This window comes from Panthera onca, chromosome E3 (assembly GCF_046562875.1).
Source record: "Panthera onca isolate mPanOnc1 chromosome E3, mPanOnc1 haplotype 2, whole genome shotgun sequence".
NCBI classification, from domain to species: domain Eukaryota; kingdom Metazoa; phylum Chordata; class Mammalia; order Carnivora; family Felidae; genus Panthera; species Panthera onca.
The window spans coordinates 28,874,483-29,097,860 of NC_138354.1; the positions used below are offsets into that span (position 1 = coordinate 28,874,483).

Consider the following 223,378-nt stretch of genomic DNA (forward strand, 5'->3'; position numbering starts at 1 on the left):
ATTTCATTTATTGGGTATTTATAACTACAACTGAAACAGATGCCCTTTCCTCTCCCTAGCATGAGTCCCTGGTTTGTCTTAGCAAATACGCATGGGGCTGAAAGCCACCAGTTAGGAAATGCTGACCCATGGAACCTTCTCACCTTACAGAATGGGAAACTGAGGCTGAGAGGGGGAAAGGGACTAGTTTAGGGCTCTGCATTCAGCCCTGTACTGTTCAGGGGACTGGATTCTGTTCTTGGCACACCCAAATGATTTCCTCTGTGTTCTTCCTTACTTTCTGACCATTCCCCCAAAATTCCCACCATTCCCCGCAAATTCATCTTCACATATACAATAAAATAAACACTAGGACTGTGGCAATGCCTATCAGAGGTGGGGTCACTTGGGGTCACAGTAAGAGAGGCCTCCCCCTAATTTCCATCAGCCTCCACCAAGATCACCTCAAATAAGCAGACATAATTTATAAATGTGAACAGCAGACCTGCCACACTCAGCTTCAAAACTGAGTTTGTTCTCTGTGTCCCTGCTCTTCCAGAAGACCCAGGCCAGAGGACCGCTGAAGGCATACTGACTTGGGCCCCAGGCCAGGGTTGGGAAACCCCAAAAGAAAGGGGAGCCCACACAGTGGAGGCCATGCGAGAAGTGGCATTCAAGAGCTGCAGAGAAGTGACAAGGCGATGTGGAGAATGCATAGTCTGACTCCTTCCTCCAAACTGAGTACCTGTGTTTGCCTGTCTGAAAAAGCTGTCTTTTCATTTCTATCTTGAAAAGAATACATGCTCGTGGCAGAAAGAAAGAAAACAGAAAAAGGAAAGGAAAAAGAAAAGAAAAATGAGGATTTCCATGATCACTGCTGGACTGCACATCCATTTTTAAAATCTATGCATACATGTTGCATAAAGAATTTCCCAAAAAGAGCTACTGTCTGGGAACGCACCTTGCTTTAACACCCAGGAGAGGAAGGCAAAGATTTGACTTCCTTCTCCCCCTTTCCCCAACCTAAGAATATACTTTTTTTTTTGCATAAATATTATAGCCTATTTTGTATTATAATCTTGTTTTCATTTAGCATTTAGCAACTATCTTTCCATATTATATTTCTGAAATGGCACAGTGAACCACTGCTTAGTAACCTATGGATAACATAACATTACTAATACTAATAATCGCTAACTTATTGAGCATTTACTGTGTTCTTGGCACTGTGCTAAACTCTTTATTAGTAATCTTAATATCTTCCCACCACCCTACAGGCAGACAGTATCCATCCCACCTGCTGCGGGACTGGAGGGTTTTATCGGGATGCCACTGCACTTTCCGGGGCTCCGAGATCCCCTCCCCCAATGCCGGCTCAGGCCACCCAGAGTGCCCCCTCCAATCGCCTCGTCTCCCCTTCCCGCCCCACCCTTGCCGCGCGGCGGGACCTTGCCCCGGGCCTGGCGATCCCGGAGCTGGAATCCCAGCCTAGCCTGTCAGTCTCCGCCCCTTCAGGACCCGGAGCGCGGCAAGGAGGCTGTCTCGGGACAGACGGACAGACCGCGGGGCGGACAGACGGACAGGCACGGGAGGCGCGCGATGGCCGCGGCTGCAGAACCCTGTGTGGGGCAGGGGGTAAGTCCCCCCACCCCCACCCCGCCTCCTGCCCCACTCTTCTTTTCCGGGCTTGGTAGGTCTCTCCGGCAGCTTTCTCCAGGGGGTGATACCGGGGAGGGGAGAGACCACCAAAGTCCCAGGCAAACAGCAGGCAAGTGCGGGCCCTTTAACCGAGCCTGCCCCTAGAGACCCCAGCACCACTAACGGGGCCTCCCAACCTCCCAGCTGCCTGCAGGCTTTGACTTCTATTTGCATAAAGCGTCAGGACCTCTATTTGCATAAAGCTTCAGGACCCCCACCTCTCTGGCTTCCTCTTTCATCCAGGCTCTTAGCGAAGGACTCTGGGAAAGAGGCTCATGGGATGGGAGCAAGGGTCGCAAACTCCCAGGATTTCAGGGGCCGGGCCGGTAAGGCAATAGTAATAGCTGATATTAATTGAGGGCTTACTTTGTGCCCCACATCCTCCTATGTGCTTTATTGCTATCAACCCATTTAATTCAATTCTTAGAGGTAGATTCTCTGAACACCACCCCTCTCCTTTGCAACAAAGGAAACTGAGGCAAAGGGAAGTTGAAGTTCACAGAGGTGGCCATTGGCAAAGTGGGGAGCAGTGAAGAAAGATAACCAGTGTGGGAGAGGGAGGGCTGTTAATATAGTAGGAAGAGAACTGAAGAGCCATGTTCTCTGAACTTCCCATTCAGACTTTTTTAGCGTTCTGATAAGGCTAGCCAAGAGGCTGAGAGAAGAATCACAGACCCAGGGGCACCTGGGGGGCTCAGTCCATTAAGCATCTGGCTCTTGATTTGGGATGAGGTCATGATTTCATGGTTCGTGGGTTCAAGCCCCGGGGCTCAGCGCTGACAGCATGGAGCCTGCTTGGGATTCTCTATCTCTCCCGCTGTCTCTGCCCCTCCCCTACTCCTGTGCTTGTTCTCTCTCTCTCTCTCTCTCTTTCTCTCTCTCTCTCTCAATAAATAAACTTAAAAAAAAAAAAAAAGAATCACAGATCAAGACCCTCTGTAGAACAAGCTTTGGGGTCAAACAGGCTTCATGGGAATTAGCTCTGCCACTTTCTGTATGTGTGGGCCTGAAGAAGGCTGTTCCCCTCTCAGTGCCTCAGTTCCCTGGTCTGTGAAATGGGACCAGTAACACCTACCTCTTAAAATATAAGGCTTAAACGACAGTCTGCACCCAGTATTCATCCTGGAACCCAGGTATCCCCAACTCCAGGACCCAGCCACCTTGATTCAAATCCCAGCACCACCACTTTCCACCTGGGTGACTATCACCCAGGTTATGTAACCTTTCTGGGCCTCAGCTTCCTCATATGCAAAATCGGTAGCATAATTGCCTGTACTTCTTAGGGTTGATATTATTAGCATTAAAGCAGTTGAGACTTATAAGGTACTCCAGAGAGTGCTGGGCCCATTTTCATGTCAATGTGAGGAGTCCAAATGGTTGCCTTGCCCCCTAATCAGGTGAATCTGGGACTCCTGCATTGTATGATCACAAGGGTCGCCCCGGTGTTCCCTCAGGTCTGGAACTGGACAGAGCCTGAACCCATTGCTGCCCACCTACTGAACGTGTGCTTCCTGAAAACGGCAGGGATCTGGGTCCCCCCGATGTACCTCTGGGTCCTTGGCCCCATCTACCTCCTCTACATCCATCGCCACGGCAACAACTACCTCCGGATGTCCCCGCTCTTCAAGGCCAAAATGGTAACCGCTGCCTCTGGGAGGCTGTAACCAGACAATGGTTGGGAGGTGTGGGAAGCTGGCTGGAGCCTTGGCGGAGACCCCAAAGTGGACACTCCTCCTTTCAAGGAGCACCCAGGGTGGGGACAAGACGGGGACCTCTTAGTCAAACAGAGCAATACTCCAGAGAGGCTACAGAGGTAAACTCTGTGGAACCAGATTCCCCCAAACAGATATGGTGACAATGAAAATCCACGCATCTGCAAACACACACATCTGGATGTTCAGATGTTCCTGGCCAGTTTATGACTACCATACCTTGGAATTACCCACAGTGTGTGAGGTATACTCCTGGGGTACACGAGGTGATTTTAGGGTCACACTTGGGTGAACTTTAAAAGATTTTTTGAACAGGTACGCGTTGATTTTTATGTTTTCCCACTGGCAGTTCTAAACACCGGTTCTTAAAATTTTTTTGTATTTATTTTAGTGTGTTACAAAAACACAGGCATTCCAAGTGTGAGCCTTTCTGCTCATCCATCCCGTTCTCCAAACTTCTACAAGAATGTCGTTCCCAGGCATTAAGGAATCTGCTCCTGAAATCATTGTTGTACTATATACTAACTAACTTGGATTAAATTTAAAAAAGAAAAAAAAAAAAAAGAACATCCTTCCCATACCACCTCGTTAATTTTTGTCCTATTGTCGAACTCTTCCTTAAAGGGCCAGACAGTATATATTTGAGGCTTTGAAGGTCCATGTGGATTCCATGTCACCTACTCCGCCATTGCAGCAGAAAAGCAGCCACAAACGACAGTAAATAAATAAGCATGACTGTGTCTCGATAGCATTTTCTCGAAAGTCACTGAAATTTAAACTTCATGTAATTTTCACACATCACGACATATTATACTTTTTTGAGTTTTGTTCAATGATTGAAAAATGTCAAAAACCATCCTTAGCTCACAGGGGATACACAAATAGGCAGCGTGTCAAACCCAAGCCCCCAATAGTACTTGGAGCCCCGCTTTGGACTGTGGGGTGCTTGTAATAGTTCCGGCTATGCGCCCAGAGGCCTCGTCTTCTCTCCCACCTGTGTCCACCTTCTGCTTTCCTGCTTTCTCTCATTCAGAAGAGAGATCCCCGCATCTTAGAGAAAGGTCTGGAGACATACCAGTCCTGACAGAGCTTCTCCTTGATTTTATAGCAGGGGTCACGGGTGTCTGGGTGGCTCAGTCGGTTAAGCATCCAATTTCGGCTCAGGTCATGATCTCGCTGTTGGTGAGTTCAAGCCCTGCGTCGGGCTGTGTGCTGACAGCTCAGAGCCTGGAGCCTGGTTCAGACTCTGTGTCTCCCTCTCTCTTTGCCCATCACTCACTCATGCTCTCTCTGTCAAAAATAAATAAACATTAAAAACTTTTTAAAAATAGTAGAGGTCAAAGGGACTTGAAGAGAGTGTAACTTTTTCATCCCCTGCGTGAATGTTGTTTCAGGCCGCTTCTTATTTATTGATTGATTGATTGATTTATAAATATTTATTTTCGAGAGACACAGAGTATGAGTGGGGGGAGGGGCAGAGAGAGGGAGATACACACACACACACACACACACACACACACACACACACACACAGAATCCAAAGCAGCCTCCAGGCTCCGAGCTGTCAGCACAGAGCCCGATGTAGGGCTCGAACTCATGAACCATGAGATTGTGACATGAGCCGAAGTCGGACAGTTAACCATCTGAGCCACCCAGGAGCCCCTTTTTTAAAAAATTTTTTTGATGTTTATTTATTTGAGAGACAGAGAGAGACAGACAGAGCATGAGCGGGGGAGGGGCAGAGAGAGAGAAAGACACAGAATTTGAAGCAGGCTCCAGGCTCTGAGCTGTCAGCACAGAGCCCGACGCAGGGCTTGAACTCACGAACCATGAGAACATGACCTGAGCTGAAGTTGGACACTTAACCGACTGAGCCACCCAGGCGCCCCCATGGCGCTTCTTCATACCTAAAGCACCTCGCCTGCGTACTCTTGGTGCACCCTGCCCCACCCTCGCATTCTGGAAAATACTGGGTTGGCCTGGGTCCCTGGGGCATATTATTTATAGGACACTTCCAGGTCAAGGTGAATCTGTAGGTAAGGCTCCCCTTCCTGCTTCTTATTCGGCATCTCTCACACTGGAACTGTTAAATTATGATGTTGGGACCTTAGCCGTGCCTCATCCAGAGCCACTGCCCGGTGGGCGTGGGGTCCCTGTCTGGTTTGCCCCCACCCTTCTTTTTGCCCGCCGGCCTTATCTAGCCAAGCCTGTTTCCCAGGTGCTTGGGCTTGCCCTCATCATCCTGTGCACGTCCAGCGTGTCTGTGGCTCTCTGGAGAATCCAGCGGGGAACACCCCAGGCCCCAGAATTCCTCATTCATCCTACTGTGTGGCTCACCACGACGGTAAGGACAACCCAGGCTTGCTGGGCTTGCTCCTGGCTGAGAGGCTTCTCTTGCCCTGGTGGAGGGTGTGGGGCAGAGCACAGCTCCCTTCCGCCCTCCCTGCCCCTGCCCACCTTGAGGGGCCTGTCCTGACTCTCCTGTCCAGAGCTTCGCCATGTTCCTGGTCCACACGGAGAGGAAGAAAGGGATCCGGGCATCGGGGCTGCTGTTTGGATACTGGCTGCTTTGCTTTCTCTTGCCAGCGACCAGTGCTGCCCAGCTGGCCTCGCAAGGGGTAAGTGGAAGCCTGGGGAACCGATGTGGCAGTTTCAGGCCGTGGGTTGCCCTGCCTCCGTCCTTCCTCCTCCCCTTTCCGCACATGACTTATTTTCTACACAGGGACACACACCACGGTTGCTTAAATTCCAGTGACACACAGGCACACTCACTCACACAGGTGTATGCGTCATCCCATATGTTTTTATGGACACTCATTCCCAGGGTCTTACACACTTAGCTCACACACTTCACTTGCACAGCAGACGCACCCCTTTGTGCCCCACCTTTCATGCATCACACAACTACCGTCTGAAACACACCCACACCTGCCGCCACCCAGTGTGTCTGTGCCTTCAAGCTCCCACACGATTCAGGCACATGCATCGCCCATTCCCACACTGCACACCCATGCACACGTCCTCCCTTGCACCACTGGCCACAGGTGCAGTGTTGGTTCACACCGTCAGGAGCTTCCCTGATGAAATTTGAAAGTGGCCCCATAGGGGCGCATGGGTGGCTCAGTCGGTTAAGTGTCTGCCTTCAGGTCAGGTCGTGATCTTGCGGTTCGTGGGTTCGAGCCCCGCGTCGGGCTCTGTGCTGACGGCTCGGAGCCGGGAGCCTGCTTTGGATTCTGTGTCTCCCTCTCTCTCTGCCCCTCCTTTACTCGTACTCTGTCTGTCTGTCTCTCAAAAATAATAAACAATCTCTCTCAATAAATAATAAAAATTTAAAAAAAATTAGGTCTAATTAGTATTAGGTCTAATACCTCATACTCCAGATGGTAGCTGGCAGAGTTAATAAGCAAGGGGACTTACAAGGCTTGTCCCGGGCACCACAGGACGAGTAGATGTCCGCACCTGCCACCAGAATCTTCGAAGTATATAGAGGCTTATGTCCAGACAGTCTCCGCAACATGTTACTCTCTCAAGTTTGTGTTCTTGAAAAGGCTCCTAGTGCGAGACACGAGTGAGTGGAATGACCTCCCAAAACACACTCTTTCTGTATGAGCGTGCACATCTCCCCTCATTCTCACCTACCCTCACCTGTGCTCCCCTCTGGACATAATACGCATTGTTGCATATCCATCCATATTTCTTTTTCATTTTATGTAGAGAGAGTGAGCACTGTGCTTTCAGCTCACTCTCAAGACCATGAGATCAGGACCTGAGCCAAAATCAAGAGTCAGATGCTCAACCCACTGAGCTACCCAGGCTTTCCTTCCCCCCACCCCCTCCCTATATTTCGGTTTCCCATCCTGGCCAATAGCAGTTCCGTGTTAAGGGACACATCGGATCTGTTTACCTGCAAAGAGAGAAATAGCCCAGACCTCGGTTCCTCAACCTCAGCACTCTTGACATCATTCTCTTTGGGGCGGGGGGAGCCGTTCTCGCCTTGTTGGATGTTAAACAGCATCCCCGGCCTCCACCCGCTAGATGCCAAGTGCACACCTTCCCCTGATGGTCAAACCCAAGAGTGTCTGCAGACACTGTCACATGTCCCTTGGGGACAAATTTGCCCCGGTTGAAAAGTGCTTGCGTAGTTGGGATGCTCACCCCAGATCTGGAGACCCCCTGCAACGGGCTGTAGATCATTTCTCCAGCCAAATGGTTGCTCCAGTCCTGCTCCCGAAAGGAAAAGGCAGAGACATACCATTCTGTCCTTAAGGACAGATTTTCACAAAGTAATCTTTGTAACCGATGGGAAAACTGCCCAGGCCATCCACTGATGTGTGCAAAGCTAGGTTCCCCCAGCGGCCAGATGCAGCACAGAAATAATAATATTGTGACCACGCATTAATATTGTGACCCCGGCCACATGCCAGGCCCTGCAAAAGGCACTTTATGTCATGCCTTCATTGGATTCTTACAAGAATGTGCTATGGCAGATTCTCACAGTCCCGTTTTAAAGATGGGGAAACCAAGGCTAAGAGAAATGAGCGGCCTCCTCAAGGTCACACGGCTGAGGAGCGCAGAGCCCAAGTCCATCTCCCCCAAATTCAGAACAAATGTTCCGATAGAAACAGTGGTAAAAAATGGCAATATAGAGAAGGTGAGCCACGATGTAGCTGGGATATCAAATTGTCTAATACCTCAGAAAACAAAAGTAAGAGCAAAAGAGTGTAGAAATCCTGTAGAGGAACTGCCATTTGAAACGAGGGCTCTTGTTTTAAGCCACAAAGACTCAACTCACACTAGCTTAAGGGGGGAAAAAGGCAGGAATTCATTAGCTCCTACATGGGGGCTCTCCTGGGCACGGTTGGTCCAAGTGTTCAGATGATGCCACCAGATAGATCTCCATCTCCTTCTGTCTCTTGGTTCTGGCCTGTTACTTGTTCAACAGTGGGGTGGCAAAGAAGAACCAACAATCGCGCTAGACCTAGGCTCCACCCCTGCAGCAACCCCAGTGAAAGATCTCCTGATGGTTCCAGCTCTCACTGGCCCAGTGTGGGTCGTATGTCCATTCCTGACCCAATCACAGTAGCCAGGGGACTGGAACGTGCTCACTGGTCAGACCTCAGTCACCTGCCCACCACCTGAAATGGAGTCACTTCTGCATAAACCACATACCTGAGCATGGGAAAAGAAATTAAGGGAGTCTGACAGAGGGGCAGCAGATACGAAAGCCATCATGGTGTGACAGCAAAAGTTCTTGGTTTGGATCGGATCATCTGGGTGCCCTTGAGCAAGGTGCTATTGCTTCTGTGAACTTGGTTTCTGCATGAGTAAAATAGACCAGCTAAACTCCAGCTGGGGTCAGAGTGGGGAGGGACTTGATGAGACAGTGCCCAAAAAGACTTCCGCATAGGCACAGGGTGGAGTAAATGCTCACTAAATCCAGTTCCCTTCTTTTTTATTTAAGTTTATTTATTTATTTTGAGAGAGAGAGAGAGAGAGAGAGAGAGAGAGCGTGTGCACACATGCACGCAACCGGGGGAGGGGCAGAGAGAGGAGAGAGAGAAAATCCCAAGCATGCTCTGCACCGTGAGCCTGAGCCCGACGCAAGCCCCATGGGAGGCTGGATCTCACAACGGTGAGATCATGACCTGAGCTGAAACTGAGTCCAATGCTTAATCGACTGAGCCACCCAGGTGCTCACCAGTTTCCCTCTTAAACCAGAAAACACTGGCCATAAGGAAGCAGAATGGGATATTGGGGTGGGGGCTGGAGTAGAGAAGGGCTTTCCTCCGTGGCACAAGGAGAAAGGAAAAGTATCCCCCCTGCTCACATTCCAGGGGCTGTGGTCAACTGTCACCTGCCTAAGGGGAGACACATGCCCCCCCCCATTTCATGCAGAGTATGGGGGTCGGGTGTTCCTAAATCGCGTCACCAGGCATGCCGGGGTCACCAGCTTTCAAACCCTGTGGCTCTGGCTCCCTGCCTGGGCACTGCTCATAGCTTCAGAAACCTGCTCAGCCATGACCATTCCTCCCCTTAGAGACACCCTGCCCAGCTTCTGCTTCCCACAGGCCTCTGGCTGCAGACTTCACCATGCCAGACTCGATGGGACTTGTGCTTTCTCACCCACAGGGCTTCCAGAGTGACCCCTACTATCACCTGTCGACCTACCTGTGCTTGTCTCTGGTGCTGGCACAGTTTGTGCTGTCCTGCCTCGTCGATCAACCCCCCTTCTTCCCTAAAGACCCCCAACAGTCTGTAAGTTGCCGTGTCTCCAACCCAGCACCTCCCTTGTCCCTGTTTCATTTCTGGTCTCAGCTTCCCCGTGGGACAGAAGGGAGCTAAACTAGGACACGAGCCTTTCATAATTTTTTACCCATTCTTTCATTCAGCGAAATGTGTATTGTATATCTGTGCCCTAGGCTGGCCAACTTTTTCTGATCAGAGCAAGATAGAAAGTATTTTAGGCTTTGTGGGCCATATGGCCTCTGTGGCATCGATTCAACTCTGTTGCTGCTGCACAGATAGTATGTCAAAGGAGCATGGCTGTATTCCAGTAAAATTTTACTTGTAGAAACAGGCACTGTGCCAGATCTGGCCCAGGAGCTGTGGTCCACTCCCTGCGCTGTACCCCAGCTAGGTGCCGAGGATCTATGGCAAACAAGCAGACGTAGTCCCTGTCCTCATGCAGCTAACAGCCAAGTAGAGCAACCAGACATTAATCACATAATTGCACAAGCACGTAGAAAGTTACATTTGGGGCAAGTGCCCTGCAGGAGAAATTCGGGGTCCGTGAGAGTTTACAACAGGTAGCACTGAACTAGCCTGTGAAATCAGGAAAGAATTCTCTGAGGAAGAGACAGTTGAGCTAAGGTCACCTAAGGGAAAAAAAATGCTCAGTGACATGAGTAATCAAATGAACACTATAGAACTTTTTTGTTCTGTGAGAATGAAAGAAAACATTAAAAATTGATAATAAGCTGTGATGGCAAAGATGTGGTGAAATAAGCAGTCTCGTGCTCTAGTGGTAAAAGGTGAAGATGCGTGCAGTTTTTCTGGAGCAGCTGGCAGCGTCTCAGGACAGATCCCTCCGCACTTCTCACCATAATCCCTGAGGGATGTTGTCGAGGATGTTATTGTCTGTGTCACACATGTTCCGTGCTTCTAGGAGCTTCTTAGTCTCAGTATTAGTAATAGTTGTTCCCCTGGGAAGCTGTTAGTTCTTACCTATTGGTTGCTGTCAGATTTGTGGCACAAATCGCTTTGGGCCTTACCTGCTAGGAAGCACCTAGCCCACGGGTATTCACCTGTAACAAGCAGTCAGGGCATCTCAATGCGCACTTCCAGTAATACCAAGCTCACGGTCCGTTCATCCGGTCTTCCTGACCTTGGTTCCCTTGCCTTATACTGGCCATGGAATGTGAGATTTGCGTCCTTCACCAACACCGTCTCTTGTCTTTACAGAATCCATGCCCAGAGGCTGGAGCTTCCTTCCCCTCCAAGGCCATGTTCTGGTGGGTTTCTGGGTAAGTAGAGTAGCAGGGAAGGGGCCAAGGTACATTTGCTTTCTTATTCGTTACTACACCTCTTCCCCCCAAGACGTTTCCGGTCAAGCCTACCAAGGTCAGCCAGGCTTTCTTCATCCCAGCCTCAGTGCTTCTCTGTCCGATGTCAGTGTGTCCAATCTCCACACCCCATTCCCATTCACTCACTGGAGTGAGATCTGGGTTTGAGTCCGGCTTTCCCTCTTAGCTGGCCTATATCACAAACATTCAGGACCTCAGTTTTCCCCTCTGTAAAAGGGGAACAGCTCTACCTTCATTAAATGTACACTGCTTAGTGCTTATGCACAGTAGGTGCTCAACAAAACCAAATCTATTCCTTGGATGCATTTGTTCCACCGGCATCTAATATGCACCTGCTATTTGCTAAGCACCGGGAGTAAGGACATAAGAGACCACATCTTTACTCCCCAGAGGCTCCCGGAGGTGGAGAAGACATGTGTTTCTCCAGGGCCAGCACACCAGGCAGTGAGGATGCCCTGTCCCCTCCAGACCACATTGCAGTCAGATCTTTGCAGCCCCTGGATTCGAATCCTGGCCTCGCCATTTCCTGGCTGTGTGACCCTGGGCAAGCTGCTTAACCTCTCTGCATCTCAGTCCCCGCCCCTGAAAAATGAGGATAATAAGAGCATCTACCTAATAGGGGTGTGGGAATTAAATGAAATAAGGCTTCAAAGCACTGAGCACAGGGTCTGGCCCATAATGAGTATTATACAAAGTGGTTGGTGAATACATAAAGACTAGAATGCCCTTGGGTTGAGGAATTGGTGGGAAGTGCATAAGGTTTGGCCAAACAGCTCTAGAGAGGACCTAGCCCTCTGTTTCCCAAATGTAGGCATTTGTGGATCATTCTTCAAGCTTTTTGCCATATTGGGATTTTATTTTCCTTCCTTTACTTAGTGGTTTTTTTTCTTTTTTTTTTTTCTATTTTTAAACTCATTTCTCTTTCTTTTTTTAAAAAGTTTATTTGTTTTAAGACAGAGAAAGAGAGGGAGAGAGAGAATTAGCGAGGGAGGGACTGAGAGAGAGGACGACACAGGATCAGAAGTGGGCTCTATGCCGACAGTGCAGAGCCCGATTTGGGGCTTGAACCCACAACCCGTGAGATCATGACCCAAGTCGAAGTTGGATGCCCAACCGACAGAGCCACCCAGGCACCTGGTTTTTGGGTTTTTCTTTTTCTTTAAATCAACTCACTTTTTCTACTTTAATAAACTTTTTTTAAAGGAAACTTTCTATCACTGCCAAGTTGGAAAAAAAACCTATTAAATCACTTGCCACACAGATCTCTCCACTCAAAATTTCAGTGAAAACCAGGTCATGTTAATAATTTCTAGGTCAGAACTAGATTGGCTGAATTTGCTCTGCATTAAAAAAACAAAAGGAGGGGCGCCTGGGTGGCTCAGTCGGTTGAGCGTCCAACTTCAGCTCAGCTCACGATCTCGCGGTCCATGAGTTCGAGCCCCGCATCGGGCTCTGGGCTGATGGCTCAGAGCCTGGAGCCTGCTTCCGATTCTGTGTCTCCCTCTCTCTCTGCCCCTCCCCCGTTCATGCTCTGTCTCTCTCTGTCTCAAAAATAAATAAATGTTAAAAAAAAAATTAAAAAACAAAAAAAAACAAAAGGAACTTGGAACATCTCCGAGGCGAGCTTAGGACCAGCAGCAAACAAGACCATCTCCTTGGTATTATCAGGAAAATTACAGACACCTGAGAAGTAATAAACCACGCTCCCGCCTTGAAGTCTAGAGTAAATAATCTCTTGTGTATGTGTGCTGGCCCCCAGCTTGGCAAGGACAGACTGAAGACAGAGCAGACCGTTCCGATTGGCAGGTGGTTGTTTTAATAAGCAAGGAAACTTAGGAGGCTTGTCCTGGGTGGCCACAAAGTGAATAGATCTCTGCACCCGCCCGCCAGAATCTTACAAGTTAATGCGGGGGCCTCAGCGGGGTTCAGGCACATGTACCATCCAGATAGCCTCAATAACACATTGCCTTCTCAAGGCTGCATCCTTGAAACGACTTTTAGTGCAGGCAGAGTGGGCAGATCCTACTTTCCAAGGACAGAGGACGGGCGAGGAGCCTCTGATTGCCCACGTCCAGCTTGCGGGACACCCAGAGGTCACGTCCTCTCCGTGACCGCCTCCAATAATGTGCCACCTACAATCCAGTCCAAGTGTTGGTAAACTCTCATTTTAAGGTGAGAAAATTGAGATCCACTGGTGGGAAGGGAGGTGCCCAAGGTGACAGAGCTGAAAACTGGTTTTATTTGACACATCTTTGGTCCTGTGTCAGGAGGTAAGGATATAGAGGAGGAGAATAAAGGCAAGTACTTTTTGCCCCCATGGGATTTACCATCCAGTGGAGGAGAAAGACACTCAACATATAACCATATCAAAAAAGTAAGACATAATGTCAACAAGCATTGTAAAGAAAAGCCCAGGAAAAAAGTCTATAATGGGAAAATCTACGTGGACTGAAGGGCCATCAAGTGGGTATCTAAAGAAATCATGTCTAAGCCCAGGAAGCGGCCAGGTGAAGAGTGGCAGGAAAAGGGTTCTAAGCAGAGCAATATACATGTGCAAAGGTCCTGAGGCCAGATGGCTGCAGAGGTGAACAAGGCACTTAAAGCTGAGGGTGGAGCTCAGGTTTCCAACTCTGGACTTCTGACTCTGGGGAGGTTTATTTCCCTCGCCACACAGCCTGTCCATTGATTAAGTCACTGAATGTCTCTGAACCTCGATTTCTTCTCCTCATCTGTAAAATAGGTCAATAGTTATCACCGAGTGTTCTTGTGTAAGATTTAATGGGATGATCTTTGTAAACTGGGAAGTGCCCCACAAATGTTGGGGGTGCTCAGGCTAAATGCTTTCATTTTCCTGAGGGGCCAGCAGAGGAAAAGTGACTTACTCAGGGTCACATAGCTCCCAGGGCAGGACCCTGTGGGGGAGGGGAGGAAAGCATGGTGGGAGGAGCTTGTCTTGGTGACTCTCTTTTTACAGGCTGGTCTGGAGAGGCTACAGGAGGCCGCTTGGGCCAAAAGACCTCTGGTCACTTGGGCGAGAAAACTCCTCAAAAGAAATTGTTTCCCAGCTCGAGAGGGCATGGACGAGAAACCGCAGTGCAGCCCAGCGGTGAGTGTGTGAGAAACGAGAGCCCGGCCCAACGCTTGGCCAGCAAAGCTCATCACTTGGCCCCGAGTACGACCCCAGACCCTACTCTGGGCTCCACTGTCCTAGTCCCCTGCCTGCCAGCTGATCCCAGTAAGCATGAACTGACCAGGCCCAAGGGACATTTCCTCCCAGAGTGCTTCGCAGCTTCCAAGAGGACACAGTGGGTGCCTCCAGAGGGAAGCTTGGATGTTGGGACAGCAGACAGGAAACAGATGGGGAGTAAAGGTTCTGTGGTGGTCCACAACGTGCAGGCAACTACTTACTATCTAACCCGAGGGATTCGTTCCCTGGGCCTCGGTTTCCTTATCTGTTCAACGAGGATGCCGTTAGCTTCTGGGGGATGAAAAAAAATTATTTGTAGAAAAGAACTGAGCAAATACCCCAACAGTGGTAAAAGCTCCAATAGTGTCAATTATCTGGAAGATTTCCAGCCCTTTCTAGTCCGGCCAGCTCTGCCTCACCCTTGCCCTCTGTGGCATCTCTGGAAACTTCTGTGGTCCCCTCTGACTCTGAGGAACCCAGTTGGGAACCTCTGGTCTACAGAAAAGAGCTGTCAACGTAGGATTCATTAAACGTGGGTTAAAGCAGTCTTGCCACGAGGTAGTTGATGACTTTGGCCAAATCATGTGAACTTCGTGTTTCAGGGGACTGACAAAAGTGCCTTAGCCCTGTGGGAAGAGTTACAGGGTTCCCCTGTGTACTTTGGGATTTTGTGGGGGTTGTTGAATCCTCCAAATTAGGAGAAGTGAGAGACAGTCTATTGGCTCACATAGCTTAGAAGGTAGGTCTAGCCTCAGGTGTGGCTGGATCCAGGGGCTTGCATAATATCCAAATTCTTTCTCTCCATCTCTCGGCTCAGCTGATGTATTGGCCCGCCTCATATCCTGCCACTGCAGCAACCCCAGCAGGAGTGTCTCTCCTAGCATCTGTACAGAAAATGCTAGGGAAGGCATTGGCTGACTCGAGTCAGGACCAATGCCATAGCCAGGGGGCAGGCCCCATGATCGGTAGCCCCTTCAGAGCCACAGTGGAGTATGTTTTCCCAAAAGGGGTAAATGATATGAGCAAGTCAAAATAGCAGCTCATTGCAGGAATATTTTGTTGAATTGCCCCTCTAGTCTTACATGATTTCTAAGTGGCCGAATTCATTCAAAAGGACCTTAGAGGGGGGCGTCTGAGTGGCTCAGTCAGTTAAGCATCCCATCTCACGATTTGTGAGTTCGAGCCCCACATGGGACTCTGCACTGACAGCTCTCAGCCTGGGGTCTGCTTCGGATTCTGTGTCTCCCTCTCTCTCTACCCCTCCCCCACTCACACCGTCTCTCTCAAAAAGATATAAACATTAAAAAAAAAAAAAAGAGTCCTAGATGTCTTGCCTACTCTCTCCCAGCTGTGACCTCCTCTCAGGGGCATGAGAATATTGCAGCCAGGATAGAAACATTCTCCAGGACAGATTAAGAATCCATAGCAATTGACAGAAGACATGGCCATACAAAGGCCTCCCTGAGTTTTTTTCTGAGTTGACTGATTACACACAGAAAGAACCTTGGTTTTATTTCTGAAGTATTTTGCAATTTTGGGGGGAAGGGAGAGGACGTCATCCTGAGAGGTCAGGAACCAGCCACTCGCAGACCAGGTCAGGTTCCCAAGGTATGTTTGGTCCACGTGTTGTTCGGGGTTTTTTCTCTTTTTTTTTTTTTTAAGTTGCCAGTATTTAAAACATTGGAGATTTCATATAAAAATCTGGAATTCTGGTGTCTTTTAAAGGACATGGGCAGTGCCGAGTCACATCCCCTGCATGGCAACAGGGGAGTGGATCTGGGCAGGCCCCAGTGGGCAGGGCATTGGTTGGCCACAGTCTGTTCCACTCCCTTTTGTTTTCCCAACTTGGACCTGGACAGTCACCCCCTGCCTCTTCCTGTGGTCACGTGTACACCCTGCACTAAATGGCCTCCGGTCCAGAGACCTAAAACCTGGAATGTGAAACCCACTGGAAAGGAGGAACCTGGTTACAGAGCCCTCAGGTGGATCCCAGGGATTCTGAATTCTGGGGTTAGCAACCAGAACGGGACTGAGCAAAACATCCAGGTGGAAAGAGGCCTTCATCATCATCTCCTGGCCACCCCATTTTGCAGATGGAAACACTGAGGCTCAGGGAAAAGGGGACAGAGCAGGCATTTGAATCTCAGGCTCCTGCCTCCAAGGCAGGTTCTGTCCATCAAACCAGATTTCCTTCCTTCCTTCCTTCCTTCCTTCCTTCCTTCCTTCCACAAATCTTTACAACTGCACATTTATTTATTTATTTTTGAGAGACAGAGAGAGACAGAGCACAAGCGGGGGATGGGCAGAGAGAGAAGGAGACACAGAATCCGAAGCAGGCTCCAGGCTCCGAGCTGTCAGCACAGAGCCCCATGTGGGGCTCGAACTCATAAACCGTGAGATCATGACCTGAGCCAAAGTCGGACACTCAACCGACTGAGTGGTTGGCAGTCCTGTTAGGCCCTTTATACATGTCACACATCTGTTATTTTTTCCATTCATTTGACAAGTATTTATCGAGTGCCTACTACATTCAGGAGCTGAATATGGGGGGGGGGGTGGAATACAAGCGAAGTCCATAAAGGTGAATATTGGAGAGAGTGAGCAGGGCCTTGAGGGCAACGAATTAAACACTGGGCTGTGATGAGGAGGGGTGGCCAGGTGACAAGAAGGTGACATCTTCTTGGCATTGGAGACCCAAATACCAAAATGTTTGTGAGCAGCAAGCCATGCCCAGCTGAGCGACAGACCCTCCAGAGATGCCAAATCAAATAAGCCGGACCGTGGTCAAGGGGCAAGGGGGCAAGGCCTTGGTTTGTTAGCGAAGGTCTGGCCACCAGTGTTCGCCAAGGTTGGGTTTTTTTTTTTCCCCTTCTTTCTAAAGATTTTTGTCAGTGGGGCTCACAAAGAGGAACTATGTGAATCACGAATTGTGACCCGGTCTCAAACCCCTGCTCTGTCCTCACTGTGTGACCTCAAGCAGCTATCACCACCTTTCAGAGCCTCAGTCTTCTCCTAGGGAAAACGGGGAGTCCATGGTAGGGAATTCCACCAGGCAGGGAAGTCAAGAAAAACCAACAAGCTGGTGCATGTACAGGGCTGATCCCAGAGCCCAGCCCCAGGTCCCGGCTCTGTAAACGGGCACTGAAATTACTGATAACCCCAGAGGTTGTCGGAGCTGGAAGAAGCTCAAAGAGTGGGACCAGCCCCTTCCTTGCAAGCATGAGGACACAGAGGCACAGAGAAGGCATTGTCTGCCCAAGGCCACACAGCACCCAGACTCTCAGCAGCTGAGGACCTGCCTGCCTGGCTCTCCCTTCCACTCCCCACCTTCCCCCCAGCTTCCATCTGTGGTTTCATCCAGACCAGGAATGCTGGGCCCATGGACATCAGCTGTGATTCTAAACTGGTTCTAGACCAGCTCTAAACCCCCTAAGGGCTAGCCAGTTACGCAAGGGAGGAGGAGGAGTTGCATTAATGGCTCACAGAATGCCTAGGCTCTGAAGGCACAGAGCTGGGATAAATCCCACACACTTCTCAGCTGTGTGCCCTTGGACAAGGTCATTCTAAACCTTCTTTTCCCCATCTGTGAAATGGGGTTAACACCTAGCTGGCCAGCTTCTTCAGAGGACTGAGGAGTGCCTGGCACATAGTAGGTGCTCAATGCGTGTGCAGTGCCATCAGCATCCGTAACGCCTTAGGGCAGCCCTCCTGCCCTGCCCCTTCCTGCCCCGTTGTCTCATAAAGGGGTCCTCTGGGGGACACAGAAGAACAGTTGAGAGAGCAAGGCGGGATGCTTACCCCGTCATCCCCCTTGTTGGGAAAACGGTCCTGTAATGCCTGGTCCTACTGGAAACTCATCTGCCACCTCTGAGAATCTGTGAAAGGACTATCTTAGTCCATTCAGGCACTGTAACAAAATACCATAGGCTGAGTGGCTTCTAAACCACAGACATTCATTTCTCACCGCGCTGGAGGCAAGGCTGGGCACTCCGAGATCAAAACCCCACAGATGCGGTGTCGTGGGGGCCTGCCTCCTGGTTCATAGATGGCTGCGTCTAAGGCTGTTCTCACATGCTGGAAGGAGGAAGGAGCTGCCTGCTCCCATTCATGAGGGCTTTACCCTCATGACTTCATCACCTCCCCAAAGCCCCACCTCCAAATACCATCACCCTGGGGGTTAGATTTCAACATGTGAGTTTTGGTGCAGGACGGAAACAAAAATCCAGTCTCTTGCAATGACCCAGAGCCATTTTCTCCTCTCCCGTAAGGTACACCAAGGCAGGAGCAGCTAAAAGGTGTCGCATGGGGGTCCCAGAGACGGAGGTCTTCCTGCAGCAAGAAGGGAGCCAGAGCGGCTCGCTGCTGAGGGCCATCTGGCAGATGTTCCGTTCCACCTTCCTCCTGGGGACCCTGAGCCTTGTCATCTGTGATGTCTTCAGGTTTGCTGTCCCCAAGCTCCTCAGGTGGGTCCAGACCTTGGGCGCCTTGCTAAGGCTGGTGGTCCTTTCCTTAATGGTGTCTTTCCAGAGTCAGGGGGCACCAGCTCTCTTTCTTCCTTTGCCGAGTCCTCCGGTGCCCAGGGCACTGGAGAGTAGGTGAAAAGGATACTGAGGAAGGGAAAAAAGTACGGAGAAATTGACTAGCCTCAGGGAGAGAAGATGAATGAACTCAACCCTGACTGTATCAGTTAGCTTTTGCCGTATAACAAAACAACCCAAAAGCGAGGGGTTTACAACCACTTCCTTAGCGCGTGATAATGTGGGTCAGCAGCTGGGGCTGGGCTCGGCTGGGCAGTTCTTCTTCCGTCAGCTGGGTTCCCCCGTGTGTCTGTGCTCAGCCGTGTGTGAAGCTGGCCGGGGGCTGGCTGGTCGGAGACGGTCTCAGCTGGGACAGCGTGTCTCTGCTCCGTGCGATCTTTCATGGCCCACAGTGCTAGCTCCGGCTTGTTCACATGGCCACTTGGCAGGGCTTAGAGACCCAGAGCAAAAGGGCCACTTTCTCTTGAGGCCTCGGGCTGGGGGCTGGCACAGTTTTACCTGCACTGTTTTCTGGGCCAAAGCTGGTTGTACGGCCAGCCCAGATTCAGGGGATAGTGGATTTGTGTGCTGTGGCTACCATGACGGTATTACAGGCTGGGTGGCTGAGACAACAGATGAAAATGAATGTGCAGGGGGTGCCTGGGTGGCTAGTCAGTTAAGCTAAGTCTGACTTCGGCTTAGGTCATGACCTTGCGGTTTTGAGTTCGAGCCCCGCGTCGGGCTCTGTGCTGACCACTCGGAGCCTGGAGCCTGCTTCGGATTCTGTGTCTCCCTCTTTCTCTGCCTCTCCCCTGCTTGCTCTCTGTCTCTCTCTCAAAAATAAGTAAACATTAAAAAAAATTGTTTTTAAAAAGAAAATGAGTGCGCAGGGGGGCTCCTGGGTAGCTCAGTCAGTCAAGCCTCTGACTCCTGATCTTGTCCCAGGTCATGATGTCACAGTTCCTGGGATCGAGCCCTGCCTCGAGCTCTGTGCTGAAAGAGGGCAGCCTTCTTGGGATTCTCTCTCTCTCTCTGCCCCTTCCTTGCTCATGTGCTCGTACTCTCTCTTTCTCTCTCAAATTAAATAAACTTAAAAAGAAAATGAGTGTGGACAGTGGGAGAAATAACTTGCATTTTTGCAAAAATATCTACCACTCTGTCTGATCCTCTATACCTTGCCAGGCTCAGGCAAAAGGAACAACCATGGATGCCTTCTCTTACCGCTCGTACTCTCCCTCTCTCGAAAGCCTTTTTCTGGAGTTTATTGGTAATCCCACGACCCCGGCCTGGAAAGGGTATCTCCTCGCGGTGCTGATGTTCCTCTCTGCCTTCCTGCAATCAGTATGGGAGCAGCAGTACATGTACAGACTCAAGGTGCTGCAGATGAGGCTGCGAACAGCCATTACTGGCCTGGTGTACAGGAAGGTGAGCCCTGGGCGAGAGGTACGGGTCTTTCCTGTCTCCCCATCTCTTCCGAATTTATATGAAACATTCTAGCCCAAAAGGGTCACATCATATCATATCATCTGTGCCTGAAAATGCCCTCATTCATTACTTTACTACATCCTCACCTTCTTGGTTATTTCCATAAGACCTTGAGTGATCTGACCCTGGCACCTCTCCAACTCTATAACAACACACACCTGCTCTCTTGCTCAACCCACTCCAGCCACAAACATACCAGGCAACCTCCGACCTCAGGACCTTTGTGCTTGCTGTTGCCACTACCTGGACACCCTTTCCATTTCTTTTCATGTACTTTCCACTCCTCCCCCATGAGGATAAAGGGCTAATCGTGGGGCTGTGTGGAAACCAGATGGAGGCAGACTATCAGCTACATCCCCAGGCAACGCTGCTTATGGTAAAAATGACGATCCATTGGTAAATTCATCTGGGCTGAAAGTTCTGTCGGTGGAGCATGAATACCTGATGGGAAGCCATAGCTTGGAGCTTCTTTTCCTGCAACGGCTCTTGTCCCCTTGGGAGCCCTGGGAGTGGAGCTCACAAGACTAACTGCCGTAAGACTTTCGGACTCTCTGGCTCCCGTGGGGTCTGGAGCCCCTGAGCCTGGGCCACCCAGTCCCCGCGAGTCTCCTGTGATGCCCGCGCTGTCCCCTGGGGGAGAACCGGGGCAAAGGGAACAGCCCCTGGATGGCTGTGTGGAAGGCTCCCCTGACCGCGTGGCTGCTGTGTCTTAGACCCGTGTTTCCTCCCACGCAAGCTCCCGGTCAGTGTGGCCCGTCTGGTCTTGTGAATCCACGTGCTGAGCTGAGGCTTGAAGCCGTTGCTCTCCCATGCCCACCCTTAGGGGAGCCCTGCCCATCTCCTCAGAGGTCAGCCCCCGGCTCCCCGCCCTGCTCTGCCTCCCCATTAACCGTCTCTGCTTATTTTCCGGACCTGGTACGTAGACAGGGCTAGCCAATTTCTAGACGTAGGAAATGACTCGCCAAGAGCATCCCTTTCATGCCAGCTACCCAGTCCAGAGTCCACACTCCCGATCGCCCCCTGATGGGGCTCTCGACACTCTGGGCCCCCACACGCCTGCCCCAGTCACCCCAGGGCCAGGTGCTGGACGAGGGACAGCTCCTGTGCCCCAGAGCCCACCAAAATTATTCAAGCTAGCCAACCCTGCTTACCCTCACTGACCCTTCCTCCCTGTGAACACCACAATTAAGGCCCTGGCCCACAGTCCACCTTGCTAATAGGCAATAATAGTAATTATTATTATTGATGTTACTGAATAATATTATCTTAAAACATTGCTTCATAACACGCCTCATAACTGCCATTAAAGAAGGAACTATGTAAGTTGTGATTTAATTTTCCTCCCCATTTCAAACTCTGCTGTGGGAGAGCAAGCCCCCTGCCTCTATCTTCTCGGTACTCAGTTCACTGTGAGGCCCAGACTCGGTACTCGATAAAGACTGGAAGATTCTTCTGGAGATTTTCTACTCACTCCTTCCTGGCTCACTCATTTACCGCCTTACTTCTTCCCTCACACACTCAGCAGAGACGATGGCAAATAGAGCTTAGCGTTCAACAGGCTGGAAGGGGTCCACTGTGACCCCAGGGCCCACATCTGGGGCTGCCAGAGAACCAGGTCTGGTGTGTGAGGGGCACCATGTAGATGCCTTCAGGGAATTGATCTAACACCCTGTCTAGCTCCTGTCTCGCCTTGGTCATCCTAGATTCCAAGCTTGGCCTAGCCTTTTAGAAGGCCCTTCAACTTTGGGTAAGTTGGTCAACTTCTCTGTGCCTCAGTTTCCTTGGCCGTAAAGTGGGGTTAGCAATTCTGCACTTCATTGATCCCAGTCTCACTTTTTTTTTTAACCCTTCTGAAATCAAGATGTATATCATGTGTCTTAATTTAATCGCATTTACTTTTTTTGCCCTTAGTGACACAAAAACAGAGCGTTTCGTCCATAGCATTGTAGATTGAATGAGACATGGCAGCATCTACTCCATCTGGTTGTGGGTTGGGCCCCATCACAGAAAACGGTGACCCTGTTTATTTAGCACAGTGCCTGGGGCATGGTTGGAATTCAGGAAACGATCCCCAGTGTCATCATGAACCCAAGGGTTTTATATATTGTGCTACTAACTTACCACAACAGTGTTTTAGGGATGTCAGAGGATTTTTTTCTTTGGTCATCTCTCCAAATTCTCACGACGGCCCTGGGAGGTTGGCTCAGGAGATTCACGAGCCCACTTTACAGACGAGGGAACTGAGGCTAGATAGTGAAGAGACCTGCCTCTGCCAGCAAGGGCAGACCAGCTTAGACCCCAGACCGGCCAGGCAGCTGTGCTCTTGCTCTGTCCGTGCTTTGGGCCTCCCTGCCCTCCTCCACCCCACTCGTCCCGTCCTTCCCTCTGGCTCAGGTCTCCATCCTCCCGCCCCGCCCAGGTCCTGGTCCTGTCCAGCGCCTCCAGAAAAGCCAGCACGGTGGGTGACGTGGTCAACCTGGTGTCCGTGGACGTGCAGCGGCTGACCGAGAGCGTCGTCTACCTTAACGGGCTGTGGCTGCCGATTATCTGGATCATCATCTGCTTCGTCTACCTCTGGCAGGTGCGCCACAGTTCACAGGCCCCCGGCAGGTGTATCAGCGGCATAGCGACAGTGAGCGAGCATAGAGTGGTCCCAAGTACCATCCAGTGGGTGTCGTCATGGTGACCGTAGATCTATACCTACTGCCCCTACCCTACGGGACACGGGGCCAGCACCCTTTCTGACTGGCCGCCTTGTAGCCAGGGCCCAGCATGCACTGGGCACACGTAGGTAGAGAGAGGGGGATGAAGGACTCCTGGGAAAATGCAGAGCCATTAAAGGGGCAGACCCCTGACCCCAGCAAATCTGCAGAAGACCCACCCATCACCCTCCTGGTCTTTTGGCGGATGGTCCCTAACATCAGAAGGTCACCCTGAAATCCTGGCCCGGCGGAGGGGGGGGGGGCAGACACTGAAGTTGCCACAGTTAGCATCTGTAGCATTTTTCTCCAAATGATACTATTTTTGCCAGAGAAAGCTTAAGCTTCCTTTCACCTTTCTTGGAGTATTTTCCCAATCCTGGCGGTGGGCTGGTTTGCCTTCCGGGCACTTCTCCACTTGGCCACTGGGTGGCGCGATTGCTGCATAAATGAAACAAACAGGCTTGCTCTGTGGTCAAGGAGATTACAAAATCGTGTTCTTAAAAGCTGAGAGGGGAAACTGAGGGCCACAGACTGAAGAGGGGTGGGGCTTGTCTAGAGACTGGGCCCAAATGACGCGGGAGGAATCTCAAACAGTCACAACCACTTAGAAATCATCTCCCCCACCCCCAGCTCCACATTTGCACCAAAGCAGGGGCACCTCTGTGGCTCAGTAGGTTAAGCCTCTGCCTTCGGCTCAGGTCATGATCTTGCAGTTCTTGAGTTCGAGCTCCACATCGGGCTTTCTGCTGTCAGCCTGTCAGCACAGAGCCCGCTTCGCATCCTCTGTCTCCCTTTGCTTTTCCCCCGCTTGCACTCTCCCCCCGCCCCCCCGCAAAAAAAAAAAAAAAAAATAGAGGGGGGGAACCAAAGCCAAGAGGGAACATAACTGTCCCAAAGTCACAAAGCTGGTGGGGGTAGGGCTGTCAGACAAAATACAGGATGTCCGGTTAAATATGACTTTTAGAGAAACTGAATAATTTCTTAGGATAAGTATATCCCAAATATAGCATGGGACATACTTATACCAAAAAGCCATTTGCTGTTTCATCTGAAATTCGTACTTGCCGAGGCATCCTGTATGTTTTTTGGCTAAATCTGGCAACCTTGTCAGGGGTGAAATGAAGACCTAGGATAACGACTGTATGACATGGGCACTTATTCTAAGTGACGGGCAATGCTGGATGTCCCTTTCACGGATGAGGACACTGCTGCTTAGGGAGGTTAGGTAGTTTGCATGAGTGTCCTCAGCAAGTGTCAGCTGGCTGCCCTCGCCAGCTTCCCTGGGATGCCCTGCCTTAGGACCCAGGTCTGACCAAATCCCTCGGTGTCTTCAGCCGGGCTCCTGGAGGCGTCTTGTGACCTCCCACCCTCTCTGTCTCCAGCTTCTAGGACCCTCTGCCCTCACTGCCATCGCTGTCTTCCTGAGCCTCCTCCCTCTGAATTTCTTCATCACCAAGAAGAGGAAACAGCATCAGGTCTGACATTTGGGAGAAGGGACACACTGGGCGGCAAGCGGGGCGGGGAGCCTGCAGGTCACAGGACTGTCGCTGGTGCAGGTACGGGGAGATGAGGAGGCGACAGAGGGCCTGGTGGCATGAGCCTTTCTGGTCACTCAGAGCCCTGCCTTCCTCCCGGTGCCCCCAGCCCCGTGGATGGCTGTCACACGCCTCCAGCGTCTGGGCCACAAGCCAACCATGGGTCAACTCGGACGCCTCTCTTGTTTTCACACACCGTCCCTCAGCAGATGCATCCGGAATGTTGGCCCAGTCTCACCCTCACTGGGTGCTCGTGCTCCTGCCCTCGTCATCCCTCTCTGCTCAGAACCACAGTGGCTCGCACGTCCCCGAGAGTCAGAGCCGAGACCCTTGGTGGGCAGCCATGATCTGGCCTCACCTCCTGCCCCTCTGCCCTGGCTCACCCCACTCCCCCTCTGCCCTCCCCTGACCCTCAAGCTCCAACCCCACTCCCCCTCTGCCCTCCCCTGACCCTCAAGCTCCAACCCCACTCCCCCTCTGCCCTCCCCTGACCCTCAAGCTCCAACCCCACTCCCCCTCTGCCCTCCCCTGACCCTCAAGCTCCAACCCCACTCCCCCTCTGCCCTCCCCGACCCTCAAGCCCCACTCAGGGCCTTTGCTCCTATGGTGCTCTCTGCCTGGAACACCTTCACCCCCAGACATCCCTGCCCCCCCCACCCCAACCCCTCACAGACCCCCGGTTACAGCAGCAACACGCCCCTCCCCTCCATATGCATCTGTTCAGCAACTTGGCCTGCCCATTTGCCAGATGCACCTGGCTCCTCTCTCTCTTTGGACTGAAAGCTTCCTGGCAGCAGGGAATATGCACTGATGCAGTCTCAGCTTCTAGAACAGTGCTTGGCACTCAGGAGGAGGGAGGGAGGGAGGAAGAAAGGTCTCACATAGACTGTTTCTCTAGCCTCCTGTTTGGCCTCCTCTAAGACACTGTCCACACCTGCCCCTGTGACAGTGCCCCTCCTTAGTGGGACACACAGAGGCCCCCGACTTCTCTGCCTGACCCCCAAGTCCCAACGTGGTGCAGCCCACCTCCCTCCTGTAGCAACCCCCCATCCTCTCTGACCACGCTGCCTGCCTCTGGGTCGTTCTGTCCCCTCCGCCTTCCTTCGTCAACCTCACCTGCCCATTTGCACACCCAACACCTGCTCGTCGTAGCTCACGGTCACTCCCACCTCCAGGAAGTCTTCCCTGTGGCACCACACCCAGGCTGGTTCAGGGCTCCGCCTCTCCCACCTCCTCCCTGGTCTGTGGGAGCTTCCCATCATCTCTGGCCCACAATGAGGGCAGAAGCTGGGGGACAGGAGGGAGAAGGCACCTGTGGGGGTCCAGGTACAAGATGACAGTGACTTGGGCCAGGACTGTGGGGACAGCGATACTGAGAGGCAGACAGCCTGGGGCCTGCTGTGGAATCAAGGGCATTTGCTGAAGGTGGGGTGTGATGGTTTGGGGGAAGGAGAATTCTAGACGTTTCCCTGACCTCTTCCCCTCTTCTTCCCTCTGGTACCAGGAGGAGCACATGAGGCAGAAAGATTCTCGGGCACGGCTCACCAGCTGCATCATCAGGAACATGAAGATGGTCAAGTCCCACGGCTGGGAGGGAGCCTTTCTAGAAAGAGTCCTGCACATCCGGGGCCAGGAGCTGGGTGCCTTGAGGACCTCCAGCCTCCTCTTCTCTGTGTCTCTGGTGTCCTTCCAAGTGTCCACATTTCTGGTGAGGTCACTCTGATCTCTCTGCAGAGCATGGACGGAGGGAGGGAATCCTGGGGAGGGGATGAGGCAGGCAGAACTCCCCCCTCCGCGCCCCCCCAGATCCTGGAGCCTTTCTTTGCAGACCACGCTGTCCGTTCAAACATACCTTTCCTGGATCCTTCCCAGGCAGGGATCCTTGGTTTGTGCTGAGTTAGCTGATTCTGAAGCTGGTAGTGGCTAACAAGGTCTGTCATTCTCCTGTAGAAGGTTCCAGCATCTGAACTGTTGCTACTTCTGGCATGGGGAGGGGGCAACAGGGGCAGGTTCTGCTCAGGTAGCACCCCCGGTCCACACTGATGCCGGCTGTCAGATGGCTGCAGGGGCCCCCCTTCCCCACATCCACACACACTGGGCTCCGTCCTGTCCTCCAATTTATTTCACAAACTGCTACAGGATTAGCCTTCCTAAAGCACGGCCAGCCGTGACTTCAGTCCATGCGGGGTTGCAAACAAACCTACGGTAGCTCACTGCTGCATAAATAAATAATCCAAACTTCATAAAATATTCAAGGCTGGTGGCAGGTGGGCCTTAATCACTTATTTCCAGAAGGATTAGATCCCCCTCCCCCACACCCCCCCACCAGGGACAATCTGGAGTTACCAACACTGTCATCGCTGAGAAACACAAGTAGCATTGCTTACAGCCATGAGAGCTCCCCGGGTAGGGTCACTGAGTCACCATCACACCGAGCGACCATCACAGTGGGCATCATGTAGAGGGGTCAGCACACTAAGGGACCATCATATCGTCACCACGTGGCACCTGGAAGTGAACTACCCTCTCGTGACATCTAGAGCCACAAATGCCACCAACCCCCAAGGTTCTCGAGCGCTGCTGATACGTGCAACTTCAGGGTCATCTCCAAGAATTTCTAGACTCACAAGTCCCACCCATGCCTAGAACCCTCCCAAACCCTACCCAGACCGAATGCTGCAGTGTCCCCAGATGCCTGGAACCAAGAGTTTCTGGTCCTAGAAAAGGGATTGCACACACACCTCCTTTCACTAATACGGTTGTATTTTTTCAGAGAAACACAGCTTTGTGAACCAGGAGTGAGAACTGGGGCGGGTAGCAGAATTTAGGGTGAGAACCAGACGGGCGGGAACATTCCAACGTGGCAAGGCTTGGCCAAACAGGCCCCTGGCGACGCCTGCTCAGGTTCCCGGGTTGTGCCCTCAGCTCATTGTCACTGCCTGTGTGTCCCCAGGTCGCACTGGCGGTGTTTGCTGTTCATTCGCTGGTGGCTGAGGAGAATGCCATGGACGCTGAGAAAGCTTTTGTGACTCTCGTGGTTCTCAATATCCTCAACAAGGCTCAGGGTTTCCTGCCCTTCTCCATCGACTCCGTGGTCCGGGTGAGGCGTGGGGCGGGGAGGCCATCTGGGCAGAGACCCGCAGGGGTGTAGCAGGCAGTGCCCTGCCTCTGTGCATCCCCACACTGCCCACAGGACTGACGGGGGAGGGAGGGAGATGCCGGGAGGGGCAGAGGATACAAGGAACAGGCAGCAATCACTGTTCTCTTATTATGTAAAGTGTTTTTATTTCCATTCTCTTCCCTGTCTCTGCTCACACTGTGCCACCTTGGTGTGGTAGAAATGAGAGCAAGTTGCCTCGCTGAGACATCCCTATTTAAATTTTTTTTTTTGATGTTTTAACTTATTCTTGAGACAGAGAAAAAGTGCATACTGGGGACGGGCAGAGGGAGAAAGGAAGACAGAGAATCCCAAGCAGGCTCTGCACTGTTCGCAGAGAGCCTGATGCGAGGCTTGAACTCACAAGCCACCAGATCACAACCTGAGCTGAAGCTGAACGCTTAAGTGACTGATTCACCCAGGCGCCCTGAGGTGTCCCTATTCAAATGCTGCCTCCTTAGTTCCCAGAGATGGTTTTAGGGCTGAGAGCAGAGAGGGTTCCCCTAGGTGGACAGAGTCTGGAACCATTTCCAATAATGGTCTGATGACCCCCTTGGAAAAGCCACCATCTCCTTCTGGGGTCTGATCTGCAGAATGGCAGCCCAAGTGTCCCTACTATGCTAATTAGGGGTGAGGAGACAGGAGGTCACCACCGTCATCGTCGTCCCCACCTCTGTGTGCACAGTTTCCCGTGACCTGGAAAGCCTTGCTCTAAAGCTTTGCAAATGCATCAGGCTTGGGAGACCGGAAGGTTTTCCACATCCCGAGGCACCAGGCACCTGAAGCCCGAGTTTGCTTTTTGCTCTTGGGGCACCAGTGACCTGAGGCTTTGGTTTCCCCAGGCCCGGGTGTCCTTGGACCGTCTGGCCGCCTTCCTCTGCCTAGAAGAAGTTGACCCTGGGGCTGTGGACTCAAGTCCCTCCAGACGCTGTGAGTGCGGAGTTCAGCAGGAGGGGGATGGGAGGGATAAGAGGAGTGGTTCCCGCAGTCCATCGACCAAAAGCCAGGGTCCCAGCTGGGGCCGCTGGTGACAGGATGGCACGCGCAGATGAGGTCACCAGCCGTGTAACGTGGAAACGGGCACGGTGACACTTTCTGCCCGTCATTCAGTGGCTACCCGTGCCCACTGATGGTGCGTCAGTCTGGGTTACAGCAGCCAACCCTCTAACAGCCCAGGTCCTCGCCCTCGTGGTGCGGGAAGTCCGGGGAGACAAACACGGTGATGTGTTCGTCGAGCTGGGAAATAAAGTCGGAGAGATTACGGGCACCCTTGTGTGATGAGGTTCTCCAAGCACGGGTTGTCTGGGTTTGCCCTCCAGCTGCTGGGGACACGTGCATCAGCGTGCACAACGGCACCTTCGCCTGGTCCCGAGAAGGCACCCTCTGCCTGCGCAGGTACAGCATGGCTTCTCCGCAAACTGCCTTCCTGGGGTCGGGAGGACGATGTGAGAGCCGCCGCGGTGTCCTGTGTGAGAGACGGTGCAGGCTTCCCGCGGGGCGGGGTGGGGGGAGAGGGGCTGGAGGGCAGGTTCACCCACGCTGCTGTTGTCAGGGAGGTTGGGACCAGCCCTGGCAGAGAGTTTGGGGGAAGCAAGACTCCTGGGGGTGGCAGAACGGTGAATCAGCCTCGCCGGTCGGGGAGGGAACATCTCCCTGCTCCCCGCTCCCCACGCTGGCCAAGATGACACCAAGGGAGGCCTAGCTGAGAGGCCCCCCAAGACCCCGTCAGCCATATCTGCGTCTCTCTCTCCTCTGTTAGCTCCCAGGTCATTGCCACCTGCAGCCCCCACTTTCGGTGGGGTCTTTGTGGCAGAAAACCCCAGCCAGCCCCAAAACTCTATAAGAAGGGAAAGAAAATATCCTGGGCGGTATTCACGTCGATTGCCACTCACTCCCCTCGTAGTATTTATTAAACGCTTGCTATGTGCCAGACCCTGCTGTAGGCTCTGGGGACAGAGTGAAGGAAACGCGCAAGGGCCCTGCTTTCTTGGGGCCGACGTGATGGGGGCACACAAATGAGAAAGGGTAAGGGTGTGATGTCGAGGGAGGGGCATGTGTAGTGAGGTCATAATAAAGAGAAGGAATGAGCCCTGCGGGTGTCTGGAAGAAGAGCTTTCCAGTGGTAGGGACAGCGAGTACAAAGGTCCTGAGGCAGGAGTGTGCCTAGACCAAGGTTTCTCCACGTCAGCACTATTGACATTGAGGACCGCAGAATTCTTTGTCGTAGGGGCTGTGCTATGCATTGGAGGATGGTTAGCAGGACCCCCAGTATCTGCCCACTAGCTTCTAGCAGCAACCACCCACCAGGTGTGACAAATGACACTTGGGGAGGGGCACAGTCCCTCCTACTTGAGAACCACTGTCCTACTGTCTTTGAGAAGAAGCAGGAGGTCAGCGTGGCTGAGGCCGAGTGGCTAAGGGTCAGAGCAGTGGGAGGTCGGACGTACTTCGTGAATTGTCGGGACGCTTTACCTTTTATCCTGAGTGAATTGGGAACCGCACCATGATCCCACTTTTAACGGGTTTTAACGGGTCCTTCTGGCCACGGGGTGGAAGATGGGCTACAGCACATGAGCAGGGGTGGAGGGCAAGGACAGAAGCAGGGAGAGTGGTGAAGAGCCTACTGTAATACCCTGGACAAAAGGCAAGGCTGGTTAGACCCTCCTGCCACAATAAACTGAGTGTGTGTGTGTGTGTGTGTGTGTGTGTGCATATGTGCAAGCAGCTGTGTGCACGCACGTGTGCACATGCAGGCATGAGCGTGTGTGCACTAGAACGTGTGCGTGAATGTGTGTGCATTTGTGCATACATGTGAGTGTGCATGCACACGTCTGTGGCTGCACATGTGTGTGGTACGTGTGGTATGCCTAAGGGTGTGCGTTTGTATGACTGCAGGAGTGTGCATGAGTGTGCGGTGTAATGCACGTGTGTGCTTGTGTGACGGCACGTGTGTGTGTGCATGTGCACGTGTGTGGGGCAAGGTGGCCGCTTAAATAGCCGGACAAGGACTGTGAGAGAGAAGGACAGCTCCACGCTTACCCACAGTGACCTCTGCATGAGTCGCCAACAGGAAAGGCTGGCTCTGTCCGGGGTTCACCAATTCCACGCGGACTCAGGCTGGGCCCTGCCCAGGGACGTATCTCCCCTCCTGTGTTGCCAGGATAAACCTCACTGTGCCCCAGGGTCATCTGCTGGCGGTTGTTGGTACAGTGGGAGCAGGGAAGTCCTCTCTGCTCTCTGCCCTCCTTGGGGAGCTGTCAAAGGTGGAGGGATCGGTGACCATCAAGGTGAGGCTGCCCCCTGCCTGTCACAATGTCCCTCTCCCCACCTCCCTCCCGGTCCCCCCCACTCCTTTCCCCTCCTCCCCTCTCCCGCTCACTCCTCTCTGCTCCTCCCCGCTCCTCCTACTTCCCCCAAATCGCTCCTACCTCCATCCCTATCTGCCTTTTGATGGCCGAAGTGAGTTGTATTTTAGGGTTCCGTGGCTTACGTGCCCCAGGAGGCCTGGGTCCAGAACACATCCGTGGTCGAGAATGTGTGCTTCAGGCAGGAGCTGGACCCGATGTGGCTGGAGAGGGTCCTGGAGGCCTGTGCCCTGTGGCCAGACGTGTGCAGCTTCCCTGCAGGGGTCCACACCAAAATTGGGGAGCAGGTGAGGGTCTCGGGGCCTTCTTGTGGCAGGAAGGCATCGGAGCTCTGGGCCATTTGTCTCCCTGGCATGTGGGCCGTGTGGTGGGAGGGACAAAGAGGACACAAGGAAGCAGCAAAGTGGGACAGACGAAGCGAGTTTAGTTCAGGGCGAAACATGTAATAAGTGCTCAATAAATAGTTGTTAACGAGTGAATGATTGAAAATAGAGACCAAGGCAGAGCCCTGTGGCAGGGTTTGGAGGCGAGGGCTCTCAGCGACTAGGAGTGAGGAGACCTGGGCTCCTGTCCTGCCCTGCCCTGCTTTTCTGGGTGACATTGGTCAAATAGCTTTTCCTTTCTGGGCTTCACCAAAGGGTCTGGGGCAGAGATGTCCAACAGACAGGATATATGCATCTGGAGCTACAGATTGGGCAGGGGTCAGCAAACGATGACCCACAGGTCAAGTCCAGTCCATCACGTGTTTTTGTAAATGAGGTCTTAGGGGAATACAGTGACGCCCATTCATTTAATGGCGGTCCATGGCTGCTTTTGCATGACAGGAGCAGAGACCAGGGTTAACATAGTTACTGTCTGGCCCCTTACAGAAAAAGTTTGCTAGCCTCCAGATTAGGCAGTTGAGAGTGAAAAACTAGGAGCTGCCATTAAGGAAATGAGTGGGTTTCCAGAGAGAAGAGGAGAGGGCCCAGGACAGGGTCTGGAGGAGTCCCTGTGTGGCCTGAGCCGTAAAGAGCGGCTGACAAGGAGCGTCCAGGGAGGAGGATGGGTGTCCTGGAGGCCAAGGGAGGGTGTGTTCCAGAAAGAAGGAGTACTTGCTGCCCTTCCTCTGTGACCAGCTGTCACATCCTAAACCAGACATGTGCGCTCCCAAAACTTGCCCACCCCCATCCCCGGTGATGGGAGCTGCATCCCTCCAGAGCTCGGATCCCAAACCTTGGTAGCATTCTTGGTTCTCCTCTCTTTCATACACCCATACATCTAATCCATCAGCAAATCCTGTTGAGTCCACCTTCAAAGAGGACCCAGAGTGTCCTGGCATCATCCACCATCAATTCCCCCCTACGTGGCTGCCCTGCTTTCTTCTGTCGTCACGCCTGATAGCTTAAGCCCAGTGCGGCAGCCAAAGGGATTCTGTTCATGCCTGAGTCAGACCTCATCCTTTCTCTGCTTGGGAATCTTCCAAGGTCTTCCCATCTCTCTCAGAGTCAAAGCCAAAGTCCTGATAGTCCGCAACAAGTCTTCTCAAGGTTTGGCCCCACTCATCTCTCCAGCCCCATCCTATCATGCTCCCCCTTTCCTGTTTCACTCCAGCCACATTGATCTCTGTATGTTCATTACACACCCAAAGCATGCTCCCACCCTGAGGTGCTCTTCTCTCTGCTAGGGATCCACGTGGTTCATCCCTCGCTCCCATCGGGTCTCAACCCAAACGTCCCCTTAGTGGAGAGGCTTTACCTGACTGCCACCCCCAGCACAGCAACCCTGTTCATGCTGGTACAACATACACGCTAATTCTGCTTAATTCTTCATAGCACATAACATCTTCTGACAGGTGATAGATTTGACTTGTTTGTTTATTAATTACATGTCTCCCACCCTACCCTCATTAGAATGCAAGATCCATGAGAGTAGGGACTGGGTTTTGTTCATTATGGTATCCCCAGAGCCTAGGACACTGGGTGTAGCCATGTGGAACATATGAGTGGAGTGGAATGGAAGAAAGGAAGAGAAAAAGAAAAGGAGAGAGAGAGAGGAAGGAAGGAAAGAAAAAAAGAAAGAGAAAAAGAAAGAAAGAAAGAGGAAGAAAGAAAGAAAGAAAGAAAGAAAGAAAGAAAGAAAAAGAAAATAAGGTTGGGCAACCAGAGAAATGACCGGTGTCCTGAGGAAGGCGGTATCATGCGGGGGAGAAGCGAGAAGAGAAGCCAGACTCAAGGAGAAGTGAGCCGGAGGAGAGAAGGTCGCTTCCCCCAGACAGCTTGGCTGGAAGGGGAGAGGCGAGGCTGGGTGGAGGCTGGTGGGGACGCTGGTTCGAGAGCAAGTGTTCGAACCTGGGAGCTGGCCCTCACTCTGATGAGCATGACGTCCACCCAGGCCCCTGTTCCTCTCCTGTGGCCACAGGGCATGAATCTCTCCGGGGGCCAGAAGCAGCGACTGAGCCTGGCCCGGGCCGTGTATAGGAAGGCCGCTGTGTATCTGCTGGATGACCCCTTGGCGGCCCTGGATGCCCACGTCGGCCAGCAGGTCTTCAACCAGGTCATTGGGCCCGACGGGCTGCTCCAGGGAACAGTACGTTTGGGAAAACGTGTCAAAGTTCACAGGGCAAAGGCAGGGGAAGTCCTAACCCAACCCTCTCCTCAAGTCCAGTTTTCCTCTTTATAGTGGTCAGCTTTTGTCTGACAATGCTGCCTAACAAACACCCCCCCGATCCCTGTGGCTTGCAACAGCAGTTATTTCTTGCTCATGGGTCCGTGGTTAAACTACTCCAGCCATACTCAGGTCACCGGCCAGGTTCAGGGAAGCCCTGTGTCTTCTTGTTTCAAGACACAGGTTGAAGGAGCCCCTCTATTTCTCCACCGGAACATAGGGCGGGAGGGCAAGAAGGGGAGCTCCTCCCACACACGGCCCTAGGAAGCTGCCTGCCCCTGAGCCCCCAGCTCTGGATGACTGGTCAAACACACCAGTGTGACCTCTACCCCTTCTTTTCCCAGACACGGATTCTCGTGACCCACGCACTCCACGTCCTGCCCCAGGCTGATTGGATCGTGGTGCTGGAAGACGGAGCCATTGCAGAGATGGGTTCCTACCAGGAGCTTCTACGCAGGAAGGGGGCCCTGGTGGGCCTTCTGGATGCAGCCAGAAGGCCAGGAGATAGAGGAGATGGAGGTACGGGCTGGGCTTTGCTGGTTCTCTGTTGCCGGGATCCTGCCCCCCCTTGAGGAGAAGGCTCCAAGGATCCCACGGGCATGCCTGGAAGGCTCTGGCCACACCCTTCCTGGGAGCCCAGGCCTGGAAGCAGACAGCTCTCTGGAGAGGCCACCCAACCCCCCAGTTAGAGCGAGCGACACCTTCTGTGAGCCAAGGAGAGTGCTAAGTGCCTCCATCTACATTATTTCATTGGATCTGCCTTATGAGGCATGTGTCATTTTGGTTGCCATCTTACTAATGAACAAACTGGGGCAAAGGCAAGTACTTTTTCTGAGGTCACGACATTAGAACTTGGGTGTGTTCAAATCTGGAGTGTTCAAGTCCTAACTGCTGCAGAGGCTGAGCAAATGGTCATTTGGTGGCTAGAGGCCAGAAGGCCCACGACACGCCAGCTAGGGCTTCTAATAACCAGAAAATACCGTGCCTTCTGAAAAAACGATAACGCGTTGGAAATGACGTCACCGATCCAAGCTCACCCATAGTGGGTGATAAGGACCCCCGTGGCACCTCACATACATTAGCTCATTTAATCATCGCGGTGCCTCTGTGAGGTCAGTGCTGTAATTATGTCCATTTAACAGGTGAGAAAACTGAGGCCCAGAAGTGAAGGAACTAGCCCAAGTTTACATGGCTTATAGGTGGCAGTGCTGGGATTTGAACCCAAGCAACTTGACTCCAGAGCATGTGCTTTTTCATCAGTAGGCTGTAGGCTGCTCCCCGCCCCCGGCTCTCCCCCAACCCCCACCACCATGGAAAAGCGAGGACCCACAGCCAGGTGCCCCCAGAAAAGGCTGTGCCTTTTCTGAAAACATCTGTTGCACAGAACAGGGGCTCACCCTGGTAAAAGTCCTAAGCGTCAACTCGCAGTATCATCATCCTGGAGCTCGAAGATGGGGCCTGCCCAACCTGGAGGATGGTCAGAGGCAGGGTCCTTCCTGAGGAAGGTGACCCCTGAGGTTGGGTGCGAGTTGCCTAGAAAAGAACATTCCAGGTACAAGAAACTGCTCATGCAAGGCTGTCGGGGGACACCGGAGAGGTTTGCCATGTGCAGTGTTTGCTACTGTTTTCCAGCCCCAAGTTCATAGCAGGTGCGCAATTATATTTGCTAAGTGAATGAGCACACGAATGAGTGATTCAATGAGTAATGGTCCCAGAAGAACCCAGGGAGGATTGAGAGACGTTGCAGGAGCCAGATCATGGGAAACAGATGCTCAGACAAGTTAAGGCCATACAGCCGGTGGGTGTCAATGCCCACGTTTGGACCCCCATTACTGGCCCCCCATCACACGACAAGACTCCTTTGACCTTGCAGAAACAGAACTCAGGACTGATGCCAAGGACCCCAGAGACCCTGCCGGAAGTGGGAGGCCCGAGGGTGAACCCGAGAGGTGAGTCCGCCGTGGTGCTGAGCGTGGGGAGGGCGCAGGCTGAGGATGTAAAGGCATTGCTGGGTCAGCACCCGCAGCGTGGGCAGGTCAGGGCAGCCAGAACCATTCTGGACCTCACAGCCGCTGAGTGCCTGCTCTGGGGGCAAGACCAGCCGAAAGCTGTTTGATCTTCAATGGGCCAAAGTGGTTAAGTCCTCATGTGGCCAGTTCATAGCAGGACCAGTTTGCCCTCAAATATGATGAATGCCCTAAAGTTTGTTAGGTTGTCTCATTGCCAGAGAGGGGCAGGGCTGGTGCCAGAGAAAGATCCTCGCCATAGATGTTAGTGATGTGCCCAGCCCTGTCGTTCGTCATGCTTTTTCAGGCTTGCTACACAAAGGGCTTGAGTCTACACGCGTGGGATCACTTGTTACAGGCCAGAACACACGTGTGGGCGTTCACCAGGAGGCCTGCTGTCCCCTCGTCCCCAGCCCCTTCTAGACAGGCCATAGCTGGACTCATTGTGGGGCTGTCTGCAGCCCTGGAACCTTGCCACCTGGTACTCGCCCTTTTTATGGAAAGTGACTTTGTCAACAGCAGACCACTGGGCAGTGGACACAGGGCGAGCTTAGGTGACAGTTGTTGGGGCACTCCTGGGGTACTGTGAGGGTCCTTGGTCCCTGCGGAATGTAGAGGCTGAGCACAGCTCCTCTCCATGCCAGGTAGCCACCCTGAGCACTCCTGGGTCTTACACTGGGCAATCCCACTTGTCCTCACTGTGCACAATAATCCCAAGATCAGATAGATGATATAGGCAGGTAGGCAGAGAGAGAGAGAGAGATAGATGACAGATCGATGAACGATGGATGAGTAGATGATTGATTGGTAGCTAGACAGACCAACATAGACTAACCCCATTTTACAGCTGAGGAAACTGAGGCACAGACAGGATAAGTCAGCTGCTCACGGTTTCAGTCACCAGATGGCAATTCACATTTAAGTTTAAGGCAGCCCCCTCATCCACAGATGAAAGGAAGATACAAGAAGTCCTCAACATTTGAATTGCACAAAACTGACCCTCTTCCAAGGTGGACTAACAGATCTGAGGGTAAACAGCAGGGGCAAAATGACCGTAGCAATGCTTAGGCCAAAAGGAAAACTCTGAAAAACAGGTCCCAAAGTTGAGTAAATAAGTTCATTCAATGAAACAGCATCGGGAGAACAGGCTTGCTCGCCTCTGGGGAAGGAGATGACATTTAGCTGGGCACCGTGGAGGGAGGACGGAGCGCGATGCCCCGTGGTGCTCCATACGCTGGTTGTATGAGTGAGCGAAGGAATGAATGAGTGAAGAGTGTATGTCAGAGGTCACCGGCTCCCAGTGGCCATGAGGGTTCGGTGCGCACACACCCCTTGGACAGAGACGCTGACTTGTCTTCATTTCCTCTCAGTGACAGGTCCATGAAGTTGTTGGTCTCTGAGAAGGACAGAGCCGCTTCAGAGGCCCAGCCAGGGGCTCCCCTGGATGATCCAGAGTGCGCAGGATGGTCAACAGGAGAGGATGGCATCCAGTATGGCAGGGTAACCACCAGCTGCTCCCTCTCCTCTACGTCCGCTGCTACAGCTACGCACTCCCCGGGGCTCAAGACCTCCCATCAGATACAGTGCTGGGCAGGGAGGCGGGGGGGAGACTCACTTTACTGGACACCTACTGTGTGCCACGTTGGACTCTGGACACTTCACGTTTCTTAATGCTCACAACCACCCCAAAATTAGATGGTGACAGCTCCATTTTAGAAATGAAGAAACTGAGGTCTTAAAGAGTTTGTCTGCGTTCTCAGAGCTAGCAAGGGACTTAAATCAAGGTTGCTCAGAGCAAGCAACCTGGGACTTAAATCTAGGTCAGTCAGAATCTAAAGTTTGTACTATTTCATTTCTTCTATGATGCTTTGTCCACCCCTCCTTTCACCTACCTACTTTTTCATTCCTCTGTCTGCCTACTTTTCCATTTATTCACCACCCACCCCATCCATCCTACTCATCCATCCAGCCACCTACCCATCTACTCACTCATCTATCCATCTCACCTACCCTCTCACCCATTCACTCATCCAGCCATTCATCCATCCACCCACCCATCCATCTACCCATCTTCCATCCATCCATCCACCCACTTATCCACTCACCCATCCATCTACCCATCTTCCACCTATTCATCCTTCCACCCACTTATCCATCCATCCACCCACCCATCCATCTACCCATCTTCCATCCATCCATTCATCCATCCACTTATCCACCCACCCATCCATCTACCCACCTTCCATCTATCCATCCATCCACCCCCTTATCCATCTATCCATCCATCCACCCACTTATCCACCCATCCATCTACCCACCTTCCATCCACCCATCCATCCACCCACTTTTCCACCCATCCATCTACCCACCTTCCATCTATTCATCCATCCACCTGCTTATCCACCCATCCATCCATCTACCCATCTTCCATCCATCCATCCATCCACCCACGCATCCACCCACCCACTTTTCCACCCATCCATCTACCCACCTTCCATCTATCCACCCATCCACCCACCCATCCATCTACCCACCTTCCATCTGTCCACTCATCCACCCACTTATCCATCTATCCATCCATCCACCCACTTAACCATCCAGAATCCATCCATCCACTCATCTATTCATCTGCTCTTCTATAGACTCACTCATTTATTTATCCATCCACCCATCTACCCTTTCATTCACTCAACTACCCATCATCCCACCCAACCATCCACCTACTCATCCACCCAAAAAACATTTACCGAACCCCCACTACATGCAGGCAATGTCTCTACTTTGGTGGATGTTGCACACTAGTGGGGGGAGACAGTCAGCAAATAATTAGGCTAATGAGCAAGGTAATATCAGATAATGATAAAAAAAATAAAGAAGGGAAATGAGATGGAGACCAACCAACTGAGGGTCACGAGCCTGCTTGGATTAAGATGCCCTAATGGGTGATGCTCGAGCTGACCCCTAAAGTAAGGAACCAGCAGCTGACAGAGGAGGAGGGAGAGCATTCCAGGCAGAGGGAACAGCAGGTGCAAAGGCTCTGAGGTGGGAAGGAGTTTGGGGCACCAGAGAAAAGAAAGAAATCCCATGAGACCAGCAGATAGTGAGTAGGAGGTAAGGTCAGAGAGACAAACTAGAAGGTGAGAATTTCTTCTGAGAGCAAGAGAAAGCCATGAGCAGGCCAGCAACAGCAAGATAGGGTCAGGATGATGTTTCCAGAAGTTCACTCTGGCTGCAGCCAGGTGAAGAACTTCAGATTTGTGGCAGCTGGACCTTAGCAGGTGTCTTAACCTCTTTGTGCCTTTCTTTCCTTATCTGTCAGGTGGGAGTTATGATGGGGGTAGACACACACGCCTGTCCTGTAGTATGTGTTCAATAAATCACTCCAAAGCCAGAAAGTGCCACAGCTTTAAAGCTCCCACTGGCCTTTGGAGGGTTCTGCAGAGGAAGGGGGTCTTGAGGCTAGGTGGGGCCTGTAAGAGAGCTGGTGCTCCAGGTGGTAGGAACCGAGAGAGCACAGGTAAGGTCTGCACCGTGGTTCCATCTGCCCTGTTGAGAGCCTCACCTGGTCTTTTCTTCTTTCCTTTCCCTCCGGGGCCTCTCTCTGCCCCCATCCCCCCTACCTGTGCTACAGGTGAGGGCCACCATGCACCTGACCTACCTACGGGCTGTGGGTGCCCCACTGTGCCTCTATGCACTGTTCCTCTTCCTCTGCCAGCAAGTGGCCTCCTTCTGCCGTGGCTACTGGCTGAGCCTGTGGGCCGACGACCCCACTGTGGACGGGCGACAGACCCAGGCGGCTCTGCGTGGCTGGATCTTCGGGCTCCTGGGCTGCCTCCAAGGTACCCCTCGCCCGCCTTCCTCACCCTCCACCCTTCCGGCCCCATCTGAGGTGCTCAGGGCTCCCTGGCCTGCCCATCCCTGTCCTTTCTGGACATCTGTGCAAACATCCTGGGCCCAAGCGCAGACCTGCATCCTTTAGATAAGGCTGGAAGGAGTGGGGGGCAGGACACATCCCTCCTTTCCTGGGATCTTCAGAGTCTGTGCCAGAGTCCTCAGCAAGTGCAGAACCTTGGCCCCCAGATGTTGGGGTAGCTGAGGACTTGGGTGGGGACAGACCAACTGCAGTGGTTTGGATGGGCCAGAGACAGTTTGCCCCACCTCAGAAACGGAGTGAAGTCAGCCCCATTCCAGGCACATAGATGGGCATTGAGAGAAAGGGGGTATATTAGTTTCCTAGGGCTGACAGACATTACCACAAACTTGGTAGCTTAGAACAACAGAAACTTCATCTCTCAGCGTCCTGAAGCCAGCAGCCCAAAAACAAGCTGTCGGCAGGAGTGGTTCCTCCTGGAGGCTTTGAGGGAGCGACAGTCCCATGCCGGTCTCCTAGCTTCTGTTGGGGGTCTCCAATCCTTGGCTTGCATATGCCCCCATTCTGTGCCTCTGCCTTCATATCACCTTCGTCTCTGTCTCTGGATGTCTTCTCTTCTTGTAAGGACGGGAGCTATTGGATTTAGAAGGCATCCTAAATCCAGGGTGTTACCACCTTAAGATCTTTCACTGAAAACGGCCACAAAGACCGTGTTTCCAAATAAGGTCACATTCCGAGATTCCTGATGGACACGAGTTTGCAGGGTGGGGAGGCACACTGTTCAACCCACTGTGGGGTGGTTCCATCAGGGGATACTCAGGATGGCCAAAGCATAAGATGGCCATCATGGGGTAGTTGGGAGAGGGGGGTCTCGGCTCTCACGCTCTGACACCCGCTCTCTCCCCAGCCATTGGGCTGTTTGCCTCCATGGCCATGGTGCTCCTGGCAGGAATCCGGGCATCCAGACTGCTTTTCCAGAGGCTTCTGTGGGATGTGGTACAGTGTCCCATTGGCTTCTTTGAGCGGACGCCCATCGGGAACTTGCTGAATCGCTTCTCTAAGGAAACAGACACAGTAGATGTGGACATCCCAGACAAACTCCGGTCCTTGCTGATTTATGCCTTTGGACTGCTGGAGGTCAGCCTGGTGGTGACGGTGGCCACCCCTCTGGCTATTGTCGCCTTCCTGCCGTTGCTGGTCCTCTATGCTGGGTTTCAGGTATGGAGAGATTGGGGAGGCCCCTGGGGCCAGCTCGGGTCACCTCAGCCAGTCTCTTGTCTCTGGACAGGATTCAGCATAAGAGGCTCTGCACAGTGGAAGAACCCCTAGAAGAATTCCCAGAGGCAGAGACACCACAGTTTACTTCTAACATCTATACTCAACACTGTCTCCCGAATGTCCGTGTCTAAGTTCTTAATATCTTACATTTTGTCCTGCTGCTGCTGAAATCAGCTTCCCGTTCTCCAATTATCTAGAAACCAAGGAGGCATTGCAGGGTCTCCAAGTGTTGTATGAGGCTTGACTCTTTCAGTTGCCAGAGCTGGAGACCAACTGAAATTAGCTTAAACAAAACGACAGAAATTAACGTCTTACGTCCCTAAATGAGCTGGTTATCACCAGGATGCGGTCACTCTCTCCATATCTTTGCTCAGGGGGTCTCAAAGTGCCATCTCAGACCAGCAGCATCAGGACCACCTGGGAGCTAGTGAGAAATGCACGTTCTCAGGCCCCACCCAAGAACTACTGACTCTCAAGTCACGGTAGAAATGGAGCCCAGAAATGTGTGTTTCAGCAAACCCTCCAGATAATTCTGATGCATACTAATGTTTAAAAACCACTGGCTTTAGCTCTGCGTGGCCTGATTTTGGACACACTGTCTTTCTAGGGTCTGATGGGTCTGATGGCCCCTGACAACCCTATACTCACAGCATCCCACCTGAGCAAGTCCAACCCAAAGTAACTTTTACTCCAGCTCCACATTCATAGGTCAGTCCCAGGGAAGATTTGACTGCCCTGTTTGGGGGCTCGTGTTCATCCCTGAGCAAATCACAGTGACCAGAGGGTTAGCACACTCTGACTGGCTAGGCTGCGTGAGGCTACGTCCTCCGTGATCGGGTCCCACGTTTGAACTCTACCCTCCACCTCCACCCCAGGTAATCAGAAATAGAAGAGAAAAAAACACGGTAGTCAGACAAAAACCACAGCCACCACTGTCTTCTCGATGTCTTCTTGACCTGGGGAGGGTCAGCTTAAGGGTCGGGCAGAGGTGGATTTGAATCCGGACCCTGCCACTTGCTTGCTGGAGAGGCCTGGACCTGATCCCTCTGGGCCTCAGGTTTTCTCACCTGTAAACTGTGAAGGACACCAGTGCCCACCTCACATTAATAAATACTGTTTGTAAAGAGGCTGGCACACAGCCTGGCTGGTTGTTCAGCAGATGCACATCCTTCTGGCTGGCACACGGCTTGTGGCGTCAGAGCAAATAACCCCACGGATCATTTGGACATTGTTATGTTCCCAGCACCGGGCAGGTAACCTCCAGTTAAGTGAGCGGATTCCACTTGGCCGACTGCCTTCCTTGTCCTTTATGGTTTTGTTCCCACAATGACTGGCCCTAAGTGAAGCAGTTGGCTTTAGGGCTGGGAATGAGACATTCACACTAGATGAGTGGTTTCTCAGTCCTGGCTGTACGTTAGAATCGCCCAGAAGGGTTTTGAAAACTACCAAGGACAAGGTGGTACCACCAGAGATTCTGATTTAATAGTTCTGGGATGGGGCACTGGAGGGTTTTGCAGCTTCCTGGGTTCTTCTTTTTTAATTTTTTTCATGTTTTTTTATTTTTGAAGGAGAGAGAGACAGTATGAACAGGGGAGGGGCAGAGAGAGAGAGATAGGGAGACACAGAATCAGAAGCAGGCTCCAGGCTCTGAGCTGTCAGCACAGAGCCTGACGCGGGGCTTGAACTCGTGAACCACTAGATCATGACCTGAGCCAAAACCGGATGCTTAACTGACGGAGCCACCCAGGCAGCCCTCTGGGTTCTTCTTAAAAAGAACCATGTAACTCTGATTCCGCAGGGAAAATAGAGCCCAGAGAGGGGAATCAACTAGCCCAAGGTCCCACAGCAAGCTGGTAACAGAACCTGGTCTGAAACCCTGTACTTGAGGCTCCCTGTGCATCTCAAACTACCTCTCTGTGTCTGTGACTTCTCCCCTCCCCACCTGTCCCACTTCAGAGCCTGTACGTGGCCAGCTTATGCCAGCTCAGACGCCTCGAGTCAGCCAGGCACTCGTTCGTGTGTTCCCACGTGGCCGACACGTTCCAGGGCATCACAGTGGTCAGAGCCTTCCAGGCCCAGTGCCCCTTTGTGGCTCAGAATGACATGCACGTGGATGAAAGCCAGAGAGTCAGTTTCCCGCGGCTGGTGGCTGACAGGTAGGAAAAGCATGGGGGCAGGCAAGACCCTGCAAGACATCTGTGTTCCCAGAGAGTGAGACGTAGGGTCACGCTATGTGGCCAGAGAGATCAAGCGGCCTGCCCAAAGTCACACAGCAAGTCAGGGATAAAGCTGAAGCTATACCCCGTGGGTGCACTTGGCTCGTACCATGAGCAGATGGAGTCTGGCCTGAGGAGTCCTCAGCAGCAGGTGGACAGGAAGTACAGATGTCAGCAGAAGGGAAGAAGCCTCTGTTGCCAGGCCGCCGGACCAGCCTCTGTTGCCTTGGTGATAGAGCAGCTACGTAAGCACCCTCAGCCTCTTTTCATTACTAAGTAAGAATACTCAGGCTTTGAGCACAGACGGACACAGGCTCAAATCCCAGCTCTGCGACTTACCAGCTGGGTGACCTTGGGCAGGTTTCATACCTCTCTGAGCCTCGTTTGTCAAGGGGGATGTCACTTATGGGGTGGCTATAAGGATTAAATAAATACACTCAGAGCTAATGCTTGTAACATGCTTACTATATGCTCAGCACGGTACTGAGCGCTCTACATAGATTTGTTCTTTTAGTCCTAAAAACAAGTCACGAGGCTGAGACTGTTTTATGGATGATGAATCTTAGGCACAGAGAGATTTAGGAACTTGCCCAGGGCCGCACAGTGAATGTGGTGGAGTAAGGATCTGAATCCAGGTAATCTGGTGCCACAGTGTGGAGAGGGTCAAGCACACAGTAGGTGCTCAATAAATGTGAATCCTTTCTCCTTTATGCCCCAGGTCCCTGGCCAGCTGAGGCTATCAGGCCATGTGGCTGTGGGCAGCATCTCAATCCCATAAGCCTTCTGGGCAACCTGCCCTGCCTCTTCCTGGGGTCCTAGCCCAAGGAGGAAAGACCTTATGAACATTTAGAAAGCACCCGCGATGTGAAGGCCCGGTGATTTCCATGGTCTGTATGGCAGATCTCATTTAATCCTCTCATCTGTAAGGAGCCAGATTTTACTTCACTCCACAGACGGGTAAACTGGGCTTTCAAGAACAAAGGGACTCTCCCAAGAGCAGCTGTCTAGGAAGCAACTTATGTATTCATTTGCTGGTTGGTTTGTTGAAAACCACCATAACCTAGTGGAAAAGGTTCATGCTTCCTGGTATGCATCAGGGTGATGTGGCTTCTAAGACTTTCATGTGTGTGGACTCTGGCAAGTACCTAACTCTTCTGAGCCCCAGCGTCCTCATCTGTCAAATGGGGACAACAATACCCCGCTTTGTGGGGTTGTTAGAAGGACTAGATTCTCCGTGTAGTAAAGCCCAGAGATCCCTGAAGACAGATTCTTAAAATTTTTTTTTTTTTCAACGTTTTTTATTTATTTTTGGGACAGAGAGAGACAGAGCATGAACGGGGGAGGGGCAGAGAGAGAGGGAGACACAGAATCGGAAACAGGCTCCAGGCTCCGAGCCATCAGCCCAGAGCCTGACGCGGGGCTCGAACTCACGGACCGCGAGATCGTGACCTGGCTGAAGTCGGACGCTTAACCGACTGCGCCACCCAGGCGCCCCAACAGATTCTTAAATTGGATCACTGTGTCCCCAGCACCTGCAGCAGACATGACACACAGTAGGTGGTCAATATGTTTGTTGAATGAATGAATGAATGAATGAATGAATGAATGTTGGAGTAGGAATGCAAGAGAAGGAGGTGCCTATTTATCCACTCAGTTTATTATTCATTGAGCACCTACTACGTGCTGGGTCCTGTGCTAAGTACTGGGGACAGTCATGAACGAGACAGAGCTGCTGCCCTCACGGAGCTCACAATCTACTGATGGAGACTGATGGTCAAGGACTGATTAAATCGTTTAATTATTAAGAGTGGTAAGTGTTATGAAGGAAGTTATGAGCGATGTGTTAGAGAGAAAGGGAGGAACAGGCCAGGAAGGCTTTTGGGTTCAACCCAACCTGTGCATGAAGATGATATTGGCCGTATGAAGATGGAGGTCAGGTCCAGGCAGGGGGACCCCAAGGGATACAGCCGGGCATAGCCCAGGGACGGAAAATTGGCACCATGGAGAAACTTGAGCACCTACTGTGTGCCAGGCTCTGAGCTGGGCACAGGTAAGACAAAAGCATCAACTTCCCCCACCCACTGAGCGTGGGTGGGGCCTGGGGTGTGGAGGAGACCATTGCTGGGACCCCTGTGGGACTCAGCTTGGTACGATGACCAGTCCTTGTGCCCAGAGAAACAAGTCCTGCAGACAAGGCCCTCCCCCCGCCCTGCTCTTACCTGCCTCTCCTTGCAGGTGGCTGGCTACCAACCTGGAGCTCCTGGGGAACGTGCTGGTGTTGGCAGCCGCCGTGTGTGCAGTGCTGAGCAAGGCCCACCTTAGCGCCGGCCTCGTGGGCTTCTCTGTTTCCGCTGCCCTCCAGGTACACCTGCCTCCCAAGACAGACCCCTGCCAGTCGGACCTTCAAGGACCCAAGTCCAAACCACCAACCAGTGAGGAAAATATAGAGGCTTAGCTGGGGTGACCTTCCTGGACCTTGGGCAAGAGTCTTCCCTCGCAGAGCCTCAGTGTGCTCATCCGGAAAATGGGGCAGTAATCTCTTCACTTCAGACATTGTAGAGCCTAGTTGAGATAAGGTATATAGAGTCCATTTCCAGGGTAGTGCTAAATTTTGTTAACTATTAATAATAATATGTCATGTCAGGTCATGATATCTATGAAGGAAAAAATATATATGCAAGTAGCATTCTTCTACTGAATTGTTCTGACAGCTTTATAAATATTAACCCATTTAATTCTGCCCACAACCCCATCGGGGATACTGTTATTATCCTCATTTTACAGTGAGGCAAAATGATGGGAAATCAGGGGAGAGAAACTCTCAGAATGGAAGTCAGTGGGCCTGAGCCCTGCTGGGTGTCCTTGCGAGAGCCATACACCCTCTCTGGTCCTCTCTTCCCACCTGTATCAAGAGGGGTTGGACAAGCTCCTTTCTACTCTGCATACTCCAGTTCTACTGAAGGAAGGTCCTGGTGACGACAGTCCAAGCCCATCCCCTTACCTGTCCCCACTTCTGCCTCCCGCCCCTGCCTCAGGGGGGCTGATGCAAGCCTGCGATGTCTTCTCCCCCCCCCTCCCCCCCAGGTGACCCAGACACTGCAGTGGGCTGTTCGCAGCTGGACAGACCTGGAGAGCAGCATCGTGTCGGTAGAGCGGATGAACGACTATGTCCAGACGCCCAAGGAGGTGACGGGTGGAAGACGGGGACGGGGGTGTGGACCCAGGTCTATGCCTGCTACGGGCTTTAGAGCCCCTGCCACTGAGGGCTGGGGTTGCAGCCAGGGCGACAGTAACGGTTAAGAGCGTGGGGTCTGGAGCCAGGAGAAATCCTGGGTCCTTTGCTTCCTCACTTGGGCAAAGCAGGTCATTCTTCTGAGTGACAGGGGACCATAGGTAACAGCAGTGCAGTAGCAGTAGAACAGCAACATGACGGCCACGTCACAGACACATCACAGCAACGTTCTAGGCACATCACAGCAAGATGACAATAACGGAAGAGTGACATGGCAAGGTAACAGTGCGGGTGTACTGGGGGGTCAGGTGAGATCCCACGAGAGAGCACTTAGTGTCAGGCACACCGTAGACAGGCCCTACACGCCCACGGCTCTGATGGGCCCCCTTTCACCTCGAGGGGATCGAGGACCTCTTCAAGGTCACAGGAAGAGCACACAGCAGCTAACGACCCCCTAGTGCGCAATCTTGCCCTCCTCACAAAGACAAAGGGGAGAGTATTATTCTACCCCTTCTAGAGGGAGACAGAATCTTATTTGACAATTAATAGTGGCTAATAATAATAAAGATAGAGTAGCCAATACCATCATTATTTTTATAATCTCAGAGGTCACTTGTTGATAGCTCTGCTATGTTCCAATGTCCCCAACGACTCTGTAAGATAGCAGTAAATATGCCCATTTTACAGAAGAGGAAACTGAAGCTCAAAGAGAGAGCGGCTCCTCTGACCCTGTGCCCCTCTCCCGTCCCAGGCGCCCTGGAGGCTACCCACCTGTGCAGACAGGTCCCCCTGGCCTCACGGGGGGCAGATCGAGTTCCGGGACTTTGGGCTGAGATACAGACCTGAGCTCCCACTGGCCGTTCGGGGTGTGTCCTTCAAGATCCAAGCCGGAGAGAAGGTGAGCGGCTCTGGCCCGTCTTCCTCCTCCTGGAGTCCAGGCGCAGGGTGGGCAGTGCCCAGGGTCTAGGCCCTGAGCACCAAATGCTTCCTCCACACCCGACTTCAGGCCCTCCACCCTGAAGACCCACCACGCCCTAACTGAAACGATCATCTCCCCCAGACCTGCCGCCATCTTGGTGAATGCCACCACCCACCCACCTTGGTGTCCTGGGTAAGGAGGCGTCTCTCCGACCGCCTTCTTTCTCTTTGCCTCCGACGTGAGTGCTGTGGCAGAGTGCTGGATGTTCCGCATACGTGATCCAGTCTGCACGGGCTCAGTTCCTGGCTTTGCCATGGCTGACCCTGGGCAGGTCACTTCATGTCTTGACCTCAGTTTTTCCATCTGTAAAATGGAAATAACAATGTCAATCTCACAGAGCTCTTGTGAAGTTTCGGTGACTTAACACATGTAAACTGCTTGGAACGATGCCTGGCACATAGCAAGAGCTGCAGAAATGTTTGCCCGGGGTTTTAGCAATTATCAGGTGCACTTTTACTCTGACAACGACCCTACGAAGAAGTGCTAGTATTGTCCCATTTTACAGATGCTTAGGAAACATTTCCCACTTGCATTTCCTTCCTGCCTCCTCCTAGACTGCTCCAGGCCCCCAGTTGAGCCCCCAGCCTCCCATTTAGTCACCTCCAGTCTGTTTTCCGTGATCTTTATTTGGGCATGACATTCCCCTGCTTGAGACCTTCCACCTGCTCCCAGCTTCCCTTACAGTAAAGCCCAAACTCTTGAGCTTGGCATTCAAGGCTCTGCCCAGCTCTTCATTCATTGCCCTGCCAGGGCTCAGCCAACACTTGGGGAGTACTGCCTCACGGGGCCAGGTGGGCACCTGGTGCTGCCCTCAGGGGGTTTACCTGGCATCTTCCCCTTCCCCAAACTCCTGCTTATCCTTCAAGGTTCCACTCAAGTATCACCTCCACCACGAAGCCTGCTCTGATTACCCCGTTGACTTCTATCCCAGGTGGCTTCACGTCCAGAGTCCAGTTATAGAGGGGGCTTTTTCATCACAGTGTATTCAAATTAAGTTTGCTCAGTTGCATTATTTCCAAGACCAGACAGTGAGCCCTGTGGAGCAAGGATTCCTTAATTTCTCTATTCCTCATGCCTAGAAGAGTTGCCTGTCATACAGTGGGTAACACGATTCATTTACTTTTTTTTTGTTTATTTTTGAGAGAGAGAGAGATTGAACATGGAAGAAGGGCAGAGAGAGAGGGGGCTACAGGGTCTAAAGCAGGCTCTGTGCTGTCAGCACAGAGCCTGACGCGGGGCTCAAACTCATGTACCGTGAGATCACGACCTGAGCCAAAGTTGGACGCTTAACCGACTGAGCCACCCAGATGGCCCATATTTCATTCACTTCTTAAACATATAGTGTTGAGCCTCGAGCGAGTGTCGGACATTGAGAACGCAGCAGTAAATGCTGAGGACGGATGGGGGCAGGAACAATGATGGGCAGATGGACGGAAGGATGGAAAAACGGGGTGGGGGGGTGGGGGTATAGCAGGAAGTGTGGGTGAGTGGACAGAAAGATGGGAGAGATGAGGCACAAAGGGGAGCAGATAGAGAACTATGTACAGAAAGAAGGCTGGATGGATGGGTGGACATAGGGAAAGGTGGACAGATGGACAAATGCTCAAAGGATAATGGATAGATGGATGTATCTTGGATGCAAGGGAAACACCTCGCAGAGATGCCCAGGGACCCTCCGGGCTTCTGGGCAGACGTGGTCGGAACGAGTCTTGCCCTCCCATCCCCTGGCAGGTGGGCATCGTTGGCAGGACGGGGGCCGGGAAGTCCTCCCTGGCCGGGGGCCTCCTGCGGCTCCTGGAGGCGGCCGAGGGTGGGATTTGGATCGACGGGGTCCCCATCACCCACGTAGGGCTGCACATGCTGCGGTCCAGGATCACCATCATCCCCCAGGTGAGGCCCGGGGCACAGGGTGGGCAGAGGTGGGAGGCGTGGCTGGGCCCGGCTCTGACCCACTGCCCCTTCCGGCCAGGACCCTACCCTGTTCCCTGGCTCGCTTCGGATGAATCTGGACATGCTGCAGGAGCACTCGGACCAAGCCGTCTGGGAGGCCTTGGACACGGTGCAGCTCAGAGCCCTGGTGGCCAGCCTGCCTGGCCAGCTGCAGTATGAGTGTGCTGACCAAGGTTGCAACCTGAGGTAGGCTTGCCCCGCCACGACCAGGGCCTGGGAGGAGCTGCGTGGAGAGGCGAGTGTGGCTGAGGCTCCCCGCGCTGCCCTGTCCCCAGGGTAACATGCCCTGGAAACCTGCCTCCCCCACGGGACTACCAGCTTCATTCTGTTAGTACTCACAGGATGAATCCCGTCCCTCATCAGCAATTCTGAACTCCAACACAGTCTCTGAATATCCAGTTTTGTTTTCCTCAGTTCAGTTCCTCAATTTATTTGGGTGGCAAAACCCAACCCTTACTGACACAAGGCTACTTATAGTCTATTTATCCCTCTCAGCATTTCTTTTGCTACGAAAGTATCGTGTTTGATGTGGGCACGAATTCCACTCTCACTGTGGGTTCTAAGTAACATATGGTATATGTTTCTTTCTGAAGAAATTTTAGGGGCGCCTGGGTGGCTCAGTTGGTTGAGCGTCTGACTCTTGGTTTCAGCTCAAGTCATGATCCCAGGGTCATGGGATTGAGGCCTGTACCACGCTCCGTGTTGAGTGTGGATCCTGCTTAAGATTCTCTCTTTCGCCACCACCCCCCCCCCCCCGCCCCTCTCCCCGACTCGTGCTCTTGCTCTCTCTCAAAAAGAAAAAAAAAGAAATTTTAGTTGTGGTAAAATACACCTAACATAAAATTTAGCATCAAAAAATTTTTTTAATGTTTATTTATTTTTGAGAGAGACAGAGCGTGAGCGGGGGAGGGGGAGAGAGAGAGGGAGACACAGACTCCAAAGCAGGCTCCAGGCTCTGAGCTATCAGTACAGAGCCCGACCCAGGGCTCGAACTTATGAACTGCGAGATAGTGACCTGAGCCAAAGTCGGATGCTTAACCGACTGAGCCACACAGGTGCCCCAACCATTTTTTTTTTTTCTTTACTAGAATACACTCATCTTTATTCATAAATACTGGAAAATAGGGCCTACTTATTTATTTATTTTTTTTACTTTGCATCCAAGTTAGTTAGCATATAGTGCAACAATGATTTCAGTAGATTCCTTAATGCTCCCTACCCATTTAGCCCATCCCCCCCACCCCTCCAGTAACCCTCTGTTTGTTCTCTATTTTTAAGAGCCTCTTATGTTTTGTCCCCTTCCCTGTTTTTATCTTATTTTTGCTTCCCTTCCCTTATGTTCATCTGTTTTGTATCTTAAATTCCTCATATGAATGAAGTCACATGATATTTGTCTTTCTCTCACTAATTTCGCTTAGCATAATACCCTCTGGTTCCATCGACATAGTTATAAATGGCCAACCATTTTTTAATGTACAATTCGTAGTGTTAAATACATTCACATAATTATGCGACCCATTTCCAGAACTTTTCCATCTTGCAAAACTGAAACTCTGTACCCATGAAAAAACAATTCTAGGAGCAACTGGGTGGCTCAGTTGGTCGAGTGTCCAACTTCAGCTCAGGTCATGATGTCCTGGTTCATGAGTTCAAGCCCCATGTCAGACTCGTTGCTGTCAGCTCAGAGCCTGCTTGGGATCTCTCTGTCCCTTTCTCTCTCTGCCCTTTACCTGCTCACACACACTCTCTCTCTCTCTCTCAAAAGGAAAATAAGCCTTAAAGAAATTCTATTTTCCCCTGCCCACAGCCTCCAGCAACTCCCATTCTGGCTTCCTGTTTCTGTGACTTTGACTACTCTGGGTACCTCATTTAAGGGGAGTATTACAGTATTCGCCTTTTGTGACTGGCTCGTTTCACTCAGCATAATGTCCTCAAGGCTCATCAGTATTGCAGCATGTGCCAGAATTCCCTTCCTTTTTAAGGCCGAATACTATTCCATTGTGGGGACGGACCACATTTTTCTTGCCCATTCCTTCACGGATGGACGCCTGCGTGCCTTTTTGAAAACAAAGACGTTCTGGATCCTAAAACCCCATCTTCCCCCAGAGGTGTGAGGGTAAGAGGCTGTGGGTGACAGCCTCATCAGAGCTTCTGCTCACTAGAGAAGCAGTGTAGTTTGGTGGCTGAGAGTTTAGACACGCGTCAAATCTAGCCTCCCCCAGTTACCAGCTCTAGGACCTTGGGCAAGTTCATCTTCTCTGCCCAAGAGAGAAGTGAGTGAAAAGAGAACTATAGTGAGTATCTCCTTCCTGTTCGAGGATTGACTTATACGTGTTAAGTTGCAGACACAGTGCCTGGATGGAGGGAAAAATAATGTTTCCCTGTAAACCTCAGAGAGGCCCCCTCACGAATCCCCTTCTGCAGGATTGGCTTATGAGGCTTGAAAGTTGCCCCGGGGTCACCCAGCTCGCCAGGGGCGTGGCCAGAGTGGGTCCTGGTTCCCCAGAGACGCTGCTGGAAGGCTTCGCCGTGAGAAGGAAGACCGCCCCAGACAGCCTTGGGCCTCCAGGGTCAGGGGTGTCACGGACTGTGTGACCTTCAGTTGCAACTGTGTGCTGTGTGCTGGGGCCTTACTCTGTGACAAGCACACCGCTAAGCACTTTTATCGGGCTTCTTTGGCCCTGCACCCTGATAAGTCACAAGACTCATTGGTACAGTAACTACCTTTGCGGTCACCGTGAGACGTGAGTCAAGACATGCACAGGCACGTAGGCTATGTCTGGCACAAGATAAAGAGCACCGAGTAGAAGTGGAAATAGCCGTTTCACTGGGGGAGAGGACCTGAGGCACGGGGGTTTGAATGTCTTGCCTGGAGTCTCCCTGCTCAAAAAATGGCAGGAAGGGGATTCCTGCCAGCTCTGTGGGCTGGGGACCCTCGTGAAGGAGTGTGTGTACCTGCCCCACTAACTTCTGCAGCTATCGGGGGATCCGTTTGTGGGCAGGCCCTGCAAGTCCTGAGATGCAGGTAGAGAAACGTCGGGCCTGACCGTCCCACTCCTTCCCAGTGTGGGCCAGAAGCAGCTCCTGTGTCTGGCACGTGCCCTTCTCCGGAAAACCCAGATCCTCATCCTGGACGAGGCCACAGCCGCCGTGGACCCGGGGACGGAGCTCCAGATGCAGGCCGCCCTCAGGAGCTCGTTTGCCCAGTGCACAGTGCTGGTCATCGCCCACCGCCTGCGCTCTGTGATGGACTGTGCCAGGTAAGCACCCTTCCCCGAGTAGGCCCTCTCCCCGTTCCGCCCCCATGGGCGTAGAGGAAGGCATCAGGGTTTAGAGCCGCACGGGCACTGGAATGGGTTATCACGTGCGCACTGTACAGGTGGCAAAACTGATGCCCAGCAGGGAGATGAGCCCAAGAACACGTGCCCAGAAGATGCTTCCAGCCTAGCTGTCAGGGTCAGGAAACCGCAGGGAAGGCCGGACTTTGCCAGAGCAGACATGCTGGGCTTTCACTGGTGCAAGCGCTCGGGCGGATTGGGCCGGTAAGGGTTCCCCATTGTCCTCTCTCCTGCAGGGTGCTGGTCATGGACAAGGGGCAGGTGGCAGAGAGTGGCAGCCCGGTCCAGCTGCTGGCCCAGAAGGGCATGTTTCACAGGCTGGCACAGGAGTCAGGCCTAGTCTGAGCCCTCTGCCCTCGCCTCGCCAACCCGGAGAGACTGCTGTGCCTTGGAGGCACAGGTGACCCAGGGGTCGTCAGTGGCACCTTAGTATTGGATCTAGACCCCTCTGATCTCTGGGAGGAAAATGGCAGAGAAAATGGCCGATCATCACAAACCCAGGAGGACACAGCAACACCCAGGTTGGCCTGATGAGGGCTCATCCTGCCGCATCCACCCTGGAGGGGCTCCCTGTGCTGCCCACCCGTTGGCCTCACCTGAGGACCTTGGAAACCTGCACATGTCTGGGCTCCACCGCAGACCAAAGAAATCAGCATCTCTGGGGCTGGGGGGCCGGGACCGTGGTGTGTGTGTGCCTTTTACAAACCACCCCCTTAATTCTGAGATGGTTGTCGAGTGACAAGCATTGACAAGAATCCAGAAAGTTCCTGCGTAGCTTTACTCTGTTTCCCCCACTAGTAACATCTTGAAAAACGATAGTATAATATCATAACCAGGATGTTGATAGTGGTACAATCGGCCGATCTTGTTCAGATTTCCCGCTTTTACGTGGATTTGTGTGTGTATGTGTGTGTGTGCACGCACATTTCTATGGAGGCTCCTGCAGCTACCCCCACCAGACGGGATGCTGAACGTTTCCATGACCACAGGAACCCCTCTGCTTGCTTTCGTAACCATACCCACCTCCCTCCGCCCACAACTGCTGACGCGTTCTCCATTTTGATACCTGTTTTTATTTAATTTATCTTGAGAGAGAGGGCACGAGCAGGGGAGGGACAGGAGAGGGAGAGAGAGAGAATCCCAAGCAGGCCCCACGCTGCCAGCGCAGAGCCCGATGCGGGGCTCAAACTCATGAACCACAAGATCGTGATCTGAGCCAAAACCAAGAGTCAGACGCTTAACCGACTGAGCCACTCAGGCGCCCCTTGGGACGTATTTTCAAAGCTTCCGGAGTATTCCACACCTCTTGGTGCCCCCCTACCCTCGGAGATGAGCCCCTAGGAGCGTCTTATCTGAACTGTCGCACCAGCCACACAACCCACACCAAGAGCAGACCGTCCTGGGAATGAGCACCTGCACACTTTCAACTCCATAAATAGGGTTCGCGGAGCCAGCCCCCCCAGACTCCCACTGAGAGAATCTCCTCACCGCACACACTTCCTCCATTTGTTGAAGACCAAATTCCAGCTCCCCAGGGGAGTCCCAATGGTGGTTGGGACGTCCAGAGCAGCCAGAGGCCTGGATAGGGATGGTTCAGGGCTCGCTTTCATGAGGGGGAGTCACCATGCGCCATGCTGCTCGGGCCGGTTTCCCATGGCACTCGGAAATCGGATACAGGGCTCCTAAAACTGGCTTCGGGCACCAGGCAAGGGGGACAAGAGTCTAAAATAGCCCAGCCTGAGGCCACACAGGCATATAGCTGTGAAGGGCAGCCTGAGAAAGGAGTCAAGTCCCTGGACCAGAACTTGAGGCCAGCCCCACGGTTCTTTAGTGACCTCACGGCATGGCTGCAGAGGTGAGCTGGGCACCAAATGCACGCCTGATCAATGTTCACTATAGTCATCAATCCTGTTCTGAGGACCTCCGTGGGTCCTCCAGGGGGTAAAGGCTTTACACACACACCAGGATCTTTTTAACCACATCACTCTTTAAAAAATGTTTATTTATTTTGAGAGAGAGAGAGAGAGAGAGTGAGTGCTGGGGAGGGGGAGAGAGCATCTTAAGCGGGGTGCAGGCTCAGTGTGGAGTCCAATGTGGCTCTCCATCCCATGACCCTGAGATCATGTCCTGAGCCGAAATTAAGAGTCAGGTGCCAGGCGCCCTTTAACTGCATCACTGTTGACAGGTGGGCTGCTAATTCTGTGTTGGGATGGACGTTCAGCAGCAGCCCTGGCCTCTTTACTAGAGGCCAATAGCACTGTCACCTCCAGTTGTGACAAAAATGTCTCTAGATGCTGCCACTGTCCCCCGGGGGATCAATCAGCTGGTGAGAGGCACTGGGCCTACCCGACCCGTGGTTAATCCGCTGAGACGTGGACAATGGCTGTGTTGGTATATCAAGAGGGGCCTGTGGACACCCACCTGCTTGCTGGGACCCGGAGCCCGCCCTGTCCCAGGCCAGTCATGGGGACTTTCAGCTGGTCCATTCAACATAGGGTTTTCAGCCCAGAGTAAACCAAATCTAGATCTAATGGCAGTGCCTACCTCCCTTTGCCAAGGGGCAGCCAGAAGCTCATTCTGTCGCCTTGCAAGCAGAGTGGGAGATCTGCGTCCCTCGCCTGCCCCTGGTCATGCCTACAAGGGGCCGGCCCCACCATCACTAGCACCTCCCAGCTCTGTTTTATAAACGAGGAAACTGAGGCTCAGTGAGTTCACATGACCTGCCAATGTCGCCCAGCTTGTAAGTGGCCGAGTGGGGCTCTGCTCCTGGGTCTATTTACCACCACAGCCCAGGACGTGGCGTGGGGGGCGTCTGCCCAACTTTGAAGCAGAGGAAGGGACCAGACACAGCACTTTCCATTTCTCTACTTGGAACGGAGCCCCCTGACGTCCGGGCAGAGCGACCGCAGGCCAAAGAGGCAGCCGCTGTGTGTTTGGCAAACTCTCTGGGGGTCATTCAAAGGCTTCTTTCATGGAGAGAGGTGGTTGGCCAGCAGGCAGAGCATGCCCCCAGGGAGCCAGCGCTAATGAGGCTGTTGTTGGGCCCACACCACGGCTTCCTGGAGACCGGCCTGCAGGGGCCACCCAGGCCATCCGTCCCCCTGCCACAGGCTGGGGTGGGGGTGGGGGGGGAGGAACACAGATGCAGGAAAAGCCATGTACAGACCTTCTGTGGTCAGTGCCGGTCTCAGTAGGTCCCTTACCTTCACCTGTGTCCCCTCCCGTCACTGCAAACGCTTACCAAGCCCTGCCCCAATGCCTGCCACAGCCTTCTAGGGAATCCTTACAACGGGAGGAGGAAAGTCCCATCATTATCCCCTTACTAGGATGCTTTGAGGAGGCCCCTTTTACAGATGAGAAAATGGAGATAGCATAGGGATCCGAACCCAGGTGGCCGGGCTCCAGAGCTCATGTCCTATCCACTGTACCACACTGCCTCTCGCACACTTCGTTAGATCTAAAACACCAGCTCGCTGCTGGTTGAATTCCACTCTGGTATCCCACCAGAAGCGAAGGAAAGGGCTCCTTTCCTTTTTTTTTTCCTCTTGGTTTATTTATTTAGAAAGAGAGAGAGAAAGAGAGAGAGCGAGCGCACAAGTGGGGCAGGGGCAGAGAGGGAGAGAGAACTCCAAGCAGACTCCACGCAGTCAGCACAGAGCCCAACTCAGGGCTCGAACTCATGAGCTGTGAGATCATGACCTGAGCTGAGATCAAGAGTCGGATGCTGAACCAACTGAGCCCCCCCAGGTGCCCCAGGGCCCCCCTTGCCTTCTCGAGGCAAGGGATTTGTTCATGTGTCTTCACTGTGTCTCCCAGCACCTGGCATGGTGTGTAGCAAACAAGAGGGCTCAGTAAATGACAACTGCATGACTGGATGGATGGACGGATGGACGGATGGACAAAGGAATGAATCCTACATCATCATGTAGGACGGTGTCCTGAGGGCTGGCTGTGGTGCTGGGTGCTTTACCTGGATCTTTTTCCATCCCCACACCCACCTGGCCTGGTGGACATAAGGATCCCAGCTGTACCAAGGAAGAAACCACAGGTGCCGAAAGGCAAGTTCTCGAGTCCCCGATGACTTCGCACTTGGCTCACGGCCCGGCACAGAGGGCTTGTCCTGGATCAGAGAACCCAGTCACTTGGATACATGCTCCATGGCCGTGGTGGGCCATTCATCAGGGAATAAACAGATCAACCCCCTGCTCTCACAGAGCAGCCACTGTACCACCACCAGGGGAGGGACCAGCAAGAGGCAAGACCCTCTTGGTCTTGCATCCTTGGGCCTGCATCCTGCACCCTGGAACACCAGCAGAGTGTGACTTGTGGCTGGAGAGGTCAGTGAGGTGGCCAGAAGGGAGCTGCGGGCAGAGGTCATGGGAAGCCAGATTACGTGGGGTGTCTGGGTGCCGAGATGGGGACCGCAGGAGGGTTGTGATGTGATTTTTTTACAGACTTACTGCAGGGAGGGGGCGGCCAGGGCAAAAGCAGGGAAACCACTGAGGTGGTGGCTGTCACAGGAACACGAGAGAGAGACCAGCGTGGCAGGAATGGGAGGGAAGAGAAGCGGTCTGATTGGGAGTGTTTTTCTGGAATGAGCTGCAGGACCCGCACGGGGGTGCGAGAATGAACGGCGGACAAGAGCTCAACACTGGGAGGCACCACGTCCACTGCCCGCTCCCCTCTGGCCCAGGGGTCCCTTCCCGTGCGAGCAACGCTACGCACTGAGCCCAGGGCCCGGCACACGGCAGGTGCCGTCTCCCTCCACGTTAGGAAAGCGCTCAACCGGACCATACCTGGACGAGCAGGCGCCCCTGCCCCAACCCTGGCGCTTCTGGCTTCCACCTTCTTCAGGGTTAATGCGGCTTGCGGCCTTCTCTTCGTAAAGCAGAAGGAGCTCTGACTCAGGCCTGAGACCCTCTGCAGTCCCAGTTGTCTCACAATGCACACCCGTAGGCACACGCTCAGATACCTGTTTAATAGACCCGGCTTGGGGTTTTAGTGATTCAGGGTCAGGCTCCACAGAGACAGGAGACAGGAGCACACCTCCCTTCTCAGACTGACACCCACCCCCCAATCCCTGCCCCGACCCGACACGCATAAATACCTCCTTCCAATGGTAACACCCCGACGGGAGCCCTGTACTGAACACTCAGGCTTCAGTCCCTAAACGCAACAACGTGCGAGGCAAATGTGTCAGTCCAGGGACAGCAATGTCGGAGGGAAGACCGGCAGGGTCAGGAAACTCCCTCTGCACATTTACTTGGTGCGCGGTTTTAGGGTGCAGCAGAAATGGCCTGCTCCCCAACTACAGGGAATTCTTCACCATGGAGACTCGCCCAGTTCAAACTCAGAAACCGAACATGCAGCCTCACTCACGCACTATCCAAACCCCAGAAAACATGCGAATGACTGCAGGGAGAGGTACTGCTCTCCCTTACACGCCCCTGCACTTCCCAGCCTCTTTTGCGGTGTGGTTGGGGCCGTAGGATTCGGGCCAACGGGCTGAGTGGAGCTGACTTGTGTGGCTTCTGGTTTGGGACACTGAAAAATGGGTGTCCATCACCCGCACGTTCCCCTCCCCTGCTGTGGCCTCTGGAAGCCAGCCCTCTGGAGGTGATGTCATAAGCCCAGAAGGGCCTGGATCGCTAAGCTGCTGCATGGAAGGCAGGCACCCTAGAGAGGCACCCGACGCTCATCAAGATACAGGAGTGAGAAACAAACCCTTTTGTTCATTTCCTAAGAGTTTAGGGCTAATTTGCTAACTGCAGGACAGCCTGTCCTGTCCTGATGCAAAGGGATTTTCTAGGGTCATTTTGGCCACAGGGGACTTTCACCCTCCTTGTGTCTTAGAACCTGACCAGGGTTGTGCATATCAGACACACCGCTGCTTGTCTCCACAATCCCAGGAGGCAGGTACGATCAGCCCCATCTTACAGATGAGGCTGCCGAGGCACAGAGACCAAGTGGCTCACACAGGGTCACACGGCCAGTGAACCCAAGGGTGGGATTCAAACCCAGCCTCTGTCCACTGTGCCACGCTGACTCCCCGCTAAACTGCACCTGCTTAACCTCTAAGGTCCCATTTCCGGACGAGAGCTCCCGCTGGAGACGACAGGTTTGCCAAAGAGAAAGGAGAGAAGCAGACGAGAAGGTACCCAGTCCTGACTCCTGAAGGACAGGGCTGAAGCCTCTGCTAAAGCCCCAAGAACACAGGACAACTGTTCAGTAAGAAACAAAAATTTTTTTTTTTACTGCAAATTATCTGCAAATGTTCACGTTTCCAGTGTAAGTCATTAGAAAAAGATCCCCAAGAAAAACTTGGTTTATCTAGTGTGAAAGAATGGTATAACTTACAAAAAAAATAAATATGTATTTCCACCTAAAAGAAAGATGCTTCTCTGGGTTTGAAGTCAGCAACGTAGTTCATAGCAAGTATGAATCTTGGAGTAGCAGTGACCTTCCTCTGCTTTGGGGTCTCACTGTGCTCCCTGAGAGCTCTAAACAGGACGGGCCTCGAAGGACTCTGCTTCTCCATTCTCCTCCAGGAACACGTGGACCAGCTGTCAGAAGCCAGCCGACGTGGCCATTCCCCGGGAATGCTGCTCCTTGGCTAACCCTTCCTCCCAAGAAATTAAAGTCTTGAGACTGTTTTTCTCCCTAGAGCAGCATTTGAAGGAAAAAAAAAAAAAAGAAGAAGAAAGAAAAAGCAGCAGTCACTGATATTCGTGAATGGGTCCTTTTCTCATCCTGGAAGAGACTCAGTAATGAAATGTCGAGTTCTCCACACTGCCACCTTCAAGCTAACCAGATGCCAAGGGCGAGAAAAGAAATCTAAATACGCGGAGGTGCGGAGGGGGATCAACAGGGCTCATTTAGGTACCAACGCGTTGTACTTAGGAGGTACCTGGTGCTCCCTTGACCTTGACCGCTTCATAACCATTGGCAGATCTTCTCTCTCAGGGACTACAGAAGTAGAGCCATTCTAGCAATGGGTAGGAAGAGGGAGGAAGGAGAGCAGGGAGAAGACTGGAGCGGACGAGGAGCTGAGCAGCCAGGCTAGGGAGTCAGCACTGAGATGATCTCCGGGGCCAGACAGCCCACAAGTCCTGCTGAGTCCCGTCAGTGAGAAGTTCATGGACGTGGAGGCTGGCCCCATGTGTGACGCATGTACCAGTGAAGTGGGGCTGGGACATCAGTACCTAGCGTCTGAGTGCCTGGGAGACCAGACGGTTGGTGACAGGAGAGTCCTTGGCCCTCAAGGTACTGCCCGAGGGTGAGAATGATCTTCCCAGGCCCCTCACCTCCCACCTGCAGCCCCGAGGAAACAAAGCATTCTGGGAGGAGCCAGACAAGGAAGGACGTCAGAGGCGCCACGGGCAGCTGTCGGGGGGCCGGCGAGCTTCTCAAAGATGGAATCCACAGACTTTGGCTGGAGAGATCTGAGGCAGTTGGCTGGATTTGGTCACTAGCATATTTTACGAAACCCATTTCTCTGGCTGTCTGGCCACCAAACCTCCTAACAAAGCACCAAGAGCACAAGTGTGCACTCCCAGGGGCGTGAGAACATATGTACATCTTGTAGGGGCAATGGAGGTGAGGGTGGGAGTGTTTGGGGGGGGCTGCATCTCTGGGTCTCTCCTGGTTCTTCATGGTCAGTTCCAGGTTGGGGGCCGGACGGTGGCTGCTTTGTGTGTGTTTTCATTTTTTTGTTTTTTGTTTTTTTTTTTTTCTTTTTTCTTTTTGGTTTCAGCAGACAGGAGGCTTGGGTTCCCCAGAACAGCGCCTCATCCCTGGATGCTGCCCTGTCAGCCCTGTAATTCCGACCAGATGCACCAGCTCTGGGGCTCACACCAGGCCAGCATCTTTGGCCATGCTGTAGAAAAGACCTCTCTCCTGCAGGAGGTCCAAGGGGTGGCCACACTCCCGGATTTCTCCTTTGTCTAGGACGATTACCCTGCAAGAGGAGGGGACACAGACATGAGGGATAGGGAAACAGTTGGCACCCTGGGCCCCCAAGAGCCACATGACCAACTCCCTGCTTTGGGTCAGGGCCCTAATGCCTCGTGTTAGGACTGGTGCAGTAGCCTTCCAACTGGCTGCCCATCCTCAATCCCTCCTCTTGTCACTGTCTAAGTCCTGTGATGCTTACACTCATTACCGGCTGTCACTTCTTACATTTCCTTCCCGGAGCAATCAGCTTTTGTTTGTTGCTGTGTTTGCTGTCTATATCCATACACAGCCCCCAACTAACGTATCAGGTCCCTCAGGCAGGCTCCTTCTCTGATACCTCCTTGCTGAGTCCCCAGTGCCTAGAACAGGACCAAGAATGTGGCAGGGACTTCACACACGTATGTTGATTGAATCGATAATGGAGTGATGCCAGAAACACCCAGCGTAAAGAGAGGGCTGTGACTAGACACGGGATGATGCTGTACAAACGGGTAAATCCCAAGGCTGACAGGCCTTCTATGCCAGCAGCATCACCTTGTGTAGTCCATGATGGTGTTGAGCCGGTGAGCAATGGTCAGGACAGTGCAGTCGTCAAACTGTGTCCGGATGGTAGACTGAATGAGGTCATCGGTTTCGAGGTCCACAGCCGCGGTGGCCTCATCCAAGACCAGGATCTTTGTCTTCCTCAGCAGAGCCCGGGCCAGGCACACCAGCTGACGCTGCCCAACGCTTGAGCGGAGACAAAGAGCAGGAGACAGAGTGTCACAACCACCCCTGACCCTGAGCCCAGGCCTGAGCTGGGAGAAGAGAGAAGAGACACCAGGAAAGCACTGCCAGTCCCCGCTCCTGCGCCCACGGCAGACGTTAGTGATGCCAGGACATTCTTGCTGTTGACCTAGAAGCAGGCTCAGGATCATTTTCAACACAGGACTCGGAGGGGATATCCAAAATATGTGATGAGGGCAACAGGGGCGGTGTGACATCACAAGATGGCCCCACATGCGTGCCTTCTGTAGGACCCTCCCCGTTGACTCTGGACTCAACCGCGTGTCTTGCTTTGGTCAAGGGCATGCTGGCAAACATAAGGCCAGCAGAGGCTTGCACTGGGAATGCACACCAGGGTTTGCGGGCTCTTGCACCTCTGCCGTCACCACGACAACGTGCTTGGGCTGGTCTGCTGAAGGAGGAAGGACAAGTGGAGCAGACCCTAATTGCCCCCGCGGACCCCCAACCAGAGGAGTGAGCCACGAACAGCAGAGCCGCCTGGCCGATCACCCCAGGTGTCTGAACGGTCACTGCCACTGCTCAACACATCTGAGGCTTGGTGGTTGGCGGTCACAGAGATGGGCAACTGAGCCAGCCACTGACTAATAACACTGGAGCAGGACTCTGGTTTGCTGTTGTGCCAGACATGAATACTTTGGTTGCTGGGTCATGGGTGGATCCTGGGACAAGGGCCAACGCAGCTGGGGCAGTGAGTGGTGACTCAGAGGGCTCAGAAAAGTGCTATGAACCGACTGACAGAGAAGCTTTTCAACAGTTTAACAAGCGACAGCCACTCTCAGCTGAATAAATCTGGTGGAAGGAAGGAACCATATTAGCATCCCGGTTATAGCTCATGGTAAAAAGTAAGTCTGGACTGAAACCCATTTCACAGATATTGAAACTGAGGCTCCAAGAGGTTAAGAGAAATTGGCTTGTCTGTGGCAGAGCCGGGACTCAAACCCAGGTCGGACACATATGCATAAGGACCAAGGCGGAGCCGAGGAGACCCGGTCAGGGCCTCGCATGCCTGCCTACCTCAGGTTCTCCCCGCCTTCTGCACACTCGTGGTTCAGCTTATCGGGAAGGGCTGACACAAAGTCCTTGAGGTGAGCCAGCTCCAGGGACGTCCAGACTTCTTCATCGGAGTACTGGCTGAACGGGTCCAGGTTCATGCGCAGGGAACCCGAAAACAAAACAGGGTCCTGTTCGGGGAGAAAACGGCAGATGGCATGTGAGGCTCACGTCAGTTGGGTAGGGATGAGGCAGAAGGGTGGGGTGTGAAAACTTCTGATAGGGTCCCAGGGCTCCTTGGAATCACCCTTTCTGGAGACGTTAATAATGGGGGGAAAACAGTTTGGAAAACCTTGGGTTAAGTGAAATAAAATAGATTTCTTGTTGTAAGACTTTCCAGAGGCTTCAATATGCAAATGTACTGGAACCTTCCAGAAGAGAGAAGCAGCCTGGGTAATTCCTGATCATCAAGTGCCATGGATTCCTCCCTGTTCCCTGCCTACAAAGTACAGTCTTAGAAAAAATCTTAGAGAAAACAACATGACAAGTCAACACATTAGGGAATCACCACCTACAGAAATCAATCTAGAAAATCCATTTTCCACTCCTGGCTCTTGAGAGACTTATTCTTGTCCCGACTGGAGCCAGCGGGAGTGAAGAAATGATATCCAGTTAATTCCCACTGTTATTTGTATGCTAAGAGGAGATTCAGTGGCAAAGAAACAGTATGGTTTCGATGAAAATAACAAAATAGGAACCCATTTACGTTTGTCCTGAAAATATATCTACGTAAGCTTTCAGGGTGCCCCACTGACGCCCTCGGCACCCCAGACCCCACCTGTGGGATAATGGTGATCCTGAAGCGCAGATCATGTAGGCCAATCTTGGCTATGTTGATGTCGTCAATAACGATCTCTCCCTCAGCAGACTCGTTGATCCGAAACAAGCCCAGGGTCAGGGACGACTTCCCCGCTCCTGTCCGCCCCACGATGCCAACCTGTGGGGCAGGAAGGGCCCAGGGTAAGGCAGGAAGGCTGGTATCTGGGGGTTACCTCTTGCCCTCCCCCATGGGGCCCTCATTTCAGGTATCCACCCTAGAGCAGTTCAGTCACCTGGTCGACCCAGTGTCTACCACAGCCCTCCCCATCAGTAGCTTCCCAGGGACATTCCTTCAGGGGCTGTTTTGGCCAAGGGTGAAGAAGGACTTCTGTCTCGGGGCGCCTGGGTGGCTCAGTCGATTAAGCATCTGACTTTGGCTCAGGTTATGATCTTGCAGATCATGAGTCTGAGCCCTGCATCGAGCTCTGTGCTGTCAGTGCACTGCCTGCTTTGGATGTCTGACCCCCTACCTCTCTGCCCCTCCCCAGCTCGTGCTCTGTCAAAATAAATAAAAAAGGGGACTTCCTTCTCTTTGTCAGCTCTTTTTATAAGTTAAAATTATAATCACTTCTTTTGATAAGTGAGCACAGATCTCCAAAGAGGGCTCAGGCAGAAGGGGTTTTCCATAAAGCCCCATTTGTTTTCAACTCTCGAAAATACTGGTCATCAGGTATTTTCCCCCTACTGTTTTTCAGTCCTTTGATGGTGAGTTTCCCATCCCGAGCTGCTGAAATATCTCAAAGATTCAAGCAGATCCCCCTGCATGCCTCACCTTCTCCCCTCCACCCCAGCTGCATGAGCAAAAAAGAGGCTATGGATAGGACCGGTCTCCCTGTTCAGTGGCCAATGATGGACATTCCTGACACCCAGTTACAACTCTTGCCTTCTCATCTGGGCTCTTGAAAGGCAGGCTTCCTCCAACCTCTAACAAAAATGTCACAGAGGAGAGTCTCATGATACAACACAAACCATAAAGCCTCAGTGAGAACACCACCCACTCTCTTCCCCTTGTTCTTAGAGAAATTATCTCACGGGAATAAAACGTTCTGAGCCTCGCAGCAGGAACGGCTTAACAAATACACATGTTTAGAGATGAAGGAAACACTGTCGCATGGCAGGTGACCAGGAAGACCCTTAAGTCTGATTCCTGAGGAGGGTCTCAAGGTTTCAGGGCAAGGACGTCTTACAGGAGCAGCCTGGGACCAGGGGTACGTTCCAAACTTCTGACACCCTCACATGCTCATCGAGCCATCCCCACTAGTGATGACAGCATCTTCCTGTTCTAGAGCTGGCAAACCTGAATGCCTGCAGGGGACAGCTAGGCACACAAGTCAGACAGGGAGGGACAGGGTGAGCTGAGAAGCTCTTGTCTGGTCTAGAAAAAGCCAGGCAGGGAGTGTAAGCCCAGTGTTGCTACATGTTCTGATCTTTCTTTTTTTTTAAATGTTTATTTATTTTTTTTGAGACAGAGAGAGACAGAGCATGAACGGAGGAGGGACAGAGCGAGAGGGAGACACAGAATCTGAAACGGGCTCCAGGCTCTGAGCTGTCAGCACAGAGCCCGACGCGGGGCTCGAACTCACGGACCGTGAGATCATGACCTGAGCCAAAGTTGGACACTTAGCCAACTGAGCCACCCAGGTGCCTCCCCCCTTTTTTTTTTCATGTTCTGATCTTTCAAGAAAAGCAGGAAGTGGATCTTTACAGAAGGCACACCAGATTTTTCATAATTTTTAACATAATCAGATTTCTTCCTCCCACCCCCCGAAAACACACAGGTGGGCCTCATTTGGTGGCCGGTCAACAGTATGCAACACGCCTGGGACACTCTGAGCAGCTTTTACCTCCACAAGCCCCACCCCCACGGTCCAGGGCCGTGATAAACTGGGGGAATGAGGCACCTGGTTTCGCCTGCCCCGCTGTGAACGGATGGGGGAAACAAGGTACACCCACCTTCTCCCCTCCATCGATGGTGACGTTAATGTGCTTGAGAACCAAGTCCAGGTTTTCCCGGTAACGCAGGCCATAGTCTCGGAATTCTACTCGGCCAACCTGAGGCCAGGTGCTGGGCGGAGCCGTCTCGGGGATTTGCCAGGGAGCCTGTGATCGGGGGTGGGGGGTGGCGGTAAGGGATCTTCAGTCCCATGTGACCCAAGGCTGTAGGTGACCTGCAGGTCCCCTCTGACCTCATCTCCCTCCCTCTTGCTCACTCGGCTCCCCGTGGGGCTGCACTACCTCTCAAACACACCTGCGTACCTTGCTGCTGGGCCTTTGCACCTGTGGGTACCCCTATCTGGAATGCTCTTTCCCAAACTACCCCCTCGTGCGCTCCCTGGCATGCTGCAGATCTTCCGCCAATTCAGACCACCCCCTGCCTCTGTGCCCTCCGTCCCCTCCCCTGCTTCGTTCTCCTCCAGACCACCGGGCACCTCCGAGCACCGCAGGTGTGCATTAATTCACTTATTCTGTCACCCACGCCCCCTGGAACATCTCTGTCAGGACAGGTTCTTTCCCTGTTCGCTGTCATACTCCAGGCACACAGTAGGGACTCCACGAATATTTGTGGACTGTACCAATAAATGAGTGGTCTTCTCTGGTCAGACACAAGGGCAGAGGTGTCAGTCTGAATGCCTTCTACATCTGGACACCAACTATGCAGCGACGGCTAATGAGAAAGATCACGGTCACGTGACCTCACTTCATCCTCACTACAATCCCATGAGAGGGGTCCTTTCATTACCCCCAGTTTACACATGAGGAAACTGGAACACAGAGAGGGTGAGTAACTTGCCCAGAGTCACACAGCCCCTATTTCTGAAAAGCTTCTTAAGTTCCGTTCAGCATTTCCTGAGCTCTAGAACTGGATGTGCTCCGGGCCAGGCTGGAGGCTACCTCTGGGGGAGCTGAGGAATGGAGGGGACAGCAAGAGAGAACTTTCAACCTTTCTCCCCCATAAGCTTGTTACATTAATTTTCATTTACAACAAGCACAGTCCCCTTTTACAAATTTATGTATAATGCAGGGGATACGCTGTAAGAACACGGACGGCACTGGAGAGAGAGGTGGGTGGAACTTTCTAACTGTGAAAATATATTCTATATAAATACATATTTTGAGTAGTGCTAAGACCCTGGATCTTTACATTCTTTTGTATTTTTCAAGTATGTTCTTACTTGAGAAATTAAAAAAGGAAGTAATTAAAAGAAGTAAAAACAAAAAATTTTTAAATAAATTTAATTTCGGGGCACCTGGGTGGCTCAGTAGGTTAAGGGTCTGACTCTTGGTTTCAGCTCAGGTCATCTCATGGTTCGGGAGACTGAGCTGACAGCACAGAGCCTGCTTAGGATTCTGTCTCTCTCTCTCTCTCTCTCTCTCTCTCTCTCTGTCCTTCCCCTGCTTGGGCTCTGTTTTTCTCTCTCTCTCTCAAAACAAATAAACAAACATCCATAAATTAAAAAAAAATAAATTTAATTTCATACTTCATGCACGGTGAACTGCAGGGCATGTGAATTAGATCTTAAAAACTAAAAAAATAAATTCGATGTTGAGCGCGAAAACCCCTGGTGTAATACACTCTTATTTCCACAGGGGGCGCTCACACCATTCTGAATAATGCTCTCCCATGAAGCGGGACCTGGTTCACCTGTGTCAGAGTCTTAAGGACGGGGCATTTTCTTGGGAGGCAGTGTGCCAATGGCCACGTAACCTTGAGCAAAGTAACTTAACCCTGTGTCTTAGCTTCCGGATGCGTAAAATGGGGATCATGACAACACGAGCTATAAGGCTACATAAAGATTACATGAATTACTCTACGTAAATTGTATGAATTACTCTACGTAAAATGTGTAGGACAGGGCTGACAGCTCCCAAGGGCCCAATATGTGTCCCTAATATTACTGGTGGTGGGGGCGATGAGGGGATCCACTGGTATTGTCACCATGATCACTGCCAATGCCACCAGTGACAGTGTGTAGGCAGAAAACGGCACTTTCTAGGGGCAATGTGGCACTGATGTCTGGACACTTGGGTCCTACCCCGACCACGTGTGACCTTGGATCAGTCAGTGTCCCTCCCCAGGCGACCGTCTCCTCCATCTATAAAATGGGGACTTGGGTCAAACAACTGCCGGGTTCCCCAAACTTCAGTCATGATTTTTACAACATCCACGTACTGACTCTCTTGCGGTTGACTTTCAGGGCTTTGAATCAACTGGTATTTAATTTTTAAACGTGACGATGAAACTAGTCTCATTCTGCACCGCACAAGTCCCTCATACAGATATGTAACAAAGAACAGAAGACAATTTTCGCTGAATAGGGGTTGTCTGTTGAAGGCACCCAGGTCGCGCTGATGAGGTCAGGTGAGGGCAGGCGAGGGCAGGCCAGGGGCCGGCTTTACCTCCTTCTCCGTTTCCGAATACTCCTTCAGTCTCTCCACGGCCACGATGTTGGTCTCCAACTCGGACGACATGCGAACCAGCCAGTTCAAGTACGTGGTGACCTGTGCACAGAAGAGTCACATGAAGCTTCTGGGGTGAGCAGGGGCCGCTTTATCTTCAGCAAGTGATTACGAATTACGCAATTTTTTGAGGTAAGAAAGGTACCAGCCTCACGTACCGCCGTCGCCAGACCGCACCTCTTAGGCAAGCACGTTTCAAAATAACCCCTGGGCCACACAAGCAATCAGAAAGAGCATCAGAATAGATTTCCAACGAGATGGTAATAAGGGAAAATCCAATGTATCAAAATTTGGGCAATGTGGCTAACGCCGGAATGAGAGATAAAGTGATAGAGTGAAAAGCATTTTTCCTGTCGCTGGAGGCATCCTCTTGGTTCATCAAGGGCTTTCCTTGACTGACGGGGGAATCCCGGCCCCGTGTCTCATCTCCCTCCAGCACCAGCAGGTCAGTCACCGGGCTTCTCAAACGCCGCTTGGCCCCTCACCTCTCCCCCAGCTCCTGCGGGGATTCAAAGCAAAGGCCCGAGACCCTGACGACCGTAAGAGAATGCAGCTGGGGGCACCTGTCTTACCTGCAGTGAGTAGGACACCGAGAGGCCCACTAAGCCGGCGCTGAGACTGTGCCTGGAGATCACTGCGAACAGGGCAGCAAACAGGACGATGCAGTTGCCTACGCACTCCAGCCGCACGGCCAGCCACCTGCTCACAGACACACAGGCAGATGGACAGACACACCAGGAATTGGCTCGTCAGAGATCTGGTTTCTGGCTCAAGCCGGGGAAGGAGGGAGGCACTTTGCTAATGGAAAGAATTCCCCGAGAGCTCCCAAGACAGGCCTTCAATCTGTCCTCTCACGGGGGAAGGAGAGCCAAAGGGACACGGTCTCACTAATTCCTCATTCATCTCGCAACCCCGGGGGACTGAAACGGAGTTCTCCAGAAGGAGCCTTCCCGGGAAACCAAAGCTTGCCTTTTTAAGAACCAACTTTTTTTTTTTAGGGAAACCTTTATAACATACCCATGTACACCCATCTGCAAAGACAGGTCCAGGAAAGTTCCTAAATACTAAGAAGTCATCGACTGTAAGAGGCAGCAGTGTTGTAAAAATAACCTTTTCTTGGCAGAAGGGGGAAGGGAGAGTGAGAAATGAAATACTATTTTCAATGTAGCTGTAATGTTCCTAGATCACCCTCGTTTTAGAAATGTTAAAATACATTGTTTTACCTCTTGGAATATAAACAGATAACATTATTGGTTTAAAGCGAACTTCCCTAGCGTACCTCCAAGCGTTAGGAATATTAGTGATTTAAGGTGTAAAACATTTTAGGGAAATGGTGTTGTTGATCTTATTTCCACTACAGCCCTTAAGATTCGTGTGACTGGGGGTGCCTGGGTGGCTTAGTAAGTTGAGCGTCTAACTTCGGCTCAGGTCATGATCTCACGGTTTGTGGGTTCAGGCCCCACGTTGGGCTCTGTGCTGACAACTCAGAGCCTGGAGTCTGCTTCAGATTCTGTGTCTCCCTCTCTCTCTGCCCCTCCCTTGCTCACACTCTCTCTTTCTCTCTAAATAAACAAATAAATAAATAAACAAATAACATTAAAAAAAGAAAAATTTATCTTTTTTTATTAAAAAAAATTTTAACATTTATTTATTTTTGAGAGACAGAGTGAGCGAGAGTATTAGCAGGGAAGGGGCAGTGAGAGAATGGGGACACAGAACCCAAAGCGGGTTTGAACGGGGCTCAAACCCATGAACCACGAGATTGTGACCTGAGCCGAAGTCAGATGCAAAACCAAGTGAGCCACCTGGGCGCCCCAAAAAAGAAAAAATTTAAATAAAGATTCACGTGACTGATCTTCCTGGGTGTGAGCTTATCCTAAAAACAAACCCAAGTTTGAGAAACTCCCTGCCGATTCTGCAGAGGAAGGTCAGGTCTCCAGTGATTCACGGTCTTTATGGGATTATATTGTGTACGATGGGGCAACAGTTGGTTACGACACGTTGCTCCCAGGGTGAGTCACCCCCTCTCCAGAATTTCCTATCCCACATCTCAAAAAACGTATCAGGACATGAGTGAGGAGAATATTCTTTTAGAGATAAGTCAGATACTTTTCTGAAGTTAGTCGACAAGTAGCGAACTCCTGGCCCTTCTTTGGGACGGATGCTTTTTTCATCATGGCCATTTCACGTGGTCCAACCTCAGGTTGGTGAACAGCTTCCAAAGCTCATCACACAGGGGCGGTGGGTGATCACCCCCGTCAGCTGAGAACAAGGCCACAAAAATATCAGCTGAGTCCGCCTGTCACCGATGACCTTGTACCGTCAGGACCACAGCGAACGGATAGTTCCTGCAGTATTTTCTGACTTGCTCCCTGTTGTCCCTCAGTGCCACCGGAGTGCCTGTGCTTCAAGCTGCCAGTGCTCCTGTCTGCTTTTAATGCTATTCTGTCCCTTCCCGCCCCCACCAAGTCTAACCATCCCGTGTGTGAGGCCCTCCTCCAGGAACTAAGGCTTCCTTCACCTCCTCCCGCGGGCCTCGGGTGCCCACCTGTTGGCCACGATGCTGGGGTAATAGGCCTTCTGGTTCTCGTCCACCTTCAGGTCGCTCTGGCGGATGAAGCGCTCCTGTTCCTCGAAGGCGCGGATGACGCTGACCCCCAGCAGGGTCTCATTGAAGTGGGAATACACTGGGGAGCGGCTGACGGATTCGAGGCGTTTCAGCTGCCGGGACGAGGCCACGTAGAACCTCTAGGGGAAGAGAACGGACCAGGGAGCTGGCAAAGCCCCTCCCGTGCCAGCCACCCACCCCCACCAGGGCTGCGCTGGACAAAGCCTGGACACACACGGCACCTCCGGAAGGCAAGACGGCGGAGCTGGGCTGCTTTTTAACAGGTGTCTCTGCTCACCCGATGCCAGCACAACAGAATGACGACAGCGACCACATAATGCCAGCAGCTCAGGCCCACGGGGAGCCGACTACCCTAGCACAGTTTGAAGTCCTTCCACAGAATCGGCTCATTTCATCGTCACCAGACAGCTAGGAGTCGGTGCTCATTTGCACGGACCGTCAGTAAACCCAGGCACAAAGAAGCTCGCTGACCTCTTCCCCCTCAGGTCCCCCTCAGGCGACAAGTGGCCGAGCTGGGGGGCTGGACTCGGAGAAGCCGGCTGTCAAGGGTGAACCTCTGCACTGTCCTGCCTCTCTCAAGCCACAGACCTCTAGGGTTTTCTGGACCAGGCCTTTGGCCTCCACCCGTCCCCGCAGGCAGTCACCCCATCGGCTCTGCTCCTGCCCTAACCAGGGCAGATGGAACAAAAGCAAAGCAAATCGCGCCCTGGAAGCTTCGAGGACCCGCCCTTAGATGACAGACTGGTCACGTGAGAACATTTAGTTCTCTCGGCCTTAGTTTCCTCGTCTGTACAAACGGGACCGGGGAGACTGAGGTTCCCCATTCTGGAGGTGGCACGTAATGCGAAGGCAGGTGTTTCACAAGCGACACAGCCAGACAAATGAACGAGACAGGGAACAAAGGGTGGTTAGGGACACGGCCTCCCCGCCTCCTGGGGCCCTTGTGGGAGCAGAGACCTTCCACAGAGAACAGTGAACATAATGGAGGAGTCAGACGGGGCTCCGAGTTTAGCAGCTGCTTCCTGGACGGCAGCGTGTGCGGTCACCTGAACCCACACCTGGGCAGCCTTCTGGGTCCTGGAAACCCTATAAGCTAACCCAGCACCACGCCAGCCAGGGCAGGCCCACGATGGTTGCTCTGCCAGTCCTCGAGGGTAGGCCAGATGCCCGCTCTGCTCCTGAGCCTCTCAGCCGTGAACAAAACCCTGATGCCTCGGCCCCGCGGCATCTGCCCTGGGAGGGTTCCTCTCCCCGGCTTTCTTTCTAAACATCCCGGATGGAAATCATTCTCAAGTATTTTGCCTGCTCAACCTACTCCACTTTATTTACTGTAGAAAGCTACCCTGAGATGTATTTGTGTTTAAATTGTTGTTTGCTTACTTATTTTTAGTTTTTTTTTTTTTATTTTTTATTTATTTTTGGGACAGAGAGAGAGACAGAGCATGAACGGGGGAGGGGCAGAGAGAGAGGGAGACACAGAATCGGAAACAGGCTCCAGGCTCCGAGCCATCAGCCCAGAGCCTGACGCGGGGCTCGAACTCACGGACTGCGAGATCGTGACCTGGCTGAAGTCGGACGCTTAACTGACTGCGCCACCCAGGCACCCCTTATTTTTAATTTTTAAAAATATTTTATGGGGCGCCTGGGTGGCGCAGTCGGTTAAGCGTCCGACTTCAGCCAGGTCACGATCTCACGGTCCGTGAGTTCGAGCCCCGCGTCAGGCTCTGGGCTGATGGCTCAGAGCCTGGAGCCTGTTTCCGATTCTGTGTCTCCCTCTCTCTCTGTCCCTCCCCCGTTCATGCTCTGTCTCTCTCTGTCCCAAAAATAAATAAACGTTGAAAAAAAAAAAAAATTAAAAAATATTTTATTTATTTTCGAGAGAGGACAAGTTGGGGAGGGGCAGTGAGAGAAGGACAGAGGATCTGAAGTGGGCTTTGTGCGGACAGCAGGGGGCCCAACACGGGGCTCGAACTCATGAACTGCAAGATGATGACCCGAGCTGAAGTCACCCAGGAGCCCCTAAACTCAGTCTTTTAAAAAAAGAACGATCAGCTAGCTTCCCTTTTATTTTTTTTTTATTATTTTTTTAAAATTTTTTTTAATCTTCATTTTTGAGAGAGAACGTGTGAGCAGGGGAGGAGCAGAGAGAGAGGGAGACAGAATCTGAAGCAGGTTCCAGGCTCTGAGCTGTCAGCACAGAGCCCGACGCGGGGCTGTAACTCACAAACCGCGAGATCATGACCTGGGCCGAAGTTAGACGCTCAACCGACTGAGCCACCCAGGCATCCCGCTAGCTTCCCTTTTAAACTCTATTCCAGGAGACATAATCCACCCCGCCAGACTCAACTGACTTTTTCAGAAACCAAGTGCCTGGTGCTTGTAAATAAAAATAACTACTTGCTGGGCACCTGGGGGTCTAGGTTGGTTATGCATCCAACCGCTGATTTTGGCTCAGGTCACGATCTCACGGGTTCATGGGTTTGAACCCGGTGTTGGGCTCCACGCTGGCAGCACGGAACCTGCTTGGGATTCTGTCTTACCCTCTCTCCCTGCCCCTCCCCCAGTCATGTTCGAGCTCGCTCTCTCTTTCAAAAAAAATAAGCACTGGGGCACCTGGGTGGCTCAGTCGGTTAAGTGTCTGACTTCGGCTCAGGTCATGATCTCACAGTCCATGAGTTCGAGCCCTGCGTCGGGCTCTGTGCTGACAGCTCAGAGCCTGGAGCCTGCTTCGATTCTGTGTCTCCCTCTCTCTCTGCCCCTCCCCTGCTCACGCTCTGTCTCTCTCTGTCTCAAAAATAAATAAACGTTAAATAAATAAATAAATAAATAAATAAGCATTAAAGTAAATAAATAAAGGGGCTCCTGGGTGGCTCAGTCAGTTAAGCATCCGACTTCGACTCAGGTCATGATCTCGCAGTTCCTGAGTTCAAGCCCCAGGTCGGGTTCTGTGCTGACAGCTCAGAGCCTGGAGCCTGCTTCAGATTCTGTGTTTCCCTCTCTCTCTCTGCCCCTCCCCTGCTCACACCCTGTCTCTATCTCAAAAATAAACATTAAAAAAAATAATAAATAAAATAAGTAAATAAATAAGTAATAACCGCTCGACAAGCACATGCCTGAGCCAGGCAGCAGGCCGCAAGCTAAGGTACTTGGAGCTGTGACTGGGCAGTTTTTCAGACACCAAAATATTCCATAAAAGCAGAAATGCCTTCTTCCAAGCAACAAGGACGCCCCAACACAAGTCCACATCGGCTTATCTCTTCATCTTTTTATAAAAATGACTTGCTTTTAAATTAAAACATTAATGGGTAGCCATTTAAAACGCTGGGGGTTGGGGGAATGATACAGATGGGAATATTATAAAAAAAAAAAATCACACTGCAGCCATCACACTCAGATAAGCACTATTCAAATCTCAGTGTATAACCTTCCAGATCTTTTCGGAGGAAAGAGAAAGAACCTACGTGTATTGAAAAGCCACTTTTTAATCAAGATATAACACACATTATGCTGAAAAATGCACCAAATCTTTACAGCTTGATGAAGTTTACATTCATTCACACCTGCACCCCCACTATCTGACCAAAATCTAGAACATCTCCAGCATCCATAAAATTCTTGTGTCCTCTGGGTCAAAACTCAAGTTATTTCTAGTTTGAGGCTATTATGAACCATGATGCTAAGAACGTTCTAGCACTTTTTTTTTTTTTTTTTTTTTTTTAGTAGATGCATTCTCTCATCTCTATTGCATATATGCTGAGGAAGGACTGCTGGGTGGTAGGTAAGTGTGTATTTAGTTAAAAGTCATTAAACAAACAAACAAACAAATTCTCCCATAATCCCAACCCTTGGGGACACCAAGTTTTCCTTTTCCTCTCACTGCTTCCGTTTCTGGCCCTGCACAAGCACATTATGCTTGCATCTTGGTTATAGTAACAGTGTGTATATAATATGATCCTTTGCTGAACTGTCTTTGTTGTTTAGAAATAAAATCCATGGAGGGGCACCTTGGTGGCTCAGTCGGTTAAGCATCTGACTTTGGTTCAGGTCATAATCTCATGGTTTGTGGGTTGTTGTTTTTTTCTTTTAATTTCTTTCAATGTTTTCATTTATTTTTGCGACAGAGAGAGACAGAGCATGAGCAGGGGAGGGGCAGAGAGAGAGGGAGACACAGAATCTGAAATAAGCTCCAGGCTCTGAGCTGTCAGCACAGAGCCCGACGTGGGGCTTGAACTCATGGACTGTGAGATCATGACCTGAGCTGAAGTGGGACGCTTAACCAACTGAGCCACCCAGGCACCCCTGGTTTGTGGGTCTGAGCCCCACGTTGGACTCTGTGCTACAGCTCAGAGCCTGGATCCCGCTTGGAATTCTGTATCTCCCCCTCTCTCTGCCCCTCCCCCACTCGTGCTCTCTCTCTCTCTCTCTCTCTCTCAAAAATAAACATTAAAACATTAAAAATAAATAAATAAAAAATAAAATCGGTGGTATCGCAACAACCTCTCGGTAATTATGTCCATTAAGGAACACGAGATCCCATCACTGAGTGAAAAAAAAAGCTGGCACCAACTTAAAGAGAACACAATGAGGGTGTCGCAGTGGGTCCTGCTCTCTCTGGTTCCACCTTCATTCATGCACACCAACCACGGGGCCACAGCGTGGTGGAGCCTGGGGGACGGCTGACGACCAAGGGCTCCGGGCCCCGCGTGAGCAGGCCACGGCACAGCCTGACGCGTGGAGGTCTTGGCAGCTCTCCCTCTCGTTTTGTGCTGTAGTGATTGGCTCCCATCTAAACCACTGTCTCCCGCCAGCAACTGTGCTGCAGGTAACCTTTTCGGGGCAGAAAGGGGCAGTGCAGCACCGTGGTTACCAATGCAAGCTTTAAAGTCAGACAGACGTGAGTTCACACTCCCAGCTGCACCACCAGGGCCTCGACACGCTCCTCCGTCAGCTGCAAGCACAGTTTCTGTGGCGATCACCTAAATAACCACACTGACTCCCTTGCTGTGTTTGTTCCCCTTCCTCGGTCTTGTATTCTGAAATAGACATTGATGGCTGGAGCTCCAGCAACCACCTTAGACCATGAGGTCAACTTAAGAATGGAAGGCTTGTGCAAAGCTGGGAAAACTTAAAAAAAAAAAACCACAACAGCGACGAAGTCTGGGACATTAACAAATGTGTGCAACTGCCACACCAGAGCTGAAGGGACCACCTCTAAATTTCTACTATGAGAAAAAAATAAATAGAAACAACAAATAAGTAAGTAAATAAATACATTTCCACTAGGAGAGAGAAAGACAAACATCTTGTCTGAGCTGCTGTTATTCACATCTCTATTTTCTGCAGGGGGGCTAAGACCTAAAGAACTTAATAAAACTCTTCTAAGTTTATTTATTTTGAGAGAGAGAGAGAGAGAGCGAGCGAGCGCACGCGTGTGCACGTGGGTGGGGGAGGGCAGAGAAAGAGGGAGAGAGAGAATCCCAAGCAGGCTCTGTGCTGTGAGCACAGAGCCCAATGTGGAGCTCGATCTCCCAAAACCATGAGATCACGACTTCAGTCGAGACCACGAGTTGGACGCTTAACCGAATGTGCTACCCAGGTAACCCCATAATGTTAATAATCAATTTTAATAATCAAGGTGTCTTTACTGCTATAGCTTTTCTCCCTTTGAGAGGTACTGAAAAGTGACAAACACCAGTTGGGCCCTCTGCCGGCAAATCGCGCACAGCGCCGTGCCGCGGAAATGGGAAGACGGCATGAGGCCCGGACTCACACGGGAGCGTGAAACCCCGGAGGGCTCCTCCCGCAGCCCCGAGACCCCGCCTCTCACCTGCACGAAGAAGTAGATGAGGCCCAGCGGCGGGATGATGATGGCAGCGATGGGCGTGGCCAGCAGGATGATGGCGCAGGCGCCGATGACGTTGAACAGGGAGCCCATGAACATCTTGATGACCTGAGGGATCATCGAGTCCACCGTGTCCAGCTCCTTGGAGAAGCGGTTCACCAGGTTCCCGCTGGGGGTCCGCTCGAAGAAGCTCATGGGGGACCGGAGCACGTTCTGGAGCAGGTTCAGGTGCAGGCGGCGGGAAGCAAAGATCCCCCCGATGGACAGCGCCATGGAGTAGCCGAACACGGAGATACCTGCAACGTTCTGGCGGTAAACACCACAGTGGGGCCCGGGCCCGGGGTGGGGGTGAGGACAGGCCATGCAGACGCAACAGGCCTGCACGCTCAGCCTCGAAGAATAACGGCAACGGTGATGACGAGAGTCGTGGCTGCTATTTACTGAGGACTCGGTGTCTATTCAACACCGTACAAGAGTTTTACACGTTAATTTTTTAAAAAAATTTTAAATGTTTGTTTTTCAGAGAGAAAGAGAGAGAGAGGGAGAGCGAGCATGAGCAGAGACAGAGAGAGACACAGAATCCGAGGCAGGCTCCAGGCTCTGAGCTGTCAGCACAGAACCCGACGTGGGTCTCAAACGCGAACCATGAGATCGTGACCCGAGCCGAAGTCAGATGTTCAACCGACGGAGTCACGCAGGTGCCCCACATGCACCTAATTCTTTTTTTTCTTTTATTAAAAAAATTTTTTTTTTAAAGTTTATTTATTTTTGAGACAGAGAGAGACAGAGCATGAACAGGGGAGGAGCAGAGAGAGAGGGAGACACAGAATCTGAAACAGGCTCCAGGCTCTGAGCTGTTAGCACAGAGCCCAACGCGGGGCTTGAACTCACGGACCGTGAGATCATGACCTGAGCCGAAGTGGGACGCCTAACCGACCAAGCCACCCAGGCGCCCCCACATGCACCTAATTCTTAAGACTGACTCTGTATAAATCCTATTAGCACCCATTTTACAGAGAAGGGAGCTCAAGGTCAGACAGGTGAACTCCTCTGCCCTCGATACAGTCAGCCAATCAGCAGCAGAGCTGGGGTTCTGATCCAGGCAGCCTGCTTGCTCCAGGGTCATGCTCTTAATCTGTATGCCACATTCCTCTAGACCAGTGGCATGCAACAGAACTTTCTGGAATGATGGAAATGTTCTGGACCTATGCAGTCCAGTGTGGTCGCCTCCAGGCACACGTGGCTACTGAGCACTTGACATGTGGCCAGTGCCACTGACAGCTGATACTGTTACTTAGGTTTGACGAACCGCAATTCAAAGAGCCACACTGTGGCCAGCGGCCACCAGAGTGGACAGCTCAGCTCTGGAACAGACACTGCTGCTGTGTGAGGCAGGGAAACATCACACCCACCCTGTGTCCCACCTTCCCTCAAGGACAGTTTGGAGGCTAGTCCCATGCCCAATGACGGGGCATTAGGGATGAAGAAATCTGGGAAATCCATATCTACTCTTCTGTTGTTTTTTTTTTTTTCCAAAGCCATCTCCCAGAGACCAGGAGACATCTGTGGCTCCTCTGAACAAGCCACAGGGAGACAGCCGTTCTTTGCAAAGAGATTTCATAGGGATGGAGAGGCTTACTCTCGGGAGCAGGGGCTGAAACAACTGGCTGCACCCAGCGCTGCCCAGCTGTGTCTTTGCCACCTACCAGCTGTGGGACCTTCCCGCAAGTCACTTAACCTCTAGGTTAAGGGGTCCTCCTCTATAAGATGGCAACAATGATACATAACCTTGTAGCACTGCTGAATGTGAAGGGCAGTGTGCCGCTGTACAGAAAGTACTCAAATGTATCAAACCTATACTTACGTATCACAGACACTGAACACACGTAGGTAGGGAGAGATGCCCACTGCTTTTAGGAGTCTAAACACACGGCTCGTTAACATAGTGTAGCACAGTGATCAAGAGCAGGGGCTCCTGGGCTAGACCACCTCACTCAAAGCCAGCCCTGCCCATGTATTTGCTGTGCAACTTCCGACAACTTACTTAACCTCACTGGGGCTTAGAGTCTCTATTTCTTTTCTTTTCTCTTTTTTTAAAATTACTTTATTTTTATTTACAAAATTTTTAATGTTTATTTTTGAGAGAAATAGAAAGACAGATGGAGTGCCTGGGTGGATCAGTTGGTCAGGCATCCAACTTCGGTTCAGGTCACGATCTTGTGGTTCATGAGTTCGAGCCCTGCGTCAGGACCCGTGCTGACAGCTGGGAGCCTAGAGCCTGCTTCCAATTCTGTGTGTCATTCCCTCTCTGCCCCTCCCCTGTTTGCACTGTGTGTGTGTGTGTGTGTGTGTGTGTGTGTGTGTGTGTATCTCACAAATAAATAAACATTAAAACAAATTTAAAATGGAAAAAAAAAAAAAAAAAAAAAAGAGTGCAAGCAGGGGAGGGGCAGACAGAGAGAGAGGGAGAAACAGAATCTAAAGCAGACTCCAGGCTCCGAGCTGTCAGCATGGAACCTGATGTGGGGCTTGAACTCAAATCACAAGATCATGACCTGAGCCTCAGCCATGATGCTTAACTGACAGAGCCACCCTACTCATCACCCTACTCATTTTTATTTTAGAGAGACATAGTGTGTGCAGGGAACATGGGCAGAGGGAGAGAGAGAAAATCCCAAGCTGGCCCCATGCCCAGTGCCGAGCTCAATGTGGGGTGGGATCCCGCAAGCCCGGGATCATGACCTGAGCAAAAATCAAGAGTCAGAAGGGCAAGGGACTGAGCCACCCAAGTGCTGCTAGAGTCTCTATTTTTTCTAAAATGCGGAAAATACTAGCTGTGACCTCATGACACCTGCTGCAAAAGCAACATAAGTTAAAACACCTAAAAATGTTTAGAACATGACCAGCACCAAGTAAGTGCTCGGTAAACAACAGCTCTTATTATTAACGTTGTTGTGTTTGGGGACCTTCGTGGAACCACAAGAAGGGTATACAGGGTTTCTCAATTTCGTCACTACTGACATTTGAGGCTACGTCATTCTCTGTTGTGGGGGCCGGGCTATGCACTGCAGGACATCTAGCGACCCCCCTGACCTCTACAAGGCAGTTGCCCCCCGCACCGTGACAGCTCTAAGTACCTCCAGACATTGCTAAATGTCCCCCTAGGGGACAACATTGAGCACCACTAGCATAACCGAGTTCCCACTCTCAGGGAGCAGGTTAAAGTCCACAAGTGAGAGTTTACAGAAGCCCCATCACCCTGACACAGGAACAAGGGGCAAGGGCCCTTGCTTGCCAAGGCTCGAGGGGGCTGCTGTTCCTCAGCTTTCCTCATCTGTAAAATGGACACATTGGAGTGCTCTTCATCTCCTAGGGCCCCATGAAACAGAGCATTCAAGAAACATTCCCTCTACAAGGTATCTGAGTGTCTACTAAGTGATAGGTACCGTTCATGTGAGTTTGGCTTAGTTTGGGGGTCTGCAAAACCCTGACAAATGGGGGACCCAACTGCATAATAAGACATGGAGACATTTCAAGTGGCCAAAATTGGGTGGGCAGAGGAGGATGGGAAGGAGACGGCCCCCACCTTGCGAAATGCCCAGGGCGCCGTAGACGCTCAGCCGGACTTTGGTGTGCTCCTGGGTCCCGTTGACGATGGGGTCATCAGTCCAGAGGCTGAGCCAATAGTTAGAAGCCAGGGCAGCAACGTGGTTGCACAAGAAAAGGAAGATGCTCAGAAAGGCGATGAACAGTCCGATGGCCTTCATGTAGTCCCAGTACACGGACAGCTTGACCTGCAGACCCGGGGACAGAAGGCATTCGGAGGGTGTTCCCACCACACGCATCCAAGGTCAGGCACTCCAACAGCACCTGTGTGATCCAGTCCCACCCCCCCCACCCCCGGTGCTCACGCCCACGGCACAGTCCCCCTTAGTTGATGGATAAAGTCAGCAGGAGAGAAAGTCAAGGTCTCTGCCCTCATGGAGCTGCCGGTCAAGTGGCAAGACAGACATCCAGCGCCCAGGTGAATGTGTAATTATAGAGAAGGGCTGGAGCAGTGCAGGATTCCCTCAGAGGGTAAAAATGGGCATCACGACCTGACCGAACGGGGAGGTAATCTGACAATTTCCCTGAGGAAATGATGACCAAGAACGGAAAAAAGGCACGTAGGGCAGAGGAAGCAGCATGTGCAAAGGCCCTGAGATAGCAAGGAACACAACACGTTTAGGGAACCGAAGGGAGGCGTGGGTGGCTGGAACACGGTCGAGCTATAGAACGAGCGGCGGTCACACCACACAGGGCCTGGAAGATCCTGTTTAGCATTCGGAGCTTTAGTCCAGGCCCATCAGGAAGGTGTGACATGTGGCCTAGCAACTGAGACCAAGTGCTACCTCCCCCCTCGTTTCCTCTCAACAGCAAACACCGACTCCACATTGGTTCCACTGGCTCCTGGATGGTCGGTGCCGGCTTAGTCTGTGCCTCGGCTCCAAAGGGCAACCAAGGAGGACTTCTCCCACTCCTCCCTTCCCTGTGGAGCCCAGAAGGAGGGCTAAATAATTCTGTGTAGTTGTTCAAAGGGGGGCCTGAACACCAGAGACAGGGGCAGCCTGCTTTGGGCCAGCCCTAGGCCCAATCTGCCTGGCTCGGTTTCCACAAACGCCAGGTATCCGTCCTTGTGTGGGTGTGCTCATGGTCGCTTCAAGCTCTCATGTGCTGAATTTGGGGTCATAAAAACCACTGATGTGAATAAGAGTCGGGCTGAAAGGTTAACAGGTCAAAGCCCGGAGGTCTCACGTGTAACTGACCGCTTCTTTTTGACTTTTATTTTGTCTTGTTTTTCCAACTGAAATGGGGGGTGGGGGGTGGAGGGGTGGGGGGCTGTTCCAGAATTACCACGTTTTTGTCACCATTTGGCTTTGTCACACAGCCAAGCAGCCCGCTGCTGATCCCGGAATTACACTGCGGGACTTGGGGACCCCCCAGCAGCAGCAGAGCACGGTGGGTGTGGGAGTCCAATATTCCGAGCAAGCTTGCTGAGCCCAGCTCCACTCCCAGTCGAGCTCTGGCAAGTCACAAGCCCCCTGCTCTGTTTTCCTGGCGTATAAAAGGCAGGTAATACCGGGCGGTGTGGGATTAAATAAGCACTCAGTGGGCCTGGCATTCCTTCTCCGGTCTTTGATTTGGGGTCACTCCCCTGGCTCCCCAGAGGACCAGCGAGAACAGGAGGGAGGATACACTACAGCCACCTCCACCCCTGACCAAGGCTGCGATGAGAAGAGAAGAGAAGAAGCCTGAAACGGAGGATTCCAAGAGCTTCTGGATGCATCCAGGTAGATCTCAGAGAACGGTGTGCTGACCTCGCTTGTTCCTGAACCACCCCACATGGGGTGTGAACTTATTTTAAAAATTCCATTCCCCCTTTTTTTTAAAAAAAAAAACATACCACATGTATTTTTAAAAATAAACTCTGGATCATTACCATAAATGGAAGATTATTGACACACGCCCAAAACAGGGGAGCATAAAACACATACAAGAAAACAAGGGCCCGAAACCAGTTTTCCCTGGGACAACAAGACGTCAGCGCCTGTCAGTGCTACAGACTTGAATGTCTGTGTCCCTCCAAATTTGGATGTTGAGATCCTAACCCCGAGGGAGATGGTATTAAGAGGTGGGGCTCTGGGGAAGTGGTCGGATCCTCAGGACGGAACCCTCACGATGGGGTTAGTGCCTTTAGAGGACTGGCTCCACAGAGCACACGGCTGTCTGCGAACCAAGAAGCAAGCCCTCTCTAGAAACGCCTGCTGGTACCTTGGTCTTTGGCTCGCCAGCCTCCCAAAGTGCTAGCAATAAAGGCAGGTTGCTTCTAAGCCACCCAGCCTATGTTTTTTTTTTTTTTTTTTTTAACATTTATTTTTATTTTTGAGACAGAGAGAGACAGAGCATGAACGGGGGAGGGTCAGAGAGAGAGGGAAACACAGAATCTGAAACAGGCTCCAGGCTCTGAGCTGTCAGCACACAGTCCGACGCGGGGCTTGAACCCACGGACCGCGAGGTCATGACCTGAGCTGAAGTCGGAGGCTTAACCGACTGAGCCACCCAGGCGCCCCCAGCCTATGGTTTTCTGTGACAGCAGCTCACCAGACTAAGACAGGCATAAAAGATAAACGAGCATCTAAGTCAGACTTTCTAGGTAATCATCAGGGTTAAAACAGAAATCAAAGACTCACATTACGCAACGCGACAGAGATGTTATCTCAGAGGCAACCTTACCTTGTACACAACTTCCCACACGTGGGAAGGCAGGATTTAGAGCACCCGGGTCACCTACAGAAAGCCCCCAGCTGCTCAAAGGAGGTGGTGGTCAGTAGAGCAGAGGCTACAAACGTCAACCCTGGAGTCTGGCTGCCAGGGTTCAAATCCTAGCTCTGCCATCCCCCGGCTGCGACCTTGGGCAAGTCATTTAGGCTCTCGGGTCCCTGTTCCCAGCACTGGGAAATGGCACTTTTATAGGCTTGTTGAGGGGCAAGACACCAGCGAACATAAACAAGGCGTTCTGCACAGGGCCCCGCACGCAGGGACGCCAGCCACGGTCCTCACCTGCCCCGTTTGAGCCTTGTCTGCCTCCACCAGCTTCCACGCCTCCTCGTCCTGGGCTCCAGGTTTCTGCGGCTCGGCGGTGCTCGTGTGGTGGCGGCTAACGTCCCCGCTGTAGGAGGAAGAGTTGCTCAGCTGTCTGGGGAAAGCAGGGCACACGGGTGTCAACCAAACGGGAGCCTCGGGGACAGAGGCAAGCCCGGCAGAGCATCAAGCTAGTTCAATCCTCTGATTTCACAGCCGTGACCCAGGGAGGGAACCCGCGACACAGGACCCCACGGAGAAGATGTTCCTTCACGCAGGCAGTGCTCAAGAAGCATCTCTGGCCTGCCGGTGGTCGTCATCAGCTTTAAACACCATGATACACTATCACCAATCGTGTGGCCCAAAGCCGTCTTTAGAGCCTTCACTGAGGTAGCCCCACCCCCTGGGGACTTGTCACCCTGGAGAATGATGTAGGCGTGCGTGGGCATATGCACAAGAATGCCCTCTTGAGCCATGGCTCAGTCCCACACGGGCAAAGGGATGGGATGTGACTTCCATCCTGGTTGGGGACTCTCCCCACTGCCTTCTTGGTTTGCAGGCATTCATGAAGCCTGCAAGCTCCTCAGGCCAGCTGGGAGCGGAAGGGGCTCCAGTTAGAAACTGAGGACAGTGATCCAGCCCCTGAGGAACTGATTCCTGCCAACACTCATGTGAGCTTCATAGTGATCCTTCCCCAGCCGAACCTTCAGATGAGACCCCAGCCTGCCAGGAACCTCGGATGTGGCTCGTGTGAGACCCTGAATGGACAAAGCGGCTCAGCCGTGCCCAGATCTTCCAAAGCCACAGAAACTAGGAGATGACAAGCCACTAAGTTTGAGGTCATCTGTTACACAGCAACTGATATGCCCAGTGTCCCCGACACTTCTGCTCAGTCCGCTCATGGTTCTCCCTGGCAAGCCCCCCACCGTCACCGCCCGTAGGTCCCAGGACCACCTCCAGGTGCTGCCTTATGTCGGTTTTCTCAGCAGATTCTCCAATCGCAGCAACCATGACTGACCGATCACGTGCCTGAATCCCGGCAGTGCCCCCACAGCCCCGGGGTGAGGCTCCGTTCTACGTGACTTACACACATGTAGCTAGCTCACTGCCTTGACGGGTGCACCAACAGAGCAGGAATATTTCCACCTGTCCCGTACAACAAAAATCAGGAGTCTAGGGGGCTGCTGTGTGCAGTGTTCTGATGGGAGGAGCTACTCACGCCAATTTCCTTCCCAGCCCCGTGTCTGTGGAATCCACCCCCACCCGGAGCAAGATAAGTGCAGGATAACAGCAAGATAACTGCTCACCCAGTTAGAAGTGAGTGCTGTTTACTGGGTGCTGATGAAGCAAGGTGCTGTGCTGAGTACTTCTCAGGCACTACACAGTGTCCGTCTCACTACAGCCAGCCCCCTGCAGTAGGTACACCACAGACCCTATCTGACACATAAGAAACTGAGGCACAGAGAGGTTAAGCAAGCAGGCTCACGGAATGCTGCTCCTCCAAATCCCAAACCATCTAGCTGAAAACAACCTCCTTTAAAGCAGCAAAGCCTAGACCTTTGGAGCACTGGCTCAGAGACCAGGATTGGGTTCGAATCCAAGTTCAGTTTCGGGGCACCTGGGTGGCTCAGTCAGGTAAGCATCTGACTTTGGCTCAGGTCATGATGTCACAGTTCGTGGGTTTGAGCCCCACGTCGGGCTCTGTGCTGGCAGCTCAGAGCCTGGAGCCTGCTTCGGATTCTGTGTCCCTCCCTCTCTCTCTCTCTCTCTCTCTCTGCCCCTCCCCCACTTGTGCTCTGTCTCTGTCTCTCAAAAATAAATAAATGTTAAAAAAAAAAAAAAAGCTCAGTTTCTCTCCAGCTGCATGACTTAGGGAGAGTGCTCAGTTTGCTCATCTATAAAATGGGAAGGTAAGATTTCAACAGACCATACAGGGCTGGTGCCATGCCTGGCTCCCAATGGTGGATTGAACATCGTGATCACTACCAGTGTGACCATTTTGATTCAAATACTGGCTCTTACAGCCTGACTGGTCCAGGCCCCTCTGAACGACTTGAGCCAAGATCGATATCATGTGGGGAACGTGAGTGTCCCAAGTGCAGACGACATCTGGTGAACAGTGCCAGGTGAGGTCTCCTAATGATTTGGGAAAGGAGGCAGAAAGCCCACATCTTCTAAGACCTCGGGGAGCTGAAGGCCTGTCTCGGTAAGTCAGACAGGCTGCCGGCACTCCCATCCCTCTTGGCTCCCGACCCAGGCAGGTGGCAGAGACAGGGCGCCTGGAGAATCCAGAGGAACGGGTCCGCCCGTACCCCCTACCTCTGCAGCTGCTTCCCCGAGACGTCTGTCACCAGCATGCCATTCTCCATCTGCTTCGTCTCCTTCCCGGGACTACTGATGCCTGTTAACCCGGGCAGAAGACAGGAGAGAGGGAAATTGTGATGTCAGGAGCTGGGCACCAAGACCCAGGACATTGAGGAAAACCCACCACTTGAACGCAGATAACCTGACCCCCAGGAAGCTCAGAAAGCAGGAGCTGCTTTGCTGAGGCCACAGACAGTCTCCCGGCGCAGGTGCGGGAGATACTTGTTGCTGGCTGGCTCCCTTGGGCCACAGGTGATGGCCTGCGACCACCTAGAGGGCTCCGCAGGGGAGGGTGCCCTGTGCGGCAGCAACAGGTGTGATTCAGTGCAGCTAACAGCGTCTCAGCTGCATGAAGCTTAGTCCAAGGGGCCAGGAAGCAAGGAGCCTCGTGGGGAACGGGGCACAGCTCACGGGTCCCTAAGCATCCCGTGCAAGGCACGTACTCAAATAACAACCAGTTTTGACAAGACCATCAGCCAACAGGAGGAGTCCGGGAAGGCGCTCCAGCCGCACCTCCCAGGGCCAGTTTTCGGTTGCCAGATCGTGGGGAGGTCCAGACATCTAGGGTAGAGGGTGCCTGGAGCAGTGCCTTTTCCCCCACGGTGATGAACTTCCCTGACGACTGGTGGGGCCACCGTGAGAAATACCAGCCAGGCATGTGCCCCTGTCCCAGGAGTCACACCCTCAGCATCCACACTCATCACCGTAACCTCGACGGCAGTGGCTCACATTTATTAAACAAGTGGTGGCCGCTGTGCTGACATACAATATCTGCCTTCATTCTCCCGACCCCTCGGTCGTATGTTATTATCACCCCCACTCTGCACTCAACTCTGCACGCCGCTCCCAGGACAAGGAGAGAGCGTACAAGAGAGACGCACGGTGTAGGACTCCGAAGGGCTGGCCCGGAAGAGGAGGGGAGGGCATGCGGGGGAGATGTTACTAAAGGGACAAATACGCAGCCAGCAAGGGCAGGGTGACCCTGGGAACATGCTGATGGAACGTTAAGTGGTGCAGAATGCAAAAAGGCAGGCTCTTTCAGATGAGACACTGCAGAGCGGGGCAGGCAACCATTCCTGCGTTGGGGGCAGGGAGCTCTGAGCTGGTGATTCTCCATCTTGGCTGTGAAGGACGCACCCCCCCGCCCCCCGCCCGGGGATGCCCCCCGCCCAGGTTCGGTCCCTGCAATGACGGCATGCAGGGAGGCCAGGCGCCCACCCTGAGTGAGAGCACAGTCAGGAATGAAGTGTTCTCTTACTTCCCAGCTGTGTGGGCTAGGGAAGCAATAAACCTCCTTGAGCCTCAACTTTCACATCTGCAAAGCAGGAGTCACAGCTACCTTCGTAAGTGGGAGGATGGATGAGGCCGTGCACGGGGCTTGGTAAGGGAAAGACACCACGGTGGTACTTAGCAGCACTCATGCCTAGAAACACGTTCTGTAGATAATTACGGGGTGCAGCCAAGATTGACAATCACTGTTTTATACGTTTCTTTTTAATGCAGGATCTTTTTTTTTTTTTTTAATTAAAAAAAGAAACTACATCACAGAGAAGAATGATGACAAGGATTTTCCGTGCAGGCAAGGACAGCCACATATGCGCCCGGCACTGGAGGCCCCGGCCTGGCCTTGACCGTCTTTCTCTGTGCAGGGACAGGGATGCCCGAAAACAAGCCCAGAGACACCTGCGCTGTGGCAAGGGCTTCAGAGAGCCCCACTCTCAGGGCCGCACAGGCTGCCCTGTGCAAGCTTCAGCCTCCTCTTCTGCTCCTCACCCAGTATGAGCCATAAGGTCTGGATGGGAGACCTCACAGTGGCCTCCTGTGACCCCCTTTCTCAACCCAATTAGCCCATAGGTTGATACAGCGGCTGGGGCAGCTGGAAAACTCTCCGCCGAAAGGAGACAGACTGAGAGTCCTAGGGGGGCAACGTGAACATGGGTCGATCCACCACTCCGACTGCCTTCTTTGCAAGGTGTCAGCCCCTCCCTCTTCCTACAGGCAGGCCACGGGGGCTCTGCCCAAGGTCAGAAGCTTAGTCCAAGGAACCCCTTCCCCATGACTTTGAACTAACCCGACGAGGACTAAAGACAGCTTGGGTTGATCTGTCCTAAAGGAACAGGATTCCCGGAGTTCCTACTTCCTGAGTCTTGCTCATTTGGTTTGGCCTTTGATTTCTGAGCTACCCGGTTCTCTTCCTTGTTTCAGCAGCCGGAGTCGGCTTCTGTGGCTTACGGAAGAGCCCTTATGTCTGGACCCTTAAGACATATTGCTGTTTAAGGAAGGCAGGAGCGATGGGTCCACTCCAGTGGCTGGTGATGCCTTTACCTCGCCAGAGGGAGCCAGCACAGCCTTCCCTGCTGTAATTCTGCTAACAGACAGCCCTCCTCTGGGCACCCACAGACACCTGCAGTTACTCCATCAGGCATCTCCTGGCTCTGCCTTGGGTTGCCTAGGTCCTGCCCATGCCCAGCAAGGTAAGTGTGGGATCATAATAACCACACTGTGGCCATTCACTGTCCACCCACTACGTGCCAAGCATTTTGCAGACAAGATCTCCTTCAAGACATGCTCATATCATGGTCATCTGACCTACATGACAGTCAGGCTTAACCAAGGTCACCAAGCTGATGAGTAGATCTGGGGATTCAGACTACATCCCCAAGGGTCCACCAGAAAGCCTGGCACACAGTAGGTGTCCAATAAAGGTGTGCAGACCGTCAAGGGCCTCTCTCCAAGCACACAGCTGCAGGACCAGTGCACCTACAGTCTCTCCACGCAAGTATGGCTACATCTAACCCAGGTGTCACCGGCCCTTCTCCTCCTTAGCCACCACTTTGCCACCTGAGAAATCACAAGATCCAGAAAAGTGTTAAGGACCAAAGCAAAACTCTCTCCCTAAACTATCCAATTTAAGTGCCTGGAGTGGGGGCAACCTGGGTGGCTCAGTCAGTTGAAAGCCTGACTCCTGATTTTAGCTCAGGTAATGATCCCAGGGTCAGGGGAGCCCCACGTTGGGCTCGGCACTGACCGTGGGGCCTGCTTAAGATTCTCTCTCTCCACTTGCCTCTCTTTCCATCTCACACTCTAAAAAAAAATAAAAATAAAAATAAAAAAATAAATGTCCAGAGGGGATGGGTGGATGTTATCTCCTAAGGATGAGGAGGGGCAAGGCTATTCAAGGGGCCTGCTGCCCCTGTGCCTCAGTGGCCCCATCCCACATGTTCTGGGTAGATCCCTGACAAGCACACTGCACGGGGCCAGCCCTTTCCCTAAAAGTTATAACCATGTCAAACATAAAAAGATCTAGAAAAATGCAAGCCAACCCTCTGTCTGCACTGGTCACAGTATAACAGCTGGGTGGGGTGGGTGTGGCAGCTGGGGGACCGCACACAGGCCTCCACTCTATCACACGTTTCAGGTAAGAAAACTGACTTGTGGAGAGGGAGTCATTTCCCCCAAATTCACACAGGTGGCAGGACTGCCGTTTGACTCTGGGCCATCGGGCACCAGGGCCTGGGCTTCCTGCGCAGGCCCTCAAAATCCAAGGGGCCATTAAAAATTATTTTCTTACTTGCTTACTTAGCCCACAGCCCTCAGTTCCTCGAGGTTGGACGCTGCTCATGACAGGGGTCTGGGCCACAAGGAACCTTACTCTGAACCAGCTACAGATGGAGCCAAGAAAAGGGGAAGAGAAGGTGACTTGGCTCAGATTTCATCTTGCCCCCCCGCCCCAGCCCCCCAGGCTCACCTCCATCACTGCGGTTAGCACCACCACGTCGTTGATTATTTGGTGTTTGTTTCCACCATCCAACTGTGAGCTCTTGAAAACAGAGAGGAGGTCTTTTCCACTACTCTATTCCCATCATCAGGCACATTGGATGGCCATGTAGGGTGTAACAGACCTTGCACTGCACAATCCAAGAGGCACCATTCCACACAGTGGCTCAAGTACTGGGTGTCCCCATGGCACACACCAAGCACTCTGTATACACCTGACACGCAGATGGACAGATTAACACATCAGTGGCCAAGTGAAGCAGAGATGACCTTCCAGGGCCAGAATGGGCACCCCATTGGCCACCATGATGCCATCTCATATCCCACACCCACAAAGCTGGTTGCTTTCTTCTAATTTTTTTTTTAATGTTTATTTTTGAGAGACAGAGCATGAGCAGGGGAGGGGCAGAGAGAGGGGGAGACAAAGAATCTGAAGCAGGCTCCAGGCTCTGAGCTGTCAGCACAGAGCCCGATGTGGGGCTTGAACCCATGAACCACGAGATCATGACGTGAGCTAAATTCGGACGCTCAACCAACTAAGCCACCCAGGCGCCCCATAAAGCTGATTTCTAAACCAACCCTGGAGACATGGGTAAAATCAACGCATATTTTCTTCTAATCTGGGATCTTTAGACAGCTGTGTTAATGTTCAAAGCTTACGTAGGATGTGCCTTCAATAATCAAGGCATAATGGATCCATTTGCTTATTTAACACATTATACTGAGCATCTACTATGTGCCAGGCACTGTTCCCAGTCCTGGGGATATACAAGTGACCAAAAAGCCCTCATGGAGCTTAAATTCCAAGGGAAAGGGAAAGGGAAAGGGAAAGGGAAAGGGAAAGGGAAAGGGAAAGGGAAAGGGAAAGGGGAAAGGGAAAAGGAAGGGGAAAGGGAAAGGGAGAGAGACAGAGAGAGAGATAATACATGAAGTAACAGATCCAGACTTGGCTGTCAGGCAGTGGTTAGTACCACAAAGAAAACTAAAGCAGAGAAAGTGGAAAATCAAAGGGGGGAGTGGGGGGTGCTATAAAATAGTAAGGATTTTTTTTTCAGCAAAGGCACCAAACTTCTACTCCAATACATGTTCTTCCAGTGCTTGCAGTTACCAGGTAAGGGGCTCTCCCTTACCCTTGGGGTGTAAGGGTCCCTGCCCTTGGACCTCCTAAGTGCCCTTGCCTGGGCTCCGTGTCCAGCCAGCCACTGGCCCTCAAAACCAGCACCTCGGAGCTCTGTTGTTTATTCTCAAGAAGGTTCTGGAACTCTGCTTGGGCACGGGCCAGCAGGCAAACCTCCCTCAAGGGAAGAATCCCAAGTCGCTGCATTACAGTCAACGCTTCGTTTTTGACCAAAAACGGAATTGACCGGCTGCATCGCCTGGCCCAATCCACCAGCCTAGGCCCAGAAAGTTCTTTGTACTCAGGAGGAAGAAATATGGCTACTGAGAACAGCCTAAAGGTATGTGCCATCTGGACGCTGGACTCTCCAGCAGCTGTTCGGTGTTTATGAGAGACTTTTGCAATATGGGGCGGTGCTTATGACCCACTGTTACCACTGTTAAGGAAAGAAAGAAAGGAAAACTGATGGCTGAATGCACAGAGGGCACTCCTCTGCTCGGGAGTAAGGCTGAGGCAAGACAGACACAGACAGACCCTCTGGCAGGTGGGTGAGTGGATGGACATTCTTTTTCCTGGTTTTGTGGGTTTTTCTGCAGCTTCCAGCTGTCTAAAATGAGCACATATTGATTCCCTAATCAGTAAAAAAAAAAAAAAAAGAAAACTGCCAGCAAAAATCTGAGAAACAGAAAAAATTAGACATGAGGTTGAGAGATGAATTAAGTAAGGTTCTGAAAAGTGGGAGAAAGGTGTTTCTCCCAAGATGACAGGAAAGAACCTGGGGAGCGTGGAGTCAGAGCATATGCTCTATTTTCGGGGGGGGGGGGGGGGGGAGGAGTGCTGCGCATTGTAGGATGCTTAGCAGCGTCTCTGGTCTCCACCCTCTGTGTTAGCACCGCCCTCCTCCATCCCAGCTGTCACAACCAAAAAAGTCTCCAGACACTGCCAAGTATCCTGGGAGGCACAGATGTTCCCCCGCTAAAAACCACTGCTCTAAATTTTAGAGCAGTCTTCCTAATAAAGACACCAGAGTACATAGGAAGGTTCTTTACCTTCCGGATACAAAGGTTAATGAGTCAGTTTGTAACTCTCTTTGCCACCGAAAGGAAAGGAAAGGAAAGGAAAGGAAAGGAAAGGAAAGGAAAAAGAAAAGAAAAGAAAAAAGAAAAGAAAAGAAAAGAAAAGAAAAGAAAAGAAAAGAAAAGAAAAGAAAAGAAAAAGGAAGAAAAAAGTTTCCTACAAATCAGTGTAATAAATCCCTGCCAGGACTGGTCAGTATCTTCTCTTCCTAAGCCTACTTCCTGTTACCTCTACTATTCCCTACCCCCCTGGGAAAGAATCCCCCCAAACCAACAACTCTCCCCCTTCAGCCTGGGTGTTCTAAAAAAGATCTGATTAATCCAACAAGGGAAAAAGTTTCCCTTTAGGGGAAGCCAAAAATGTGGCTCAAACAAATTCAGGGTCATTGGCTCTTGGAAACCTGCCACAGCTGAGCAATATCGGACCCCGATGCCAAGCTGCAGTGCCGGGGGCCCCTCCGAGAGAGGGAGAAAGTGAAGACGCCACCCAGCGTGAGTTCAGACCCACAGCGCTGAGGACTTCTGGGGGTGGCTGTACGGCTAAATTGGGAAAATGACCCCGCAGTGGTGCAAGGGTGGCATTTTCATTGCCAAATTAAGTGCTGACGTGGCCAGAGGAAAAAAGAAAGAAAAAAAAAAGTAATTGGCAGTATTCTGTGTTCTGCACCAAATGCTTTGGATCTGGTGGTGGTGGTGGAGGCAGGGGAGTGAAAAAACCCATCTGTGGTCAGCAGAGTTTAAGGATGCTCCCTGTGCACCTGGATACAAAGGAGGGAGACCTCGTTCGGGGGGGAAAAGATTCAGTAAAAGGCACACGTGTCACCTGAGAGAGCATACAGGGTTGTTTTCACCTGAAGGAAGCTGGACTGTGACGTACAGGGGCCGTGGGGATGCCTCATCCAGCACGTGGCAGGGGCATGACAATCAGAGGAAGGCAACCCTGAAGCAGGAGGGAAGCAGGCTAGACTTAAGACAGAACTTTCCGACCCCAAGAGCAGAGACACGTAGAAACTCATTCCCACCAGGAATGATAAACTGGAGGCATTTCTTGCCTCACGCTCGCAAAAGGAAACACTTTTAATACCAAGAGGGTTCAGAGCAGCACAATTTAAAACAGCCAAAGCATGGAAACAACTTGACCTGTCATCAAGGGATGACTGAATAAACAAAATGGGGTGTATTACCCAGCCACAGAAAGGTTATCAAGTATAGACATGTGCTATCACACGGGTGAGCCACAGAAACATCACACGAAGCAAAAGAAACCAGCTCACTAAGGACCACACGGTCTAGAATTCCATTTACATGAGAAGCCCAGAACAGACAAATCTAGAGGCAGAAAGATGAGCAGGTGCCAGGGACCTAGGGGGCTGGGAGAAAATGGGGAGTGATTGCTAACGGCTACAAGGTTTTCTGGAGGGGTGACCGGAATGTTCTAAAGTTGGTTTTGGTGATGGCTGCCCAACTCTCAACGTGCTAAACATCACTACACTGTATGCTTTAAATGGGAGGATCGTATGCTATGCCAACTGTATCTCAATAAAACGTGACAAACCACTGGGGCTCCTGAAGCACACTAATGCAGAGGCAATGGATGAGCCCTGACCCCAGGCAGACACATAAAGCACCAAGGGAAGGAGCAGGCGACTGAAACTTAGGCCAGACTTGAGGTCCCACCCCTGCCAGCAGCCACTGTGTCCTTGGCCAAGTTGCTGCCGCTCTCTGACATTCACTGGATGCCCCCTGCATTGAGACCAAACCCCAAACTCCTCACCCTGAAAGGCCATCTCCCACCACTGTCCCTTCACCCACCGTGGTCTGGCCACCCTGGCCTCCTTTCCGTTCCCTGCGTCAGCACACTGTTCCCTGGATTTTCTCCTTGCTGGCAACCTTCCATGCCAAGGTCACCTCCTCAGAAAGGGCGTCTCTGACCACCTTGCATGGCCAGGTGTCATCCACATCACTCCCCAGCTCATCATCCTGTGTGTTTTTTTTTTTCTTCATAGCACTTAACGCTCTAGGAAACCATTTATTTCTTGATTTGTGTTTTGCCCTTTTCTCCCAACAGATTCCAAGGTTCATGAGGATAGGGATCTATCCTCATTCACTTCTGTCATTCACTTCTGTCTCCCCAAAACCTAGAATAGTGTTGTTCTAGGAATTCCTGAATTCCTAGCCCCCAGTAGCTCCGAAAGTGACTGTATTTGGAGACAGGTTATCTGCATGTGTAATGAGTTGAGGTGAGGTCATTAGGGTGGGCCCTAACCCCATATAACTGGTGTCATTATAAAAAGGGGAAATTGAGAGACAGAAACACGCCAGGTTTCTGTGTGAAAGATGGAGGCAGGTGTGGGGGTGACACATCTATAAGCCAATGGCCGCCAGCAGCTCTCCAGAAGCCAGGGGAGGGGTGGAACAGCCCTCCCTCAGAGCCTTGGAAAGAATCAGTCCGGTGAACACCTCGGTCTTTGGCTTCCATTCTCCCAAACTGTGAGAGATTAAATTTCTGTTGCTTAAGCCGCTCAGCCTGTGGCACTTTGTCAAGGAAGCCCTAGGGACTTAATACAAGCACTCAACACATAGTAGACGCTTAATAAAAATCTGACTACCTCGATGAAGAGTAGACAGCTCTTTCTTAGGGACCGGCCCCATTCACAGCTACAGGAACCCAGCTGTCCCTGACACAGAAGGGACAAGTTTCCCTAAACCTCACTTTCCTCACCAGTGAACCGGGAATCACAATTCTACTCCCTTGTGAGTCGATGGAAGCGGTCAACAAGGGAACTCCGGCAGAGAACAGGGGCCCCGGGAAGCCCTCAGCAAGCAGCGGCTGTGTCTTAGATCCGTATCACAGACGTTCCGAGAACAAAAGCACCCGTGCAAATTGCCCAACGAGGCAGTCCCGCGGCCCTGCCCCTGTAGACAGTCTATCTGAGGCCTCCCTGGGGACAAAGCACATAAAGAACGTGCCCCGGAGGCTGGGGGAGTCTGTAATTTGCTCCTGGAGATGGGAGATCAGGGCCGGAAGAGCAATCTCTCGTTTTCATTCTTAGCAATCGCCGCAAGCCAAGGAGCAAAGGTGTCAGATGACCTCTTCCCTCTCTGTGGGGTCAGAGCTCCAAGCAGAGAGGGGAGGAGAGGAGCCTCTGAGATGCCAGTCTGAGTTATGAAACACAGGGCAGCCTGAAGGCGGCAAACCAATCCCCTGAAATTTAAGCCAACAGAGAAGAGAGGACAGATTCTTAGAAGTCTCACCACAGAAGCCTTCAAATAAGGACAGGGTGAGGTTCCAGCTTTTGGAGTCCTGGCCTGAGAGGACACAGTGGGTGCGGCAGGTGGGAAGGGGGCAGGTCTGCACTGACCTGGCAGGTGCCAAGGGCATGGGGTGAAGAGATGCGCACTCTTCCCGGGGCGGGTAATGACAACAGCTGTCATGGCCCGAACACTGTGTGCCAGGCACTACGCCCAAGGCTCTATGGAATTCAGCACATGAAATCTCCACCGAGTGCCAGAAGACTGTTCTGTTATTATCAGTGGGGAAACTGAGGCTGAGAAGGGTTTGGGGGACCCTAGTAAGAGGGGCAGTGGGGGCACCTGGGTGGTTCAGTCGGTTAAGCATCCCACTTCGGCTCGAGTCATGATCTCATGGTTCACGGGTTCGAGCTCCACGTCGGGCTCTGTGCTGACAGCTCGGAGCCTGGAGCCTGCTTCGGATTCTGTGTCTCCCTCTCTCTCTGACCCCACCCTCTCTCTTTCAAAAATAAACATTAAAAAAAAAAAAAAAAAAAAAAAAGAGGGGCAATGGGACTCAAACCGAGGTCTTGCCAACCAGCAGCCTACAACCCCCACGACCCTCACATCTGTTCTAGATTATGCCATACAAAGTCACTGCTTCCCACAGCCTCTTGAGAACCTCACCCCCGTCCCTGTGCCTGTGGAGAGAACACTGAAGCTCGGCCCAGAGCCACATCGCAGGAAAGTAGCAGGACTTGGGCCCAGATCTGCTGCCCCTGCCGCAAAGCGCTGGGACCCCCTCTCAATGCGGCCCCAAAGCGTTGGGACCCTGTAGAGGCTGGCCCGCTGCTGACAGGCCACTGCGGAGGGGGTGTGGGGGAACCTCCGGGAGGCAGCGGGGGTCCAGTGAGGCACCCCGCGCGCCCTACCGTCATCCTGCTCAGACTGCTCCTGCTCGGTGCTGGCGTACGTGCGCAGGAACTCGGCAAAGGCCCCGTCCCGGGCCAGCAGCTCCTGGTAGGAGCCCATCTCGGAGATCTTGCCTCCAGTCATGACGATGATGACATCCACCTGGGGCAGGTAGCTGATACTGTGTGTGACCAGGAGCCGTGTCTGCGGGCAGAGCGGGGACCCGCGAGTCAGCGCCCGGGCATGAGCGCAATTCCCCTAAGCCCAGCGGCCAAGCTCGAGTCTGAGCGCCGGGGACGCCCCCATCTATGGGTGCCTCCCTTCAACACTCACCTGCCAGGAGCTGGGGGGCCGCAGGGAGGGAAACAGATCCCAGCCCCACACTCCAGGGTCGGGGGAGAAAGGACCAATACAAGTACAACACGGCGGGTGCTGGGGGGGTATGAGACCGAGGGTGGAAGGTTGCAATTTTAACAAGGGTGATGGGGAAGCCTATCTGTGAACAGAAATCTGAAGGATGAGAGGGAGGCAGGGAGGGAACCATGCATGTGTCCAAGAACAGAAAAATGACACAGATACAAAGTAATCTGTGTGCCGTGGCGTCATTTTCTTTTCAAGTAATCCCCCACCTCCCAAAAGACACTACAAAACTTGTACATCTGTATATATTTTATCCAGTTAAGTCAAGGTTTGGAAGGACGTTCATCAAACTACACGAGTCGGCAAACTTTTTCTTAAAGGGCCAAATGGTAAATACTTTTGGCTTTATGGATCCTCCGGTTGCTATGGCAACCGGTGGTGAAGTTGCCACAGCGTGAAGGTGGTCGTACATACGATGGAAAAAGATGGTCTGTGACCCAATAAATATATATTATATAAATGAAATATGTATATGTGTTATATATAAATATAAAAATCTATTTAAACTCAATGCAATTTGCACATGTCACACATTTTTTTTTTTCCCCCTCCAGATTTTTTCCAACCGCTTCAGAAATGTAAAGACCAGTCTTAGCCAGTCTTAGCTCAAGGGTGGTACAGAAACAGACAGCAAGTGGCCTGGTGACACCTGTCTCCTGAGACAGGGCCTAGGACGCAGGACAAAGGAGGGCCATTTTTTTTTTTTTTTTTTTGCTTTACGTATACACTCTTACACTCTTTTAGATTTTTGATAACGAAGTTTTTTAAAATGAAAATTATGTTTATCCAGAATTTTTATGGTGTGTACAGGATGATGCTTACAATAGGTTAAGTGGCTTGAGGTCCATTATGTATACACATGACATGATAACCTATTTATAAGGCTTGAAATAAGAAAATCTGCATGAGGTAGGGTTGTCCAAAATTGCTTTTTTTTTTTTCTCTGTTGTGTTTTTCTGAATCTTCTCTATTTTCCCCATGGACATGTGGAAAATACTTCTTTCTTTAGAAGAAAAAAACCGAAAAGCAGTACTCCTTCTCAACCATCCTATAATTCCCCTAAAAATGATGATGATGATGATGATAAACAGGTGAGGACACATTTCCTGCCATGTACGGGCGCTATAGGCACTTTTCCTGCTCCAAACCTCCGTCCCTCAGCCTACAGCCACGTCAGCAGGGAAGGGAAAGCTGCCCCATCAGTCAGAAGGGATAGGATGTCCCTCTGCAAAGCCGCCCATTATTAAATCGGGAAGAGGAGCCTCCTTTGGCCACGTGAAGGCAAGGACTTCAAGTCAGTGTCAAGGACGTCCCCCTATAAGGACAAGAGCAAGAAAGCATGTCCCAGAAAGGCATGCAAGGGAAGCATTAGAAACGTGTTCTGAAGTCCAATTAAAAAAATGGGGGGGGGGGGGGCACCTGGGTGGCTCAGTTAAAAAAATGGGGTGGGGGGCATCTGGGTGGCTCAGTCGGTTAAAGATTTGACTTCGGCTCAGGTCGTGGTCTCACAGTTTGTGAGCTTGAGCCCCGTGTCAGACTCTGTGTGGACAGCTGGAAGCCTGGAACCTGCTTCGGATTCTGTGTCTCCCTCTCTCTCTGCCCCTCCCCCGTTCATGCTCACTTACTCTCTCTCTCAAAAATAAATAAACATTAATAATAATAATAATAATAATAAAATAATCCTGAAAGGTGGGAAGTGAAGGATTCCCAAAGGGGGCACATTTTGACTGATCAAATGCATGAGGACGGCCAGAGCCGAGCCCTGGCCCTTCGGCAGGTACCTTGTTCTTCAGCATCCCCTTGGGGCCAACCACATTTTCAAATATGTGTTTTCCCACATGGGCATCCACCGCCGACAGGGGGTCATCGAAGAGGTAGATGTCAGAGTCACAGTACACGGCCCGGGCCAGGCTCACACGCTGCTTCTGGCCCCCAGAGAGGTTCACGCCCTGGGGAGAGACACGGCAGAAGGGGGGGGTTCCTAGGGAGCCCTGCTCAGGAGGCAGCAGACCCCGGCTGGCGGCCCTGGAGGGCTGAACCGCCTCCCCTCGTCTGAGCAGGAAGCAGAGGCATGAGATTGTATCTGCACGGACTGTGCTCAAGGCCGACCACGGAATCCAGCCTCAACCCTAAAACAGGCAGAAGAGAAAACTGGAGCCCCTGGGAGCTGCTGAGCAGACAGCTGGCACAGCGTGGGCATTTGGCAACCGTGGCACCAAGCAACAGGAAGGCTCCGGATCTTGGAGTCTGACAGAAGGCACCGGCAGATGCCGTAACGAGCCCGCTGCCGCTGCTTTGGTTAATAGCTACCACTTTGGCACGCTTGCTCTGATCTCTCACTCACGGTGAAACCACAGAGAGCCAAGGCAGGCTGCACTCTGGGGGTGCCGAAATTCCCCCCACCCACTCACCAGTAGGAAGGGCACCGATTTCTAATTCACACCAGGGCGCTCCATGGAGCACACCGCAGCAGTCACAGCTCTCCCTCCGACTACAGATTATCGATTACCGACTGTCATTTCCGTCTACGGCTGGGAAGTCCAAGTGGACCCCCGCCGGGTTAACGGGGCCCAGTCTCTGCTGAGAGAGATGCCTGCCCTCCCTACACACCCAGGTGGGGTTCAGGCAGCCAGGTTCTTTTTGATGGCCCCTCTGGCCACAGCTCTTTGGCCCGGGGCAGACGTCAGACCCAGTCATACTCTCTCGCTCTAGACTTTTATTGGCAGCCAGACCGGGACTGGCTGAGGAGTCTCCATGTGGCAGAAACAGACACGTGCGTTAAAACAACTAACTCAGGGCCACCTGGGTGGCTCAAGTCGGTTGACCGTCCAACTTTGGCTCAAGTCATTATCTCACAGTTAGTGAGTTCAAGCCTCGCATCAGGCTCTGTGCTGACAGCTCAGAGCCTGGAGCCTGCTTCGGATTCTGTCACCCTCTCTCTCTCTGCTCCTCCCCCACTCACGCTCTGTCTCTCTCTCTCTCAAAAATAAGCAAACATTAGTGGGAAGGTGTTTGGACAAGTCACTTAGCCCCCTCTATGCCTCTCTTTCTTCAACCATGAAATGCAAATGACAGTCAATCCCCTCTCATGGGCTTGCCATGAGGATGAAATACATAAAAATGTCTATCACGGTACCTGGCACAGAGCAAATGCCCAACAGCTGCTGGCGACCATATTATTTTTACTATTATCGCTGCTTTGAAAGGGACTGTGGACATCTGAATCACTGGCACCCCTCCTCCCTGTAGAGCGCCCTGTCATGTGACTCCGCAGTCACATGACTGCAAAGGCGAAGGGCACTTCCTGCTCTCCCATCTTTCAGTTCAACCAGGTGAAAAGGACAATATGCCTTAACGGACACCATGTGGTTTTTCTGTCTCTCTTGGGCTTCTGCTGTCACCATGAGAAGGGTGTCCCCCTGTAGAGCTATCGCCCCTTCAGCCGAAGCCCCAGCAAAAAGCCATGCGGGGCGGACCCCAGCCAACCCCATGGCCTACAGGCGAGCTCAGCTGGCCCGTGACACGGTGCAGAGCTGCCTGACTGAGCCCAGTGTGGATCAGCCAACCACAGTCAAAAGGGAGAAGAAGTGTTTAACATAAGCCCCTAAGATTTTGTGGCTGACTGATACAGGCGCCATGCTGAGGCTGTACCGACTGACCTTCTCACCAATCTCTGTCCGGTCCCCGCTGGGCAGGATCTCCAGATCTGGGAGGAGGGCACAGGCTTCGATCACTGCCTTGTAATACCGTTCCTGGAGCGGGCGTCCGAAAAGGATATTTTCTCGGAGAGAATCATTCTGAATCCAGGCCTGCTGGGGGACGTAGGCCACTGAGCCCTAGGCAGCAAATACAGAAGGCAGCAAGACAGACAGACAGACTCGGTTAACAAGATGGCAGCTGGCCCATCCACTCGCCAGGAGGATTCTACTTCCCGAGACGCTCAGCAAGGGGGAAACTGAGTCACGACAGACTCAGATGCCAGACCTGGGATCAGACCCCACACTAGGTCAATCACAGACTCTAATATCAGGAATTCAAGAGCGGAAATCCGCATTAGTGAGATTACAGGTCTGTATTTAGTTAAGAATTCACTAAATGCCTCTAGCAGTGAACAAAACTCCTGCCTCTCAAGAAGTGGGGCACCTAGGTGGCTCAGTCAGTTAAGCATCCGACTTCGGCTCAGGTCATGATCTCACGGTTTGCGAGTTCAAACCCCAAATCGGGTGAGCTGTATCCCCGATTCGGGCTCTACAATGACACTGGAGAGCCTGTGTGGGATTGTCTCTCTCTGCCCCTCTGTGGCATTCTCGGATTCTCTCCCAATCTGTCTGCCCTTGCTCACTTGCACTGTTTCCCAAAAATAAAAAAACTTAAAAAAAAAGATAAGTCCCTGATGTGATAAAAAAAAAAAAAAATTCTTTGATTACAGTTTGGGGTAAATGCTAAGACAGAAAAAAATGAGTCCTTTAGAAAGTCCTTTAAGGGGCACCTGGGTAGCTCAGTTGGTTAAGTGACTGACTCTTGGTTTCAGCTCAGGTCATTATCTCACGACTTTGTGGGTTCAAGCCCCACATTGGGCTCTGTGCTGGCAGCACAGAGCCTGCTTGGGATTCTCTCTCTCTCCCTGTCTTTGCCCCTCCCCTGCTCATGCTATCTGTCCCTCTCAAATAAACAAACTTTAGAATAAATAAATAAAAATAAATATATACATCAATAAAAAGTCCTTTAAAAGGGAGCCAGGATGACTCAGTCAGTTCAGCGTCTGACTCTTGATTTCAGCTCAGGTCATAATATCACAGTTGTGAGACTGAACTCTGCACTGGGCTCTGGGCTGAACATGAAGCCTACCTGGGATTCTCTCTCTCTCTGTCTCTCTCTCAATAAATAAATTAAAAAAAAAAAAAAAAGTCCTTTGAAAAGAGAGACCTAGCTTGGGTCATCAGGGAAGGATTCCTTGGGGAAATATCCTTGATGAAATTTAATCAAGGTTACTTCTATGTCAAATCATCGGTTTCAAAGGACCAACAGGTGAGGGTTAGTTGGTGTGACAAAGGAAAAATGGAAAAGCATTCCAGTCAGAGGGAACAGCATGCACAAAGGTCCAGAGACAAGTAGAACCTGGCACATCCAAGGAACAGGAAGGCCAGGATGACTGGAACATCGTGTGAAGGGGAAGACAGGTAGGAGTGAGCTGGAGGGCAGCAAGGGCCGGCCCACCCCAGGCCAGGGATCCAGGTGAGGAGCCTGGGCTTTACTGGAAGGGCAAGGGGAGCAAAGATTATTATTTTTTTTTTTAATGTTTATCTATTTTTGAGAGAGAGAGGGAGAGAGAGAGGGAGAGAGAGGGAGAGAGAGAGAGAGAGAGAGAGAGAGAGGCAGGCGCACAGAGCGTGCATGTGTGCGAGCAGCAGAAGGGGGCGGGGGAGAGCGAATCCCAAGCAGGCTCTGTGCTGCCAGAGCAAACCCCGATGTGGGGCCTGAACTCACAAACCGTGAGATCACGACCTAAGCCCACCAGGAGTCGGACACGTACCCGACTGAGCCACCCAGGAGCCGCTACGAGTGAAGGTTCTTCCATAAGGGAATTCTAGAGGGATACGGTTGGGAGAGGGACCCAGGTATTTCAAATCTCAATCTTCATTCTCAGATAAATAACTAAACTAATACCCTAACTGACAGGAGGCCAAAATGTCACAAAGTCTCACCACAGAACCCACAGAAAATTCAGACATGGCATACCCAAGTAAAATATTTGGAGAAAATTAATATTTTAAACACATTTCTAGCATGCTCCTTTGCAGGGCAAAATAACCAGTCAGAGAAATCAGTTCATCAAACCAAATACTCAGTGCACCCTCAGCTTCTAAGAGATGCATCATTTCTGCATTTAAAGCCTTTTTTTTTTTTTTTTTTTTTTTTTTTTACTTTAAAAAATGTTGCTCTCTGGGGGACATGTGACAACATCTAGACCCTCCTGGTTATCACAACCGGAGTCGGCTATCAGCATCTAGTGGACAGAGGGCGGGAATGCTGCTAAGGATGTGACACAGCATAGGACAAGCCCACCACAGCAGAAAACCATGCAGCCCGACACGCCAAGAGCGCTACGGTGGTGGAAACGCATTAACGACGCAGAACACAATGTGGACAGTTTGGAGCGTACTTCCAGAAACGTAGGGCACGCTGCCCATTAAGCTCACTTTACAACGTGTACTTTCAAAGCAGCGACGGAATATTTCCGAAAACCACAGCTAAATGCCTTCAGTGTAGACCCAACTAACGTAACGTATACTTTTCTAGCGACGCATATCAGGCTAAAGGGCCTCATATAAACAAACAAAAACACCAAACAAAAAAACAAAAACAAAAAACCCAAAGAACAAAAAAAGGACTTTGCTCTGAAATAAAAACAACTGCATAAACCAGCATTCCTAGGAGGAGATTCCAAGGGACAATAGTTCTGGGGATGCAAATAGTTGCACAGGCCAAGTATGCCCGGGACACACTGGGTTAACCAAACTTAAATCAGCTTTCTTCTCCATGTGGGACTTCTCAGAACCTTTACTTTATTCACGTTTATTTTAAGTCTCCAAGAGGGAGGGGAGCTGCGTGTGCATTCTCTCCCGAGCCTGTCTGAGCCCAGAACTCTCCTCCTCAAACAACCGCAGGATGAGTCTAGCAGACCACACTGAAGGACTGGCGTCCAGGAAACTTCGAGGGACGCTTCCTACTCCAGGGCAACTCCTTCATGGTGAATCAGCTAAACGCAAAACAAGGCTCTCGACTTACAGCGAGATTCGTGTGTTCACTGAAGCAGCCTCTTAAATTCTCTCTTGAGGAATATTCCAACTTAGCTCCAAGTCCTGTGCATTTTAAAAACCAATAAATCTCTAGTTCTTCTTCCATTCTTCTATTAAGAATTCAAGGAAACACTCAGAATTTAAACAGCTCTCTTAACCAGAATTCTCCAACACAATACCCCAAAGACACAGATCAAAAATGTTACATTTTGTTACATTTATAAAAAGAGATACAGACACAGATCCACGGACAGAGACAACAAGCCAGAGGGACTCACGTGTCAAGAGAGACCACAAGATGCACACTGAGGGCCAGAGATGGGGAGAGGATTAGAGGCAGTGAGTGGACCAGGGAGCATCCGTGTGTTCACAGAGTATTTATCGAGTGCCTACTACCTGCTGGGCACTATTCTCTGTGTTAGGACACAGCGGGAAATAAGCGACATCAACTCTGGCCTTCGAGGGGGCACAGAGAAGAGCAGGGCGAGTGCGAGAGAAGGAGGCAGACCTCGCTGCTCTCGCTTCCTGCACAGGGGCCGCCATCAAACAAACCACAGCATCGCACTTGACTCTCCTCTCAGGCCAGCCACGCCCCCACCCCAGCCCCCTCAGTCCTTGTCCTACCTTGACAGACACGTGGCCCTCCACCTTGTCCATCTCGGCCAGGAGTGCTGAGAGCAGAGACGACTTTCCACAGCCCACCTGGCCCACCACGGCCACCAAGGAACCTTCCGGAACGGAGAAGGTAATGCTGAAATGACATAATGTGCTCTGCCTCAGCCACACCCTTGCCTGAAACAGGTGGTGACCCACCAGAGCTGGATGTACCCAGAGCGGAGAGAGGCGGACGGCAGGGCTGGAAGGAGCCTTCCCAGTCTGGAAATGACCACCGCTGCCCCTACTGCTAAGCTTGGCTCAGGGAGTGTGCGAGGGCCTGGGCACATGAGGCTCCAGGCAGGCGCTGGGATGCGCACGGGTCTTAGAGACGCAGAGGCAGCGGGAGTCACCTGGGCGGCCAGATCATGATCAGGGGGCCAGATTAACCATGCAGGCGACCTGAGGAACAGACAGGAGCCTCAACGTGAACTGTGAAGGAAGAGTAAGCAGCACCAGACACAGAAACCCAGGAAGAGCTTAAGAGAAGGCCCAAGGGTGTGAACGAACAGGTGTGATCGGGGCTTGACAAATCGACGGCACAGGACGAGGCAGAGGGGAGTAAGGCCAGCCCTGAAGAGGTGGGTGGGCAGCAGGCACGCCCGAAAACCTCAAAGCTCGCTGTGCTGGGGGCCTCGGAGTTTGAAGCGGGGGACCTGCCATGGAGGAATCCGAGTCTGAGAAACACATCTCTACGGAAACCATCCTTTCACAAACGATGGTACCCCAAGTACGACAGTAAGCTCCAGGCTCCACTGGCAAGACTGCCTGTCCAATGACACGGGCCAGTCGCTGGCTGCAGTCAGGGCCTCTTTGGGTTTACTCACCCTGGCTGTGCTTTTCGATGGATGCCGTTACGATTTCAACATATTAGTGCAGGCGTTAGATTCTGCTATCGCAGACTGTTTAAAGCTCATGAACCGATTATGCTTTTGTTCCTGTGCTGAGGGGCGAATGGATGAGGGGGCCACAACAGAAGAGGACGCCCAGTGAGGAGGCTCCTGTGACTGTCCAGGTGAGAATGGGTTATTTTTATAGGGTGAGGAGAGAAAAGGTTTGGGTGGGGAAAGGTTTGGGGAGTTCAAGAGCAGAAGTGGGGGTGAGGCGCATGGAACAAAAAGACAAGAGAGACAGACAAGAGAGAAAAGCTAAAATTGAAGCAGGCAGGAGTGAAGTTAGACATAAGGAAGAACTTCCCAAGCATGCAGCCCCACCATGAATTTTCCAGGTGTAGAAAGAATTTTACCAAGATTCTTTGCTCTAGAGAGTCTGTCCCCCATGCTTCCTCAGTCGATATACAGCAATAATTCGGCTACCCAGTGAGGAGGTAATTGTTAAGAGGCATGGGGGATAAATTTGGCCCCTAAAAAGGTTCCTTCTGGCCCTGTATTTTGGGGACTCCTTTGAGGAAGCCTGACAGAGCCAGTGAGAAAGGCCTCCCCAGCTCAGAAACAAATAAGAGACACTTGACAAGGTGCTTGGGGAACCAGGTCAATTCCTGGACACTGTGTGCTTTGGTACCAGATGGGGAGGTGGCAAGGAAGGGTGACTCGGCAGCTGTAGGCCTGGGAGACGACAGAACAATTCCATCCTGACAAATCCCTTCTGAAAAAAATTCCTTTCAGCAGACCCAAGCCTGCCTGCAACCTGTAACATCACAGCCTTAGACCCAGCCTGGCCGATCAGTACGCTCTATCTCTCCTGGCACAGTGTTTGGCTCAGTGAGGGGCACATGACCCAACCTGGACCAATAAGAGCCAGCTGGGTCTCCCACCAAAGTAAGAGGCACACTGGGAGCTGACGGGGGCTATTTCCCATCATGAGTGGGGAGGCAGCTTGAGAAGGAAGCAGCACACAGGGAAACCAAACAAAGACAAGATGGAGAGAATCCTGATGGCACAGAGTCCCTGGATCATGCTGTACCTGACAGTGGCTCTGAGTTATGCAAGCCAAAAACTGTTGCCTAAACCCATCTGTGCATGGTTTCTGTCTTTTACAATCCAAGGGAACCCTCTGTGCCAGCACACTCTCATCTGCTCCTTCCTGCAGCCCTAACAGGTAGGACTAGACCTATTTCCCCGACGGGTACATTGAGGCTCAGAAAGGCACAGTGGCTTATTCAGGGTCAAAGAGCTAGAGTGTGGCTGGAATCCACATTTGACCAGAGCCTCCTGGCTCTCTGCACGTCCTGGCTTACCCATTCAGCGTTGGAGGGTCACTCCTGGCCCATGTGAATGTGGCATTCTTCACAGTGATGCTGTTTGTGCCCCCACCTGAAAAGCACCAGACACAACAGGTCAGGCACAGATGAAGCCTGGGGACTGAGCACGAGCAGGAGGCTCTCTTTTTTTTTTCTCTTATCTTTTTTTAAGTTCAATGGCAGGTGCTAGAAACTTGCACTAGACATTATCTGGTTACATTAGCTCTGGTTTCTAAAGAACCCCAACCAGACCCACAAAGCAGAAGGAACCACAACAGGGCTCTGCCTTGAAGGTTACACCATCCAGATGCCCATCTCGCACAGGGTGGGGGGAGCCCCTGGGGGTTTACTCATAGCTCTGAGGTCCCCGTCCCCCCATCTTGGGAAGATCGGGCAGCTCTGGCTGGGGACGCTGAGCAGAAGCCAGGGTCAACAGGGAACAAGCACTGCTCTCCATCAGGTGGGCCTGGCCCTTGGTCCTCACCACCCCTAGGCCCTTGCTTTCAGTTCAAAGTGGGGTCCTTTGCTACTGGATTGCAGAGCTACTGGATTGCAGGGTGGCCTCCTAATGCACCTCCCTGGATCCCTTCTCCCGCCACCCCTGCTCCCATCGCAGCAGGTCCAACTTCCTGAAACAGCAGGCACGTGAACTGTGAAAAAGCAGGTTGTGCAACAGGAGGTGGGGTATCACAGGGTGGATGGGGGAGGGAAGAGCGGTAAGACAAAGTCTACATCCTGTGGATAATGGCTCCTTGGGATTCTAAGCTCCCAGCACCTCTTCCTTTACTTTCTCTCCCCTTCTCTCCCTTTTATACTTTATGCCTCCTTACTTAAAAAAAAAAAAAAAAATTTTTTTTTGACCCTTCATTATGAGCCTCCGTAAAACCACCTAGAGATAAGATGGGTGTGTTTTCAAGCTGTCAAATAAAGAAGTAAATTCCCCCACACAGAGAAGAAACAAAAGCCCATTGCAAGAGGAAGTTACTGGTTAACCTAACCTAACAAGCCCGGTCCCCAGGCCTCCCTGTCCCGTCCCGTCCAGATATAACACAGACCAAGGAGGAAACTGGAAGGTGCTATTTAAGGAATTTAAAGAAAAGCCACTTGAGTCAGACAAGCTAGAAAACCACCAGACCCGGCCGGGAGTGGCCAAAGTGGCCCCATCTGGCACCCAGGGAGCGTGGATAAACATCTCAATAAGTCAAGCAGCCTAGGAGACTGTCATTAGGGTGGAAAGGGGGTGCTGAGGCCCGGACCACACGAGCAAGCCTGGGGTTTTCCAGAGGCCTAGGGGTTTTCCAACAGGACACTTGCAGGTAATTGTGAGCAATTTTACTACTCTGAAACCTCCATGGGCTGTCCCAAATTTCAGGCCTGCGTTAGGCAGAGAAATGTGACCAGGAGTAGATGGCACCGTACCATTTACGGGGGGGGGTTGGGGGTGGGGGACTAGGTCCTCAGGATGGGAAGAGGGGAGGGGGGAGACTAGGTCCTCAGGATGGCAGAAACTGGTAACCACAGGCCAGGAATGTTGAGAAGAAGATTCCAGCATCCGGTGAGCAGTGGTTCTTAACCAGGGCAACTTTGCCCCCCAAGGGATATAATGCCTAGAGGCAATTTTGGTTGTCAAAACTGGGGTGGATGCTACTGGCATCTAGTGGGTGGAGGCCCGGGATGCCCCTCAGCACCCTATAAAGCAGAGGACACCCCCCCCCCCCCCCCCCCAGCAAAGGACCATCTGGCCTTGAGTGGCAGCAGTGCCGAGGCTGGGGAACCTGGCCGTAGACGGCTGAGTTGGAAATGTCCCAGATCGCTCCTCTCTTACGCTAGGGACGTAACGGCCACCACAACCACTGGGTCAGCGGGCACCGGGCTAAGCGTTGCACACACCACCGAAGACATCTGAATGCCTACTTGGTGCCAGGTACTACTTGTACCTTACAACCAACGTCTACACACATTCATGCCTCGGACAGTATTTATTGGGCTCCCGAGCCTGACTGTTTGAGTCCAATCCCCACGTGGCCATGTCCTAGCTGGAGAGCCTTGAGCCAGTTACTTAACTTCTCTGTGCCTCATTTTCCTCATCTGTCGACTAGGACTGATAATAATGAGATGGACCACATAGAGCTGTGCTGCTTGGTGCATAGTAGGTGCTCAATAAAGCTCAGTGAGGGAGACACTGTCCAGTGGACTGGAGCACAGATTCCACTGGCCGGCTGTGGGTGCAAATTCTGACTCTACTTCTTACTAGCTGTGTGAGCAGGTCACTTAGGCCAGTTTCCTCATCTGTAAAATGGGGGTTTCCACAGCTCCTCTGTGTGATGTGTGAGCAGCGGGTGGGGTAGTGTCTGCATGTCCTTAGAGCAGAAAGTGCATGACAGGAGTGTCACTTAAGTGAAAAAAGTCACTGCTGGTAATGCTATGAATATTTATTATTAAGTGCTTAGAGATATAGCCATGAGTAAGATCCCCACTCAGGGGGATTGATGAGGAAAGGATAAATTAGTAAGCTACAAAAAAAAAAAAAAAAAAAAAAAAAAAACCAAAAAAAAAAAAACCCAAAAAACAACAAAACCCAATCAACAATAAAAATCCACGTTAACACCCTGCTAGAGAAAGGCACCTTCATCCTCATGACCCATATGGGGAAACTGAGACTCAGAGCAGTGAAGTGACCTGCCGAAGGACAAGAGCTAGAAGGTTGGAGCTGGTCTCCCAACATCTGTCCTTGGTTTGCCCGCCCATCTGCCCAGAACAGAATCAAGATCTGAGCCCTGGATCCTGTCCCTCGGCGGGAGGCCTCACCTCTAGCTGCCTCTCGGTGAGGACACACCAAGGAAACAAGTTGAAGTTCAGCCGCCTGGGCGGTGCAAGATAAGGCCACCCCACTCTGCAGAGCCCCCGCTCCCTGGGGCCTCGCAGACGGGCTTCTGGGCACAGCCAAAGCCAAGGGTAGCCTTCGAGGTACAGAGGAACCAAATGCACACACCGTCTTTCCCAGGCTTCCGCTCGATGCTGTCGGCCTCCAGCTCCTCGTGAGACAGAAAGATCCTGAGGCGTTTGAGGGAGACACTCGCCTACAGAGAAGGCAATTACAGGGTGCAGTTATTTTTAAAAGCATTTTTGCGAAAACAGACCGAGGCCGACTTTCAGTGGTTTCCTCTGGGTGTGGAGGGGCCCACATCCTCCCTCATTTCTGGAGGCTCTGCGTTTCCTACAAGAGCGGGACTTAGAATAAAAAACAGAACAGGTTTTGGTTCTTGTTTGTTTTCCTTTAAAAGCCCACGACCCGTATTAAAAAAGAGGGTAGGGGGACTGCCCCAGATGACAAGGGACTTGTAGAAACAATGACCAAAGGCAGTGGTCCCGGGTAAGGGTTAAAAACTTGCTACCAGTGGGGGCACCTGGGTGGCTCAGTCGGTTAAGCGTCCGACTTCAGCTCACGTCATGATCTCACAGTCCGTGGGTTTGAGACCCGTCTAAGACTCTATGCTGACAGCTCAGGGCCTGCAGCCTGCTCCAGATTCTGCATCTCCCTCTCTCTCTGTCCCTCCTCCACTCGCACTCTGTCTCTCTCTCAAAAGTAGATAAAGATTAAAAAAAATAATAATTAAAAAATTAAAAAAACTTGCTACCAGTGGATAACTAAGTCCCTGAGATACAATGCAGAGTGACCACAGTCAACAACACTGTTTATGAACTTCAAGTTGGCATCTTATTGGTTGCCACCAGAAAAAGGAAACGAAAATTGTGTGATGTGACAGAGGTGTTAGGTAACATGCCAGAGGTAATGCCATTGCAATACGCCAGCATATGAAATCAACACACTGTGTGTACCTTGAATTTAAGCAACGGTACTTATCAACTCTATCTCACTAAAGATAAGTTGAAAGAAAAAAAAAAAAGCAGAAGAAATTTATGCTGAAGCATTTATGGGTGAAATGTCAAGAGGTCTGGGATTTGCTTTGAAATTCTTCAGGGGCACCTGGCTGGTTAAGTCTGTGAAGCATGCGACTCTTGATCTCAGGGCTGTGAGTTCAAGCCCTGAGTTGGGTGTAGAGCTTACTTAAAAATAAAATCTTAGGGGTGCCTGGGTGGCTCAGTCGGTTAACCGTCCGACTTCAGCTCAGGTCATGATCTCACGGTCCGTGAGTTCAAGCCCCGCATCGGCTCTGGGCTGATGGCTCAGAGCCTGGAGCCTGCTTCTGATTCTGTGTCTCCCTCTCTCTCTGCCCCTCCCCTGTTCATGCTCTGTCTCAAAAATAAAATAAACGTTAAAAAAAAATTTTTTTTTAATAAAATCTTAGAAAAATACATAAATACATAAATACATAAATAAGTTTCTTCAGCAGAGAAAGAAAGGAAGGAAGTGGGGCAGGAGAGGAGACAAGAAGATTTAGACGAACCAAGTGTGGCAAAATGTTGAATCTGGGGGAGTGCTACACACAGTTCATTATTATTATACTGTTCTCTCCCTACCTGTGTGTACGTCTGAATTTATTCATAATAAAAGGGGGTTTTATTTGCTGGCTTATTTTTTTTTTTAAGTTTATTTATTTATTGGAAGAGAGGGAGAAAGCACAAGTGGGGGAAGGGCAAAGAGAGAGAGAGGGAGGGAGAGAATCTCAAGGAGGCTCCACATGGCCAGCACGGAGCCCAACACAGGGCTTTAACCCACGAACTATGAGATCATGACCTGAGTCGAAGTCAGATGCTTACCCGACTGAGCCACCCAGAAGCCCCCATTTCGTTGTTTATTTATTTTTTTTTAATAAAGCATACCAACAGAGCTGTACAACCCAATCTTAAGGCTGATCTGTGGCTGAAAATGGGGTTTTCAACATGAACGCGTTCAATGCTGGTGAGAAAAACACGAAAAATACTACTGGCAGGAAAGTGGTGGGAGCGTCACAGAGCGACTAAGTGGCCGGTTTCCTCTCTTTACAGGGTCACTGTGTGGACCTTATTAACTCTGGGTGGGTCTGGGTTGGGGTTTTTCCAATGGTGGGTCAAGGCCCATCAGTGGGTTGTGAAATCAATTTAGTAAGTCCAGAGGTGCATTCTTTGAAAAAGCAGGTGAAGATAGGGCAGGGTGGAACAGACCAGATCAGAACAGGATAAAATATTTCAGAATCTTACAGAGCACCTGGCTGCATTCAATATTTGCTTTGTATGCTCAAATGTGAGTTTCTTGCCAAGAGGTAAAACGGATTCCTTTCTTTGGGCTATAAGCAAAACAGCACAAAAGCCCCCCGTGGGGGCCTCATCAAGCCAACCGGGCACGGTGGGACGGGTCACACAGAGGGAGTGGTACAGAGGGGGATTTGCGTCATTTCTCCTCCTGCTTCATGTCCCCAGAGAATCCCTCCCTGACCCCCCACCCCCACCCCAGCCTCGCCTGTACCTGCACGATGCTGCTGATGACCATGGGGAGAATATTCAGGGGAAACCGGAGGATGTTGAACAAGGCCAAGGACACGAAAGCTTTCTGGGCATCCAGGATGTTGTTCTTGTCGACAGTCACGTAGACGGCAAATGTAGACAGGGCCACCTGCAAACAGAGCGTCCTTTACTGACTTGTGTCCCCTGGGCAGTGTGGTCAGACCTGCCCCGTGACAGGCCGCCAGACGCAGGTGAAAACGCCTAAGACAGTGTCTAGAACACGGCAAGCACTCAGTAAACACTCAAAGAACTAGATAAGTGAGTGACCAGGAGCTGGAAGTCCTGGCCTCTGTACCAACCTTCTCCAAAGCACACCGTACAGATATTCAGAGAATTCCTCAGTAGTGGAATCCCACCTCTGGGCCGTTGCCCTTGCAACCTTCTCTGCTGGAAACAACCTTCCATCCAGACAGTGGCCTGGCTCCTCCCGCTGACCCTCGGAGAGGCCACCCCACCCCCCTCTGCCTGAAACAACCCTGTGACTGCACCTGCTGCACCTCCCGCATATCACAGCACCTACTGCTACCTTTTACTGCAGGACTGTAGGTATTTGTTGTCGGTCTCTTGCACTACAACATAAACTCCACCAAGTCAGGCGTGTGCTTTGTACAGGGCAGCATTCTCGGTACCTAGGACAATCCCCAGGCAGGATACCTCCTCTCGCCATGCCTCACATGCCTGATCCGTGAAATGGGTGTGGAGGCGACAGGGAATGCCACTATTTCAAGTTCCTTCCAGCTCACAGAATTTATGATTTTATATCCCCGGGAAAGGAACATTTAAAAAAAAAAGGGGGTGGGGGGGGAGGGATCAGGGCACCTGGGTGGCTCAGTGGACTGAGCATCCGACTTCGGCTCAGGTCATGATCTTGAGGTTCGAGCCCCACGTCAGGTTCTGTGCTGTCAGCGTGGAGCCCACTTCGGATCCTCTGTTCCTCTCTCTCTCTGCCCGTTCCCTGCCTGTGCTCTCTCAAAACTAAGTAAAACATTAAAAAAAAAAAAAAAAAAAAAAAAAAGAGGGGCACCTGGGTGGCTCAGTCAGTTAAGAGTCCAACTTTGGCTCAGGTCATGATCTCATGGTTCATGGGTTTGAGCCCCATGTCGGCCTCTGTGCTGACGACTCAGAGCCTGGAGCCTGCTTTGGATTCTGTGTCTCCCTCTCTCTCTGCCCCTCCCCTGCTCACCCTTTGTCTCTCTCCCTCTCTCTCTCTCAAAAATAAATATAAAAAAAAAAAATTAAAAAACAAAAGGGAAAACAAAAATAACGGCCAAAGGTACCACTTTTCCCAGAAGTCAGACTTGCATTAAGCCCTGGGGTGCCTCCTGGGATTTTACTACCCAGGCTGCAGGCCGACCAGGATGGGGGTTCAGTTGTCTGAGACAGCAGCACATTACCTCCCTGACCAGGAGAAAGGGAGGACGCCCTCAATAATCCAGGGCCGGGCTGCTCAGCTGGGGAGGGAGGCATGAGATCACCAGGGGGATTTCTGTGCCTCTCCCTTTACTGCTGGCGACACAGAATTGCCAGGTGTTGCCGGGCGAGGCCAATAAGAGGTGTCCCACGAGATCACCCAGGACACGCTATCAGAAGCAATCTGGACAACCCTGGACCCCGACAGACGGACACAAGTCCCTGCCCCCCACATCAGCCCCAGGATCACAGAGCCATTAAAGGCTTTCCCTGTGGGAAATAAACTGCCCAGGCCTCTGCTTCCCTAAGCTCAGAGCAGGCTGCCGGGAGCCAGGATGTCTGAGTTTGAGCCCTGTCCCTGGTGCGGCAGTGGTCCAGGGCATTTTCAGGGTGTCTGCTGCCCCATTTCTTTGCTACCTACTGGAGGGTAACACAGCTCAAAAATGAAAACCAACAGCTTTGCCGGGAATCAGCTGTGTGACCCTGTGTCACCTCCCTACTCCAAGCAAGCCTCTGCTTTCCTATCTACAAAATAAGGGAATCTGGCTCCACGTGCACAGGGCTGCTGGCCGCGACAAAGCAGGCATTTAAGCAAAGTGCTTAGCACACTGCCCGGGACACGGTAAAACGCAATATATGGCAGCTGTTTTTATTTCTGGTTACAGGACCCAGTCCAAACTCCTTGGTCCACTCTTCCGAAGAATCTATTCACCGGGCCCCAAGGGCAAGGCACTGCAAAGGAGAGCTGGAGCTGGTTCCTGTTCTGGCTCTGAGACATCAACAAGCTACATGACGCACTAGGCTCTCAGCTGAAGACACTCTCACTCAAAATGCCCGATAGATCCACACAAAGGAACAGTATTCAGCCATAAAAAGGAATGAAGTGCTGACACGTGCTACAATATGGATGACCCGTGAAGACACGATGCTACATCAAAGAGAAGCCAGAACGAGCATCAAAGACCGTGTCTTATGTGATTCCAGGGATAGGAAACGTCCACAAGAGGCAAACTACAGAGAAAGAAAGGAGATGAGTGGGGTGCCTGGGTGGCTCAGTGGGTCAGGCGTCCAACTCTAGATTTTGGCTCAGGTCATGATCCCACGGTTCGGGGGTTCGAGCCCCATGTTCAGCTCCACACTGGCAGCACGGAGCCTGCTTGGGATTCTTTCTCTCCCTCTCTCTGACCCTTCTCTGCTTGTTTTCTCTTTCTCAAAATAGATAAATAAACATTAAAAAAAAAAAAAGTAGGTTAACGTGTGCTAGCTAGAGCTGGAAGAGTAGGGAGGGACTGTCAGTGACTACAGGGTTCCCTTCTGGGCTGTTAGAAATGTTCTGGAACTAGACAGTGCTGATGGTTGCACAACCTCGTGAACATATTAAACACCACTGGGTTGTATGCTTTAACACAGTGAATTATATTTCAGCAAAAACAAACAAACAAACAAACAAAAAAAACTAAGAACAAAAAAACCACCTCCTAAAGTCAGTCTGCTTTACTTAGTGGAGAAGCCAAGTCTTGACTCAGGCCCCAGGGCTTGTCTGGTTTGTAAAATCCTTTCCCTGTAACTTGCCTGACCTCCTCTCCTATCCGCCGTGGCCTCCATGACTATTCCCTCTATGGGGTGGGCACAGTCCTGCCACAGGGCCTTTGCATGTGCTTTTCCCTCTCCTTGGTGGGGGCCCTCACTTCCACCGGGCCTTTACTCAAGCGTCACCTCCTCAGTGAGGTGCTCAACCACCCTTTTTAAAACCACAAGCCCTCCCTACTGCTCTGTCTCGCATCTTTTTCTTTTCCGTAGCCCCACGGATTAGCGTGCTATATGGTGTATTTACTATCCGCACGAAGACAGGGAGCAACCGCACGTGGCCCATCAGTTCCACAGCCCTGGCTTCTCCAGGAAGTGGAGTTCATTCTTCCTCAACGACTAATTGAGCACCTGCTGTGTACCGGCACTGTGTGGCGAGGAGCGAGGCAGGCTGGGCGTTCCTGAGACTCACAGTCTGGGGGAAGCAGGTGCCAACGGAGTTCTCTCCAGCAGCGGGGTATCTGGACGTGTGTGGAGGCAAGTGAGGTCAGCGCAAAGACTGGGGCTGTAGGCGAGTTGGGGGCTGGAGTGTGCCACAGCCTTGTAATGGGTGAAAGTCAAGGAGGTGAGGAGTTTTCTGCAAGCAATGAAGAACAAGGGTGCCGCTCCAAGAGCTAAGAGTGCTTCCACATTGAGAAATGCAGCTCACAGGTGAGCCCATCTACTCCAGCCCAACTCCTCTTGTGTGTGTGGACCTGTGTTCTTTTTGTCTGCCCAGCATCCATTCCTGCTTCTGGTTACAATACTGCAATTTTCTTTTGGGAAACAAAATCTCTCCGAGTATCAGGACGTGACTTTGGCCATAAATGAACTGCCTGAAAGAAAACCCCATGGAGAATGCAGAGCTGAGAGACAGAGAGGGGGTCATTCCCTTTGAAATACCTAGATCCAGCCATTCCTGAAACCCCAGTCATGCTCAAAACCAGCACTTTCCTATGCTTTTCAATTTTGTGACTTCAAAATCCCACTTTTTTTTTTTTTAACTTTAGTCAGTTGGAGTTAGGTTTCTGCCAATTGAAAAATAGTTCCTAACATGGCTTATTCAAATCTTTTACTCATTCAGGTTTTCCTCCACATTACATTTAATGAATGTGTACCACGTGCCCAGAGATACAAGCAGGAGGAAACAAAAAAAAAGATAAGGCCCACGGATGATCTGATCAGCAGAGAATAATTGCCATATGGAATGATAATCGTCCTAACGAAGGGAGATACAGGGTAAGTAGAAGGCGAAAAGCTCATAAATCTTCTAAGACAAAAAATGCTAAATATTGACGGCTGCCTGGGGCTACTATTTTAGCAAAGTGCATTAAGCGTACATGATAGATGCCAGGCTCTGCATTTCAGAAAAACAGGCCCATTAATCCCGCCACAATGTCAGCCCTGCTCCTGTCTGACCTCCCTAGGCCTCTGTCTTCCATCAACCCTACTGGGGGGTAAACACCTCATCATTCTTGAAGCACAGGAATTCGCCAGTGGAAAGAATAGGCCAACACCTTCCAAGAGAACCAAACGCTACATATTTCATCCTAATGTAGTCAGAGGCTTAGGTGTCTGAGCCGGGGCCACGGTCCCCAAGTGACACCCAGGCTCATCGGTTTCATGCCCAGCAGCTTAATGGACTCCGCCTCTGGAAGCCCGCTGCCCCTGCCTTTCCCCATCCCCACTCCCCCGTAGTGAGTGGCAAATTCACGGTCCAGAAAAGCCAGTCCCCCTCTTAAGCATCTCCTGGGCCATGGCTTTCTGGCGGACGCTAGGGCAGGAGACATGAAGTGAAAAGTCAGCACATACAGGGACAAGCTAGAAAGAATACACTGGGTCAGAGAACCTGAGGACCAGAGGACCAGAACCAAGGGTCATGGGAAAAGGCTTCCCCAGCCGAAGTCTAACCAAACCCACAGATTAAAAAAACCCTGTCACTTACTCCCCCTGGCTGCAGATCTTTACCTATTAGAAAAAAAACAAAAAGTACAATTCAAAACGCCTTGGATTTCTTTATGATTTGCCATCACTTGTAAGAAAGTAAAGTAAATAAAAGAGATGCATAGGTTTAATTACATTTATTATGTATAGTCACTGCTATGCTGATTTATGCACAGGCTTTCTGTGCACTCAAAAAAAAAAAAAAAAAAAAAAAAAGAAGCTGAGTGACTAGGGCTGAAGAGGAAAAAGGCTGTGCCTTTCCTTGCAGACCAGCAGTTCTCAACTGGAGGGACACCTGACAAAGTCTGGAGACACCTGTGATGGTCACATTGCACAGAGCCTGACGCTATCTCACAAACTGTGAGATCATGGCCTGAACTGAACCCAAGAGTTGGACGCTTAACTGACTGAGCCACCCAGGGGTCCCACGTCCAACTCTTGATTTTGGCTCAGTCATGATGTCGTGGTTCGAGCTGACAGCGCAGAGCCTGCTTGGGATTCTGTCTCCCTCCTTCTCTGCCCCTCCCCTGCTTGCATTCTTTCTCTCTCTCTCAAAATAGGCAAAACTAAAATTAAAAAAAAATGAGTATCACCTGTGCAAAGGAGAATTATTTAATAGTTACAAACACACAGAAACTATTTAACAGTTTAAAGGAAAAAAAATCAAAAGCACACCCTATATAACCACCATCCAGTCTTCGAATACTTTTTACTTCTAAAAACCAAAGAAAGCTGTCAGAGACCTGGAGAAAGTTAGGGAGACCGAGTGTTCTGAAAGAATGAGCTGGCAGAACCTTCTAGCCCAGAAGGCTGGCGCACGTGAGCCAGAAAGGATCGAACAGAACGTGGAGTCCCAGAACAGCTAAAAGATGTCACTTCGTGTGCCAACTGTAGTCAGCTGACAGCAATCACCTGGCGGGCCGCCTGGGAGAGAACCCCATGACTGGCTGGGGATGTCCAGGGTGGGCATGGGAGCGGGGGGCAAGCAGGGGCCCACACGTGACAAGCCCTGTGGCCTAACCCCTTCGTGTTTCTTTTGCAAAAACCCAGAGGCAGGGAGGTAGACTGACCGGCCTCAGGGCACACCGTGAGCTGGCAGTAAAATTCAGCAGGCATCCAGACTCCAAGCCAGGGTTCCACACCTGTTTTTGTCTGGCCCACGCGCTTAAACCATTTTACACGATTCATTTTTTTTTAAATATCAAAATAATAGTATTTTATGACCCAGGAAGATGACATGAAATTCAAATCTCAGGGTCTATAAATACATTTTTACAGGAACACAGCCACGTCCGTTTATGGAGGTATTATGCACGGCCACGCTGGCAGACGACAAGAGTTGGGGCAGACGCTGGATGGCTCAGAATGTCGACAACGTTCACGAACTGCTCCTTTGTAGAAAAGGTTTGCTCACTTCTGCTTTTTGCCAGCGTTTCTCAAACTTCAACGTGTGTACCCACCACCTGGGTCCGGGGCGGAGGTGTTCAGTAAATTCAGATCCTGTTTTAGGCCGGTCTGCAGTAGGGCCTGAGTCTCCATGTCTAATAAGCGACTTGGCGATGCTGATGCTACTGGGCCTCACCACACTGTCAACAGTGGGCATCTACTCCACTCCTCAAAGTGTGGACCCCAACCAAGGGCAATCGGTAACGCCAGGGAACCCGTCAGCAATGCAAATACTCACGCCCCACCCAGACCTACTGGATCTTGTTTCAACAAGCCTCCCAGGTGACTCTGATGTGGGCTCGAGTTGGATCCTCACTGCTTTCCACCCCACCGCCTCCTGGGCGAGTTCAGACTCTGGGAGACATGAAGTCGAGCCTGATGAAAAACCCAGCGTCGAAAGGAACACACTTTGACACACCCTGAAAATGCAAGACTTTCCTTAAACATTCCACCTGTGACTCGAATGAAGCTGATAATACTGTAATAGAAAAGCTTCCCATTTATGAAAACGTGTGACTACAGTTCACAGAAACCTCCCGTAAGAATATATATTCGCCAACAGGGCTGAGAAATAACAGTCATTATTAGGACAGCATTAAGATAATCATGATATAATTAAAAATATAAAGACACAAAAAAAATGAACCCGGGGGCATGACTCTTAACTATATATTTTTTAAGTTTATTTATTTTGAGAGAGACAGAGACAGTGTGAGTGGGGGAGAGGCAGAGAGAGAGGGAGAAAGAATCCCAAGCAGGCTCTGCACTGTCAGCACAGAGCCGGATGTGGGGCTCGAACTCATGAAATGGGGAGATCATGACCTGAGCTGAGGTCAGACACTCAACCCACTAAGCCACCCAGGTGCCCCATTCTTTTTTTTTTTTTGTTTTTAGTGTTTATTTTTGACAGAGAGAGACAGAGTGTGAGTGGGGGAGGGGCAGAGAGAGAGGGAGACACAGAATCGGAAACAGGCTCCAGGCTCTGAGCTGTCAGCACAGAGCCCGACGTGGGACTCGAACTCATGAACCGTGAGATCATGACCTGAGCCGAAGTCGGACGCTCAACCGACTGAGCCACCCAGGCGCCCCTATTCTTAACTATTCGTAACAGTGCACTGTGCCTAAGGGGTTTCCACAGCCCATCTTTATATGGTCTCGTGGTCTAGGGGTAGAAACTTTGTCTCTAAACTTTCAAAGTTGGCCAGCCAGGGAAAGACCCATTAAAGGATTCAAGACTTGCATATTGGAACATTCAATGCAACACGGATCATAATAGCAAAGAACAGGGACTATCCTAAAAAGTCAGCAATAAGAGATCGCTTAAGTCCACTCTGGCACATTCATGCACTGAACATCCACGCTTCATTAAAACAGATGAAGCAGGGCGCCTGGGTGGCCCGGTCGGTTACGCGTCCGACTCTCGATTTCAGCTCAGGTCATGATCGCACAGTACATCAGTTTAAGCCCTGCATCGGGCTCTGTGCTGACGTTGTAGAGCCTGCTTGGGATTCCCACCCCTCCCTCCCTCCCACTCTGCCCCTCCCCCGTTCATGTGCGCTCTCTCTTCCAAAATAAATAAACAGATGAAGCAGATGTGAATGCACAAAATGGTCATATCTCAAAGTACAAAAGAGGTATAGAACACTAAGTATGTATGACTCTATTTGAATATATTAAAAATATTTTTTTTTTTTAGCAACTACATCCACAAATATTTCTTTTCTAAAAAGATACATGAAACTGTCGCTTTGGAGGAAAGGGACAGATGGAAGGGAAGACAATATATTTTCATCTTCGGACTTTCTGAATCGTTTCACCTGTTGTTGTTTTTACAGTGAATGACCAGTATGTGTCGAGCACCTACTATGCACGATTGTATGCACTGAGGGTGTAGCAATAAACAGAGAAGACACAGTCCCTGCCTTCCCGGAGCTGACATTCTAGTGGAGACAGACAGACAGTAAACAAGGACATTGTGCAGTGCGTCTGGCTCTGCCACCTCTACGGTTTGTGACCAGCCGGCAAGAGATCAGAAGCTGACACTGTAATGTAGCCCAACTGTGGCACCAAGAACACCACTGGGTTCAGCTGGTCTGCTTTCTTAGGAAGACGCTCTCAGGGAAGGAAGCAGGGAGCCTGACTGACATTCTGGCACAAATTTCTTATCTCGTGAGCCCAGCAAGCAGTTCCTGAACTGGCTACTTTGGGGTGTCCCTGGGCTGGAAGCTACTGAGTGCTGTTGAATAACATAAATTTGTGGGGAGGGAGCACTTTGTGAAGGGAGTGGGAGGAGAGGGCCCTGCTAACTCGTGACCTTTTAAAAATATGTAGGTTTGCAAACACAACAAAACATAAAGCGAGGGGGGCCGGGATCAGGTTGGCCTCACTCACCAGGAAAGGTGTGCAGACCCAGGTGAAGGTCCCCACGGCTGCCAGGTAGGCCGATTTCTTCAGCACCTTCAGCTCTTCCTGCCTGATGGCCAGCACCTTGTCTTTGAAGGCCAGTTCCCACGCGTACAGCTTTAGCACTTTGATCCCGTTGAGAATCTCATTCATCAGCTTAATCCGATTGTCTTTGCTCTTCATGTGGGCCACCTTTGGAGACAGGAGCAATCAACACCACAGCAAGGGGCTCACTTCTGGCCCTGGCCCCAGGCCAACCCAGAAGGGTGGGGAATCGACCCTGCAATCCTTATGTATGCTACTCTCTTTTACACCAGAGAAAAAACTGCTTTGGATCCCTTCCGCTGGACGTAGAGACACCAATCAGATTTAGATTTGCGAAGCAGGTGTCCAGGAAAGAAGAAAGGCAGGGGTCCTACTCTGCTGATCCAAACACAAGACAGATAATGATGCTGGACTTATTTTCCCCTCCATTTTTTTAGCTTCTTTACTGGGCCATACCACTGTTAAATGCTGCTAATACCATCTGGCATTTTCCAGATGCATCTGACATGCACCTAGTCATTGAAGGCTCTCGAGAACCTATCACAAGTGCCGTGGTCACTCCTGGGTCACAGATGAGGACGCTTCTTTTTTTTGTCACGGGAAGCAGAAGCCAGTGACCGAAGTGGTTTCAAGGGAGGGCCGTAGGGACAGAGCCCCTTCACTGTTTACCCTATTCCCACCCGCACCTGCTGAGGCCTCTTTCCAACAGGACCCAGGTCCTGGGACGCGTCTCTCCTACTGCGTCATTGATGTGGCCAAGCGCTCTCAGCTGAAATCCCACAGGCACATCATAAATAGTCATCAATAGGGGATGAGAGACAAAAACCTCGACCCCTCTCTGTTTCGGACCATCTCGCACCAGCTCAAGAGAATGAAGTCAGGCTCCACACTACGCCACAGAAGGATCCCTGAGACACGGTGACAAATGCTAAAACCGTGCTGGCCAAATGGGTCGGTGTATAAACATATATGATGGTAATAGCACAAAACACACACACACAAAAAACACACCAGACCCAACTAGATAATGAGATCTCTCTATAAATACATGTAAAGTTCTAGAAGGCTTTGCTTTGGTGTGTTCACTGGGACTGAGGGAGCAGGGAAGGGGGCATTCCCTTTTAATCTACACACTGTGTATCCACTGAACATCTTTTATAAGGAAAAGGCATGCGCTGTTGTTACTTGGAGGTTTTAAAAGTTAAGAAGCATTTCTGAAAACAGTGGAAGGGCTAGCATAAGGTAATGGGCGGCGGGGAGTCAAGGTTAGTTTTTATTCCACTCTTGAAAATGCACATAAAACACATAAATGACTAAATTCCGTGGGAAATAAGGAATTCTCGGAGGCCCACGGATGTGATTTTTGTCACTGGCCTGTGAGGCCTAACTACTTTGGGAGTTCTCAACCTTGGCTGTCCGTTGTCATCACTCTGGAAGCTTCAAGAAGTGATGCCCAGGCCTTATCCATATTAGGTGAATCAGAATCCCGGAAAAAGAGCCCAGGCATCAGCATTTGCGAGAACTCCTCGGGGGATCCCAGCAGGGATGTGAGGCTGAGAACCCCTGGGCCTGGGCAGAAAGAACTCGGCTAAAATCCAAATGGAAAGGCGTCCAGCAAGGGCCTCCGCGTGGGGCCCTATGGAGGCAGACACCCTACCTGGTAGGTCTTGGTTTTCATGGCCATCACGGCGTTGACGGGAACCATGAAGATCATCACAGCCACTCCGGCCAGGACGGAGGGGCCCAGATTCTAAGGACAGAAGAGAACACAGGCCTTCAACACAGGGCTTTCCAGCTGAGCCCCTCCACAGGGACTCCGCAGACCTGGCCCAGTGCATTCAGGACAACTGCGTCACTTTTACCCCGTGACGGGCTGTTAGGAACTTTCAGATTCATTCCTGAGCATCTCTTGGGGTCCCACAACCCCTTTAAGAGCATGCAGGCCCCTTATCTGAGACCCTGGGGTCCAGAGGAGCTTCGCAAATTAGAACTTTAGGAAGGTATTGAGACATTAAGCAGAAGAGAGTTAACACAGCCAGCCTGGTGCTTTATCTTGCTTAAAGGCCTGCTTTACAAATTTGGCCCCTGGCTGGGATCTGGGAGCTTGGATCTGGGGAGGGTTGCCACCATTCTCAGGACTGGTAAGAGGGGCTCACCGGGCCTCAACTCTTAGTACAAACGATATGGTTTACGTGGAACCCCCCGCCCCTTGCCTTCTGCAAGTTTGTGCCAGGCAGAGTCTGCCTATGTGACCAGCCCCCGATAAAAACCCTGGGCGTCCGGTCTCTATCAAGCCTCCCTGGCTGGTAACATTTCACACGTTGTCAGAACTTGCTGCTGGGGAACTGAGTGCATCCTGTGTAACTCTGATGGGACAGGACTCTTGGAAGTCTGTACCTGCTTCCCCCAGACTCCGCCCCCTGTGCCTTTACCCTCTGCTCATCCTGCTGTACAAATCAGGGCCATGAGTCTTCCTAGCTACTCGTCAGCCTGGCGGGGTCTTGGGGACCGCTGACACCTGCGTGTCCCTACGCGCCCACTGGGGCCCTGGCAGTGCCCTCCATAATCAAATACAGTGATTTTTCCAGCATCAAAGCCAGAGTATTCACACTGAGAGAGATCATCAAGATCATAAGTACTTCACATCAGTTCAAGTAAGGTTTTGGCACCAAATGAATTAAGGAAAACTTTCAGAGCTTCTGGATTTGGGGATTTGTAGATAAGAGGCGGCAGACTTGTTCTGTTATCACAATTGCAGATAAGGGATCGACAGCCAGATTAAGAGGTCAGGATAAGCCACAGATCTACATCTTGTACCTTCTACACCTAAAAAGAAACAGCTTGAGAAACTGGCCCAGTGCACATGTACTCAGCAGCTACACACAGATGGAGCCAGAGGGTGATGTGATTTTTTTTTTTCCCCCATTCGGCATTTGGGAATCACCCTCAGGGACAACAGTCCTACTCTCCCCAAAAATGCTGCTGTTGCTCCAGACGGTTTGTGACATATCTCCGTCCAGGGACGATTAATCCACCTTTGAGAATGAAGGTGATTTCTACCACCCACCTAAAGCATTCAGAATGAACTCTGACAGCAAATAGTAATGAAAAGACACTGGGCAGATCTATATACCATGCACTGTTCTCTGAACATCACCTGCTTTGATTCATTCCTTGGTCCCAACATCCCTGTGATGAGAGGTACCGTTACCATCACCAATTTCCAAAGGAGTGACATCAAGTAACAAGGTCACAAAGCTGACGATGCAAGAGGCAAGGTTTGAACCCAAGCAGTCTGACTCCTGAGCTCACTCCAGCATCGCTATCCTATGCAGTGTTTGTGATGGTCAAACAGAGAAATCCTATTTTCTTTCTTTCTTTTTTAATGTCTTTTTGTTTTTGAGAGAAAAAGACACAGAGAGGGAGCAGGGGAGGGACAGAGAGAGAGGGAGACACGATTTGAAGCAGGCTCCAGGCTCCGAGCTGTCAGCACAGAGCCTGACGTGGGGCTCGAACTCACGAACTGTGAGACCAGGACCTGAGCCGAAGTCAGATGCTCAACTGACTGAGCCACTCAGGAGCCCCGAGAAATCCTATTTTCTATCTAAACTAGTAACTCCCAACCAGGGAAGAATTTTTCCCAGGACACATGAGGCCATGTCTGGAGACATCTGGGTCCCAAGCGGCATGGGGGTGGGGGTGGGGGTGCGGAGAGAGATTTGTGTTGCTGGTATTTTGTGCAAAGAGGCCAGGGACTCTGCTCGACGATCCTGCAGTCCACAGGCTAGTCCCCCAACAAGAAAAAATGATCGGACCCCAAATGTCAATAGCACATTCAGCAACCCTCATCTGAAACAAAACCATTTTCCTCATGCTTTATAAATGAGCCCTGAAGGCCAATTCTAAAAGATGTGCTCCAGAAATATTTCACCCAGGGCTGTGCTTTCTGGGGAGGTGGATACCCCAAGATGTAGGCCCAAAAAGACATTTAGATTCTGGTATTTACTTCTAAGTTTCATTACCAGAAACAATTTATAATCCCTCATCTGCTCCATAAACAGACCAAAAAAATGTAAACTATAGTCATATCAACAGATAAGTCACTGTGCACCTATTAGGCACCAGGGCCCTGTGGGACTGCAGTCGTGGGAAATAAAAAATAAGACAAGAAGGACACCGAGCCCGTGAGTAACCGACACATTTATCAGGAGAGGAGGGGCTGGTACACTGAGCAGCAAAAGACTATTCCAGAATGTAATATCACAGGAACTCCTATACTAAAGTTAGCGGGTTTAAAAAAAGGAAGAAATTAGTCTCATTGAGAACGAAAAGGAATTAGTGGTGGGGTGCCTGGGTGGCTCAGTCGGTAAAGCGCTAATAACTTCAACTCAGGTCACCATCTCATGGTTCTTGAGTTCAAGCCCCATGTTGGGCTCTGTGCTGACAGCTCAGAGCCTGCTTCAGATTCTGTGTCTCCCTCTCTCTCTGCCCCTCCCCTGCTCACTCTCTTTCTGTCTCTCAAAAATAAAATAAACATTAAAACAATTTAAAGAAAAAAAAAAAAAAGGAATTAGTGGATGTGGCAGTTGCCACAGCCTTAAACGATGGGTAGCACTGCATCCTTAGCAAAGAAAGAGGGAAAGGAATTCTTGGCAGAAGAAAAGGCTCAGAGGTGACAAAGAATAAGGCAGAGGTTAGGCTACGAGCATCTCATCAACTTAAGTCCTCCATGAAACTCTGGCTGAGGCAAGGAGGAATGCAATATTCTCTTTTCTTGAACACCATTCTCAGTAAAGAGGATATAAACCTAAAGGGATAGAAGCCATTGAGGGAAATCCCATTGAGAACAAAGTCAACTCAGAGGGAAATAGGGCCAAGAAATGATGAGAAGGGTGAGACTGAGTCCTCATGGCACTGCTTGAACTCCTGGATCCATCCATGCCTGAAGCCATACTCTGTACTCTGCACTCTGCACTCTGCAGTTGCACGCACCCACAAAATTCCCTTTATTTGCCTAGACTGTTTTAAAATCCATTTCTCTTCCTTGCAACTCAGAGAATCTTGACCAACACAATTTAGGACTAGTGAATAAAGGGAATCTGGTTAGTGTTTGGGAGGATACAGTAGGAGACATACGGTGTGTATGTTGTGAGGTTACTAATTACATGCACTGTCAAAAAAAGACAAACGCAAACAATTGTCATGCCACCAAAAAAAAAAGGGCATAAACCCAGTGACCAAGGGAAGGGATAAGATATCCACCAATTGTCTAACAGGCCAGAAAGTAAAACGTGAATGACGGCAAGGAATACAGAGGTTCTGTTTACGAACACCCACTCCCTCACCCCCCGCTGCCCACATGTGGCGGTCCCTCCCTCTGCACCACGCGAATGACGTCAAACACACACCAGCCACAGGAGGTAGAGGGCAAGGACGACCTGCAGAGGGGCTGACCAGATCATGTTGATGTACGTGGCCAGGTCCATGAACCTCTGGGCATCCACGGACATGAGGTTGACGATCTCCCCGACCGTGGAAGACCTTCTGGCTGAATTGGTGATCACCAAGGCCTGCAGGACAAAGGAGAGAGGAAGAAGGTGAGGGTGGCAGGAGACAGCCCGGGACTCACCCTCCAGGCCCCTGCGAAGGAAGAAGACGGCTCAAGAGTGGAAAGCCCACTCTCTTTTCTCCTCCCTCGCTGCCTCGTCTGTCCCATCGCAAAGCTCCCGCTGTTACCAATGACATTCACTGCCTCGCCCTGACTTCTTCAACATGGAAAGGACCCCAGAGATGGCCTCAACCAGGGCCTCACACACTTCAGGGTGCACACACATCACCCGCGAAGTTACTTACAGTGTGGTTTCAGATTTGGTAGGACGGCGATGGAACCTGGGGCTATGCATTTCTTACAAGCTCCCAGATGATGCAGATGCCATTCGTCTGCAGAGAACACTCAAGGAGCAAGGTCAAGGTCAGGGCTTCTCAACTTTGGCATTACTGACATTTGAAGGTGGGTATTCCTCTGTGGGACCAACCTGTGCGCTGTGGGGTGTTCACCACATCCCCTAGATGGCCTCTACCCACTAGATGGCCCCACTCCCAGTTAAGAGAACCAAAATTGTCTCCATACATTTTCCAAACATCTCCTGGAAGGATAAAATTATCCTGGTTCGCAAACATGGTTTCACACTATTACCTGGGGAGTTTAAAAAACATTGGTGCCCGGGGCGCCTGGGTGGCTCGGTCGGTTAAGCATCCGACTTCGGCTCAGGTCATGATCTCACGGTCTGTGAGTTCGAGCCCCGCGTCAGGCTCTGTGCTGACCGCTCAGAGCCTGGAGCCTGTTTCGGATTCTGTGTCTCCCTCTCTCTCTGCCCCTCCCCTGTTCATGCTCTGTCTCTCTCTGTCTCAAAAATAAATAAACATTAAAAAAAAAAAAAAAAAAAAAAAAAACATTGGTGCCCAGGTCCCACCCAAAATCAGAGATCCTGATTTTGTTTGTTGATGGTGTAGCCTGGGGACCAGGGGTTTTGGAAGGTCTCCAGGGGAGTCTAACTTACAGACAGGGCTGAGCACCAATGACCAGTCCACGGTTCCTGACTGTCTCCTAGGCAGTCTCTTGTCAACCCTGCTCAAGCAGTGTCTTTGCCCCAGAAGCTAAGAAATGAAGGAACCAAGAAATTCCTTTAAAGCCGGATGTACAGGGGCGCCTGGGTGGCTCTGTTGGTTAAGCATCCAAGATCAGCTCAGCTCATGATCTCACAGTTCCTGGGTTTGAGCCCTGCATCGGGCTCTGTGCTGACACTGCACAGCCTACTTGGAATTCTCTCTCTCTTCTCTGTCCTTCCCCAACTTGCGCGCACTGTCTCGCTCTCTCTCTCACAATAAATTAAAAAACAAAAACAAAACCAGCTGGATGTGTACAAATCCTATGTATTCCACTATCGAGGGAAAGGACGTCCTGCTCAGTGCAAATGGAGAGTTAGAAGCAGCCCAGAGTATCAACAGCAGAGACAGGATGTGAACCCGGATTTTCCCATGTCAGGTGCCACCTAAGAAATTCAGCTACGCAGGCGCCTAGGTGGCTCAGTCGGTTAAGCGTCTGACCCTGGGTTTCGGCTCAGGTCACAACCTCACTGTTTTGTGAGTTCAAGCTCCGCATCAGCTCCCAGCTTCTCTCTCTCTGTCCCTCCCCTGCCCACGTTGCTTTGGTGTCTCTCAAAATAAGTAAGTAAACTTAAAAAATTTGAAACATAACAAGAAATCCAGCTGCCCGTGGCCGACACGGCCCCAAGCAGATGCCCCACACCCACGGCTGAAATCAGCTTTGCTAAGGTCTCGCACCTGATGGGTCAGTCCCCGCCACGTCACAGGGGCCACCCTCACGCTGCCGCTCCAGAAGCCGGGCTCGGCATCCCCACGGTGGTCCCGGGAGGGGCGGGAGAGGGGGGCGACCCGGCCAAGCCCCCCCCCACCCCCCCGCAGGGTCTGGGGCCACGGCCGGGCCCGTGCGCCAGGCCTGGCCTCACCCACCTTCCGGTAGACGGCCCCGATGACGGCCGTCTTGATCCTCATGCCGCTGACGAAGCAGATGTGGAAATACTGGTGCAGCACAAGGGTCTGGAGGCAGGCGCTGATGAACAGCAGCGCCGTGTAGAAGTAGCCCTGCCAGTCCGGGGCCTTCGTATCGTTCACGAAGTTGATGAGCAATCTGCGGGGCGAGGAAGGAACGCCGTGACGCATGCGGCAGGGACTTCAGCGTCTCGACCGTGTCCGGGCCGGGCGGGGCGGGCGCTATTCCTGAGTGTTACGCTTGGGAAAACAGACCCAGGGCGGTGACGGGGCTGCGCGGGTGGCCTGAACCTGCTCCCGACGGGGCGCCCCGCGCCTCCAGTCTCATCACCGGACAGTCACCCAGAGGTGACCAAACAGAGACTGTGAGAGGCGGCGTTAGCAAAGCGGAGAGAAGGGACGTGTGGCCCCAAAGAGACAGAAAGAGACAGGCAAACAGAGAGAGGAGAGAAGGGAGCTCCTCTCTGACTTTCTGCTTTCAGGCTGCAGTGCGACACGATCTGGCTCATTCTGTTGTCCTTGGTTTCCACAGATAATCCTCTCTCTTGCCTCTTTCGGCTTCAGGGAAGCCTGGCACGTTTCTGTTCCTTGCAACCCAAGTGGCCTTAGCTTGGATGGTATTCGAGCAAAGCATGAGGCAAAGCGGGTCAGGGCACAGAGGCTTGGCTTCAAGCCCACGGGGCCAGGCCACGTGACCCCAAGGCAGAGGTTAGGGTACCGTAAGTGAAAGGTCAAGGACACAAAGACTCATGCAGCGGGCAGGGAAGGGGTCTTACTTTAAGATCTCCGGGCCGGCAAACATCATCAAGTCATGGAGGGCCTTGAATAAGAAGCTCATGAGGAAGTAGGGCCCGAAGGTCTTGTATAACACCTTGAACAGAGACGGCTCCCGGCCCTTCTGAGGGGACTTGACAATCAAAACCTCGGCCTCCTCATTCACGTCCACCTGGGAGCTCCCTTTCGGCTTGGCGGGATCCTTGGAGGAGTACGCGATCTTTGCCTGCTGCCTGGAACACAAGGAGTGTGGAGCGGTTCTGGGGTCTTCCTGAAACTGGGCCGGCCAGCCGCGGGGAGGGTCAGGGCACCCCACCCCCTCGGGGGGGCCCAGCCAAAGAAAACCAGTCACGGCAGAAAGACAGCTGAACATGCTGGTTAGGAGTACAGACGCAGGCTCCTGGCCAGCCAGCTCTGTGACTTCGAGGTCAAGTGGCTTCACCATTTTAGGCCTTAGTTTCCTCATCTGCTAAATGGGGACGCAGGGACGAGTCTACCCCACAGGGCTGTTGGGAAAATTCAGTGTGTTCATATATGTGAAAGGCACTGAAAAGTGCCAGCCCCACCGTGATGTACAGATTCTATGCAATCTCTGATCAGAATCCAAGTTGACTGACAAGCAGATTCTAAAATTCATATAAAAACTTGAGGGACCGAGGACAGCCAAAACAATCTTTAAAAAGGAAATCAAAATTGGAGAATGCACACTTCCCGATTTCAAAACTTAATCAAGATAGGCATACACACACACACACACACACACACACAGAACCACAGACACACACATTATCAGTGGAACCAGAAATAAACCTGACTGATTTAGGGTATCCACAGTGTCAAGACTGTTCAACGGAAAAAGAATAATCTTTTCAACAGGTGGTACGGAGAAACCAGACAGCCATGCAAAAGAAGGAAGGTGGACCCTTAGTTCATTCCACGTACAAAAATCAACTCGAAATGGGTCAAAAAGACCTAAACACAAAGCTACGACTATAAAAATTCTTAGAAGGAAACATGTGAAAATCTTCATGACATTGTATTTGGCAACGGATTCTGAAAAATGACACAAAACGCAGACGCAAAAGAAAAAAAACGATAAACTAGACGTGGTCAAAATTAAACACGTTGGGGGCGCCTGGGTGGCTCGGTTGGTTGAGCGTCTGACTCTTGATTTTGGCTCGGGTCATGCTCTCCGGGTCGTGAAATCGAGCTCCACAATGGGCACGGAGCCTGCTTACAATTCTTTCTCTCCCTCTTCCTCTGCCCCTCCCGTGCTCGTGCATGCTCGCTCGCGTGCGCACGCACTCTCTCTCTCTCTCCCTCTCAAATAAAACATTCAAAAACATGTTGTGCTTCAAAAGACACAATTAGGAAAGTGAAAAGACAACCCACAGAATGAGAGAAAATACTTGCAAAGGAAATATCTGATAAAGGACTTGTAACCAGAGCATGTAAAGAACTCTCACTACACAATAAGGAAAAAAAAAAAAACCCAATTTCAAAAAAGACAAAGAAGATACGCAAATGACCGTGAATTGCTGCTTGATCTCATTAGTCATCCGGGTAACACAAACCAAAACCACAGGAAAGATATTACTTCACGTCCACTCTCGGTGGATCATCAGAAAGTCATATAATGCCGAGTGTCTGCAACCATGTGAGAAACTGGAACCCTCACATTCGCCCCGGTGGAGTCCCCTTCTACTGGGAAGAGGACAGGGTAGAAACAGTGGAGTGCGGGCCACTTCTGAGATCAGGTCACGGCAAACACAGTGGCTTCCGTCTTGCCCTCTCTTGTGTCGTTCACTCTGGGCAAAGCCAAGTACCACAGGAGGAGGAAATGGGGGAAGATCCCATGGTGAGACGCTGCAAAGAGCCAGCACTGACTTGCCAGCCACACGCAAACTAAAAGCAGGGCCTACAGCCCCAGTCAAGCCTTCAGATGATGTGGCCCCAGCTGACCTGGCAAGCACAACCTCCAGAGACGCTGGGCCGGAACCAGCCTGCTAGCCCACGGCTGGATCCTTAACCCAGAGAAGTCGTGTGAGATCGTAAATGCTGGCTCTCATCTTCAGCTGCTACGCACGGGGGAATACGTTACACAGCGAGAGACACACACCCCAGCTCCCATCTCCCAAATTACAGTCAAGGCAACACATTCCAATGGCCCGATGTGGGCTCCACCCCGAAACACACGGCGCATCCTCACCCAACCCAACTTTTGTGATTTGCAAACTCCTTCCATGGCGGGAGGACACTGAACAGCGCTCAACTGCAGAGGACTTGCATTTGTCACATCTATGCCACATCTGACCATTTATACCACCTGCCGCTTTCTGCTGGAGACCACAGCCCTCCAACCCACCCTGGCTGGCTCCCCACCCCCCAACCCCCAGGAAAGGGTCAGAAACACGGGAATCTCCTCCATGCTCCTGGGTTGACCAGGCGCGGGTCCTGTCCGTCTCCCTCCCGGGATGTGTGCGGACATCCATCCACCCTTTCCATGTGCACGGCCTCTGGCCCATGCAAGCGACCACCCCCTGGGCCTCCTCCCTGCTCGCTCATTTCCTCCCACTCTTGTTCCCTGACAACCAAGTCCCTGCACAGCAGCCAGAGGGACCTTCCTGATAACAGATCATCCCCTGACAGCTTCCACTGCACCCAGAATAAAACCTAAACTCTGGTAAAACTGCTGTAACCAATTACCACAAACTTTGTGGCTTAACGCAATACAAATTTATTGCCTCGTGGTTCAGGGGTGGGGGGGGGGGTCAGAAATCTAAAGGGGGCCCACAAGGTGGCCTTCTTTCTAGAGACTCTAGGGGAGAATCTGTTGCCTGGCCTTTTCCAGCTTCCAGAAGCCACCTAGATTTCTCTGGTTTGTGGCCCCTTCCTCCAATTCAAAGCCAACTACAGACCATCCTCTCTTTCTCTCTCCCTGACATCCTGCCTCCTTTTACAAGGACCCTGGGGATCCTATCAGGCCAAGTCCCTTTGCCGTGTAAGGGTTTGGGGATCAGGACACGGACATCTTTGCAGGGGAGATATATCCCTCCACCAACCCCGTTGTCAATGTCACCACACAAGGTCTTTCCTGCTCCCTTTACTGACCGCCCCCAAAGCTGGGATTCCAGCTAGGAGTTTCAGAATTTTCTTTAGCACACACAGGCGTCCTTGGCAAGGAAGACAAGAGGGCCAGCCAGACAGGAAGGGAGTGGCTCGGCCCTCTCCATTCATTCTCTGCACCACTTCCTAACCAGGACCTGACCCTGGGCCTGTGTGGGCTGCTGGTGACCCAGGGCTGTTTCCGGAGGCCAAGAGACAGGTGCCAAAGGGTCTGGGAGAAGATCTTGGGCAGGCAGAGAAGGAGGAAAGCTCAGGCCCGGGTGGGAGAGGTCAAGAACAGTGGGAACGATCAGCTAAGGCCAAGCCAAGAAAGAAAACTATGCAGCAAAAAAAGAGGCCCACAAAGGAGGCGGGCACTCCAGGAGGGGAGAGGAAGCAAGTAGGGCATCTGTGAGCTCAGGCTGGGAGGGGAAAGGAAAGTTGGAAGGGAAAGGTCTGAGTCAGGAGAAAACTAACTTCCCAGGAGCAGGGGAACCAAAAAGGGTAGAGAGGCTGAAGGCTCAGAAGAAAAAGGGACTTTCTCTGTGGATCGGATTCCAATGTAGGTAGAGATGCCCATCAGTCACTTGTCCACTAATGAACTAAACACATGGCTCTGGGCCAACCGCTGGAGACAGCCCCACAGAGCCTCATGAGAAAAAAGGATTAGCAATCATGACTTCTCAAGACTGTGTGAGGGGTGCTATCACGGGGGGCTTCCCGGAGGTGATGTCAAAGCACAGACACGCAGGATGAGAGAATGGGGAGAAGAGGATGGGCAAGGCCTGGAGCTAAGGATTTGAAATGAGGTTTGGCAGCCCTTCCCAGAACACCAAGAACTTCAGGGTAATCTGAACGGGACAGGGAGCAAGCAGCCTCACCGGGGCTGGAATCAGCCAAAGAGCAATGAGGAGCTACAGATGACTTTGTCATTCATCTTCAAGGCTTCAGGAGAGGCCACATCTCAAACTTAAAACAGTCTCAGCTCAGGGCTCCTGGGTAGCTCAGTTAGTTAAGCGTCGGACTTCAGATCAAGCCATGATCTGGCAGTTCGTGAGTTCGAGCCCCATGTCGGGCTCTGTGCTGACCGCTCAGAGCCTGGAGGCTGCTTCAGCTTCTGGGTCTCCCCGTCCCCCCTCTCGTGCTCGCTCACTCTCTCTCAAAAATAAACAGTAAAAGAAAAAAAAAGTCTTAGTTCGATTAAAATTTGCACATTTTCTGGATGTACTCTGAACATGGTGTTTGACCTGTAATAAATACCCAATCGAACACAGAAGGGCAGACTTTACCTACAACTTCAGGGAACGGATTTTACAAACCTAACGCACATACTCACTCAGAGGGAACATTACACAGAACAGTAGTTCTGGAAACCACAATGGGCGTGGGAAACACCTGCACAGCCCCTCGAAACTTGTAGCCCAGGCAGGATTTTAAATGTGTTGTTTACGAATCCAAATGACTCAAGATCTTTCCCCTACTCTCCTACCCTTTTCTAGTTTTCTGTTTCTTGAATGCTTTCGGTTCCTCAAAACCAGAGGTTCTCAAAGAGAGGGTTGTTTTGCAAATTCCACATTCTCAGTCAATGATGGAGCCAGACAGCAGACCTTCTGTGACGGACAGAACTTCAGTCCCCCGCCACCCCCCGAAAAAAGATCCCAACAGCAATCGGTGTAGCTTGAAGAGCTTGCCTGAAATGACCTAAGCCCGGAATCTAACTCTGTTTTTAGACATAAATCCACACTGTGTAGTGTTTTATGGGGTTTTGTTTGCAAATTTAAATATACCTCAAATTTTTTCAGGAACGCAACTATTGTTGACATTAAGGGAACACTGCATTTTGTTCAGAACTTTGTCAAGTGTTGGCCACCACTTTCTGTAAAACGTCTTCTGTGAGGGTGACTGACACTGGTTCTGGAGATGTGGAGGGAACAGCAGCTGTCACAGAGCATCCTCCACAGTGGGACAAGCGGTGACTCTCCTTTCTGTTTTTCCAGCGTGCACCTGAGCATTTACTCACTGAAATACATGCCGTCTCACTACAAATCGCTTGTACTTCAGTTTTTCTTTCGTGTTGAGGGAGAGGGGCGCCTGGGTGGCTCAGTCTCGTTAAGCATCCTACTTCGGCTCAGGTCATGATCTCCACCCCCGTCGAGCTCTGTGCTGATGGCTCAGAGCCTACAGCCTGCTTCAAGTTCTATTTCTCTCTCTCTCTATGCCCCTGCCCCCGCTCACACTCTGTCTCTCTCTCTCAAAAATAAACATTAAAAAAATAAAATAAAAAACAAAGTCTAATAAAAGCATTTTGCTAACTTAAAAAATTTTAGATGTGTGGGTGGGTTATTTCTATTGATATATTACCTTAAAGTAACTGTATCAGTGTTAGAAAATCTTTTGTTCTCAAGGCAGCAATGAGTCTGAAAGGTTGAGAACCACTTTTCAACATGTGTATGTTGGTGCTTTGTTTTGTTTTTTTGTATTTTCTGTTGCATTTCTTTATAAAACAAAGACAATTGAGCAAAATACTCAACCCCATCTTTACTTAATGTTTTTTTAGATTTACTTTTGAGAGAGAGAGACAGAATGTGAGCGCGGGCGGGAGGGCACGGTCAGAGAAAGACACAGAGACACAGAGTCCGAAGCAGGCTCCAGGCTCCAAGCTGTCAACACAGAGCCTGATGCGTGGCTCAAATCCACGAAACGTGAGATCATGACCTGAGCCGAAATCAGAAGCTCAACCAACTGAGCCACCCAATCTTTAAACACTCTGATTTTTTAATATATTAGCTTTACTGAAGTCTAAGTGATGTATGATAAACTCCACACACGGGAGTATACAATTTGGTCAGTTTTGACATGTAGGGATACATACAACTGTGAAACCGTCAGCAAAGCCAAGATTGGGAACACATCCATCACCCCACAAGGTCTGCTGGGGCCCCTCTATAATTTCTCCCTCCCACCTGCATCCTGTTTCCTGGTGAAATGGAGAGGCCTTGCTACAAAAGGCCACACCGAGAAATTCCAGCTCAGAACAGGACTCTCCAATCGCCCACCACTTCACAGAGGTTATAGGTGCCAGATCTGGCTTATGCCTCTGGAAGCAGAGCGAGTGACCCATCTGCCAATGACCCAGGGCGTTGAGCCCCCGTGCTGAGAACCCCTAATGGCCAGGGTATGAAGACAGCCAGGGACGCCCCTGGGGCGTGGCCCACGATGGAGCCTGAGGCGCCCGCTCTCGCCTCGCCCACCCAGGCAAGATGGGAGCGCCCAGCCCGTGGCCGCACCCACAAAAGAAAGACAACTTGTGCAGTTCCACCTGCCTGCCATTTACCCAGGCCTAGGACAGGGGTGATCGGATGATGCTGATCTCACTGAACCGTCAAAAGCCCTCTGAGTACAAAACAGGGGAGGAGGGCACGAAGGGACTTGAGGGACAGCCTCTCCAAACCCCGAGGGTCTGAAAAGACTACACATGATCAGCAGATATCACATATGCTGAACGAATCCAGTAAGGGCCAGACCGGAGGTAGACAGAGCTTCCTGTGCAAGCCCAGTCCTCCCTCCGCGGAGCCTCCCTCGCAACCTCTCCCACGCCGTCTCCAGCAACCTGCTCATCACGAAGGATGCCACCGGCCAGGGCTTGCGAGGGAAGCTGGGCCTGAGAACCTTCACGCGGGTCACGGGCACCAGACTCAGCAGGAGCAGGATGTGCAGAAAACACCTCCCGTCTCACCGTGCTCACCCACAGAGACTCACGCTCAACACGCCTCCCCTAAGAAAACTTCTCCCGTGTCCATGGCCACCACGGACAGGCCACCAGCTCAGAGTCACAAGGTCCTCTGCTGACGTCCCAGTGGCCGATGGCACCAACGTCCCAAATTCCCACCCACCAGTCCAGCCTGACCCAAGACCTATACGCTGGGTGTTCCAGCAGCGGAGTGAGGAACCAGACCTCAAGTCCAGGGTTTCTCTCTGGGAGGGCCAACTGCTCTCAGGCAGATGCAACACACCAGGCTGGCCCCATCGTCTGCCAGCGCAACTCAACGACAGGTCCACCGCATAAAAACCACAGGACTGATAACAGCCGCTTTTTGTTCTGCCCCTACAGCCACCAGCCGCTGCCCCAAGTCACTCACAGCTTCTCAACCGGCTCCTCTGGACCCAGGGTGCACAGGGCCAACGACCTACCTTAGTATGACAGCCATTTTCCTTTTTTGTTGACACGTGACGTAATGATGTATCAGACAACTGACATGTCTCAGAGTTGAGGAAATTAAAGAATGTGCTGGGGAGGCCCTGGCCTGATTCCCAAAATAACCTGAGAACAGAGGCGTCTGGGTGTTCAGTCGGTGGGACGTCCAACTTTCGGCTCAGGTCATGATCTCATGAGTTCAGGCCCCATGTTGGGCTTCATAATGATGGCTCAGGGCCTGGAGCCTGCTTCAGATTCTGTCTCCGTGTCTCTCTGTCCCCCTCCCACTCTGTCTGTCTGTCTCTTTCTCTCTCAAAAATAAACATAAAAATTAATAAGTAACCCGAGAAAAGAGGTCATGAGATGGCATGCAGCTTATGTGGGAGGAGCATCGAAAATCGAGGACGCTATGGATGAACCATAATGCAAACTAGAGACTCGGGGAGGATAATGACGCACCAGGTGTAGGTTCATCCATACACCTGGTGGGGGATACTGATAATCACAGAAGCTGTGCAGGTGCAGGGACAGGGGGCTACACAGAACCCTCTGCGCCTTCGGATCGAAAAACTAACGTCTATTTTAGTTTTAAATCCAGCACAGTCGGGGTGCCTGGGTGGCTCAGTCGGTTAAGCGTCCGACTTCAGCTCAAGTCATGATCTCACGGTCCGTGGGTTCGAGCCCCGCGTCGGGCTCTGTGCTGACAGCTCGGAGCCTGGAGCCTGTTTCGGATTCTGTGTCTCCCTCTCTCTCTGCCCCTCCCCTGCTCATGCTCTGTCTCTGTCTCAAAAATGAATAAAAACATTAAATCAATCAATCAATCAATCAATCAATCCAGCACAGTCAAAAGCACCCTCGATGGGGGCTTCTCTGGCTGAACACCCGCGGAAGTGATGGGCATGGTGTGTTGAAGCAAAAACACGTAAAACAGCAAGAACACCCAGGAGGCCAGATGCTGTGAGCGAGGCAGGCAAAGTGGGGCGGCCTTGGGGAGTGCGGCTGGGCACACACCTGCTGAGCCAACAGAACCAATCACTGTTCGATGCACATTTTTCTCTCTTCTTTCCTACTCACACTGCCTTCGCTACAGGTACAACTCGTGCCCATTTTGCAGATGAGCAAAAACTGGCTCCGAGGAGTAAAGCAGCTTTTGCCCAGGACGATGAAATCAGCGAGAGGCGGCAGGAAAGGGGGTGGTCAGGTCGTCGCAGAGAGGCTCACACTTACCTTCTGGACTTGGCACACTCCTTTTTCCAGTTCTTAACCAAAACGGGCACGACTTGCTCTGAGGTGTCCTCCTTATTCAGGGACCAGAGGTCAGCACTCTCCAGGGGCTGGCGGTAGCCCCGGACCATCAACCTGGGGCCAAAACACAAGGGGGAGGTGATGACAGTCTGGAGAGGAAGAGGAGGGTGACCCTCGCTGCCGACACCTGCCATGCCAGCCCGCTCTCCATGCCAGGGCGGCCGAGGGCAGTGCACAGCTGGCAAGAGTGGAATACGTATGGCACATACGGGCACATTAAATGATCACTACTAATTCTGTGAGGCCGCCCAGGGCAAAACGGCCCCATTTTTTAGAGACACAAACTATTTAAGGTAGAGATCATTACAATCGCTCTGATTTGCTTAAAAAATATTTTGGGGGCAGCGGCGGGGGGGGGGGGGGCGCCTCAGTCAATTAAGTGTGTGACTCGATTTCAGGTCCGGTCATGATCTTGTGGTTCGTGAGATCAAGCCCTGTGTGGGGCTCTATACTAAGCGTGGATCCTGCTTAGGATTCTCTCTCTCTCCCCCCCTCTCTGCCCTTCCCCAGCTCTCTCTCTCTCTCAAAATAAAATAACCTTTAAAAAAACTCTTTTAAACATATATATATTTTAAAATTTTGGGGCGCCTGGGTGGCTCAGTCGGTTAAGCGTCCGACTTCAGCTCGGGTCACGATCTCACGGTCCGTGAGTTCGAGCCCCGCGTCGGGCTCTGGGCTGATGGCTCAGAGCCTGGAGCCTGCTTCTGATTCTGTGTCTCCCTCTCTCTCTCTGGCCCTCCCCTGTTCATGCTCTGTCTCTGTCTCAAAAATAAATAAACATTAAAAAAAAATTAAAAAATAAATAAAATTTTTGTTAATATTTATTTATTTTTGAAAGAGAGAGACAGAGACAGAGACAGAGCATGAGTGCGGGAGGGGCAGAGAGAGAGCAAGACACAGAATCCAAAGCAGGTTCCAGGCTCTGAGCCGTCAGCACAGAGCCCAACACGGGGCTCACACTCACAAACCACAAGATCACGACCTGCGCCGAGCTGGATGCCCAACCGACTGAGCCACCCAGGTGCCCCCCCAAAAATTATTTTTTAAGGCCAAGTGGCAAAGCATTAATAATTGTCAAATGTGGGTGATGAGTTTATTGAGACTGATTAGACTAATCTTTCTACGTGTTTGAACACTTGCATAATAAAAAGTAAACCTATCACTGTAACTTGCTATTTTGAATTAATACCAAAGTCACAGGAAAATCACGTGAATTGCACAAAGAATCCCAGTCCGCCCTCCGCCTGCTTCACCGCTCCTTACATCTTGCCACATCTGCTGAGCCATTCTGGGTCTCTAGCCATAAACACACACGTCCACAAACACACTTCTTTTCTGAGACACTTCAGACTAGGTTGTAATAGTGTGTATCCCCATAAGGAAACCCACACGCTGTCACAGAAGCCAGAGCACCGTTACCAAAATCAGAAATTTGAGCGATGATGGCAGAGCCCGCAGTCCACATTCAAATTAATGCTCTGACTCTTGGTGTCAGCTCAGGTCATGATCTCGCAGTCTGTGAGACTGAGCCCCGTGTCGGGCTCTGGGCTCACAGCGTGAAGCCTGCTTGGGATTCTCGGTCTCTCCCTCTCTCTGCCCCTCCCTGGCTTGCTCTCTCGGTCTCTCTCAAAAGAAACAAACTTAAAAGTAAGTAAGTAAATAAAGAAATAAAACATTAAAAAATTTTAAAAAGCTATTTCTTAACAGTAATTTGAAAGCTACTTAATAAAAAAAAAAAGGTATTTGGGAAAAGTTTATAAAGACAAGGAACCAGACTTATCAGAGGGGAAAAGGATTCAAATAATCCCAGGTAAGATGCTGACGACGTGCAGGAAAAAAATGTGCCCCAAAAAGGACAAGAGGGGAGCCCATCACACCGCTGTCAGTGGTTGCCTTGGGTGTTTTCTGCTTGTTGATCTATGCGTGTTCTTACATTTCCTACGGAGCACGGGTATTACTTTTCTGCTAGCAAGGGGTCTGAAACAATGCCAATGTTGGTAATTATACCTGACATAAAAAAAAAAAAAAAAAAAAAAAAAAAGTACCCAAATCTGAAAGCTCAGAGCACAAGGCTTGTAAGGGCCCCAGGTGAAGCCGTGAGCAGAGGTGCAAGCCATTCATGGTTCACACAACTCGAGTCCGTGCATGTGGGCGCAGGGTCAGCACCTGAGACCCGGGCCCCCGGCAGGCACGCTCGTACCCGGGGGAAGGGTGAGGGAGGGAGAGCACCGGCCTGGCCTTACCCTGTGATCCACCAGAAGGTGACCCTGGACAGGAAGGAGGCACTGGATTCCGGGCAGGGATTCTAGCGGAGAGAAAACACAGGGTGGGAGGAAAAGAGAAATGATCCGTTAATCTTCTCATCTGGGCCGGCGCTCGTGACCAGTCTTCCTCTCAAATGACCAGCAGCCACCCTCACGCCAAGGACTGGCACCCCAAAACTATGTGCAAAGGTGGTACAGTGTGCCACATCCCTGCCCCCTCTTAAATCCCCACCGCGACCCAGTGGCGGTGGTGCTGCCCAGGTCCCCCGAAGTTACCCCAGTCATTCATTCACTCATTCGTTCAACAAGTATTTTCTGAGCACCTGCTATATGCCTAGCACCATGCACACAAATCTGAGCAGACACAATCCCTGCCGTCAGGAAGCCCACCGTGCACAGGGGTAGGAATAACACCTGCTAACTTCTCTGCGAGCGAGCTGTGTTACAAGTACTTTATGCAAACGATTTCATCTCATCTTTAGAACCAGCCTACCAAGGAGATAAAAGCACCATCCTCGCTTTGGAGATAAAGACACAGAGGAACAGACAGATGGGATGACCTTGCCAGGCAAGTGGTGAAAACAGACTATGAGCCCCTAGCAGCGTCCGGAAAGAGCCATTAATCAAAGGATCTTGCGAGCGGGCACTCAACCACAACTGCAGTGAGGATTGTTTCCTGAAGATAGGTCAGTATTACCGGTGGGATCACTGGTATCTTAGTGAGCTCACAGCAAGAGAGCGGATAAGCGGACGGGGGCTGATCTCTCTGACGAAGGTCAAAGAAGGCATCCCCGAGCTGGGCTCTGAAGAGTAGAAGATGACAAGTAAAGGGGAGAGGCAGGGTAGTCTTGGCAGCAAGGGTGTGTGTGCAAAGGCCCCGTGGCAGAAGGGAACACAACCCTATTCCAGGAACTAAGAGGGGGCTGACCAGTCTACACTGGACGCCAAGTAAGGGATTTGGGTCTTCATCCCAAGGGCAATGGGAAGTCACCGACACAATCCAACAATAATGCAAAGACCAGGAGAGTGATGTCAGCATGGAGCCTCCGTGACCGCCAGCAAGGGCCGACTTTCCATTCCAAGCAGATACATGGAGGTCGACATTCTGAAATACACATTTTGGTGAAGGGCGCTCGCCAGGCAAGGATGAGGTCTCTAGCCCTTTTTCAGAGACACAGCACGGGAGAGCCAGGCGAGAACATACGTTGTGCCTTGGTGGTTTTCCATCCAGGCTGCGAGCAATTTAAAAAAAAAAAAAAAAAACACAAAAAAAACCTGTACCTGGTCCCCACCTCCCAGAGATTCTGATTAAGCTGGCTGAGGGTGGGACCAGGGCATCAAGTTTTTGTTTGTTTTTAACTCCCAGAGTCTCCTTGGCAAAGGGGTTTGGCAGGAAATATACCAGATAAGCCTGATACCAAGGAAGCTAAATTCGGGTGGAGTTTAAATTTTAAATTAAAAAAAAATTTTTAATGTTTTATTTAGATTTGACAGAGACAGAGAAAGAGAGGGAGGGAGGGAGGGAGAAAGAGCACGCATGGAAACAGGGGAAGGGCAGAGAGAGGGAGACACAGTCCAAAGCAGGCTCCAGGCTCTGAGATGTCACCACAGAGCTCAACGTGGGGCTCGAACGCACAAACCGCGAGATCGTGACCTGAGCTGAAGTCGGACGCTTAACCCACTGAGCCACCCAGGCGCCCCAAGACCTGAGAAGCAACCAGAAGTGACTCCGATTAGCCCAAAAAGGGACAGTGTGAGTCACAATCAGGATCCTAAGTAGAACGGACTGAGACATCTGTTTAACATCCATTTCAACATCACATATGTTTAAATACACAATCTCACACGGACGCGGAAAAAAAAGAGCAACTCTCTGGCCTCGTGCGTGAAAAGACACAAGTGAAGCAAGCCGTTGTTCTGAGAAGAGAAGATGGGCAGACAAGCATTTTCCCACCTTTTCTAAAGGAACTTCCCCACAGGGGAAGTGTCTCTGCATAGAAGTGGTCCAGCTAATATACAAGGAAGGACAGAATGTTAAGATGTGCCGCGTTGCAGCCACAATGGGTGACTGGAAAACTTGACGAAATCCAACAATTATTATTAATGCTTTCAGGCCAGATAGCAGTAGCAATGGTTTACTGTTTAAAAGCAACCTGTGTGGCTCATTTTGTTAAGCATCCGACTTCGGCTCAGGTCATGATCGCGCGGTCCGTGGGTTCGAGCCCCACGTCGGGCTCTGTGCTGACAGCTCGAAGCCTGGAGCCTGCTTCGGATTCTGTGTCTCCCTCTCTCTCTACCCCCTCCCCTGCATGTGCTCTGTCTCTCTCTGTCTCAAAAATAAACGTTAAAAAAATGTGTTTTTTTTTTTAATGTTTATTTATTTTTGAGACAGAGACAGAGCATGAACAGGGGAGGGGCAGAGAGAGGGAGACACAGAATCCAAAACAGGCTCAAGGCTCTGAGCTGTCAGCACAGAGCCCGACGCGGGGCTCGAACTCACGGACCGCGAGATCATGACCCGAGCCGAAGCCAGCCGCTTAACCGACTGAGCCACCCACGCGCCCCCAAAAAATGTGTTTTTTAAGAAAATGCAATAAAAGAAGAACTCTTCTCTTTCACCTACTCTCACTGGGGAGAAGGGCAGACAGCCATTCTACCATTTCTACAACCTTGTGTAAGTCAAGTTATTTCAAAATAACAAGTTACTAAATACGTTTAAAGCCCTGCCTTCCAGAGATACACGCTGAAATGTTTACCTACGACGCGGTGCAGGGTGAAGAGTCCGTGGCAGTTGGTGATACCCTGCCGGCTACGTATGTGCACACGCGGAAGTTTCCATCATGAAAAGCTAGATGAAAAGCTTCCCCAGTGACAGACACGCATCCTGGGCTCCACTCCGGGGCCATGGAGTACCAGGAGTTTCTGGAGTGTCCCAGCCCCGCCTGTGCCAGCGTCACCTGGGAAGCTCACCGAACACGCTGGGCCAGGGTCCCACCCCAGACCAGCTTAGACCTCGGGCTGGGGCCCTGGCCTCAGGAGATTTTTTTTTTTTTTTAATGCAAATTTTATTTTTGAGAGAGCGCAAGCAGGGGAGGGGCGGGGGGACAAAGGATCCAAAGCAGGCTCTGTGCTGACAGCAGCCAGCCCAACCTGGGGCTCGAACTCATGACCATGAGATCATGGCCTGAGCGGAAGTCAGACGCTCAACTGACTGAGCCGTCCACGTGCCCCCTCACAAAAGTTTTAATAAGGAAATCAGACACTGCCGCCTCACAGACCTACGTTCCGGACCCATCTAACACAGAGAAAGTTCCAACTGTGGAACCAGGGCTCAAATCCCAGGGTTGCCATTTTGTACCTGAATGACCTCAGGCAAGTGCCTTCACCTGAAAGCCTCAGTTTCTGAATCTGAAAGATGGGAGCAGGTCTGCCGGCTGCTCCGCCTTCCTCACAGGACTGTAAGGAGGGAGAAGTGAACTGTGTCCGTGGGACAGTGTTGTAAGCTGGAACTTTTCCAACCCGGGGTGGCAACACTATTCATGGAACAGGTGGTGGTATTTGCTCTGTGGGCTGGTGGTGAGCGAGTTATCAGGGAATCTCACATGCACTTCAACTGTAGCCCAATTCTGACGCACCGGGAAAAGCCGGGGTTCCGGCAGGGAGCGGGAGGGGGAGGGGGCACAGCTGGCAATGACTCATTTCTTGAGCAAACGTTTAGGGAGGGCCTGCTTATATGCCAGGAGATGGCTACGGGCTGGGGACAGGGCTATGCACGACACAGTGAGGTCCCCACCCAATACCGCTTCCCAGCTTGGGGGGATGAACAGTAAGCAAACCAAGATGCAAATAAATACAGAAGTATAAACACAGGGGGGCACCAGGCTGGGTGGTTAAGCGTCCGACTTGGGCTCAGGTCATGATCTCACGGTTCATGAGTTCCAGCCCCATGTCGGGCTCTGTGCTGACAGCTCAAAGCCTGGAGCCTCTTCCAATTCTATGTCTCCGTCTCTTTCTCTCTCTGCTCCTCCCCTGCTTGTGCTCTTAGTCTCAAAAATAAATAAACACTTAAAAAAAGAAAAAGAAGTGTAAACAGAGAGAGCTGCACCAGACGAAAACAATGAAGGTCCCAGGAGAGAAGGGGGCCAGGGGGGTTGCTTATGTCAGAGGCAACAAACAGCAAGGAGGTGAGAGAGAGGCTCTGAATCCCAGCCCTGCCCCCTACTTACTAGCCGTGACGACCTTGGCCAAGGGACCTGGTGATGCGCTTAAATGAGACAAAGCATGTTATATCCTTAGAACAGTACCTGGTGCGGAGTGACTGTGGGAGAAATGGGATTAATGGGATTAATACTAACAGTAGAAACAATAGTACCATCTTCTATTTCTCGTAGCATCACGGTGCACCAAGCACTGTACCAGATGCGTCATATAAGGGTTGCCAAAGAAAGGCCCACAGGCTGGCTGCTGGTAAAGTCAAGTCTGATGGGTACATGGTGACGCCCACTCATTTACATACTGTCTGCATCTGCTTTTGAGCTGCAATGGCATAGCTGAGTAGGTGCACCTCAAACTACGTGGTCTACACAGCCTAAATATTTACTATCTGGCTTTCTACAGAATAAGCTGGCTAAGTCCTGCTTTCATCAGAGCCCACAACACCCCGAGACAGCGGTTACTAAGGCCTAAAACCAGAGCCCAAGTGACGGCCGTTTGCTTCCAAATCCAGTCTTCCTTGAGTCTTACAACAGGACACGGAGCATAGCTGTGCGGGTTACAGACCTCATACAGAGATGCCCAGCTGAGGGGCAGGTGGGGAATGACACACAGCTCAACAAGACCCCCGAGTCTTGTGCCTTTGAGGGGCTGCATCAGCCTGAAGGAGGCCGGCCGTTCCCAAACTCATCCACCCGGAGGGGGTACAATGTCTTTTTCTCATTTGCACAGAGACACCGTGCAAACAACAGGGCATTAGGCATCTATGCGCACAGGGGGCTCACCAATCCCGGCATTCTCTCACCATCAGGCAACTCCAGCCGTGGCACAAGAAGGAAGCAATATTGTGACTGCATAATCGAAGGCCCGTTCATTCCCTTTTCGCCCTACAAATGGGGGTCGTACCCCTGAGACTGCAAGAAACGATGGCCCAGAGGGAAAAGAGGAATCCTCACCCCGGCTAGTAAAAATCCCAGCTGCTGCAAGAAAATGCACCCTGCCAAAGCAGTGAGATCACATTATTTACAAGAACGTTTCACAGTTTCTAATTTGCACTCTCCAAGAGCTTTGTCCAATTCACTTCCCCCCTCCTTTGAATCCAAACAGGGATTTTCAGGTTATTTTTTGTTTAAGTTTATTTAATGTTTATTTATTTCTCAGAGAGAGAGAGACAGAGACAGAGCATGAGTGGGGAGGGGAAGAGAGAGAGAGAGAGAGAGGGAGACACAAAATCCGAAAGCTCAGAGCTGGACGCGGGGCTCAAATCCACGACCCGTGAGATCATGACCTGAGTCGAAGCTGGACACTTAACCGACTGAGCCACCCAGGCACCCCGGGATTTTCAGATTATTAGGAGTCATGTCAGGCTGACAGAAGGTCCCCACTGCCAGTGCAGAAAAGGAAACAGGTAAGTTGGAATCTGGTTTCTGGAAGCCCCTATCTGACATAGAAGGCTTTATTTGATAAAAACAACTTGAGCTCTTTTTTACATTTATTTATTTTTTACGTTTATTTATTTATTATTTACGTTTTTTTACGTTTATTTATTTATTATTTGAGAGAGACAGAGACGGCACGAGCGGGGGAGAGTGGGGAGAGTGGAGAGAGAGAATCCCGAGCAGCCTCTATGCCATCAGTACAGAGCCCGACGCAGGTCTCAAACTCACAAATCCCTGAAATCATGACCTGAGCCAAAACCAAGAGTCAGATGCTTAACCGATGGAGCCATCCAGGCGCCCCAAGAACTGATAATGTAAAAAAAAGAAAAAGAAATGGGTTGGGCGCTGGATGAGAACCCAGACCACATTCCATTCAATGGAAACCAAGCAGAACATTTTTTTTTTTTTTTTTTTAATATATGAAATTTACTGTCAAATTGGTTTCCATACAACACCCAGTGCTCATCCCAAAAGGTGCCCTCCTCAATACCCATCACCCACCCTGCCCTCCCTCCCACCCCCCATCAACCCTCAGTTTGTTCTCAGTTTTTAACAGTCTCTTATGCTTTGGCTCTCTCCCACTCTAACCTCTTTTTTTTTTTTTTTTTCCTTCCCCTCCCCCATGGGTTTCTGTTATGTTTCTCAGGATCCACATAAGAGTGAAACCATATGGTATCTGTCTTTCTCTGTATGGCTTATTTCACTTAGCATCACACTCTCCAGTTCCATCCATGTTGCTACAAAAGGCCATATTTCATTTTTTCTCATTGCCACGTAGTATTCCATTGTGTATATAAACCACAATTTCTTTATCCGTTCATCAGTTGATGGACATTTAGGCTCTTTCCATAATTTGGCTATTGTTGAGAGTGCCGCTATAAACATTGGGGTACAGGTGCCCCTATGCATCAGTACTCCTGTATCCCTTGGATAAATTCCTAGCAGTGCTATTGCTGGGTCATAGGGTAGGTCTATTTTTAATTTTCTGAGGAACCTCCACACTGCTTTCCAGAGCGGCTGCACCAATTTGCATTCCCACCAACAGTGCAAGAGGGTTCCTGTTTCTCCACATCCTCTCCAGCATCTATAGTCTCCTGATTTCTTCATTTTGGCCACTCTGACTGGCGTGAGGTGGTATCTGAGTGTGGTTTTGATTTGTATTTCCCTGATAAGGAGCGACGTTGAACATCTTTTCATGTGCCTGTTGGCCATCCGGATGTCTTCTTTAGAGAAGTGTCTATTCATGTTTTCTGCCCATTTCTTCACTGGGTTATTTGTTTTTCTGGTGTGGAGTTTGATGAGCTCTTTATAGATTTTGGATACTAGCCCTTTGTCCGATGTGTCATTTGCAAATATCTTTTCCCATTCCGTTGGTTGCCTTTTAGTTTTGTTGGTTGTTTCCTTTGCTGTGCAGAAGCTTTTTATCTTCATAAGGTCCCAGTAATTCACTTTTCAAGCAGAACATTCTGATGTAACTCATGAATGGCAACGCTGTCAGTGAGGGGGTTTCCCAGCCTTGGAGGCTGAAGCAGAGCTAACTCCTGTCCCTGCATGTAGGAAGCTTATTCACTGGTCCCCCATTCACCTAGAAAGGAGAGTAATTCAGACAAGCCCTGGATGAAGGCAGAGGGAGAGAGAGTCTGATTTATGCAACGTACAGAGAGAGCCACATTCTTTGGCATCTGTATCTGGCACCCGGCGATTTGGCCAAAACCCACGTGGCTTAAACCAATTTGGTACAACAGCCCCAAGCACTGGTTCTTTAAGAGCTGGTCATTCATTGTCTCCCACCAGGCAGTTTGGGGAATGGGTCTTTCAGCACTCTGGCCTTTTTGTCAGAAATGCTCGGGATCCCCGCTCAGCGTTTCTGGTTTTGACTCTTTTAGTCTCCTGCCGGTTACTCGAACTCTGCACCACCCAGATGCCCAGCAGTAAGGGGAGGATGACACAGCCATACGGCTTACAGCAGGGGTTCTCCGACGGGGTCCCCCAGTGCCAGCATCCACGGCGCCTGGGAAGCTGTTAGAATTGCAAAGGCATGGGTCCCGCCAAGAGCTACTGACTCAAAGTCTGGGGGTGCTCCCAGAGCCTTCCAAGAGATACACACTCGGGTGTGCCAACCCTGAGGAAGAGCTTCTGATCCAGCCTGGTGAACTCAGGCAAGACACTTCACCACTCTGGCCCTCAGTAACCTCATGTATAAGATGAGACTCACAGCCCTGCCTCATCAGGAGGCTTCGAGGACTAAGAAACTTAAAAAGACAACACACAGCGTCACTCACTGACTGGCTCCGCCCTCCTCCTGACCCGCCTGAGCTGCTGAGCTGGCTATTTAAGTGCCACCAGCCCCTCCGTGTCCCAGGCACCCTCCTACTTTCAGCCAGAGGGGTCCCCGAAAACACCTGCAACCTGAGCGTGTCACCCCCCTCCCCCCCCCCGCTGAGAATCTTCCAACATGGCCAAATCCCAAGTCTTCACGGTGACATGCAACTCTACCCTTGATTTTGCAAGCTCAGCTCTAGGTCCCTCCGAACCAACCAAGCAGAACACTGCAGTTCCCCAAACACCTACAAGGTCCTTTATACAGCTGGACCTTTTTACGTGCTGGTTCCTCGACCAGGAGCCCCGTCCTGTCCGGCCTTACAAGCCCGGCCGACGCCTCTCGTTTCTCAGACTCAGGCCTCCCCTCCCCTGGACGCTGGCCCTGGAGCCTCAGGCTGAGTTAGGAACCTCTCCTCCAGCCCCTCAGCCCCCCAGCACTTTCCTGCCTCGGAGCCCCACTGTCCACAGCTCTTGGTTTATTTGCCCGGTGCCCCCTCCTCAACGGTCAAGTTTGTTCATTTCAGTACCCACAGCCCCTCCACCCTGCACCCCTGCACAATACCAAACCACTAGTGACCAACGGCATAAAGGAGAGAAGCCTTAAGAACAGACTTTATGAGGGGTGCCTGGGTGGCTCAGTCGGTTAAGCGTCTGACTTCAGCTCAGGTCATGATCTCGCCGTTCTCGAGTTCCAGCCCTGTGTCGGGCTCTGTGCTGACAGCTCAGAGGCTGGAGCCTCCTTCGGGATTCTGTGACTCCCTCTCTCTCCACCCCTTCCCTGCTCATGCTCTTTCTCTCTCAAAAATAAAGACACATTAAAAAATATTTTTTTTAAACAGACTTTACGATGCATTCACAAAGCAGTCCATGTTCAGTGGCTGCCTCTATTGTGTGAGGGGTCAAGACTGACCATGAAGGGCAGGAGGGAACTTTCTGGGGTCCTGGTAGTGTTCTGTAGCTTGATAAGGGCTTGGGCTATTACTCATTTGTCACAACTCCTCAACCGGTAACTTTTACATTCAGGAATTTCACTATGCAAATTCTGCTTTAAGAGAAACATAAAACAGAAGCATATACAGATACTGCACTCTGGCTAGTGGTTGGCATGGTGCAAATGTCTGGGTAACGCATACTAAGTATTTCAAAGTACGTTTCAGATACCAAAAAAATGAGCCAGTTGGCTGGCTGGTTGGCCAGATATGTGATAAAGCAAGTTGAGCACAATGTTAACTGTAGAATCGAACTGGAGAGTGGATGGGTACTCACTTTTCCGCGTTCACAGCAAAGTGCTGGGGGAAATATTTCCCATATTTATGGACAGGACTAAAACTACCTCTTATGCCAAATGAGCTGGGCAGTTTTACATGTGTTTTAAATGTCCTAAACCAATGCTTTTCAACCGTGCACCACCCGTAGATCCTGCTAAAATGAGGCTATGACCCAGCAGGGCTCAGCGGGCCCAGGACTCTGGATTTCTAACAGCACCCGGGGAATGCCAGTGCCGTCGTTCCAAAGACCCCACTTTGAGGAGTGGGGGTCCGCTATATGACCACATTTGCCGTTGATGCCTCCAAGGGCAAAAGGAAACACCTCCCTCCTCTCACGGGCCCCATTCTAAGCAGGAGCCTTGGGGCCAACAAGGATCACAGAAAGGGCCAGACAGGAGCCCCAAGAGAGCCCCGGAAGGCTAGATGAGCCGCTCCCAGATTCCAGGCAGCCCAGGGCCTGGAGGTACAGAGGGGAGCAGCCCCACGGAAAAACCAGGGCCAGCACAGCCATCTGAGTCATGCAAAGGGCACAGGGCCAGCTGGAGAGGAGGCCGACTTTGGTGACTCAGCAGGAGCGAGCCTGGAGAAGCCCAGTGCTGCCAGCTCCCACCCAGGCCCCACCTGCCCCTGGCCACCCCAGGGCAAGGCTGACTGCTCCCTGTGTGCACAGACAACATGTGACTGCGGCTCCGAAGTCAGGACAGCCGCTGGGGCTGGGCTCTCCCCATCTTCTGGGCTCCGCTGTGATGGGAGCCCTGAGGATAATGGAGAGACAGGCAGAGAAAGCACCTAATGGTGTCCTCCTCTCCCTGATCACCGGCCTCAGATCCCAGCACCAAATGGGGCTCGACCCACTTTCAAGAAGGGAACAGTGAGGTCCTGAAAGGAGGAGGGACTTGCCTGGGGTCACAAATCTAAGTCCCATAAGCTGATTCCCAGCCTTCCCAGCCTGCACCTCAAATGCAGGTACACGGCTGTTTGCCCACCCGTTCAATGGCTGTCCCCCGCGAGGCCACAAGCTTCCTGCGGGTACACAGCAGACTGCACTGTCCAAAGAGGGCCAGACATTATCTGCCATCTCATGAGTTCGTCTTAGAACGAGACCTGACCGCTCCCCCATCTAGAAGTGGGGTCTGTGTCCCCAGCCCTCGAACCCAGGCTGACTTCTTTGGATGTCTCCATCAACAGACTGTGGCAGGAGTGACACTGTGTGATATCTGGGACTGGGTCGTAAGAGGTGACACAGCTTCCGCCTGGCACTCTCTCTAGGAACACTCATTCTCAGACACAGGCCACCACACTGTGAGATCACCCAAGCCACCCTGACATGGACCGTCAACCCTAGCTGAGGCTCCGGCCAGGGGCTGGTGCTAACCACCAGCCCAGTGAGTGAGAAGCCGCCTTCCCACTGCTACCACCAGGGATACCCCGAGGGAGAACCGCAGCTGAGCCCGGGCAACAGCCAGGACTATGAAACGTAACAATAAACTACTAGTTTTTTTATTTTGAGAGTGGGAGTGCACAGAAAGAGAGAGGGAGACGGAGAGAATCCCAAGCAGGCTTCATGCTGTCACCATCAGATTTAGGGTGTGAGTTAGGGTCTAACGGTCCAACCATCTCTGTAAGCTTAGACTCCTAAAATTGAATGGTTGGGGACAAGACACAGAGTGTCCCAGTCCTGGGCACCCCAGCCTCCAGCTGCCCCAGTGTGGCAGAGCAGGCCCAAGGCCCAGGCCGCTGGGAACACAGAAAGCACAATGGAGGAAAAAGCCAGCTCTACGAACCACCCTAATGTATGGGCACCCGGGGAAAGAAGAAAAAGGAATTTTTATCCAGATCCCCAGAGGGAACCAGACATCAGAAATTCCCTCTCCCGAGGTGCCTGGCTGGCTCAGTCGGTTAAGCGTCCGACTTCAGCTCAGGTCATGATCTTGCGGTCTGTGAGTTCGAGCCCCACGTCGGGCTCTGTGTTGATGGCTCGGAGCCTGGAACCTGCTTCCGATTCTGCGTCTCCTTCTCTCCCTGCCCCTCCCCCGCTTGTGCTCTGTCTCTCAAAAATGAATGTAAAAAAACATAATAAATTGAAAATAAACAAATAAATGTTTCCTGATGGGGACATGCTGCTGACCAACACCCACCGCCATGCGCACAAACCCTACTCAGCAGGAGACACGGCAGCCACAGACATGTGAGCCCCTCTCCTTTGTGGCAGGCGTGAGCCGGGATCCAGTGGGCGCCCCAGGCGTCGTCGCTGCCCTTGTGAACTTTGCACACGTACAAACACACACACGCGCCCAAGAACACGCTAACGCGCATATGCACACGCACACGTGAACGAAAACAGATGCATGTGCACACGTACAACAACATGCACATATGCAAACACGCACACCTATGTTTTTTAGACGTAAAAACTCGGCTCCTCAGAGCCGATTCCCCACAGCTGCCTTCGCCCTCCACGAAGGCAGCCTCAGCCTTTTGATGAGGCTCAGGCCAAACCCCAGAGAATCGCAGCAGCTGAGAACTGCCCTTGCTGCCATTTTGCCAGTTAACAGCTGACTAGCCACGAACAAAGCGTCAAATAAATGCTCCAAAGGTTCCCCTCCCACTCAGAGTAAAGTCCAATGGCTCGCACAACTGCAGGCGACGGTCCCCACCTCTGAGACGCCATGTCTTAGCCCTCTGTGGCCTCATGCTGCTCCAGGCACACTGGCCTTTCCTGCTGCTCCCTTGACAGTCCATGGCAGCTCCTGCCCCAGGGCCTTTGCACTTGCCAACCCCGCCTGGACCACTCTTCATCTGGTATTTGCTCAGCTCGCTCCCGCACCGCAGTGAGGTTTCATGAGGGAGGCCTTCCCTGATGGCTCCTATCAACTCGAAACTGCACACGACCCTCAACCATCACATGCATTTCTTCTCCATGCTTTCCTCTCCTCCTCAAGATTCACTGCCACCTGACTGATATACACTTGGGTCCAGGGTTACAGACTGTCCCTCCGGCCCACACGACAACAGAAGCCTGAGGTGGGCAAGATCTCTGTGTTAGGCACTGCCACAGCCCTGTGCCCAGACCGGGGCCTGGCACTTGGCACCAGATGGAACGAGGGAGGGAGAAGGAGGGAGAGGGGCAAAGAGGAAGGAAAAGGGGGAAGCCAGGAGGAAGAACGGAGGCAACAGTGGTCAACGGCTATGTTCCCTTTTATTCTGTCAACAGGAAGACTGGTCATTTCTACCGTACCCACTCACACCCACTGGTCCAGAGAAGATTCCTGCTTCCCTCAAAATAACAGAAGAGACTCAGGGTCTCAAACTCAAATCCCTCAAGGGCCAGGGACATACCACGAAAGAAGGAAGCAGACTGTGTAATACAAGAGGGAGTGCTGGGCACCGTGTAGACTAGGGCCGCACTCCTCCGCGGAGCTCAAGTACTGCTGTGGGGGGCAATGGCCCGAAGAGTGACACAACTTTTCATTATTCTAGAAAACCTGCATTGTTATAAGGGGAAATATCTTCATGTTTAAATGTTTTGCTGACATTTTCTAAAATCGCTATGGCAACCAAATGATCAAACCGGCAGGCCTGTAAGACACAGACGTTTACAAGTATGAAGCAGATTCCTTCCTTAAGTCCCCTAGGCACACAGAGGCCTCAGTTTTTCCATCTGTAGAGTGGGAAGGAGGATGTTACCTCTCTCTCTGGGCCTTGGTGGGGTAGGGGGGAAGATGGAACGAGATCCCACGTGGATGATACTGTCACAGAACAAGTGTCTAATCGATGTTAGCTAACATCGTATAATATTTTTCACACACACACAGACACACACACACACACACACACCCGTGTCTCCGATCACACTTACGGGGTCGTGGATGGTTTCAGAGAACAGGGGCGATCGGTCCGAGAAGCAGGACAACACGAGCTGAATCAGCACGAGGGAAAAGTAAATGTAGAAAGTGACATCGCGAAACACGTCAATTTCAGCACCCTAGAAGTGTGGCAAGGAAGGAGGAAGAGAAGGTCACTTTCTGGAAGCAGCCTGCAGAGGCCGGGGAGCAGGTGCAGACCCAGTAATAAGCTTTCCTGCCCTAACAGAAGAGAGGCAGTCCCATCACGGCGTGCTCCCGGATGCCTGGTGAGGGCATCCAATGTGGCAAAAGGAGGCTCGGGCTTGAGAGTTAACCGGCCCACGTTCAAGGCCTGGCCCCGCTCGTACTGGCCACGGGGTTTTGTCAATTCACTCAGCCTCTGTGCACTTGAGTTTCTCCATGTATAAACAGATCAGTGGTTCTCAATCACAGAGGATTTTGCCTCCCAAAGAACATCTAGTAGCATCTGGAGACATTTCTGTTCACCCTGACTTGGGGTCTGCTACTGGAATCCATGGGCGGAGGCCAGGGATGCCCCACAAACATCCTACAAAGAAGGTCAGGACAGTCTCTTACAACAAAGACATCTCCGGTCCAAAATGTCCATTAGTGCTGAGGCTCAGAAACCCTGTCGGAGTAACTGTCAGCAGTCGGTAAGATTCTTCATGGAAAAAAACCTTAGTCAAGTATCGGGCCCCCTAGGGGGGCAGCCGCTCTGTGAACACCACTCCCCGCTCAGCTCTGGTGCACACTAAAGATTATCTACAGTTGACTTGCCTTGCTGTTCACTGCTGACTGGGGCTCAGAGGGTGGTGTGCACCTGTCTGGGGCTCCCACCCCTAGAGAACCCACATGGGCCCCTGAAGCTACACAAGTAAATGGGGCTCTGAAGAAAGAACGTTCTAGATGGAAGGCTGAATGAGTTAGCGAAATCCCTGGGGGAAGAAGCTGGGCCCGTATACTACTTATTGTCTGGATCCCAGGGCAATGCACGATTTCCGCATAAACTGGAAGGAATAAGCACCTTTCCCAAGGGCCGCTCGAGGCCACCACTTACCTCTTTTAAGGCAGTCATGATTTTGGATCTCAAGATGGCAAGGGCGCACAGTAGGGCTACAAGCCAGAAAGTGAGCATGATCCCCGAGGACTGGACTCCCTTCCTTCTCTCGAGCTGAATTAAAAAGGTAGCAAGCAGCTGGAAGAGAGAAGCATACAACAGGAGTTGTCACAAGACCGGGCCCCACGGCCGCCCACAACCCCGGCAGCTGTCAGGACTGGAGCAGGGCTGTCCTCAGCTCAGTGGTGCAAAAAAGAGCCTGGGGGGGACCTGGCTCCAAAACCAGCTCCGCTCTCACCTTGCTGGGTGACCCTGAGCAACTCACTGAACTTCTCTGAGCTTCCGCTGCCTCATCTGCAAAACGGAAATGCCAATAGCATCTAACTTGAAGGATGTGGGAATTTAAGAAGATCATGAATAGATCTGGGGCTGGATGAAAAGTTGTGGAGGGGAAGCTCAGTTTAGAACAGATGTAGGCAGGGTACCTGGGTGGCTCAGTCGATTAAGCCTCCGACTTTGGCTCAGGTCATGATCTCACCGTTGGTGGGTTCCAGCCCCACGTCGGGCTCTGTGCTGACAGTTCAGAGCCTGGAGCCTGCTTCGAATTCTGTGTCTCCCTCTCTCTCTCTCTCTCTGCTCCTCCCCTGCTCATGCTCTGTCTCTGTCTCTCAAAAATAAGTAAACATTAAAAAAATGTTTTTTGGAACAGACATAGGCCCACTTTTTCTTGAATGAATGGGCATGGCTGAGTGCCAATAAAACTTTATTGACAAAAACAGGCAGTGGGCCAAGCCTTTAATTACAGGTAGAAAGACCTATGTTCAAATCCCATCCCTGACTGGGACGAATTCTTCTCCTCTGGGCAACAGTGGTAACTGTTCTCCTTCAAAAGGAAATGAAGCTTACTTTTAATCTACCTACAATTATGCATGTCACCTACAGGGGACTTTATGAGAATGATGGCTGGCGGGGGACAATGGGATTTTATGTCATTCCTGACACCTGAGGCTATTACTTCCATTTCACCCCGATTTTACAATCAGGGAGAGAAAACAAATGATAAAACTACTTTTTCTCTACAGAAGGAACTGCCACAGTCATTCTCCAGACAGGCAGAGCTGGCCTCCCGAGGCGTGTCCCCAAAGCCAGTCATGAGGAGCTGAAGGGTCACCCACGGCCCCTGCCCTTACTCCCCAGAAACACAACCGCCTGTCTGTCCTCATCTATGCACCTGGGGGAGGGGGGGCGGATCTCTCTCACTCCCTACAATCTATCAGAAACTTGCAGATCTGCCATCAAGGCAGATCCTCACTTTAGCCACTGCTCACCCTGGCCTCAGCTCCCTCCCAACACTCTGGGTCACCCCACGGGCCCCCCACTGGACTCCCAGCTTCCAGTTCTGCCCCAACAATCCAATCTGCTCTCCACTCAGAGGCCACAGTCGGCTTTTCAATACACAGAGCCAGGCGTGACACACCCTCGCTCAAAACCTCTCCCTTCAGGACTTGGGGTTTCAACCTGGGGTCCAAGGACGGGCTGTGGCTGGGACCCAGGGATCCATGAACTTGGACAGGAAAACAACTATAGCTTCACTTTCCCTCATCAGCATCCCCAGCTGTGAGTGATGGCAATAAACCACGTAGTATTAGTAGTACCTGGGACACCGTTACCATTAGAAATCCCACCTGAAGGGGCGCCTGGGTGGCTCAGTTGGTTGAGCGGTCCGACTTCAGCTCAGGTCATGATCTCACAGTTCATGAGTTCGAGCCCCACGTCAGGCTCTGTGCAGACAGCTCAGAGCCTGGAGCCTGCTTCCGATTCTGTGTCTCCCTCTCTCTCTCTGCCCCTCCCCAGCTCGTGCTCTCGCCAAAAGAAACATTAAAAAAGAAAATTTGAAAAGAAATCCTATCTGAAAATATACAACTGAAGACGTTACATGTCCAACTATCACATATAGTCATCACTGCTCGGGAATTACTGAGGCATCCTACCCGCTGGGAGATCTTGATTTGAAATGCATATATCTATTTTGCTTCTTAATCTTTCGTTGCATGCATTTATTTATTTATATATTTATGAATGACAGAACGTGCGCGGGGGAGGGGCAGAGGGAGAGGGAGAGAATCTTAAGCAGCCTCCATGCCCAGAGCAGAGCCAGACTTGGGGCTCTGTCTCATGACCGTGACATCAAGACTGGGATGCTTAACCGACTGAGCCACACACGCACCCCTTTTGCTAACTGGTTTTACTCAACAATGGATAAACACTGTATGGCAAAACCATGCCATCAAATACACTGAGCAGCTTGAGAAGAAAAAAAAAAAAAAAAAAAAAACCTCTCTGGATTCACACAACAGGTCAGAGAAGTCAGCCTCAAACTGCCCCAGCCAGCAGAGTGCCATTCACATGACGTTCTGGAAAAGGCAAAGTGACACGGACAGAAAACACACCAGTAGTTGCCAGGGGACGGGGGTGTGGAGGTTGGGGCTGCCCACAGAGGGGGGGCAGCACGACGGAACTTTTGGGGGTGATGGGCTGCTGCAGATCCCGGTTGTGGAGCTGGCAGTGTGAGTGGGTTTATCAAAACTTAGGAATTTATTTAAGAAGAAAAAGTGAGTCCTACCATATGTAAGTTAAACCTCAAGTGGAAACATAAATGTAATCACAAATTCTTCACATATATCCATGTGTGTGCCTGAAGGGTGTCCTCTGTGATCCTATGCGTTTGTGTTAAGGACATTATCCTGAGACCTGACTGGCCAAGGAGAAAGGGGCCCATGGCGCAAGGAAGTTTTACAACCCAAGTTTGGGAATGAAGAACAAAACCAAACCCACTTAACCTGAAGCTCAAGGTCCTATGAGGTCAGCCCTCTGCCCTTGCTGCCGTCCCAGCTGCCCTCTCCTACTCTAACTCCCTCTCCCTCAGCCACACAGGCCAACTCTCCATTTCTTCCTCTGACCCCAGGACTGTTGCACGTGTTATTCTCTCCAAATGGAGAGTCCTCTGCCCGCAGACTATGCAACTTTGTAACATCCTGCTCATCCTTCAGCTTCAGCTCCATCACCCCTTCCTGCCTAGCCCCCAGACCCCATACATTTGCCAAACTTCACCCTTGCAGTGCTTCGCACAAGAGCAAACATTTTGTGCCTTTTTGGGGACTCATTCATCGAGTGTCTGTTCGCACAACCAGACATATACTCCATGAGGACAGGAACTGAGTCGGTCTTGTCTCCAACTCCTGGCCCGAGAAAACTAGGAGGCTGCTGGTGTCGCCTGTGACTTTTTCAAGAGGAGCCAGATTTTTGGATTTTTACCGGGAGATGTGAGATCTTCTCATTTCTTTTTTCAGTTTATGCATTCACTTTGAGAAACAGAGAGAGGATGAGCAGAGGCGGGACAGAGAGAGAGGGAGAGACACAATCCCAAGCAGGCTCTGCACGGTCAGTGGGGAGCCAGAGGCAAGGCTCGAACTCACGAACCCATGAAATCACGACCGGAGCCAGACGCTTAACCGACGGAGCCACCCAGGTGCCCCGAATTTCTAAACGCTGGCCGCTAGTTTTGGTCTCCGTGGGGCCTGGTAGACAGCTGGCTCCTACTTACCATAGTGATGCCCAAGAGGGTTGGGCTGACCAGAAACACTGGGGCCAGGAATTTGCCCCAACTTCTTTCCCAGAAAGAGTAGAAGAGGTCTGCCCAGCAGACGATCCACAGCAAAAATCCCAAGGCCTGGAAAAGAAGTACACACGTCTTACAAGGGACAGCACTGGAACTTTCCCGAGCACCCCCCGCCCCACAACTCCCCACCAAAAGCTCAGCCTTGGAGGGACCAGCCAAGCCCCTCAACCATCAGCTCTCCTTAGACATAGCACACCACACACCCTCTGGAACACGCGCAAGTCCTGGGGAGGGGGAGCCACCCTCTGCGGCATCACACACCAGTTTGTAACCAGAGTACGACGTCCTCTCATACCCAAGGCAAGACTCTCGTTGTCCGTGCACTGCTCTTCCCTTCCCCTGACAACTCAAGATCTCAGTCTACGGCTGACCTCCATCTGCTACCCTGGATGCTTGCATAAGGCCCCTCCTATAATAAGCGTTCACTAAACAACATTCATCCAACCCAAGTTCACTGGGGGCCTACTAAGGGCCACATACTTTTCAAAGTGCCAAGGATACAACAGGGAACAAAACACACAAAAATCCGTGCCTTTGTGGAGCTGAGACCCTCGTGGGAAGAAATGGGCAAGAAACAAACTGGAAAAATATAGAATACCAGAGAGAGTAAGCGACATGAAAAGGTAGCACATGACACAGGGTGGTCAGGGAAGGCCTTTCCAATCCGGTGACATACAGGTAATGAGCCACACGTGGCTATCTGAAGGAAAGAACAATTTAGGCAGAGAGAACAACAAGTGCAAAAGCCCTGAGGCACGAACATACGTGACTGGCTTATGGTTGCTATGTAATGAGCAATGAGTGCGGTAGATGGCTGAAGAGGAACCTGGGGCCAGATCAAGCTGGGCCACTGTGAACATTTTATTCCCTGTGGTAAGAAGCTACTGGAGGGCTTCTAGGCAAGGCTTTTTTTTTTGTTTTTTGGTAAAATCCGTTTTACTTTTTTTTTTTTTTAATTTTTAAAGACTGTTTCTCAGTTCTGTTTTTGTTTTGTTTTTTTTTTAAGTTTATTGATTTATTGAGAGAGAGAGAGAGCACGAGCAGGGGAGGGGCAGAGAGAGAGGGAGAGAGAAGCCCAAGCAGGCTCCGCACTGTCAGCACAGAGCCCTATGTGGGGCTCGAACTCACAAACTGTGAGATCATGACCTGAGCCGAAATCAAGTCAGACGCCTAACCGACTGAGTCCCCTAGGCGCCCCTCTGTTTAACATTTTAAAGGGAGACGTTGCTCTCCCCAAAAAGTACAAAGTGCTCAAGAGAAAGACATTGGATCTAGTTGAGGACAGGGAAATCGACAGCGTTTCACGTGGGATGAATGAGACGGGTTTCGATGAGGGTCCTATGGGCAAAGGGACAGCCTCAGTGAAGCCACTCAAGTTTCCCTCTTTTTATGGAAATCAGTCTTGGGAAATACGAAAACCAAAAGAGACCCCCCGTGACTAAAAGCAGTACAGGATCTGGACAGGATCCCGAGCTGGGGTTGGAGGGGGGTGGGGGCGCTGGAAAGGACAGTATTGGGACAAGTGACAAAATCGGACGCAGGCAGTAGATTCTTTTTAAAAGTATTACGCCCATGGCCTCTACTAACTGTACTGCCATTACGTGAGAGAATATCCGTTTTGAGAAAAGACACACTGAAGAATCAAGGGTCCACGTAGCAGGGATGGTTCCGGTTCTCAGATGCTTCAGGAAAAAACAAACGCGTCCAGGGAGAGTGCCAGAGCAAAGCACAAAACAAAGGTGGAAACGTGTTAGAAATTGTGACCGTGACTAGCAGGTGTACAGGGCTAGTGGGAGCTCCTGGGATCTTCCTTGCCAAGCTTCCGCAATTTGAAATTCTGTCAAGGTAACCACACTTTTGGGGTAATAAAAAAAGACAGCCTCGGGTCATACGGCCAGCGAGCCGAGGAGCCAGCGTCTGCACCCACGTCTGAACCCAGAGCCTCAGCCTTGAACCACCACATCACTCGTCCGCCTTCTAGAAAAAGGAACCCAGGGCCACTGAAGTACAAGAAGCAGGTCAGTCTTCACCAGCCGCCACCCCCACCCGAGCACACCCCACCTCCCCCACCAGGAGGCAATCCCAAGCGACTTACAGTTTTGGTTTTGTTGAGATGTGTCATCTGAATGTAGCCCCGGTCATGGTGGCAGAGATAGAGGAAGTAGAAAGGGAAGCAGACCCAGAGATAAGAACAAGGCACCCACACGAGGACGGTGTTCTGAAAGCACTTGGTGAAGTCGGGGTTGCTGGTGTTCCATGTCACACTCCACTCCTGCGGACAGAAACACAGGGTCACGGTCAAGAGGCTGCACCGAAGAGCCACAGACGTCTGCATCGAGTTCAAAGCTAGATACGACGGGTTGAGGAAAACAGACAAGGCCCTCCGTCCACCTGAGGCCCTCTGAGGCAGCACACGTAAACTGGAGAGGCCAGGAGCCAGCAAGACTCTGAAACAAAAAATAAGAAACAGAGGGGCGCTTGGACGGCTCAGTCGGCTGGGCCCCCAATCCTTCACTTCGGCTCAGGCCATGACCTCCCGCTTTGTGGGTTTCGGCCCTGCGTTGGGCTCGGCGCGGGCAGCTCGTAACCTGCTTGGGATTCTCTCTCTGCCCCTCCCGCCCTCAAAAGAAATAAACAAACTTAAACGTTAGAGAAAGAAGGAATCGAGGTAGGCCCTGTCTCACATAAGAGTTAGGTCCTAGGACCTGTCGCAAGCTCCACAATCGTACAAGAGATGGGCACTGCCATTTGGAGGAACCCAGAAGGGTATTCTCCTGTCAGCTAAGGAATCCTTTGGACGTCATGAATCATTCTACTTTGCAATCTTGTCAGCTGAGGGCTTTAGAAAGTCTGCTTCAGCCCCACCACCGCCAGCATCACGACCATTAGCATCACCTGCATCGGCATCATGGCTAACCCCCAAACGGCAGTCCTCTGTGCTAAGGGGACCCTATTCTAAGTTCTTTATATGGATTGCCTCCCTTCATTCTGTGAGTACTTCATCATTCCCCTTTCACGAGGGAAAGCTAAGGCACACAGAGGTTTGGTGATTCGTTCCTGCATCACCCCGCTGGTAAGATCTGAAGCCCAATTCGAACCCAGACAACTTGATTCGGAAGTCCCTGCACCGAACCACTAAGTTATCCAGCCTCAGAAATAAACTTGGTTCAATTGCTTTCATTTTTTTTTTTAAAAACCCACATGTATTTCATTAGAAACATGCCAAATAGGAGCGCCCGGGGAGGGCTCAGCGAGTTGAATGTCTGACTGGATTTTGGCTAAGGTCATGATCCCAGGGTCGTGGGATGGAGCCCTCTGTTGAGCTCTAAGCAGAGGGTGGAGCCTGCTTAAGATATTTCTCTCTCTCTCTCTCTCTCTCTCTGCCCCTCTCCCTCACTTGCACCCTCTGTCTAAAATAAAAAGCTTTTAACTTAAAAAAGAAACATGTCAAACAGATAAGTAGCCAGACACGTAATAAACAGAATGGGTTTATCTGCCCAGGAAAAAAACTTTCAACCAACAGTTAAGACTTCTATAATGAAGAACTGAATTCGAGTCCTGATTTGACCACTGACCAGTTACACAACTTTGGGAAAAGTTATTCCCCAACCGTGGGTCTTAATTTCCTATTTCTACCATGACTAGGTCAGGTAAGATTAGAGGTCTAAAACAGTTGGCCCTCAGGCCAATTTGGCCCAAAGATGGTTTGTTGTTACTCCTGTTTTCGCACGCTTTTAAAAATCATCTTCGCTTAGCTGCCAACATCCAAAATCGGGAAACTTCGTGAAAAAACTTAGATCTGGCTTCTCTCAGAAAAGCAGGAAAATCTGGCAGCACGGAACCCAAAATCCTGTCTTACAGCCATCCCCAGGAGCTAGGGAGCGGCCTGGCTTAGGACAAGGTCAAGGCCCCATGCAGCCTACTTCTCACCCAGCAATCTCTCCCCACCACTGGCCGACGTGCCTTCCAGAAAGCTCCAGAGATCCCCGATCCCAACAGCCTCCACACATTCAGTTCAGCGACACCACCAAGGAACTCCAAGGAACCTGGAATCTTAGGGCTCCTTGACAAGCCTTAAAGCCACATCAAAGAACACTGAAAAAACACGAAGGTAATGGGAACAGAAAGATCATTTCACTTAAAAAGCACATTTGACTATCTGATCAAACTACAAGCTTTGAGCTTCTCAGAAAAGGGACCTCGTTACACACAACAACGTGAATATACTTAACGCTACTCAAGTCTACTCTTCAAAATGGTTATTAAGATGCTTAATAAAAAGAAAGGATTTCACTTTTAAGAAGAGTGAGCGAGTGAGGGAGCTCTGGGTATTAACGAGGCACCTGAACGGCTTCTTCTGAGGTGTAATTATTCTACGATATCAACAATTATTTTTTCCAGAACCAAGAACAAGAAACCATTGAAAAAGAAACTTGAAAAGGTCACCACACACAAAGGGGTTAGCTGGGAAACTTCTAGACGCAAAGAAACCCGAAAAAGGACAAAAGTCATGCCTCTGGGGACTTGGGCATGTGGAAGACGGCCTTGCCAACAAGAATGTGACCAGGGAGAAGAATGATTTATGTCGAAGACCCACTATTTTAACTACTTTCACGCCCCTTGTAATTCTTCAGGTGGTGGTGCGAACGAGATTGAACTGTTGGCGGTTGTGTTACATACAGAGCCGTTCCTTGACCAGTTGCCAGAAAAAGCTCATTCCAAAGGAATGTGCCCTTCTAGTGAAACACAATGCTGTGCCTTAATGTATGCACTTACGTATACCAGAAGGTCGGTTCGCGTGAGACATCCCCAATTATTCCTTGCCTGGACTCCCGCAGTCATTTCCTGACCATTCCCCTGCTTCAGCCCTCCGGGCCCCCCCCTCAGGGCTTCCTTCCACCCACCGCAGCCAAGTTACCTTACGTATCTAGACATCCATTCATGCATCCAGATACCTACCTACCCCCCCATCCATGAGCCCGTCCACACATCATCCATCCACTAGTCTATCTAGCCAGCTACCCGCTCACCCATCCGTGCACCAACTCCTCCACCTACCCACTGAACCATCTGCCCATGCATGCATCCACCCATCCACCCATCCTCTACAAATGCAACCACGCATGCACACATGCCCACCCATCAACCACCCACCCACGCACCCAACCACCCAGGCATCCAGCCATGTTTCTCTGTGTTAATTCTATGAGCTAAAAATTTTTCAAACCACACACAATGGCATACATGTGGTGAAAGAGAAGCCTCCCTCCCCGAATCTGCAGCCCCCATTCCACCCCACAGGCAAAACTACCATTGCTAACACCCAAGTATCTTCCAGATACATTATCTTGTTTCCCCAGAAAGCACAATACATAACCCATTCTGTATCTCGCTTTTTAAAAAAAATATCGGACACTGATTTTAATCAATAAAATAGAGGTCTTATTCTTTTTTAAATTTTTTTTAATGTTTATTTATTTTTGACAGAGAGAAAGAGAGAGAGAGACAGTGAGCAGGGGAGGGGCAGAGAGGGAGACACAGAATCTGAAGCAGGCTCCAGGCTCTAAGCTGTCAGCACAGAGCCCGATGTGGGGCTCAGACTCACAAACTGTGACATCATGACCTGAGCTGAAGCTGGATGCTCAACTGACTGAGCCACCCAGGCGCCCCTAGGGGTCTTATTCTTGAGAACTTAATTTTATTTCTTTTGAAAAAGGAAAAGTGACCAGCCATCTTCCCACCCCGAGTCCCTACGTCCTGTCTCTAGGAGCAACCATTATTGTTTTTTTGTGCATCCTGCCAGAAACTATTTTATGCGTGTGTATTAACAAAAATACGTATTTTCTGTTACCAAATGGAAGGCCACATACTCCTTACACTGTTCTGTCCCTTGCTTTTTTCTCTGAAGATTTTTTTTTTAAGTTTATTGAAGTACTCTTTACACCCAACGTGGGGCTCAAACTCAGGACCCTGACATCAACAGTCACATGCTCTTTCGACTGAGCCAGCTGGGCGCCCAGCTTTTCTCACTTAATAACAGATCTGAAAGGTCATCCTACACTGCACACAAAGTGTTTCCTCATTCTTTGTTCCAGTTGCTTGGTATTCCGCTGTATGACGGACTTGACTTTATTTGACCAGCCTCCTGCTGAGCGGGCACTGGGTTGCTCTAAGAGACAAGCAATGCAGCAGGGATTTGACAACCTGGAAACTGCCTCATTTCCCACACACGCAAGCATATTTATAAGATGACTTTCCAAAAGGGAACCCGCTGGGACAAAAGGTGCCTGCTTTTAAAATTTAGACAGACATTGCCCCCCAAGGGGGTATCAATTTATACTCCACCTAACAAGGCACAAGCACGACGAGTTCCCCAACACCGTGTATTACAAGCTTTCTGACCTCTGCAGACGTGGTGGTGGAAAATACCTCTCTGGAGCTTAAATTCCTTTTCCCTTGGTGTTGAGTGAAATTGGAAGATCTTTCCATGTGTGCTTAAAAGCAGTAAGACGCTTCTGCTCAGAGGAAAATCTACAGACTTAAATATTTGTGTTAACAGGGGGGCTTGGGTGGCTCAGTCAGTTGAGCGTCTGACTTCAGCTCAGGTCATGATCTCAGGGTTCATGGGTTCGAGTCCCGCGTCGGGCTCTGTGCTGACAGCTCAGAGCCTGGAGCCTGCTTTGGATTCTATGTCTCCCTCTCTCTCTGCCCCTCCCCCACTCGCACTCTGTCTCTCTCTCTCAAAATTTTTTTAAATATTTGTGTTAATAAATAGGACAGATCTGATTGTCCTCTCCCCTATGGGTAACAACCTCAAATGGCTCCCTATCACCTTCAAAAGCTGATCCTTGCTACGGCTCATGAGGCCTTCCACATTTGAGCCCCATCTGTTTCTACTATAATTTCTCCCACTCCAATGTGTCAACACAGGCATTCGCTCAAAGAAGCATGTACCAAGCACATGTCAGGCATTGTTCAAGGCTCTTGAGATTCACGAGGGCCAGGGTTCCTGCTTTCAAGGCAATCCCCAGTTGCTGGTCAAATCAATGGTTCTTTGGGATACTTCTTGCTAGATGCTCTCCCTGCAATGTCTTTCTGCTGTAACAAACTCCTACACACCCTTCAAAACCCAACTTGGATATCTCCTTTAAGAAGTTTTCCCTTCCCCCAACCCTGCTCCAAAACAGCTTTCCTCCCCACCCCCAACCTCTGCAATGATTTTTTTTTTTAATTTTTATTTATTTTTTGAGAGAGAAAGAGACAGGGTGTGACCAGGGTATAGGCAAAGAGAGAGGGAGACACGGAATCCAAAGCCAACTCCAGGCTGTCAGCACACAGCCCGATATGGGGCTCAAACTTATGAACCATGAGAGCATGACGGGAGCCAAAGTCAGATGCCTAACCGACTGAGCCACACCTCTGTCCTACAAGGACCATGCAAGGACCTCAGTGCACGGACCATGTGTATTTACTCTTCGCTCCTCTCCTCCTCACCTGGTAACTTCTGGGTACCCATGCCATGCCTCCCCCCACCTCCCCTGCCCAACATCATTTCCTACTTTGCTTTTAAGAAAAAAATAACGCATCCAAGTAGAACCTGGCTAGGATCCCCGGCTTTCTAGCTACGGCCTGAAACTCAGGCCCTGACCTCATGCGAACCCGTGCAGGTCACCTCACTTGTCCAAGCCTCAGTCCCCTCACCAGTAAAATGGTCAGGAAAATGCAAGGGCCTGGAAGGGTTTCGGCCACTTTCAAACGGCCTGGCACGAGAGGTGCTTCGCCCGGGACTGGCCGGGTCCAGAGACGAGCGGTGACTGTCAGCAGCAGATGCTAATAATTACTGATGATCGCCACCACTGTCACCAGCACGGGCCAGAGTCAGGAAGCTTAAAGCGCAGAGAAACGCTCGAATCAGGAAGTAAGCAGGAGGAAACCAGGGAGCATCTAAGGACACGGGACTCCGGCAACGGGAGGCGGAAAACCGCTCAGCTCAGCGAAGGAGGCGCGGGCTCTTCAGAAGCAGCTTCCCGCTCGAAGCCACACGCCTGCTACACGCCCACCCTGACCCGGAGGGAGAGGCGGGAGGGGGAGGCCGGGGAGGGGGGGCACGGGAAGAGGGAAGATAGGCTTCTGAACGTGACGCTGCACTGCTGTGGGAAGCAGACAGTAGGCCACGGGCCCCCTGCCTCAGCCGGCCAACGGTGGCCCTGACGACCGTCACCGGAGGGCAGACAACAGCGTCAGGGCCTCCGGCGCGGCCCTCGCTGGCCGGGGCTGGATGGACTCTTCTGTGCAAAGGGACCCCTGCCCCACCTTGACCGTCCCCGGAGACCCGCAGTGTGACCCCGCCATCCGGGGTTTCGTGGGCAACAGTGACGCAGAGGGCCCGCTGGATGGCTTCGGGAAGGGTCCCGATTCCCAGGGAGCCTGCCGGCCCCTCGTGGCTCCCCACCCTGGGGCTGGCCGCCATCCTGCTCCTCCTCCCTGCGGCCCTGCCCCCCGGATCCGGGGGGCTTCGGAAATCAGGCTGGCATGACCTCCGCTCTCTGATTCTGCGGACGGAGCGGCCGTCGGCCCGATGCTGGTGACAACATTCAACCTGGGGGGAAGCCAGTCCAGGAAACAGTCACCAGCGCTGGCCCAGGAGGGTGCCCGGGGGGGAATGTGGTCCAAGGAACCCTTCGTACAGAAGGTGCGTCGCGGATTCCCCCAGCCGCGGCTTCTTCCACAGGACGCCTCCACAGCTCGGTCACCCTTTTATGCGCCCCATCCCCCGCCCTCAGCGCCGACACTCGAGGATGTGGGGCACGAGCCCAAGTGGGCTTGGCCCGCGTACTTCGGGAGTTCGTGAAATTTCTACTGAGTGGTGTCACCTCTCATCCGTCTCCAGGGGCAGAATAACGACAGGCAGCTGAGCACCTGACGTACCAGGCACGTCAGCCGGTCCTCAGAAGAGACGCTGCCACCAGCCCCATTACACAGACGAGAAAGCCGAGGCACTAGGCAGGAAGATACCTTCCCAAGGGCCACGCTGCACTGGCTCTACGTGGTCCCCACCCCAACCCACACATACATCCCCCCTCCTCTGCTAACAGCCCCTGGCCGTCGTTCATAAACAAATCCTCCTGCACCCTCAGCCACACACTCGGGGCAAAGCTCCCGGGCCAGGCCCTCGTTAGAACCAGGCAATCAGCAGAGTCCTTCACCTGCTTGCTGGCGATTAGATCTAGAAGGGCCGCCTAATCCACATCAGTCCCATCACAGCAAAGATGCTACTCTCCCGTCCCCAGTGATGCAGGGTGAGGACGTGGGATTTACAGGTGTCTCGGCTATTTACGAGACAAGCACCAAAAGTTGGGAGGGGAAAGAAGAAGTGTCACCACCATGGAGAACTGGGAACTAAGTGGACATTATAAAAGGTAGAGACGACCTATGACCCAGCAATAGTACTGCTAGGAATTTACACAAGGGACACAGGAGTGCTGATGCATAGGGGCACTTGTACCCCAATGTTTATAGCAGCACTCTCAACAATAGCCAAATGATGGAAAGAGCCTAAATGTCCATCAACCGATGAATGGATAAAGAAATTGTGGTTTATATACACAATGGAGTACTACGTGGCAATGAGAAAGAATGAAATATTACCCTTTGTAGCAACGTGGATGGAACTGGAGAGTGTTATGCTAAGTGAAATAAGCCATTCAGAGAAAGACAGATACCATATGGTTTCACTCTTATGTGGATCCTGAGAAACGTAACAGAAACCCATGGGGGAGGGGAAGGAAAAAAAAAAAAAAAAAAAAAAGAGGTTAGAGTGGGAGAGAGCCAAAGCATAAGAGACTCTTAAAAACTGAGAACAAACTGAGGGTTGATGGGGGGTGGGAGGGAGGCGATGGGTATTGAGGAGGGCACCTTTTGGGATGAGCACTGGGTGTTGTATGGAAACCAATTTGACAATAAATTTCATATATTGAAAAAAATAAAAATTAAAAAAATAAAAGTTAGAGACGAAAGAAAAATGGTTCTTGGTGCCATGGGGGGCGCAGGGGAGGTGCTGCTGGACTTCACCTGCAGTCCTTCCTCCCACAGCACCTCTCCAATAAATCCACTTTATTGTTTCACAAACTTTTTTTAAGTAAGCTTCACACCCAATACAGAGCCCAACGCAGGGCTTGAACTCACGACCCTGAGATGAAGCCCTGAGCTGAGATCAAGAGTCGGACACTTAACTGACTGAGCCACCCAGGCACGCCGTTTACACAAGTTTAAAATGAATTTGCTCTCACTTACAACAGAAAGCATCCTAATAATACAAGTTCTGATCCACTGAATCAACTTTTATACAAGACTGTGATTCAGAATTTGACATGCATGAATTTAGGGCTTATTCCACTACGAGCAGTAGTATACTTATTTTCTGGGTAAATCACTCATCTTCTCTGAGGCTCAAACAGTCCACCAGCCAAGTGGGGATACTGCCTTCTTCTCCCAAGGGGCCCATAAAAACCCATACATATGTTGATTATTACTATTATTTACAACCTCTTCAGCTGACTTTTTTAGAGCCCACTTCTTTCCTTCTGTTCTCCCCTTTTCCTATTCTTCCCCACTACCCTACCCCATTTCCTCAAAAAACTATTCTCTGGTCTCTTAAAGACACAGTTTCCTTCCCTATTTGCTGTGTGACCTTAGACAAGTTACTTAGCCTCTCTGAGCCTCATCTCTGACTAAGGCTAAGAATACCTATCTCCTAGAGCTATTCTCAAGATTAAATAAAATTGCATGTACACAGGGTCCTACACACTCAATAGAGAACTACTGTCAGTAACCTTAATTCTTACACCAGTAATGGAAACAAATGAAGTTTATATACTTAAACTCTTAATATGGTGATCTTATGTTGTTATTGATAATAACAATACCACCTAGCATTAACTCAACACTAACTACGTGCCAGGCATTATTTCTATGCGTTTGAAGTGAATTAATTCATTTAACCTCCATGACTACTTAGAAGGGAGGTTTTGTTTTGATGCCCCTTTGAGAGGTGAGGAAATTGAGACAGAGAAGACACACAGCTTGTATGTGATGAGGCTGGGACTCAAACTTAGAAAGTGTGATTGCTGAGCTGTCCCCCAGGGATGGGTAACATGAATTTTAGCAGGCCCTTCTGGAGCTGCGCCTGCAACCATGAAAAATCTGGGCCAAGAAGATGTGAATCTTCAAATCGTCACCAAGTTCAGAACCCCCTACCTGTACTCACCGCCTATGGCTGCCGTTACAAATCACCACAAACTGTGTGGCTTCAAGGAACACAAATATTCAAACATACAGTTGCAGAGGTCAGGAATCTGAAAGGGGTCTCGGGCAGGGTTGCGTTCCTTCAGGAGACTCTAATGGAGAATCCGTTTCCTTGCCTCTTCCAGCTTCTAGAAGCTGCCCACATTCCGTGGCTCACCGCCTCTGCTTCCATCTTCAAAGCCAAGGACACCAGACCAAGTGCCACACTGCTGCCTCTCTGAATTTACTCTCTTGTGTCTCCCTCTTGCACATACAAAAACCCTCGTGATACCTGGGCCCACCCAGATAACCCAGGACCCCTGCCGTCTCAAGGTCAGCTATGACCTTGAGCCTAATTGCACCCGCCATCCGCCTTGCCCTCTGCTGTGCCACATCACATAATCACAGGTTCCACGGACCAGGCCACAGGCATCTTTGGAGAGGCCATTATTCAGCCCACCAGGTGCCCTCAGGTTTACTCTGGTCCATCCTGAGCTCCATTCAATGGCTCTCTCTCACCCTCACTCCTCTTGGCTGGGTCAGGTCGAGAAGCCACCCCAGTCGTGCCCAGCACAGACAAGTGTCACCCCACACTTAGCTGGCCGGCCCCACTCGGTTCAATCAAGCTGGTCACAGAGGCACCGTGTGCCGGTATCTCCTCGGCCGGAGCCCCGCGGGGATTCCCCGCCATCCTGATGCTCCGGCCTGGCCAACGCAGCTTCTGGAGGGACACCAGACAGGGGCCTGCAGGGACAAGGGAAAGAGCTTTGCCCGGGGTCCTGCTAGCTGACCCCAGAACAGGAGGGGTGCAGGGAGACAACAGAGGGGAACTTAATTATGAATCTGAACTGCTCCCACCTGAGTCTGGGAGTAAAGGTTGCTCTGACCTAGTTAATTATAAGGACGGACTCTGAAATGGGCATTCCACTGGGGCCTGACGCGATCAGCTCAATAATGTATCACATTCCGCTTTCCACCACTAAGTGGACAATTATTAATCAGGAGAGTACTGTGTGCCAGTAACATCTGGAGGTCAAGGTTCTACTCTCAGAGTATCATTCTAGCAAAAGAGGCAGGGGCGTCTGGGTGGCTCAGTCGGTGAAGCATCTGATGAGGTCGTGATCTCACAGTTCATGGGTTCGAGCCCTGCGTCGGGCTCTGTGCTGACAGCTCAGAGCCTGGAGCCTGCTTCAGATTCCGCGTGTGTGTGTGTATCTCTCTCTCTGCCCCTCCCCAGCTCTCTCTCTCTCTCAAAAATAAATTTTAAGGGGCGCCTGGGTGGCTCAGTCAGCTAAGCGTCCAACTTCGGCTCAGGTCATGATCTCCCAGTTCGTGAGTTCGAGCCCCGCGTCCGGCTCTGGGCTGATGGCTGGAGCCTGCTTCAAATTCTATGTCTCCCTCTCTCTCTGCTCCTCCCCTGCTCACGCTCAGTCTCTCTCTCCTTCAAAAATAAATAAAAATATTAAAAAAAAAATTAAAAATAAAAAATAAATAAATTAAAAAAAAAAAAGTTAAAAAATTTAAAAGAAGAGACAAATACTAAACAGATAAACAGCTATATGCCTGTCCAATGTTAGCAAATGCCCTGAAGAAGAGTAAAAGGGGGCAGAGAATAATGGTGGGTGGTAGGTGCTATTACAGAAAAAGAGCTCCGGGCCGGGATGACATTCCAGCATAGACCTGTAGGGAACATGTATGTGCCACCTTCTTCCATTAACAGCAACAAAAAGACTGAGGGCTTACTGAGGTTCTCAGCGGCATGTGCCAGGACCGAGCTAAGTGCTTTATATCCCACTTAATCCTCACAAACAACTCTGGGAGGCAGGCACTATAATTAAATCCATTTTACAGATATAGAAACTGAGGACAAGTGACATAACCTGCAAGCAGCATGCATAGCCGGGAATTTAAATCAAGTATAGATGCCTCTATCCACCAAGAAAATGTTCAGTTTGCTTTTTTTTTTTTTTAACGTTTTTTTTTTTAAAGGCTTGCCAAATTTATCTTTTTAATTTTCTTTTTTTTTTTACATTTATTTATTTTTGAGAGACAGAGAGAGACAAAGCGTGAGCAGGGGAGGGGCAGAGAGAGGGAGATACAGAATCCGAAGCAGGCTCCAGGATCCCAGCTGTCAGCACAGAGCCCGATGCGGGGCTTGAACGCACGAACCGTGAGATCATAACCAGAGCTGAACTTGGACGCTTAACCGACTGAGCCACCCAGGCGCCCCTAACGTTTATTTATTTTTGAGAAACTGAGAGACAGAGCACGAGCAGGGGAGGGGCAGAGGGAGAGGAAGATACAGAGTCCAAAACAGGCTCCAGGCTCTGCGCTGTCAGCACAGAGCCTGACGTGGGGCTCAAACTCGTAAGCCACGAGATCATGACGTGAGTCAAGTCGGACGTTTAACTGGGCTGAGCCACCCAGGCACCCTTCTGTTTGTTTTTGAATCACAGACATGTACTACTGTTCCCATTTAAAATTAGTATAAAAGGATCCATGGATGATTCTGGAGGCAGGGAAATTTTCTTAGAAAGAGACAAGAAAAACAAAAGCTAGCAGCTACTACCTCCAGGGGGTAGAGTTGAAGCTGGCGAGAAGACATTATTCATTTTGTTTTATTATCTTTAGCTCTATTTGTATTTTTCACTCTGTAGGTATTACCTCTAAACTGCTAATAACAAAATGAATTCGCACTTTCAATAAACAAACAGCAACAGCAGGGACTTAAGGGTAGAAATTTCTAAAAGCTGAGCTGGGCACAAAGAGAAAGCACGTATTTACTGGGCACCTATAATAACCCCAAGAGCTAAAATGCCAGGCAGAGTGCTAAGTGTTTTCCAGGCAGGAATCCATTCAAACCCCTACAAAGTCAGGACTATTAAAATTCCCTTCTCAGACCAGGGGACTCTGAGGCCCCAGAGTGGTTATGGAACTTGCTCGGGGCCACAGGGCCAGAAAGAGGCAGAGCCGGGCGCTGAACCCACACGGTCCGACACTGAGCTCCAACCTCCCGAGCTGCACCACCTCTCAGCCAGGTACTTAGAAGAACTCCAGGGGCTTTCCAGAGGCTTTCCAAGGTCCATGGCCTCACCACCCCGCCCGGGGCAGCCTCAAAGGCAATGTTCTCTGAGGCAGGGCACCAACTGTCCTCAGACATCAGGGATTCCGAGTTCATCTGTGTGGGACGGAGAAGCAATGTTCCGACCCAGATGTGGAAATATTCTACAACCGCCCCCACCCACCTACCCAATGTGCGCAGTAAGGGCGATGGCTAAGAAACACGAGGTTGGACCGCCTGGGTCCTAGTCTCTACCTCGGCACAGATGTGCACCCGAAAGCAGGGTTTCTCAGCCTCGGCACTGGTGACATTTGGGGCCAGAAGATTTTTGCCTTGAGGGGGCCATCCTGTGCACCCGAGGATGTTCACCAGCATCTCTGATCTCTGTCCAAGAGATGCCAGTAAGTGCACAATCACATTTAATCCCGACAGACAACCCTAAGAGGCACGTACTAAACCCCATTCTGTAGACACAGAAACTCAGCTCCCGTATAACCTGGGAGCAAGCATACACAGCCAGGGGGGACCATCAAAGATGTCTCCAGACTTTGCCAAATAACCTCCTGGGGAGGCAAAAAACTGCCCCTACCATCCCAGAGCTGTGGCCTCACCAGGCCTCGGTTTCTTTATCTGTGAGAAGAGAACTCACCGATTAGAGAACCACCAGGAGGGCTAAATGACAGACCCGAAAGGTTCCAGGTTTAGTTCCCGGCCAAGAGACTGATCAATTAACCCAAGGGTTATGGAAACCAATTTGACAATAAATTTCATATATTAAAAAAATAAAAAAAATTAAAAACAAAATAAACCCAAGGGTTGGTTGGTTTCATTCATTCACTCATTCATTCATTCATTCATTGTCTCCACCACACAATGAATATTTATTGAGTACCTACTCTGTACCGAGCTCTGGACTAATCAAGGAGAGTGGGAATAAATCAGGCACAGTCCCTGCCCTCTTAAGACTCACAGTCCACTAAAGACAGAAGGTCGCATGAGGCACCTGGAGGGCTCGGTCAGTTGGTTAAGTGTCCGGCTCTTGATTTCTTTTTCTTTTTTTTTTAATATAATTTATTGTCAGGTTGGCTAACATACAGTGTATACAGTGTGCTCTTGGTTTGGGGGGGGCAGATTCCCGTGGTTCATTGCTTGAGTACAACACCCAGGGCTCATGCCAACAAGTGCCCTCCTCAACGCCCAGCGCCTCTTTTTTTCAACTCGGGTCATGATCTCACCGTTCAGGAGTTTGAGCCCTGTGTCGGGCTCCAGGCTGACGGCGCAGAGCCTACTTGGGATTCTCTCTCCCTGCCTCTCTCTCTCTGCCCCTCCCCCACTCGCACACCTGTGTGCCTTCTCTCTCAAAATAAATAAGTAAATATTTTTTAAAGAGATGTAAGGTCACAAAACATAACTGCGAAGATCAATGCTTGTTACACAGGGAGGGGAAGTGTCAGGGTGAGGGTCCAGGAAGGGGGCATTTCAGCAGAGGAGAGTGCCAGGGTCAGAAAGAGCCAGCCGTGCAAAGATCCAGGAGAAGCACGTCTGAGGCAGAGGGATGGCGGGGGCAAAGGCATGGGGAAGATGCTGCGTGGGTATCCACCTTTTCAAAACGCAGAAGGGAGGGAGGGAGGGAACGACTCGAACGAATTCAAGCGACAGCAGCAAAGACTGGAGACCCTGGAGCCAGAGGCCTGAGTCTGCATCCAGCAGCCACCGCTCACCTGCCCCTTGACCTTCAGAAAGTCAGCTCACCTCTCCGGCTCTGGTCTCCTTCACCTGCCAATAGGTCTAATAATGGATGCCGCGCAGACCGCGGGGTTAAGGGTTTAGCTTGCCCAGAGACGCCTCATCAGCTCTGGGCAGCATGGGCTGGGAGCGGTGGGGTGCAGGGCAGGCCGGCCACGAAGCTGGGGCGAACCCCGCGGGACGGAAACTCAGGCTGATGAGAGCACTAGTAAGTCAGCGCCCGCGGAAAGCACTGACCATGCGCAGGCACCGTGTTCCTGCTTCAATGTCCATCAGCGGAACCACACCCTGTGAGGCGTATCCTGCATTAACCCCATTCCACACAGAGGGACACAGAGGCAAACAGAGGTAGGAACACTTGCCGGAAGGTATGTGGGCAGGACCTGGTGGAGCCTGGATTCGAACCCCGACAGGCCGGCTCCGAGCCCTAGCAAAGGGACGGATGGAGGTGTGCAGGACGCTACTGGGCATCGGCCCCGCCTCGGAGGGGCAGAGGCGAGGCGACCGGTGGCTGACAAAGCCATATCCAGAACCGGTCCAAACGCGACAGGCAGCCGGCACAGGGGCAGCTCTAAGCAGAAGCAAGCTGAGAAAAGGAGCTGCAGGGAGGCCAGCAGTCGGGTGGGGACCTGCTGGGCTTCTGGACATTAATCCTGTTTTCAGAGACAACATGGGGCCTCCGCTTGCCCAGCACAGGCCGGCCAGAGAGACACGGGAGGTCTGAGGCCGCCCTGCCCCGACCCAGCATGAGGCCAGGGCTGCCTGTGGTGGGAGAAGGGCAGCAGGAGCCAGGGTCACGCGGGCGGTGACGTCCCCTGCCCGCTGCCAGGCTGAGCTGCAGTCTTTCCTCACTCTCTGAGTCACCAGAGCTAAGAATAAAACCTAGAAGTATTAAGGCAGGGGGGAGGGTAGGAGGGCCACATCCAGATCTTAGCCCCGGCACCTGGGAAGGCAGGGCACGGCCCCGCTCAGGCAAGAGCCCCAGATCCCTACTAAATCCTAACACCCAAGGCGCAGAGCTGAACATCTCAGCAAGACAGGGACCGGGGCCACCCGCGAACCCAAGACTCCTGTCTTAAAAGGACAGCCAAAAAAGACGACAGAGCCGTGTCCAAATGTCCACGGTGGCAGCAGCCTGCTCTGACCCGCCGTGACCCCGACGCTCCCAAGGACGGGCCCATCCCTACAAAGCACACATCTGCCCTCACCGTCTCCATCCAGCCCTGACCGTCTTTGTTGACTTTTGTCCCCAGCCACTTCCCCTCCTCTGATCAGACTTTGGAGCTTCACCAAACCCTCCATTTGGTCACATTCCAGGGACCTGAGCGGGTTCAGGCATGTGCCAGCCAGAGGCATACATCTAAGGACACGGCAGTCAGCAGGACGGACAGCATGCATCCACTGACTGAGCAATGCTTCCAGATGCTGAGGACCCCGTGATGAACAGCAGAGCAAACGGCCTGCCCTCCTGGAGCGGACAGCCTTGTAAGAAGAGACAGAACAGACAAGATAGAAGGAAAAAATATATAGACATAAAAAATACACATAGTGTGCGTGTGTGCATGTATTGTGATGAAAAGGACTCGGAGAAGTGGCAAGGACTTGCTGAGAACGCGTATTTTGGTAATATACTAAAGAAACAAGGGAATGGGCCAAAAGGCCATTTGGGGGAACAGCACGGAAGACAGCTGATGCAAAGGTTCTGAGGTAGGAACACGTGTGCTATTCTGCAGTAATAACAGAGAGGTCAATATGACTCGACAGTAATGGGAAATAAGGTCAGGGAGGAAGCTAGGGGACAGGGAGGGACAGACTGGAGGACTCAGAGGCCACTGCAGGCATTTCTAACTTTTACTCCAAGTGAGGTGGGGACCATGGATTTCATGTCATCATCAGATTTATTTGTTTCAGACGGTGGTTCTCAAGCGGGGTAAACTTTCCCCCAGGGGACATCGGACAATGTTTGGAGACATTTCTGGTGTCACTACTGTCACCGTGCTCTGGACATCTTGTGGGCTGCCGAACATCTGCAATGCAAGGACGGGCCCACAACAGTCACTGAGCCCTCAATGTCAACGGTGCTGGGGCTGAGAAACTCCGCTGAACGCAGTCCCTGCCCTTATCAAGTTTAGACTCCTTGTTCTCCAAACACACCCCTTATCAAGCAGAGTTTCAGCTTCTCACCACGTGACAATCAACCAGGCCTCAGCTTCCACATCTGGACAGTGGGGATACCCATGAAATGAAGCAAATTAGCACGTCATTAAGCACAAGCCGGAGCACCTAGTAGGCACTCAATAAATGTCACCGCTACTACAGGGACTGCGTCCAGATCCACCCCCTGCCTCAACCCTTCCACATTTCCACCAGTTAAATGCAAAATACCACCATTTCAACATGGAGCATCTGCATGTTACCGCATACAGCAGGCAACACAGACGGGGCCAGCAGGAAACAAGGGCTGGTTGTGCCCCCACCAAGCCGCCTCTCCTTCGAGCCTCCAGCCCTTGCGCGGGCCGTGGCCCCTGCCTCCTCACCCTGCCCTGGTGCTGTCCCGAGTCAGCTCAGCCCCAAAGTACCTGCTCTGCCCGCCCGGGGCGCTTTCTGAAGGACGATCCCTGCCTCTCCCATGGGGGAGGTGCTGAGAAAATGCCTTTAAACGAAGCTGAGAACAACAGAAAATACTAACTTCTTTTGTAATTGATTTTAAATTGTTTTTTTTAACATTTTATTTATTTTTGAGACAGAGAGAGACAGAGCATGAACGGGGGAGGGTCAGAGAGAGGGAGACACAGAATCTGAAACAGGCTCCAGGCTCTGAGCTGTCAGCACAGAGCCTGATGCGGGGCTCGAACTCACGGACCGCGAGATCATGACGTGAGCCGAAGTCGGCCGCTTAACCGACTGAGCCACCCAGACGCCCCTGTAATTGATTTTAATAGGCAGTACGTGGGGTGGCCTGGGTGGCTCAGCCAGTTAAGCGTCTGACTTCGGCTCACGTTGTGATCTCACTGTTCGTGGGTTCGAGCCCCACATCGGGCTGTGTGCTGACAGCTTGGAGCCTGGAGCCTGTTTCGGATTCTGTGTCTCCCTCTCTCTCTGCCCCTCCCCTGCTGGCACTGTCTCTCTCTCTCTCCTCTCTCTCTCTCTCTCCAAAATAAACATTAAAAACTTTTTTAAAAAACAAGTAGTATGTGACTCAAATTTAAATATGTGTGTGCATGCGTGTCAAATGGCAAAAAGTTACTCTTGCTTCCATCTCCCCCACAAGCCCCATCCCATCCCTTCTTCACAGCCTCATACACCCCTCCCCGTATACAAATCCAACCACACGTGTGAGTTCCTGTGTACCCTCCTGAAATTCTTCAGGCAAATACAAGCAAATACAACATGTTCTTTTTTTTTTTTATTATTTATTTTGGGAGAGAGCGAGTGAGCGAGCAGGGGAGGGGCAGAGAGAGAGAGGGAGAGAGAGAATCCCAAGCAGGCTCCGTGCTGTCAGCACAGAGCCCGACGTAGGGCTCAAACCCACAAACCATGAGATCATGACCTGAGCCGAAACCAAGAGTTGGATGCTTGGTTGGATGAGCCGAGGCACCCTACAAATATACATTCTTATTTGTCCTTTTTTGTACCTAAGAAGTATCATACCAAATATGACAAGTGTATCTTGATGTTTTCATTAAAAAAAAAAAAATCTGAATCTTGGAAACTGGCCTTGTCCTCACCTTTTACTTTCTTCTAGAAGCATCCCCACCCCTCCACTGAATGGGTGGGACACAGCATATTTACTCAGGCCCCTACTGCCCACCTCTCGGGTTGCTGATCTTTTGCTCTCCCAAACAATGACACAAGGGCTCCCCTTAGAAGATACTCAAGTGAAGAAAATACAGAAGGCCTGACCTGAAGGCCAATGGCTTCGCTTAATTGCTACTGAGCCTCACAGGCAGAACACAAATTGACACAGGTTTAAGTATGATAACCTGCAGCTACACAATGAGAATTAAAAAATGATGACAAACGTTGACCTGGTCATCCTCATGGGAATTCAATCTGTAAAACATCACAAAGTAAATCCAACGTAAACACAATTCTGATCCTCGAGAGAGATGGGCGTGTCACATTCACTAGAGCATCACTCACAACAGCCAAGACATGGAAACAACCTCAAAGCTCACTGGCGGAGGAAGGGATAAAGGAAGGTGGTATATACATATGCAATGGAAATATCATCCAGACATTAAAAAAAGAAGGGAATTCAGAGAGGGAGGGAGGCAAACCATAAGAGACTCTTAAATACAGAGAACAAACTCAGGGTTGATGGGGTTGGGGGGAGTGGGGAAGGGGGGAAAAGGGGTGATGGGCACTGAGGAGGGCACTTGTTGGCATGAGCCCTGGTGTTGTATGTTAAGCGATGAATCACGGGAATCTACCCCCAAAACCAAGAGCACGCTGTATACTCTTGACAATAAATTATATTAAAAAATATGTTTTTTTATATAGCCAACTTGACAATAAATTGTATTAAAAAAAAAAGGAAGAAAGAAAAGAAAACCACTAACAAAAAAAAAAAAAGGAAATCTTGCCATGTGCAACAACATGGATGGACCTCGAAGGCATTATGCCAAGTGAAATGAAGCAGAGAACAACAAATACTGTATGTTCTCATTTTACGTGCGGAATCTAAAAAAACTGAACTGAGGGCTCCTGGCTGGCTCAGTCGGTGGAGCGCGTGACTCTTAATCTTGGGGGGTCATGAGTTTGAGCCTCCGTCGGGTGTCGAGATTACCAAAAAAATAAAATAAAAATAAGCTTTAAAAAATAGAAATTAAAAGGACTAGGGGGTAGGGGAAACGGGGAACTGTGGGTCAAAGGGCACAAACTTCCAGTTATAAGATGACGAATTAGCTCCGGGAACCTAACGTACAGCATGGTGATCACAGTTAGCAAATAACTGTGTTGTATACTTGAAAGCGGTCAGGAGAGTAGATCTCAGGAATTATAGGTGGAGGTCAAGGTAATAATGGGAGGCAATGGAGGTGCTAACTAACCTAACTGTATAATCACTTTACAACACACACGTTTAGCAAACCATCCTGTCCTATACACCTGAGCTTTACATATGTTACACATCGATACCTCAATAAAGCTGGGGTGGGGGGGGAATCACTAAATGCAGGAGTGTGCATTCCTGGCGGTTTATAGCTCTACAAATATTATATAATGTCTGATTTTTAACAAAGTAACAGAAACCACAGCGTCCAATACACTAACTAGCAGCCTCACGGGGCTACTGAGCACTTGAAATGAGGCTGGACCAAACTGGGATGTGCTATAAAACTAAAAGACTTAGTATGGGAGCACATGGGTGGCTCAGGTTAAGCGTCTGACTCTTGGTTTCAGCTCAGGTCATGATCTCACAGTTCATGAGATCGAGCCCCACATTGGGCTCTGCACTCACAGCATAAAACCTGCTTGGGATTCTCTCTACCTCCTCTCCCTCTCTCTCTCTCTCTCTGTCCCACCCCCCCCCCCACCCCGCACCTCTCAAAATAAATATTAAAAAAAAAAAAGACTCAGTACAAACAAAATGCAAAATACCTCATTAGTTACATGTTGAAATTCCAACATGTTGCATATATGGAGTTAAATAAAATATATACTTAAAATCATTTCACCTGTTTTTTATTTTTTTGTAATGTGGCAACCAGACAAAACTCCATACATGGCCTGCATTCTTTTTCTATCGTATGGTGCTGGTCCAAACAATAGAATATAGGGGATTTGTTCAATTCATTCCACACCTGGCAAGTATTTACTTACCTAGGCTCCTAACTGGTTGCTGGCCTCCCCTCCGGGCCACCCTTCACCCCACAGCCAAAGGGATAGCTTCAAACCGTAACCAGATCCTGACACACTCTGCCTGAAGCTCCTCACTATGCCTATGGCCACCCTATGCCTCAGGACCTTTGCACGGTCTGTTCCCCTGGCCTGGAGCTCTTCTCCCCTCGCTGCCCTGGCTTCAACTCAGAGGCAGCCTTCAGGCCTCAGCAGAAGCAGCCCTCCGTCCTTCCTGCCCATGCCCTGTCAATCACATCAAATCCTTCATTTAACTTCCTAATGGAACTCTGTACATTTCCTGTAGAGCACCCACCCTACGGTCACTAAATATTTCTTTCGGATATTATTTATTTGATGTTCTACTTACCATCTTACTTAACACCGTATGTGATATGTGTTATGGAGTATGCAATATAGTATACAATACATTACATGTAATACACGTAACTACGAAAAAACATACAAATTGCCGTTTGCACAGGTCAGGAGTTGGCAAACTACAGCCCGTGAACCAAATCTGACCCTCTGCCGGCTTCGTCCCCAAACTAGGAAAGGATTTCACATTTTTAAATATGAAACGTAAAACAGATGGGTTGCTGGGGCACCTGGGTGGCTCAGTCGGTTAAGCGTCCAACTTCAGCTCAGGTCATGATCTCACGGTTTGTGGGTTCAAGCCCCGCATCGGGCTCTGTGCTGACAGCTCAGAGCCTGGAGCCTGTTTCGGATTCTGTCTCCCTCCCTCTCTGCCCCTTCCCTGCTCATGCTCTCTGTCTCAAAAAAAAATTAAAAAAAAAAAAAAGAAAATTTTTTTTTAATTTTTATTAAAAAAAAACAAACAAAACCAGATGGGTTGCCTGCTGCTAAGAGCAGTCATTTGATTTTGCCTTGGCCCACAAAGCCTAACTTCTTTACCACCTGGCTCTTTCCAGAAAAAGTTTGCCAACTCAGGAGGTAGGTCAAAAAACACCAAAGGTCGGCAATTTCCTAGGATCTGATGCTACTTACTCCAAACATTACTTTGCCAGATCCTGCCCTCCCCTTAGGCTGTCAGGTCTGTGGGGACAGTGAATGCCCAGGTAGCAGCCCTGGACTTTTCACCGCCGACCTGCCCCAGGCCCAGACACATGGCAGGTGCTCAGAAGCACCCAAGGAGTCTATGAACCAGACGCCAGAGTGAGTCTCAGCAAACTGCAAGTTAAGAGGGGATGCCCAGGCGGCTCAGTAGGTTAAGTGTCTGACTCTTGATTTCCGCTCAGGTCACGATCTCAAGATTCGTGGATGGAGCCCCGCGTCAGGCTCTGTGCTCGACGTGGAGCCTGCTTGGGGTTCTCCCTTTCCCTCTCTCTCTGCCCCTCTCCCGCTCACACACACTCTCTCTGGAAACAAACGTAGAATTTTTTTTAAAAACCGTACACTGGATGCGGCCAGCATTTGAGCCATCACAGCAGCCCCCACCGGGCTGGGTCTGAAGGACACAAAGATAAATAATGTTCCAAAAATCAACCATGATGATGGATGCACACCTCTGTGGCTGTCCTAGAAGCCACCAAATTGTGTGCTTTAAATGCATGAATCATATGGTATGTGAACCGTATCTCCATAAAGCTGTTAAAAAAAAAAAAAAATATATATATATATATATATATATATGAGGAAGACCCAGGGTCATTTTAACTATGTCATTTCCACTTCATATGGTGTCTTTAGAACCTAACACCCCCCTCAGAAACTACTAAGGACACACAGACCCGACTTCATCACCTCACTAAGAAGACACGTCATCTAGATGGGACTCGTTTGCATTTGTTAAAAATATATATATTTGAATGCAATGTGACTTCCCACTGCTTTGCTGCTTCTAACTAGATTACATGTGCCCTTAACCTGAGATTTCTCACCCTTGGCACAGCTCACCTCCGGAGCCGGCTAATTCTGCTGTGAGGCTGTCCTGTGCATGGTGGGAGGTCCGGCCGCATCCCTGGCCTCGACTCCCCAGATGCCAGGAGCATCCTCCCCCCGCAAACCAGGACAACAAAAACTCTCTAGAAGTTGTCAGTGTCCACTTGGGGGAGGGGGGCACGATCACTCCAGTGGAGACCCATTGTCTTAACAGTGTTTCCAGAGGGCCCCACCCCCGCCACCAATACCTACTGACTACAAAGACCATCCACCTGCCTGTCCATTCATTCAACACATACTGAGCCTGCTTCGTAACAGGAGTTGAACCACAACACCCACCTTTGTATCCTGCCCTCAAGTAGCTTAGAATCTTATCCAGGAAGGAGGGTGGGTACATAAATAGCTGTGACAAAAGATTTTAAAAGCACTGAGTGTCACTGAAGAGGTACACATAAATGACACGAGACCTCCGGAGCAGAGAGAGGGGTTAATTCACAAAGCAAAGAGGAAGAAAACTCAGCTTCCTCATGCTCACAGCAGGGACCACACCTGCCTCTGAGAGTCATTGTGAACATTAAATCTACACATTGCCTGATTTCACTTTCATCCCCAAATGGGTACTCTTGCTCCCATTTTGTAGAGAAAGCAACTGAGGCACAGAGAGGCAAAGCAACTTGCCCAAGGTAGCACAGCCTGCAGGTGAAAATAGCAGATGTCAACACAGGCAGGCGGGCTCATGGCCGCACGTGCTGCCTCCTTGAGAAGTCAAGCATGGGGACAATAAACAGGCACCTGGTGACCAGTCTATTAGTGGAAGTTAGTGTCACTGTTGTTTCCCCTTGGGAGCTCAGAGCGGGTTTCCTGAAGGAGGGAAAACCTAAGGGGGCAAACATGCCAAGAAACAGGCCACTGTGGAGACGGGGCGCCGGTGTTTCAGGGGGGCACAGAGCAGCATCCAAGAGAGTCACCGGACAAGCTTCAGGTGGGCATGCCCATCAACTAATAGAACAAAGCGCCAGGAGGGGACTGGGCAACCGAAAGGGCTCAGAGGACAGGCCAAGGACTGAGCAAGGGACTCAAAGGAAAAACCAAAGCTCCGTTCGGGATTCCCACCAAGAAAGTGCTGCGTCACCCACGTGTTGCAAAAGCTCCCAGACATTGTGAAACCATGAAACCGAGAGCCCAAGTCTCAAGTGCAGCCCCCAAACAGGAAACTGGCAAAGCCGCCGTCATTCCCCAAAACTGCCCTGGAGCCACTCCGGCCCCGGCCCCCCTGCCCCCCCCCCCCCCCCCCCCCCCGCCCCAGAGTACGTGAGCTGGCCCAACTGCCTATCCCAAGGTCCCTCAACTCCACACACAAATCCAAGCTACGTGCTCCTGGTCTGTGGCAGACAGCGTCACGGTGGAGATGGGTCCCAGGGAGCAGGCAGTGTTGAAGGAGGACCACGACACGGGGGTCACGAGCACGGGCTCTGGTGCAGAGCCCCGGGCTCGAGACCTACACCACCACTTCCTGGCTGTGTGCCCGTGAGGAAGTCAATCCACCTCTCTGCCTTTTGGGCGCCCACCTCTCACCAGATTACCAACCCTCAATGTTAGGGGAGGGGGTCGCTGTGGGGGCTGAGTTTGCTGCTGCCACTTCTACCACATTATTCCTGCCGCATCACCATCATCAAGTGACAACAGCAGCTCAGAATGCCAGAATGCCAAAGCACCCCCAAGGGACTGTTATCCTGTCCTGCTACAGGATCAGCCGGGGTCATCTGGCACAGCCTGTTGGAAAAGACACTACTCTGCAACCCGCCCCAGTCCTACCCTACCGCTGACCTGGAAGCATCCACAATAGCTATTTTAAAACAGGCCACTAGGGACACTCCCATCACAGCGCAGGACGGTGCCACGCCTCAGAGCCTAGACTCTGGGCCAAAGGGCCATGGGTCCATCCTGGCTCTGTTACCTCTGAGCTGTGTGACCTTAAACAAGGCACATAACCTCTGTGGGCCTCAGGTGCCTCATCTGGGCGATAATCAGTCTATCAAACCTGACAGGGCTTTTTGAGGATTAAATGGAAAGCATTCTGAAGAGCGCCTGGGGCTGACAAGCACCAGATCTGAAGAGCGCCTGGGGCCGGCCTCCATTTGAGCCCGTGACGCGGCACCCCAGCCTCTGCCGCTCTGGCTGCGAAGGCCTCTCACCGCTCCCCCAGCTCCCCCAGCTTTTCCGTACCGGCTCTGTCCCGGGCCTGGAATATTCCAGGTCTGGTCAGGGCTGCCTCAGCTGCTAACTGGTGGACAGAGGTCTCACCCATCGAAAGTGCCCGTCTCCGCCATAACTCACTAGAACCGCAACGTGAATGTCCCCCAGCACCCCCGTCTTTATTGTTCCTGTAGCATGAGGCAGAGGTTGCCAGCCAGATTCCGGGTTTGAATCTGGTTCTGCCATCCGCTAGCTGAGTGACTTCACTTCTCTCGGCCTTTGTTTTCCCATCCGTAAGTTCTAAGGGTCTCTTTCCCTCCTACCTGTCATCTCCCCAAAGCAGGACCTCGTCCTAATTCGCCTGCACAGAGTAGGCACTCATCAAATGCTTGTTCAACAAACGAAAGAAGGGGTGAATCAATCTATCTGAAGAGCAACCCAGAAACATGTGAGGAAAACCCAGAGACTCCGTGGCCTGCTGTGACCCAATAATCCCCGCTATGGGCATGGGTCCAAAGGAAGTAACTCCAAGAGCAAGAAAAGATGCAATCTGTACATGCTGGCCCGTTCACAGCCAAAACCAGGAAGCTCCCAGGCACGCGAGACCTAAGCAAAGGGGGCCAGAGGATCCTGCGGAAAATGACCCAGTTGTCATGACCCAAAGCGAGGGGCCAGCCCCAGGCCTGGAGAGGCCATCAGTAAAGAGGGGTTAGCCCTGGCACCCTGGGCTTCATGCTTTCTGCCCAAGAACTAGGGCAGACGCAATGCCTAAGAGCGGGATCAGGGGTTAGGGGAGGTTCCAATCAAGGAAAGGGGGAAGGGGGTGGGGGTATCTTTTTTGCCAGAGAGGTTTACATACCATCAGAGCACATCCTTACACAGCGCAGGCACAGCCTAGGGCACTGGGCACACCTCAATTTGTCTAATCCCTCAAACAAACCTATGAGGACACCGGTACCATTACTGTTCTCCGTGTTACAGATGCAGCAACTGAGGCACAAAGTATAAAGGTCTCCTGACATGAGCCAAGAAGGCCATGTTACCCAGAGAACCAGAAGTTAACAGTGGCTAACCTGGGGGGGGGGGGGGAGGGGTCAACCTAGAATCACATCACCGTCCGGTACTTCTTCCATCTCTGGGTCCTCCCAGATCCTCCGGATTTCCCTTTGGACCAGAGCAGGGACTGCTGTGTAATGATGAAGACGGCCACGGTAACAATGACAACGGATCAGCAATAGTAACAATAACACCACTTAGTAACGGGAGGAGCACATTCGTCCTACTTCAACTGTTTGAATTTTACAACGCTATGAGGTAGGCACAGCTATTATCCCCATTTTGTGCATGAGAAAACGGAAGCACAGAGAGGTTAAGCGACCTGTCCAAGGTCACACAGCAAGCAGCAGAACCAGGGTCTAAGTGGAAGCCACACTGGCAACCTGCACTGTTCTCTCCCTCTAGACATCTTCACATCTGTGGCCTCCGTGAGACAGGGAGGCTGCGTGTTTCATTTACCACATACATATTCCCGGGCATCAGACCTACGGCAATAGAGGGATTAATACACACAAGAGGGAGGAAGGGAGGGAGGTACTGGAAGTTATCATAATGCATCAATTCTAAAACCCAGGTTTCAGGGGCGCCTGGATGGCTCAGTCGCTTGAGCGTCCAACTTTGGCTCAGCTCATGATCTCGTGGTCCGTGAGTTCGAGCCTTACATGGGGCTCACTGCTGTCAGTGCAGAGCCTGCTTAGGATCCTCTGTCCCCCATCTCAACTCCTCCCCCGTTTACACACTCCCAAAAATAAAACATAAAAAAAATTTTTTTTTTAAATAATAAAGTAAAACCCAGATTTCTTCACACTTTACTGTGATACCCGTTTCTAACGCTCGGTGCCCCCTTCAACCTCTGCCGGCCGTGTCTTCACAGCAAGGCATCTCTGAAATGGGGATCCTCGTCACCGCTGCCGATCTTTTGGATTCGATGACATGTGGCGCAGCCCGGACCCTTTTCTAATCTAACTCATCTTTAGGGATGGCAAGAGGCTTCTCCCTAAGTTCCGAGAAATAAAGAAGGAAAAATGGGGGTGCCTGGGTGGCTCAGTCTGTTTAGTGTCCAACTTCGGCTTGGGTCATGATCTCACGATCCCGGAGTTCAAGCCCCGTGTCGGGCTCTGTGCTGACAGCTCAGAGGCTAGACCCTGCTTTGGATTCTGTGTCCTCCCTGTCACTCATGCTCTGTCTGACTCTGTCTCTCAAAAAGAAATAAATATTAAAAAGAAGAAGAAGGAGGAGGAGGAGGAGGAGGAGGAGGAGGAGGAGGAGGAGGAGGAAAAATGAAAAACGCCCTTACTGCTTGGCCAAGTGCACCCTAAGGGAGAGCAGGCAGTCAGCCCGGCCCCACCACCTCACTACTGCTCCACAACAACGCCATTAACTCTCACGGAGGGGGCGTTATTGTCGAGCTACCCAGCCGGGCCAGCTGGGGCAAAGCTGCCAACCGCTGATCCGACCATGCCCACCTGCCAGCTGCCTGCCTGTCTCCAGTTCCTTCCCCAGGCCAGGCTGTCTGTGCCAAACCCGGGCAGAGGGGAGGCAGTAAAACCAATCTGACAAACCACAGCCCTTTCCAATGGGGCATGGTCACCAACAGGCCCCATAAGAGAAATCCTCTTGCAAGCAGAGTATTCTTCCCGAAACACGGCACTCGAGTAGGATTTGCCTGGCGAAACGGTTATAATTTCAAGCACCTCAGGGTCCACAGGCTCCCTTCTCCCCAGTTTCTTTTTTTTTAAATTATTTGCTTTTGAGAGAGAGAGAAAGAGAGAGAGAGAGAGAGAGAGAGAGAGAGACGGAGCATGAGCAGGGCCTCCCCTGCTCAGAGAGGGAGACACAGAATCTGAAGCAGGTTCCAGGCTCCGAGCTGCCAGCACAGAGCCTGATGCGGGGCTTGAACTCACGGACCGCGAGATCATGACCTGAGCCTAAGTTGGATGCTCAACCGACGGAACCACCCGGGCACCCCCTTCTCCCCAATTTCTGTAAGGTGCTGGGAGGGGGTGTTAGGCAATAGTATCCTGAATTCCCATCCACAGGTAAACTACAGCACCGCTATTTTTATTGGAGATCCGACATTAGGTGTGGGCACAGACCTGAAAATCACTAGCAGGCTACAACTAGAAACTGTCACAGTCCCCAGTCACCCAGAAGAAGCACTGCACAGAGTTAGGAGACTAGCAAACCGCTGCTGTACCCAAAAGCTGGCAGCATGTGGACTGAGCCAAGGCGAGGGCTTCTCAACCCCAACACTAGTGACATCTGGGCCCCGATGGTTCTTTGTTATAAGGAGAGGAGGGCCTTCCCTGTACATCGTATAACATCAGCAGTGTCTACCCACTAGATGCCAGATGCCCTCCCTCCAGTTAGAACAACCAAAAATGTTTCCAGATGTTGATAAATGTCCCTCATGGGGTAAAATCACCAGGAGGCAAGAACTGCGGGTGTAGGCAGTTTGCAGAACACCCTACTCTTTCCTATGAGTAATGACCTAGTTAAGAGCCATTTGGTAAATATGCGACCATGGCCACCCTGTGACTTCACATGTATAATAAAATATAGGCAGCTTGAATTTAGGATGAATTTATTTGGCTTAAAAAAAATGAATTAGTTTAAAGGAAAGAAGTCATTAAGCACAGGGCAGACGCTACTGGTGGGCTTACTTACTGCCTCTCCCAACTCCCTTCTCCCACTAAAAGACTGAAAAACCAAATGCTCACTTTCCCCATCCACCTTGCACCAAGAAGCGGCCAAGCCCAGGGCAAGGACATCCAGGAAACCCTCAGAGACCGTCGACTCAATGGGGCCAGGCCAGGGGTGAGAGTCCAGCCCCAAAAACACTGAACTTCAGAGGTTCCGTCTCCTGCACGGGGTGCCTAAGAGGGTCCAAGACGTGCCCCTCCAACACCCACCCACTCAAGGCTGGCTTTGCATTTTCCCCAGGAGCTCCCGGTAGAGAGGCTAAAAAACAACGCCAGGACCAACTGCCTCAAGAGGCAACAATTACTGGCAAATTACTTAATTAGGTTCATGATGGCATTTCATCGAGTAAAATATGCTCATTAAAAATGGGTCACATCCAAGATGTACTAGTGAATGAAAACAAAAAAGAATGTGTTTTTACAGATCATCCTTTTTTATTTTTTAATTTTATTTATTTTGAGAGAGAGAGAGAGACAGAGCACGAGCAGGAGAGGGGGAGAGAATCCGAAGCAGGCTCCAGGCTTCCAGCTGTCAGCACAGAGCCTGACGCAGGGCTCGAATCCAAGAACCATGAGATCATGACTTGAGCTGAAGTTGGATGCTTGATGAACTGAGCCACCCAGGTGCCCCCCCCCTCCCCCGCTTCCTTGTGTTCAAAAGATACTATGTATGTTTAGCATCCGTGGAGAAAACAGACTGATCTGAAAGTTAAAACGCCAATCTACCAATATGAGATTATCTCCAGAGAGTGCAGTTATGGAAGATTTTCTTTTGACTGTACTCGTCTCTGAACTGTTTCATTTTATACTGTATCTCTTATAATATCAGACCAAGAAGAGAGGAAAAGAAAAAGTCCCTTTAAATAATCCAATCACTGCCATGTTTGCAGAAAACCTGGAACTGTCCAAGTATGTGAATGTCAGCTGCACTCAGTCATCTCAACCTGCCTTCCCTTGTTCATCAGTGATTTAAATACTCAAGCACATCTTCTGACTCCTAACCTATAGAGAAAACCATGGGAAAAATGAATTTCCCCACACATTAGCTGATACGCGACACCTCGGCTTGCCTCTCCCGGACCTGGGAACCCACCCTGCCCCCCAGACACCCTGTAACAACTGGGCCAATTAACTTGAATTGTCTCAGACGCTGGGGGCAGGTGTCTGAATCCCTGGGGTCAGGCTGGGCTCTGTTGCAACTCTGCCAAGGCCTGTGTGGGGCCGGAGGCCACAAGGAGATGATCAACCAGAAGAGAATCACCACACCCGAAATCCCCCCTCCACTGCCCTCCACGGTCTACCGCTGTCCCCTATCGTCCAGCCGCCTCCTCCACAACCACAGCTGGTGTCTGCTCGCCCTCTGCTAAGCGCTCTGTACACGGCACCTCCTCCTCACAACGGTGTCAGATAGGCAACGTGATCGCGATTCCCACTTTACAGCTGGGGAAACTGAGGCTCCCAGAAGTTAAGGAACTGTCACATGCTGGGCAGTGGCAGGACGGATTTTCAAACTCAGGCTCCTGAATCTGGCCTCCTGACCCCACCCATGTTCTTCCCTCGCTTTCTCTGGAACTGCACTTTCTTGTCCGAAGCAGCCCCATGCCTTCAGCCGCCAATGCTCGTCCCTCCCCGCCCAGTACCCCCTTTGAAAAGAAAGAGGCTCTGACTCAGGGCTGATCATCTACCTTGTGTCTTTTTTCCTTGACCTTGACTTAGTTACTTAATGATCTTGAGGAAGATGGCTTATCAAAGGGCTCCTAGATAATCTAACCAAGTTATTTAGTTATTTATTTAGTTGATTACCAACCAAATTGCTTAGTCACCTTCCTAGCATCAGCAGCTCCAAATTCTGCCTGGGCCACTGGCCTCCAGTCTATCAGGTTGACTGGAGGGACCAGAGAAGACACGGTCACTTATGCGTACCTATCATCTGCCCATAGTAATAAAAACAATAATGGGGATGGTTAGACCCTGCTAGAATGGCAAATTAACTCAACCCCTTTTATTTATTTATTTTTTTTAATTTTTTTTTTTTTTAACGTTTATTTATTTTTGAGACAGAGACAGAGCATGAACAGGGAAGGGGCAGAGAGAGAGGGAGACACAGAATCCGAAACAGGCTCCGGGCTCTGAGCTGTCAGCACAGAGCCTGACGCGGGGCTCAAACTCCCGGACCGTGAGATCATGACCTGAGCTGAAGTCGGACGCTTAACCGACCGAGCCACCCAGGCGCCCCTCAACCCCTTTTAAAAAACAAGGCTCTAGGGGCACCTGGGTGGCTCAGTCAGTTAAGCGTCTCTTCATCTCAGCTCAGGTCATGATCTCACAGTTTGTGACACTGAGTCCCACACCAGGCTCCGTGCTGACAGTCGCAGAGCCTGCTTGAGATTCTCTCTCCCTCTGTCTCTGCCCCTCCCCTGCCTGTACGTACTTTCTCCCTCTCTCTCAAAATAAAGAAATAAACATTTAAAAAAAAGTCTCTAGCTACAGTGAAATCTTTTCAAATGTTCTAAGATACTCACTCCACCCCTGAGAATATGTTCTAAAAGTCAACAGGCACAATCCACGAGACACTGTTACAATGTTTTCTTTAAAAGAAAAAAAAAAAAGAGAGAGAGAGAGAGAGAGAGACAGCAATCTAAATGTCAAACCACAGGTAGTAATTATATAAATTATAGTTCACCAATACAAGGAACAACTGCTTCCACGTTGTATAATTTAAAAAGTTACACAGGACCGTGGGAAAATCCTGACAACAGTAAATGAAAAACATAAGACTGATAATAATACGCACTGGCCACATGCGACCTTGGAAACTGCACACAAACCTGGATGAGAATCAGATGGTAACCCACCAGTAAACAAACAGTGGCCTGTGGGAAAATACCTGTGGCTCACCTGACTAAGGGGCAAACTCCCAATATATCAAGAGCTCCCGCAAATCAACAGGAAAAAGACGAAAAACACACTCATGGAAAAGAACACGCCTATCACTGGGAAATATATTGCTGGATGCTCAGCTTCTAACCTAAAGGGAAATGCAAACACCAATAAGGCATTTTTTAACCCATCACACTAACAAACTTGTTTACGCCCAGTGCTTGGGATGATGCAAAGAAAGGGGAATTCTCATTCACCGTCAGTGGCAATGGACTTGCTACATTTTCCTTTCTGGAAAATAACCAGCTGATACCTATTTTAAAAATTTTACAGGGGGCACCTGGGTGGCTCAGTCGGTTGGGCGTCCGACTTCGGCTCAGGTCATGATCTCGCAGTCTGTGAGTTCGAGCCCCGCGCCGGGCTCTGTGCTGACAGCTCAGAGCCTGGAGCCTGTTTCAGATTCTGTGTCTCCCTCTCTCTCTGACCTTCCCCCATTCATGCTCTGTCTCTGTCTCAAAAATGAATAAATGTTAAAAAAAAAAATTAAAAATTTTACAGAATTCCGACCCATGTACAAGGATGCTTACTGGAGCACTGTTCACAGGAAAGAAAAATGGAAAATCATGCAAGCAGTGGTTACTGATAGGGAAGTGACTGAGTTAATTATAACAAATCTGCAAGTTGGAATATTAAATAATTATGAATATTATATATTATATTAAATATCATTATGTTAGGGGTGCCTGGGTAGCTCAGTCAGTTAAGTGTCTGACTTTGGCTCAGGTCATGATCTGTTTGTGGGTTCAAGTCCCACATCGCGCTCTACACACACAACGTGGAACCTGCCTGAGATTCTCTCCTGCCCACCCCCCGCGCCTCCCCAGCTCCTGCACCTGCACACATTCTCTCAAAAATAATATTTTAAAAATATATTATGTAATACGTAAAGAGTATTATATAAATTCTATGTATTGACATGTATCATGTTAAGTGGAATTAAAAAGCAGAGTGAGGCGTCTGGGTGGTTGAGTAGTACATGTGACTCTTGATCTCAGGGTCGTGAGCTTACGCCCCACGTTGGGCATGGAGCCCACCTGAAAAAATCTTTTAAATAAACAATAAAATAAAAATCCCTATGATGACTGCGTTGTAACAAAAAGTGTCGCACTTATAATTCACGCAACGGACGAAACCAGAAAGCTTACGTGTAAAAAATTAAATCGAGTTGCATCAGCATGATGGGATTCTCAAACTTTACATGTCGTTCAACTGTTGACATAAATGCACTTTTGAAATGACAGAGAAGGCAAAGAATTTTAAAATTCAACCATATATATTTCTTTAATGGGAGCAAAACCAAGCACTCTCCAGACAGAACTCCTTAGAATGTACGGTTTAACGCAGCTGGACAAAAACCCTCTCCTGTAGGAGGGAAGCAACGTGAACCTGGTCAAGGTCCAGCTTGCTTCCCCGCCTCATCAGGCCGGCAACACGACGGGTGCTTAATAAATGCTGCTGGGTGGTGGGTCCATGAGTGCACAGCGGCCACTAGGCGATCAGAACTATCAAATTTTCAAAGCGCAGGTCCCCTCGTCCCAGCCATTCCTCAGGGAGGAACTTATTCTGCTGAGTCATTTACATCTACTCGCATGCAAAGATGAGTGCCCGGGGAATGCTCCAGGCAGGACTGTTTATCATGCCAAAATTCTGGAACGAAGACCCACAGAGACAAAGGTGGGGCGGAGGTGAGTACATGGCACAGTCATGTGACGGAAAAATGTATGGCTTGTAAAGAAGTGATATTTCCTTTTTCTTTCCATCTGCAGGGACTTAATGTGGAAAAAAAAATTGACACTGCTATTTTTTTTTTAATTTTTTTTAACGTTTATTTATTTTTGAGACAGAGAGAGACAGAGCATGAACGGGGGAGGGTCAGAGAGAGGGAGACACAGAATCTGAAACAGGCTCCAGGCTCTAAGCTGTCAGCACAGAGCCCGACACGGGGCTCGAACCCACGGACCGTGAGATCATGCCCTTAGCCGAAGTCGGACGCTTAACCGACCGAGCCACCCAGGCGCCCCTCCTTTGGCCTTTCAAAACGATTCAATTAGGTAGTAACTATTCTTGGCTGTTTTACATTTTTGCTGGTAATAAAGCAGATTCTACAGTTCCAATTCTTTTAAAAAAATTTTTTTTTCAACGTTTTTAATTTATTTTTGAGAGAGAGAGAGAGACAGAGCATGAACGGGGGAGGGTCAGAGAGAGGGAGACACAGAATCTGAAACAGGCTCCAGGCTCTAAGCTGTCAGCACAGAGCCCGACACGGGGCTCGAACTCACAGACCGTGAGATCATGACCTGAGCCGAAGCCGGCCGCTCAACCGACTGAGCCACCCAGGCGCCCCACTGCTATTTTTTTTTTTAATCGTTATTTAATTTATTTTGAGAAAGACAGGGAGAGAGAGAATCCCAAGCAGGGTCCTTGTGGTCAACACAGAGCCCCATGCAGGGCTCGCTCTCACGTATGTGAGATCACGACCTGAGCTGAAATCAGGAGTCACACTTAACTGACTGAGCCACCCAGGCGCCCCAATTTTGGCTTTTAAGTGAAGGGAGCAAAATACGGAACATTAGTTAGAATACAAACCCACCTAGGGAGGAACAAAAGATATCCATACACCCTCACCCTTTCATACATATTTGCGTATGCTTGGCATTTTTTCTAGGACTCCCAAGAAACTCTATCATCAATGGCCACCAAAGAAGGAGGGGGAAGAACTAAACATCTGCTTTCCTGCTGTAGAGACTATTCACATTTTTAAAAATAATAGCACAATCAAAACAGTTACCACCCAAGATCTTCACGCTATCAGCCAGATCAATTGAACATCTAGTTTTAAAAGAGTTTTCCTTGGGGCGCCTAGCTGCCTCAGGTGGAAAAGCATGCAACTCTTGATCTCAGGGTTGTGAGTTCCAGCCCCATGGCGGGTGCAGAAATTACTTAGAAATAAAACTGAAAAAAAAAATAAATAAAGGAAAAAGAATAAGAGTTTCTTAGCAATTTAAAGACAGTCATCTTAACTGGTCAGGAAACGCCTTTGGAAGAGAATCAAGGGCAGCTGGGAGTGGGGAATCCCAACTCGGTCTGACCCTGAAGGGTTTTCAACTGTGCTTCGGAAACAGGAGACTCATAAAAAGTATACACTGAATTTCACTATAAAAACCTGAGACTCGTTCCCACCTAAATGGATCAGAGGCCCATGCCTCTGCAAGTATTGCTGTTTCCTCGCCAAGCTTCCTCTTTGGAATTTTCAGGCCCTAATTATTAGCCCAAGCCATTTTATTGGTGCTTTATGCCTTTTTGCAGAATGCTGCGGCCAAGAGTTTTATGAGATGGGCTCTGTAGTTCTGTGGAGTTAAACTCTGCAATACTCTGACCACTCCAGGCACCCCAGGGTCTTTGCACTTGGAGTTCTTGTTACCTAATACTTCCTCCTCCTAGTCCTTTCATGGCCAGCTTTGCCGTTCAGATCACAGGTCAAATGTTACCTCCTCTGCAAGGCTGTCCCTGGGTATCCCTCTATCACAGCTCGCACGCCATGCCAGGTCCTCTGGTTTATGTCCTTGTGGCACTTACCACGCCCCAGAATTATTGTGGTCATTCCTAGTGTAAGCTCCGTGAGCATATGCACCTCATCTCTTTTGTTTGTGGCTGCACTTCGAGCGCCCTCCCCACAACAGGGCCGCAGGCACACAGATGTTCAGTTAACAAGACTAAATCGATGAACAGTTGTAGGAGGAACAAGAGATGAAATCCAGGGTTGGGACACCCTGGGGGCTCAGTCGGTTAAGCGTCCAACTTCGGCTCAGGTCATGATCTCACGGTTTCTGGGTTCGAGCCCCAAGTCAGGCTCTGTGCTGACAGCTCAGGGCCTGGAGCCTGCTTTGGATTCTGTCTCTCCCTCGCTCTCTCTACCCCTCCCCCACTCATTCATTTTCTTTCTATCTCAAAAACAAAACACTGAAAGAAAAAAAAAAAAAAAACAGAAATCAAATCCAGTGTTTTAAAAGACCACTCTCAAGCTCTGCATACCAGGAAAACTTTCATAAATGCTCTGCAAAGAGGAGGGCATCTCCAATCAAGTAGCCACCTACGAGGCCAATAAAAGGTAAATCAATAAAAGGTAAACAGAGATTCTCAAAGGAAGGGAAAAGCCCCATAAAACCTCAATTACTACCTCCCCAGTCATCTAGACCCATTTTCCAGGACTTGGCAACCTCCCCCAGGACATGAATCCCACAATTAAGCTAAAGGGATACTTAAGTGGAGCCTCAACTTGGTGACTGCCCATCTATCCCGAGGCAGTTTAAAAAGAGGGAGCAAAGCTTCAAAGCCAACCTCGACAGAGAGGTGTTTTCGCCCTGGGACTGCACCATCACACACACTAGGACCAGAAGGGAAAGGATTCCTGTGGAAAAGCAGAGCCCTCAGTGGAAACAGGCAAACGGCACGGAAAAGGCTGCAACCTCCTTCGTCGCGTAATTGGAGGTGAACCTTCTTAACGTCTCATTAAGCTTCTCCAAGGCAACCCCTATAAGCCAATTACATGAGGCGTACAACAGCCTAAAATCTCTGGGGAAAACGCAAGGGCGAGGGCAAGGCTTGCCCCCAATTTATTCTCCAGATTCCTCAGCCAATGGCTGTGTGACTTCACCACCAAAGGGACATGTGGCAGCGTCTGGAGGGGAAGGTGCTGTCACAACACGGGGAGGTAGACACCAAGGAGACCGCTGGACATCCCGCAGTGCACAGGGGAGCCCTCACAGCAGAGGATTATCTGGCCCCAAATGTCAAAGTGCTCAGGCTGAGAAACCGTGCTGTGCCTCTACCTCTCCAAACCGGCTTCCTCAAAGGGTCCCCGTCAACCCCCAGCCCTCCAGAGCTAAGTACAGGTTCACTACCGCCATCGGGAGACGCTGTCCCAGTTTCCACGCCAGGCTGGGGGAAACACCTGCCTCAGGATGTTCGAGTCCTTGTCATTCTTCCAAATCCTTTTATTAGCACTTTCTCTTTGCAAAATGTTCAGACAAGTTTTGATGGGCTAGAGGTTTACTAACCATTAAAATATGATAATAACAGCTAGACCTTATCCCACCATGAGAATCTAGAGCCAACATACGACACGAGAGGCTGGTTTCAAATGCCTCGGGCATCAATGGCAATGAGTTTATCCGCCCCCCTCCAGCAGACATGACCTTGATAAAGCCAGGGGTCTCTGCACCATTAAATAACCAATCAGATGGACCCCAGGCATTTCACCAAGAGCTTGGGCTTCAAGGCTACCGGTGCCAGGTGAGTTGTCTCAGTGAAGGAAACAGACAGGGTGAGGAAACACAATGAAAAACAGCTGGGGACGGACGCTGGGCTCAAGGAGGAGGAGGGCTTGCAGCAAACGGGGGCCAGCAGAGGTCTGTTCCAGGGAGGGGAGCCTGCCCTCTCCCCACCGCCCCCAGTGACCACTACCATGTACAAATGCACCCTCCCCCCCTTCCCGTTTATCAGATCTCCTGATTTGTCAGAAGTCAAGAATCCACATTTTTCCGTGAACTCTTTCAATCAGTAAACAGTAGCGATTACAAGTAATCCACAATTAAAATAAGGCCAAAGCAGCACACTGGTGGACTAGATCTGATCCCCTGTTTGAAACCCGTACCTCAGACACTCTTATTTATTTTTAATGTTTACTTTTGCAAGAGAGCGAGTGCATGTGAGCAAATGGGGTAAGAGAAGAGTACGAAAGGGACAGAGGATCCAACGCAGGCTCTGTGCGGACAGCAGAGAGCCCGATACAGGGCTCGAACTCGAGAACCGTTAGATCGTAGCTTGATGCTGAACCGACTGAGCCACCAAGGTGCCCGCTCATATTTAAATGCTGACTGAGCCTACTTATGTTTGAGGCGCTGAGTCCTGGGACAAGAGGGAGGGGCAAGACTCAGTGCTGACCCTTGCAAGGTAGAGTCTATGCCATCATTGGTGGAAGCTAGAGGGCTTGGTCTCCGTGGGTATCCAATCCAGACAGGTGAGTGACTATTCTGTCCTAAGAGATGTCTGGGAAGACGCTGCAACCCAGCTCAAGAACCATTCCAGTCTTCGTGTCATTTATTCCTTTCACAAATATTTACTGGGCTCCTACTATATCCCAGGCACCATTGTACCGTGGAGATAAACACAGGCCAAAAAAAAAAAAACCCACAAAAAACAAAAACCTGCCCCTGTGGAGTTGACCTGTTTGTGGGAGTTTACAGAAAATAAACAAAGTAAGTAAAATATCTGATGTATTAGATTAGTGCAAGGGGGTGTGGGGACGTGTACAGGACAGAGTGCAGAGAAGGACTGGAGGCACAAGGAAGTGGCAGGGAGTTAGAGAAAAGCTGCCTGAGGTGACATGTGACCAAACATTTGAAGGTAAAGGAACATTCCAGGCAAGGAAACAAGTGCAAAGGCCCTGAGGCAGGCTAGAAACCACTGTGGCAGGAGCAAAACGAGACAGAAAGTAGTAGGTGACGAGGTCAGAGAGGTGATGGGGCCAGCTTCTGCTGACTCCTGTAGGTCTAAACCTTTTCACTTCTACCTGAGGGAGGTGGGGAGCCACTGCAGGGTTTCATGCACAAGAGGGACAAGACCTGACCTGCGTCTTAAACAGGACCCTGCTAGCTGCTGAGGTGAGACTAGACCGTAGGGGGTCAAGGACCGAAGCAGGGAGAGCGGTGAGGGGGGAATGTTCAACTCCTGGAGTGAGCTGAGCAACGGTGGCTCGGGCCAAATGAGGTGGGGGTGGTGGCCGGCTGTGAGAAGCTGGCAGATTTGGAAACATTCTGAAGCAAGCGGCAACAGCGGAGGCGTGGCAAGGGAGGGAAGGCGACGGTCAAGGGTGCTGCGGGTTTGGGGCCTGGGCCTCCGAGGACGGGGCTGACGGTAACTGAGATGGGGAGGGTCCGAAGTCTCGTTTGGGACACGTCAGGTTGGAGATACCCACCCACAAGACATCTCCCGGGGCGGGGCGATACCTACTCCTAAAAGTTGAATCCCCCACCACATTCAAAAGGTGACGCACCTCCAAGAGTATCACAAACAGACCCGGTCCAGCTGGGGGAAGGCCCAGGAACCCCGAATCGGCTCTTGCCCTGCCCTGTCCCCTCAAAGGTTCCTCCTTTCTCCTCCCAGAGCCATTTGCCTTCTTAACTCAGGCCCATCATGCCGCCATTCTGGGCTTTGAATTCCTGCAGGAACGGATGGGGTGAGGGGAGGACCATCCAGGGTCCCTTTCGGCTCTAACAATCCAAAGGAAGGTAGAGGAAGGCAAAGGGATTGGTCTGAAAACCTACAGAAAACTTGGGGCGGGGGGGGGGGGGGGGGAGGTTAGGGGTGCAATTTGGCTGTTCAAAGACTGTTGTGAACCCAGGAGGAACTATAAGAGATAAATACACTCACTCCAAGGCCAGATGTCACCCCAAGAGAAATTTCTAACGGCTTCTAAAATATTCCGTTTTCTCCCAGCCCTTGGCTGCTTATTCACATAGTCAGGGATTTCGTGTGTTCTCCACGGCAAACGGGAGCTCAGGGGCCAAGTATGAGCAGGACTCCATGAACAGCAACACGGACCTGCTACTTCTATTAGCCACTCTCAGTGACAGCAAGTGCAGCAGCAAAAACTAACTAGAGAATTCCAGCTGGTGTGGACCGCTGACAATTACTGGACGCTAACTGTATACTCAACAGCAATACCCTATGCAACTGCCAAGGATTTGCTCATTTGATCCTTGGGCCACCGGTCTTTGCTTAGTATTGCGTTGTCCCCCGTTTCCCACACGGGGAAACCGAGGCACGCAGAGAAATCACTCGCCGAAACTGCAGAGCCAGGATTTGAAGCCCGGGGACGCAGGCATTCGCTCTGAGGCACCACAGCGCACTGCTTACTAATTTGTTTCTCCGACTTTTTGACATTTTTCCGATTTTTCTATGCTGGGTCTGCAACATAATAAATATTTTTTAAAAATTAATCCACAAGGAGGGGCAGCTGGGTGGCTCAGTCAGTTGAGTGTCTGACTTCTGCTCAGGTCATGATCTCACAATTCATGGGTTCAAGCCCCATACCGGGCTCTGTGCTGACAGTGCGGAGCCAGGAGCCTGCTTAGGATTCTGTCTCTCCCTCTCTCTCTGCCCCTCCCCGACTTGCACTCTGCAAGTGTGTGTGTGTGTGTGTGTGTCTCTCTCAAAAAATAAATAAATATTTTTATTTTATTAAATTTTATTAAATTTATAAATATATATTTTTATAAATGTTTTAATAAATTTTTATAAATTTTATAAAAATTTATAAATTTTTATAATATATATAAATATAAATTTATAAATTTATATAAAATTTATTAAATTTTATTAAAAAATTTTTTTAAGTTACCCACAAGGAGAGACTCCTATTCCCAACCACCATACAAACACCAGCCACAAAACAGCCCTTCTTACCAGCACTAATGGGAAAAACAAGCTGGTGCTGGTAAACCCAGCACCTATCTGAGTAAAGAAGCACCTCTTCTCTCCCTCCAGAGCATTTGCCTAAGTGAAGGTGGTTAAGTCCCTGGAACCCACACCGTGGGCCATTTCCACATTCTGGTTCTTCTGGACTTTTCAGTTCACAGGGCAGAGGCAGGCAGTGGCCCAGGAACAAAGCTCTGATAAGAGTCTCACGTGGGCCAGTCCCTTTAATTTCTAAACACAAGGCCTTGGTCACAGAGAAGCCAAGTATAAGGGGTGGGGGGAAGGGGAGGCAGCAGCCCCATCCCTCCGCCCCCTCCCCAGCTGAAGAAAATGAGAATCCACAGGAAGGACAAGCAACTAGAAATATACAACTTCACCTTCAGAAAGAAGGAACTCTAATCGGGGCACAGGCTGAGCCTCCTATACAAATGATCTCATTTACTTTTCAAACAACCCTAAGAATTGGGGCTTTTTTGGATCCTGCCCCCATTTTACAGATGAGGAAACTGAGGCACAGAAAAGTAAAGTGGCTTCCCTCTCCCAGTCTGGAGTGTGCTGCCCTAGAAAACACAGAAAGTAGGGTGCCTGGGTGGCTCCGTGGGTGAAACGTCCGACTCCGGCTCAGGTCATGATCTCACATCTTGTGGGTTCCGGCTCCACATTGGGCTCTGTGCTGACAGCTCAGAGGCTGGAGTCTCTTCCAATTCTGTGTCTCCATCTCTCTCTGCCCCTCCCCTGCTCACTTGCGTGTGCTCTCCCTCTCTCTCAAAAATGAATACACATTAAAAACAAAATTTTTTTTAAACACAGAAACTACCTGCTTTCTGTTACATTTGGTTTCTCTAGCTACCTAGAAGTTCTCACGCTGCAGTGGCCAGCTTTGAAACTCTGCTTCCAAGCTCCAAACCCTCCCTCCCCCACCCAAAACTGGGGCATCCAGGAATCCAGAAGAAGGGACAGAGGAAAGTCTGCAAGGGCAAAGACTCGGAAAAAGGGAGGGTCTGGCAACCAAGGCCATACATTGCCTGCCCCAAGCAAAACAACCATGTGGTAATTTCTGTAGCAAAAAGTCCAAAGAGAAAGAGGAAAAAAAAAAAAAAGACACAATTGGTTTTCCTGGATGAACTTCTTAAGCTAAATAAACAGAGTACCCCCAAACACACTTTGCTTTGGAAAACCTCATTAACCATCAACTGCCAGTTGTCACTAATAAAGTCCATCCTGATGCAAAATGTGATTCCCAGTCAACCTATTTTTTTTTCCCCCTGTGTAATCTAAGATAAGAAAATAAACAAGGAAGCACTCCAAAATTCACAGCAACACTAGACCAGATCTCCCTCTGGATCCTTGCAAAAATAATCTTGCGGCTGTTACACCTGGCAGAGGGAACAGGGATTCCACAGGTTTTCCAAACGGAGTCCTACTTTGCAAATGCTCTGTCCTCCAGTCCCCCAGACCCCGAATGCAAAAGTTATCTGTCAGATTCCCAGCCCTAGAGTCAATCTCTCATCCTATCAGCCTGAAATCTGGGAGATGTACTAAGGTGTATTTGATTGTTCTACCAAACGACACCCCCCCCCCCAAACAAAGCCTTCCCCTGGGGCCCTCAAGGATGACTTTTTCAACACTACAAAGGCAGCAGGCAAGGGAAGGGCCACAAAACAGAACAAGGAGGTATTTTTGGATGCTAATCACCAGCTCCTAAGAGCCAAGGCTGTTTCTCTCTCCTGAATCCAAGACAAAAGAGGGAAAACAAAACTATCCTGTCCAGGTTCGCCTACTGTGTTTCCCAATAATCAAGAGAGTGTGCCACAGACGTGCCCTCCTGGAACAAAGAGGTAAATCGCATTAGAGGGAAGCTAAAGCCCAAGACAGTGGGGATTAAACCACAGAAAGGGAACTCAGGAGCCAGAGCCAGGCCAGCACTGAGCATGCAGAGGAAAACTTGCCAGGGAAAAAGCCACGTGCATCCCCACAGACAGGAGCCTCACATTACAGAGGTGGGACGGCCCTGCACCCCAAACCTGACAGAAGGGCCCGGTGAGGCAGCGGGGGACAGCCCTACCTTCTTTCCTGGCTGTTCCCCAAACTTCCCATATCCTTCCCGTTTCCCCAAACCCCCCTATAGTAATTAAGCAGACAGAAAGTAAAAGATGGCAAAAATACGTAACCACAGGAGCGTAATGTTGATGCAGCACAACCAGGGAAGGGGCAAACATCCCTTGCTCCAGCCCGAGCCTCTTCCCAGCTCAGCCCTTTGGGAATGGGGCGTTCTTGGTGAAAGGGGGGACCCCAATCCACAAAAGACATGGGAGAACTTAAGCCGGGAAACCACCCCCTGTGCCGCCGCCCTCCCCCCCACCCCAATCCCTGGCGTCCCCTCCCGCGGAAGGTTATTTTTAATTCAGGGGCAACCGCAAAGCAGGAAGCCCTGTCCCCCAAGCTCTGGCCCCTAACGTTTCCCCTAAAGCCCCGGAGCCGGGCACATGCACAGCCCCTGCCCCGTTCCCGGGAGCTGAGCTGCCCAGGTCCCCCCGCCCCTCCGCCCCGCTCCCATCGGCGGCGCCCGGCGCGGGACCCCCGGGCCGGCTGCGGAGCGGACGAGGCGGCACCGGGCGGCCGCGGGGGGCCGCGGGGGCTGCGGGCCCGGCCCGCCCGGCGCTTCCCCTCGCGGGCCGGCCTCCCAGCCGGCGGCCGCCCCCTCCCAGCGGCCCCACGCTGCCCGGGCGGCCGCGGAGCACGTACCCAGAAGGGGTCGGAGCCATCGGCGCTGCAGAAGCCCCGGAGCGCCATGCGGCGGGCGGGCGGGCGGGCGGACGGGCCCGGCTGCTGGCGGCTGCTGCTGGCGGCGGCGGCGGCGGCAAGAGGGCGGGAGGCGGCGGCGGAGCGGGCCCGGGGCCGCAGCGCCGCCTGGTTGGCCGGTGCGTCACGGGGATGCGGCGCCCCGCCCCGCCCCGCCCCTGCGCCCGGCTCGCCTCCAGCCGCGGGGTGCCGGCGGGCTACGCTGCGCCCCTCGGCGCCCACCCCGGCCGGGACCCGGGCGGGGGTGTGTGTCCTCCAGGAGCTGCGGGGACCCCTGCGGCCGGACCTTGCGACCCGTTTTCCAATCCCGCGGTGGCGACGGCGACAGCAACGGTAATAGTATCGCCAGGAGAAAACAGGTACTGAGCCCTCCGCCAGCCAGGACAGTGCCAAACGGCTTAGCTGTATCCTCATTGGATCCTTACTAGGAGCCCAGAGGTTGAATGACTTCTCCAGGGTCGCCGGGTCAGCCCCGCCAGCTGAGTCCAGAGCTGATACAGAGGACAGAGACAGTAGGAGGTGGATACGCTCATTGGTCTACCCTTCACAGATGGAGAAACTGAGGCCCAGAGAGGTGAAGTGACTTGCCCAAGGTCACACAGCTGCCAACGGCACAAGTGGGATCTGAACCCATGACCCATCTGCGCCAGAGGGGTCATGGTGGGAAGACTCCAGTCTCCATCCCAAACCGTTGTCATCCCCCACATAGGTAGAAAGCACCTTGCCATTTTCTCCATCATCTTTAGCAGCACTCAAATAACCAGGTTTTTGATCCTCTTAGAGGTAAACTGAGGCCTGGAGACATATCTTCCTCAACTCAGGTGGGGGTTACATGGGGCAAACCCATGTTAGGTTGAAAATATCCTATGTTGAAAATGCATTTAGGGGGCACCTGGGTGGTTCAGTCCGTTAAGTGCCCAACTTTGGCTCTTGTCATGATGTTCGGTTCATGATCTTGGCTTCATGAGTTTGAGCCCCACATTGGGCTCTCTGCTGTCAGAGCAGAGCCCGCTTTGGATCCTCTGTCTCCCTCTCTCGGCCCTCCCCTGCTTGTACTCTCTCTCTCTTTCTCTCTCTCTCTCTCTCAAAATTAAATAAACATTAAAAAAAAAAAAAGAAAATGCATTTAGTGTATCTAAGGTACAGAATATCACAGCTTAGCCTAGCCCACCTTAAATGTACTAAGAACACATACATTAGCCTACAGCTGGGCAAAATCAGATCTAACACAAAGCCTACTTTGTAATAAAGTGTTGAATATGTCCCGTAATTTGTTGAATATTGTACTGAAACTGAAAAACAGAATGGTTGTTAATCAACTTTAACTGCTCTTGATTATGTGACCAACTGGGAGCTACAGCTTGCTGCATGGTGAGAAAGTATCATAGGGCATATCGCTAGCCTGGGACAAGATCCAAATTCAAAATTCCAAGTCCAGTTTCTACAGAATGCATATAGTTTTCACCCCATCGTGAAATCAAAAAATTGTAAGTCAAGCCATCATTTAAGTCTGGAACCAGCTGTAGTGATAATTAACAGGCATTCACAGTCATGGGACTTCCTAAAGGCATGTTCTTAACAATGAACATGAATTAACTTAAATGCTCACAACAACCCCATGAAGTTAGTATTATTATCATGATCCCCATTTTGTGGTTGAGGAAACTGAGCCCCAGAGAGGCAGAGTGATTTGTCAGGGATTACGGAGACAGTAGGGCTACAAACCACTCTTTGAACTCAGGCAGACCGGGGAAGGAAGGAATCCGTAACGCTGACCATTTTGCCATACTGCCTCAGCACTGTTTAATGTACATGTAGTTAGTGACAGAGGAGCTGGGACTGGGGCCTGAGTGTCTAAGCTTTCACTGTGACACCAGCAATGCCTTTCCTTCCTTCTCTCCCCCTGAATCCTTTGCCTGATGTATAGTTTCCATCACACACACACACACACACACACACACACACACACACACACACACACACACACCAGCTGCACCAAATAAAACAGGAATGGTGATTGAATGTGAGACATCCCCCCCACCCCCACCCCTGCCAAGGACTTAGGGAGATAGGATTGGTTTCTGTGATTTTTTTATTGGCCGAGGCTCCCCTCAGGGTGAGTTTTTAAGGGATAATTTCTTTCAAGTGATAATGCTCCTTGGCTGGTTGCTTTGAGATTTATACATCTAACGAATACTTATTGAGCATCTATTATACGCCAGGGCTTGCTAGGAACGAGAGAAAGTTGCTGTTCCTATGCAGTTCGCAGTCTTAGGGTTGGGTTTTTTGTTGTTGTTGTTTGATTTTTTTATCTTTAAACCCAACATGGGGCTCGAATTCATGACCCCAAGATCAAGAGTCAGATGCTCTACTCACTGAGTCTCAGAGTGCCCCCAAAGTGTTGGGGGTTTTTTAAAGTATTTTTTATGGTAGGAGGGCAGGTTAATTAAATAATCACATACAGCAAAGGCTATTTACAGCTTTGGTAGAAGCTGGGAAGAAAAAGTGGAAGAGGGCCAACGAGGGCCCCGGCCTGCTGGCAGTGGAAGTCAAGGCAGGCTTCTGGGGGGAAGGAGTTTATGCACCGACATGCAAGCCATGAGTCCGGTCTTGGGCCTGGATTGTGTTCCAGGCTGCAGAAAACAGCTTATGGAAAAGCCATGGAACAGGACAGAGCAGGCCCTCAGTAGAACTAGAAGACGGTCTGGGTGGCAGGAATCCAGAGAGTGAAGCAGATGGGACCCATCTGGGGCAAGACAGATCAGAAGGCTTGCAGGATCTTTTTGGTCAACCGGGGGGTGGGGGTGGGGGGTTCAGCTTGGCCCTAAGAGCAATGGGGAGCCACTGTTGGTTTCAAGTGGGGCAAGACGGACATTTTCCTTTTTTGTACGAACGTTTTGTTCATTAATTCTTTCAACAAATGTTGATTAAGCAAACATATGAAACGGTTCTTAACATCATCAGGGAAATGCAAAAAAAAACCCAAAAAACAAGAAACAAAACAAACCCAAACCCAGTCATTACAGTTTATCTGAGTGACAGAAATGAAAATACCAAGCTTCAGCAAAGATACGGAAGTAAAACTCCTCTGTTAGCGGGGATGGACATTGGTTCAACCACTTTGGAAAGCTGCTAGATAATTTCTGCTGAAGCTAAACATAGGATTACACAGGGGCACAGCAACTCCACTGCTTTCTGGGAGATGGGAGTGCTTATGTTCACTGAAAAACATCTATAAAAAATGTTCATAAGAGCTTTGTTCAAAAAGCCCAAAACTAGATGTCACTGAGTGGCCCATCCGTAGTCAAAAGGGTGAATGAATTGTGGCCTACGCACACAATAGATCACTACACAGCCAAAAAAAAAAAAAAAAAGAATCAGACAGCTGGGGTGCCTGGGTGGCTCAGTTGGTTAAGCATCTGACTCTTCATTTCAGCTGGGGTCATGATCTCCCAGTTCATGGGTTCGAGCCCCGAACTCTCTCTCCCTGATTCTCTCTCTCTCTCCCTCTCTCTCTGCCCTTCCCTGGCTTTCTCTCTTTCTCAAAATAAATAAATAAACTTCAAAAATCTTAAAAATTAGAAAAGAATCAAACTGCTAACACATATAACAGAAAGAAAGAATGGAATCTCACCAAACGCAGGAAGGAGCAGAAAAGGCTAGGCACAAAAGAGTACATTTGTTCACAACACCATTTATAGGAGGATCAAACACAGTCACCGCTAATAGATTTTAAATGTTTTTTTTTTTTTAATGTTTATTTTTATCTTTGAGAGAGCATGAGCAGGGGAGGGGCAGAGAGAGAGGGGGACAGAGACTCTGAAGCAGACTCTGTGCTGATGGCAGGAAGCCTGATGGGGGGCTCGAACCCACGAACCGTGAGATCATGGCCTAAGCCGAAGTCAGACACGCAACTGACTGAGCCACCCAGGCGCCCCACAACTAATAGATTTTGATTAGAGTCAGAATAATGGTTACGTGTGAAGGGGGTATTGATTAGGAAGGGATACAAGAGAAACTCCTCAGTAGCTGGTAAAGTTCTGTAACTGGGTTTGGTGGTAGTTACATGGTTTACATATACACATTTTAAAATTCGCTGAGCTGGACACTCAAGGTGGTTGTACTTTGCTCTAGAAAAGTTACACCTTGGGGCGCCTGGGTGGCGCAGTCGGTTAAGCGTCCGACTTCAGCCAGGTCACGATCTCGCGGTCTGTGAGTTCGAGCCCCGCGTCGGGCTCTGGGCTGATGGCTCGGAGCCTGGAGCCTGTTTCAGATTCTGTGTCTCCCTCTCTCTCTGCCCCTCCCCCGTTCATGCTCTGTCTCTCTCTGTCCCAAAAATAAATAAAAAACGTTGAAAAAAAAAAATTTAAGAAAAGTTACACCTCATGCAGAAATTTTAAATAGAGAATGAATAAATGCTAAATATGAGTAATAAATAACGAGCATACCACTTTCCAGGAACAGGCAAGGTAATGGTCAAGGTCCCATAGCTGGGATGTGGCAAAGACAAGGCCCAGCCCTGATCTGACCTGCCAAGGCCCTCCCCGTGCTTCTCCTGCAGCCACAGACCCGAAGGCCTTCCCTTCTCTTCTCTGTCCCCTTCCTCCCCATCTTCAGCCCTTGTACAATTAAGAAACACCCTAGACCAAGAGGCTCTGGGCCCTGAGCCAAACCCACCCAATGGACAGCCTACAAAATAAAGGGTGATGAAAATGCAGGATGGAGATTTCAAGCACCAGCCCCTTTGCTAGTACGTGATTCAGTGAATCCAGCCGACAAGAATGCCCAAGAGATCCTTTTTAGTTCTCCCTGAATCCTAGCACCCTGTTCCTGTCGGTTTATTTTACAGTACTTGTCACTATTTGCAACCATTTAATTACTCATTTGCTCCACGGAGGCCTCCCCAGCCACACTGGAAGGTACCAGCCATTGCTGTCGCTCTCGGGAACTGCTACACCAGCCTCCTTCCTGGTGTCCTGTGCCTGCCCCTTCCCACTGCCATCAGCAGCCAGAGGGGTCCTGTTAAAAGCAAGGCAGCTACACACCGCCCCCCCTCCCCCCCGCACAGAACCTGCAATGGCCTCCCCACCATGCTTAGTCCACAACCCGACCAGATACGATCCAGCAATTCCGTTTCTGGGTCGGCACCCACAAGAATTGAACGCAGGGACCCAAACAGATATTTGCACCCTAAGTTGATAGCATCATTATTCCTGAGAGCCAAGCAATGGAAGCCATCCAAGTGTCTGCCCACTGATGAATAAAGCAAATGTGGCCTCTGCATACGATGGAAAATGGCTCAGCCTTAAAAACGAAAGAAATTTTGACACAGGCTACAAACTCTGAGCCTTGAAGATGCTGTGCTAAATGAGATAAGGCAGTCAAAGAAGGGCCGATATGGTGTGAGTTCTCAGAGTATTCAAATTCATGGGGATGAAGAGTAGAATGGTGGTTGGCAGGGGCTGCGGGGAGGGGAGAAGTGGGGAGGTCGTGTTTAATGGATGTGAACTTGGAGTTCTGCAAGAGGAGAGCACGCTGGGGATGGACGTGGTAAGATCTGCCCAACAGTGTGGACGTGCTTAATGCCACAGAAACGTCCCCTTAAAAAACGCTTAAGATGCTTGGGGTCACCTGGGTGGCTCAGCTGCTTGAGCATCCGATTGTGGCTCAGGTCATGATCTGCAAGTTCGTGAGTTCCAGCCCCACGTTGGGCTCTGTGCTGACAGCTCAGAGCCTGGAGCCTGCTTCGGATTCTGTGTCTCCCTGTCTTTCTGCCCCTCGCCCACTCTGTCTCTCTCTCAAAAATAAATAAGTATTTTGTTGTGTGTATTTTGCCACAATAAAAGAAATTAGAATAAAAGAAGCAAAAATAGAGCAGTTAAAAAAAAAATCCTACGAGGCCCCGTGTGACCAAGCCCCTGGCCATCTCCAACATCATCTTATACCTCTTTGTCCTCAGTCCCTGTTCAGCAGCCACATGGAGGGCTTTCTGTCTCTTGAACACGCCAAGCTCATTCCCACCTCCTGCCTTCAACTCCTGCTAAGCCCTCTGCCTGGAGCCTTCTTCCCCCAGATCTTCAAGTGACCCTTGCTTCCCCTCAGGGCTCAAAAGTCACCTCCTCCCAGAGGCTTTCCCTAATTAACTTACGCTGAGTAACCCCACTCCCTCTAACTCATCACCTGCTTTATTTTCATGCTAGCATTTAACACTACCTGAAAACGCTTAATTGGCTCTTCTCTCCTCCTAGATGAAAAACATGCCCTTGTCTTCCTTCACGAACTCACTCAACAAATATTTATGGAGCATCAGGCAGTGTCCTGGCCAGGAGCCAGCAAACAACCACCAGCCCTTTGTTTTTGTAAATGAAGTCTTATTGGAACTCAGTCCCATACATTTCTTTATGCCTATTTTTATGGCTGCTGTATCCCTACAACCTCAGAGCTGAGTAGTTCCAACAGAGACAGTCAAATTTGGGAACCAAAAAATCCTGCTGGGTCCTCAGAGGCCAGATCAGGTAGGGCCTCCCAGACCACCACAGTTGTTTACAGAAAGTTCCTTGGGTTGGGAGGGGGAGGGTTGAGTGTTGAGGCCAGAGGGGCAGATGAGTTGGTCAAGGTAAATCTCACAGGGGAGGTGATATTTGAACTGAGACCTGAATGAAAAGGGTGTCAGCAACCAGAAAATCTGGGGAAGAGCGATTCACGCTTAGGAAACAGCAAGTACAAAGGTCCTGTGGCAGGAACAAGCTTGGTATGTTCCAGGAACGAAAAGAAGATGCTTGTGGCTGGAGTAGAGTGTCCCAAGGGGAGTGGTGAAAAGCTAGGCTGGGGACTTGCAGACTGTACTAGAGAGTCTGAATTTTATTCTCAAGACAGTAGAAATCCCTTAGAGCAGAGTTTTTCAACCTCCACCCTATTGACATTTAGTCCAGATAAGTCTTTGTTGTGCGGGGCTGTCCTGAGCAGTGCAGGATGTTTGGAAGCATCCCTGTCCTCTACTCATTGAATGCTAATAGCAGCCTACCCCATTCCTAGTTGTGATGACCAAAAATGTCTCCAGACATTGCCAGTTACCCCTCTGGGGGGATATATCCCTAGAAAGGCACATTACCCTGCCACCAGAAATGGTGATGCTGGTCTACACCCGAGGAATGAACAGGAAAACACTCCTGACCCCAGCGAGACACGGCGCAGTGAACACATTTTATCTCTGCTGCCTCTCGTAACCTCTCTGAAACGACCATCAAGGGACAAGAAAGGTTTCGATTGATGAGGACAAGGAGAACAGGAGACGAAACAACCTGAGATGAGGAATGGGCACACGATGCTAGCAGATGGAAAAAAAGTGGTGAGCCAGTGAGCGAACTACAAGCATGGAGGCCGGCAAGAACTAAGCTAATCCCTACCCTAGAGGCCAGAGGAGTCTGAGAAACAGTTACACGTGGAGGCTGAGACCTGAAGGGCTGCATGGAAGTCAGCACAAGGAAAGGCTGGATTCCTCCCGCCCCACAGAGCAGGTGACATCTTCCCCAGCCACAGCATAAGACAGAAGGTATTAGCGAGCCTGTATGTGGGAAGGGGCAGGGCGTGGGAAAGAGTGGGTGGTAGAACTCAAGACAGAAGGATTCAGGGAGAGTGTACCTGGGAAAGCGGGGGGGAGCCCCAAGCCCCCACCCCCATTCTGCTCCCATGATGATGACAGGCAGGCCAAGACCTCTGAAAAGTCAAGATTGGCTAAGTCATGCTGCGGTAACAAAAAACACCTGAAACCCAGTAGTTCGAAACAACTAAGGTCCATTACTTTTGCTCAAGCTTCGTGTCCTTGTGGGTTATGTTTACTCAGTCTGTTAGAGCAGTCGTGGTCTCACAGGTGGATGATCACCACACCAAAGGGAAAAGAGGGGTTCAGAGGGTCCCACAGTGGTCATTAAATGCTCTAGCTTGAAGCGACACATGCCATTTTTTAGATGAAATTCAGAGTGTAAAATTCACCGTTTATTGATTTTTATTTTTATTTTTTTAGAGAGAGAGAGCATGTGAATGGGGAGGAGGAACAGTGGGGCAGAGGGAAGGAAAGAATCTTAAGCGGACCCCATGGTCAGCACAGAGCTGGACATGGGACTCTATCCCACGACCCTGGGATTGTGACCTGAGCCAAAATCAAGCACTGGACACTCTACCAACTGAGCCACCCGAGCGCCCCCCAAATTCACCACTTAAAAATGAACACTTTGGGGCACCTGGGTGGCTCAGTCAGTTAAGTGTCCAATTCAGCTCTGGTCGTGATCTCACCGTTCGGGGGGTCGAGCCCCACATTGGACTCTGCACTGACCGCTCAGAGCCTGGAGCCTGCTTCGGATTCTGTGTCTCCCTCTCTCTCTGCCCCACCCCTGCTCATGCTCTGTCCTCTCTCTTTCAAAAATAAATAAACAGTAAAATAAAATTTTTAATCAAAAAAATGCACAATTCTTGGGGCACCTGGCTGGCTCAGTCAGAAGAGCACATGACTCTTGATCTTGGGGGTATGAGTTCAAGCCCCACATTGGGTGCAGAGATTACTTAAAATGTTTAAATCTTAAAAAACAAAACAGAACAAACGATTTGCTGGTATTTAGTACTTTCACAATATTCTGTAATCATCACCTTCTTTAGTTCGAAACACTGTGATCACCCGAGAAAGAATCCCGTGCCCATAAACGGTTGTTCCCCAGGCCCCTCCCCACCGGCCTCCAGCAGACATCCATTTACGGCATTATATCTCTGGATTGACCTGTTCCCGATCTTTTACAGATATTAACCCTCATTACTTGTGGATTTCATGTTTCTGAATTTGCCTACTCTCTAAAATTTATTTGTAATCTCACAATCAATACTTGCGGCTGCTTTCACGGTCATTCACGGAAATGTACAGACTAGCAAAAAATTTGAGTTGCTTAACATGCATGTTCCCAACTGAGGTCAAACAATGCAGTGGTCCTTTTCCTTCAGCTCTCACACTCTAAAAAAGTATCCTTCTTGTGGTATATTTGGTGCCATGTATTTTGCATTTTTATTGGCGCTTTTTGTTGGTGATTTCACTGTTTGAAATGGTCCAGAGGTGCCTGGATGGCTCAGTCGTTTAAGCTTCTGACTCTTGGTTTCTGGTCGGGTCACGATCTCATGGTTTCTGAGATGGAGCCCCACGTAGGGCTCTGTGCTGACAGCAAGGAACCTGCTTGGGATTGTCTCTCTCCCTCTCTCTCTTTCTCTGCCCCTCCATTGCTCACGCACATGCACTCTCTATCTCCCAGAATAAATAAATAAACTTTTATTTATTTTTATTTTTTTAAAGAGATAAGCTCTAATTTTTGTTTAATGTTTATTCATTTTTGTAAAAGAAATTTTCTTTTTTAACGTTTATTTATTTTTGAGACAGAGAGAGAGAGAGACAGAGCATGAACGGGGGAGGGGCAGAGAGAGAGGGAGACACAGAATCGGAAGCAGGCTCCAGGCTCTGAGCCGTCAGCCCAGAGCCTGAGGCTCGAACTCACGTACCGCGAGATCGTGACCTGAGCTGAAATCGGACGCTTAACCGACTGAGCCACCCAGGCGCCCCCCTTTTTTTTTTTTTTAATTTTTTTTTAATGTTTATTTATTTTTGAGACAGAGAGAGACAAAGCATGAGCAAGGGAGGGGCAGACAAAGAGGGAGACACAGAATCTGAAGCAGGCTCCAGGCTCTGAGCTGTCAGCACAGAGCCCAACGCGGGGCTCGAACTCACGAACTATGAGATCATGACCTGAGCCGAAGTCGGACGCTTAACCGACTGAGCCACCCAGGCGCCCCTAATGTTTATTCATTTTTGAAAGACAGAGAGAGAGCACAAGCAGGGGTGGGTGTAGAGAGAGGGGGATACAGAATCTGAAACAGGCTCTAGGCTCTGAGCTATCAGCACAGAGCCCGACACAGGGCTCGAACCCACAAACTGCGAGATCATGGCCTGAGCTGAAGTCAGACGCTCAACTGACTGAGCCACCCAGACACCCCAATAAATAAACTTTTAAACAAACAAACAAACAAACAAATAAAAATGGTTTCAAACATAGTGCTGGAGTGCTGTCTCTTGCGCTATGAAAGTATGTGGGTTAGATAAGCTTTGTTCAAGCATGGGTTATTATCTACTGGCTGTGACTTCAATGTTAATGAGTTAAAAATATATATACAATATAATTTCTTTTTTTTTTTAAGTTTATTTACTTATTTTGAGAGAGAGAGAAAGAGAGAGAGCAAGAGCACAAGCAGGGGAGGGGCAGAGAGAGAGGGAGACAGAATCCCAACCAGTCTGTGAGCTGTCAGCTCAGAGCCCACTGTGGGGCTTGAACCCAGGAACTGTGAGATTTATGACCTGAGCCAAAATCGAGACTCTGACGCTTAACCGACTCAGCCACCCAGGCGTCCCTCAATGTGATTTCCTTTTTTTTTGAAAAAATGTTTATTTATTTCTTAGAGAAAGAGACAGAACACGAGCAGGGAAGGAGCAGAGAGAGAGGGAGACACAGAATCGGAAGAAGGCTCCAGGCCCCGAGCTGTCAGCACATAGCCCAGCGCAGGGCTTGAACTCACAAACTGCAAGATCGTGACCTGAGCCAAAGTCAGATGCTTAACCGACTGAGCTACCCATGTGCCCCAAAATGATTTCTTTAAAAAGAAACACACATAAATCAAGGGGTTATGTATTCATTAGTTCATAAACATGTTGTGGCCAGAGGCTCACATTTCCCCTAGGAACTGTATTTCCCCTAGGAACAACAGCTCAGTACCTGCTAATTCAGTGTAATGCTTTATTGAGCATTACCACCATGAATATTGAGGATCAACTATAAATGGAATCATATACTCTGTGACCTTTGTTCTGGCTCCTTTCACTTAGCATAATGTTTTTGATGTTCGTCCATGTCATAACATGTGTCAGAACTTCATCATTTCAATGGCTGGATGATACTCCATTGTGTGCATACACCATGTTTTGTTCGGTTCATTAGCTGATGGACATCTGTACTGTCTCCATCTTTCAGCTCTTGCGAACAGTGCTGCTATCAACACGGGTGTCCATGCATATTTGTTTGAGTACCTGTTTTTAGTATTTTAGGTGGCTACCTAGGAGTGGAATTGCTGGGTCGTGGGTAACTCTGTGTTTTAAGTTTTTGAGGAATCAATGTTTTCCACAGCAGCTGAACCATTTTACATTCCCACTAGCAATGTATGAGGGTTTCGATTTCGTCCCACCCTCACCAACACTTGTTATTTTCTGTTGGATTGTTTGTTTTCATTGTAGGTAACCTCCTGGGTGTATGTGCATTTCCTTGATGACTAATGATGTGGAGCATTTTGTTATGTACTGGCTGACCATTTGCGTATCTTCTTTGGCGTGTCTATTCTAAGTCTGTTGCCCGTGTTTTCATTGGGTTGTCTGCTTTTTTTGTCATTGGGTTAAGTGTTCTGCATATATTCTGGATTCTAGGTCTTTATCAGATATATGATTTGCAAATACTTTTTCCCATTTTGTTGGTTGTCTTTTCATTTTCTAGATAATGTCCTTTAATGCACAGAAGTTTTTAATTTGTGAAAGTCCAATTTTTCTATTTTTTTGTTGTTGTCTGGGCTTTTGGTGTCCTAAGAGTCCATCAGCAAGTCCATGATCATGAGGATTCACCTCAATGTTTTCTAAGAGTGTTATAGTTTCAGCTCTTATATTTAGATCACTGATCCATTTTGAATTAACTTTTGTTTATGGCGTGAGGTAGGGGTCCAAATTCACTCTTTTGCACACACATATCTGGTTGTCCCAGGACCATTCATTGAAAAGACTGTTCTTTCCCTCAACGATTGATGTTGGTACCTTTGTAAAACATCACTTAGCCATTGGTTAGAACTATTCATGCGGTCCAGGCCAACTTCAAGGGTTCAGATGTGATTGAAAGGAGGGAGACAAAAAAAATACTTGGTAAATAAAACCAATAACTATCACAACCTTCATGGAGGAAATTGCAGAATTCTTCTCCAGGAAACTGAGTGGTCCGAGAGGAAGATCTACAGATACTGACATTTGATAAGCTCTCCAGTGATAAGCCTGTATCCCTCACATCTCCCTACAATGGAACTGACTGGTCTACAAACCTCTCTTCACTGTAGACCTTTCCAGAAGCTTTTCGTGTCTCACTCTAAAACGTGAACAGGCAGCCAAAGAGTCCAGACATCTGAGAAAAGCTGTTATTATGAAAGACAAATCCAAAACAATTAGCAAAAAGAGATTTGGAGAAACAATGAAGGTAATCAAGTTCCGAAAAGCTACCGTAAACATTGTAGAGAGATAACAGATGATATATCATACCTAAAACATGAACAAGGTATCTTTCAAAAGGAACATTCATGGAACAACAACCAAAAAAAAGGCTCTGAGAAAGAAGAAATCAAAAAGTAAAAAATATTCAGTGAAACAAGGGGAAGAAAAAACTGAGGACGTCTTCCAGAGAGAAAAGAGGACATTAGAAGCTCACAACAGAAGGCCTAACATCTAAAGAATCACAGTTTCTCAAAAATAAAACTGGAAAAACAAAGGAGAGAAATTTATCAAAGAAATAATATGAAGGAAAACTTTTCAGAGCTGAGGGACATGATCATGTTTTGTAGATGTGACTGGGAATCGCATGAACGTGAACTCATGACTTCTGTAACTTATCTCAGAATATTTCATCAAACCACAACGAGATACCACAATGTATGTTCTGGAATGGCTGTAATAGAAAAGGCAGCATCAAAAATGGACACGGTTTCCGGTTTCTCTTCCTTCTCCTCAACAACATCATGTCTAGCTCTTTTGTCCCCCAACTGCTGGCGTTGCTGATACCACAGCAACTTGAGGTCCACCATCCAATAAAGACACAGCAACTGTCTACTGAATTCTCCACCAGCTCCCACGATCGTGTAAGATTTAATTCTCAGAACAGACCCCTTATTATGAGTAGTAAGGACTCAACACCGATTCTGCTTCCCCAGTCAAACCCTAATTGATGTAAGGTTGGTACTGATTATCCAGGGAAAAGTGGCCACGTACGTATTCATTAACACTACTGCGAGCGTAGGACATCTCTGAAAGGCCTTACGAGCCCCTGGTAGCCACAGGATATTTGGAGGGAGGGGTTTGGAGGTCAGGGGGGTAGAAAGACCTACTGTTTGTATATTTGTCTGTTTGCATTTTTTTCGCTTTGTGCACGTATACATGTTTCAAACACATGCTCAGGGTAAAATACAACATGCATATGGAAAAAGTGCATAATATATGTAGACTGTATAGTGGTATCTCATTGTGATCTAAATTTGCATTTGTAAGCCTTGATTACAAGGACTCATTTCTAGGTTATTGGCTGTATGGATTTCTTACTATTGCCAAGGGCATGTTAAAGTCTTTTGCCATTTTTCTACCAATTGTCTGTCTTTTTCTCAGAGGTCTGAAGGAGTTCTCTGGTCTGGGGGCAAGTTCTTTGTCATTTATGTATATGGCAAATATCTTCAACTCCCCTGTGGGTTTTTTCCTAACCTGTTTTTGAAGAAGTTTCTTTCGAGCAAGAGTTTCTAAATTCAGTTCAGTTGAATTTATTAACCTATTTCCTTATTGCTAGTGATCTCTGTGTTTTATTTAAGTCTTATGGTAAGTCTTGATATCCAATAAGGCAAATCTTTCACTTTGGTTTCCCCCTCAACCAAGAGTGTCTCGCGATTTTTGCCTCTTTCCATTCCCATGTAAGTTTTGGAATCAGATTGTCAAGTTCTGGAGAAAAAAAAAAAAAAAGCTGAACTTTTGATCGGGGTTGCATTTGATCCATAATCATTATAAGGGAGAATTAACACCTTTAAATCTTGACTCTCTTAATCAATTAACATGGTATATAACTCTTCATTGATTTTGGTCTTCTTTAATGTCTCTCAAAAATTTTTTCTATAATATTTCAAAGAGGTTTAGTACCTCTTCTGTGAGACTAAACTTTTTAAAGTTTATTTATTTATTTTGAGAGAGAGAGAGACAGAGAGAGTAAGCAGGGGACGGGCAGAGAGTGGAGGAGAGAGAGAATCCCAAGAAGGCCTCATGATGTGGGGCTAGAACTCACGAACTATGAGATCATGACCTGGGCTGAAACCAAGAGTTGAATGCTTAACAGACTAAGCCACCCAGGTGCCCCTGGATCTCTTTCTTAGGTACTCGTTGGGTATAGGAGGGAGTCTTGCTTTTCACTCTTTTGAACTGTGTGAATTTTTTTTTTTTTTTACCATATGCATATATTTTCAAATAGAATTTTTGATCATCATTTATTAAGTTGTGTTATGCTAAGTATTTTATATACTATACCTGTTTTCTCTTCTTCTCCCAGGAACCAGAGCCCACGTACTCATCCAGTGACAGAAGGCAGGGCGCCTAAGCCATGATACTTACTTTTAGGGCCCCGTGAAAAATAGTTTAACTATTTAGAATCAAAAGAAAATGATAAATAGGGCCCTGCCTTTATTGTATTTGTCTTTATGCCAACACAATCATAAAATATCGTGTTAGATTGCTTTTTATGCAGGAAAGCAGCCCAACTGGAAACCCTACCAGGTGGGTACTATTGTTATAAAAATATTCCAAGGGAGGAAGCTCCCTTGGCCAAAGTCAGACAGCTGGGAAGTGTGGGAACAGGGACTTGAACCCAGGCCTGGAGGCCCCTCAAGCTCATTCTTGGCCACCAAGCTCAAGGACGTCTGGATCAAGCATGCTCATACCGAGGGGATGAGTCTGGCTGGAGTCAGGCAGGTTTACTCCAGGAGGAGAAGAGTTAGAAGAGATTTTACAGTCTCCAAATATCTTAAGGGCTGCCACGTGGAAAAGGACTAGCCTTGTTTGAATTGTTCCCAAGAACGGAGCTAGGGTAGGTGCGGTGGGGTTTCAGAGAAGTAGATTTTGATCCAGTGATACAATGAACTTACTGGAACTAACAAGACCTCTGGCAGTGGCAATTTCTCCTGAAGACCGTAGATGCGGAGTCTGACCCCAGCCGCTGATGAGAGGAGAATTCAAAATAAGGCTCTGTTGGAGAGGCTTGCTACCTTGGGAGGAGATTTGGATGAGAGCAAGGTGAACTTTTATGTCCCTTGGACCTGAAGAGTCTACAGCTGTAAACTTGACCAGTTCATCAGTATAAGGAGGTGGGACCCTCCCCACCAGTAGCCCCAGTTTGCCCAATCCTTACTGAGCCCTCTCATACACCATGGGTGGGAGCCTAAATGGATGGTCTCTTTGGAAGAGCTATTCACAGTATCTGTCAATATTTAGACTCTTGGTACTTTGACTTAGCAATTCTGTACGGAAGAATCTGTTCACAGTATAAACACGCAGATATGCACAGACATGTGCCCAGGGGTGTTCGCCACAGTATGTTTATAATTGCAAAAGTTTGGCAACAACTTAAGTGCCCATCGGGGGACTGGTTAAGTGGATGATGATACAGGATTGATATATTGTGAGTGATAACCCCACCTTTGAGGACGTGGCCCTGGGGGAGTGTGGGGGAGCGTCAGACAATTAACAAACATATGTAATAACTTAAATCATATAGCACGTTAGAGGGTGGTGAGGGCTGCTTTGGGAACTTGGGAATGTGGGGTGCGGGTGGAGGCAGGATGCAATTTCCAGGAGGGTGGCTGGGGTAGGTTTCACTGGGAAAGTAAGGACTCGAAACCTCAGGGGGAACCTGCCCCTTCCGGTCATTCTTTTTATAATTTTTTTTGAAGTTAAAAAAAAAATTTTTTTAAGTAGGCTCCACACCCAACGTGGGGCTTGAACTCACAACCCAGAGATCAAGAGCCGATGTTCCACTGAGTCAGCCAGGTGCCTCCTTCCTTCATTGGAAGGGGGAATTTGCGGGGATAACACCTTTGGTGGGTCTGGCAACCAGCAGGCCTTGCAAGGACTGTTGTTCATTTTAGTCCGAAATTAACAAGAGTTCATAACACTCTTGTCTAAGGAAGATGCCCCAAAGCATTTCAGTTTGCAAATGAAGAGTGGGAGGCCTTGAGCTCTGGTGGCTGTCTTATCCACTTCCCAGAAAGGAATTCAAACATCTCAACTGAGGGAAAGGTCCCTGCCTGGGCCGGCTGTTTGTTTGCCTTCCTTTGTAGCAATGGGTCCATTGTGTTTCCGTCAGTTTAACTGCGTGGGGAGGTTCCTCAGCTTTGTCCTTGATAAAGCCCCACAGGGCTTCCCCCAGTAGGCAATGATGAAGCCACTGGTGTGGTAATGTCTCTCCCCTAGACAGGAGGTTACTAATCAGCAACTCCTTGAACCACAAGAATTTGTCCCTATCAGTGCATTTATTCTGTGTCTTGGCAACAGACAGATGGGAGTCACCAAAGGGATCAGTTGCTTGCTTTCCCTGACTCCAAGCAGGCCTTATCTGGTTCCTTCTAAAAATGGCCCCGGCCTCTTTAGGGTAACAGGTGTCTAATGGGGGTCTGCTCTGGTTTACATGTTACCTGAAGTAGAGAGAGAGGCTCCTTCGAGAGGACAGGAGACAAATAGATTTTTGCACAAAGCCAGAAATAAGTATCGCAAGACGGATCAATAAAATCCCAATGAGGGGATGAGGGAACGTTTCACCGACACCGGCGACAGTGCTGTTGGGGCCAGAGAAGACACAATTGGGGTTTTGACCTAGGGAAATGGGGGGGAGGGTGGTGTCCTAGGCAGAAGGCACAGCAAAGAAAATCGCATGGGAGCTGCAAACAATGGAGCATATTCAAGCTGTTCTAAGTAGTTCCTTGTGTGTAAAACATAGTGACAAAGAATAAATAACAGTAATAACTAATGTGTGTTGTGTACTTACATATGCCCAGCAGCATTCAAAACACTTTCTACTCTGTCTGATCCTCATAACAATCCTGTAGGCAAGTTCTGTATATCAATATCCCAGCTCTCTAGGTCAGGAAGCAGAGGCAAATGTAGATTGATAATTTGCCCATTGGTGGCACCACCAATAATAATAACCACAGTAATCAGCTGCCACTGATTGGTCACCAAGCACTCCCCTGAGTGTTAGATTTGATCTCTTCTGATTTGACCCTCCCTGTTCAGGTGAGGAAACTGAGGCTTGGGTAGGAGTAAGATTTTTATACATTACTGAAGCTAAGTTGGTACTCATTCTAACCAGCTTGTTTTAAATTAAGATGTTAATTGTAGTTTCCAGGGCAAACTCTCAGAACATAACTGAAAAATATATAGTACAAGAGATATAGGAATCAAAATGGTATACTAGACAACTTCTATCTAATAAAAAAGTAGGTAGTAATGGGGGAACTGAGGAACAAAAGAGATAATGACACAGAGAAAACAAATAACAAAACCGAAGTAAGTCTTATCAGTAATCGCGTTCAATGCAAGTGGATTAAACTCTGCAGTTAAGGAGCAAGTTGACAGAGTAGTAAAATAATAGGAACCAACATTACCCTCAAAAGAGATCCAAAGACATAAACAGACTGAAAGACAAAGGATAGAAAAAGATAATCCATTGTAAACAATGGTTATACTGATAGCAGAAAAGTAGACTTTAGGGGCACCTGGCTGGCTCAGTCAGTGGAGCATGCAACTCTTGATCCCGGGGTTGTAAGTTTGAGCCCCACATTAGGTGTAGAGGTTACTTAAAAGTAAAATCTTAAAAAAAAAAGAGAGAGAAAGGAAAATAGACTTTAGTAAGAAACTGTTACAAGAGACAAAGGACATTATGTAATGATAAAAGGGTAAATCCATTAAGAATATGTCACAAAGATTAATCTATATGTACTCTGAAATATATGAAATAACAACTGCCAGAGTTGAAGGAGAAATGGTTCAACGATAATGGTTGGAAACCACAACACCCTACTTTCAATAATGGATAGAACTGCTAGATAAAAAATAAACAAGGAGAGGGGCGCTGGTGCCTGGATGGCTCAGTCAGTTGAGCATCTGACTTCAACTCAGGTCGTGATCTTGTGGTGCATGGGTTCAAGGCCCACGTTGGGCTCTGTGCTGACAGCTCAGAGCCTGGAGCCTGCTTTGGATTCTGTGCCTCCTTCTCTCTCTGCCCCTCCCCTGCTTGTACTCTGTATCTCTCTCAAAAAGAAAAAATAAACATTTAAAAAAAGTTTTTAATAAATAAATAAGTAAAGGAACAAGGAGAGAGACAACTTGAACAACACTCCAAAGTAATTAGACCTAACAGGCATATATGCAACATCCCACTCAAAAACATCACGTCAATAGAATGGAGGGGGAGAAAAACCACATGAACATCTCAGGCGAGGCAGAAAAAAAAGCGTCTGATAAAATCCAACACCCTTTCATGATCAGAATACTCCACAACTGGAAGGGAACTACGTTAACATCATAAGGGGCATATAAGAAAAACCCTTCTCATATGCGGTAGTGGGAGACTTAAAGCTTTCCCCCTAAGTTTGGGAATGAGACAAGAATGTCTACTTTTGCTAATTCTGGTCAACATTGCCCTTGAATATTTTATAGTGCAGGCTTTATTATTATTCGGGTATGATGAGGCCAACAGATCCTGAGAGGACTGCCATTGAAGAAAAGTTTATTGGGGCGCCTGGGTGCCTCAGTCCATTGAGCATCCGACTTTGGATTGGGTCATGATCTTACGACTCGTGGGTTTGAGGTCCATATCAGGCTCTGTGCTGCCGGCTCGGAGCCTGGAGCCTGGTTCAGATTCTGTGTCTCCCTCTATCTCTGCGCCCCCACCCCGCACTCTGTCTCTCCGTCCTTCAAAAGTAAACATTTAAAAAAGATTTTTAGTAAAAAAAGAAAAGATAGTTTATTAGACCCACAGATGCCAAGAGAGGGGCATGCCATATCATGGGGTAGGGAGCACACAGAGAAGGCCTGGGTCAGTCAGGATAAGGGGTACCCATGGGCAAGAAAGACCCTTTGTTGGAGTTTCAGAGGGAAGAAATGGGAGAGGCAGAGTAAACAGGTTTTGGATTGGCTAGTTTGAATAGTGTCAGTGGGCTCTCAGGTATAGAGGCCATCCCGAGTTATCTGATACTTGGCCTCCTAAACTACAAAACGTTGCTGAAAGAAACTCAAGAAGACCTAAATAAATAGGTCTTTTGTGTGTTTATGGACCAGAAGACTTAATAGTATTAAAATGGCAACAGTATACAAAAGCAATCTACTGATTTCATGCACTCCCTATAAAAATCCCACTGTCCTTTTTAGCAGACACGAAAAAGCCAAATCTAAAATTTGTATGGTATTTTAAGGGACCCTGAAATGCCAAGAGAATCTTGGGAAAGACCAAAGTTGGAAAACTCAACTTCATGGTTTAAACCTCACTACGAAGGGGCACCTGGGTGGCTCAGTCAGTTAAGCGTCTGACTTCAGCTCAGGTCATGATCTCATGGTTCATGAGTTTAGGCCCCCTGTCAGGCTCTGTGCTGACAGCTCAGAGCCTGGAGCCTGCTCCGGATTCTGTGTCTCCCTCTCTCTCTGCCCTGACCCCACTCACTCTCTGTCTCTCTCTCAAAAATAAACAAACGTTAAAAAAAAATAAAAAATAAAAAACTTTACTACGAAGCCACAATACCCAAACAGTTTGATAGCAGCATAAGGATACACATGTAGATGAATGGAATAGAGTCGAGATTCTAGAAATAAGCCTGTATGTCCACGGTTCATGGATTTTGACAAGAGTGCCAAGACCATTCATTGGGGGAAAGAACAATCTGTTCCACAAAATGATCATGGAACAACTGGACATCCTCACGCAAAAGACGGAAGCTGGACCTCAAACTCACCTTGTTTACACACACGCAAAAGACAGAAGCTGGATCTTGAACAAACATTATTTACCAAAACTAACTCAAAATGGATCAACAACCTAAATATAAGAGTTGAAACTATAAAATACTTAGACAAAAACCTAGAGGCAAGTCTTCATGATCTGGGATTGGCCATGGTTTCTTATCCGTGGCACAGAAGCCCAAGCAGCAACAAAAACAGATTAATAGCAACAATAATCAATAATTTCCTATTTATCAAACCTGAAAACGTTTGTGCATGAGAGCACACTGTCAGGAGAGTCCAAAGACAACCCACAGAATAGGAGAAAATATTTGCAAATCGTACATTTGCTATGGCTCTGATACCCAGAATATTCAAAAACAAAAAACAAAACAAAACAAAACCCCAAAAGACAATGATTACAACTCAAGAAGAAGAAAACAACTAACCCCATTTAAAGATGGACCAAGGGTTGGGGCACCTGGGTGGCTCAGTTGGTTAGGCATCTGACCCTTGGTTTCAGCTCAGGTCATGATCTCATGGTTTGCGGGTTCGAGCCTCGCATGAGGTTCCATGCTGACAGTGTAGAGCCTGCTCAGGATTCTTTCTCTGCCCCTCCACCTCCTCTGTCTCTCTCTCTCTCTCAAAATAAATAAACGAGCTTTAAAAAATATGGGCCAGATGTTTGAAAAGACATTTCTCCAAAGAAGATACTCAAATGGCCAACAAACACATGCCAAGAGGCTCAACATCATTAGCTACCAGGAAAATGCCAATAAAACCACAGCAAGACACTTCACCAACACTAGGATGACTGTAGTAAAACAAACAAAAAGAAAGAACAATCCTTTGGATGTGGAGAAATTGGAGCCCTTAGACATTGCTAGGAATGTGAAATACTACAGTCCCTGTGGAAAACAGACTGGCGGTTCCTCAAAAAGGTACACAGAGACTCGCCAGGTGATCTGGCGCTCCCACGCCTGGGTATACATCTCCGAATGGGAAACACGTGTTCACACATTAACCTGAACCTGAATGTTCCCAGCCTCTTTGGTCATAACAGTCCCAGGGAGTGGGGGGAGTCTGCTCAATGGGGATAGGGTTTCGCCTTGGAGTGATGAAAATGCTCTGGCGTAGATAGTGGTGATGGTCGTGCAACATGGTGAATATGTTAAAAGGCACTGAATTCTATGTTTTAAAATGGTGATTTTTATGTTATGTGAATTTCACCTCAATAAGTTAAGAAATGAATAGAAAGGAGACCCAACATGAGGAGAGGTTTGCTAAGTGTTTGTGGGGAAGTCCTTGGATCTCTGGGGGAGATTCTACAGGTTGTTCTTTTCTCCCCTGACCATCGTGGCGTTTGAATGTGATCTTTGAAATGGCTTGGGTCACCTCACCAACCCTTTAGAAAACGGTGTCCCTCTATGAGAACGCCACTGACATGCAATTTTGCACTGTGCCCTGAATAAATGCTCCCCACCGGGTAGGTAGTTGGGGGCTGAAGTTTTCAGCCTGTGTTCTTCCCAGTATGTGGTTGAGTCCAAGGAAGGGGTTGTTTTTTTAAAAAGTTGTTTGCCCAGAGGGGTCCCTCCAGAATCTCCTTAATGCCACCACATATACCCACAGCAGCCTTGGAGAAATCCGTGAGAATATAAAGAAAGGGGGCCAGGGACAAAGGCATGAATCAGCTTTTAAACCTGCCAAGCATCTGTACTTCTAGTTATGTTTCATATGAATTTTTCTTACCAATGAAGAGATTTCATTTGCACGAAAAGTCTCATCAGGGGCGCCTGGGTGGCTCCCTCGGTTGAGCATCTGACTTCTGCTCAGGTCATGGTCCCACGGTTTGTGGGTTCAAGCCCCGCGACAGACTCTGTGCCGAGAGTCCAGAGCCTGGATCCTGCGTGGGATTCTGTGTCTGCCTCTCTCTCTGCCCCTTTCCCGCTCACGCCCTCTCTGTCTCTTTCTCTCTCTCAAAAATAAATAAACATGGGGCGCCTGGGTGGCTCAGTCGGTTAAGCGTCCGACTTCGGCTCAGACCGTGATCTCGCGGTCTGTGAGTTCGAGCCCCGCGTCGGGCTCTGTGCTGACAGCTCAGAGCCTGGAGCCTGTTTCAGATTCTGTGTCTCCCCCTCTCTGACCCTCCCCCATTCATGCTCTGTCTCTCTCTGTCTCAAAAACAAATAAATGTTAAAAAAAATTAAAAAATAGATAAATAAACATAAAAAAAATGTTTAAGTCTAATCAATCAGCTTAAACCAAAATTTATTGACTCATGTATCTAAAATGTCCAGCAGTAAATTTGGCCTCAGTCACGGTCCAGGAGCTCAACAGTCTCCATCACTTGGTTCTGGCTTTCTCTTTGTTGGTGACATTGTCAGTCAGTTTCTCCTCACTCACAGACAAGATGACACCCATAACTTTCAGCTATATTTCTCCTAATAACTCCCAAAGAAAGACTATATCCCTTGTCCAATAGCTCCCGCTGATGTCTTGGGTTTGAATCTCATAGGCCCTGCTTGGGTCACACGTCCATTCCTGAACCGATTGCTGAGGCTGCTGGGCTTGTGAGGAATGTCCTCAGTGGCTAAAACCGGGTCTTGTGTCCACTGTCCACAGCCCCAGTGCGAGGGGTGTTTGAGAGGGAAGTTAATAGCTCCCCAGTGGATCTCTGGGGTGCTGACCATTCTGGAAGAACGGACACTGGAACCTGAGCGGACACAGCAGATGGCTAAAGCACATGACAGACAAAGCCCTGTGCAATCCGCCCTTTCAAATTCACTGTCTCTCTGACCCTGTCACTTGAGCCCGCTTTCGCTTCCTCCCGTGTCCTCACTGTTTCACCTCAGGGCCTTGCCACATGCTGTTCCATATTCCTGGAATGCTCGTCCACCATGGTGCCTAGCTGACACCTACTTATCCGTTAGCTCTCAGCTCGAACAGCACTTCCCCAGGGAAGCTGTGACAGTTTTGTACATACAACTGTAACTCCCATAGCACACGCTGATCTTGTAAGATGACTCTGACACTGCCCATTGAGACGGGCGGTCTGTGTTCCCTTGCCCTGAA

The 223,378-nt window shown here is 50.4% G+C and overlaps 2 protein-coding genes and 2 long non-coding RNA genes across 7 annotated transcripts; 3 read left to right on the forward strand and 1 right to left on the reverse strand.

Annotated features, from left to right (window-relative positions):
* Positions 1 to 1,425: 1,425 nt before the first annotated feature.
* Positions 1,426 to 54,405, forward strand: ABCC6 (ATP binding cassette subfamily C member 6). Its single transcript, XM_060648606.3, has 31 exons — positions 1,426 to 1,614; positions 3,132 to 3,314; positions 5,608 to 5,733; positions 5,879 to 6,007; positions 9,519 to 9,644; positions 10,851 to 10,912; positions 13,947 to 14,078; positions 18,428 to 18,622; positions 19,924 to 20,101; positions 22,581 to 22,742; positions 24,246 to 24,338; positions 25,903 to 26,106; positions 27,352 to 27,498; positions 28,398 to 28,485; positions 28,875 to 28,950; positions 30,716 to 30,842; positions 31,031 to 31,207; positions 33,321 to 33,488; positions 33,911 to 34,085; positions 35,440 to 35,515; positions 36,943 to 37,072; positions 39,204 to 39,411; positions 40,351 to 40,661; positions 42,678 to 42,877; positions 45,173 to 45,299; positions 46,022 to 46,123; positions 46,921 to 47,067; positions 48,880 to 49,038; positions 49,118 to 49,284; positions 52,164 to 52,358; positions 52,673 to 54,405. The coding sequence occupies exons 1-31, from the start codon at positions 1,579 to 1,581 to the stop codon at positions 52,779 to 52,781; spliced, it is 4,515 nt and encodes a 1,504-aa protein (XP_060504589.3). The 5' UTR covers positions 1,426 to 1,578; the 3' UTR covers positions 52,782 to 54,405.
* A 4,351-nt stretch (positions 54,406 to 58,756) lies between these two features.
* Positions 58,757 to 200,614, reverse strand: ABCC1 (ATP binding cassette subfamily C member 1 (ABCC1 blood group)). Of its 2 annotated transcripts, none has more exons than XM_078440284.2 (31): positions 200,410 to 200,614; positions 158,558 to 158,734; positions 156,388 to 156,513; positions 152,784 to 152,921; positions 151,720 to 151,845; positions 138,599 to 138,660; positions 136,278 to 136,409; positions 127,753 to 127,983; positions 126,938 to 127,115; positions 124,813 to 124,974; positions 121,062 to 121,154; positions 119,348 to 119,551; positions 110,553 to 110,699; positions 108,138 to 108,225; positions 105,143 to 105,218; positions 102,916 to 103,042; positions 99,151 to 99,327; positions 97,273 to 97,440; positions 95,092 to 95,275; positions 84,914 to 84,995; positions 82,574 to 82,682; positions 79,560 to 79,767; positions 75,959 to 76,269; positions 70,051 to 70,250; positions 68,075 to 68,201; positions 67,443 to 67,544; positions 64,998 to 65,144; positions 63,004 to 63,162; positions 62,190 to 62,356; positions 60,924 to 61,118; positions 58,757 to 60,393 (listed from the first exon to the last, which is right to left on the reverse strand). In XM_078440284.2, exons 1-31 carry the CDS (start codon positions 200,455 to 200,457, stop codon positions 60,285 to 60,287), a joined length of 4,560 nt encoding a protein of 1,519 aa, XP_078296410.2. In that variant the 5' UTR covers positions 200,458 to 200,614; the 3' UTR covers positions 58,757 to 60,284. The 2 variants fall into 2 exon arrangements, with proteins under 2 accessions (XP_078296410.2, XP_078296409.2); XM_078440283.2 differs by having other exon boundaries at positions 82,574 to 82,709.
* On the forward strand, positions 90,103 to 114,060 carry LOC144614791 (uncharacterized). Of its 3 annotated transcripts, none has more exons than XR_013552965.2 (3): positions 90,103 to 90,192; positions 103,894 to 103,960; positions 113,801 to 114,060. It is a non-coding gene; the product is annotated as an uncharacterized LOC144614791 (long non-coding RNA). The 3 variants fall into 3 exon arrangements; XR_013552966.2 differs by lacking the exon at positions 113,801 to 114,060 and adding an exon at positions 112,666 to 112,976; XR_013552967.1 differs by lacking the exon at positions 113,801 to 114,060 and adding an exon at positions 104,571 to 104,653.
* LOC132689127 (uncharacterized) lies at positions 114,112 to 119,085 on the forward strand. The gene is made up of 4 exons (XR_009614873.3): positions 114,112 to 114,238; positions 114,651 to 114,805; positions 116,789 to 116,914; positions 118,792 to 119,085. It is a non-coding gene; the product is annotated as an uncharacterized LOC132689127 (long non-coding RNA).
* Positions 200,615 to 223,378: the final 22,764 nt, after the last annotated feature.

Coding starts and splice junctions, on each gene's coding strand:
- ABCC6 (XM_060648606.3), top strand. CDS start 1,579: ATGGCCGCGGCTGCAGAACCCTGTGTGGGGCAGGGG. Junction 22,743..24,245: donor GCTTCGTCTACCTCTGGCAG/GTGCGCCACAGT, acceptor CTCTGTCTCCAG/CTTCTAGGACCCTCTGCCCT. Junction 49,285..52,163: donor GACCAAGGTTGCAACCTGAG/GTAGGCTTGCCC, acceptor ACTCCTTCCCAG/TGTGGGCCAGAAGCAGCTCC.
- ABCC1 (XM_078440283.2), bottom strand. CDS start 200,457: ATGGCGCTCCGGGGCTTCTGCAGCGCCGATGGCTCCGACCCCTTCTGG. Junction 119,552..121,061: donor TGAAAACCAAGACCTACCAG/GTAGGGTGTCTG, acceptor CTGTCTCCAAAG/GTGGCCCACATGAAGAGCAA. Junction 84,996..95,091: donor GCAGTCTGAGCAGGATGACG/GTAGGGCGCGCG, acceptor CCGGGTTAACAG/GCATCAGTAGTCCCGGGAAG.